The sequence below is a fragment of the Anopheles cruzii genome, chromosome 3 (genome assembly GCF_943734635.1).
Source record: "Anopheles cruzii chromosome 3, idAnoCruzAS_RS32_06, whole genome shotgun sequence".
Taxonomy (NCBI): Eukaryota; Metazoa; Arthropoda; class Insecta; order Diptera; family Culicidae; genus Anopheles; species Anopheles cruzii.
In genome coordinates this window covers 20,090,251-20,355,881 of record NC_069145.1, presented here as the reverse complement: position 1 = coordinate 20,355,881, position 265,631 = coordinate 20,090,251, and the positions used below count along the sequence as shown (strand labels likewise).

General features: G+C 49.2%; 39 protein-coding genes across 45 annotated transcripts; 16 read left to right on the top strand and 23 right to left on the bottom strand.

Annotated features, from left to right (window-relative positions):
• Nucleotides 1-18,147: 18,147 nt before the first annotated feature.
• On the top strand, nt 18,148-19,564 carry LOC128273297 (uncharacterized). The gene is made up of 2 exons (XM_053011235.1): nt 18,148-18,356; nt 18,477-19,564. The coding sequence occupies exons 1-2, from the start codon at nt 18,242-18,244 to the stop codon at nt 19,223-19,225; spliced, it is 864 nt and encodes a 287-aa protein (XP_052867195.1). The 5' UTR covers nt 18,148-18,241; the 3' UTR covers nt 19,226-19,564.
• Nucleotides 19,565-80,674: 61,110 nt separating this feature from the next.
• On the bottom strand, nt 80,675-82,957 carry LOC128272792 (pineapple eye protein). The gene is made up of 3 exons (XM_053010671.1): nt 82,856-82,957; nt 81,063-82,781; nt 80,675-80,988 (listed from the first exon to the last, which is right to left on the bottom strand). The coding sequence occupies exons 1-3, from the start codon at nt 82,955-82,957 to the stop codon at nt 80,944-80,946; spliced, it is 1,866 nt and encodes a 621-aa protein (XP_052866631.1). The 3' UTR covers nt 80,675-80,943.
• A 257-nt stretch (nt 82,958-83,214) lies between these two features.
• On the bottom strand, nt 83,215-84,558 carry LOC128269715 (sorbitol dehydrogenase-like). The gene is made up of 2 exons (XM_053007107.1): nt 83,527-84,558; nt 83,215-83,456 (listed from the first exon to the last, which is right to left on the bottom strand). The coding sequence occupies exons 1-2, from the start codon at nt 84,432-84,434 to the stop codon at nt 83,273-83,275; spliced, it is 1,092 nt and encodes a 363-aa protein (XP_052863067.1). The 5' UTR covers nt 84,435-84,558; the 3' UTR covers nt 83,215-83,272.
• A 2-nt stretch (nt 84,559-84,560) lies between these two features.
• On the bottom strand, nt 84,561-85,940 carry LOC128269714 (sorbitol dehydrogenase-like). Its single transcript, XM_053007106.1, has 2 exons — nt 85,017-85,940; nt 84,561-84,945 (listed from the first exon to the last, which is right to left on the bottom strand). Exons 1-2 carry the CDS (start codon nt 85,925-85,927, stop codon nt 84,762-84,764), a joined length of 1,095 nt encoding a protein of 364 aa, XP_052863066.1. The 5' UTR covers nt 85,928-85,940; the 3' UTR covers nt 84,561-84,761.
• An 837-nt stretch (nt 85,941-86,777) lies between these two features.
• Nucleotides 86,778-88,049, bottom strand: LOC128271538 (sorbitol dehydrogenase-like). The gene is made up of 2 exons (XM_053009112.1): nt 87,915-88,049; nt 86,778-87,847 (listed from the first exon to the last, which is right to left on the bottom strand). The coding sequence occupies exons 1-2, from the start codon at nt 87,975-87,977 to the stop codon at nt 86,819-86,821; spliced, it is 1,092 nt and encodes a 363-aa protein (XP_052865072.1). The 5' UTR covers nt 87,978-88,049; the 3' UTR covers nt 86,778-86,818.
• A 1,046-nt stretch (nt 88,050-89,095) lies between these two features.
• Nucleotides 89,096-90,444, top strand: LOC128272860 (sorbitol dehydrogenase-like). Its single transcript, XM_053010743.1, has 3 exons — nt 89,096-89,270; nt 89,335-90,145; nt 90,221-90,444. Exons 1-3 carry the CDS (start codon nt 89,177-89,179, stop codon nt 90,396-90,398), a joined length of 1,083 nt encoding a protein of 360 aa, XP_052866703.1. The 5' UTR covers nt 89,096-89,176; the 3' UTR covers nt 90,399-90,444.
• A 137-nt stretch (nt 90,445-90,581) lies between these two features.
• On the top strand, nt 90,582-91,701 carry LOC128272862 (uncharacterized). Its single transcript, XM_053010745.1, has 4 exons — nt 90,582-90,814; nt 90,875-91,272; nt 91,337-91,490; nt 91,563-91,701. Exons 1-4 carry the CDS (start codon nt 90,682-90,684, stop codon nt 91,670-91,672), a joined length of 795 nt encoding a protein of 264 aa, XP_052866705.1. The 5' UTR covers nt 90,582-90,681; the 3' UTR covers nt 91,673-91,701.
• On the bottom strand, nt 91,699-94,734 carry LOC128272861 (phosphate carrier protein, mitochondrial-like). Its single transcript, XM_053010744.1, has 4 exons — nt 94,600-94,734; nt 93,079-93,491; nt 92,571-92,911; nt 91,699-92,480 (listed from the first exon to the last, which is right to left on the bottom strand). The coding sequence occupies exons 2-4, from the start codon at nt 93,436-93,438 to the stop codon at nt 92,135-92,137; spliced, it is 1,047 nt and encodes a 348-aa protein (XP_052866704.1). The 5' UTR covers nt 93,439-93,491; nt 94,600-94,734; the 3' UTR covers nt 91,699-92,134.
• A 539-nt stretch (nt 94,735-95,273) lies between these two features.
• On the bottom strand, nt 95,274-98,794 carry LOC128274119 (phosphate carrier protein, mitochondrial-like). 2 transcript variants are annotated; one of them, XM_053012211.1, is made up of 4 exons: nt 98,696-98,794; nt 97,306-97,759; nt 96,213-96,553; nt 95,274-96,156 (listed from the first exon to the last, which is right to left on the bottom strand). In XM_053012211.1, the coding sequence occupies exons 2-4, from the start codon at nt 97,681-97,683 to the stop codon at nt 95,811-95,813; spliced, it is 1,065 nt and encodes a 354-aa protein (XP_052868171.1). In that variant the 5' UTR covers nt 97,684-97,759; nt 98,696-98,794; the 3' UTR covers nt 95,274-95,810. The 2 variants fall into 2 exon arrangements, with proteins under 2 accessions (XP_052868171.1, XP_052868172.1); XM_053012212.1 differs by having other exon boundaries at nt 98,691-98,709.
• A 272-nt stretch (nt 98,795-99,066) lies between these two features.
• LOC128271879 (sodium-independent sulfate anion transporter) lies at nt 99,067-103,925 on the bottom strand. 3 transcript variants are annotated; one of them, XM_053009553.1, is made up of 5 exons: nt 103,826-103,925; nt 101,285-101,510; nt 100,786-101,214; nt 99,774-100,710; nt 99,067-99,710 (listed from the first exon to the last, which is right to left on the bottom strand). In XM_053009553.1, exons 2-5 carry the CDS (start codon nt 101,444-101,446, stop codon nt 99,427-99,429), a joined length of 1,812 nt encoding a protein of 603 aa, XP_052865513.1. In that variant the 5' UTR covers nt 101,447-101,510; nt 103,826-103,925; the 3' UTR covers nt 99,067-99,426. The 3 variants fall into 3 exon arrangements, with proteins under 3 accessions (XP_052865513.1, XP_052865511.1, XP_052865510.1); XM_053009551.1 differs by lacking the exon at nt 103,826-103,925 and adding an exon at nt 102,907-102,996; XM_053009550.1 differs by lacking the exon at nt 103,826-103,925 and adding an exon at nt 102,664-102,801.
• A 186-nt stretch (nt 103,926-104,111) lies between these two features.
• On the top strand, nt 104,112-105,075 carry LOC128272075 (V-type proton ATPase subunit e 2-like). The gene is made up of 3 exons (XM_053009805.1): nt 104,112-104,331; nt 104,401-104,448; nt 104,519-105,075. Exons 1-3 carry the CDS (start codon nt 104,234-104,236, stop codon nt 104,658-104,660), a joined length of 288 nt encoding a protein of 95 aa, XP_052865765.1. The 5' UTR covers nt 104,112-104,233; the 3' UTR covers nt 104,661-105,075.
• A 230-nt stretch (nt 105,076-105,305) lies between these two features.
• On the top strand, nt 105,306-106,959 carry LOC128271956 (probable proline--tRNA ligase, mitochondrial). Its single transcript, XM_053009649.1, has 3 exons — nt 105,306-105,432; nt 105,500-105,763; nt 105,826-106,959. The coding sequence occupies exons 1-3, from the start codon at nt 105,340-105,342 to the stop codon at nt 106,837-106,839; spliced, it is 1,371 nt and encodes a 456-aa protein (XP_052865609.1). The 5' UTR covers nt 105,306-105,339; the 3' UTR covers nt 106,840-106,959.
• LOC128271957 (protein ARV1) lies at nt 106,851-107,804 on the bottom strand. The gene is made up of 3 exons (XM_053009650.1): nt 107,617-107,804; nt 107,443-107,562; nt 106,851-107,380 (listed from the first exon to the last, which is right to left on the bottom strand). Exons 1-3 carry the CDS (start codon nt 107,761-107,763, stop codon nt 106,862-106,864), a joined length of 786 nt encoding a protein of 261 aa, XP_052865610.1. The 5' UTR covers nt 107,764-107,804; the 3' UTR covers nt 106,851-106,861.
• A 162-nt stretch (nt 107,805-107,966) lies between these two features.
• LOC128273552 (leucine-rich repeat protein 1) lies at nt 107,967-109,317 on the top strand. Its single transcript, XM_053011546.1, has one exon. It carries the CDS (start codon nt 108,031-108,033, stop codon nt 109,315-109,317), a length of 1,287 nt encoding a protein of 428 aa, XP_052867506.1. The 5' UTR covers nt 107,967-108,030.
• Nucleotides 109,318-109,440: 123 nt separating this feature from the next.
• Nucleotides 109,441-111,241, bottom strand: LOC128274367 (60S acidic ribosomal protein P0). The gene is made up of 3 exons (XM_053012543.1): nt 111,198-111,241; nt 110,868-110,961; nt 109,441-110,577 (listed from the first exon to the last, which is right to left on the bottom strand). The coding sequence occupies exons 2-3, from the start codon at nt 110,919-110,921 to the stop codon at nt 109,681-109,683; spliced, it is 951 nt and encodes a 316-aa protein (XP_052868503.1). The 5' UTR covers nt 110,922-110,961; nt 111,198-111,241; the 3' UTR covers nt 109,441-109,680.
• A 268-nt stretch (nt 111,242-111,509) lies between these two features.
• On the bottom strand, nt 111,510-115,021 carry LOC128272048 (uncharacterized). Its single transcript, XM_053009769.1, has 3 exons — nt 114,890-115,021; nt 114,062-114,819; nt 111,510-113,986 (listed from the first exon to the last, which is right to left on the bottom strand). Exons 1-3 carry the CDS (start codon nt 114,903-114,905, stop codon nt 113,105-113,107), a joined length of 1,656 nt encoding a protein of 551 aa, XP_052865729.1. The 5' UTR covers nt 114,906-115,021; the 3' UTR covers nt 111,510-113,104.
• A 487-nt stretch (nt 115,022-115,508) lies between these two features.
• LOC128271632 (protein RRP5 homolog) lies at nt 115,509-120,756 on the top strand. The gene is made up of 4 exons (XM_053009234.1): nt 115,509-115,632; nt 115,707-117,979; nt 118,058-120,225; nt 120,303-120,756. The coding sequence occupies exons 1-4, from the start codon at nt 115,540-115,542 to the stop codon at nt 120,662-120,664; spliced, it is 4,896 nt and encodes a 1,631-aa protein (XP_052865194.1). The 5' UTR covers nt 115,509-115,539; the 3' UTR covers nt 120,665-120,756.
• An 820-nt stretch (nt 120,757-121,576) lies between these two features.
• Nucleotides 121,577-127,968, top strand: LOC128274216 (uncharacterized). Of its 2 annotated transcripts, none has more exons than XM_053012329.1 (5): nt 121,577-122,021; nt 124,693-124,927; nt 124,996-125,149; nt 125,228-126,320; nt 126,390-127,968. In XM_053012329.1, the coding sequence occupies exons 2-5, from the start codon at nt 124,806-124,808 to the stop codon at nt 126,959-126,961; spliced, it is 1,941 nt and encodes a 646-aa protein (XP_052868289.1). In that variant the 5' UTR covers nt 121,577-122,021; nt 124,693-124,805; the 3' UTR covers nt 126,962-127,968. The 2 variants fall into 2 exon arrangements, with proteins under 2 accessions (XP_052868289.1, XP_052868288.1); XM_053012328.1 differs by having other exon boundaries at nt 122,075-124,927.
• A 114-nt stretch (nt 127,969-128,082) lies between these two features.
• Nucleotides 128,083-133,674, bottom strand: LOC128275293 (eukaryotic translation initiation factor 2 subunit 3-like). The gene is made up of 4 exons (XM_053013750.1): nt 133,543-133,674; nt 132,981-133,155; nt 128,599-129,709; nt 128,083-128,528 (listed from the first exon to the last, which is right to left on the bottom strand). The coding sequence occupies exons 1-4, from the start codon at nt 133,618-133,620 to the stop codon at nt 128,468-128,470; spliced, it is 1,425 nt and encodes a 474-aa protein (XP_052869710.1). The 5' UTR covers nt 133,621-133,674; the 3' UTR covers nt 128,083-128,467.
• Nucleotides 133,675-134,064: 390 nt separating this feature from the next.
• On the top strand, nt 134,065-135,543 carry LOC128274676 (protein SET). Its single transcript, XM_053012944.1, has 2 exons — nt 134,065-134,722; nt 134,797-135,543. The coding sequence occupies exons 1-2, from the start codon at nt 134,305-134,307 to the stop codon at nt 135,135-135,137; spliced, it is 759 nt and encodes a 252-aa protein (XP_052868904.1). The 5' UTR covers nt 134,065-134,304; the 3' UTR covers nt 135,138-135,543.
• Nucleotides 135,544-135,680: 137 nt separating this feature from the next.
• LOC128274677 (ATP synthase subunit O, mitochondrial) lies at nt 135,681-136,851 on the bottom strand. Its single transcript, XM_053012945.1, has 3 exons — nt 136,731-136,851; nt 136,121-136,567; nt 135,681-136,039 (listed from the first exon to the last, which is right to left on the bottom strand). Exons 1-3 carry the CDS (start codon nt 136,758-136,760, stop codon nt 135,884-135,886), a joined length of 633 nt encoding a protein of 210 aa, XP_052868905.1. The 5' UTR covers nt 136,761-136,851; the 3' UTR covers nt 135,681-135,883.
• A 1,066-nt stretch (nt 136,852-137,917) lies between these two features.
• LOC128272894 (uncharacterized) lies at nt 137,918-139,128 on the bottom strand. Of its 2 annotated transcripts, XM_053010778.1 has the most exons (3): nt 138,971-139,053; nt 138,675-138,905; nt 137,918-138,607 (listed from the first exon to the last, which is right to left on the bottom strand). In XM_053010778.1, coding segments are annotated over exons 1-3 (840 nt in total). In that variant the 5' UTR covers nt 138,972-139,053; the 3' UTR covers nt 137,918-137,999. The 2 variants fall into 2 exon arrangements, with proteins under 2 accessions (XP_052866738.1, XP_052866737.1); XM_053010777.1 differs by having other exon boundaries at nt 138,675-139,128.
• Nucleotides 139,129-141,255: 2,127 nt separating this feature from the next.
• On the bottom strand, nt 141,256-141,867 carry LOC128270018 (general odorant-binding protein 99a-like). The gene has a single exon (XM_053007421.1). It carries the CDS (start codon nt 141,865-141,867, stop codon nt 141,256-141,258), a length of 612 nt encoding a protein of 203 aa, XP_052863381.1.
• A 1,351-nt stretch (nt 141,868-143,218) lies between these two features.
• On the top strand, nt 143,219-158,076 carry LOC128274952 (F-BAR domain only protein 2). The gene is made up of 16 exons (XM_053013306.1): nt 143,219-143,345; nt 146,437-146,781; nt 146,887-147,102; nt 147,186-147,284; nt 147,374-147,470; nt 148,492-149,277; nt 150,931-151,200; nt 153,041-153,149; nt 153,211-153,383; nt 153,454-153,626; nt 154,171-154,580; nt 154,650-154,825; nt 154,889-155,072; nt 155,148-155,657; nt 155,726-155,955; nt 156,048-158,076. Exons 1-16 carry the CDS (start codon nt 143,304-143,306, stop codon nt 156,182-156,184), a joined length of 3,957 nt encoding a protein of 1,318 aa, XP_052869266.1. The 5' UTR covers nt 143,219-143,303; the 3' UTR covers nt 156,185-158,076.
• Nucleotides 158,077-158,358: 282 nt separating this feature from the next.
• LOC128273492 (uncharacterized) lies at nt 158,359-161,355 on the bottom strand. Its single transcript, XM_053011463.1, has 3 exons — nt 161,252-161,355; nt 160,767-161,135; nt 158,359-160,702 (listed from the first exon to the last, which is right to left on the bottom strand). The coding sequence occupies exons 1-3, from the start codon at nt 161,353-161,355 to the stop codon at nt 158,359-158,361; spliced, it is 2,817 nt and encodes a 938-aa protein (XP_052867423.1).
• A 10,695-nt stretch (nt 161,356-172,050) lies between these two features.
• Nucleotides 172,051-177,063, bottom strand: LOC128271354 (uncharacterized). Its single transcript, XM_053008840.1, has 2 exons — nt 175,393-177,063; nt 172,051-175,030 (listed from the first exon to the last, which is right to left on the bottom strand). The coding sequence occupies exon 1, from the start codon at nt 176,441-176,443 to the stop codon at nt 175,970-175,972; it is 474 nt and encodes a 157-aa protein (XP_052864800.1). The 5' UTR covers nt 176,444-177,063; the 3' UTR covers nt 172,051-175,030; nt 175,393-175,969.
• A 744-nt stretch (nt 177,064-177,807) lies between these two features.
• LOC128275317 (protein maelstrom homolog) lies at nt 177,808-180,111 on the top strand. Of its 2 annotated transcripts, XM_053013782.1 has the most exons (4): nt 177,808-177,974; nt 178,090-178,282; nt 178,374-178,711; nt 178,796-180,111. In XM_053013782.1, exons 1-4 carry the CDS (start codon nt 177,849-177,851, stop codon nt 179,486-179,488), a joined length of 1,350 nt encoding a protein of 449 aa, XP_052869742.1. In that variant the 5' UTR covers nt 177,808-177,848; the 3' UTR covers nt 179,489-180,111. The 2 variants fall into 2 exon arrangements, with proteins under 2 accessions (XP_052869742.1, XP_052869740.1); XM_053013780.1 differs by having other exon boundaries at nt 178,374-180,111.
• LOC128275319 (1-acyl-sn-glycerol-3-phosphate acyltransferase alpha-like) lies at nt 179,592-187,478 on the bottom strand. The gene is made up of 3 exons (XM_053013783.1): nt 186,700-187,478; nt 181,533-181,666; nt 179,592-181,452 (listed from the first exon to the last, which is right to left on the bottom strand). Exons 1-3 carry the CDS (start codon nt 186,882-186,884, stop codon nt 180,710-180,712), a joined length of 1,062 nt encoding a protein of 353 aa, XP_052869743.1. The 5' UTR covers nt 186,885-187,478; the 3' UTR covers nt 179,592-180,709.
• A 463-nt stretch (nt 187,479-187,941) lies between these two features.
• Nucleotides 187,942-189,078, top strand: LOC128272130 (NADH dehydrogenase [ubiquinone] 1 beta subcomplex subunit 8, mitochondrial). Its single transcript, XM_053009878.1, has 3 exons — nt 187,942-188,097; nt 188,352-188,575; nt 188,644-189,078. Exons 1-3 carry the CDS (start codon nt 188,013-188,015, stop codon nt 188,857-188,859), a joined length of 525 nt encoding a protein of 174 aa, XP_052865838.1. The 5' UTR covers nt 187,942-188,012; the 3' UTR covers nt 188,860-189,078.
• A 546-nt stretch (nt 189,079-189,624) lies between these two features.
• LOC128271562 (WD repeat-containing protein 5) lies at nt 189,625-190,980 on the top strand. The gene is made up of 3 exons (XM_053009141.1): nt 189,625-189,778; nt 189,845-189,941; nt 190,010-190,980. The coding sequence occupies exons 1-3, from the start codon at nt 189,647-189,649 to the stop codon at nt 190,822-190,824; spliced, it is 1,044 nt and encodes a 347-aa protein (XP_052865101.1). The 5' UTR covers nt 189,625-189,646; the 3' UTR covers nt 190,825-190,980.
• Nucleotides 190,981-195,962: 4,982 nt separating this feature from the next.
• LOC128273795 (protein FAM32A) lies at nt 195,963-196,489 on the bottom strand. Its single transcript, XM_053011836.1, has one exon. The coding sequence runs from the start codon at nt 196,403-196,405 to the stop codon at nt 196,049-196,051; it is 357 nt and encodes a 118-aa protein (XP_052867796.1). The 5' UTR covers nt 196,406-196,489; the 3' UTR covers nt 195,963-196,048.
• A 21,699-nt stretch (nt 196,490-218,188) lies between these two features.
• Nucleotides 218,189-220,525, bottom strand: LOC128270017 (actin-histidine N-methyltransferase-like). Its single transcript, XM_053007420.1, has 3 exons — nt 220,479-220,525; nt 218,781-219,065; nt 218,189-218,684 (listed from the first exon to the last, which is right to left on the bottom strand). Exons 1-3 carry the CDS (start codon nt 220,523-220,525, stop codon nt 218,189-218,191), a joined length of 828 nt encoding a protein of 275 aa, XP_052863380.1.
• A 1,396-nt stretch (nt 220,526-221,921) lies between these two features.
• LOC128270016 (uncharacterized) lies at nt 221,922-227,899 on the top strand. The gene is made up of 3 exons (XM_053007419.1): nt 221,922-222,002; nt 223,458-226,750; nt 227,232-227,899. Exons 1-2 carry the CDS (start codon nt 221,922-221,924, stop codon nt 226,677-226,679), a joined length of 3,303 nt encoding a protein of 1,100 aa, XP_052863379.1. The 3' UTR covers nt 226,680-226,750; nt 227,232-227,899.
• An 837-nt stretch (nt 227,900-228,736) lies between these two features.
• On the bottom strand, nt 228,737-229,441 carry LOC128270015 (actin-histidine N-methyltransferase-like). The gene has a single exon (XM_053007418.1). The coding sequence runs from the start codon at nt 229,439-229,441 to the stop codon at nt 228,737-228,739; it is 705 nt and encodes a 234-aa protein (XP_052863378.1).
• Nucleotides 229,442-230,873: 1,432 nt separating this feature from the next.
• LOC128275102 (beta-1,3-galactosyltransferase 5) lies at nt 230,874-232,478 on the top strand. The gene is made up of 2 exons (XM_053013498.1): nt 230,874-231,144; nt 231,217-232,478. The coding sequence occupies exons 1-2, from the start codon at nt 230,874-230,876 to the stop codon at nt 232,107-232,109; spliced, it is 1,164 nt and encodes a 387-aa protein (XP_052869458.1). The 3' UTR covers nt 232,110-232,478.
• Nucleotides 232,353-234,274, bottom strand: LOC128275101 (acid phosphatase type 7). Its single transcript, XM_053013497.1, has 3 exons — nt 233,453-234,274; nt 232,962-233,382; nt 232,353-232,822 (listed from the first exon to the last, which is right to left on the bottom strand). Exons 1-3 carry the CDS (start codon nt 234,091-234,093, stop codon nt 232,523-232,525), a joined length of 1,362 nt encoding a protein of 453 aa, XP_052869457.1. The 5' UTR covers nt 234,094-234,274; the 3' UTR covers nt 232,353-232,522.
• A 157-nt stretch (nt 234,275-234,431) lies between these two features.
• On the bottom strand, nt 234,432-253,799 carry LOC128273923 (dynein heavy chain, cytoplasmic). Its single transcript, XM_053011996.1, has 10 exons — nt 253,532-253,799; nt 251,415-253,039; nt 250,831-251,340; nt 250,421-250,459; nt 245,264-249,508; nt 244,647-244,673; nt 241,247-244,267; nt 240,937-241,177; nt 239,336-239,534; nt 234,432-238,570 (listed from the first exon to the last, which is right to left on the bottom strand). Exons 1-10 carry the CDS (start codon nt 253,797-253,799, stop codon nt 234,670-234,672), a joined length of 14,076 nt encoding a protein of 4,691 aa, XP_052867956.1. The 3' UTR covers nt 234,432-234,669.
• A 198-nt stretch (nt 253,800-253,997) lies between these two features.
• Nucleotides 253,998-257,836, top strand: LOC128270014 (leucine--tRNA ligase, mitochondrial). The gene is made up of 4 exons (XM_053007417.1): nt 253,998-254,021; nt 255,103-256,909; nt 256,977-257,467; nt 257,537-257,836. Exons 1-4 carry the CDS (start codon nt 253,998-254,000, stop codon nt 257,834-257,836), a joined length of 2,622 nt encoding a protein of 873 aa, XP_052863377.1.
• A 499-nt stretch (nt 257,837-258,335) lies between these two features.
• Nucleotides 258,336-262,526, bottom strand: LOC128274027 (uncharacterized). Its single transcript, XM_053012110.1, has one exon. The coding sequence runs from the start codon at nt 262,524-262,526 to the stop codon at nt 258,336-258,338; it is 4,191 nt and encodes a 1,396-aa protein (XP_052868070.1).
• Nucleotides 262,527-265,631: the final 3,105 nt, after the last annotated feature.

The following is a 265,631-nucleotide window of genomic DNA, read 5'->3' as shown; positions in this document are numbered from 1 at the left end:
AAGATGGATGGCAGAACTCGGGGGGCTTCCCGTGGACGGGAAGGGAAATGATGGAACATTTACAGTGGCAATGTAACAATGCACCACTGCCCCGGTCCGCGGACTGGTCGGATTTGGCTTCCGGGCATTAGTCGCGGAAAGAGATTATTCGGTACGGCTTAATCACGGGGACGTGGCAGTGGGAAACGTCTAAATTATGGACAAAGTTATAGACTTCCGGCAGGACCCTTTGGTATGGGCACCAAACTGATACACACACACACTTTGCAGCGCATTGCTCTCTGGGGCTCATTAGAAAACCTGCGCCAAACCAGACCAGACCGTGGTTTGTGGTGACGTCCCGACGGTACGAGAGAGCCGTTGGGCACAGATAATTAGATTGACCTGGGACAGATTCTCATGTCGATGCGCTATTAACCGAACTGGCCCCTGCAACTGATTCTCGGTTGCTCCAGATTTCTCCGTTCGGCACTCCAGGTATTGATCCGTTCGACGTTTCGAACGGAAGCCAACAGTTCCCGATAAAGACACGGCACAGAGTTGTCGCCCGCAGGGAGCAGAATAGACGCGATGTGTTCGGTTAGCATCGGGGAATGGCATCACCAGCCACCGGTCGGTCGGTGATGGTCTAATCTAATTGTACTCCAAATTGACGGACATAATATGCGCTTTAATCTTGCTCTATCCCGGCCTGGGCTGGCAAAGTCCAGGCGATGTCGTGTGATTGGAGCAACAAAGAAGAAACGGAATCTAATTCACCTAGCACACGGTCGATGTCACCGTCACCGGCAAAGGTGCCGCATGTCCGCAACATTCAACGATTCAACCCGATCATATTGTCCCAACTCCGCCGTGTCTCAGTTGAAACAATACATTTACGTTGAGTTGCGTATTCCGGAAACGAGTATTTCGAAGAATACCAAGCACTCCCGTTATAAGTGCACTCAGTGCCCGGAAGAATCTGGCAATGAAAAGTTGACATCGGATTCCCACAGCGAAGCGCTGGGAGAACTAATTAATTGGATGTGGTAACCCCGGGAGCGGAGGTCTTGTGAAATTTAAAGTGATCCCTCGCTGTCGGATTCCCTGGGTTAACCTGTCTCCGAACACCGAAAAGGCGCGTTGTTTGAACACGGTTTCGGAGCCCCCTGTGGCGAGACATGTTAAGAAGAGGGAACACAGGAACACACTCCTCCTGCACACACTCCTGAGGTTACAAGCGATCTTTGGAATAATTAATGCATTTCGCTACTTCAAGCACCATATTCAAAGCAGCGCTGCTGTTGCGTGCCAGACTAGGTATCACCAGGCAAGTTTTTATTCGTACTTTAGACTCTCGACTCTCGAGTGTTGTAATTAAATCCCATCGTTTGTGGGTCCTAGCTCGTCGCTCCTTTACACAGCACGCACACACGGGTTGGTACACGCACTTGGGGGCATTGTTTTCCAACAGTGACGTGTCAGGGCGGTACAACAAAACACACAGACACACACAAGTATCCATTTCCACGCCAGTTCTGGGCCCCGTCGTCACGCAGCCAGCCCAGCCCAGCCCATAAAGGAGTGCAATCACACACCAAATCGTGTGTGTGTTTTGGTGTGTGTGTGTGTGTGTGTGTGTGTGTGTGTGGGCCCGTACCCTCAACAACGATTGAGGCGAAATGTTACTTTGGCAAATTAATTTCAAAGCCTGGGTGACGTTCCAAGTTCGGATGCCGGCGGATACGAAGGATACGCATGAATGGTGCCGTTTCATGAAACCATCCTCGGGGCGGCGTGAGGGAGGAAGTCCTGTTCGGCAACGCCCGACGGCGCTCTCGATGGCTACAACACGGTACCGGATGCTCAATAAGTCGGTGGCCCATCAAACGGGTCACGGTGTCAGCCATCCACCACCGTCAACTGCCAAAACAAAGCTCCTTCCTGCCCGGCGACGAGAGGAAATAAAAACCAAGAGAGCATAAAAAACGGAACAATACACTTGGCCAGCAGGGGGCCTCATAAACAGGACGACGTGTGATCCGCGCAGGGGATTGTGTCACGGCTTGGAACTTTGTGTCAGGTTGGCAGAATTCAAAAGGGCGCGACATGACCCGTGACCAGCCATTTAGAAACTTCCGGCAATGGGCAACGGCAATAATGGAAGCCCGTTCCCGCGCGTTGGAGTCCCCGCTCATTGATAGCCTTCATCCGCTTTTGAACCGCGTTTGAAAGATGGCGCGATGAACGCGATTCCAGTGAATTAGCACTTCCGACGGGTGCTCCAGCCAGGTGAAGGGATGCTCACCGGTTAAGTGAGCAAACTTTTTGTGCCCAATTTTCGCACGCGCCCTGCGAACTCTAATGAATAATGTAAACTGAATGAATAATGTAAACATTTGCTGGCGCTCCGTTACACAACCGGAAAACTGAACTCACCATGCCGGACACTTCAAAGCTGCCACGATCGCGGCCAGACTCCTCGTATGTGCCTTTACTGTGTCGTATCTCTAAGGCTCAGGCTTTGGAACAGCTTTTCCGATTGCAATTCTTCCGATTATTTGGGCGCAAGGCGTGAGTAAATCCGTGGCATATTCACCCATTCTTCACTTTCTCTCTCTCTCTCGCTCAATCCCAGAGAGAGAGAGAGCGGAAGGATGTGGCCAACGGATGTGGCAATTTATCTTCGTTTTATTGCCGCCCAGGACCCCAGAGGGCGCCGTGGTCCGTAATGTGGCCACGTCCGGAGTTTTCAATTTTTCTTTCGCCCCGCAAAACGATGCCCACGACGGCGGTGACGGAAAAGTTTTCCATACCCCCAAGCCGTGCCATGTGGCCAAGGAATGGTCAAAAGGCGTGAAGGAACGATGGTAGAGTTCAGAGCCCAGCAGCCAGCGCCACGCTGCTGACTCCCGCTGTGTTTGCCTCCAACCGTGTGGGCATACCAAAAAAGAAAGAAAAAAAACGAACTGTATGAAGGACCTCGACTGAGATTTTTACCTTTTCAATTTGTCGGTTGCTCGACGGCGGGTTGGTCGATTAAAACCGGGCACGAGACGAATGTGACCCCGGGCGGGAAGCAACCATTAGTCAGGCTGAATGGAAGCCTCGGCTCCTAATTGAATCGGCAATTATTCATTCCGACGGATTTGTAGTCATTTGCCACCATTACTGAGACCGTCCGATGGTAGAGATGGAAGCAATGGGCAAAGCATAAACCGCCAAATAATGATCGTCGCGTTGCATAACGGGCGTTCCGCATCGGAGCTCCAACCAGACACCAGATCGACAAGGATTTGGCGAATGCATTGCGGAACCAAAACCGATGCAGTTCGGAATGCGGAACCCTGTGCGGGAAATTCTTCCCCGGGGCAGTTTACTTGTTCTATTTCTTTTGCTGTTGGCTTCTCTGTCGTTAGCCGGTGCCTAGAACTGCCGTGCGGTCCTGGCTTGCCAAATTTACATCCGGACAAACTTTTTGAAAGATCCAAATAAACTCCGCAGACCGGCGTTTACCAGATTCCATCGAAAAACGACTTCCATTGTGCTCGCGGTTCGGGGACAAAAAAGATACATGCCCTTCAATTATGCTCCGCGTAGCCCCCAAAAACCGCTGTTCCTTCAAGGCTGCAAAGCTTAGACTTTAAACCACCGTCAACGTCAGAAGAAACTCACCTGAGTAACGAGAGGACCAGAAGGTTGTAGGCCCAGGCCAGACCGAGCCCCACGGGTTAGCCTACCGTTGGCAGCAGAAATTGAAATTCCTTCGGTGCCGAGGGCCGAGAAGCAAAAGCACTCGTGACAGCGACAACCAACCGTGGCCTCGGTCCGCATGGCCGACCGAACACGGTAAGCGATAGTCTTCTTCTGAGGGCCCCACCAGCGTAGGGCCCGCAGGGCATGGAAGAAATAAATCATAATTTAATTGAAATTTAATCCTTCGCAGTGGTGGCGTACGGCCCCTCCGGAAGGGCGAAAAGTGGAAAGGGCCTCCGAAGAACGTGCTGGGCACCCGTTTGGGAAGCAGAACGGTTCCGGTGGAAGTAAAAAAGTACAACACGGGCGATAAACACAAGGGCAACAGGAGGCGGCTCTGTTGCACCAAGTCGCTCAACAACGAGTAGATGAGACCGCCCCGGTTTGAGGGGTTTGGGGCAAAATTGTTTTTAGGACCACAGACAGCATACAAACGTGGGATGCGCTGTAAGCAACATTGTACGTCAAATGCTACATGCATGTACATTAATCATCAATCTCTATTCAACGTGTTCAATGCAATCATTAATCTCGAGAACGAACAACTCGAATATTGCCACAATTACGTGCCATTATTACACTACTAGGCCCAGCGTTTTTATCAATTAGTTTAATCAGTTACATTTTGTTTCCTTTATAATTTTTGTGGCGACAAATTTCTAAAGGCGACGGCACAACAAATTTCAATGTTCGAATAGCTGTCAACCGCGGTCGTAAACCGCGCTGTGGTGTATTATATTAACCAACACCAAAGCAGGCATTAATCGCAACAATTGTTACCATGAGAATATTGAGCTTGTTGAACAGTCAATCAAACACGGCGTGTTATAGATTATAGTATATTCAAACCCGCGAACCCGCAAACGAATAACGCTATAACAGCTTATAGCTTTTTAAGGATTGGATTGAACAAAAAAGTTGACATTTTCAACTGTGAAAAACTAGATTGAACCGAGCCTGCTTCGGCAAGAATCAACATGGCAAACGGTGCAACACGCGACCGATGGTGTGCCGGCGATGAATAATCTTCGTCACTCGACACAAAACTCTCGAAGGCGTTCGGAGGCGTCAGGTTGATCGATAAACCCACCACCGTGACGTGCAACGCAAACGTGTGACGTTCGCAGGCCGTTGCATCGAGTGTTGTTGCTTGAAGCACTTCTCAGGAATCAATTTCCTGGCAAACTTGGCGGCCTCGATAACTCTTTCGCTCTCGAGAACAGGCGTGATGGCAGCAGTTTCAGCAGACTTTCGGAAACTTTCACAACGACGCTTGGTCGGATGCACAACATTTGGATAGTTGTTGAAGGAAAGTTTTCCCGCATCTGGCACTCGTAGCGAACCGGCGTACGGTTGTCGGATTGAGAGGTGTTCCGGTTTCCCACCGCAGTCGAGTCAATTCGTGTGGGTCGATAATTTTCCTGTTGCGCCCTGAAGCAGGCTAGTCTAATTGAATGCTAGACATAACGTCCATAAGAGGAACTCTACGCCAGTTTGGTGAAACACTAAAGTAAGTAAAGTAAGAAAAGTAGTTATCGTATTATTCAAATTAAATAAACATGACGATGTTCAAAAAGAGGACAAGCAGCGTGTAGTAAGGTAGAGTTTGTTACAAGCTAGAGCCACCGGCTGATAAAGAAACTTCATCAATCGCCTCAGAGCCTTGTTGGCGCAATTCTCGGAGTATGGCTTTTTCGGCCTTGAGGTCGCACCATTGACGTCAGCAAGCGGAGGCAAACGAAACACCTAGCACGATGAAGCTAAATAAAGTGCCGAACGGTTAAACGAGACTAGGATCTTTTTCCCCACGAGAAAATGTTCGCCCAACAACACGTTCAAGTTTAACCACGCCGGTTGTTCTAACGTTCGGAGTAAGCGAACGGTTTGGCGTTTGCTTGTCTCAGCAAACGCCTCCAGAACTACAGTCATTGTTGATTATTTTAGTGGTGTTTTTGATATCTGGTTGGTAGTTTAAGTTCCACGTACCACTTTCTAGGCTCAGCATTCAGCCGTTGGGGCCTTTCAAGCAGGCAAACGAAGTCTGTTAAAGCGAATGAAAATGCTATACAGGCATCTCTAAGATCCAAATATCCAAAAGTGTACCAATTTACTGTCTGTTGCTGTTAAACTGTGTGTATTATTTTTTATTTAAAGATAATTTAAATGAAAAGTTCACATAAAATAGGAATGAATAACTATTCTACTTACCGTAAAGTGATCTTCGTTACAGTTCGTTAAATTTGCTCAACGCTCGCTATACTGATCTGCAAAAAAAACAAAACATCGTTAATAGGGTTAGCAAAATGCACGCAAGTAAAGGTGTTCCTGTTTTAAATTATCCAATATTATCTGATGTTCAAAACAGACCAACAGCACCATGCGTCTCCATGAGGAGTTCCTCCAGACATTAATGTAACGACCGTAAACCCCTAGTTATATTTTAAAATGGTATTGCACACATTCCTAAATACCTAACAAAAATTCGATTGCATGTTGAAGTAAAGAAAATAGGAACCATCGGTTTTCTCATTTTCGTAGGTACAGGAGCCTGCCCGAGCTAAATAAATGTCGCCGCTAAACGATGCTAAACAACAATGCTGGTAATTGCCGAAAATTATGTTTGAAGTGTGGAAAACCGTGCCGACCACCGGGCAAGAAAAAATAAATTGGGCAACATTAAATTATCCTTCACGCCGCGACCGCGATGTCCATCGATGAGAGAGAAGGAACCGAAAAAGAACACGACCGTTGGAACGCGGCCTAGCGATTCGCAGGAAAATGGAGGAGAAAATGGCTTGATTTGCGCTGTTCACTTCAGTGGGCAAACAAACAAGGGCCCTATAAAATGGGCTTCCGCCTCGAAGCTTCCTGTTTCTGATTCTGCGGTTCTTTTCGCATTTTTTCCCACTGATGAACGGAACGCAAGTGCAGAAAATGTGCGCAATTTGTTCGTGTTTTTTTATTGAAACAGTTTAAAACGAAATTACTTTAGAGAGAAACGCCGAGAAGGCTTAATTTGAGGGTAATTATTTCTTAATTTAAAACCATTAGCGAGGATGTTTTCGGAAATGCATACTTTTGGGAGAATTCGCCACATACCGATTACATCCGAATATATCCAATGCAGTAACTGGTTCCGCAAGCAGACGGATAGGAATCTTCGAAGCAAAGAACTCTTCCAAGCCAACAATTTGGGGTTTGAATCAATAAACAAGGAGAAAGGATTTTTTTTTGCCAAGTATCCCTCGCTAAGGTAAAAACGCGCACAATCCAAATAAGCGCAAACTCGATGTCGACAAACAACCAGAGATCGAGTGAAAATGAACGTAAATACATTTTCCTGATTCTTTAACATTTGCCGTAATTTTTTTTTAATTAGATACTGTGCCACTCCCAGCCATACAACACGAGCGGTTTTCGAACTTTGATGGAACATTTGAAAAATAACATTCGCCAAGTTATGCCCGAGGTAACGCCCAAAATGGGCAAAAAAGTCTATGAAAATTATCTTATTAGAACCGACCATAGATCTCGAGGCGGTCATCTGAACGACTTTGTGCCTTATTTTCCATGTATATTTTAAGTGAACTACGTTTTTGAAACTACAAAATCGATAACCTTGTACTAAGATAATTGCTAGAGGTTTCGCGATCACAAACCGCGCAAGGCTTCGCTCGTCGGCTGTGTTGGTGGAAGGATGACCGTCCACGATCACCTTTGGATACGGGAGTTCCACAAGTTCAAGTTTTCACAGTTGCGCGCGCGCGCTTCGATGTTTCTACAAACATTGGGAGAAATTTTTCGATCACATCACAGCAGGCGCAACGCAAGCCGCGGAAGAAACGGTCCCAGGCGAACCTGCCATTCGGATGCTGCACTTTCGCTGAAAGCAAAATGGTGTCGGAAACTTTCATCAATTTGCAACACGCCTGACCCGGCCGAATCCGGACTGAAGTGGAAGGTTCTCCCCCCTTGCGCTCTCGTGGCTGCCGAAAGTGTTTGGTTACCCCGGATACACTTGAGACTGCGAGCAGAAGATGGCAGCGCCCCGGAAGCTGATGAAGTTTTGACCGTCGGCAGCCCGTGCGCCAGGCCAGCGTACGCCGTCGGCCGAAGCACCGAAATAATTTGGACCGTGGCCTGAAGTCACAATTTGTTCGCTGGTCAGCAGTGCAAGCGGCTCGAGAAACTTCCTAAGTGTGCGCCAGTAAGCGCCAGAAATTCCAAACTTTTCGCGAACAGTCACGGGTCGCCCATTGGCCGCGTTGCCCTTGACGGGGCGAGAAAAGTTTTAATATAGGGCTTTGAAGCGTCCGTCGATGGCCATCTGGGCTCGCGGCTGTCTCGAAACAACGTTTCTTCAACGGACGGGAAGTTAAGAACGAACTCTCTGTGATAGGATATAAATTATTGGCGTTGCTCAAAGCGAAGCCCACGGTGCTAGTTGAGTTACGATTTTAATGATATTATATCCTTTCAGTGAAATGTATCCTCACACATGCGCGCACATTGCTTCGAACGCCGGCAAGGACGCCAAGGCAGCGCCGGCTAGGATCCTTTTTTGCTTGTAACTTGATTTTGCAAATTTGATTCGACGCTGATTTTCGTACAAGTAAGCCATGACTCTCGTGCTTCACCACCACAATGGCGGCGAGATTCGGCATGCAAACCAGTTGTTCCAACGGCACCGAAAAGCATGCTCACGTATCACCGTTGCGCCACTTTCCTTCCTTCCTTCCTTCCGGCCGGTGTCGAGTGGCACGGTGCCGTGCTGGAGTAACTTATCGTGAAAATCTTCTCCACGAAGCACGTAAAGGATGTTTTGCTGCCACATTACCCACATTGGCGCGACATTTTGTATCTTATTTTTTATGTTATCGACCCCTTTCCCTCTCTTTCTCTTTCTGTTGTCAGTACAATTTCCACGCGTCTCGAAAGGCGTCAAAGAGAGAGAGAGCGATAGAGGGAGAGAACAAACACTCAATTTTACGGCCAATTTGGCGGGCTTTCAGCTTCCAATACCTCTCTACTAACCACCCGCAGAAGGGAACTGTACTTTGATTTACGCGCTCGCTACGTAGCGAGTGTCTTTCACTCGAAGTGTGTATTCATACACTTCATCTTCACGAGCGAGCCAAGAAGACGTGGCCACCGTGGTTACTCATGTTGCTCCCCGCTAAGAAACCGCAGTATTTGTGACGAAAATAAACCTTTCATCAAACATGGCGGTAGCAATGTGCTCGTGAAGCTTACCCCTCGGGGCTGCTGCTTGCTTCGGCCAAAGAGCGACCCCCACGCAGCCAATTATGACATTTTTCTCTCGTTTTTCCCACCCAGAAGAACATCTATTATCCCCTAACGCTTTCGTTTTTCTGGTCCTGGACGAAAGCCACGGCGACGAACCTTACCTTAAGGGGTTGTAGATTTGCATGGCGCCGGTAAAGGTCACGCAGAAGCACCCAAGCACAGGCTCAGAGGCATCGTGCATATGGACAGCGATGAGGGCAACATCAAAGCACCATAATGTTGTAGAGACCGTCAGAAAAAAAAAACCGCCGTTCACCGGGTGTTCACGTGAGTTGTCCCTGCGGCAGGTTTTTCGAGTCTCTCTACTTCTGGGACCAGCTTCTACCGAACCGACGGTTGAAACTGTGAGCTTTGTTTGTCTTCCACAGGACCACCAGACAGATGCTTCGCTTTTTGGCCAGCCGGCCAGGTTTCATTTCCGACCACCGTAAGACACTCGAGTTCGAGGGCTGGGCTGAGGCCGAAAGCAACGCCTAAAGTGCCTTGTGGTGCCCGTTTTCCAACCAACTCTCAGTTTTTCTCGATAACCGGAGGGAGACAGAGTGTGATCGTTTCTAATGACCTTCACGGAGCCTTCAGCCACCCAAGAAACGGCACGGAACGATTTAATAAAGGCACGACGAAAATTGGCTTCACGTTGATTTTCAAAATTTGATTTTCACATTAATTTAGCTTTCAATTGGTCTCCCGAGTAGCGCGTCCTTGTGCGGGCAGAAAGAAGCCACGATATACTTTCGTGTGATAAGCATCATTGTCTTGGTCTTGTCCACCGTCGACTGAGGGAAAACGCGCCCAAGCTTTCCGGTCGTCAACTTCGGACACTTGGCAAACTTGGCGACGTGACTAACGCGCACGCACGGTTTGGTCTTGCTGCCCGCGTGGAACCTGTTGATGTGTGCTGTAGTAATACACCGAACCGTACAGGCCGAAGTAATGGAAGTACGGTACTTTCGGCACAAAACAATTTGCTTCCAATTTGGCACGTTTCAACACTTCGGGACTAATTATGAGAACCCGTCCCGGCTCGAAGGGCTCTCACATGTACGGGCTCCGCTAATGTCTTTTCGCTAATGGGCACACCAGCCAGCCAGCTAATTCCCTCGTGCCACAGAAGCACGGAGTTGAACAGGAGGCAGATGTACACGTACCGAAGGTCTGCCTTGTAGAGGATCAAAATCTCGAGAAAATGTATGCAAATACATTCTGAACCTAGAGATACAGTTTCGACCAGAGTATGGGTAGGATTTTTGCAAAAAAGGGAAATGGAACACAGATCGGAACCAAGAATCTCGTGGGTCGAGGCTTTCTACATGGAACTTGTGGAAAACCCCAAAACAAGCTTATGGTTTGAACCGTTGATAAGAGTCCAATAATGTGCTCAATTTTAGGCCTACGTCGTGCCTACGTCTGACGGACTTACCACGACCTCTACGAGCACATATTTTATCTATTAGTTTCTTGTCAATTGATTTCATGAGTCGTTTATCTTTTCTGCCCATTAAATTCCCAATTCTATTGATTCGAATCGATAGGAAAACTCATAAACGACAAAGAAAGATGGACGCATCGCAGTCCATTCTGGCACAATTTCAATTAAACGGAAAAGAAAAACGAAATACGTTTACGTCCACACCGTTACTGAATTCGGCCACACGGATCATGTCCCTTCACGGAGCAACCTACGGCGCCGTCGTCAGTGCCACCGAAGCCGGGCGGACAGAAAGGAACTCCCGGGGTAAAGTATAACCGGTTCAAGACTGACAACTTGATCCTCCCCACATAGTTGTGTTACTGCGCGCGTCCAAATGGCCTACCACAGGGAATTAAGCTGTAAAACTGTGTGACACCCAGGGGGGTAGGGCTCTCACAGCAAAGCTAAAAAGTACGAACATAAAGACGAACGTCAAACGAGGCACCATTACTTTCGGTGGGTCCATTTAGTGCCGCCTTTTTGTGACGCGCCGAACCGACGTTCCAAGAAAAATTGCCCTCTACCCGTCGATCAGATCCGTTTGAGAGTGCAAAACGTGTCGCATCACAGTTAACGCCGCAATGTGGCCAACTTTAGTGCAGGGTGTACCTTTTCAGTAGCTACCTCGCCTCGACTAGTGTTTTGTTCAAGACTTAACCCTGACGGGTATCCACACGGGACCGGAGTCACACCACAAGCCAGTTACAATTTGTATGGCGGTCGCGTTCGATAATCCTCGATGATGGTCCAATTTCACTCGAATTGAAACCATTCCGAGAAAGCGCCTTACCCGCCTTAGGCAGAAGATTAATGGGACTGCCTCGTCTGCAAAACCGGGACTGCCAAAGCCGGCAGGGCCAGAGCGGTGCGGTGGTCCTAAAACCACCAGAGAGCCGTTTGAGTGTGAACATACAGATCAACACTCCACCGGACGGGGGCGAGCAATTGGCCTGGGTAATACTCCCATCGGACACAGTCTACCGGAGGGCGCACGAGGCTGAGCGCCATCAGCTCGAATTGTTTGTCCAATTTTTACCATTTAATGTACTCGTAAACGAATGTAACATACAAGCCGGTTATTTTTGTTCTACCGATAGTCTTTTAATGGGTTTCAGAACATTAAAAAAAGGGGACACTAGTTCCAGCTTAAGGATAACGGATTGGGGAATAATTTCGATTACTTGAACTCCAAAATTCTTCAGTCGGCAGCATACATTTGTTACCTGCACCATTTTTCGATTTCTTAAAGCCTGTTTCAGGTCGTTAAGAAAAAAGGGTCTTTTTCCAGGTCTTTAAAATCTTAAACCTTCATACGCTACCCGCGTTCCAAACAGAAGAATCTATTGTGGCTCCCGGTCAATTTTTGGAACCTTTTAGCGTAATCTTAAGCTTACCAGTCCACCAGTAATCTTTACAAAGTGCCACGTATTTGGGTTCCCTCGGGGTGTATTTTAGGATTTCAGCTCCAAAGTCGTAATCCATTTGGTCTCCGAAATTGCCAGGAAACCGGTCAACCGGGGCTACTAATTGGGCGTTGAGTGAGTGATCTATAAAAAAAATAATGTCTAAGCCCCCTCATTCATGTGTGTCATTAAATCATTCCGGCACCAAATTCCCACCACAAGCAAACTAATCTTCCGGATGAGATTCGGATCGGAAGGAAATGTAGTGCATTCCTTTCGGAAGAGCACGCTGACGGATGGCTGCCAGCGAACGTGATTAGCGCTTCTCCAAAACGGCCACGGCACGACACAATCGACGCGCCTGGTGCCTAGCTCCCTCGGTACCACTTTCCCGGACGGGCGGAAGCAGCAAGGAATTGCACGTCACCACACGGCACACGTCCCGTTGCCGTGCCCGACACCAGATCGGCCCTTGAGGGCGATTAAGAGTGTTCCATTTTCCGTTTGCCAGCTGTCAGGGCGTGCGGTGGGCCGTCACACAATCAGGATGATGAAACGATGCTGCCTCACGGTGCTTCGCTGGAAGGGCGAGAGCGAAAGCTCCGAGAGAATGAAGCACAAAAATGGGACAAGCTGAGATGGATTGATGGCACACTTCACACGACCGCCGCCACACGTCATCAGGCGATTTCTTGACGTTTTGTCTTGACGCTTCGCGAGCGGCTAAAAATAGCCGACGGTGGGGCCTTCCCATCGGGTGGCGCGGTGGCCTGTCGCTCAAGGGAAAAGCTTTGCCGTCAAAGCCGGACAACAAAAAGAGACGGACATTCCGCTCGCTCACCCGTAACACCATAGCGAATGGAATCAGATTCCTCCGAATGTCCTTTTCAGCTTTTTGCCGAACCGCCAAGGGGACCGCCAAAAGTGAACATCTCGGCATTTGGAGCAGCGCATTTCTTGCAGCCAGCAATCCACCCAAAAACGTTATACTACTAACTGCTGTACATTTAAATAAGAATTGAGTTCATGGACTAAGGTTCAGAATCGTCTTGGACCGGTGCTGCCATTGACTTTGGAGTGGGCACACCATCGAAGGGATCTGAATCAGAACGCAACTAGATTATTGAATTACGGAGAAAAGCTTTTAAATAATTATCCAAGGTGCTAGTTGGAACGGAACCATGAGGATGGAGCAAAAACGGCACCGTTGAAGGTTAGTTGGTCGCTATTTCTGTCCATGCCTTCCGGGGTTAATCTTTCCCAGAGAAGGGCACGTCAATAAAAGATAGCCGCTATTGACAGTGATTTTTTCTTGCAAACTGCAAGACGATCAAGGATCGAACAGCTATACAACAAAGAGGCAGAAATAAAAAAAATTAATAAGCTACAGTTTGTGAATGTTGGATTAAACTGCTACAAACTAATTTCTTTTCCTATTTGCAATACTTCAAACTTACTATAGCCTAGTCACTGGGCCGCTGTTCTGCAACGGGTTACAGTCCTCGCAAACTTGAGAGCCACAATGCATTACAAATGGGCCCCGGAGGACCATTCGTGGTTCGCGAAAACGGTGCTATTTCCCCTTAATTTTTTCCCACGGCCATGGCACAATGGCGGCCCCACAATGTTCTCGGGCACGAAACATATTTTTCTTAATTAGCGCACTGCCGGAATTAAGGTGTGCAGCCCGCGAACTTTGTCGGTCCTAGTGCCGCATGCCGCGGCGGGCTTCGGTTCGGTTGCCTACGTCACGATGCTGCGTTACTCAATTTGAATACATAATGTTAACGGGCGCCCGGGACGCCAAGTGCACAACAAGGAGAGTCAACAACGACACGGACGTGCGCGGCCACAGTCCGCAGTACTGCAGGAATTTTCTTTTTTAATTATGTTTTTTTATGGAAAACTCTATCGTCCCAAATTAAATGGAATTAAATGGGGGGAAAACAAATAATTGAACTATTTTCCTGCCCTACAAACTGCTAATGAACGGGGTGCGCTGGCTGCTGCTCAGAAAATATGCAGCTCCGTACAACTCACACTTACAATTCCGTTCGCTAACACTCTGATTTTTTATTGTTGTAGTGTTTAGTAGTAATGTGAAATGGATAAACTGAAAAATACGCCCAACAGAAGGATGGAAACCAAATTAGTATCGACCCTGCAACGAAACAACCAGTCATATGTCCTCGTCAGGATGGACGAGTACTGTCGCTGCCGGAAGTAAGGAAATAAAGACAACTACATAACAACCGTCAACTATGGTCCCTATGAGTAATGGTCCCCTGACACACACTTCTGCTTCTGCTGGCAAATGTTGGCTGCCACATCAAAATAGCAGCATAACGTTGGATTTGATGTGTTTGGAAAAATTTAATTTTCATCTACTTCCTTGGTCGGTACTCCTGCAGCATTTATGCTCCAAACGGGGACACTGGTTTCCGACATTGAGCCACAAGAATTTGTCCGGCATCTCACCGAGTCTGTTAAACTATTTACTCCTGTGTCACCGTTTCCGACATCTAGGACGTGCATCCAGAACGAGAATGTGCGAGACCAAACGATTACGTCGATTATGGGTGATCTGCGAATCCTCTGCGGTGGTAAATGCCGGAGTTGCAAGTCAACTGAAAGTCATCACGAACAGTACGGTGTGTAGGATCCACCAACTTAAGAGCTCAGTGCTTTTTCCGGGCACTCTTGGAAACGCATCCGAATCTGAAATATCATCATCTCACAAGAGACCACGGAAAACAATCGAAACGAAAAGTACCGCGGGGTTGGCAGAGCAACGTTCCGTTCCAACTTGCGACTATTAGCTACAAAATTCTTACATTCGCTACCGAACGCACCCGAAAAGTATCTCGGCGAAAATTCTCTTCCGCACGACTCCATTCGAATTCGAGGGCCGGTGTGAATGTGCGGGTCTGCACTGTTGCCGGAGTGCAATTTGAAATTGAACGTAGTAATTTGAAAACTTTAAAGTGCTTCACACAACGATGATTTTTGTTGGCCTCGGAACTCACGTGTCGTTCAGGGGTAGGAATTGTTTCTCAGCTCCCCAGTGCGCCCCCACGTTGTGTGTACGTCAACGTCCCGGCATAATGAGCAATACGGTTGGCTCGAGGGCCCAGCAACAGCAAGATCAGCGGGCATATGAGATGGGTTCTGGCGCCAGAACCGGCGGCTTGAGTGGAGAAACGATAAAGTTTCACTTCAAGTCCTTCAGCGTGATTGGTTTTTCCTCGGGCACACGGCTCAACGTTGTTTTTGAGCTCGGCTCAGCGAGTCTAAAAGCTTCCTACCGTACAAAGCCACGGCGAGGCCCTCGGGTTCTAGTACACTCCCCGTTCGTTCTGCGTGCTCGAGCTCGAGCGAGCTGGCGTCGTTGCCAGCGAATCGATAACGAGAAACGCATACTGGCCAAGGCTATCGCCCTGGGCAAGGATTAACCGCGCGCCCGGGAAAAGGGATAATTATGCAGTTAAGGAGGCGCCCAGGGTTTGTTTTGATTTCCATGGAAACACAGGCTTAAGCGGGCATCTTCTCCGTCGAACGAGGTGAAGCCTCGCCGTTGTTTACGGCGGTGCTGCACGTGAAGCCACGCAGCAGAAGTGTGCGTCGATCGAACAGTATTAATTGGTTCCACGAAACGGATCCCTTACCTCGGAGCGAGACTGAACAGATAGGACTGGCTCATGATTGAAGCACAACATAAACTGGCATAAATTGACGGCTTCGGGGTAGCTGTTTCCCGGCAATGGATTACAACAATGGCTTTGCTGCTGTGCTGTGCAGGACGGTCTAAAGAGGATTACTGGGTGTGCCATTAGACTTCGTGCAGAAAGTTCCACCATCAGCCTGAGGGTCTTACGGCTCATCTTTTCTGCACTGCCCATCGATGGCGTACAATTTTACCACACTGTTCGGGAAAACCTAATCTGGCAGGAAAAGTCTCCCTCCCCATCTGTTTGGGTCTTTTGTTTGTTTAAAGTACATTTCTTTGTCTACGAGTGGACAGATAGGAAAAATCTTCGAATCTACAGATTCTCAACGTTGTCTTGCACTTCTTCAAGGATCGGCTCAAGACCAGATAATCAGGGTACTCTGGGACACCGTAAAAGCCTTTGTCTGTATTGCAACACGCCAGAGGAATGGTACAGAAGATGTTGCTGATAGGGTCACCGGACACCGCTTTCAAAGCGTGCGGCAAGTACGAATTAGGTTGCGGGTCTGATAAGCTAAACGTTCTTTCAATTAAGCGATCGAACGGTTTCCTACAACCATCCTAGACTATCGGTGACCCCGCACAAGCGCTTTAGTAATTGGTTTTTAATTACGGGCTCGTAAATCAACGTAAAGTATCCTTGCCGATGCCACAACGTTCCATCACCACGAATTCTGCGGCTCGAAAGTGAAACTTGCCTGACCAATATCAGATGCTATCCCAGCATTCCACCAATAACGTCCGGTTGACCGCTGATACGGAGCTCCGTGGTCCGGGAGTTCCGGCAAATTAATTGATGAGCTACAACCATCTATGATTGATTATGACTTTCCATTCAATTGACCAACTTCAAGTCGCGGAATGAAAATACTACAAACCTGACGCCGGCAGGCGGACCTAGGGCCCTGTAAAATTAGGGACTCCGTCGGGCTCCATACCGTGCCGTGCCGGTGGCTTTTGGTGTTTGGTGCTTTCCCCCCAAAATTTGATGGATACCATCGCCATTACAGGATCGCACGCCGTCCGGTGCCCTCATCCGGGACCAGGAGTCATCAATTATGATGAGCATGACCGTGGCGTGCGGTCGCCTACAAGATAGATTCCCATCGATAAGCGTTCAATTATTCATCAATCAAGCCCACGCGACAGGATTAATGGCATTTCAGGGAGGAGGGTGTCCTTTAGTTTTTGGCTTCGCACGCAACCTCAACCTCATCTGAGGGCGATTTCTGGTCGAAATAACGTCGATTGGCTTCTTAGCAGGGACACACTTTTTCCGGAAATCAAGTGAATCTGGAAATTTGGCTTATTTGAATGAAGAAATTTCTCACCACGTGCACGACGGCAGATCCTTACGCAGCCCCACGTTCGAAAGAAATCGAACTGGGAATGATGAAAATGTCACGGGCAGAATGCACATACTGTGAAACGATTGATTGAAATTGCTTGTGTGGAGCGATCACTCAAACCAACTGTTGCTAATGGGCCGAAAAATCTGGGAAACTATCGGATCGAGAATTGACCACCGCTGGCGCTGCTGGTCGGCAGGCATCGCACAGTGTCCCAACCGGATCCCAACAGCAACATCATGCTCCTCAACTTTGTAACAACGCCGTACTTTAATTACAAAATTCCAATCCCGTTCCCAGAAGCGTAGCAACCGTTGCTGAACCATTTCCACGTGCGTGTTCGTGCATTGGGCGTGTTGGCAACGCAATGTCCTTGACAACGATATACCCACAAATTCCTCACATTGCACAATGGTTTTTCATTTAATTTGTTCGATATTTTTAGCCCAATTTCTGCAGAATTTAATTACAACTAATATGCAGCCGGAACCGGAAGTCCGGGGGTAAAAATGCGTTCTGACAACGAAAGCCGTAAGCGAATCGAACCGATCGAACGAGAGTCCTTTCAATTGGTGTGCAATTTAATCGAACAATCATCGAACCATAGATAAGTAGAACGTAAATTCGAAGCGCTGCATTTCTGCCTTTTGTTGTGATAATTCAATTAGAAGCCGATGAAATGAACTACGGCCATGCAGTTTACCGAGTGCATCAATGTTAAAACGCCCACATTGTGGGACAATAACACTGGAAAAAACAGTTGACCGACCGGCATGACCGGCGAGTGACTAGAATAACGAACTAAATTCCTAATGCCCGTGTTTTACAAACTCTTGTGCGGCGAAACCAATTAATTGTGCGTTGAAGCCACCAAGCTGTCCCACGCGCCACACTCAGTTGCGAGCGCGAGCAAATAAGCTGCTGTGACAACATTCCAGAGTTAAATTAGAAAACAACAATATTTTAACACTTTGAGTGCACAAAGCGTAAGCATGGTTCGCCAAAGGCCAATGCCGGGCAGTGGGCAGCAATATAAAGCGACGGCTTTGCCGATAGTTTTCAGTTCACCGAATGGCTCGGTGCCGAATGCAATCTCATTTTACCACCCACTGAGACTTCTATCACCGGTGGGGGTTGTTCCACGAGAAAGAACGGTAAAACTTTTAATTAGAGGTAAAACGTCCCGTGTCCGACGCGAGAATCCCAAGTAGTGGGCGCCCGGAGCAGTTTTACGTTATTGGACTTCAATATGGATTCTATCCGGTCAAACATGGCTGGCGGCCCTCATAAAGGCAGCAAACCGTTTCAGGTATGCGGCGGCATACTGTTGGCACTGGTCTGCATCACGCTTCACGGCTGCATCGGTAAGGATTGCCGGCAAAATGCACAATAAACCCGGCCGACGAAGAATTTTCGGAACCCTCCCCCCACCCCTGGTGATGAACGGCACAATGGATTCGGCGTTCGATTCGATTTCGTTCCAGGTACCACCGCAACGGCCCAGCATCAGGGGCATCCTGTCGCTCCAACAATTTACAGCCGACCGGGGCCGCCACTCGAAATCGATTCGAAACCAAAATTGCTAGGCTTCAATCGGGCGCTCGGTGAGCGGCTGCTGGCAACCGAAGCCACCCTACGACCTCTGAAGGCCCGGGCTGCTCGGCTGGAGCACCGTTTCCACGTCTTCCAGCAGCGGGCAGCTCGGCAGGATTCTCCCAATCGGAAGGACACGACGACGACGGTGCGGCGAACCGAACGGAACGGTCTGCTCCGGGAAGCCCAACAACTCCGGGCGGACGTTGAGCACAAGTGGCAACGGTTCGGGGAGCTGGAGCGCAACTATCGGAGTATGCGGCGACTGCTTCCGGGTGGCCGCAAGGCAGGCGGCGGGGTGCCGCGCGCTTGGCTCGATCACGACGCCGAACGGCAGATGGCGCTCAACGAGCGGGTGTACAAAAACATCATCAACCTGCTGGTGCAGCTGATCGAGTGCCCTGTGAACATCATCCACGACATGGTTGGCGGTGGCGGCGCCGGAGAACCGACGCCACTTCCTCCGACCACGGCGGCGGCCTTCCCGGACGGAGACGGGGCCGATCCGGCGGTGGACGACGAGTACGGAGACGAACAACCGCCGAATCCCGACGCCGAGCTTCAGGAGGCACGAGAGAACGGGAGCCTCTCCGATCGGTTCCCTTCGAGCGATGGATGGGTGCATGAATTTCACTTCTAGTGCACACCACCGACCATCGAAGAAAAATGGCGCCCGGCTGCACATCGCCTGCGTTGAGAAAAGGAGGTCAACAGAGTCGCCCGCCAACACTCCGGAACGATGCTCTGCGTTGGGGATATTGTTTTCCACCGCCAAAAGGAGCCGTCGGTCTTGGCTCCCAGCGAAAGTAAGGACCATTTGTGTATTCGTATTTTTTTTCGCTTCGGTTGGGTGTTGATTTTGTTTACTGCATGGTGAAGGGATGCCTGAAGGGCGGAAGAGTGGTTGACAATCTCATTTTGAAGTAAAATTTATTGCTTGTTTCCACCAGCGAAGTCCAGGAAGTTTGCGTTAGGGAAGCAGGAGTTTTACAAAAATACTTTCAGAAATAAATTTCAAATTTAAATCATTCTTTATTGCTGATTTTCCTTCCCATTATCCGGAAATTATTTGACTAAGATCTGCAAAGGATCACTTGCATCCCATTAAACAGGGATTTGAATACCCTCCCAGCAAACGGACCCGGTTCCCTGAGCGTCAAACACCAGCGAGCTGCGATCGATTAAAAAGTCGCTGCTTCCCTAATAGTAGGACACCGAAAATTGGGCCAAATGTAAGCATAAATCACTTTTACGGCACACGTAAATCCTTCCCCGCTGGTTCGCTGGTTGATCTTGGTTCGTTGATTATTTTTATAAACCACCCTCAGCATCCGCCAAACCGGCCACGGGGCCACTCACAAAAGTTTCATCCTTCAGCCGGGAACGGCGCGAAATCTTTTACCGGCGGGCTAAGAAATAAGGTTCGCCCCAAACGAGCGATTTGCGACCCATAAGTTAATCATAAGCTTTGTCGCGGATGAGAGATTGCGCTTAAGACGGACTGAAACTTCACACACACACACACACACGTATGGAGAAAGGGAGAAAGAGAGACAGAAACACGAAACACGAAGAGTGGCGTAAAAAGAGCCACCTTTCCAGCGTAGCATAGGATACGCAGATTTATGGCATCCACCACGGCACCAGGCAGGCAGCAATCGACTGCCACTCGGTTCGGTTTTCAGGCCAAGGACCTTGCCGGTGGCGCTCGATTCAACACCGGCGCACCATCAATCATCGAGCCACGCGACGATGAATCCTAGTGCGCGTGATCAGGTCCGTCCGGGATGAGCGCGTAACCCGAATTCTATCGCTTTTTTACAATTGCTAACGCTTTTGTATGGGACTGTCTTAGTATGATGCGAGATCGAAGGATGCGCAGGATGCATTACATTGATTGATTCCCCGTTGGCAACGCGTCAATGCCTCTGTATACTCTGAGCACTCTCTCTCTCCCTCTCTCTCTCCCTTTCTCTATGTTCCCATCGCTTCTCTCAAATCCCTCTCTTTCTCTCTGAAGCTTTGAGTACAAGCACGGCAAATTGAGGTCAATCAACAATCATTCCCATGGAAAATAGACTGTCGCGTGCCGATCTAGTTTTCTCCGATTTTCCCACGAGCGTGCCCGTCGAGAAAATGCTGGGTCGGCAACGATGGCCGGGGCCATTTGGCATACTGTAGCAACTTCGATACGATTATTAATGGAAAGATCATGTTCAGCTCCGGCCCGGAGGTCAGCATAAAATAGATTCCGAAAATATTCGCCGTCATTCGAAGGACGCCGTGTGCTGTGACGGTTTGAAGTTCCTACCCACGGCATGGCGGCAACGAAGGGTTGTCGAAACCACAGTACGCTGCTTTTCATCATTTTCCGAACATCATTAAATTGGGAAGCAAGCGCAAAGTAGGGAGGATAAATAAAAATGGACTCTCATCGTATCGGGCTATGCTTCGTTACAACCTCAGCGAAGGGGCGTTTGCGTTTCGATCCCACCAATCTGCATTTGCCAGTTTTTTTTAACATGGACTCCGTTTCTAGTCACGATAAAAAATAAAGTGACAAATGGCGAAGCACCCACCCAAATAGAGGTAAAAGAAAATCGAACCCCAACAGCTGATTGGATGACCTCGTGCCTGTTTTTTCCACGTCCACCAGCTTTGCTTTCTATTGTACGAGGCCATTTTTAGCATTAAAAAAATAATCACGGGCTATCAGGTGACTCCATCGGCGAAACGCTTCGATAGGCAAGCCAAAAAAACTTATGACAGATGGTAAGATATTAATTTTGACATATCAACTGAACGGGATGAAATTGGGCCTCCGACGCAGGAAGGCAGGTGAACAGGTCAATCAACATCCGGAGGGCTGCGCTCCCGTTGAACGAGTAAAATGGGCCGAAAGTGAAACTCAATCAAACCGGTTCAGGGATCGATCTTAAAACCATTTCGATGTCGATCGTAAACCTTCCGCCTCCTAGTGAGGCTGGCAGCGCTCGGTAGGTAAACATCGTTTAGTAACGACTTCTGTCACCATCAAAACAATTTGTTGCCAGACCGAACCTCTGGGAGAAGTGAAATAAACCGAAACTCCAACACATACAAACCCGCAGCGTGCGCTTCGGTATCGGATCGATTTCTAGGACTTTTACTGTCAAAAGTGCAAAACAGAATCCCAACCCATCACTGTCAAATAATGTACAACCGAACAAGAATATATCAGTGGAAAATGCGCTCCCATGCGAATAACACCTGACAAATGACGAGTTTAACGAAAGGTTCAAAAACCTCTTAAGAACATGGTAAGTTTAAGTTAAAATCTTCAGACGGGTAAAAATGTCGCACCTAGACTCGACATTACGCGGGCTAATTTATGCAAAACCAACAGCGATGAATTCAACATTATACTTTAAAAAGCTAATTTAAAAAACTTCTAATTATCTTCCGCCATCTTGGGCGATCCAAAAAAAGAAACTGCGTCCGAGAACTAATAAAGCATAAAGGCGAGAAAAGCAGAACCATTTGTCGCGCTAACGAAACGAAGACGTGCCTGCCTTCAGAGTACTTGATTTCCATGATTTGCACAGCGAACACTGGACTGGTTCTATTTAAATATTTAAATACACCTCATTTAGTTTGCCAATTTTGTTACTTACCTTTCGCGCTGCTTCAGCTGTTCTACTTATTTTAAGTTACGCTCGTCAGACAACGGATGGCACAGCTTGGCGTTGGGATGTGCTGCAAAAAAATGGTAAAACATTTTGATGAAACAAAAACGAGTAACAAAATCGAGAAGAACAAGGCTATTAGTATTACCAATTGTTGTTCACAGAACCCAGATTTAAAGTCAGATAGATAGCAAACGTTCCATCACTTTAAACAGTAACATTCCATTTAAATACGATTGAAACGGCTCCCATTTCCCGTGTGTTGGCACATCAATTTCAGATACCAATAGTTACCTAATCTACGCGGTTTATTTAAATTTGTGAAATCCACAAATGTTCTATTTGGTGGTCAAATCAATGCAATGTTAGCGCATCGCTGGTTTCAGCAAACGCACTTCTCATAAATCCTGCTACATTTGACGATCGCTTAGAAGCCAACAAATCGCCTTCTATTTACTTCGCGGTTTCTTTGGTTGTCATCTCATTTTAACGGCCTTGTTGGCGAAATTGAACAAATTTTGTTTCCTTCGCTTTCTCTCTCTTTCCCTCTCTCTATCTCTCTCTTCGCGGTCACATCCATTGCGGCACAATCGATTCCGTAAGGACACAGCGCCGAGGATTTGCCTAGCTCGCGAGAAGTAGAATGAAAAATTTCCACGATAATCTTGCAAATGTGTTAGATAAACGAAGACATTTTCATTTCATGGAGCGTGAGTTTGATTATTCTTTCGAATTTCGCGCCATTTTGTCTCTGTCAGCAGGGTGGAAGTTACATTTGTCACTTTCCTTTTCGGAACACTTCTTTGAGATGATGATGTTCACTTTGCTCAGTTCGTCATTATTTTACTTTCTTTGTTCCTTTGCCTCTGTCAACATCGCTGTTGTTTGGAAGAAATAACGAAAATGACCGTCTAGTATTAGTAGTCTAGTCTAGTAATAAATTTCATTACATTAGTTTCCTAATGTTTAGCGACTTTAAGAACGCATCTGCACTGTGTAGACAAACAATCCATCAGTTAAACACACCTAACTACCCTCAGTCTCTTGGCTGAGGATCCCGAAAATGATGATATCATTAATTCGTTACCTAAACAGTCGGTTCAATGGTCCAATTTCAACCCATAAATGACACACCGCTCGTGCCCCATTCGGTAATTTGGCAACATTTCCGTTTACACATAATACGACACTGTTCTGCTGCTCCAGAAAAGAGGTCAAACCATACACACACACACAAACCGAGGGCATGCAACCGACAGAATGCGGGAAAGAGAAAAACGGATGGCCAAAGACAAGCGTAAGCGTATAACATTTTGTGGTCATAGTGTTTCAGAAACGGATGCTCAAGTTTCCGGTCAAGACTTACCGCTCGCCACAGCACGGGGCCATGTGTTTTCGAAAACTCTTCCGAAAGTTTCTGACCGCCCGACTAGCCGTTGACAGGAGCGAACTGCATTGCAGTAATTGCTCGGTGTACAATGTTCGCAAATTGTTGTCAGCAATACAATACACGGCGTGGAACCATTACAAATGCATTGTTTCGCAATTTTTCAACAACTTTTACAATACTCAACATCCAAGTTTAAGGCACTGTGTGGTGCCGAAGCAGTCGCCCGTGTATTTAATTAACTGCATCGTCCATTGTCGGTTTTCTACCCAATGGTGGGTGCCCGTTAACGGAGTCACACGTTGGCGTAAAGCGTACTGCTAGCTGCACAGCGTGACCCAGTTCCGTTCATAATCCCACCGATTCTAGACCAGCTCCTTCTGCGAGGGGGATTGAAACAGGTACGCGTATTGATTATTATGTCAGAACTTGTGCTTAACCTACATTTGCTCCCTTGAACAGCATCGCGAACTCGCTTCACTCGCATGCCCATATTGTCTGCTCAACTTGTTTGCGCAGCGATACGGAAGTTGAACAGCACAACTTCAACACGAAGCGTTAAAATAAATTTTACTTCCCCGGAAGTAGGGGGCATAAAAATGGAGAAGCGCACAAATGTTATGAGCGAAGCTGAAAAGCCATTCCCGTTTAATGCTTCGAAGCTAATTTCAGTTCAAACATCCTTTTTGGTTCGAACGAACCAAGTCATTCAACAAAACGATCATCGAGTGCCAATCATAAACGGTAAAAATGAAGCGAATATCATAATAAAGCCATAAAATATCAGAATGTGGTACCACATTTAGCGATGGTGTGCTCATGAAGCAAATTGTCAAGGACATTACACACAAGCTGGCAAACAAGAAAAAGGATCATTTAAAAAGGCGTAAAAAATTAAGTGCGAATGGTCACCGCCTTGTTTCGGTTCCTTCGAAAAGTGAGTATTTTGCCGTTTGAAGAAAGAAACCACATCCGGAGATCCTGCTTCCGACACACAATCCTGCTGTGACCCACATAAAACCGAACCGAATCGTTCCGATTGGCGGTCGTTACATAAATCGAGTCACATCGAGCCCACTTATTCGTTATCGGTTTCGAAAATACAATAACCATTTATCGGGCGCTGCTTAACGCATTATGCTGTTGCCAATCGCTTACCAAAAAAGCATAAATTAAATGGCGGACGAGAAAGGGCGCCACTTCTGCAGATCGTTCGAGGGAATGTGATTCGCGCGATCCGCGCAATCAGACCCCGGTGGCTTAGAGTGGTCTTAAAATCGGTCAGATTCCGTTTGGTGCGGAATTTAAGGTTTACGAAGGAACGCATTGCTCGAAATGGCCGATTATGTGAAGGAGACAAAAAGAAACGAAACGAAATGTTGGCTTTGTCCGACGGAACACGAGGACCCGTAATTAAAGGGACCACACTACCGCGATGGTCCCGGATTAACTCGGAACACTTTCACACGGGACACCGAAAACCGATCGGTTCCGATACGCGCGGCCGAAAAACCCGGAAGCCCAGCAGCCCCATTCGTGGCTCCCCTTGGGTGGGAAGTAATTTTGAAATAACTTTTCAAATTCCGAATTCCCGACCTTCTTTTCTAAGCTCCACGGATCTTAGCAATTCCTTCCACGAAAAGGGACATTCAAAAGCGGCCGTCCGGTGCGAACGGAACGAGAGCGAACAAAAATGCAAAATAGCTCACAGTGGTAATAAAAAGGAAAGAAAAAAAAACCGAGTACTGCAAATAAAACATCGCGACACGAGCCGGCGCCAAAAGGACGGATGGGCGGCCATCTCGAGAGGCTGCCTGGAGGTGGTTTAATTAGCATTTCAGTCGAAATGCCCAGGGACCACGTTGTGCACGCAATGTTTGATCTCATAATTTGGATGGATTTTATATATATCCGACGGCTAAGTAGCACCCAAAAAGATGCCATTCAGTTACGGTCGCTGTGGGCGAGCTTTTGAAGCATACATTTTCCCGATCACTGCCAAGTAATTCTGTTCGATTATGTTGCTATACAAAAGCCTCCCGTGACCTATGAGGAAATTTGAATGAGCTGCTTACAATTTGAACGAATTTGATAAATTTAATAAACAATACACAGAACGCACGAACTAAGTTTCTTCATAGAAAATCGAAAATTAACAGATCTATTCAACTCCCAGAATCTAGGATCTAGTAGACATTGGAAAAGACTTAACTAGACCAAACATCAGTACACAAAAACAGTTTGTGAGGAATGTTTCTCGTGTGATGAATAGTACTTATTAGGTAATTGACAAGGCGCATCAATTTTAATCCAGAACTCGATACACATCTCTAGGAAAATTCGGTTTCCCAAAGATCGTAAGCGCATTTTTGGAACTCGCATTTTCCCTTGCCACCACATCATTCCGACCAAGCCACACACACCGACCATTTTCAATTCGCTGAAACGTAATCGAGACGATCCGTTTGATGTTTTGATGTATTTCTAAAGCTTTGAAGCTTTGAACACAACCGTTAGAAGATTACCAGAGCAACCGAGAAAAAGATCCGAACGGCGGACAGGAGATGAAACGTACACACAGACGGAGCGCACAGATCGGGCTGGAACTTGTTGTTCGATTCCTGAGCGTTCGTGTTCTTATGTTAATTTGCCAACGCGTTCAGGGACGATTTTCTGCAAATTACGTAGATTATCGATTCGCCTCGACTCGCACAGGGTATCGCAGTCGTTGAACAAAGTAAACCATTCAGAAAACACGGGAATAATATCCTTTGAAAAAGCCTACACTAAACTGGCTCCTATGGCGATTAACATATGATAATTTACCCTGAGCAAAGGAAACAGTTTATTAATAGCGGTTAAAAAAACGTGTAAAGTGAGTTAGTAGACTTGGTGTAACTTGTACAGCAGTCGGTAGTATGAAACCACGAGAGCTGTGGTTTGAAGGTCATTAGTGAAAATGAAAGCCCTAAATCAGTCCCCTGGTGCCCTATTTTAAGTCCCCGTGACTCACTTCGAATGAATCATCTCGCTCGGTGATATTAAACGTGTCCTGTTCTACCCTCGGCAAAGCAACATTCTGATGACCCTGACTTCCTCATTTAGCAACCGCTAATGTTTTCATTCAGTGCACAGTGTACCCGACACTGAAGAAACACCGTCAAAAGCCGGGTAGCTTACAATCCCTTCGCAAAACGATGGCTCAAGAAGCGGTCAGGGCGGTGGTTTGAGAGATTTTATACAATTTAATTAAAAGCTTCCCTGAAAAAAGCACCCGATGAACTTCACCGGTGCGGTTGTTGATGGTGTAAGAGTTGACTTATTTTTCCTCTTCCAGCGAACACCACCCCTTAACCCGGTAAGGCTTCCCAGGCGAACTCTTGCAGAAGAAGTGCTTAGCACCTGTCTCACGGAGCACATTTCGGTTTCTAAGCCACGGTGAGCCGGAACCCCATTATTTCTTCAAAGGGCCCAGGCCGGTCAGGCTCGTACAATGAGACTTGGAGCACTGTAAGTGTACACCTTTTTTGCACGGACCACAGCACATGCTTTGAATACGTATAACAATGCACTTGCACGGTGCAGTTCCGGGTGTGCCACAGGATAAAAAAGGCTCTTCAATTTTGAGTACACCACAAACGAAGCAGAAGAAAGTGCGCCGGTGACCTGTGCGGGCTCGCCTCACCAGTCGCCGGAAGTATGAAAATTTTATGCTATCCAGACACTCAAATCTGGACACTAGCACAGTTACGCCAAGCGCCCGTTTGGGGCGGAACAATTGTTGGCCCTTTCCATTCTCCGTTGCCAAGCATTACGGTCGATGGAGGCGCCCGGTGCCCCGTTACCGGCGGTGTCTTTGTGTTGTTCCGGAATGAGTTGTGTGTGCGATAACGGAAGTAATCTTCAGCCCGGCAACACTCTTATAGCTCCTAAGCCCTGGCGGGGGTCCAAAGCTTCGTACACACACGGTTTCGATTAGCATATTGCAAAAATAGAACACAGAATTGCGCTTAAATAGTTCACAAGAATCACACCAGAGAAAAATGGTTTTTTATCTGATAATCGAGAGTCTTTTATACTTTAAAGTAGAAACAAAAACGCTACCAAAACATCTTCAATTACCGTCGGAAACAATTAAAACTTATTTTCAACTGAAATTGTTAGTTTAATTCTTCTTTCCTAATTAAATAAATAGTAATTTATGCGGCCTACCTACCGGACTAGACTTCAACATCATGGCCAAAAACCGGAAGTAAATTAACGATCAAATTGCTAAACGAATCGCTACGAAAAAAAACTTCAATTAAACTCGCGTAACTTACTGCCGAAAGTACTGTCGGCCGGGTTTTGAACAAATTAAAATTAGGACAGAACAGGAAATTGCGAAGACCCTAACCAAAAAACCCACAATTACACAAAAAACAGGAAGCCAGTAATCGTCCCTACCAGTCATGCGCCCGAAGCCACCACCGATCATCGGGTGGCTCCTAAATGGGGATCCCTGCATAATTAATCAAAAAAACCTATCGAGCGAACTCACCGCTTTTTCTGAACAGTCCTAACCGGAAGCCGTCCCTACAAAAACCTGCCGCCAGCACAGCGACGATTTATTTTACGCTACTCACTAATTGAGTAGCGACCCAGGAAGAAAATTTTATTTTCCGCCCGATGACCGAGTTGTACACCCCAACGGCGTTCTATGCAAATTCGTTCACTATTCGAGGCTACGCTAGTTTTCGGAACCACTAAAACTTTCATCGCCACCATCACCCGGACGGCGGTCGCCCTCAAAAGTTGCCCGACACTTTCCCCTCTATAGGGGACATCGTTTTTCGGTGGGATTCTTGGGAGTCCCAGAGTCCCACCAGGAGCAAACTATCCTTCGTTCAGCCCCACGGGAAGTGCACTTCCGCCCGTTCAATTACGGCAAGATCTTAGATTGGGAAGGGAACCCAATCGTGGAACCTCTTCCGCGGAAGCAGCCGACCAAAAGTTTTCTCATAAATCCTTTCGAGCGGCTAAAAACTTTCACAACAAACGACCCACATCTCTCGCCGGGGGAATATTTCGCGGACCGCTCAAGAGACGCGCCGGATGGCTTGATAAAGCCCTGTGACCTACGCACGCGGCAGGGACCCACTCGGCCAAGCGCTGTCCCTTTTTTCCCTGGCCGATCGGATAACCTGGCGCTGGTGATCTAAAATGGGTTTTGAAGATGAATAACTATACAAAACCAGCCAAACAAATACATCGTTCCAAGATATGCCGCTTTCTACTTTCTGCATCGTCCGTAAATAATGCAGCGAAAACAGACCGCAAGAAAATTGCGCCACAGAACGTCACGACACAGAGGAAGAAAAAAGGCCAGAATAAACAATAAAATAGAACAGATTCAATTCAATTCAATTCCACCCCTTTCTGGCATCCTGTGCAGCGGACGCACTTAATTCAATTTCTCGAATAAACTTCTTGATAAATGCTTTATCATCTGCCTGGCACAGCGAGGCGCACATAACTTCGCAAACGAATTCGCGGAAGTGTCAATCGTACGGAAGGTATGGTACTCCCGATCCGGGGTGGGCTTTGAGCGCTTCCCAAGAAATAATGAAAGTGAACGTCAAGTGTTGCTGTCCTGTTCCAGAATCAATTTGCATTTGTTGCGAAATGATCGTTTCCCATAAGCAGAGAAAAAAAACATTTGCGCCATCGACGCTCAATCGATGAGAGTCGAGAGTGAAAATTGAAATTTCAACTTACCTGTGAGCCATGCATAAAAGATACACCCAGGAATCGTGGATTGTGCGGGGCCTAAACGAACCGACACCAAATGCAAATAGCACTGACAAGCACCGCTCTCGAATTCAATTACTGGCGTCGGTGGCACAAAACGAGGTTGTCGTCCAGGGCACTCCAGGTTATTCTGCCGGCACCCAATTTCGTGAAACTTTTGCAACGACCCAACCAAATGTGAGGAGATTGTGGAACACAAGTGGAACCGCATCGCATCGCAATCGAACGTGTTCGTGCGAATGCGTGCTCAACAAAGGACAACAAGCAGGGCACGATTTTGGGCACTGCATAAAGGATGCTCAATATTAAAGTACAGCTATTTTGTACTTCCCTTATTTTGAGAAACTATTCAATTTTTCTTGTTTTCGGGAAAATACCGAACGAATACAGTTTCAACAGACATTTTCTAGACATGAGCACTGCTTACTAAGAATTCGAACCTGACATGTCACAAAAATGACAGGATGTCGGTTGACAATTGTTTGTATCGGGAATGTTTTTTCGTGATTTTAACCCAGTTTTGATTGATAAACTTTACTCATTGTTACTAAATGACTTGTGGATATATTGTGACAATAACTTTCATTCGTTCAAAATCAAGAATTACTCATTTATTAAATTCAGCTTTTAAACCATAGCCGAAAAATGAAAGACATGGATTTATACTTGTTTGTAGCGGCTATGCGCGGTCCAAGGATCCATTCATTTTAAACACAAAAACTGAACTTTCAACAGCATATTCTCAGCTCGAAAAACCCATGTATCCCTTCAAGTCTTCCTAGTTAAGTGTCATTTGAAGCTCGAATCAATGGCTCTCATAGAACTTGTGTTCGGTGTACTTCCCGACCAAGCCGACCTTAACAGAAGATTCAAGCAAACAGCTATAGTCCCGATGAGCCAAAATCCGGAATGCTTTCTGTTTGTAACAAAAACATTCAAACGAAAATGAACGTTCTCCACTGGCGCACCAGGTCAAAAGGGCTTCGCAACGGATCGCTCCGCGCTTTGCTACAGTAATTACGTTTAAAAAAGGTATCAAAACGAAACGCTTGCAATCCTCCACAACCTCGGCTATTAACATCCCATCGGCCGCCGCTCCTTTCGTCGTGAGTCCACACTAACTTGCGCATTCGAGCAGATGTCGGTCGTTGAATTGTTGCAACGTTCCGATCCGCATCGATTGCATCAGCATCCATCACAGATGCGCCGTGGGTCGATAGTTTACACAGACTGTTCAAGGTTTGCGCGCGATGGCTTAATCCTTTCGCGTGGCATTCCCTTAGCAGCAGCAGCAGCATCGTCATCATCAACCGTAGCAGCTGGCAGCTGCCCTAGTAAAACTGTCCCAATGTGCGCTGGGCTATCTACTATGTACCATCGACAGCCCATCGGACCAGCAGTGTGCTGGAAAGTACTGATCACATCGAAGTGTGCCTCTGAAGGGTGTTTGTCACACGGACACTCCACCGTCGGTGGGTAAGACGAACAAGCTGTGACTTATCTACCGCAAAAAAGCGGAAACCGGGGGTTTGCCAACCCTTGAGGGTTGGCACCGATCGATCGTTCAAGTATCACGATGTTGCCGCTACTTGTCTTTTTTGCTTTCCGCGCTTGTTCGCCTCGCAGTAAGACGATTTCATTCCGCATTTATTCAAACTTGATTCAAAGGGACTGCTGCTGGGCGAAGAAGAAAAAGTAAAAGGACGACACCGAGTCAGCTCCACGGCGCCAAAGTACAACTGCAAACGGTGCAATAGGACCTGTCGTTACAATTGCGCAACGGCACTTGACGGCCGGGCCATACACAGAGGGTCGCGCGTTATGCCGGGCAGATTGTTTGCTTGGTCAAGTTGTCAACAAATGTTTGCATTCCGAGCGGCGCGCACTGTAGCGGAACATGTTTCCCCATTGCACAATCTACTGAAGCAGATACTTCGTTACGGCTGAGATAGTAAACAGGGCAGACCACAAATAGTTTACAAACTGTTTGCAAACGGCACAGGGCGTCATTTACACAACGCTGGCAGAGACACGCACCGATATGAGCGAGGCGGAAGACATAACTGAAAGATATATAATGAAAAGTCAACAAGAAAGAGCGACTTAACCCAGAGGACACATTTCAAAAAGCGACGCTTTGCGAAAGAACTTCAATACGCTCCATCTTACGCCGGTTGATTGTCCCCCCTAACAGCTCATGGCCGTCCGGGGGGTAACCCGAACCTAGACTGATTGCATCTCGAAGAAGGAAGCGCAGGAAAGCGACCTGCATAATGCTACGTATTATGTTCCAGCACGAACGGAGAGCGGACTACGAAACGAGAGGCCCCACCCAGGTACGGGTCACTGATGGACGGTAATGTGTTATTATTGGCCACAACGTCCGGCGTCCACCATCCGTCGGTTAATCGGGTGGCTTTGAAATAAAATCTCTGCTCAAGTGAATCTTGACCGCCTTTCTGGCCCCAGTGGGTCAGCCAAAGTTTATGCAAAACAGCGAGTTTCCGTTTTTTTCCGGCCCACGTTTTCCGAACGTCACCCGTCAAGGGGTTCAAGCGCCACACGCAAGTAGTAAAGTAACGTAAAATAACCGCTACGCCGCGTGTCCGCTGTCGGGGGTGATTAAAACACACCCGCTGGTGTCCTCCAAGCATTTGGTCAACACGTGTACACGGGCCAGGCCGGGGCCATTTTCTGCCCAGGTGAGTTCCATCAGGTATCCACCGTCACCATCATCCACTCCACGACGATTCGGAGTGCCTTTCGAGTGCTTTATGGCGAGAGAGAGAGAGACAGAGCGGACGGAACCTATCGATGTGTTGGAGGACAGTCCTTGAGCTGTACTGGGAAGTAATTACATCGAGCGGGTTGTTTAACTGGTACCCCGCTGACGACGGCGCCGTGTTACCGTTTTACGGAGGGTCGAAGGCGGTACGAAGCGAATGTTGCGCAGGAACCACGAAAACATTTTCATTCTCAAAACTCCCAAGTAAATTTTGATCATAAATTCTGACGAGAAATGGGACAATAAGTGGCCCCGTTACAGCCTCCCCACTGGCAAGATCAGACAAAATACGACAACATAAAATACTGAAAGTGATCACAGTTGGCCGCGCAGTTCGGTTACTAAATTTGACTGGGCTTCGGGGGCAAGCACGACATTCGAACGATGCAACACTGAGCGTTTCGCTTTAGTTTGCCATTGGCATGGTTCGCGCGCACTAACGGATGTGAACCACCGGAGTTAAATCCCTGTCAAAACTTGCCATAACCAACCGAAAAGTGTATTGCTTTAAACAGCATATCGGCAGCACCACAACAAAAACGGGAGGAATCAGTACACCAGAACGACCGCAAAGTAAGTCCCGTCCCACGGACAATGGCTTCCGCACGGAGTGTCGCTGTAAAAACAATGTGATCCGATTTGTTAGTCATCGGCAGAGCTGAGAACCCGAGAGCCGAGCATCCTTCCTTTCTGTTGTGCCACATCCGCCACATAAATTAGCGCCATCAAGCGGAGCGAAAAATCAACAACCGAAATCAACAGAGACGTGTGGAACAAAGTTTGTCGCAAAAGATGTGCCCAGTCCACCGATCGCTGTCGGTCCTTTACTTCCCGTGTGTTGGCATCCCGTCGCCCATGAAACATTGAACATATCACAACCGGAGCGTGTATGAGCATTGCGTTCCGCCGGAAAACTCGTTCCCAAAGGTGGCGCCAACAGGAAGCCGCCTGGTTTATTATTAAACACAATTAAGTCAGCTTTGGCCAGCCGGATGGTGGGAGATTTTTGCATATTAATCCCCGCATGCGAGTTTGTTTTCAATAGCGCACCGTTGCAATTGTTCAACTTAAGAAAGTGTCCTAGTAATGTTGTAAGTGCCGGTAGTGATAAGCTAAACCCAAATGCTTGATTTGTACCTTCTGGTTTCAAATAATTAAACCCATAAAAATCAATCAAAATCCCTCTTAACCCAAAGATCAAACGGACAATGTAATGAATAGTTTACCGAGAAACTCGGTTTCCCGGGGCGAGCAACCACTCAACTCGATGAGAAACAGAAACGCCCGGAATGGATACCAAATTAAATATTTAGATGAATTGTTTCCCAACCGGCGAGCGCCAAAATCACGGCGCCCACGTGCCCATGCCTCCGAATCGATGTGTCAACAAATGACACGTTTTAGCCCGAGCGTGTGACAGATTATCATTTAACCTACATTTCCACCACACCGCACGTTTCAATCACGACTTCAACCCTTTGGCCAGCCCACGCCTGGGGTGCTATCGAGAGGCGGCTGAAACTATCCATCAATCAAGCGAACGATTCGATCGACGACGACCACGACGACGATGCCGATCGACCGATAGGCCGATCGACAAGAACCGATGCCGGCGCCAGCGTGACAGTGAAAGAGACGCCACCACACGTTTCGCTGGCTCCGTTAACTCCATCCGATCCCGTATCACTATCGGGTGCCATCGGAAAAACAAAAGGAATATGGTTATTTTCTCTTTACCATGATATCGCGCCCGGTGATAACCGCCGAACGTGCACGTGCAGGTTAATGATGGCGTGCCGGTGGTCAATAGTTTTACCGCCTCATTTTCAATCACCCTCCAAACAAATCGTGGCTCGGCTAATTGGCTGACGGCCCAGTAACCAGTAATCATCGCCTTGTGTGTATATTTAGAGTAACAACAAAGTTATATAGCAGACAAAAGGGCGGGGAAAGAAAATCATTACTTTTACGTCAGCGTCCAAATCTTATTTAAGATGCTTCGGCATGTCCGAGTTGAGTCAAAAATTCACCGTTTTGTTTGCCAATTTAAAGGGAGCTTCGTAAAGCCTCTCTCATAAAAGTCTTGGTCCTTAGTCTATTAATCGATTTTCACAATCTTCTCCAGACCCCAATCTCTGATGACTCAGGATGTCTTGCAAAATAAGCTGGTAATCCGTAGGCGCCAAGGTTCGGGCTATATGGAGGATGCATTAAAACTTCCCGACCAAGCTCTCGGAGTTTCTGGCGAGTCACCTTTAAGTCACCTTTGAACTTGGATTATTCTGTGATTTTATCGACTGCTTGTGATTTTTTCTGTAATTTTATCGAAGAAAACTATAAAATGTAACGAATTTTCACTTTGTTGATTTCCTTTGTGAGTTACAAAAAACTGTAAAAGATTTTTTTAGTAAGAAATGTAACCTTGACAACGAGCATAAACTTGAAACGTTTTGATGTACACTTTACGAGATTCCACCAACCTATTAGAATGACAACGCCGCTCTTGATCCGTTTTGACGTTTCGCCAACCGGTTCTCCGATTGACCAAGCTCAGAAAGCCCACGTGAAGTAATCAACAGAAAAGTACTAGCGGAAAGTTGTTAGGATGTCGTTTCGTGCCGTGCAATGTCGCAAGAAAAACAGGTACTCCTAAATATTTTGTCGAATTATTCACTCTGTGGCTAAGTGCAAGAACTAGTGAGGTCCCAATTTTTTCGGCCTTCAATTATTATTTTATTGGAATTCAATGATGGCGTTGGACGAGCGATGATATTCCGTTGGTTTAATGTTGTGACGTTTCGTGTAAGTTGACCCCGTGCGATCCCCTTAAGGGTTAGCAAGAACAACTTTGTCCCGAGGAGCGACAGCCAAATGATTGACAGCTCAGTGAAACAAATCCCGCCCCGAGCGTTCCGCGCACACCGCTTCTTGTTGTTCACCACCGCCGTTGTTCCAGAGAAAATTCCGAGACATCCCGGCGCTGGCGGCGTTGCCAACTTGCACGTACGCGAGGGAGCACGTAACTTTGGCGCTAAGAAAACGGAAAACTTTAAACAAAAAAGTAGCCCGTTTGCTTCCTCACTTTCGTGCGGGAAAACTTTGTCCCCACATCATCATTTGCACCGGAAAAAAGCCCGCCACAGTCCGGGACACACCCCTTCGGCCTCGTCTAGCGCCTTCCTGTTTTATGCCGGAAGGGGCCCCGAGACACAGTTTTGCTCCGACACGGAATCCGGAGCAAAGCCCCCCCGAGACGTAGACGAAACGCGCACAAACGGGAGTCAACCGGTGGCGAAGGATGTTGGCTAAAAAATGAGCAAAAGCAAATATCATTAAAGTTACACTTCGTCTGGCGCAACGAAATTGACGCTGCCGTTGACGAGACGACCGGCGATGACGGCGGCCCCACACCAAGGTCCCGCGAGTTGGCCCTGGGCGAGTATATAATTTTCGTTCCCAAAACACAAAATATATCAGCAAAAAGCTAGTGCTGTCACCGTTTCTAACGGGTCTGTCGAACGTCGCAGACGCAGTGCGAAGCGTTTCCTTCTTTGTTTCAATATTAAACCGCGCAACAACTGACGCCGGCACCTTAGGCCGACGCAGGCCACAGCCCAAAAATGTGTTGTTTGAAAAGCTTTCGCCAGAGAAGCTGTCGGGTTTAATAATGTGACTAATCCATTCGATTGCGTACGCTTCACGCGGCCAAATGAGTAATGGTTTGCGGCCCAGAGACCAGAGCTGTGGTTGGTTGGGTTGCTCTCCATTTCCGCCCGTCCCGAGCCCCGTCCGGACGTGGATGGATGTATGCTAATCAGCTACCAAACATCATCAAACGACACCTTCCGTCATCAAACGCTTCGCAAGTGGCAGTAATGGGTGCCCCATTTGTAATGTTTCCTTTGCACCGTGTTTTTATATGCCCTCCACCTGCTGACGGATGGGCGTCGGGGCGTTGGGTGGCCACCCGATGATGAGCCGTTTCTATGCTGAGCCACCACCGACGATGGAGTGGTGTGGTTCGCTGTGGTTTAATATAAATAATGCAGACGCAACACACAGCGATGATCGGCACAAATACCGCGGCTGATGCTGCCTCACACGCGCTGGTTGCGAATGAAAACGTTTAAACGTTTTTTGCGAGGTTGTTAAAGCAATTTCAAATCAACAGATTGCTCACTGTTCAAGGCTTTAAGCAGATAATTAAAGCATAGCATAAGTACGGAACGGAACTCCCCGTCACGCAACACCGACAAGTAAAGCCCAAATTTCTGCTTCAACCAATAATGAACCCCATTTTTCATTTTCGGCTTCGAACGAAACTGGAAACCAACAAAACCGCACCAATTATGGATCATTTCGAAACTTTGCCATCAAGCCGCCTGCCACCGGGCACCCGGTGGCATTAGTTTTCTGGCCGAAAATTCCCGGCCGGAACCGGAACTTTTGCCCACCCGTTTCGCTCCGACAATGGAGGCGGCGCACGAGGACAATTAAACACACGTCACTTGCAAAGCAAGGCTTCATGCTGCTCCGTGCACTCGAACGAACCTTTTACACGCTACGCCGGGTGGTGAGTTGAGGCATCAAAAATTGGCCACCACAAAATATTACACGCCAGCCACGGGCACGGGCATAAAACTTTGCTCTTAAAACTTCACTTTGAAAATGCCAGAAAAAAACACCAAGTGCACCGGGAAACACTTAATGGTTCAGTTTTTCCGCTCGGTTACACTTTACGAGAAGAGGTTGAACAGCTTTTTTCGGCTGCGGTACACGATACACCGTTCAATCTGGTGCAGCATAAATTATCTACCACCTTCCACCTTCCCTCGGTGGATTGCTCACCCAAACTGCTAGTGCTGGAATTATTTAAGCTTTTGAATATTAATGGCACAGTTTTGAACAGTATCTGCACTTTATCCACCACCATTGACTTATGGGGCAGACAATTTTACGGCACAGCAGTGCGATAGTAGTACTTTGTTGAATTGTAATACTTTATTAGACAATGATCCCGATAAAATGTCTGCGTTTTGTGGCTGTATTTCTTAGAGTATTCTATAAGACTCAGCATATCGATTGTATCGGGACGAACTAAAGTTAAGCTTCTCAACAATAATCCCGCAAAAACCACAATTCGTAAATCGAAATAATATAATCTAAGGCCGCGGTAATCCGCTTACCATCTTTACAAATATCCTTCCATCAATAATGGCATCTATGAAAGAAGAAATGATTCATCACCTCAGTTATAGAACTATGTCGTACGATTCCTTTGATGGAGCATCATCAAAAGTGCTCCTCAAATGTTTACCATTTATGAGTAAAACATGCCCCAAAAGCCTCCCCAAACAAAGCTTATAACGCTAACGGTAAATTCGTTACGCCGCCGGTTTGTTCAGCAACCTACCGCCGGCCGATCCGGCGCATATTCTTGGTCGACTGCTTGAAAGTTCTTAATGCCACCGGAAACGACGGGCAACAACTAACTAGTTCGCAAACACGTCCAGGCCACGTCCGCTTTGCGTCTACATAGCCACCGGCACCGGCACGGCCCCGCAGGATGGTAAAGAAATAAGCTCATAAATGTCAAATGATGCCAACAGCCTCCCGACCTGACCCGATACCAGACCAGACGCCGACCGGCAAGCAGCCAGAAATACACACACACACACATACAATCTCTCTCTCACACGCGACACGTTTTCCGGTGGGCTATGCTTTTATAATTTAATTATCCCACCACCAACCGAAAATCCCGGGTTGTGGGGACACGATCTGCGGAAGCGGACGTTGAGAATCGTGCATCAGTTATGCAAGGCGGACGGGTCTCCCCGGTTTACCGGCTGCTAACACGCCGACGAAAAGAGATTAGACTTCTCGTGCGCAAGCTTATTAAGGACGGCCCAGAACGAGGTGACGCCTAAACGATGCTCATCATTCTCCGGAGCGAAGTTTAACCACGGGTGGCTCACGCCTCGGCGAGTGAAGAGAAACTTTAAAGCGCTCGAATACTTCGAAAATCGAACAGGGACAACAAACTATCGGGGCCGGGTTTCGAGTGGGCGCGAAAACTAATTCAAACCAATGGTAAATGAAAGATATTTGGCAGCTTCGCGTCGTGGGCCATTACGAGTTACGGGTTGACGAATCATTTTAGCCATGCCGAACGACTGACTAGCTTCGTTGCCGCTTTCTATGTCCACATTCCGCGTCCAAAGTTTTCGCAGCTCCACAGTATGGTAGGCTTTTGTTGTGATTTTGGAGCTGTCACTAAGACAGGGTTTGTTTACTCTTACTGATAGTGGGGACGCCACAGCGATATCATGTTGATAAGACGGTTTTGCACTAACTGTCACTTTTATAGCATCACTTCGGGTCCGCCACGAAGAAATTTTGGCATAATATCCTATTCCGAATTGAAGGACGCTTTTATCACCACCTTACTGGCGAGACTGAAATGAGAAATGAGTCAAACAGTGAGAGAGTTTTTTCTCACTAGGCGAAGTTACATTTTTGGGAAGATTGAGATGAGCTGTTAGATTGCAACTGTTCGCTATTTTGCCCTAGCTTTTTGTGTTAGCTGGTCATCCTGGACGTCGTTTGGAAAGTGGGCCAGTTCATAAATAAACTCACATAAATATTTTTCATTTTCCACAAACCCTGTCCTGGTGGAGATTTTGATTCACTTAAAACTAATCAATCTCGTCCCACGTTCGATACAATCTTCCATCTCTGCCGATGTCATGACATCATAACTTTACAGCGATTTACGGCCTGTTTGGGTTGTTCAACTATTTCCCCAGCCCCTAGTGCCCAGTAAGCTTAGGCATGATTCGACAAAAAGTTACCTACCAACAGCAGCAACGGTCGACCTAAAGGGACCCCAGCGAACAAGGGTCGTCCTTCGCACAGCGCACGTCATCCCGCAAAAAAATCGATACTTTTACAACCAGGATCAGCCGGGCGCCGCGGGCCGACCGATATGGGGCGCCGGCGACAGGAACGGAGGGACACAATTTATCCTGCCCGCCCCGGTACACATCCCACAGGATTCGCCGTATTTCCTCCCGGTGCCTTTGGGCGGGTTTGGGCGCCATTGTCTGCCAGTTGGCGGCGAACTCGTTAGCTACGGTTCCACGGCATGTCCGGCGTATGTAATCCGCAGACACAACACGCAGGACGACACCGAGACCCAGGGAGAGAGCGAGAGAGAGAGAGAGAGAGAGAGAGAGAGAAGAGAGAGGAGAGAAAATCCGAAACACTAACAGCTGCGCAACCCGACGAAAAACCGGGGGCTGGGTTGACCACCCAGGGTATCCAAACAAAGTCCCATCTCGTCCCCGGCGGTCACACGGTCGTCAAACTACATCTGGATTTTTTCTCTCTTCCTCTTCCCCTCTCGCTCTCTCTCTTTCACTGTTAGTTTTCGTCCTTGTTGTATGTCCAAGAGTTCTAGGTGCCCAACAGGGCACCGCAAACAGATTACACAACCAGGCACTGGATGTCCGCTCGATCGGGCGGAATGACTGCGCGACAATGCTCGCTACGCCCAAAAGCAAACCAAAACGGGACACGGCCAGCCAGGCAGCATGGGCGATCGTGATGCTGATTGAAACAATTGCCGATACGGTGTCCGGATTCGCACAACATACGCACACGGTTTCATGTTGCGCGCGGAAGAACGGGGACCATTGCACTGTTTGTGGAACTCCATTACGTCCGCTCGGTTCGTGTCGTCCAATCAATTTGTGCCACCATAACACGAGCCACCGCACGGTGATGAGATTTTGCCCAAATTTTCCCACTAATGTCCGAACGTTTCACCGACACCGAGATTTACGGGCAAACAAGACTCAGAGGCTCAGAGCAGGAATCGTTGGTGCGCGGCAGATCGCCCCGTGAGCCCCACCGGTTCTCGAGAAGATAGGACACGCGATAGGAAGCCCTTTGAGCGCTGTGTTCTACTTGCTGGCGCCCGAAATTGATGGACGGCAAGCAACATGGGACGGCGCCAACAACGCTGAACTGATGCTGGCCTGAGCTGGGCTGTGCCCTCGATTCGGGTTCGGGGCACCGGGCCACAAATCGATATCAGACAAATTAAGCAAGCAAATAAAATACCAAGAAGGGCAAACGCTCCACTGCAAGCGGAAAGCAACACAGCAACTCTGGACCCGGCTCTGGTTGTGGTCGACCGAACAACCGGAGCAGTTTTCCATCCGAGCGGAATTGAAACAGAAATTGTTCGTTCGTCGAGTTACGACGAGTATCGACTTTGCTCCGATGATGCTGGCTGGCTGCCTGGCTGGCTGGCACGAAAACAAAAAACTGGAATATGTACATATTTTGTTATTATTTTTCTCCCATAAAGCATGCGCCGCGCGCCCGAGGAACCCTTTTTGGGCCGCTGGAAAGAACAACCCGGAACACCGTTCGGTTTGTTGTTTGCACTTTCTTCGAATCGCTAATCGTGCGAACCACAAGAAAGCGTACCACCACACGCTGTGGCCTCCATTTGCCAGGGAGATCTCCTCGACCATCGCTTCTTACCCCGCGAAGGACCCACTGACGGGGGGTGCGCGGATCGCAAACGATAGACTCCCACCATACTCGGCGGAACAATGGAGCGCGCAGCACCTCCACGAGAATAAGGTGCTTTGCTGTTCGTTTCCACGGATTTGGCCCTTTCTTGTTAATATTTATGTTCAACCTTCAAAGATTGGACCGCGCCACGCCACCTCAGGTTAGCTATTTTTCGGGTTTGGTAAAAGTATCCCAGTTTGGGGCCAAAGCAGAAGGATAACATAACAAGGATTTTTTTTGAGCGTGTTGTTTTGTTCGATTGATTTGCTTGTCTTACACCGAAGCTTTACGATGTTAAGTTTAAATAGACCCATTTCAAGGTACTGCATATCAAAGCAGAACCTTTGTTCGCATTGTCAGCAAATAATACGGAAACGAAACGTCAAGCACAATAAAACGCAGCAGATTGGAGTAAATATTTTATCAAATGCCACAAAAAGGGCCTTATTGCCGGAAGTTACATCAAACGATATAAGATTTTTGTTCGTACGTAGAAGCTGATTTTCAATATAAAAATGTAACAAATAAATTGCAACACCTTGATTTAGAAGGATGAACATGAAGGTCTACTGAACACATTGACACTTCTGCTGTGGCGAATGAAACTCCCAACAAAAGCGTCAGTGGTCCGGCAGGAGATTTGTCAATGATGTGATCCAATTTCATGCGATTTTCTTGCTTTTCTTCGAGAGTCCGCGCATCGAGGCTCATCCTTTGGCATCCCACATTTGTTACGCGCGGCCCATGGCACGGTCACGGTCAGGCTCCTTTGTAAACTGTAATGCTCCGTGAAATGACCAGATCACCAACGACCTCGACGACGACGACGACGTGCTGCGACCACATAACTCAAGCGGCAACGGTCGCGGAGAGCGCGGACAGCCAAATGGCCGGCAACAAAATGGTCGGCTGATGCTCCACGGCGCGAGTGATTAATGGTGGCGATGAAAATCGTGAAATCGGAGCACCAAATGAAGTCGGTTGGCGCATTTCCTGGCCGGCCAATCGATGCGGAAGGTTCTTGTTACCCACAACCACAATGGCACGGCGCGCCCGTGGGACGCTAAGAATGAGGCGGATGGAAAATAAAAGCGAATAAATAGACTTCCCGTCGGCGGTCCGAGTCCAGGCCACTGTCACCGCCGCGGACTGCGTTGCGGTCTTGGGAGTGATTCGGAAACTTTGACGGTCCGAAAATGCGCCGCCGTTCGCTGGTGGAGCACATCACTTCAATTACAAGTTCACTCATTTCCGGTGTTCCGACGCTTTTAGCCAAGCGTCGCAGCGAATTTTCCCATCAGCCGGGCCAGAAAAAGAAAAGCAAACACGGAAAATATCTCCACAGATACCGGTGTGCTTGACGAGATTAAAACGGTGCGCCCCGTAACACACCCGCACTCACCCGCACGCTCTGGCCAGGCCAGTGAAATATGACGCTTTCAAAACATCCGGCCACCGACGCGGCATCGGTCAGCATCGTCCCGGCAGGTGCGAACTCCTTCTAGGCTTACACGCCATGCGGGGCCAAGGCGCACTCCGGATCGTCTGCGGGCGACCTAAAACCTTGAGAATGATTTATGACCCTCGAACGTCAGAGCTCATGGATGGATGATGGTCAGCGGTGCAAAAACCCGAATGAAAATTGATTTTCAGCGCTGCTGACACTGCTGCTGCTGCTGCCCGGTCTGACCGCAGACGCAGCTTGCCAATCGCACGGAGCGTAACAATGTGGTGCTCCGTGGCATGCGGATCTAGATCGGAGTCGGTCGATTTTTATAGCAAAATTATAGGAAATTGCAAAAAACTATACAAATTTACACAAATCACCAACTTCTGGAAATAAACATTCGTGAGAACCAACAAGCGTACTTGGATTGACAATGTTGCCAGACTCTTTGGTGACTTTTCTATGACGTACGCTGAACATCGAACTGTGGAGACGGGAAATGTAAAATGCATTCGCATTACTTATCAATGTGTTAGTAACATTTTTTTTGCCTCGGATTTAAGTCGAAATTCTGTTCAAGCTTAGAGCGCCATCTGTCGATGGGTTCCACCACGACTGACCAAAACACCTGCAAGCTGTCAATGACTTACTTAACTATTCGAACTACCCTTCGGACTCCGATGGCTTTTTATATATAAGATTTAACAAGAACGTTTCCTATTACTGGGTAGCGAAATTTGCTTCGCTTTCAAAAGCGCCAAAAACGTTACCTTTCCATCGCGAGCAACACTCCGACAGACACAAGGCTTCGGGAAAATTCCCAATTCCCTACCCAGTAGCGCAGCGCAGTAAAGAAAGCAGCAGACCAGCAGAGCCTTTTCGATTTGTTTCGTTCTTTACGGAGTACACCGGATCCCGAAAGCCAGGGCGCGTCAGCACCGGGCGTACAAAGCACCGGGCGTCTCCATCTGCGCGAACGAGGTGTTCGATTCGCTGTCTTATTCGATCAATTTCTTCCATTTCCCGGGTGCCCGGTTGCCCCGTAACCGATTTGTTACACGTCCTGCTTCAACTTCACCGACGGAACGGAACTCTAGTGCGGCGTTCTTCGTTCCCGGCGCCATCGTTCAGTTCGACCATTACAAGGAGAGCTCCGGCACCGTTTGCTGCTTCGAAAAATGCTTCGTTCAGGTGAAAAAATGATTTGTTGGCCCACCGCACCCGTATATGGCCATTTTGCAATAAGCAACATGTTGGGAGGGCTTTGAGGGGGTGGCGGTGTCGCATTTGATGGACTTTAGCAGCGGAACCACATTTATTGCTGATCGGCTGCTGCTGCTGCGGTGCTGAATGGTGAGAGATTATTGCTTTCACCGCGTTCCCAAGCCACACATTGTGGCCGCGCACGTTATTTTCGTTGCGTTAGTTTCGCAAGAACAATTCAGTGAAGCGTTCGGTAATGGTTAGTATGAAGTGAAATAATTGGCGCACGTCTGCAGGGTAGCAAATGTTAAGCGCAACCTCCGGTTGCGAAGCCGAGAGCACCGAACGAAGAATTATGACCTTCAAGTGAACTAAACTCACGAGAAAGAGGAATGCTTCGTGCAACCGAATCGCGTCTAAATTTAATACGCTTTTAATGATGCATTTAGCCGGGACATGGTTCCCCACCGGATACGGCGGCCCATGGACCGCCGATCTTCCCCGTCGCCTGTGAGTGACTGCCGAAACGACTTGGGGAGAGCGCGTCAGTTATAAATGACTGCATCAATCCCGATGCATCCGAATTCACCACTTCCAATGGCACCGCGACGGCAGCGCCCGGGTACGACGTTTTGGACACTGATCGATCGACGTCGGCGTCGGAGGTATTAGGTTCTACACAGCGCATGCAGCTGCTGGCACCCGATCTGGGCCCGCCAATCTTATTTCACGCCGACCTGAGAGTCATACTTGCATGACCATCTAAACTCCCGTGGGTGCGATTCACATGCCAACCCTAAGCCGACGCTGGGGGCCTTTTACCTACGAAAATCCCGACCGTCAACGGAAGCGGCGCGAATTTTCTGGTGACGTACACGATCCTCGCGAAATCGATCGCCGCTTCGATGGCAGAAGTTTGGCCACACCATGTTTTCGACGCAAAGACCGACCGCCGTTTTCGTCACACGCAGAAGGCACCGCGAGCCGAAGAGAAAATAGCGGCGCCCGAAAAGAAAACAGAAAATCCGGAACGCGCTCCGCTACAGTTGCGCAATGTTTGTTTATTTTCCAGCGGCTTCGGTCGGTGGCCTCCATGCACGCACGCAAAGCGGGCCCGTCCGCCCGCCCGCCTATTCGTCCGCCGCCGTCTTGCCTGGAGGAAGCACCCGGGCCCGGGAAGTGTGTCACGTTGCGAAAAAGTTCGAGAACACATTTTCCGGCCGCGTTCGCGCTGTGTAGGTCGGTCGCGCGCTGTTTGGCGGAAGAACTTAAAGAAAACGTTCAAGAGGAAAATATTGAAATGTGTGAGCGAAAAGGAGCAGACGAGAAATGAGCGGTCCCTGCATTATTTACTTAACATTTCCAACTTTTAATGGTTCGTTAGCGTGGCGAAAGAAAACTCCCGGTGCGTGCGTGTGTGTGTGCAGGTGTTGTGTCTATGTCTCGGTTTTCGGTAGATGGAGAACTGCTCCATCGGCCAGGGTCGTACCGATGAAAGAGGCCAGTCAAAACCTTACCATGTTGTTTCGCTGGAAGTTAGAACCGAAACTAGTGGTGCTTCTAGGCGCAAATAAAATACACGTCTTTCAATCAACCAACAGAAACAATCGATAAATCAAAAAGGGGCAATAGGTTTCGGGTTTTACGCCGCTCTGAAATTTGACTCCCGCAGCTGGTTGAAGGTGATGACAAACACACGCACACACACGCATAAGAAAGGTCGTAAAATCCTTCCCATAAAAACAGTATCGCAAAACCTTGGCGATGTGGCGGCCGCGACATTACCGTGTCAGAAAGTCGCAAACCCCGCCAATCGGAAAGTAATGCGAGGTGGTGCTCAATGGACTTCTTGTACCCGCCGTCTTACCATTCCATACCGACCGACCTCAGGCTGGCCCCATAACGCAGCAACCCCGAAGGGCTCCGAGTGAGCTACGTCAGCTGGAATCGTTGACGCGCTGGCAAGGGAGATAAGTTGACAGTAAAACACGGCCGAAGCGTAGCACGAGACACCAGGCCAGGAGGCTAGAGAGCGAGCAACAGTTACACCCCGCTCGAGTACTCGTAGCACTTCACGCGGCGTCATAAACTGGCTGATAAGCTCTCTCTGCCAATTGGCTTCCCCGGGGTTTGAGGCCATCGACGGTGACTTCACGTGCCTAGCGCTCACCGCCTAACGCCTAGCCACACGATGCCCCGTACGACGGCGACTGATTGAATGTTGAGCCGATATGGAAATGGCAAAACCGGAAATGGCACCCTAAATCGAGGCCAAGGACTCCCGGCTCACGATTCGGCCAGAGTGTTTTATAGCTTTCGATAAGCTGCGGCTTTAAGTTTTAAGTAATTACCCATAGTTGGGCATCATTTTGTACGTCGAAAGTGATTGAAACCAAGCATCGCCCACCATCCGGGAGTTCCGTATAGCAAGCCCCGGGAACATTTACTGCGTTAGTGCTGCTCACCAGTTTACTGCGCCATCCGGGGCCTCGGATCCGGTTCAGTCCTGCGAGCGTTATCCTTCTGCAACGTTCGTTGGTGATCATCCGATCGTGAGTAGAATTTTTGTTCACCGTGGGTGTCACTAATGATGAATGCTGCAACACTTACACACACATATACACTCCTCACTTGAACCTGATCAAAACGTGCGCAAAACACTTCCACCGGGCACTTTCAGGCGCACACGCAGACACACTCATCCATTGACACACTCAACAGCAGGCATTGGTGTAACCGCAGCCTGTAGTAGCCTGGAACGTGAGAGCCTCAAGGGTTCATCATAAAATCGGACTGCACACGTGGAACAGCACTTCGCAGCCGATTATCTCTGACACGGGGTCCCGGGAGTCGACACACACGCAAGCCACGCACGCACACTTCACATCTGTGTCTAAAACTTGTTGGATGTCCGGTCGCTTTTATGGGTTTTTCACAACATTCCGCGAGTCTTTGAACTAGGGAAGAAAGTGAAAGAAATAAAACAGTTAACGACACTTGCTTATCCGTTGGTCTTACTAGTGGGTTTCTCAGAGCATGAAACGGGATTAAACTTTATTAATCAGAATTGTTTTCACGCTTTTACGCTTTTTTCATTCTCTTTACAGTACTGTGGGCTTTAAAACACTTCACTGCAGCTCGCACTGTCGAACGACATTTGAAAGATAGTCCCAAGAACAATATTCCTAAATAAATATGGAGAAAGTGGCACTAATGCCCAAGCCCAAGTAGCCCATGTTGGGCCCATGACCAAACTCTGCACAATTTAGAATAACATCAGCAAGAATAACCGAGGCTTTCGGTAAGACTTTCGAAGTAACAAACAGCTGACGCACGCATTCGCGGAAGATAAGCTCTCACGCTACCGATCGACCGTGTGAATTTGTTTTACGACCTCTCCCCAAGTAACCATACCAAGGAAAGCCCCAGCAGGAGACTAGATGTGTGTTGTTACACCAATCACATTAGCCTTCCCAAAGGCAAAATAGCATGCTTGGTTTCACAAGACAAGCCCATCGTAGGACACTGTGAAGATCTGACAGAAAATCAAATACCCAAAAGTTTCCAGTGCCCATTAGTTGCCAAGCAAGGAAAACAATTAGTCTCTTTTGAGTCGAACTGTTTCGTCGAGCTGCTTTCGTCGAAACACTAATTGATGCCGCCGGGGCTAGAGGTTTTTTTTGTTTAATTCTAGGTCAACACACGTTTGATTCACGACCAGCACCGAATTCAAGTCGAAGGTTCCATGATTCGGAGATCGGCACCCGCACACTGTTTCTACCCAAATTGGGACAAATTAAGCGTCTGACCGTTTCACTCGATACTCCCCGATGTCCACCGAATGAGCTGCCATCGCCGTCGCCAATATTTGAAGAATTGATTGGAAGGGTCTTCCTATATCACTTGGCTTGGCTCCCGGAGCCGGGTCCGGCTGGTGACGCTCGTCGTGGTGCGCTCTGCGTGTATGGTTTCTAGTGTCTTATGTCTTCGGTCGGGTTATCGGTCCAGTCGGGGTCCCCCTTTCCGATATAGCAGGAGCACCGGCAGCAGCAGCAGCAGCTGTTGGAGCAGAGAGCTCGCGCTCGCGACGGAGAGCACTATTTATTTGTTGTCCACTTAAGCCATAATCAGATCAATCATGGCTTCGCTTCCATTCCGGTTGAAACCACCGACCAGCACACCAGCGTCGCTGTGCGCACGGTAGTGCCACTTGGTGGGTTCTCTTCTATTGGCCACAGACTTTGGGCAGTAGCACTTGCAGATGCGAGACAGACAAAGACAAAGAGAGACAGCGGGGGTCCTCTGACCTCGATTTTCTCGACAATCCCAAACAGGCAGCAATCCCGGAATGCTGGGTTGACAAAAAACAATTCTTCCTCCAACTCCAAGCCATAACTTCTGCTTCCCGTTGGGTGGGAGAAGGTTGCTGTGCTGAAACTGACAACCATCCGAGCGAAAGGGAGTACGGGCAATGAGTTCAACGTCTTCGCCACAACTTCTGGGGTTGCCTGTGTTCCACACGGTCGGTCGGCCCAGTTGCAATCCTTTCGCACAGGACCAATTGTCCGGCAGATCAGGCCAGTTACACGCAGTTGCCAGTGGCCGTGTGGTTCCCACAGTGGGCCGAGTGTCTTGACAAAGGTAAATTCCCTTGTAGCCCCAAGCCTCGTGTACTACACGACCGACAAGGCGATACACCTTTCCGTTCTCTTGCGTTCAAAGGGAGAAGTTTCCGGTAGCACGCACTTCCGGAACTCCGTCGCTACAGCGCTCGGCACAACAACACGACAACGGCACGCGGTGCACGGCACGCAGGGCTAAACAGGGGTGGGCACGGGCAGTCAGGTGAAAATCAAGGTCGTCACTGGATTCATGGCACCTTCGGGCGAACGGGTTATGTTTTCGGCTAAAAGCCCCAACAACAAAGTCCCTGCACATCCTCAACCACCACACCGGAGGTGGTGGAGCCGTCACTAACCTCGCGCCCTCTACACTGCGAAGTGTGCTTACACACACACACGCACGCACACACACACACAAACACAGAGCACGGTGCTCTGTCGCTTCTCGCTCTGCCTTCGTAACGTAGCCAACGTTCGAACGCGACTGGAACGATGGGGCACGGACACGGCTACTCGAACTGCTTCCGAAAGACGTGTATCCCGAAGCGCCAAAGCCGAGCTCACGCGTCCGCTCAGGTCCGCGCTTCGGCCGTTGTCGGATCGAGCAGTGACGGCGGTGCCGACGATCGATCGAGCAGCACTTTACCGCGGTGCGCATGCCTCACCAGCAACGACGACGGCGACGACGGCTATGACGGTGCCGATGGTAGTCTTCCACAGTGACATCGGCGCTCACCCTATCGCAAACCCCAACGAACCCCCCAAACGAGCCCTCGGTAAGCGTCAGACGGGGCACAAGGAACTGACCTGTGCACGGTGGGACCTTCGCTGGCGGTGGATGCCCAAATCAAACCGTAAATGTTCAATTAAAACATAGATAAACATAACTAACACAGAGGTACTAACAGACGCTAAAGGTCCTTTATCTACACAAAAATGATAAACATTATTTAGACAGAAAAAATATAGCAACTCATCATTCAATTGCCAATTCCAGCACTGTATATAAGATTTCCTTTATCGGTCGCAAATCAAACAAGAATGTGTTATGCATGAAAGGCATTTAGTTTAAACGTGATTGACGTTTACGGCGAGCTCATATTTAGGCAAAATTTATAATTTAAAAAATGCGATTTGTTTGTTTTTTGTTTCAATGTCAACTTCGAACCCATAGTGCGCACCGTCGGTCGGTGACGTTGAAAGGCGATTCTCACCTCAAGCGCATCACGTCACACCGCGCACCACTAGTCGCTGCTATCTATTCCCACCGGCGGGGAGCATAAACCCTTTTGCAGCGCGGCCCCACCACATAACGTCTTTCTGCCATTCGATTCCATGCAACGGACCGCACGCGTTCCACCGCGGGCGCACCAGTGTGACTTGGCCGATCGTTTCCGGAACAACGAGCCTGTCATACCCCGAACGGTAAGCAAACAGACGGGCACCACAAACCCGTTCCCGGAAGACTTGCCCCCGCGACCAACACGCTAGACCGGCTAGGACCCAAAAGGACTTTCTCGCAGGGTGTTGCTGGGTGTCTTTTTTGTTTGTTTACGAGCCTTGTCCTCGTCCTCGGACCGGTGGATGCCTCTCCGTCTCTAAACGCTGCTCGAAAGCGGCGAAAGAAACATAAAAACCCCCCGGGGACGCACCGTTGCACGATAATGCACCGCACATTATGGGGCCCGAAATGTGGAACGCCTCGGCCAGGAAAGGCCAGGATTTAGCCAGGGCAAACTGTTGCGGTAGAAGTTTCGTTTCTTTTTCTAGGCTCAACTTTTGCCAAAGAGTCCGTCCTCCTTCGCCGTTCGCTTGGCTTCTGAAAGTTATTCAGCGCAAACTAAATTTGTCTGCCGAAACCACAAATCGGAACCGGAAAACAGTAAACCATCGCGCGCGCGCGCGCACGAATGCCCGCCAGTTGGTGTGTCCTTTCGCCAAGGAGCACTGTTGGTCCGCTTTTTTTGTCCGGGGCAGCCTAATGAAAGCGGCGACGTTTGACTCAGCTGAGCGAAGGGCAAAACACTTGTTGCTTGCCGTTGCCGATGATGCCGTAAGAAAGTCCAGCCCTGCAGATGCTGGCGCGATTGGAGCGACCTACTGTTGGTGAATTCCAATGAACTGTCTACTACCAAATGCAAGCAGCCAAATGGCGGCCTTTTTAAACGAGCAAAGCGACACTTTCCCGGCGAATTGAACCGCGCGGTAAAGGGAAAAGAAATGTTCATTGAATCACCACAGTGCCCGGGTATTGGCAGTGATTGGGGGAAAAAACGCGACTCACTAAAAATATCCTACTTCACAATGGGTCGTTTAATGAGCGGCAGCAATTTGGCAGCGCCGTGCTCAATAAGCGGACCGCTTCCTTCCGGCGGTTCACTCCTTTCGAGTGAGAAACGCCTTTCGATTGCTACAATGCAACGTTGGAAGGAGTCAAAATCTCATCGGCGGCGCACCCCAGTGCCACAGGTGATGGGTAATGTGACAGTAATGAAAAAAGGACTTGCCCACCCCGAGCCGAAAGCCGTCATCCTTCGAACCCCGCACAGACGATCGGCCCGACGAACGAACTCAATTCAACATGAATCGATCGATGAAGTTAAAAGATAACAAAATCTTGGCGTACACGGCCGCGTCGAGAGCTTTTTTGGCCGTTAACCAAGGGTCTAATGATGATATCTTTCGCTTGTTTGTGTCGCCGTTGCTGTTTATGATTTGCTTCGGGTCGGGCGCTGAAAATCGGCTCGAAAGCAGCAGCCAGCCGAGGAGACCGGCCGGGGACTTTGACTGGCCATCCCGGACGCTGCTCCATTTCGGTGCCACTCATTTTGCTCCGAAATCAACCGAACAAACGTACTTATTTTATTTGTTGAGATCATTCGATTATGGGATTTGCTCAAGCGACACTGATTACAGACGAAAGCAAACAGTCGTCGTCGTCATCGTCGTCGTCATCGTCGTCGTTCGCGTGGTCGTCGTCGTCGTCGTCGCGAAAGGAATGGAGTAGGGTTTAGTGCGGCCCTTGGAGAGCCTTCCTTCCTTCCTTCCGTCCTCGCGAGCTCCGCATCGTCGACGTCGGCACACAACGCGCGAGGCGGAATCCCAAACGCAACCAACGATTTCGGGTTCGCGGGGACTCTTTCACTATCCACATCTAGGGGCGGGACGCGCACGGGTCGCCCGACAAGGCTCTGTGTCCCTCTGCCCCTCGAAGGCAGTCTACGGCGATGGAGAAAGATTAGCGCAGAGGAAAGGATCAAGTAAACCAAACTTACTCCACCACTGTTCGCCGCCCGTTCCCCCTGACACACGCACCGAACAGTCAGAGCGGCACGCGGTTCGTTAACGTTGCTAGATCCTTCACCGTCGACCGACAGCACCCTTCAATCGATTTCTTTTGGGGGCAGAATAAGCTGTCCTCTCCGACTGGCAGGCTGTGTCGCCCTCGACATTCGACAGACGAGGGTGTGCGCGGCTCGGTTCATCCAAAACGTAGCCTCACCTTGGCCGTGGGGTGTTCGTTCTTCGGATCCTTCTGTCACAGAAAGTTCGAAGCGTCCGTCACTGTCGATGGCATTTTCTTTTCGTTTCGCTCGTGATTCGATTCGATTCGGTGATTCGAAGCAAGCGGCGAGGTGCTGCAACGAGCCGTACGGTTCTCGGGGTTGGGCTTTTACAACGCGGACGGTGAGCGCCGGGCCGGTGTTATTGTTGATTATTGTGTCGCAGGTTGAGCGCCTTTCGCTGAAGGTGCTGAAAATGAAGAGAAAAGACAAGACGACTATAAATTACGGATGAGCGAATGAGCGAAGGATTTGGAGTTTCCTTTGCGACGTACCAACCCGGTGACGCACCCGGGCCTGGACTCGAAAAGGATCGCTAATGACTATGTTTTTTGGCAGTTTGATGATGGAGATGCGAAGCTACAACCGGTAACGGCACACAATATGTCCTGATGCGCTATCTCCTTAGTTATGTCTCTTCATTTACTTAGACCCCGCCGAAAGATGATATAAAAAGTAGTTTGTAAATTGACCACATGTCATTAGTTTGGGAACATTTTACCAACATTTACAGCAGCGCATAAAAATAACGTAGAAATTAGCAAACGTCATTTAAATAAATATAAAACATCTCTTTTTCAATATGACAGAATAAACATTCTTTACAAAGGTAATTAATTCTCTCCGACCGCGCGTTGGCACACGAAAATGGGCGTTACAATTTCAAACCGTGTCCACTCAGCTCGCTCGAACTTGAAGCGAATCGAAGCGTTTCAATCTACTGCCACACAAGCATTGCGTTTCCCTAACTGTTGCGGCGGTTCCAACCAAAGCCGACGGGACCAACAGCTGCCAGCTGTCCATCAGTGCTGCGATCGACTGTCGGACAGGTCCTTGCCGTCACTCACTAAGTCACATATCGGCGTGAAAATCCAGCTCGAACCAGCGGACAGTGTGTTAGGTGTCAGCAGCAGGAATTGCCCAAAAAGAAAAAAACACATCCCAACATCCCGTTCGGCAAGCAAGTAACGGTGGCTCGAGAACCGAATCGGACCGAACCAGGACTTGCGGACCGAGCCGCTGCCTGACAAATCGTCGACCTGTCAGGTTCGCGATGGTTGTGCCAAGAACGAAGTGGTGCAGCGCGTCGATGCAGCGCGTGTGTGTTTGGTCCGGTGTACCGGTTGCAATCCGAAACCGTTCCGTTTGGATCTCACCCCGTTCGCGGCCAAACCAAACCAGGTAGCAATGGGACACTTTTGACCTTTCGGAACCCACCGACAGATTTTTGACGCTACCAACGATGGAGGTAGCATAACTAATGTCGCTGTCTTCACACGCCCAAATGGTTGACAGTGCCTATTGCTTCTGTGCGGTAGTACCATGGTTTTTGGTTGGCTAGCAAGACGAAGAGCGTCTCAGTTTTGCATCGGTACACATTTATAATAGTCGAGCACGAAATTCGGCAAACAAGAAACATTTTCTGTTCTGACGACCGAACGTCACGTACAACTGGTCGATCTTACGGTCACTGTGGCGGTCACGGAAACTGATGCACTTGCCCAAACGCGATGCAAGGCGAATACTCAGTTCCACTTCGAAGTTGTAACAGACTTCAGCACCCTCGTATGCAATTTGGGGTCCCTCCTTCGATCGTTCGGTCTGAAAGCAGATAGGCCGAAGCTTTTCCACACGTGCGAGAACTCAATTTCGGCGGATTATGCGAACATCTCGTCGCCGTCAATCACGACAGGCGGCTGGCTTCGTTCGAGATGAAGACGCTGCACATACTTAGCTCCGAAGCACCCGTCGAGCAAAAAATGAGTCCACTCTGATTTCTGGATCCGTTCCAAGTACAAAAAAAAATGGCGCGGCGCGGCCGTTCAACATTCTCGGGACTGCACTATTTGAAATTTGATTCGACTGATTATGAAAGTGATTAATAGAAGATACGGTCGCGGGGCCAATCCTAAATTCGTGCGTGATATGCATATCGATTCCAACAGAGCCCTGCGCGCCCGCACGTGTGCGGCATGAAACAGAAACCAACATATCGGCGCGGTGCAGCATAATTGGTGGAATCCCCCAATCGCTGAGGGTTGGCCGCCCCGTTGAGTGAATAATAATTAAAATCAACACACGGCCCCGCTCACAGCTGACCTTGGTGGCAATAATTTAGAAAACGTGAAACCTATAGCATTGTTACATATTGCGCCGGCCCTTATGCTGTCCTCTGTTGCCGAGCATACGGGGCGCGCCCTTCGTGTTGCCGAACGAACCGAACCGTTCGCCTTCGCTTACTTCGATCGAAGCGTACTGTTGACGCGTAAAACCAAATCCCAAAATATGAACGAGGGTGGTCTGAACACTTTCCAACCCAACAAAGACACTTTTTCGGTATTTTATATTCTATTTTTCAACATAGTATCCTTGTAAGCCTACACACTTTTCCCACTGCTTCCCACTGCTCCTATCTCTGTAACCCGTCCAAAAGGTATTCGGAAAGTTCAAAGACGGTCGTTGCAGTTTTTGTACGTCCCAAGTGTTCAGCGTTTCCCAAGCTCTTACGGCCACGTTTAAATTTAGCTCCATTGAATTTCACTGTGGTAAATGTTGATACAGAGTCCTCATACGCAGAATCCAACTCATCTTTTCGTATGCGTATCGTCTTTCACAGAGCAATATTTAGAGACAGCTCGACACTCCAATTTTGGTGAGTAACTGACAACCAAATTCACTAGCTTTCGTTTACCACTTTTACCATCTGCATGCTTAGGTCGGAAACCTATCAGAGCACCCTCGTAGGGTGCAGTTTTGTATGTGACCAACAACAAAGCAACCCAAGCATCGCGACCCCATTTATGAATATTTATAAGCACATCATTGTGCGATGGCTCCTCGCGTTGCGTTGCACACTAATCTTTGTGGCACCGGTTCGCCATGTGGTGAAAATAAATTATCGGCCAAATTATCATCCCGCTCGCCGGGATCGCCACGCGCAATATTTGGTCGTAGGTGGAATGCATCACAAACCGTCGGCACATTCCATCCGGTCATTTAATTAGCTTCCACGGTTACACGGTGCACTGAGTGCTGCTGACACTGCTCGGACAACGGACGTCGACGGACAATATTGGCGCATTAACTGGTAATACGCAGCATCGATTGCTTCTCGGATGCCGACTACTACCGATACGTGGTTCCGTGCGTGAAAATCCTTTCTGAGCATTGCTCCAGCGTTGCGGAACGGGAACGATATAATCCCGGGATTACCAGCATCGGCTACATTTTTTTTTATTTCCATTTATTTTTAAATCTACCAACGCTTTCGGTCATTTTTATTTCGCCAGATAACAACGCGTTCTTTCAGTGTCAAAAAATGCTGTACAAATTAATACTCCATCGATATTGATGAATACGGCACAGAGTAACATAAGCAGCATATTTTTTTTCCTGTTGATTTGTTTCCATTTGTCCCGAACGTCACGGCGGTGACGTTGTTCCGTTTATTTCGTGTTGGGTTGTTAAAAAAATGGCTCCAGCATTCGGAGACTATATCCGGCGGGTTTCGTTTCGGTCTAAAGTTTTCTTCATCAACCGGAAACACAGTTTCGCAAGCAATGGTAAAGAAAATGGAAGCGAATTGAAAAAAAAAACAAATTTAACGAGCGGGTGTCCGTGGTTTTTAGTTAACCGACAACAGCTTTAAATTATTCGTTTCCGTTCCTCGGTATGACAAACAAATTGGTAACCTCGGTTAACAAATGTTTAGCCAGGGATCTAGGGAATAGGCAAAAAAACGATTGTCAAAAGAAGGATTCGTTCCGAGCCGACTCGCAGCCGAGTACTTTGTCGTTGGTGTACATATTTATCAACCGCCCGTCTTATCGAAAATCACAACCAACTTCTTGGCTTACGGCTCAAGGAGTGTGTTTTGCTAACTACTGGAAATTTGAATCCTATGCAAAGAACCCAAACAACTGCCCAACCGACCCTCCCTCATCGCCGCCGGCCATCGCAATTAGCATCGCGCGACGATTCACAAGAAAAGCTATCATTACCCTCGGGCGGCTTCTAACGAACGGTCCAAACATGGTAAACATTTAAATTCCGAAACAACACGGCCGGCCCGCCGCCCGCGACACGACTTTGTTTTGCATAAACGGCTTCGACACCAACGGGGCTGGCCGCCCATCGGAAGCCCGGACGCACCACGTCTCATTAAAGGTGCCGCGTTTTTGCTGTGACGCTCACCTTTGACGAGGGCCGCTGGATGTCTGATAGGCCCCGGTTGGCTCTCCCGGAGGCCGTCATTACGGCACGCCGCTGACAGCTACCGATTAGCTTAAGGTCGCTCAATTTTCAACACCCGTCTGACGGCACGTGAACAATTTACAACGCCACCGCAAACCTAACTGCTGACGTGCTGCGTTCCAAAAAGTCGCCCGTTAGCTAGAGGAAAATTTAAACCACATCATTTATCTGTACGCCAGTGGCCCCCTAACGCAAAAATGCCGAGAGAATTTTGCACACCAACACCATGAAACGGACCGAGCCTCAGTACCGCATCGCGAGGGCTCGGACTTCACTGGGGAACGGCAGGCAACATTGACAACTTGTTTGGCCATCGCCGCGGTCCCTGCCATGATAAAGCCATTAAATGTTAACAACTTCTTTAAGATTCGCCTCTTTTCCGGTGGGGCACCCGGAAGTAGAGCAGAGCACTCATGGCGGTGTCCTGCACCGAAAACGTGCCCAAGAAGCACATTTTCGAAGGACACGATTATCACACGCCAGCGGCACGCCGTTGGCTTTGCAGATTTTATGTGCGATAGATCGTCAATATTTCCCAGTCCCGGATAGGCTTCTCGACTTTGGCTTCTCGTACCGTAAATTGGTGTGGTCATGGTATGAAACATAAATTGGCTAACAACTTTCGTGAATGAACGGCACAAAGTAGTGTCCGAAATACGTTCACTTTTTATCCGATAACTTTGTTGTCCTTCTGCAGTCCAGCTGCTGGCCCACTTGGTGGTGGCCATTTCAATTAAATTTTGTGGCAAAACCCCGTACTTCCTGCGACGGACGACACATCGCACACACGCACAAGCACAGGCACAAACACACTGTTACGCAAGGATCGAACCGGAAAAGTTTATCTTCAAACACCGCAACCACAAAGCCGTCCGTCGGCGACGGAAAACCGATGGCCGCCGACCGGTCTCTTGTCTTCTCTTTCGGTCGAGGTCGAAAGATTAAATTTAGAAATCGATTTCCTCGGCGGCTTCACCGGTGCGGGCCCCATCACCGAAACCGCACCACCGAATGCCCTCCAAATTGAAGGTGCCAAACCCCGGGAAGGACCAGAAACCAAAATGTGACCCAAGGTGGGGCCGACAGGACGACCCACCGTCCGGGGGCGGAAATTGTGCATAAATCCAGGCAATTATTGGAAAAGCGAAAGTGCACCCTGGCAATGGCAGTCCAAGGAGCCGTGGATGGGTTTTGAGGCGCGCCATCTTCTGCGGTGATGAAATATGGAAGTGGTCGTCGAGAAACACCTCGCAGCTCGGCACTGCGGAACAGGCAAACGACTGGAACGACTTCCTTCGGCCACCGTAGAGCTGCTTAGTGCATTGTCGAGCACTATTTATTAGCCCGGAAGTGGCGTACGATAAGTCCCGGTGAACGGGAAGTGTTTTGTGCCACACATTTCGGTCCAGAACGTTGCGTTGATTTATATGGAACCCATTTGTATATCCTATCTGCCGCCGCACATTTATCAATGCCGCTGACTGAAGCTGATTGCCAAATGGTTGCGATTCTTGTTTGACATATCAATATTTCACAATATTCAATAGAGATGTTGATTTATTTTTATCAATCCATTCCACGATATCGGTTACTAGTCTTGGGCAATGACAATGCTGTCGGACGCTTTGTTCTCTTTACGGACGGTCAATATCGAAGAAGATCTGCGCCGTTAATATGGTAAATTGGTATGGTAAATTATTCAAAAGGCAAATTAAGTAAATGAGCACATTATTCCCCACGTTCGAGGGTGTCCTAATGCATTCGCATTATTTGTCAGTGTGTTAGTAACTTGTTTTGCCTCGGGTTTCAGTGAAAATTGTTGGTGCGCCATCTGTTGATAACTCAACGAGTTTTTTAGATATTCAATGTCTACAATTTTACGTGCCGGGGAATCGAAAATGGGAGGTATCGAAAATTCATTCATGAAAATGAAATGAGAACGAAACGCACTTTCGCCGCTGAGAAAGATCATCTCACTAAGGAAAGCCATCATTGGCTCCAAATCATTCTTGACAAAACATCATTCTCCCGCAAGCAACCTTTTGTCTGTTTGTCTGTGGTTTAAGGGGTCTGTGGACGCTAGACGCCTTATTTCAATCCATACAAAAAGTCAAAGGTCAATCACAAGGATTTGGTGGTAAAAAATGTCACATAAAAAAACTTCAAGTTAGCCATCCACAAGAAGACCGACATACCAGCGACAAAGCGGAAACGATTTTCTGTCGTTCCCGGAAGCGAACGGCGGTCTAAGATTAACTAATCACCCCGGAAGAAGTGTCCCCTGCCCGACAGCAGATCCTGACCGAAGATACCACGGCCTCTGGGTGCGGAGGTTGCGAAACGATCTAATGTGTTGGTGACGGCATTCCCGCACAGCCCACGTCGGGCGCGCGCACGTCCAACGGCCACACCACTGTCGGTTCTTTGCAAACACAAACTTTGCGCCCTCCAGAACTGCCGACCACCGTATCCGTGACCGTTGCGGACCGCAAAGCTGTGCAGCTCGGCACCACGGTCTCTTCGGCAACGGTCGGCGAATTGCGGAGTACGGAACGAAAACTTCATCATCTCCTAGATCGACCGGAACCGGACTTTGTGCAACATTGAAAGTTGGCGCGTGAAGGAGGCCAGGAAAAATTTACTACCTTCACTAGCCGCTTCTTCTGAACCACTTTCTTTCGCTCTCTCTTTCTCTCCACGGATGCGATACGCGGTGAAACCTGGGGCAAATAATGGGTGGGAAAGAATGTAGTAACGGAGACACAACGATCAAAGTTTGACAATCATTTCTATACCCTCATTAAACACCGGTCGCGAACGGAGAAAAACTGCGCCAACAGATTAAAAGTTGGAACTAAAAATAGTTTCCAGCGCAGGTAGGTAAGGAAATGCACTCCTCGGCCCTCGGGTAAGTAAGCGAACCACTTAAAAAGTTTCAACAAGATGGTTTCGCTCACCGGATTCTGTCTGCATGGCCATCGTTCGTCAAGACTGTCGACGTTTCAAATAAAATATAAATACATCCCAAATTTGTTGCATAACTTGAACCGCATATCGATTAGCAAAACTCACATCAAATTTCTCGGTCAATCTATTCTATAGTAGAAGTTAGCTACGTGATTGCTTAGCCTTGGCCTTGCTTGAAAACAACGACCACCAACAAAAGCGCTACTTCCGCAGATTTTAATGGAACCGACAGCAATCCTAATCGCTATCGTTGAATGTGAACAGGAAAAACTGAATTGAAACACTGTATTCCGTGCAGACCGCACCGGTTAAGCCGTAAAGTGATTTCGCAAAACAAAGACAACTCCTATTATTGCTCCCAACTCCATAAACGCATGTCGAGGGCGCTTCGCTGGGCACTTTTGCTAATTTCGCACAAACTGCACTTTTAGTTTGGATTTGCGCTCGCCTGCGCTATCGCTGGGACAGAAGGTCGGGTTTTCTCCAAAAAACCACCGAACTTTATTCCCTGAGCGACAGAAAAAGAGGACCCCGGCGAAGATTACAACTCGTGCTTCTGTTTGACTGTTCGGTGTATGTGTGTTTGGTGATAGCAAACAAAACATGGGCGAACCGAGAAGGACGAACACCCAAGATGAACACTGAGTCTACCGTTGCATTCTGAGGGAACCGTTGTCGCCCGTTGCGCTTTTTTATGCCACAGCAAATGATTGTTCGAGGCAAAAACAACTTTCGGACTTTATAAAATCCTGCCCCACGGGCGCGAGCCAGGGACGAGAGAGCGAGCGAAAACTTTCGACACCGACACATTGCACACTTACCGTCGGGCATATTGCATCGTTTGTTTGTGTACGCTCCCCGACGGCTAATGAACGCGCTTTTGATTGTCGCGGACGCACACGCTGGTTGGGACGGTGGTCGTAGTTTCTGGAACTTTCGTCACAAAACCGTGGAAGGTGCATTACGGCATTAGTACGCCAGCATGTGCAACCGGGCTTCTTTTCAGAAATGTGGAGTTATTAATTTTGAATAGCCAAGCAGGACTCGGCCCCGGTGTTTTCCGTTGGGAGTAGGACGAAGTAGAACCCGACTTGAGCGGAGCTAATTATGGTCTTTTAAAGCTATGCAGGCGGTGCTCACAGATGCGGAACCAATAGAAAACGGGGCATCTGGAACGGTTCCGTCCAAACACCGCACAAGCGCCAAAGATGGTCGCATTGTCGATGAAAAATTATTGAAGAGATTGTCAAGTTTTCACAAGGTTTCAAATATTTGAAAAAAAATAATGTCAAGTTATTCAATGTTTAATCGTTCCATATTTAAAAAAATCGTATACTAGGTCTAAGAGTTGAGAACCGGACTGTTTTTAACACACAAAAAATGTTTATAAAATTGTAATGCGATTTTCCATTTTATTCAAAGTATGTGCCATCGCTAGCTATACATTTCTCCTATCTCTCTGTTAAATCGTGGATTCCCAGACGAAAGAATTCTTCGACTTTTTAAGTAAACTAATTAGTCATCCAATTTCGACTTCCTCGTAGAAAAACTAAGAGCTGCTCAGCCAATACGTGTCGCATCGATGAAAATGAATGATATTCGGAAAGAACCAAGTCTGGTGAATAACGCGGGGAGGGTCAGCAGCTCCCATCCAAGTGATTTGATAGTATCCTGAAACAGTTTTGTTTTTTGGGGCGCCTGGTGGCTGTTGCCACGGGCAACCAGGCGTCTCCATTGGAAAAAAACTGGAACGGCTTTTTGGTCGTTTTCGATCAATGCATGGTTCAAATTGATCATTTGTTGTCAGTAGCGATCTGAATTAACGTTTTCATCAGGTTTTAGGAGCTTGTGAAACACCACACCTTTCTGTCCCATCAGAAAGTCCGTTTTTTGGAGTCTTTGGACGCTTTTTTTTTGTAAAGTCAAAATCGTCATTTTGAATTTTTTCAAACCACTTAAAGCATTGCGATCTCCCAAACACAAGTCCCGACAAGCATTTGGTGTGATTCCGAAGCAGTTTTCTTTAAGAGAAACAGAAAAATAATAATTCCCGCAAAACGTCATTTTGAGGCACAAAAGTTGACATAGTTTAACCCTTTCAATGATGGGTTGCACACCGAAATAATTTATTTTTCGACCTGAAATCATTTATCTGATGTCGAAACAAGGTAATGATGAATGAACCGCTAAACTGGGAAGTCCTAATAGACAGGAACAACCATCTTTTTAACAGTCCGGTTCTCAACTCTTAGACCTAGTATGTTAGTTTTGTCATTTATTTCAACCCTATTCTTTGCACTCGAATACATACGGAATGTTTGGAGTCAACACAGTTTGGGCCCAGATTATTTCCAACATAAAAAAGAGGACTGAATTGAACTAATTCATGCGGATTTAATTCAACAATTGTGGCCTAACTACAGGAACAAAACATATGAATATTTTAATGAAAGTATTGTTATCGTTAGTCCCCCGCTGATAGAGCAGTCGGTAACGCTCTTCGCTGTCAGCGCAGCTGGCCGTGGTTCGAATCCCGGGATCGGTTGTAACTCAACCGGCCATGGTTTCGATTCCCGATACCGGCGTGACAGGGGGGTTGGCGCGGGGCTAACAATCCCGTCCGTAAAAAATTAAATGTTACAGAAGAGCATCAGAGATTAACAATTGTCTCTGGTGCCAGGCCAAGACTGCTCAGCGGTTGTAGCGCCAAAAGAAGAAGATTGTCCATCGTTAGCTTTCTCCCATCTTTAGGATACTTCCCAGATTCAGTGTCGATATAACTCCTCATCTTTAGAAGTGATCCAACCAGAGATCCATTTTTCAATAGTTTCATAAAAAGTAATAACATTTTCGAGATGGGTTTTGATCAGTTTTGCGATGTGTAGTCGAGCTTCGAGAACCCTTATTTTTCTTCACCATAAACATCTATTAAAGTACGATGACTTTCGGTAGCACTTTTCTTCATATTGAAGTAATGAAGACTTTAGTAGAAACAAAACTCGACATTTTCAGATGCTTGAAAATAGTGTTGCTTACACTTCGACCCAAAAACCTATACTGCGTTACATACGTAATGGTAGTAGCTGTGAAACACATGTGACAAACGAAAGAAAATTCATCGGAAAAACAAAGAAAATCGGTACCAAAACAGATTGAAATTATTAATCGGATTGGTCGAAATAGCGAGTAATAAAAGAAAGGGCAAATAAAACCCAGCAAACGCACTAGGGTTTCAATTAAGTCCCGGACCTTCGATACCCCGCTTGGTTGTCCGGTACCGCACCCAAAATAACGCCACACATCAGACCGTTGACAGACATTTAAGCTCTACAGCGGCTTCATAAACACATCTGGTCGAAAATTACTTTCGGACCAACCGTACCGTATGGGGTGCACTTCCCGGAGCCACGACACGGAATGGACACCACGCGCTGTCGGCAAACTTTTTGCCTCGCGATTTCGGGGACCACATGGGTCCGACAGTCCGTCGAACCCATCAGCCTTTTTGGGGGCTGGTGGTAGAATTTACGAAGCCCACGGAGCAGTCCAGCACCCAACTTTCGGACTAATAAACAAAATTAAGGCTAAACTAAAAGAAAGTATTACGCAGCATTACATGCCGAACGTCAACAGCAAACGTGCGTTTTCCCCCCGCCCGAGAAGGTCCTTGTGGAACGATACGGCTTAAATGGCTGGAGACGCACCGAACTAAAGCCAGAGAAAAAGGATAATAAAATCGCCAACCAACAAGATCAACATTCATCCAACTCCGGAAAAATGGCACAACAAGCTTCGAGCCGTGGCGTCCGTTGTTGTCATCCGTTTGCAAACTTTACGGCCTGGCCGGCCGGCGGATGCCAATGCCCTCTCGAATGCTTAGCCCCGCGCACATAACCGTTATCATAATTATGATGGCTTTATGCATATTATTATTTAGCGAAAGCGCAAGCAACCCAGCCCCGGCAACGCGAAATGTGAACATGTGGCCACCTCGCCAGATACAAACCCGACAGGAAAAACAAACGAAAAACAAAATGACAGAGAACGAAACAAAGCCAACAAACCGAATGGCGTTGTTGGCGCGACACAATTTGGCTCCCGGTGGCAGGGCGCCGCGGTATCTATTTCGGGATGGTTTATTTTATTTATTTGTGTTTCTTTTTGCTGCCTTGTCCGCTCCATCGCGCCCGTGAATCGTCCTGGTAACGCGCCTCCGTGCGCGCCTTCGCCGTCGGCGACGATAATCCGGCGGGAAAGTGACGGGAATTGACCTTTTTGTCGCCAGTAGCGTGCAGCAGACCGCGAGCGGGCCAGCGCTGCTGCAGGGGCCGCTGGTTGCTTTCTATGGTTTAATCATTACGTCAATGACCTAGCGATGGCCGCAGCGCTAGACAACCCCCCACCCCCGGGTCGGAGTGTTGCTATGCGCGGCGCATAACGATGCCTTTTAATTTCTTCACCAACAACACCCACCATCCAATGGGACACGCGCTCGACATGTCTCTCGCGGATGGGGATTTAATAAAATAGGGGATGAAAAAAACAACCCCCTACCCCGTCACCCCGCGAACACTTGGTTGGGTCCGGGGCCGGCAATTTATGGCAGCGCGACGGTTGGTGGAACAATCCATGGTCACCACGCGGCGATGGAGACGCCTGGTGGTTCGTAGGCGTTCGACGATTCCGACCACTGCTTGCGCTACTGCCCGGTCCCGGCTTGCCCGGATCTTCGTCCTGGGTCGGCATCGCAATCGGGGACGGAAGCTGGCCAGCCAGGAGTGGGATTGTGCGCGCTCGCTCGGCATTAGTATTTAATTGCACGTAATTAAATTGTTACCAGTTTGTTCCGCTCCGATAGGTCACGATTTACTTTTTTCTATAGCTATCGCGCTCTTTTTTCTCAGCTTTCTCTCTTTCTCTCCCTCTCGCTCGCCATTTTTATATTGTTTTCCGTTATCTCTTGCGTTAGGCTATGTGGCCGGGTCGTGGATGTATCCTAATTTTTTTTTTCAACATTTGTTTAACAGTAATAACGATAATGCATCAAACTCATCCCATCAAGAGCAATACATTGGTTTGAGAATATTGAAAAGAGTATTCAAGCGCATTTAAGCATGATTCCAAAATGACAAATTAAAGTGCAAAAATTTCATCTAAGATAAAGATTAAACTGAAAAGGATGCCATGAAATATATGCACTGCGCGAATCCGTTCCACGAGAGCACTCTTCCATATGGCATTCACCGACAGAAAAGGGACACACAGCCAGTCAACCGGAAGCGGTCAACCAGTACCTCCGACCACAGAGTCTCACAGCCGAGTGTAAAACTACAACTTTACACCCATCGATCGAGACACGACTGACGCCCCGCCAGGGGATTACAACCCATCGGCGCCGGGAGTGCTTCACTTCACGTCGCGACTGCGACAAGGAGAGAGTTGCAGTCATTTCCGGAGGGAAGAAAAAAGCCTTCCCTTCGCTCCGGGAACGCTTGCGAGCCTCGTGTGACGGCCGAGAACCGAGACGACGAGCGGCGGGACCGACAGCCGGTCGACCGATAATTAACTTGCGCTCGGAATAACGCGCCCGATGTGCCGGCATTTTTTCTCGTCTCGGTTCGCGTCTGTTTGCTTTGCCACCACTTCCGCCAAGGGACCCAACGGAACCCGACGGGAAGTTCACTTTCTGTCCGACAACACATTCGCTGGACGGACCCGGGCCCGGGAGTGAACTCGTGTTTCGCGCCATCCGGTGGATCGGAAGCTGATCTTTGAAAGGACATCTTAACGACGATCGCGGCCACACTTGCGCGCACACACACCCGCCTGGTGTATCAGATTGGATTTTGCCTGGATGCTGTAGTTACGCCATTCATTCGGTGAGTGTAGAACCCACATCCGCACCGAGTCGGGGTCGCTCTGGTCAACTCATTTCCCACGGGAGAACCCAGCTCCAACCGGATGTTCCAACAACACCAGCGGTCCCCGTCGAGGGACCGCGTAAAGTAAAAAGTAAATCTCGTTAAAAGCGATCCCGACCATCCCGGGAACGAGGACGACACTTGCTTCACTTGCCAATAGCCCATCCCTCCCCCAGGCGCCAGGCTCACTAGGATCAACTCCCGGGACTAGCATCTAACGCTGCAAGAAAGTGGCTGCCATTTACTGGCGAAACCTGGAAGCAACAAAAAAAACAGGGTGCCAAAGGAGTTTGCACAGATTAATGTGGTTTGCCTGCTGCCTCGGAATGCGGACGGTTACAGCCTCGACTGCGACGCTCGCAAGCAGGACGTGGTGCAATGTGCAGCGCGCGATTGGCCCCATAACTAAAGCGTAATAAAATACCGATTTCATCAGCGCGCTGCTGCCAGGAAAATTGCTCAACTGAACTCAGCGCGGAAAGTCGGGAGAATCCTGTCGGTGCTGCAGGAAGAAAACCGGGCAAAACATACGCCGATCGTTACTGGCTGGGACCGTTTTTTTATGACAGCAGCAGCACCAACCCGGCCCATTCATTGCCGGGTAACCTGGAGTTACACAATGCAGTTTTAATTTAGTGCCTTACTTTGGATGGATAAATAGTTTTAAAATTATGGCACCCGCGCGAGGTTACTGTGCAGCGCAAATTGCACCGAGCAGCAAAATTGCCGAGCATGTCTGCGGCTAGGCGCGTGATTTACTTCCTGTCCAGTGAGTTATTGATTGTAAAAAATGAGAAAATATATTGTAAACTAGCTGTACGGTACTGCTTTGCGCAAATGGATTAAAACTGTTTCGATCAGTACAGCCATCTACCGAGCAAATAATGGATTTCTTTTTAGCCAACCCAATAAGTAGAAAATATCTGACTGACCTAAGCATTGCCTCGAGGCTCAAGTCTAGCGTTTATTCTAAAAATCGCAGCTTACCATGCAGCGTTTTCGATTCCTTTTGACATTTTTTTTCTGGTTGTGAGTGAAATCCCCGAATGTTAACTTTCAGTTGATCAGAAAATTTGCCCGAAAACAAGTGGCCATGCTGTTGTTGGCATAAAGTACGGGCAATAGATAATACAAAAATAAAAAGTAATTAAGAAGGCTAGACGAAAATTCAGGGGACGAGATTTATTTTAGCAACAAACAACGCGCCTACCATTGTGAAATTTCAATTTACAACAGACAAGACGCCTACAGTAAATCGTTTGTTCGCGTGAAATTTCATCATCAAGCTCTGCAAACTGGGTGCGGTGCACTTTTTCAACACGCTTCGGCTTCACCTTAGGACAAATATTTAGCAACGTACGACCCGCCGTATAAAACAAAGATTGACAGCTTCAGTGCCCATTTTATGAAATGCTCCACCATATTGCTCTTCGAGTCGCATCGAGGCGTAGTGAGCACCCGCGCGCCCGCATGTGTGTGTGTACCAATTTATTATCCTATCAAAACGCTTTCCCCCGGAAACGGGGCCCAGAGGGGGCGTCCGCAGCGGGCACGCCAGCTCCCGGGAAAATGATTAAATAAAATATCATAAAGCAGAGCGAGCTTTCAACGTCCAGTGCCCGGACGCACTGGAGCACGAGCCACACATCCTTGGCACGGGCGACGTGCATGCATCCTTGGGAAGCTGCTGCGTGCGGAAGTTTCCCGCAGCCCGAACGCCCACGGTGGTGGTAGCAACGATTTTCATACTTTAAAGTTCCGGCCCCAGGACCGTGCGATTGGCGAGCGAAAGGTACTGCGCGGGGCACGGCGGTGACTTCACCCACTTACTGACGGGAAATGATGATTTCTATTTCTGGGATCCCCCTCCCCGGCGCCGGGAAGCGACTTGCCGGAAGTGGAATCTACGTAAATAAAACCCGTCCCTCCACAGCGTGGCCGGCGGCGTCTTTCGTTCCGCTGGCCCCCGATAGATCCGATTTTGCGCTGTCTTGGCCGTTCTTGGCGGGTACTTCACGCGCTGCATCCATCACTCGAGACTGCACAGAGAATGATTGGCTGGCTCGACGACGTTGCCGCCGCAATCTTCTGGATGGGCCCGATTCTCTGGACCTCTGAGCAGTGCCATGTCACTGTCGCGAGCCCCCGAGGCGCAAGGATTTTCACGACACAAAGACTTGGCTGCTTGACTCGCAATCGAAGCCAATCCCGCCAGATCCACAGCCGTGCTTGAAAAGTCAACATCCACGCTATACGGGATTCGCTTCCTGCTCGGGCTCATTTACAATTCGATTTTCCCCCTCCGTACAGGCGGGAGCGGTATGGCTGGCCCGGGTGTATCCCGGGAACACGCAGAAAGGTCGCACAACCCGCCCGCAGGTTGATTGAATTAAGAAATTTTCCCAATTAATTTAAACCAACACCGGAGGAATTGCAACGGAGCGGAGCGAGCACGCCCCGATAGGGCATTCGAGGACCCATTTACCACTCAACGGCACTGGCTACACGGTTAACAGCAGGAGGTTTCTCAACGACAACGACGTCTAGGCCCTCCTCGATAAGAGCCATGCCTGGAGGGCAGTGCATTCGTTGCTTTTCGGAGGCCTTATTTTCAAGAGAACGGCCAAGCAACATGGAATCGATCGATCATTCATGATGACGTTTGGCACGGTGCACAACAATGTCAGAACAACAGCCCCAAAAATGATGGCCCGATTTATGTATTCTTCGAAAGCAGCCAATGAAGGTGAATAATTTCATCAACACAACCCGAACGCCGGGCGCACCGAATCAACGTTACGGTTTCGTGCTTGTTAAATGCCGAACTCCGGTGCAGAAAAATCTGTTCCCGAAGCCCAGATAATTTTCCAACGATGCTCTGGTCTTGATTCGCAATTCCAGTACGGTCGCTCCTTCGAGCGTGACGACGGGTACGTGACCCGCCGGGCATCCTGGTCCGATGGCGGACCCGTCTCACGCAATGTTCCTTGCGCAAAGCACAAGGAGCCACGGTTTGCGCTGCCATCGATTATCGAGACGGTCGTCCGGGTGTCCTCCGGACACATTTTAGATGCATATTTGCACGTTATGCTAATATGTCGGCACGAACTGGCCGCTTGTCCGGTGGCCACCAACGGTATCTCCCTTCCAATACACGGTACACCGTCGGCGGCATCGGTGGGAGGGTCACAGATTGAGAAATGTCGCCGACAAAATGCCAACTCTCGGAGCGAATCGCGAGACAACAAATGGCTCGAAATATTTCTCGACTTCTACCGAGGTGGTTCGTTCAACAGATTGCATTTCACAGCGTCAAGATGCTCATATTTGTAATTTGAAAAACACTTCATCAATCATTTGCGACAGCTTGGCGCGATCACGTGGCAATATTCGTCGCCGCTAGCAATTCAAACATTTGTTTCCATTCCCACTTAGCGTGATCGATGTCCACGATAGAATTATTCATTTGAATTAATTTAAATATGTCAGCCTTTCCTCTGGTTGGTTTAATGCAGAGACACTGCTTCATCATTCAGCATTATGCCGCCGTTCATGTTTGGTAGCGCTCGGTACGGGGCAAATCAAATCATCCTTTGATGCTATGCCGTCCAGAGAGCGTAGAAACGCGTCGGTCATCGACCGAATTGGGGTCGCTCGTAAGTAGCGCCGCTCAAACCTGCCATTCAACGATCAACCGACCGTGCAACGGTGAAACTTATATTTGAAACCGACAAATTGAACCATCGCCGAACCCGACGCGATGTGCATCTCTCGTCCGGTGCCGAAGGTGCCAAAATTGGATCGCCAGTTTTTGAGTGTGGCCCAACACAAACAATCCCCTTGCCGTACCGGGTGGCCACTTGCCACTGACGTGGGCCTGCACTCTGGCCGTTCGTGACGTGAAAGTTTTCTCCGTCCACCGTGGACCGTGGACGGCCCCTGAAGGTGGTGTGTCCCAAGGATTCCCCGTTTTGCTACGCTACCTTTTGCTACTTTGGATCGCAAATTGGGGACCGCGCTCACGTCAGGGCCGTGCCAACATTCCAACTGGCCTGGGACAAACGAGACAGCTGTTGTTGGGTTGTTTGTTCTGTGCAACAATCTTGCACCGGTCGGACATAATAAGACCGGTGCATGGCACGGCCTTCGGGATGAAGCTGTCCAAACAGGTTGCGATTAGTTTGTGAACAACTTATTCCGGCAGTCGTAAACATCAGGTGCTAGTCTTCGATTGAGTTGATTTGAGACTTTTTTTCCAAAGTATTCAGAAAATTCGACGGTTATCGGAGCACAACGAAATAATTTTTACGATTAAGATTGCTACGTTCGTGCCAGGATCCTGCCCCAAAATCCTCTGACCCGCTTGACACTTTGCAACGCCCTCCGCCACTACATTGTTTCGCTCGATCATCACTAGGGCTGCCGGGTTGTCGAAACGGCCAGCGCCAGCAGTAGTGGCCATGGGAACGATTGTTTGCTTTCGTTTCGTAAGAACCGCTTGCGCGAGGTGTCGGCCAGAAACAACCAATAGATTCTGCAATCCGTAAACAAATGGGAAGTCCCAAGGCGCACACACACGGGGAGCTCCAGCAGGGCAGTGGGAATGGTGCCAAGACGGTGTTGTGTGCTGCGCCACCATTAATCACCGGTGAATTAATGCCTCCTAGTGTGACCACGTTGTGGCCCCGCCACATCTGTGGCTCATCATATTAGCACAAATAAATAGATTCACGTGCAGCGTGCGTCCGTGACTCCGTGAGGTCCGAGAGCCCGGGGGGAGGCAGCAGAGAAGTCGCACGTGTTGAGGAGATAAATTATTCTCAGGACGCTCAAGGGACTGACGCAATAGGGGCGTCAAAGCAAATACACCCGACACACGTCCTCCAGCGATTTCTGTTTACGGATCGTACGGCGGTCGGTTCTTCCTCGCAACGCGTTCAAATCCACGTGTCCTCCTTAGGGCCACCATCCTTCCTGCTTAGTCTAAACGCATCTAGACGGTGACACATTAGTGGTGATCGACAGTCGACACGCAAAATCAACCTTTCATTTCAATCTTCCTCGGAATGAAGAGCTTTTCGCTATTTACAAAAGCGCTTTTTCCTTTTTCAAATTTTAGTAAACGTACCAACTAATACTCGTACTAGTGCGCGTTGGCCATCGGGTGCTTCTCCACTAGGGTTCATCGTAATGGATAAGCGAATCTTACCAATCCTGGAGCAATCAATTATTGTTATAATGTTATTTATCAGTAGCGATAACAGTGGATTACAACTAAATCTACCACCAACTTAAGCTTTACACTACACACTACGACACACTTAAAAACTCTTTCCAACCAGCTCCGACCTAGATACACGCTTCGATGGTGGCCGATGGAGAATCGGAACCGTTCAAATCTTAAATTGTTTACGCACTGTGTTTCACGACGTTTGTTGCGCTTTGTTTGCACTTATTTCAAATTCAATCACCCTCGAAACACAAACGGCGCGCGACCAAAACACCAAACTCAAATCAAATCGCTGTCCGTGTTGACTCAAGTGTTGATCAAAGCGCCGGGGATCGATACCTCTGCCGGCGCTGGGCGGATCGGAAACCGGATAAGCTCATCCTCACAGCGGGCACATCGCTCATGGCTATGTTGGGCGTGATCCCAACATTTATGGTACGGAAAATTCCAGGAACCTCAGAAGCACCACGACGCTCGGACTGGCAAAAATTTTTCCGACGCAAACGCATGGTGCGGGCGATGGTACCGGCGTCAAACGTTCCGTAAGGAACGTCAAACGATTCCAAGGAAGGCGCTCGAAAAGGGCACTCTACCACCCATCCGGTATTTGCGTGGTTTCACCCTAATCAAAGCAACACGGTAATGTGCCTTAAATGTTTCAGTCCTCGGTCAAGACAATGTGTGTGTTACGTCGTCATGACCTCGGGTGGAAATGACAGTTTCCCCTAAAATCTAAGCTAATGAATCCACTATCTTTGCTTCCGACAGATGCTCGCTAAAGCCTTCAGGCTAAGACTCAAGCAGACTAAGAACAGGCGGGCGGAATTCTCGGGACGTTCATCCTGCAGAAAGAAAATCTCTGTCCCATGAAGTTACACCTTTCTCGTGCCAGGGCTACGAAGCGGCAGAGTCAGCGAAGGCAAGCAAACAATAGTACCACTGCTTTCTTACCTACGTACATCTGACACCAGGGGCACTTTGGTGTGGGGGTTTATCCTGCAAATACCACCCACGAGGGGTGTTCCAATGGAACACTAATGGAAAAACAGATACGGGAAAAGAATTGCTTCAAACGACAAGCATTTGTGCTCTGCACGCTGTACTACATCCTTTCACAACCACCCAGAGGGGGACCACGAAGTCAGCCAGCAACGAATCGCGGATCCTGGTTTTAAATACCTTTTACATTCCGCGTGAGGTTTTTTTTGTTCCGTGACGAGCGAACGTGGAATAGTAAATAAAGCGACTCAAGGAAAGCTTTCGGTGCTTAAAGCCAGCCGGAGCGAGTAAGTACAAGCTGGAAGATGGAACTCAGTTCGTGATCTGTTGAAAGCTGCATCGAGTTGCTCCTTACTTGATCACACAACACAACACTTTGGCTTGAACTTGAACTTGAGCACAACACTTTTACTTTGAAAATCAATCAAAGAAGGCAGTTCGTCAACTTAGTTTACCGAATCAACGCCACCCTAAAGTGTTCCAGGTTCCAGGTGATGATTTCAACCTCTGTAAACTTGGTTTATAAATTAACCTTGAAATTATGGTAGACAAAGGACCTATGCATAAAAGGGAACCTAGGAAACTGTTAAGAGTCAAGCAAGTAATAACAACGTGACCACGAGGTTTCGTAAAAATGGGAAATAAACTTTTAAGGCTTCAGTAGTTCCGAACTAGTATTGTCGGTTTAGTGAGTGAATGTTCACAAACCATTCGATATTTGAGAAGCCAAAACACTGTACTTTAAAGCCTTCACGTTAATGCCTTTGATGATGTTACGATGCAAGCTTTTCCATCACTTTTCGGAGCCCGAGACACCGTCGCAATTACGATGACCGGTGAAGGCGATAAGCTAATAGAGCGTTTGCGTGTCCATGGGCCCATTGAACATCTTCTTGGTGCCGCGATCATTACTATTTAAACCTGTAACACCGGCAATTGTAACCGGATGGAAAGTAACAGTTTTTACACAATTTGTAGCACTCTACGGCCATTGCACTAGTTCGTATCGGTGTTTGTTTACGAGTGCCTTTACAGCGACGGTAATTTAATCTAATGACGTGAAACAACGATGGCTGCTGCCGACCCCGATTATTCATTTTGCGGCGCCGCGTTGATCGCTTTCAGGTGCGCAATTGCTTTCTCTTTCCTTCCGGGCACGTTCTCTCGCTTCTGAGCCGTAGCACCGAAAGCTCCCCAGCCGTCATCGGGACCGGTTCTAGGCGACGTTATAAAAAAAACCGCAATCCCCGATCGGACGAGAAACCTCAAAGCAAACGACGAGAGAAATGATGAAAAAACACGGCAGAACACGACGGCGGCCTGGCCACTTCCTTCGAGATCGTGTGTTCATCGAGAGACGGGCGCCGTGCGTTGGGTGATGCCGTCTTAATTCATCTCGACGCCACCGACCGATGATGACGTCTTCCATTGAGCCGGCTCCAGTCCTTACGGCGGTGCGTGTCTTGTGCCTTCCCCCTTCCCGTGTGGGCCAATGTGAAGGCCATGTAAACGACCTTCAGTTTTCGCGTTTCGCGGAGCCACAGACGACGACGAAGACCAAGGCGCCGCCTTGGAAGTGGCATCAGTCTCGGGTGATCCTCCGCTATGCTCCGGCTGGATCCTGCTGCTCTGGGTTCGTGGACACCACCATTGGCGGAGGAGGGCAGTACCTTGAGCATCCAGCCAGCACCACGAAACAGGCTTAATGAAGAACGGGAAATGGAGTGGCGTACGATGAGAACTTGTTTTGGCATGCCGGGGGTTTGAGATTGTAAAAAATCGCACACGCACGAACACAACCATCGGCGACCCCGGAGACCATCACCGCCCCTAGAAGGAGAGCGTCTCGGAAACCGGATTGGCCGATCATGCCAACGCCTCGCCTCATCAGCCTGACGATCGCTGACCAGCAACAAACCCCGGGTGTGCCAAGCGGAATACTGTTTGTAGTAAAAGTTAATCTTTTAACTTTTGGTGCCCGCGCGTGTTGTGTTTCTTGCTTTCCTTGCTTCCCCTGCCCTATATGCCCCACAAGAATCCACTCGGCCGACCGGTCAAACACGTGCCGCTCGCCCAACTCGGGGTTTTGTATGTTGTGCGAACTGATGTTTTGTCAGCGACGGCATTCGGCTCGGCTCTACGAAAAATAAACAACTGTTTTTTTGCATAAGCATTCCCACTACGCAACACGTAGTGGGAAGTTTTCAATAAATTGTGTAAGAAAGGAATTCATAAACATAAGCCGTCTACAAACCCGTTTCCCGTGCCCCAAAAAGGGTCATTGATGCCGAAAGGAATTCGTACAGATTTTAATAGGCAGTCAGCGGACGGACAACTCAAGCAACTTGCGGGCCACGCACGACACCGATCGCCGGCGAGGAGAAACAGGAGGAGCGAGTCCCTTTTGCTGGGGCACATTCCAACGACAAGATGACGCGACTGAATGGCGACGACGGCGGCCATGGACGAAGAAAAATTCCGCGAACCCGACGGCGCAAACAGCAAACCCGTTTGTGGCCGGAACGGTTCGGACGCGTTCGTTCGATCGATGGCAGGATCGACATAACTGGAAAGTGTGGCCCCGGCACCATCCGGGGAATGGGTTCTTCTACAACCTCATTTCGCCGGTGCGGTGGTTGATGGTGCCTTTTCACCTGCCGCCACTCGGTGGTTGCTGGGCAACTCATATTTCTTCCGGCACGTGTCCATCAAAAAGGGTCCATCAAACCCAGGACGGGTGGAGTTCCGTTACTCAACCGCTCAGCGTACCACCACCATGTGGGTCGCCACCGGTGCCGGAGGTTTTCTTCTTTTCAAGACACTTCCTGAACATACGCCCCTGCAATAGCCCACCACGGATCCTTTCTTAGTGCTGATTTAGAATCGCTCTGCCTTGTTGTGTGACCTATTAACAAATCCAGTCGGAACTGGAAATGAACCAGACCCAGAACCGAACCAGAGCTTACTATCAAAACCGTCCCCCGGCCGTGCAGAAAAACTGCAATCTTGCAAAACTGATCTTTCGGTGGTGGAACGGCTCTATTTTGGTCGGCAGTGTAGGAATTGTTGTCTCGTGATAAACATTTAATACTCTCCACCGCGAAGATGGGAGACGTTCGTCACACGGCAAACGGTCCAGGCGACCTCTTTCTCTTAGCCACGGATCGGACAGCATGTTTGTGTTGCGTCGTCTCTGCTAAAAACAATCACTTACGCTAATAAAGCTATTAAAAGTTTCAATTCAGGTATTATATGTCCGTGTTTCTTTTGAAAAACGGATCAAGTCAACGGATTACTTACTCTGATTTGTGTAGGCATAACACAACACACTCTCTAGCATAGTTGGAATCGACGGAGCAGACTCTTCCGGGTTGTAAATGATAAATCGCCAAAAGTCACGTTTCGTTTCGCTATGGTGAACCTTTTCCGATTCTCAGTATCCCGTCCGGCCCTGTCCATCAGGATGACCGGCTAAAGACAACTCCAGCAGCATGCCTCAAACTGACCAGCCATTCAATCTGAATCTCTCCCGAGAGGTTTCCCGTCGAGCTGCGGCAACCGTGGGAGTTGACAGATTCGACAGCTGTGCCCGGCAAAGAAAAAACAGGCAGAAAGTCCCAAAACTATTCCGATTAGCGACAGCAGGCAGCTGCGCAGATGTTCTATTTTTAATCCTACGCTTAGAGTTTCGCTTATCAACTCACCACTCCTGCTGTCGGTCGGTTTTCGGCATAGCCAGCGACAATGGCTGGTTGTTCACGAAGTGTCCACGAAGGGCAGCCCCGGGAAGGCATCAATATTTGATTCGGATACCCATTTTTTGTTGCAAACATTGTTTTGCGTGTTCAACCCTTTTACTTCCGTCCGTCCGTCTGCATTGCAACGACCACCAATGCGCCGTGGTTCATGACATTGGGCCCGGCTTTAGCTCATTTCCCTATTCCCATCGCCAACAATTCAGGGAATCTGGCCATTATGCGAACCGAAACTCAAGGCGATTTGCGTGCGAACGCGCACACACACACACCCAGTGCCCCGAATGATGATGTTTTGTTTATTTATTTATATTTATTTTCATTTATTTATTTATTTACCCACGATTGACTGATTTACGTGATGGCGTCCGCCCGGTCTTATCTTCGGTCCGTCTTTTTCGAGCGCGGCCACCGGGAACCTATGGCCGCCTGTGCTGCCACAGGAACACGAAACCGGCCAACAAAACTTCACCCAATCTCTCTCTTTCTCGCTCTGTTTCGGGTTCTCCCCGCAAAACTATCTGCTACCTTCCTTTCGTCTTGGTTTGGCACCTCACAATCAATCAAGCATCACGTTGCTGCTATTTTGTAGCAGATGAAGGGGTGTAGATATTCAGAGAGAACCGACCCAAAAAAAACGGATTGTCCATTTTATGGAACACACGTTTCATCTATTTTGGGTTACAACAACAACACTAACAAACGGGCCAAATGACCAATAAAGACACTGCGCCGAGTGCGGCGAACGAATTTATTAGCCACCGGCCAGCCCACCAGCCAGTAGGCCAAGAGTAAACAAACCCCAATTGCAAACGTGGCCGCCAATACAATGGTGGCCACCGGACACAAAGAGTCGCATCAATCGGGCGGCAAAATCAGTCGAACGAACGTCATGAGGGCGCATTGTCGATGACGGTGGCGTTTATAGCAATTACTTAGCGGCCAGTTGGCTGCGGTCACGAGCGGACCATAAAAAAAAGTCGCTCCGTTGTACGTCAGTTCGCTCCGGGAGATTGAAAGGCGATTTCCATTTGCTTTTATGCAACGAGATAGATTAACATACCTGTAGAAGCTGCCCGTGGCGATAAGCAAATTTTCAATTCTACCAGGCGGCTCCATTATCACCCAGGCGGTTCCGAATTTGGTCACAAAATTGTGACAGCAATGCCGGAACAGCATCTCACTGTTGTTAGAGGCGCTCCGTTGGCCCCGAGATGGATCTATAAATATAATCTTTTTCAACCCAAAAACAAGAGGCCCCAAGCCTCTTGGGTCTCCATCAAACACGATCGGATGGTACGGATGGCTTCCCCCGGAGGCCAATACTATGCCGGAGACGCCCAGATAAATGTGATCCGCGACGTGCGCTAATGAAGGTGCTGCGGGTTTCTACGCTCAGAAGTCGGAAGAAAGGCACACCGAGGTGTGAATTCGTTTCGAGCACGATCACTGCGTCGGGCTTCGAATTTTACCAGCCAAATATAGAACAGCCCAACGAACAGCCTGTGCAGCCTTCAGTTCGGTAAACAACAATGTTTTCGAGTTCATCTACCGGGGGTGCGGGCTCCGGCTAGATTTAGCAACCTGCTAGAACCTACTACGTTCTGCGGGGCAAGCAACGAAGGGTGCTAACAGCTAGATTGGGCACTAAACTTCTTTATCACACACTAATTGGTATGAGATTCGCCAAAGAGAACCTGTCAAGCAACGGACAAGCCTACACTTTCAGACTGGTCTTGAGTTGGCCCCGTTTACGGGAACGTTTAAAAACATCGAAAGTAGTAGGGCAACAGCACTACTTTCGATATATTCAAGCCGTTGCTCATGTTCAAGTTTCGTCCCAAGGCGTACTTTCAAATTCCGACATTTCAATAGAGAACAAATCCATTTTCGTTTGAATCCCGCGTGTCAAAGGTTGATGCCCAAACTGCTGCTCACGACCATCGTAACCTTGTCTCTCGTCACCTCTAAAAAGCGGACACCAACGCAGTGAACGAAAGTCGAACAAGGTTTCAACGAACGCCCGCGAATCGGTTCCCATTTAGTCCCGAGCATACGACCGGTAGGTAGCTGAAGAAGGTCCCACGTGAGCGCTACTACTCAAGGGTACGCGCGCGAATGCTGATCGGGTCGTGCCCGTGGATCTTGGCGTACTGCCCTTTTTCTCTTCGCGTAGTCTCTCCAGTCGTAAATGTCCCCTTGGCCATGCGACGGCCTATCTAACGAGCCACTTCCGATGTCGCGCTCTGCCGAAAAGCCGCCGCCGGCTGGCCGACGAGACGCACTACCGTTCAGAAAGTTAATCGACTCCATTGTCGGTCGGGCGCGGCGGCAGTTTCACGATAAATGTCACCACGCTGCTTTGGTTGCGCGCGCGCGCGCGCTTGAGGCGATCGAGCGAAGAAATGAGGGCAACCGAGACAAGAAACGAATTTGTGCCGAGCGTCTTGCCGGTGCACGGTCACAATTCGCTCACCAACCAGGCGCAACCTTTGCGCAAATCGCGAGAAGAATTTCTGCTGTTTGATGAGTGCGCGAGTGGAACGGCGCCGGTGGGTGTGCAAAACCGTCGGGGCCGAGGGTGGGATGAAATGACCTCACACACCCACACCCTAGCGACTACAGTCTACACGCATACACGCGTTGTCACGCATGCAGCTCTCGTCGAATGATGGTCGAACGCCTTTGAAGAGGAAACTGTCGAGAAGACACTTTATTTGATGGCGCACGCGTTGTCACCAACTAATCGCAATCGCATTAAAAAACCTGCACCAGCTATTGGTTTCTTAGGGCTACAATAAAAGACAAAATTTTTAAAGAGTGAACAAAACTATAACCGCTGAACTCGTCACTTATAACCATCCGGAGATCCCCTTCAAGTGTTAGCGCCAATGAATAGACCGTCCCTTTTTCTTTCAGCGCTTTGTGTCTAGCATGTCCTATTTTGTATATTGCGAGTATTCAAAATTGTAAACTGATGCCGAGGACGACTAAATAATGACATTCAAATTCCGACGGACGGTCGCTATCACCCGTCACGATCAAGAAGTGTTCACTATACACAACGTGCACCCACAGCGATAGATGAGTAAGAAGATGAAAAAAGACACCAAGAGAGACAGAAAGAGATAGTGTATGTGTATGTGTGATGAAGATGACCGAGAGGAAACCGGTTCAATTGCGGTACATCAACTGTGCATCTTGTTGTATCGGTTCTCAACATCGCGATTCGCCGAATAGTAACCTTCGACTCCGATTACATTCTACCGTATGTTTATGTTTTTTTTCATATTAAATCGGTGTCTCGTTCTCGACTGTCAACGATTCGAGCCAGCGGATACGAGAAACCCAGAAGATGCTGATGCTAATGTGGACACGCTTGATCAGTCAAACAGATCGCCGATCGTAGAAACTTAATAAAACAACAAACACCGAGTGACGTTCAAGACGACCTTGCAGCTGCAATTTAACTGGAACCAATCTCCACCAGCCCGTTACTTACCTTCGCGGCGTTTACCTCTATCGGTCGAGTGATCGGGATGCTCGCGGAATCATTAGATCGCGCGAGTGAGACAGCGCACAGCCGTCTCAAGTCGAGATTGGCGGTTCTGTTATTCTAGCAACGACAGAACAATCGCAACGAAACCGGTAACAGCTTGCTTGCTGGTCGAAAACACGATAAGAGCTCACTGATAAGCTTCCGTTGGCGCTGTGTGTCCGCTCATTCGCTCTTTCCGCCCTTCTTTCTCTTTCTCTCCGTTCGCCTTCTTTCAGCGTTCACTTTTTGGCGGTTGAAATCGTTCTAACGGTCTGCTTAAACAACCTCACAGAGGTTGAAGCCCATTGCCCAGAAACACTGGAAAGCAATACCCACATAAAGAGACGAATGTGATAGCTCTCTATAATTCAATAAAAACAACAGAAGCAGTCTCCGGCACGGCACTCAATCAGCCGTCGTTAGGCCAGTGCGTTTATTTCGAACATTGGTAGCAAACCGAAAACGCTCCGCAGTTGGTTAAAAGTTGGGACCAATTTGAATGTTGTTGTCTTCAATCCCGCCGTACGCTTGTGTTTCCTGTGGAATTCATGCAGCGTCGGACGGGTGGATTCTAATCAAACCGTCAACAGCAACGACGATCACCGTCGATCACGAACACGCGCGCTAGACAATCGCGCGTCAGTAACAATAAAAACAACATCAGTAACACCTTCGCCACCATCCGCCACCATCACCGTAGCAGCAGTAAACGTTCCTCTTTATTTCTTTGCCCTTTTCTTACCCTTTTTCTTATCAACAGCCGGCTCGCCGTGGCTCAGACTGCATTCGCCGTCTCATTCATTCCAGTGTCCGGCCGGCCGTGAAGTGATCGAAAGAACACACTTGAAGATCGCACTGCTGTGAGACGATCAACGACGGCACACCACAGCTTGTATAGACGTAGAAAAAACAACCACAAACACACACAGCGGCGGCAAAGCGAGTCGCGCGACGCGTTTCCGTTCTTTTGACCGCGTTTTCCTGTTGATTGTCGCGGCACACGGGAACGGATGGGTCAAAACAAAAACACCGTGCCGAGCTCACGCACACCAAACAACAATACAGTGTCGCACGCACACGCCCTGCCAAACACACGCGCCAGTGCTCGTGCTGACGATAGAAAGGATTACTATATTATTACTTCTCTTACTTTTAGTATTACTGCAATTTTCAAGCCAGCCGTAGTGGGCGGTCGTGCCCTCGGTCGTAGATCACTGCGATCGCCCGGGCTTTCTCTCTTCGGCCCGTGGTCGGTCCTCGTGCGCAGCTTCTGTCAGCTGTCAGATGAGAAGAACGTTGATCTCTGCACGATCGCCGCACGCCGGATTGAATCGTAGGATTTCAACGAAACAATAAGCTAGAAGCCCACTTTAAACACACACACACACACACGTACATGCATAGCCGTATGCTAAGCTGTTGCACGTTCGAACCGGGTGCACCCAGTTTACAAAGGCAGCTTACAAACACAAGCCCACAGGTCGGGGTCGGGTCACGTCGATGCAATCTTCTACACCTCGAGTGCGGCGCGCTCTGCGCCTTCGTTAATCCCCGGCACACAACGGGCCCTGGGGAGCCATACACCCGTACCCGGACCCGGAAGTTGATACGGCCCTTATCACGAGCGCACCCTTGCCAAGCAAAGTCCCGCGTCGCACGATGGGAGCCTCTAGCGAAGGGGGACCCGAAATTACGAAACAACGGTTATCGCGCACCAATCCGCTCTGATCGGCTGCCCCCGAACCGACGGCGGCGACGAGAGAAGTTGAACTGATCGTGTTTGCGCCAGAGATCGAGCGTGCGAACCAACCAGTTTCCGATGTGCGCAACGCATCTCTTCGCATCGCGCACCAGCGACTGTCTCGCTCTGGCACACTCTGTGGCTCCTTGTCCGCTTGCCGGCACGCACTGGCGCCCGACGCGCTCGCCACTGCTCCAGTTATCGACCTATACCGCCAGACATTCGTCTTCGTCTTCGAATCGTTCTAGATGATGGTGGGCAAATGGATGAAATCTTTTCCGCCGTCGCTATATCAATCCGCACATCGCACACGATCAATCCGCGTTTCCAACGAAAGCTCAGTCTAGCGGGAAACTCGCGTAAAGCTCACCAAGGCGTACAGGCGAAAAGGAAAATGAATGAGAGAGCAACAGCCACATTCGGAGCAAGTGACCCAGCAACCAGAGCATTGAGCTTTTGCAGTAAGATCGCCGAAGATCGACCGCTTAGTGGTCGGACAGAACACGGATGCATATAGATGAAAATTTTTTACTATTTATTTACTATAGTTAGAAACACTGAAAGGTAAACATCGAAACATGCATGCAGCTTAACCACTTTGCTCCATAATATTTCAAATGCACAATTAGACGTTTAAAATCCGCGTTCGATAGAAACGATGTTCTCCGCGGTGATTGCTAAGGTTCACACGATGCTCTGCTTTCTGTTCAATCGAACCATTGAGTACTTCGTTCGCGCCATCGATGAGACAACAATCGTGACGAGTGATTAGCTCGCCAGATGGCTCGGGTGATACCGCGAAACCACGGCTCACGTATAGACAAATTTCAAAACGTTTCATAATGACCGGCCCTTCGGAGACGCGTTTGACGTTGACGTGCAACAACGCGGTAGTCAGCCTCTTAACAGCTCCTTAAGTAGTCAAGCAACTTTACCTGTCCATAGCACTAAAAAGAGAAAATATTGAAGTAGCATTATTGCATTCTCCGTGTCGCAGCAATCACAGACTCCCTCGGCTTACCTTCTTCTTGCGGCCTGCACGAACAGCCTTTGAGTCAGGCCGCCTTTTTCCCGATTTCTTCGTTTCTTTGGAAGGGCCGCCAGCAAGTTTATCCCCTGTACTTTTGTCTCCCGATGATGACCGATGGTATACATACTTTAGAATTGATTGCTGCTTCTCTTCAGACCGTCTTAGTACACCGTTCGCCGCAGAGCTAGTGCAAGGTTTCATCGGCGGAGTTGTTGTACTAGTCGACGGTGCTTTCGTTCCTTCACCAGATTCTCTCAGCTCAGGACGATGCGGGTTGATGTTTTCTTCATTCGAAACGTTTAACGGTTTCGTTTCCACGCTTTCATCCTCATCCGTTAGCACGCGCCTTCTTTTCGAAGCCCGAGCACCCATGTGAACGCTACTGTCGGAATCACTGGACGATAGGGGCGCGCTTTGTTTTCGCATCTTCTCGGAAGTCTTCTTGAGCAAGGCTAAGGGTTTGTCTTCGCTGTTGGAAGACATCTCCGGCGAAGGGCTGTCGGTGTCTGAATGCACGTCGAGGGTTAAAAGCCTTTTTCTACTGATCGTCTTCGATCGTCTCCTTCGAGTGTGGCCGGTGGACAGTGAAGAGGTACCGGAAGAATAGGAACTCTCATCTTCCGACTCTTCCCTTTTCGCGGTTTTAGACTCCCTGGTCACAGGTGAGCACAGGTCTTTCTCTTTGACGTTGTCAGGGTCATCAGAAACGATCCGCTTCTGGGCAGTACGTACTTTTCGTTGTCCGGTGTCAACGGAACTGACATCTGAGTGATTGCTATCCGATTCTTCCGATACTATACGCATCCGGAGATTTCTTCGGTCCCTTTGAACATACCGCACCACTGATTCCTCACTGCTGGAGCACTGAATGCCAGACTCGGACCCAGGAGACGGACCGATACCATTAACCGCCCCAAGGTTCTCCTCCTGTGAACATGATAGCGACGCCTCACTACTGTCGTCGTCCTCCAAGGGAACCCCTTCTCCGATGATGGGTTGGCACGATTGACAGACGTAGGACCTTGCTTCGGACGACGCCATGCACTGCCTGTGCCGTGATGTTGCTCCACACGAACCGCAAATCAGCAAACACCAGCCGCCCCGAGTATCTACGGTACGACCATCGGGACACTTGCAGCTTTCTGCGTCACATTCCGAGGGCCGAAACAGGTGCTCCTGAAATGCGTTTGGTTCGAGCTCCCATGCAGCATCTTGTGCCGGCACAAACACACCCCGCAGGCGCATCGCCCCCGTGAACGCATCCGCGTTGTTGCAGAGCGGGCACTTGAAAAAGTACCCGGCCGATTGGGCGAATTTTCTCATGCACCGCTGGTGGAACCATCCGTTTCGACAGCATGGGGCTTGTATCGAGGAGATTCTGTTGAAGCTGCCCATCTCATCGAAACAAATCGAACACGGTTCTGTCGTCGTATGCCGCGACTGTTCAGGGTTTAGCGGTACATGTTCCGCACACCAAGACTGAAAGGTGTCCGTGAAGTGCGACAGGCAGTCGTTCTTGATGCCGCAGGCGGTGTGAAACATTCGGAGGCATTTCTTAAAACAGCAGGTTACATTCGCACACAGCTGCCTGCAGATGTAGCACCGGAAGCGTCTCGTCCGCTTGTGCTCTTGCCGTATGTCTTTCTCCAGAAACCCAAAGATACCGACCGCATCACTTTCACCGTTCTGTATCAGGTTCGACGACAAAAGCTAAGAGCGATGGTGAGCGGTTAAAAAACGTTGATTAATAACAAAGCATCTTCCAGGCCACTTCGTGTGCTTACCAAACAGTAATAATGAACCGAAAGGTCCCATTTCGTGCAGAATTTCCCGTACAGCAGTTCGTCATTTTCGGAGCTTTTGCACAGAAAACACCTTGAGTTCATTTTGTTCCTATGGAAACATTAGCGCCATCTCTTTAAACAATAATCAATATCCATTTTTCCAAGCGAGTTACCAACACACGCACTGCGCGTTTGCACGTTGGCTTTCCACCGTAGCTGGCGGTTAAAAACGTTTGACAGAAGACGCACCGAAGGCGGCGCTCGTTCGCAGAGTACGGTTGTCAGCGTCTGTCACAGGATTGGTGACCGTTACATGAGAAGCAAATTAAAAAATAACAGACAACGGCCGGATGTTGAAAGTGTCCATTCTATTTTGAAATGCTTTTATTTCGGGACAATAATATAAAATTGTCATTTCTAGTTGGAAAATTTGACGATGTTATTCGTGTCTCGAGGCGTGAGATGAATCATTATCTTGATGCCCTCACCTTGCGAGGCGACACGGAATGCTTCGTGGACATCTTTCAGGTCAAAATGATGGGAAACCAATGGTTTTACGTCGACATAGCCGCTGGCCACGATTTCCAGTGCCGCAGGGTAACTGTAAAACCAAATTAAACCATTAACAGCATTCCGAAAAAGTTATTACCCGAAAAGCTCGCAGCACTCACTCGTGGTTGTAGCGCATTGCGGTAGTGATTTCGATTTCCCGGGATATCGCATCCACCATCGGTAGCTGAAAGTCCTTGTTCCCGAGCCCGACCAGACAGATGCGACCAGCATTTCGTGTAGCCTTGATTGCGATTCGCATGCCCGGCTGCGATCCGCTGCACTCCAGCACTCTATCCGCTGGGCCACCGAGCACTTTGTAAATCTTCTGCACCAATTGTTCCTCAGTATCTTCCTTGCGGATGCCGATGACACCGGTAACCCCTAGTTTCTTCGCCATCTCCAACCGGTGCTTGGCGTGCTCAAGATCGAGTATCACCGTGCGGGTAGCGCCCATAGCTTTGGCCGCAATCAAACAAACCAACCCGATCGGGCCGGCCCCGAATATGACCACCTTGTTGCCAAGGCCAATCTGCGCCCGGCGGCCAGCATACACGGCGACGGCTAGCGGTTCCAGCAGGGCACCCTCTTCCATTGTCATGTGATCTGGCATCTTGAAGCAACAGTCCGCATACTGCGCGTAATAGTTCGAACAGTTTCCGTCGTGCTTCTGGGTCGTACAGTGCTTTCCATCCAGGCAGATGTTGTACTTGCCCACCTTGCAAAGGTCACACACTCGACAGCCGGCCGCCGGTTCGATCGCTACCCGATCGCCCACCTTCAGATGGGTCACTGAACTTCCCACCTTGCGGACTACTCCAGCCGACTCGTGACCAAGGACGATTGGTTTGATCAAACGTTGCGCTCCGAATCCACCGTCCTTGAGAAAATGAATGTCCGTACCACAGATTCCGCAACTGTCCACCTCAACGACGACCTCATTGAAAGCCGGCTCCGGAACGGGACGCTCCTCTAGACGCAGATCATTCGGACCATGGACGGTGGCTGCCAGATTTTTATTGGGGGCCATACTGCTAGTAGCGTGCGCCAAACACTCTTGCTTCGTTAAACTATGCAATCTAACTGCGTTGGCCGCCAGCGTGAGGCATCTTATATAGACAATTTTCCAGCATCGGCCGATTGTTTAAATGTTCCCGTGTTCCATTGCGCTTGCGTTTACACATAATCACACCGTGGCCGGTAAGATAATATATCACGCTGCTATTATTGAGAGAGCCAGGTGCCATCAGATAAGCATTTTATTTATCAGCTACCGTTGAAGCGGCTGTCTACCACAGGCCCTCGCTTGAAATCGAATATCGTTATCGTTTTTTCAAAGCAAAAGCAGAAGTCACACTTAATTAATAAACTTCTTGGTGTTGTTGCTGTCCCTTGGCGTAAGGTGAACCATAACTTTGTAACCTTCCCCGGATGCAGCAACGCGGAACGCCTCGTTTACGTCTTTCAGATCAAAATGGTGTGATACCAGTGGCTTCACATTAACGTACCCGCTGGACACAATTTCCATCGCAGCAGGATAGCTGAAGGAGACAAAAAGGATATATCGTATAAAACTCGACGGTCAAGGCCAAACATATGAAACTCGACTTACTCGTGGTTGTACCGCATGACGGTAATGATTTGGATTTCACGGGAAATGGCATCCACCATTGGTAGCTGCACTTCTTCGTTACCCAAACCGACCAGACACACGACGCCCGCATTTCTGGTTGCCTTAATGGCCACGCGCATACCCGATTGGGAGCCACTGCACTCTAGCACACGGTCCGCTGGCCCACCGAGTGCCTCATGGATCCGTTTCACGAGATCATCTTCCTTGTCGGTGGCGGCGATCGGAACCGTGGCCGTGGCACCAAGCTTCTTCGCCATGTCCAACCGTTTGGCTGCCTTTGCCAAATCTAGAACGACGGTTCTGGTGGCCCCCATTGCCTTGGCCACAATGAGACAAATCAAGCCGATTGGCCCTGCTCCAAATATGACGACGCTGCTACCGAGCCGGATGTTCGCTTGCCGACCTGCGTACACACCGACGGCCAGTGGTTCCAACAGGGCACCCTCTTCCATTGTCATGTGATCTGGCATCTTGAAGCAACAGTCCGCGTAGTGGGCAAAGTAATTCGAGCAGTTTCCGTCGTGGTTTTTCGTCGGACAGTGCTTGCCATTCAGGCAGATGTTGTACTTGCCCGCCTTGCAAAGGTCACACACTCGACAGCCAGCCGCCGGTTCGATCGCTACCCGATCGCCCACCTTCAGATGGGTCACTGAACTGCCCACCTTGCGCACTACTCCAGCCGACTCGTGGCCAAGCACCAGTGGACGAATCAGCTTCTGATCACCGAATCCACCTTCCTTAAGGAAATGAACATCTGTTCCACAAATGCCACAGGTGTCTACCTCCAGTACAACCTCGTTGAAGGCTGGCTCAGGAATCGGAATAGCCACCAGGCGTAAGTCGTCCCGGCCGTAGCAGACAGCGGCCATATTCTGCTGTGGTGGAGCCATTATAATTGGACTAAGACTGCGCTAATGGACAAGGCGAAGCAGGAACAGGAAACCGAAGACTGTGCCAATGGCATCCTGTTTACCATTCTTTTATACCATGTCGATGATCACGTTCGCTTGGCATGCTCCGAAGATCGCTGGGCCATGTCAAAGATCGTGGATTCTTTCCACCTTCCACGGTGGCGACGCGCTGTCCATATAGCACGCATAATGACCACCGATAAGCCACCGATCCGATTGAGGTGCACTTTATTGCGAATCAACGACGTTATTTAATCAAAGGAACGAGTAGCGAAATAAATTTATGACCGACAGCAAAATGATGTAGTAATGAGGTGATGGGATTCGGGGATTAGAATGCTGTACAAACAGCGCGAACCATACCCGATGGTGTGTGTAGTCTTAACCTATGACTTAACCCACGTGCACCAGCGAGAGCTATCTGGAAGCCAAAGGTTATCTAATCAAACAGTATTGACAGCACCCCCCGGAGGTGACCAGCACTTGAAGAGCGTATCGTCGCCGGGAGAACTGGTCGCGGGCACAGTCGGTTCCTCTGTTGGTGCCGTGTGCCGACGATTGTCCGTATGACGCGAATGAAACCCGCGCCTTCTCCTAATCCCTAATTCTACAAATAACCCCCAAAGGACCATTGGCGGACAGAGAAACTACACACAACAAATATTATAATACTTTTGCGTTGCTGCACTTATCACCGGCATCGCGGCAATAGTGATCCTGTGCAAGCAGGGGGAAGCGACTAGGGCATACATAAACAGCTGATACGGCGGGAACGGCTTGTAGCTTCACCACGTGACTCATATATCACAAACACTGCGCAAACTACAATAAATTCCATTTATTTACAGCCACCACCACCATATGGTGCACCTAAAACTTCCGCTGGGGATTGTTTTTGTTCCGCGGCTGACAGTGGATCATAACCTTAATGGCGCCATCCAGGCCGTACCGGGATGTTTCGAACGCTGCCACAGACTCGCGCAAATCGTAGTGATGAGTGATTAGCTTCCGGGCATCGATGGTCCCATTAGCGACCAAGGCCAGTGCTGCCGGATAACAGTTTGCGTACCGAAACGCGGTCCGAATGTCGATCTCGTGCACTAGGGCCGTCGTAATGGGAATCCGTTGATCGATCGTTCCGATACCGACCAGCATAAGGACTCCACCGGCTACCGTTGACAGTATACCGAGTCGAACGCACGCTTCCGCACCTGTACACTCTATACTAATATCTGGAGCTCCCCCGAGCAGGAGGTGGATTCTTTTCACAATGTCCTCTTCACTCTCGTGGCCACTGACAGCTAAAGTGGCGTCGGCACCAAGGGTTTTGGCCACCTCCAGCTTACTCTCCATCAGATCAATCACACATGTCCTGGCTGCACCCATTGCCTTCGCCACCATCAGCGTGACCAGTCCGATCGGCCCCGCTCCAAGAACTAGCACCGTGTTACCGAGCCGTACTCCAGCGCGGCGACAGCAGTGCACCGCAACGGCCAGCGGTTCCAGCAAAGCACCCTCCTCCATCGTTACGTTCGGTGGAAGTTTGAAGCAGCAGTCGGCCGCATGGGTGTAGTAGTTGCACAGATTCCCCTGGGCCGTTGTTGCACAGTAGATCCCATCCGGGCAAAGGTTGTACCGACCGGCCTTACACTGCCGGCATCGACCACAGCCGATTGCCGGTTCGATGGCTACACGGTCCCCCACCTTCAAATTGGTCACAGCACTGCCAACCCCCACAACCACACCGGAACCTTCGTGGCCTAAAACCAGCGGCTCTTTCAGTTTGTAGTCTCCGAATCCACCGTGCGATACGTAGTGCACATCCGACCCGCAGATCCCTACGCAGTCCATCTGAAGAAGGACCTCATGGTCGAGCGGCTTCGGCATCGGTATTTGTTCCTAGTTGAAGTTGAATGCATGCGATCAGTTCAGCCGGTTTCAACGATTGGTCAAAATGCAGACTCACCACTCGAAAATCATCGACACCGTGCACTACCGCGGCCAGATTGGGTAGCTTGTTCTGCGCCATCACTGCACGCTGATGCACAGATCGCTTCAAATCCGAGAATGCCGTTGGAGCATCCAGTAGCCAACGTTTATGTATCGCTCAAACGACCCCATGAAACTGTGAAGCAGTGCTGCATTAAGCGCGATCGCCCGTTAAGATCAATCATCAATAATCAGCTAATGTGTGTGCAACAAACGAAGCAGCAATGTGCCCGGAGAGGACATCAAGTCACGTGATTTGCTAATCAGTTGATTCTTGCCCTCCCATAGCAAAACCTCCAGCAATCCAGGGCTGTACAAGGGCGAGAGCATTCCTCTAACGATCGTAAGGTTTTAATCATTTAGATCACTACCTCCGGGAGCCATTATTCAGAGGTGAATTGTGTCACTCCCAGTAGAAATGTTGCTTGCAGTTAACAGAACTATTTTTAATAATCAACATTTATATACTTAAGCCTCATCATTCCACACATCAGGAGAGACTTTAGTGCTCTGGTAAAGTAGTTTTAATTTGAAATCGAAGATCCGGGAGACAGGATTCGTTGTTAAGATAAACACAATCATCAGGCACGCATCCTTCTGCAGTCGGCATGTCAAAGTTAGCTATAATCAACGCAATCATAACAAAACCTGGAAAACAAATTCGCTGGAACCAAAACATTTGTGTCGTTTTAGCAGAAGGCTGCGAATGTTTTAAAGTAAACGCCGCTTCACAACCAATAACGACGCATTATCAAGGAGGTGTTTGATTGCAATGTAAGTTAATTGTGTTTATCTTCCGAGAGTGTGCCGCATGACGTTCTAATTGCTTGCTTTCATCCGTTTATACTTTAAACCTCATACTAACAGGCTTCCAAGTATGCAAAATTAAACATTCTACTGCAATACGTGAAGCTTGGCATCAATTCTTTCGTTTCGCTACTATAGTGTCCTTAACGTCCTACATAAGAAACGCTTGGCAAATTGAACCATCAATTCATTACACTGCCACTCCGACACAACGCCAATACGAACACTGGCGATATGTTTATTGCCCGGTTATCAGGCCGTTGTACGCACACATGAACCATCGCAGCAGAATGCAATAAAATAATAATTAATAACATTGGCTGATACAGATAAAGGAAGGCACTGTACCACGCCCGATCGCCAGTTTGCGTTCAGAGCTGAACTACTACGGCAGGCATCCCAGCAGCAGGCTTCTCCTGGTGATTACGAACGATGGCTAGCAAGAAGGATAACCTCACCGCTGTCCTGTATGGCATCGAAGATCTGCGCCTTGAACAACGACCTATTCCTGTACCGAAAGACGATGGTATGTAAACGAGCCCATCCCTTTCTTTGGTGTCCGAATAGCAGATTCCTATTCCTTTTCCCAGAGGTGCTGCTGGAAATGGATTGCGTCGGTATCTGTGGTTCCGACGTGCACTACCTGGTGGCGGGCCGTATTGGAGACTTTATCGTGAAGAAACCGATGATTTGTGGTCACGAGGCAGCAGGAATCGTAGCGAAACTGGGTGCCAACGTTAAGTCGCTGAAAGTGGGCGATCGTGTAGCGATCGAGCCTGGCTATGGGTGTCGCGTGTGCGAGTACTGCAAGGCCGGTGACTACAACCTGTGTCCGGATATGATCTTCTGTGCCACACCGCCGTGCGACGGCAATCTCACTCGGTACTATACACATCCGGCAGATTTTTGCTATAAGCTGCCTGACCACGTCACCATGGAGGAAGGAGCACTGCTGGAACCGCTGTCGGTCGGTGTGCACGCGTGTCGCAGGGCCGGAGTTGGACTTGGCTCGCACGTGCTGGTGCTCGGTGCTGGACCAATCGGACTGGTTACCTTGATCGTGGCCAAACAGATGGGAGCAGACAAAGTGCTCATTACCGATTTACTTCAGAATCGGCTCGATGTGGCTAAAGAGCTAGGTGCCGATGAAACGTTTCTCATTCCGAAGGACATTTCCGAGCCGGAGCTGGTTAAACTCATCCACGATCGAATGGGTTGTGCCCCAGACAAAACCATCGACTGCAGTGGTGTGGCAGCTACGGTTAGGCTTTCGTTTTTGGCTACCAAACCGGGAGGATGCAGTGTCATCGTGGGAATGGGAGCAGCAGAGGTCAAAGTGCCGCTGGTTACTGCCCTAGTCCGAGAGGTGGATGTTCGCGGGGTATTCCGTTACTGTAACGAGTAAGTATTGCTAAGGTATTTCGCCTTGTAACATGGTGATGTTTTGACTAACCATCGCGACATGCTTGATTTCAGTTATCCTGCTGCTTTGAGTCTGGTAGCAAGCGGTAAGATTAATGTGAAACGTCTCATTACACACCACTTCAACATCGAGGAAACTGCCGAAGCTTTTAACACTGCGCGACATGGACTTGGCGGAGCAATTAAAGTGATGATTCACGTGCAGCCAAAGGACAAGAACAATCCAAAATAAAAAACAGAATGTGAAAATGGGTTTATATGACCAACCCATAGTTAAACCCATAGTCCTTTTTTTAATAAACTGTTGAAGCACTGCGATACGAAATTGGGTAAGAAAATGCAGTTCAAACAATTGACACAATCATTAGGCACGTCGATCGAGCTGTCATGTATATTGTCAAAACGGTCAAATACAATGTTTGGGATCATTCGAAGATTAGTTTGTGAGGGTTGTTGTTGTTGTCTTATTATAGAGAAGTTTGCGAGAGTTTAAGCGAAGGCTGTAAATCTGAAACATGAACGTGGTACAGTCCAACATCTCGACCACTATTCGGAGCTTTAACATTTCGGACGACATTCGAATAGAGGTGAAAAAGTTCCGCACCAACGCTAGCATCGAATCGCTAGATATTGAAGAGGACGATATTTGTAAGTTTGCCTCAAGCCTGCCTGGTTTGCCTGGTTCCTCAAAAATCAATTCCCCTTCAGCCGTGATACAGAAAATCGCCAGAACATTTGCCGATCCGCACAGCACCACGTTCGATCCGGCCACCCTGAAATCGATCATTGTCCGTTTGGGTGAAATCGAAAAGAAACTGGAACATATCGTTCAGCTTAATCAGCAAGCAGAGGCTCTCGAACAAACGAATAAGCAAACGAATGGAGCGACCGTCGCTAACCTGCCGTCGTCCAGTGGCGTTCCCATCGGGAGCTCGTTGGAGGAAGGGCTGGAGCTAAAGATTGAACTCGAATCCGACACCGAGCTGGTCGGTGAATATGTCGAGCAAGAGGAGCTGAAACTGGTAGAGTTTCCTATCAATCGTATCGAGGATCTCAAAGAGTTGGAGGAGTCCATCACATCCGATCAGGACTCGTTCATATCGTTTGTAAGTGTCCCTTACGAGATTCCACATGTGGTCCCATTCTTATCGCTTGCGTAAACATTGACAGGTTAACTTCATCAGCTCCACCGTCTTGAAACACAACCGCAACCTAGAACTGGTGCTGAAAGATTTTCTCACCGATTCGCTTATCGTCGAGCTCGGCTACAGTTTGGTGAAGGAGTCAATGCTGTCGTTTTACATATTCAACCAGCTGCTGTACGGTGAGGACAACGTTCACACCAAACCGTTTCACGGCTTCATGAGCTAAACGCTGTTCCGTATTTCTTTTTCAGATATCTGGAAAAATGACTACTCCACCATCAACGATTACAACAATAAGCTGAGGAACATCGTCACCAAAACGCAAAACAGGATGAAACCAAATAAAACTAAAAAGTACTAACAGAACATTGACAGACGAACCACACGTCTCTGTACTCGTTTAACGCCTAGTGTTCGATTTATTTTACGCCTTTTTGTGGTCTGAATTGCCCGTTTGTGCACACTCACTGCCTCTTTCCGTTGTAGTGCGATCGATGGCACCGACTGGACCGACAAATACTGGAAATGACGCCGTCACCCTCCAAGCGGAGATAGAATGTTCCTCACGATGTGCTGCGGTACACTACGGATACAGTTCTCGCGCGCGTCTTTGTTCACTTCGTAGTCTCTCTTAACATTAATCGCATTAGATGCACTTCTAAGGTGTGTGTGTTTGTGTTGTGGGGGGATTTCAATTTGGTGCGGTTCACCCGTCCTCGGCACAACGGAAGAGGATAGAGTTACAAATGAAGCTGCGATGGGACAAGAATTGTTGGGAGTGGACAAGAAGCGAAGAAAAAGGAGTAAAGGAGGTCACATGAGTTTATTGAACTCCCAGCTTCTTTTTCAGCGATTCCGGCATCTCTGGCGGGGGTGGACGCGGGATGTTCAGAGCAACCTTCACACCGTCGTAGATGAACCACTGCAGAGCGGTCAAGGTACCGATCATGATGATACGCGGCATCAGACCATTCCACATGCCCATGAAGCCAAGCTGCTTGGCAACATCGATCGCAGAAGATCCCTTGGCCTGGTTCAGCTTCGACACAACCACATCGGCCGGATGCGACACAATAGCGCAGAACACACCGGCAATGTAACCGGCGGCGAACGTGACCAACAACTGCTCGCCCTTTGAGCACTGGTCGCGCGGTTTCGGAACCACATAGCTGTGTACGGAGAGAGGATTTTGAAAAGAAACAACGAGAGAAATCAATGCCCGTTAGCTTCGGGACCGCGAGATGGTTTCCGATGCTTACGCATAGAGCAACTCCACCGTCTTCTCGAAGCAGGCGAACTTCATCATGGTGTACGGAATCTGGCGACACCAGAGCGGCACCAGACCCTTGTAGAAGGCCATAATGCCCTCCTCGCCCATCATTTTCGGCATAGCTTCACGCAGCGTGTTCGCGTAGCCAGGAGTAGTTTGAATCTTCACCTTGGCCGCCTCGAACGGCGACAGCGCCATATCGGCGAAGAACTCTGCCGAGGCTGACGCACCCAGGTACAGCCAGGTGCGGTACAGATACGCGTTCTCCTCGCCCAGCATGTTGGCGTACTGTACCTTGAACACCTCATACAGACCGAACTTGAAGGCACCCTGCAAACGAGATGTGTGAACGACGAGCGCTTTAAATCCCACAACAATTGTGCTGATAAGAGGATGCAGTGCAGAATGTCATCGCAACAAGGTGCATGCAATCTTGTCGTGACATTCAGGCGCCGGTACAAGACGGATTAAATCCGGTGGGCTGAGCCCCCTCTTACCTGTGCCGAGTAACCGAAGAAGGTTGGCGCCCATCCCTTCACCAGACCACGGGAACCATCCTCGGCGAGTGTGACCTTGAAGCCGTGGAACACGTTCTTGTACTTGGCCTGATCGACCTGCAGCCGACACTTGACCAGATCGAGCGGCACGACGAAGGTGTGTGTCGAACCGCACGAAATGATACCGCCGACACCGCATAGCAGGAAGAATTTTTTCGAACCGAACTCCACCTCTTCCGAGGCGGCCGCCGCAATCGACCGGCCACGCACTGGACCACCGACAGCCCCATCGCACTGTGCCTTGGTGAACGGGCTCTTGAACGGTGAGTTGCGGGCAGCATCCAGCAGTGAGGAGAACATTTTCGTGCCGGGACTATCGGACTGTGGTTGCAACAGAAGTGATTCCTGTGGTCCTGTTCCAAGAGAAAACATTAGATCACCGCCAACGAAATTATATAAGCCCACAAACAAAACCCTTCGCTAAACGTCATCGGTGATGAAAAAGATTCCGCAGGAAGTCCGAGGTCGTCGGAAACGGGGTTGAGATGCAACAAAACCACTTCCTTTCCAATTTCGCCCGTGCTCGTGGTGCCCCCGAAAGTTCAATGTTGCATAATGACCTGCTTTTCGCTTGGCTGTGGATTGGTTCTTTTTGCTATCGGTGGTTCGTAAAAATAGTTGAAACCGTAACCGATTGTCGTAACCGACATGGCACTAATGCCAACAAGAGTCACCACCAGCAACAGCACACGGGTGAATGACTACGGTAGTATCGACATACGCTTCAATTTGGACCGAGTTCGGGACAGACCGTAACACTTTCGCTCTCGCTGCTACCCGTCGTTTTCGTGGGTTAAGCAGACAAAAAATCGCAGCGTTTCTGGCTTTCGCCAGCAGCATCCTACGATCCGTACTCGATTGTTTCTAATCAAGTTCAAGTACAAAAGAGCACACTTTTAGACATGCGGCAGCTAAATTTATCTCCATCGCCACGATCGAATGTGCAAGGACACACGATAGCGACAGGCATGTGGTGTGAGACGCCAGCCAGTGTTCTGATTTTTATATCCCGCTTTCGCTCCATTCGTCAACGGGCCCTAATTTCCAATCCAGGTTTTAAACAGAGAGCTCATTCTCACGTTTTCTCAAGAACGATTTTCACAAAAACGTCGGTGCTGTCGTTGTTTTTCCTTCGCTCATCGGGCGGCCCATTCACTTGTTACATAACGCGGCAAAAGCCAAACTTTTGCTTTCGACCTTACGTTCTGGTTGGTTCTTCTCTGCTCCAAGTATCATTGATGGCACTTCGTCCTGCGAGCTGGATAATGGGGCTCGCGGGACACGGATAAAAATTGCACTATTTGCACAAATATTCTGTTTGACACCTATTATCAGCAACGGGTAGAATTTTCCATTTGCAAAACTAACGCCAAACGCCCTTTTGTCACATTTTCACACTTCCAATGGCAACTTTGATCGCTTTTCAGTACGGCGGTGTACAGCTGTTGCCTAACACTTTACCTTCCTTTTGTCGTCGTCGTCGCCTGCTTGCGATGCGAGATCTGTCCGTGCTGAGGTCGCTCTGATCCGCGGTTTAGTAGGTTACAGAGCTACTACGCCCGGTTCGTCCCTTTTCACACCCCGCTGTTACTGCTGCACCCGCTGTGCATCCGTTGCCCGAGCACCATTCGTTATTGGAGAGAGAAAGAGAGAATGCACACTTGTGTGTGCGTGTGGTGCTGTGAGAATTTCCGTACCAGAACACGAGCGGATCATTTGCCATACATTTTCCGATGCGAAGAAAAATCTTTTCAGAAGTACGAGAGCGCACTTATAGAGAGAATCCGAGAGCTGTTTCAGTGCCGGGAAACGGACTCGGCTAGAATCAATCCTTTCGAAGTTTGGCCCTATCACGGCACAGACCTACTCGAGATGAATGATACTACGGTTGATAGGTCACCACATTATCTCTCTTTTTCTCTCTAGTTCGCTAGGTTCTGGCGCCTGTATTATTCCCTCATTGCGGTTCGAGCGCGAAAATTGACATTTCAAACGGCATGACGTCATAACTTGATGATGAGACGAACAGATTACCAGATGTTTCGCCACCGGGGTCATTGGAAATCTTTGAAGAACCATTGGGACTTTCTCAACCTCGCAGCTACTAACACAACGAAAAATGAACGCATGCGAGATGATGTTTACTTGGCGTCAGAAATTCGCACGTTTTCGATTTTATTCGCGAATCGGAACCACACAGAGACCAAGCGGAGCGGCCCACAACAGGCCGAATGCCAACGACAAAAGCGACCGCGATATGCGCACGCGTCCTGACGCGTACTTTTCCTTGCGCGCGATACTGTTTACTAGGAACGCGCTGGGTGGTTAAGACAATTGACTTTCGTTTGCCTCTGCTTTTCTTCTTTTCTATTCAACGATCGATCATCGGAACCTTTGCCGTTCAGGTGTAAAAACTTATTCGCTACTAATAACACCACCCTTTCGCACCTGCGTTGATCTTTTCACTGCGCGGTTCGTCCTTTGCATTAATCATCAGTATCAGTCCCTCATCATTCTATCCGGTCAGTCACCACAAACGATCGCAGTACACTCTTGCACTTTCATCACTCAAATCTACACCACATCCATCGGCAACCACTTCTCCCACATGTCTGTTAGCGCACTAAAAACACAAGAATACACCACTGGACAACGGCTGGTGTGATGAACATTTACTCCACGTTCAGCTTCTTTTTCAGCGATTCCGGCATCTCTGGTGGCGGAGGTCGGGGAATGGATAGGGCAACCTTGACACCGTCGTAAATGAACCACTGCAGAGCGGTCAAGGTACCGATCATGATGATACGCGGCATCAGACCATTCCACATGCCCATGAAGCCGAGTTTCTTGGCCACATCGATCGCAGAAGATCCCTTGGCCTGGTTCAGCTTCGACACAACCACATCGGCCGGATGCGACACAATAGCGCAGAACACACCGGCAATGTAACCGGCAGCAAAGGTGACCACCAGCTGCTCGCCCTTTGAGCACTGGTCACGCGGCTTCGGAACAACATGCCTGGAAAAACGGACATTAGGAGAAGGAGCGACGGACATTTTCGCGCAGGTACGTACTTGTACAGCAGCTCAACAGTTCGCTCGAAGCAGGCGAACTTCATCATCGTGTACGGGATCTGGCGACACCAGAGCGGCACCAGACCTTTGTAGAAGGCCATAACGCCCTCCTCACCCATCATTTTCGGCATCGCCTGACGCATCGTGGTGGCATAACCGGGCATCGTTTGGATCTTCACCTTGGCCGCCTCCAGCGGGGCCAGTGCAATGTCAGCAAAGAACTCGGCGGAAGCGGAAGCACCCAGGTACACATACGTGCGGTACAGATACGCATTCTCCTCGCCAATCATGTTTGCGTACTGGATTTTGAATACTTCGTAAAGCCCGAACTTGAAGGCACCCTGCAACAAGACGCAATGGACGTTAGTAAGCGGCATCAAATCAAATCACCATGAAAGGATCGACCATCAAATACTAAACATATTAAATACTGGCAGTTGGAGGCGGTTGATAAATGTTTTAGAATAATGATAGAAAATCCCTCAGTAAAGAATTAAAATAAATCAAGTAAAAAACATATTTCAAAGTAAAACATACATAAAATTTTACATAAAAATATATTCATCCTTCCACGTAAAAGCGTGTTTTAAATTGTTGATACGAATAATCTCTCAAAGATGGACAAAACAAAAGTGAAAAACTAATACCTCCACATTTCATAACCATGTCAATCATATGATCACTTCGCATACATGTCTGCGACTAGGTACTGATCGTTTCCATTCAACATGCTTACACTCCACATTACGGGGTTTACGCAGCCCGTAGCGTTCGCCAACCTATCTCGTGCATGTGGCATCGGCTCAAGGCCACTTCAATTACGCCAACAAATCGTGCGAAACGATTCGCCACCCAAGAACGTTAGCTTCGTTCTCCGTCGTGAGACGTCTCTTAATGCCATCGACTCACGGCGAAAGAACTCGCTTCCTTGGCATAGAAGTAGATGGCACAACATCACATGACTTTGATCATGGAAAATAGTGAGCATGTGTAAACCTTCAAACAGCAGGCAGATTCCAAGGCCAACACCCATCTAGCGTCGGCCACGTGAAAATGATAAGTAGATAAGAAACGATAAGGCGCTGCAACTTACCTGTGCCGAGTAGCCGAAGAACGTTGGGGCCCATCCCTTGGCCAATCCGCGAGCACCTTCCTCCGCGACGGTGAGCTTGAATCCGTGGAACAGATTCTTGTACTTGGCCTGATCGACCTGCAGCCGGCACTTGACCAGATCTAGCGGTACGACGGCAGTGTGGGTCAGACCGCATGACAGGATACCGCCGACTGCGCACAGTCCAAAGAATTCGTTCGAACCGAACTCCACCTCGTGGCTAGCGGCAGCCTGGATGGAGCGGGCGGGAACTACGGCCTTGTCCGTGGCCAATGGTGCGCTGCCATCGTCGCACTGCACGCGAGTAAACGGGGAGCGGAAGGGTGAGTTCCGGGCGGCATCCAGAAGACCGGTGAACATTTTTATAATCAGGATTTTCTGGCGATCTCGTGTTGAAAGGGAGGAACAGACGATCCTTGTTCCGCTCTAGCGTGTCCTTGAGGGTGAATGAACAAACGGAAACAAGGGTTAAGACTTTTTGGCCAAAAACAGCACGATTACATACTGTTTAATCAATAAAGTTCAGGGGGGAGACACTACACTGTTGGCCAGAGGTATTTGGAGCAGTGTGTTTCATCACCGGGCGCTTGGCACTAAGCCACGTCCCGTTGGTGATAAGATAGAATGACGAAAGCGTTCGGTGTCTGGGAGTGCGGCACACTGCGCCTTTCCGGTTATGTAAAAGAGGATGAACGAACATCCTTTCTGCATAAAAGGTCTATAATGAAACCAACGGTTTTGTTCTTCTGCTTCATTGAAGCTTTTACTCTTAATTGAATTAGAAGAAAATATAGTTTTTTTCTTTCTAATCCGCTATCGATACACTAACCTAAGAAAGGATAACCAAGGATCTTCCACCGAGGTAAGGGTGGCCAAGGGTCACATCAATAAGCTTACATAATGGGGTAGGGCAAAAGCTCTTAAGTACTCCAGTCATGACTGTAAACTCCACAGGCTTTGCGAAAAAAACGAAAGGGGTAGTGACTCTTTGCAGGAGCCCCATTTACTGACATTCGGGACGATAGATTTCACACAGCAAAATTAACCATAATTTGCACATTCAACCGCGCTAATAGACTGCCGAAAGAAGGACACATCGATCCGTCGTGGTTCCATTTGCAGCACTTTGACCAGATCGGCTTTAAGCTGCTGCGGTGTCACGTGGAAACGCGTGCGTAGACGGCGCTGCGGCCGAACTTTCCAGACATCTGCACTACACAAACTACCCGAAATTTGGGTAATGGATTGTTGCAATTTTGATACAAAACACGAGAGACACCAAAAAGAATTCCACGGTGGTCAATTTATAGCTTAGTTTCACACAACCGCGTTCAGCACTTTAGCTCGACAACAAGCGGCGAACTCACTTTACCTCTGCACTTTCTGCTTTCTGCTGCGGATTCGAACGAACTGGAATGGCGAAATTCGTTCGCTGGTTTGGATGCCGGCCGGACAAACGCACACAGCCTCACTTCGAACGCCGAGGAGAGAATGTGTGCGTGCGCACTTCGGAATGCGGCTTTTGCTTTTTCGGAGGGTTGAAATCGAAACTCACCTCGCGCTGGAGAAAAGCACAAAACGAACCCACCATAGCTGCGCTAGGGATGCTCAACATTTCCGACTCGGATTCAATGAAATAGTTCAATCAATCCAAATAATCCAATCAAATCCAATAAATCAATCCAAATAATCCAATTCAGCACCAAACCGGTAAAAAAAACAGCATTACTTAAATTTGCGTTCTTTATTGCACAAGAAAACAGCTCGTAAGCAGTTGTTTCAATATTAGTACTGGTAATGATAATGAATGGTATAGTTCAACGATAAATTCAATAATCAGTAGCCAATAGAGATCTGTATATTCGAGGCACAATTTTCTACTGCGCGTATCGCACTCCTCTCGATCAGACACCTGGAATGATCGACATGAGGAAAGATGTACAGAAAGGATCGGAACACACTCTACCCGTAGAAATCAATTCTTATGTGCTTATCATGCTAAATGGTGTTTTGCTTATGGTGGAAGGGTAAAGATGGGTTAATACTTAAGGGCAGTACAAACACTAGTTAATGATAACTGAAGACACACATTACACAAACGGTTCATGATTCATCGACCGTGGCTAAAGGTGCAGATTGGCGTTCGACCGGAAGGAGCGGAATCCCAACTTCACGCAACTCATGCTTACCTCCCTCGGTGGACAGATCGTGCAATAGTCTCTGCAGTTCTTCATCATTCGTCACCTCCAACAGACTGCTCTTCAGCGTTTCCTGCAAAAGTTTGTGCACCTCACTCGATGAACCGTACATGATGATGAGCGGTATCTGTTTCTTTTCCAACTCTTTCCGTAGCATTTGCAACCCTGTGGCGGCAGTATAATCGAAGTCTGTGGAAAAACGGAACAAAGTAAGTGAATATAACAGCAATCAAACTCCTACAAACGACTCACCATTCACCAAGCGGCAATCGAACACGACGGGAATGTTTCCGTGTTGTTTGATCGCTTTGGACGTAACATTTCGCACCCATTCGACGGCGGGGAAGTAGATGAAACTTTGAGTGGGACGGATTGAAATATACTGTGTGCCGGAAGCCGTATTCTCAACATTAACGGACACTACCGGACGAGCTGTTCGATACACGACAAACGCCAAATCCGCCAGCACCCCGACTAAAAGTCCTATCTCGACGCCAAGAGCCAGGCTCAGCAGAAATGTGATCGCTCCCGGTATCAACTCGCGCTTACTGCAACGCCACAGCGGCTGTACCACTTCGTATTCAACCATAAATATGACCGCCGATATGATGACCGCACTCAGGGCGGCTTTCGGTATGTACTGAAAGTACGATGTGAGTACACCGAGTGCCAGAAGCACGAGTGCCCCGGTGTAAATACCACCAATGGGGGTCTTTACGCCGCTTGCATGATTAACGGCGCTGCGCGAGAACGAGCCCGTCACTGGCATCGAACCAAAGAACGATCCGAAAATGTTACTCAACGACAGGGACACCAGTTCGCGCGTTGGACTAATGCCGCTTCCACCAAAGGCCTTTGAAATAGCTACGTTTCCGAGCACGGCAATGATTGGCACAAGTACGATCGAAGATCCCAGTTCCGCGAGCACGTTGGTGTACCCTAGCTGCAACGGGCCTCCGGACGTAGGAAACTCTATACGGAATGATGGTAATCGGAAGGCTGGTAATCCGGACTTAACAGTGCCGGTGAGAATGAATGGTTTTTCACCACCCTGCTCGTAGTAATACGCTAACAAGCTTGTTGCTACCACGATGAGAGCATTACGAGAAGTAGCAATAAGCCAGCACATAAGGCCAAACATTTTTCGTCCTCTCGTCGCATCGGGTGGTGTTTTGATATCCTTTAATTTCTGAAAGAAAAGATTCCCATGAAAGTATAATGCACTTTTAATTTCCCTCAACGGCGAAATATTCTACCATCTTACCCTTAAAGCCAACAGAACCACAATCGAACCGATGCCCAGAATGGTGTCGGCCAAACGTACTTCGCTAATTTTGTCGATCACGTACCGCAAGGTACTTACAAAATCTGATCTGGATTTACCACCAATGCCGAGTAACGCTTTCAATTGCGATGCAACGATAATCAGTGCTGTTGCTGAGGTAAAGCCGACCGTAACGGGAAGCGAAATCAGATCTACCAACACTCCCAGCCGCAGGACAGCCATTAGTAGCTCCACAACACCAGATAGGAAACATAGAAGGATCGCAAACTCCGGTACGGGACCAGTTCCGAGACTCGTGTGTCGACTAGTCATCAGCGAAAGAAGAGCGGTCGGGCCAATCGTGACCTCGCGGCAACTTCCTATCATCGCGTATACGAAGCCTCCAATGAACGCCGAGTACAGCCCATACTATAAGGAAAAGCAAATAATTGAGTGGTTAGTTTGGCTGAGTTTGCTCCCAGAAGTTGATCCAACGAACCTGAGGAGGTAGACCAGCTAACGTAGCGTAGGCTAATCCTTGCGGAAGAACCGTCAACCCGACTGTAATGCCGGCGATTAGATCGGCCACTGCAAACTGCACCGTATAGCCACGAAGCCATCGGGTGCCCGGTATGATACGTTCCATGCTCGATAGACCCATACCGTTGTCCGATGTGTGTGTTAACTTCCGGTGGCAATTGTTTACTAGTTGGGAGTTTCGATCCCTGAAACGGAAACGAGAAACTACTGTGAGAACAATCCGGTTACAATCGGTTTGCTTTCAGTAAGTGAAATGGTACGCCAAGCCTTCGTGTGAGCTGGTTTCTTATGATATTTTTTTATTTCGTATTACAACAGCTGCAATGATATACCATCTGCAACCGTCTGTCGAAACAGTGAGGTTCAGTGTTTTCTTAGATCGTAAGCCGAAAGAAGTATTAACGATCACTCGCCTGTCTCGACACTGCCTTGAGCTGATAATTTACAATACATGCCAACGGAACGTATAGCAACTTTGTACTTGAGTCTATTAATTTCAGAAGAGCAATGCTATTCTTAACTCCTTGCATGTTGCGTAGCAATGGAAGCAGAAGTACAAAGATCCTGTGAGATAACCAAGAAAAAATGCATCCTTATCATCACTATGATTGTTTACTTAAAAACAGTAGCACTCGCGATCTAACGGAGTGTGATAGCGATCACATGTGTTTGGAATTGTATTATTGTTTCTAATCTTACTTGCAAGACCAGCCTCGTGCCAAGCAACTTAATACACTGGATAAAAAGTAACACGTGCAGCAAACAAATCTTCACTGTTATTTTACATCAAGAGAGGTTTTATTGGATAAGTATGGGGCGTTATTCGAAGCGAATCACTACAGCAGACTCCATACTCGTCGTCTTGTAACGCTAATAAATAAAGAAATGTGGCACATTCGGTACAGACCATGCCCCAATGATCGGTCAGTTTTTGTGGCTATGTTGTTGTTTTCATAAAAAGTGAAAACCGGCTCAACCGGCTAATCATCCCATCCATGTGGCATGAGCACAGGGACAATCAACATATCTGAACACTTATGACGCTTACTACAGGGGTGCCGGGTAATGAAGACGGGTAATGGTGCCTAGTAGTAGCGCCGGTTGACATGTACGGTCACTTCAAACGGATTTTATATCACCTCCAGCTCGGTAAAATGTTATTTCAAATTTGAATGATGCGAAGCAAGGATCAGAAAAACTGGCTAACCGTGAACTTTTGCCAAGAGCACGACATATCCGTTATTGAATTTGTCCGGTGTACAAACTGCACTAATTTTCGTTTTCACATTTGCCGCTAGGTTCGACAAACGAAAGCTGTGGAAAGCTTGCACCACTCACCGAACCAGGAGCCGTTGAAAACTGGTGTTACAACAAAGCACTTCTACTCTATTCTCCCCCAGCGCGCCTTTACGCCTCTGGGTTGTGTTGTTGAAATTGTTCTACAGTTGTTAAGCCTCTGAACGACGGAAGTGAATTCTCAGATCCCAGGAATGGCACAAAAGGGATAATTGGACTACCATAGAGATTACGGTGCCCTATCATGAACCACAGCTGCTTACAGGAAGCAGCTTACACACTCACCAAACACGCAAGATGCGTGCCACGGTTTGAACCGTTCGCTATCGCCGCCGGAAAGATACTGAACTCGCGAGGATTCGTGGCAAACAACTGATCACCGCCTGCAGCGCGATCGAAGAAGTGGCGCGAAAGGAACCAGCTGTGTTTGCATTCAACCCTTTTAATCCGACGTAGCGGAGTTGATGAGAAGCTACAGGAAAAAACCTGTCTTATTATAGTATCCACCTTGTGAATGGATCAGTCACAGCTAGGGTTAATGTGCGGTTTCGTTGGCGCCGGATACTATCCGGAGAAGCAATGGTTTTACGCCACGCCATTGCGTAACTCGCATGAAAATGCATTCGCTGGGCCCTAGGACTTAGGCTTTATCAGTTCTGAATGCCTTCGACGCCGATGTTGGTTGTGTAAATGGAATGCGCTTCATACGATGAACGTTTTCTAGCCACCACGAAAATGCAATTAGCACAAATTGGCAAACACTTCCGTTTGGCATTACTTCGGGTCACCAGGTGAATCTAGAATATTTCTCTCTGCGTACTGTTATCAGTCGTGAATTAAGTATTTCAATCATATTGTTGCTGCCAACAAAAGAATCAAGCTTTTGTTGGAGTTAATAAGGCCTAATAAGTTCAATTCTGGCACACCAAGCTATTTGACCTATTTTTATTGACGATCCACAACGCACCAGGAAAGCGTCCGAACACAATAACGTTGGAAGATTTGTTGAGTCAATAGACGGTTTTTAAAATGGTATTTGAATGATCGGAACGCGCACCATCGCTGGCTACAGATAAGTAAAGTTCACGGCTGGCGCGAACGCAAACTTTTTCGCATCACGTAAACAATAATTGATTTTCAATCAACAAATCAGATCGATTGATCACTATTGATCGCTTGAGAAAAACTTTCTTCAGAGTCTCACCTCGAAGTTAAGCCTACGAACGATCCATGTTGTTTCACCTTCAATAACTACAGTAAAAATGCATCGTTTAATTTACGTTTATTTTTCACGGGTTTTTGGGCGGAAACTAGAAACCAATAGTATTTTATGTAAACAAGAATGTAAACAATGCCCAGGTGGCAAAACTTGGAACCCCCCATTCGATCGAACTCCGACATCGTCCGACTCCGACTGTCAACACTTATCAGTGACGTCATTGTTTTCTTTTTGTTCTCGCTTACAAACGTCATGTTTGTCATGTGATATTTTCCTCAAAACGCTCACTTGATTCCCGTTCCTGAGGCACAAAAATCGATCGAACCGATTTTGGGTGGCTCAAAGTGCGTTTCAAGTGCAAAATTCTCCCCTAATTGCAGTCCCGCTACAACGATGGGTGCTTCTGCGCTGCCAATCATTATTTTCTCTGCCATATTCGGTGTGGTCGGAATTGTACTGCCAATTGTCGCACCGAAAGGCCCTAACCGCGGGTATGTAGCCTTGGTGTATTACTGATCCACTGCTGTTTCTCAAATAATCGTGTCCATATGGTCCTGCAGGATTGTCCAGTGCGTTCTGATACTGACGGCAGCAACTTGCTGGTTGTTGTGAGTAAAATGTTACCCACTGCTTTAGTATTTTACGCTGACGGATCTTTCTTCATCTACCTGCTTACAGCTGGTTGTGTTGCTACATGGCGCAGATGAACCCACTGATTGGCCCGAAACTGCACCAAAATACGATTCTGATCATGGCTCGTGAATGGGGCAACCCACTTCCCGACATGGATGGGTACAAACCCGAACACGTCGAAACCTAAGCTGATCAGGTGGTGATGTGCAAGTTCAGACACGCACGCACACACGATGGCCACATTCCCAACTATAGACTACGGCCAGCATCGTCCATTGTTTTCATCTTTTATCACATCGCGCAGTTTCCCCCAAGTACCACCGCTTCCACGAACGAAAATTTGTGCAAATCCTTCCGAAATGATGGATTAAATGTGCTCAAAATATGAAGGTCGCCTGTGCACTCCAAGGTGGCATGAAGATAAGATCCACCGTTTCTTTTTCCCTTCTCCAATTTCTACGCCGAAACCGTCATAAAACTGCGCTGATCGACTTACCGGAAGTGTATTGTTTAATTGTCTGTTGTTATGGTTGGTCCTAAATGATGTATTATACAAAATAAAGTAGCCTGCGTGCCCCAACATAATGGAGTTTATGGAGGGAATCGAGGATTGGTGAGGTCCATTTTGCCGGAGGGTGAAAGAAATATAAATAGTGTTCGTTATTTCGTTATTGTTACTTGAATACCTAGTGAAAACCATCATTAACTTCCTTTTCTGCTGGCCATCATCAATTTTTTTCCCCAACATTACCTTTTTGACATGTGATTCAACGTCTCGTGAGCGATGACGAGTTTTGTTTACATCCATCCACCACCGGTTGGTGAGTGCAGCGAAACGCGGTGCCGGGGTTGGCGATCTCCAGAAAATGAACAGAATTTCGAAATTGTTCCAACCGTCGTTGGTTGTGCCGAAAAATGCCACTATCAAACACCAGGAAGCTACTTCAAAAAGCCAGAGGGTAAATAGATGGCAAGAATTCGTTAGTAACGACCTTGACGAATACTGATTTTCCTTCCACAACACAGCTGATGCTTGAGCATGGACTAATGCGGCAAGCCGGAAACGGAACCTTTCATCTGCTGCCCCTGCTACAGCGATCGGTACAGAAAGCGATTGACCTAATTGACCGGCACATGCGAACGGTTGATGCACAAAGGTTAACACTGCCGATGCTAACGTCCGCGGAACTATGGCGAAAAAGTGGTCGGCTAGGGAAGAATGGCGAAGCGCCACCGACGGAACTGTTACAGACTAGAGACCGACATGGGAAGCTGCAAATTTTAGGACCAGTAAGAACGAAGCTTTGCTTTTGTGTAATTTTCTTAATGGCGCACTGCTTTTTTCTCATCAGACTCACGAGGAATCGATAACGGCACTCATGGCAGCGATCGCCCCGGTTTCCTATCGTCAGTTTCCGCTACGGCTGTACCAAATATCGACCAAATTCCGTGACGAAATGAAACCCCGTTTTGGGTTGATGCGCTCGAAAGAGTTTCTCATGAAAGATCTGTACACCTTCGACGTGGATCAAACCAAGTGCCGGCAAACGTACGAATCGGTGAATGAAGCGTACGTTCGGTTGTTGGCGGAAGTTGGCGTACCGTTCGTGAAAGTGGCCGGAGATTGTGGAACGATGGGTGGTTCGCTGTCCCACGAATACCACTTTCCCAGTGAGGTCGGAGAAGATGAACTGCTTCAGTGCCAGCAATGTGGAGCGCTCACAAACGCAGAACTTTCCCCAAGCGAGTGTGAGTCCTGCGCGGGACGGGATCCTTTCGAGCGTCAGCGAGGGATAGAGGTGGCACACGCCTTCGTTCTGGATGATCGTTACACGAAGCCATTACTGGCAACATGTCTCCAGCCGAACGGGAAACCGTCCACACTGCAGATGGGTTGCTACGGTATCGGTGTGACTCGCCTGGTAGCGGCTTCGATCGAGGTGCTTTCGAATGAGCGCGAAATACGGTGGCCTCTGGGACTGGCACCGTACCGTGTTTGCATAGTTACTCCGAAGGCGGGCAGTAAAGAGGAAGCGCTAGTCAACCCGTGGGTCGATCGGTTGTACGGTGATCTGGAAACGGTCACAGGTTGCCGGGGCGAGATTATCGTCGATGACCGCAATCAACTGACGATAGGCAAACGTCTTTTGGATGCACGAAAAATGGGCTACCCAGTGATAGTGGTAGTCGGAGCGAAAGCTTCCCCGGAGGGCCGCGAGTTATTTGAGTTACACAATCTTCTCGATGGAACGCAGCTTGACCTCTCCATTGGTGACATCTTAACTGCAGTTGGTTCAATTTTCTCGAAAACCCCGGAAACTAGCTCGCCACTAAATCATGTCGTAAAGGTTCAGGTGCAAAATTAGAAAAGTCCATTGAACAGGTTTATTACACTAGTTCCTGCAGGAGCGCACTGACCCGCGTAAGAAAATACGCTTTTACAATAAACGCTAGCAGGACGATCACACAGGAGCGTGATCGCGAACAGTCACTAATTACTGAGTGTATCTGGACGAGCGAAATAACAAAGTACAGTAACACCAGCACGATGTGAAGAGCCATACAGGTGTCGTTGGAGTTCTCCCTCCAGATGATGATTGGAATGAATAGAAACTTTCCTATGCTCGCCAGGATAACACCGTGCAGTAACATTCGGGGATAGCTTTTACCGTCACCGGCCACCGGAGGAACGGTGCGGTGGAGCAGTCCGTTGAACAGGTAAATGAATGCATAGAGCAACAAGAAGCCGGTAAGAAAATGTACCGTCGAAAGATAGAAACCCTTCTCGGACAGAAAAGGATCGTTCACGTGCGATCGGTAGCTGATGCTGGTGATGCCTCGGAACGCGTCGGTCCAGAAACAATACGCCTCGAGCAGAATCAGGATACATCCAACTTTCCACAGGTTCTGCGGGAAGATCAATCATTACTGATTCCACTAAGTAGTTACTTTCGAACGCCTATACTGACCTTACAATCGGAATTGTACAGTATATGCCTGTAGGCCGGTTTGGAGAGCAGAATTAAGTCGATCAGAATAATTAGTACCTCGAACTCGATGTACTTGTCAGCGGGATGGTTGCATTTTTCCTACAATTAAGATAGGTCAGGGGCCACTCTACACAGACGTACGAGAAAACGTACACATTCGATGATTTTCAACACCGTTGAGCTGATTCTCCGGTACAGTCCCGAAACAGGACGACCGCAATTGATGCACACATACTTTTGCTCTCCGGACTGATGTCGCAGCAGCTCAAAGTATCCTTGCAGAGGACGTGGCAGTTTCATGGTTTTCGGGCACCTTTTCAACGCTTCAAAACTATCTTTACTACCAAGTCCACACCATTTCCAGAGCACTCCGATGCATTGTTTACAATCTGTTGTTTATTTTCGAATAGCACAAAGTGGAGAACCAAAAAAGCGAACGTCAAATGGTTTGGCGCGCGTTTCTCTCTTTAGAAAACATCCGTTCAAAGGAGGACCAGTTTCTGTTTCTGTCTCGACCGTGTTACGGGTTTCGTGGGAGCATTCTTAAATGAATGCACAAAAATCGGCATGAAATTGGTTTGCGAAACATGTACCATTAACCGTGCGGTGAGCGGGGGGAAGCGAGTGTTCCTCAAAACAATACTGGCCATCGGCAAAGGCTCGGAGCGGAAAGCGGACGAACCGAAGATCATGCTCATTACGACCAGCAACAAGACGGGCACAAAGTATGGCGTTCTTCAGAATATCAGCAAAATATTCACCCGCTTTCTGGACGAAGGGAAGGCAACGATTTCGTTCCTGGTGCCTGAACACGACGTGCAAATCAAGAGCGATAAGATTCAGCTGACCGCCTTCCTGAAGGTGCTGAAACTGGTGTTCACCGGCGGTCGACCGTCGGAAACCCTCGGTTCGGCTCATTCGGCTTCACAACCTCCGGCCGTACGGTTATCCTGTTTGACGGTGAATAACAAAAAAGCGTCCATGTTAGGATCGACCAACGTTCTGGCAACTCGATGTGTTATCACACATCGTAAAGACTACCCCACGAAGGGTTTCTCCCGGCTGCTCGTGTCACTGCAAATCTCCGACATTAAATTGTGTCGTCTCGATACGCAAATAATGCTACTGCCTCAGCTGCGGTCACTTAACCTATCCAACAACTGCATCCAGCAGCTGCCACGCAAGTTTGGTCAGCTGCGACTGACGGATCTGGATCTGTCCAACAACAAGCTTCAGGATACGGCCGACTGCTGGGAGTGGCTTATGGAGCCAAACCTTCAATCGACGCTCCAAACGCTCAATATCTCCGGCAACGGATTGTCCTTTCTTCCGATCAACGTGATCTACGCACGCACACTTGTGACGCTGGTGGCCAACAATAATCTCATTAGGAAGGTTCCCTTCGCACTGTGGAAAATGAGTCGGCTCCGTGAGATTTCACTGGTCAGCAATCGCATTACGGCCATCCCCGAAACGCTTCGCCGGATGAGACTTCAAAAGCTGGATCTTTCATCCAACCAGTTGTTCGAGAACGAAGCTACGGTGCAGGACCTGAGGATGGACGAACTAACGCCAACGGCTCACTGTCACCCCTCAAGTCTATTCGAACTGGCGGCACGGGTCGCCATTAACCGGAAAATCCCGTACTGGTTGCCAGGAAAGGTTCCATTTACCGTGCTGGAAACTCTGCACCGCACGCCGCTCTGTGGCTGTGGCAAACCGTGCTTCGAATCGAAAGTTTACGAACGGGCGAAAGTGGTCTCCCTGAACTGTGTGCACATCATCCTGAACGCCAACCAACAGTTGTTTGCCGATTGTGTTTTCTGTAGTCAAAAATGTTCGCGAAAAGTCTAGTGACTAGTGGCTAGTGTTCGATTTAAATTATTTGAAATAAATTATTTTTATAAATCTTTTCACCCGAAAATTCCATGGTTCCCGTATTTCTCCATTCAACCATAAAACAGCAAACCATTTTTTGGTCCAAGCTTCATCTTGCGATTCAGCATGGCTTTAACAGACTTTTATTTTGCGTTTCTCAATCCCTGGTTTCACAATAAAATACGTATTTTGGTACGTACGAAGCTGTAAAGCCGCATGTCGCCATCGGGCCGTCCCCAGCCTTGGCGAGTAGATGCGACCGTGGGTATGTCCGTGCCAAAGTAGATATTAGCTAAGAAACCGTAGGAGAACAACCTAGCGCCAGACGGCCGACCGAGCTTAATCGAACAGTCCGAAGCCCATATCCTCATCCTCCGACTCGGTATCTTCCTTCTTCTCCTCTGCCTTGGCAGCCGGAGCGGCAGACGCGGCAGCAGCCGGAGCCGATGAGGCACTGACAGCAGCGAACTTGCTCGGGTCCTTGATGAACTCCTTGACCGTTTCGGCTTCCTTGAACTCAACCTCGGTGACGGCAGCAAGAGCCAACAGGTTGCGGAAACCGTTGGCCAAGCTGTGTGGCACGGAAGCCAGCGTCGGATAGCCGATCGACAGCGAAACGGCAGCCAGATTGGCGACCCCAGCCTGGAACTTGGCGCGCAAATCCTCCGGCTTGATATCGAGAATCTCCGGCGAGAAGATCGAACCCGAGTCGAACACCTGCTGGATCTGCAGTCCGTACGAGAACGGCGAGATGTTCAGCATGTTCAGAAGCGTGGCTTCCGAAGCGCCCACTTTATCGCCCGGCTTCAGGATGGGCACGTCGTTGATGATTTCAATCGTACCCTTCGAAATCTTGGTCGGGATCGACAGAGCCTGGAAGAAAGAGGTCTTCTCCGGACCGAGACCGGTGTTCTGGGCCGGAATGACGACCTCCAGCGGAGCGATGGCACCGGCACGGGCGGGAGCTCGCACCTTGCTCTCGGTCAGCTTATCGCGGACATCGGCCAAATCGCCCTTGGTGAACACGAAGCCAACGTTGCCCTTGATGTGGCCCAGTAGCTTCTCCAGGCTCTGGTTGTTCTCCAGGTGCCCACGGATGGCCTTACGCATCATGGTGTTCTTACCCATCAGCACAATGGCCGTACCGCGGAGCGACATGCGAATGGTTTGCATCTGCCGGGAGCCGACATTGTCAGCGCCGACGATGAAACACTTCGGGTATTCGTCGAGCAGTTGCTGCGAGAAAGTGGAAAGAGAATACAGCGCAATTAGTACACCATCCGGATAGAACCAACAAGTGAGGTTATGTGGTGCGCTGTGGCTACGCGAGCCGCTTCAGACGTGTGTAGAGGAAGCACTTTTCGCACGGCGTTTCCTGGGTTCAGCTTTATTCAAGCAAGGAAACTGACCGTGCGCATCTTACGAATACAAAAATCATCATAAAAACCGAAACCTAAGCCTGTGAAGTGACGCACTAAACGACCGTCCGTCGCCCTCACTCTAGGGGCACGACTTCTGGCACTTACCACGACTTTGAGGAAATAGTTGGATTTCCAGGATGCTTTGTCCTCCCTACCCATCGTAATGTGATAATAGGGACTTCGTAAAGAAATTTAAGAACTAAAATGGGAAAGAAAAGAGAAGCAGTCCGTGAGTAATGGGCTCCGAGAACACCATTTTGTTTCGAACACGTGGAAACAGCACACTTTTGAGGGCCTTTTTTTCACGTTAATTTCATTGCAGCTCGTAAACGTTGGCCGCTTAAAAGTTTGAGAAGCTGCGAGTAAAAACCGCATACTACCGCCCAGAAAAATTACGGGTAGTTTTTAATAAGTTTAGCACAATAAATAACTTACCAAAGCGTTAGCTATGTGGACTCGTTTGCGTTTGCGGACGTAATGAACGAGTTGACAGCTTTCTCACCTCGATCTGGCCGGTCACTTGTTCCCGGTAAAAAAGTTATCACTTACCAAATTGCAAAACAGCTAGTTTTCACCTTCGTGCAATTTTTCACCACTGTTTAAATGTTTCTGTAAACAAACTTATCAAAGAGCAAAAGTTCGTTTGAATTGCAAGCGAATTTATTTCAAAAATTTATCCTCCGCTAGATTACTCTTCTATAAAATAGCTAAGGAATTGTTTCACAAGTTGAAGCAGAAGCATTTCGTATATTTACATTTAGATTTGCATTTTAACGATTGCGAATATTTGCTATTTTGGCCGAACCGTCCATTAAGCGGCCGAACAATTAGATATCTGTAACTAGGGGTTTCTACAACGGTGAAAAGATTTTATATATCGTTGTTTGGAACGGCCTTTCAACAATTGCGCCGTTCTAGTACGTATAAAAATATTATTTCTGACATTGTGTCTTGTTTCTTTCAGCACATTTGTTTTCGCAAAATTGGAAACAATATCACCTTAAGTGCTTGTGCTTTACGCGTCGTTGGCGTGTTTTGTCACTAACTGATTAAGCTTGGTAGTAGACGCTTACTTTTGGATGTAAAGAATATGCAACGAGTAACAACTTCGCAAAAAGCGATCAAGAACAATCCGCTAATCCGCTAATCCTAACTATTTCCTTAACTGTCGGTTCAAGTCTGCTGATGACGACTCAGCAGCTAGTTGTATAATGTTTGGAGAAATTCAAATAATCGAAATGCTAATTTATTGTTCATTGTCAACAGAATCAGTACGAACATATCTAGAATGTCTTTCAACTTGCAATGTCTGTTCACTAAAGCAATACTTGTTTGTGCAAATAAGTTAAAGCATTACTCTTTACTGAATCATCTAAACCATTCTTGTCCGACCCCGGTTCGATGTGCTTTGTTCGGTTTTCCCAAAAAAAGTTCTTCACAATATTCCAAAATTAGACTTATTACTGACTTCCAGTTGCCACTAGCTGTAGTTCTGAAAAATAGTATCGATAATTCCGCATATTATCTTCAAGCGATACCTGTTTGCCTTGGTTATGTATATTGTTCAATGTCCATTAAGTATATTTGCATTCGCGTTCACAGAGAATGATTTCTGTTCTTTTTCCACTATAAATTGTGAAAATTAAAGCTTTCAATTGCCGACGACCTTTTCTGAATACCCGCGGCATTTCGTGCGATTCCATTTCTCTCGTGCGTATCTTTTTTCACCGACTGGCGAGTTTTCATGTTCTTTTAAAGTACTTTCGGTAGAGAAAAAAGTTTTATGGTCGTTATTCCTGTGGGTTTCCTTTGTATGGTCGGCGGCCATCAAATGGCCGGTTGATCTAAGCTAGTAAGTAGATTGTCGTTGGATTAATCGGGGTTGGGGTTGGTTGTTTAGCGCCAGTTGTTTGGATTGCCATTACTTTGCTTTCACCGCAACGGAGTGAGCTGTGCGTGAATGAGCGTTTCGAGAGAGTAAGTGTTTCCGCTGTATCCGGATCGCTTCGTAAAGAGAAACAGAAAATAGTTGCCTCACTATTTAACTGTAGTTTTCCGTTGTTTTACTTCACAACCATCGTGTCTTGGCCATTAAGGATGAAATCTGTATTTTCTACTCTCTATTGCTTGCATTCCCTGCTCCCAAAAATTGATTTAGAAGCTCGCGGGGTCACTTTGTTTTTCTCCTTGCTGGGGAACCGTCGAAGTTGATATACGTGCGAACGAGCAGTTGATAATTGATGTATATTTTCGAAAAGTTAAAGCTTTCATGTATCGTCGATTATCCGCACAGTACGGCAGGGGTCACTACTTTAACTAATCAAGATCAGTATTCCTATCTGCTAGTTGAGTGTATATTTGAGAACCATGTTCAAAAACTCAATATTGATAAACAACGAACGCACATCCTTCGGATCGCGGCGGCAGACAAACTTGCCGCCGATTGATTGTCCCTCTTTCACCGGCACCGGTTCCTCAAGATAGAAAATGGTCTGCTTCCAGTGTGTGGGTCTCGTGTAGGGTGAGGTGGAAAACTCTACGTGTTCCGGTAGCTCGAAAAACGTGTCGAAATAACCGATCAACGCCGTCAGCTGCGCATCCCGTTTGACGGTCAGCTCGAAATCGTAGCTAAAATTCGGACAGTCTACGTCCACCTCCATTAGATCGAAGTTTGCGATAATGTTCGCATTGGTAATGATGTGTTCGGGTTTGCACACTTCAACCATCGCCTCGCGAAGCACTTCTTTCTTCATGCACGACATATCGAACCCGTACACATTCTTCCAAAAGCCGATAAACTCGTTGTGCCGTTCTATGTCACCGTACCCGGCGATGCTGATGTTGCAGCGATTGGGCAGAATCAAACCGCCTTCACGCAGACACTGTTTGCGAGCGTAAATCACACTGTCCATCATACCTTCGAACAGCAAAAAGTAGCCCATCCACTCCGAAACGATGATGTCGACCTTCTCGACCGGGAGCTCGGTGTCTTCCAGCCGCCCCTTCACGAATCGAATGTTGTCGATGTTGTTCTTGCGCACGATATCCATCGCCTGGTAGATGATGTCGGACTGATCGACCGAGATCACTTCTTTCGCACCTGCCTTCGAGGCAAACATTGAAAGAATGGCCGTTCCACAACCCAAATCCAGCACGGTTTTGTCTTTTATAATATCTGCATTCCGCAGGATCGCATCTCGGTAGCTCGAAGTTCGCACCTCATCCTGCGGAAAGTTGGTACAAAAAGAAAGGTCAGGAAAAGACGATAGCAATGTCTTAATATTGAGTTTTATGCTTACGCTCAGCATATCATGATGAATGCCGAAGTGTGAGTACGTGTTGAAGTAGCTCTGATCGTCGTCCACCGAAACACTGCTCACACAGTGCTGGAGTTTGTTTTTTATTTGCTGCAACTTTTTATCAGCTCCGGCCGAGCATGCGTCCGCTTGGGTAGCCGGTTGCTGCTGTTCGGCCATCAAATTTCGGAAGCTTTCCTTCATCTTCTCAATACTGCTGGCGGCGTGCTGCAACAGATTTTCCTTCTCACGCAGCTGTGCCGTCAGATCGTTAATGATTCCGTGCAGCTTTCGATACTGGTCCGTCGTGAGTGTCATGGTTTCACCGATATCGTTCCCATTCTCCTTCTCGCCCGTCGATGACACATTACCAGCGCCATTGCTCAGCATTATTTCATCCAGTTCATCCAGATCGAACATCAACCAAGTTTCGTTGGCCACCGGTTTCAAGTATTTATCATCCGCCCATGGGACAGTGCTCCCTGCGGTCGATTTAAACTGCTCCGGACTGGGCTGCTCACGCCGAATATAATTGATCATCTTAATGTATGAATACTCATCGAGGTGAAACTTTCTCCTAATGCCGGCCAGATCGAAATCATGCTGCTGTTTCACATGCCGTATGGCTACCGTCATCGTTGGCGAGATGGTTTCGCAGAACAAACATTTCACCGGTTCGTTCTGCTCCTCGGCTACTTCCCACTCGTCGTCTTCACCGTTCGAATCGACACCGTCCATTGCATCGCAGAGTGGTGGACAATCTTTCAGAGGGTGACCAAACCAAAGGTAAATTATTCGCTGCACCAGCAACGTTCTGGCGGGTAGGCTTACCATCTTCGTCGCCCATGGTCGCTTTGCTGCCTTGTTGCGTCCTTAAAACTATGCCACAAAGAAAACACGACTGCACGTTCCGCGATCGTTTCGAATGAAAGGATAGGAAATGTAGAAGGAAATCTTTAACGATTTCGGTCAGATTAGATAACTGTTTAGGCAGTGGAAAGATTGAAAAGATGAATGTTAAAGAAAGCAACACGGACACACAGGACACGGTGCGGAGACAAAGCGTAGCATAGATTACGGATCAAACGAGGAGGCCAAGAGTGGAAAGACCGCACTGCGCACATGCTTTTGTTGTTGCTGCAACATGTTTTTTGACAGTTGATTAATGCCGAACCCGCACGCTATTAACCGGCGGATCACTTACTCACGGAAACCGTGTATAAAATGAGCGATAAAATCGGCCACTACACGGTCCTTAAACTGGATGATTTTTGGATATGTAGCTCTGCGGTTTGGTGATGGTAAATTGCTAAAACGAAGCGATCATCCAAAGAGTTCGAAAATTTCGAACCGTACTTTCGCAAACCACCTGCTGGCAACACTGCTCTTGACGTTGAGCACATTGGAATTTGTCATCACAGATCCATGCGGTCGGGCCCAGTTTTTTGTTGCGGATAAACTTTTAACAATACGCCGCGAAAATGGTGTACGTAGAGCCGGCATTTCCACGTGGGAAAAATACCGAAATCGTAGACGATGGAGTCGCACCGAGAAAAAAGTTCAAGCGCAACGTTGTAAGTATTACGGGTATTCGTGGACCCGTTCAAGGATCCGTTGTAATAGCGCTTGTTTCTTTTAATGCCATCAGAACTACGGTGCTTCAACCGAAGAGGAAATAAAAGTTCACAAACCTCGACCGAAGGAACGCCGCAAGGCACTGTTGGAAGCGAAAGAGCAAGAACGGGAGACACAGGAGCTAGCCTGTACTGCCTCGAATCTTAGCATCGCCACGGTGCAACCGGGCATGCTGGTACTCGGTAGTGTGCGGCGTATTTTCAAAACGCACCTGGAACTCTCCCTTCCGGGACGACTACTGGGAACGGTACCGATTTCGGCGATATCCGATGCGTATACGAAACGGCTCGAAGCGATGATAGAACAGCAATCTACGGTCAATTGTCCAACGCTCGACGATCTGTACAGCGAGAACGATCTGGTATACGTGAAGGTGATCGAGAAGGAGTGCAACCCAGCACGCCTGAAACTGTCGTTAAATCCTAGCGATCTGCACAACACCTTTACGGCGAACCAGCTCGTGCCCGGATTGGTATTGATCGCAACGATTGCTGTAGAAGAAGATCATGGATACACGATGGAAACTGGAATACGCAACGTGCGCGCCTTTCTGCCGAAGGATGGTCTGCGCAAAAATCCACCCGACATTGGTCGGAATCTGTTTTGCACCATCGAAAAAGTAACGCAGCAAGCCGGGATAGCGGCTACGATCATCCTTAAAGCATTCCGCAAGAAGGACAATCGTGTACTGAACGTTGCCATGGCCAACCTGGACGCGATCGTGCCGGGCTGTGTGGTACCGTTCACTGTTGGGTCGGTAGTGCAGCATGGCTTACGTGGGACACTTTTCGACGAAACGGTGGCCGCGTTTGCGAACGAAAATATGCTGACCCACACCAACAGTAAAGCGGACAGTTACACTTTATTCCAGGAATTGCCAGCAACCGTGCTGTACGTGATGCCGGTTACACGGCACGTGTTCGTTTCGTTGGCCAAGTATGCGAACAATCGAACTGAAGCGGAACATGCCGTGTTGGCGCCGGGCGCCACAATTCAAAATGCCCACGTAGTAAAAGTCACCAAAAGCGGCGTTTGGTTGCAGTTCGATCGCGACTATAAGGCGCTCCTGCCGAAAAATGTGATCATGAAAGGAATTGACGGTAACTACGATGAGACCATTGTGATGGCTAAATACCATGTCGGATCGGTGCACACTCTGCGTGTCGTACGTTACGATGCGTTCGATCGAACGTACGTCACGTGCGATACGCTCGATCAAGCTGGTGACGAACTCAGTCTGGTGGACGTTCAGATTGGCAAAGTGTACCGTGTGCGAGTCAAGCAGGTGCAGCAATCGGAAGGATTCCTCGTCGAGATGGGATCGGTTCGTGGATCGGTGATGCGCGATTGGTTCGATCGTACGCAGCACTTTAAGGAGCGAGGGCTAGTAACTGTTCGAGCCGTCGAATTCGAAAGCGATCGACCGTACGTGCGATTCACGAACCGACCGGAGTTGGTGAAGAAAACTGCGCAAATTCTGTCCTCCTGGGAGCAAACAGCTGTGGGTCAACAGTTTCACGGTGTGGTGGTAAAAGAAGCTAAAACCTACTTTTTGGTCAAATTTTTCAACAACATCATGGGAATGTTACCGAAAAAAATGCGAGAAGTAGAACAGGACACCGCGAAGCTATACACACTGCGACCGGGAAGTGTGGAACTGTTCACCGTTCACGAGACCAATGCCTCGGCAAAGTCCCTGGTTCTTTCCCTGCCGGCTGAGAGTATTACTCGCGCATCACCATTAGCAAACGCGACCGTGATCGGTGTCTTTCCGTCCGGAGTGGATGTAAAGCTCGATTCGGAAGAAGTGACCGGAACCGTTCCGTTGTACTGCTTTTCCGACTTTGCCTCCCACAATCCACTGTACGTGAGCTTGCTCAAGGAAGGGCAACAATTGTCAGTGGTCAAACTTCGCCAGAACACCTACAGTGTGCGTGACGTCGAGTACTATCACCACAATCCGATGCGGATGGCACGCGTGCCACAGGGGGCCGTACTGCGCGCCAGCTACTTTTCGCGAAATGGTGAACCGTGCGCGAACCTTCTGTTGAACGATTACAGTGAACCGATCCGTCTGTTGGTGCGTGAACCGGAAAAAAAGCCAGAGGATATTCCAGAAGGGGAGATTATTTATGCGAAAGTTACCTTCAACCCCAAAGGCAAGGATGCCGCTACGTACAAGTTGCGCGCTAATACACACCGCAATGCGGTGTGTCCACGTGGTATCGAACATGTATATGAGTACACTTCTGCCTACATGAAGGATGTAGCATGTTTAATTGACCGGTAAGAGCATCAACAGGCTTTATTTTGTCTATCACGCATTAGCAAAACATTGAGTTAATTTATTGTTAATTATTTTAGGTACAAGCAAGCTGGACAATCGTTTGCAAACTACACCGTGGGTCAAAAGGTGATGTGCACCGTAGACAGCGAGATCGACAATATGCTTATGGTGAAGGTACATTCGTGCGATAAAAAATTGTCAACCAAAAACGGCGCGAAAGGTATTGCCGTGAAACCGTTCGCATCACAGAACTGCACGTACAGTAAGGGCGAAACACTCGATGGCCTCGTTATATGGGTGGATGTGGAGCGGCAACTGGTTCATGTGTGTGTAGATTCCTCCCTACTTCAGTTGATTGATACATCGAACACGGGACTACCGAAATGTATTGCCGGCAGCAGAACTCCCTGCGTCAAACTATTCGAAAATGAATACGTCAGCATTTGTTGTCGTTCAAACGACAGTGGCCCGTTGATGATTGTGCCGGTGAGGTATCATTACAATGATCATCTGTGGTACACTATAGACAGACCGTTGATAGTCGTGTTTCAGCTACAAACGCTGGGTCATATGATATTCGCGGTACTGAGGCGTAGTTGTGTACTGTACAAAAGCCTAAACGCAATCGATCGATCAGCAGAGAACACGGAATCGCACCGGAGTGGTGATTATAAGGATAGAATCAATCTTCGTTCGAAGGGTACCGTCCGGCAATGGCAAGAACTGCCGGAAACGTTCGATGAACCACTGCTGGATGACGATCTTGCGGATAAATCGGATTCATCAGATCTTGATGACACTGATGGTGACGAATCAGACGATTTGTATCGAGATAGTGTAGACGATGACGATGATGAAGATTACGTCTATGAGGAAGACAAACATGATAATGATGATGATGATGATGATGATGAGTCGGAACCAAGCGGTCAAGCGGGAGAGATGAAAACCAAGAAACTCACTCACCTGCACGATGCAAACGTTGGCATTAACAATCAGCCGCAGAAAAACGGAAAAATAGAAACGGGTTTTCACGAAAACGATAAGAAACGTAAGAATGGTGGAAACGTACGAAGCAAACAAATGGAAAATCGTGAAAAAGAAACAGAAACAGGCCAAACCTTGATTGGCGGCGATACCATGTGCGTCGGAAATGGTTCAAAACTAGCGACGAAGTTAAGCAAGAAAAAGAAAATGTTTCAGTTGAACGAGCAACAAGCAATCGAGCTAAACGACCATCAGAAGGGCAAAAAACTCAACAGGTCAGAAAGCCTATTAAAAAAACAACCCGGGAAAGTGGAAAAGAAGAAAAAGGAAGCGGCTGCAGGTGGCGCTAAGCTAAAACCTACCATCGCCGATGCAACCGACGGCAAAATATTGAAAAAGAAAAAGAAAATCTCTAGTGCTACCGCCAATTTACTAATCCCTCAGCTAGATGGAACCGATGATTTGCTCTTCAGTCAGCTAGATGGGCCTAAGGGTTTGACAGAATCAAAGGTATTCAAAAAAGCTATCAAACGAAAACACAGCAACGATGGCACCAAGGAGAGCGGAACCCTACCGGGAGCGACAAACTTTTGGGACTCGACCCCTATCTACAAGCGGGCTGTGGCAGACTCGAGCTCCGATGAGGGTAGCGACGAGGAGGACGAAGCGCAAAAAGCGAAAGCTAGTAAGCGTCTTTCGGCCAAGGAACGGTTCGAGGCAATGAAACAGGAGGAAGAACGCTTGAGAAAAATCGAAGAAGAGCTGGCCGATCCGTCCCTCGATCCGCACACACCGGATCAGTTCGATCGGTTGGTGTTAGCTCAACCGAACAACAGCATGATCTGGATTCGGTACATGGTGCATCACATGGAGTCGGCCGAGCTGGACAAGGCACGGGCCGTCGCCCGGAAAGCATTGAAGGCGATCAACTTTCGCGAGGAAGCTGAACTGCTGAACGTGTGGATCGCTCTGCTCAATCTCGAGATACGCTACGAGACGGTGGAAAGCTTCAAGGAGGTGCTTCAGGAAGCGATCCAGTACAACGACGCGTTCAAGGTGTACTCGAGGGTGCTGGACATTTTGATCGATTGCCAGAAGGTGAGCGAGGTACGCGAACTACTAGAGTTGCTGTTGAAAAAGTTTCGCAAACATACCGAAATGTGGTCCCTGGTCGCTGATGCATGGTATCGGATTGATCAGGGCAACAAAGTCAAACCGTTGCTAAGCCAGGCCACGAAGTCACTTCCCTGCAGGGATCGTGAGTAATCATAGTTCGCTCGAGCGCGTCTTCGAAAGCGACTTTAAGATTCAATTCCATTTTTTCAACACTCCTAGATATTCCACTGATCGTCAAGTTCGCTTTTCTGCACAATCGTTACGGAAACCGCGATGAGGCTCATCTGTTGTTCGAGCAGATACTCACCTCGTACCCGAAGCGAACAGACATTTGGTCCCAGTACGTCGACATGCTGGTCAAGGATGGGCTAGTCGATAATGCTCGTCAGATTTTGGAGCGCGCGATCGTTCAGCGATTGCCAATGAAGAACATGAAAACGCTATACACCAAGTACGTAAACTTTGAGCAGAAACACGGCAACCGGGACAGTGTGCGGCGCGTGAAGCAGATAGCGGCGGACTACGTGCAGGCGCAACTCAACAATGCGGGCGTCACGACGAGTGACAAGAGCAAGAAATAGTTATTCAACACCACATTGGGTTTTGTGTTTGCCTTTTTTCATATTTTTATTAACAACAGCTTTGGTCTAATAAATAGAACAATACTTACGTCGATCGAATCCCGTGCACTTTTTAAGCAGTTAGTTTTATTACGCTGAAAAATTGATCCGTCAATGTTTGTATTGAAACACGTGGGGGGGATACCACGTGTTCCGCGCCTTAGGGTTGCCTGCAGCTAATAGATCAGCGTAGTATACAGAACGGGTAAAACCAATTTGTGTTTCGACGGATAGAGATAAAGAAGAACCCACCCTGCGGCCGCACCAACCGGAGCTAATGAAATGTGCTACTAAGATTGCTACGCGCGTTACTCGCCAATTTACATACCGTCCGGCCAACCGGCATATATATAGAACCGGGCACGATGGGCGTGCGTGGCTGTTTGATGGGGAAGGAAAAATACACACAAAATACGCACATTCATATTCTCACCGCAGTTTCGCCTGCAACGGTACCAGAAGAGCGCGTGCCAAGCTTTGAGAACGCGTTGGAGCGCGCGCGTTGAGAACATTCGCGGGTCGGCAAAGTGATAGTGAGAGGGAGAGAGAGAGGAAAAGGAACGTTTCTAAACATTCGATCTCTTTCCCTACTTATCGCGTACTCTTTTCGGCGTCCTAGAAACGGCCAGTACTTCCAGTGTGTAGCGAGTACATTTTGCATGAAATATCCCCGCGCAGCAGTTGTAAAACACAACAGCACTAGTAAAGGTCGTTGATTGGGCCGGCGCGTGTACGGAGTGGGACGGTGCGGTGCGGGACTGTTGTAGCTCCGATTCGGGAACTACACTTGTGAACCGATTACACCATGGCATCCCTTGGAAGCAGCTACTACATATTTATCAACGAGATGATAATACAACGCAGTGCAGTGATTCGTTTCACGCGAGACCGTTCCGCTTGAAAATAAACAGTTTACATTAAAGCACGGCCGAGCGAATCGTTTTTGCGGCTCTGGCCAGGTTTCCGATCCATGAAAAAGTTCATCCAAACGTTTCCAAAAACCGAAAGGACAGCGAACGGTTTTTTGGACCGATTACAACCCGACTGTGTGGAGGGAGCAAAGTAACCAACGGCAAAGAAAAAACATTTCTATTCAGTTATGGCCGAGCGAACGAGTGGTGCAGTCGGTAATGGGTGAAAGTCTCGTGAAAATAGTCAGAAGGAGAATTTGTTGAATTGTGAGTTTAGTGAAGGAGTACCACACAGAGGAAATAGTACATATCCGTTGCACGACGCCAGCTATTTCGCCAAACCCCGTCAACACTAGTCACTTATGTAATAACCATTCCAAAGGTTACAGCACAAAAAAAACAAGGATGTAAGTTGCCTTCCATTGGCAGGATTATCGATTTTTACAGTCCTTTTTCACAGTTCGGGTCTCTAGCAACGTTATTGTGTGACGTTGGTGTAAAAATCTGCGGAGACATAAACTATCGAAGAAGGTCCCGTTTCTACAATCGTTTGTGTAAACGCTGGGGACAACAAAGCAACCAAAGAAACAGCTAGTTTTCCTTTGTCAAGGACATACATCCGGTTGCGTACGTATTGCGAAAACCCTTGGAGACACATAAGCCGTGCCCAATTCAATAGCATCCCGGTTTCAGTGGTGTTGGTGAGCAACACATCGCGCGCACTGCCGTTGTTCGTTGACAGTGTGCCAAGAAAGGCGTGCAAAAAGGACACGGTGTCGGTCAGCTGAGTAGACCGTCGGCAGGAGAAGCAACAAATGAGAAAATAGCATACGAGAGATTCACCGTCGAACTGATCAACCGAAGGCAGAGCCACTGTTTGTTTGGATAATTTTCATGGCCAGCTTTTCCTCTCGTTTCGTACAGCGGTTCGGCTGGCTTCTTAGCGAAATTCAAACTGATGCATAGTAAAGTTTTGTGATTAAAATGTTAATTTATATACTAATTAGTACAACTGAGCAGGGAAAGCTTGAGCAGGGAAATTCCCGGCGTTTTCCATTCCCCTACATTTCTAAGAAGTTCCCAAACATATAAATTTACTTCACCAGGCTCTATGTGAACTATGGTTTACGTACTTCCAATGTCAATATAATTAAAATACAGTGTTATTCATGAACGAACAAGCTAACAAACGAAAACTGATAAGGTTGACACAAGTGCAAGAAATAATAGTGAACTCGAGGGTGTTAAAAAAACAGACCTACAGTTCCATGGGTGAACCGGGGTTGGAGGGGCGCTGGGACAACGTAGTTATCATTAATTTGTAAAACCAACAAATCGATATAATCAAATTGACCGAATCTGATTGCCCGTTAACGTTCGTGTTGTGATAGTGGTCAGGTGGGGAAATCAAATTGTTCGATACAGATCTATCTCGCCATATTTGCGCGATCGAGTACACTTTTCCGTCAGTCAAGGTTTGATTGAACATCACGAGAACGGAACAGGCGAGAGCCGACATCGTGCAAAGTACGCATGCAACATGCGCGCGCATTGATGTGCGCAAACACCACGTGATCGGTAATAGTAGATGAGAGGAGCTAAGAATGCAGAATCCGCTGCTCGATCGGGCACCCACTCACACGCAGCAGCGGTACTGTGTGTTTGCATGGTGAATTTATATACTCACGCTATCTGTGGCCTAGCGTAGCTTTATGATCGTGTGGCAACAAAGTTATTTACGTTGAACTCCGTGTTCGTGTCCAGAAACTGGCGCATACCCGTTATCTCACATAAACACAGTACCAACATGGAACACTGCAATATGGAAAATGCTGCTCATATTCTGTTTATTGTCTTCTATAACTGTTATATATAAAAATGGTTGTTTGTCTGTCTGTACCGCATTTTCTCCAAAACTACTCTCCGCTTGAAATTTTGCACAGCGTAGTTTTGTGACCCCGGATTGTGAATAGGAAAGTTTGACCCTCCCACTCCTCCCGGAAGGGGGGGTGGGGGGGGGGGGGGGCTACCATACAAACGTAACGTACCGTAACGGCCCATACGTAACGTCCCATACATAACACCCATACATAACGTCCAACCGTTTTAGAGCAAATCGATCCAAATTCGGCAGATGGGAGTTTTGGGGAAGGGGAAATGTTCTTGTGAACGTTTGAAACCCCTCCACTCTTTACAAAGAGGGGCTCCCATACAAAATCTGGGTTAATGTCAGCAAAGCTCGTATAATTTTCAAGCAATTTGAGCCAAACTCAGGTGGTGCGTGTTTTGACATGTATCCAACGGGAAGCGGGAAAGGAAGCCGATACGTCACCGTCACCGGGAAACGGAGAAGTAACGTAAGGTGAGGAGGGAAACTGAACGAATACGTCATCAAGAAGCCCGATCGTTTGAAAAGTAGGAGTAACGGGAAGCGAAAAGGGAAGCTGATCGTATACAGTTACGGACGGTGTCGCTCCACAACGATAAATCCCGATCAACGATCGTCGAAGCAACCTAAACGCAGCGATTTCGCGACAACTAGAAGCCACGCGAAACCACCAGCAGATGTCAGCGGTCAAGCAGAGGACGAGTTCCCACGCATGCAGCCCAGAAGCAGGTGCCAGCGTCCAGCTATTTCCGAGGAAAGCAGTCTAGACGCAACGCAGCATTTTCACGACGATGGCGACGCGAAACCGACAGCGGGCGCGATCGAGCATTCCGTTCCCAGGCGAAACGCGATCGAGCTAAGTCATCAAGTTAGGGCCAGAATAGAACGACGGCTTAAGTCAGTCAGGTTCAGCTTAGCGCGGTCCAACAGTTCAGTTCAGTTTAGCAGCTCAAAGCAGTCAGTCAGTCTTCATTTCGCGACGATTCGCATCTTTTAAATAAAATAAAGTTTTTTTTATTGACCCCAACGGGTGAAGAACCATAAGTATACATCGCCAAGAAGTCCTCTGAAACGCCTCCCAATCAAGAAATAAGAATGAAATGAGGCGCAGCGACGCACGCCGGGAACTGCTAGTATTGTATAAAATAGTCATTCTTTGTTGTTTCTCTCGTTTATACGAATGACTGTAGTTACTACTGCATTAGTCGGAAGTTGCAATATTGAGAAATGTTCGTTCGAGTAGAATCATAATTCCGATAACCAACCGCTCGCGTACTCGCGGTGACAAGCAAACACTAGCACCATGCACCAATGCCGCAAGCTAACGCGCCGGAACTTGTTCATTCTGCTAACGGTCGGCGTGGTCTACTTGCTGCTGGATCATTTTTTCAACGGAGATGACTACGGAGACAACAGGGAAAAGTTGTACGTATGCGAGACCACCGTCTACGACAGCAGACTCAAATCAAACGGCTTTGGTTTCCGCTTTACAGAGTTTTGATTGAAGAATCAATTAAATCGTTGGCCAATCAGGGCGCCTGCAAAATGCCTAGCCTGCCGGTGGATTCACCGGAAATGCTGAGCTTCCTCAAGGATGAACCGCCGATCGAATGCGGCAGCGAACTGCAGGACTGGGTGGCCTGTGAGGTAGTAGTTTTCCTGATACACCATGCTATGCGTTGAACTGTAACTAACTCATTGGTCCATTCGTTTCCATGCTTGCAGAAGGGCGTATGCAACATTAAACCGGAAGTGATCAAAGAGAAGGGCAAGATAACGTGTGACTATGCTGACGTTTTGCGGCAGAGTGATTTTAAGCTGTCGTTCGGGGAAACGACACGCACCAGCGACAGCTACACGTTGCAAGGAAGCGATTTTGTCCGTGCAAAGTGTTGGACCGAAAGTCGCACGGAACGGTGGCAGGGACTGCTCATCGGGATACGACAGGACGCAACCCTCCGCACACGTTCCAGCTGGAACAAAGAGTTCGCCTTGAACGTCTTGATGCTCGGGTTTGATTCGCTCAGCCGAAACGCATTCCAGCGCAAGCTGCCCAAGGCATACAAGTACCTCACGAAATACCTCGGGGCCGATGTACTGCAGGGCTACAATATCGTTGGTGATGGAACGCCGCAAGCGTTGATACCGCTCCTGACGGGCTTCACCGAGTTGGAACTGCCCGATACACGGCGCCGCATGAAAAATACCGAGTACGTGAATGTGTATCCGTTGATCTGGAAGGACTACGAAAAGTATGGCTACGTGACGGCCTTCAATGAGGACGTCCCAAACATTGGAACGTTCTCCTATCGCCTCAATGGATTCGACGAGCAGCCGACGGATCACTACATGCGCACCTACTACCTGGCGATTGAGGCGTACCTGAGCTACTACAAACGATTGTGCATCGGGGCAAAACCGCGCCACAAGGTGATGCTGGACTACACGCGCGAGTTCATGACGAGTTACCGGCCCGGGACGCCTCGGTTCGTGTTCAGCTTCCACGGTGAGCTGTCGCACGATTCAATTAACCTGATCGGTGTGGCCGACACCGATCTCACCAACTGGCTGGTGGAGCTAAAGCAATCGGGTATTCTAAACAGCACCGTCCTGGTGCTCATGTCCGACCACGGGAACCGATTCGCTGAGGTACGCAACACGCTGCAGGGAAAACAGGAAGAGCGCTTGCCATTCTTTAGCTTCACTTTTCCCGAGTGGTTCAAGTCGCACTACCGGGAGCAGTACGAGAACTTTCGGCAAAATCTGCACCACCTCGTAACGCCATTCGATGTCCACGAGACACTGCAGGACATACTGAGTGAGTAGCCGTAACAATCTCGTTGGGCATGACGAGTGTACACGTTTATTTTGATCCTCCATTCCATAGCACTCCAAACACTGAAAACGAAACAGAGACCGGCGGTGTCACGTGCCACGTCGCTGTTTGATGTTATTCCGCAGAACCGCTCGTGTGCCGATGCGTACATTGAGCCGCACTGGTGTGCCTGTTTGAACTGGCAAACGATCAACGATACGGCGTCCTCGGAGGAGGTGTTTCGCTCCGCCAAAACCATCGTGGACACGATCAACAGGCACACGGAGCGGCACCGTGGTATCTGTGCGCTGCTGACGCTCGACGAGATCCGTTGGGCTGCGCGACTAGAGCCGCATCGGGACCTGGTGCGCTTTAAGCAGAACCGGGACCGGGATGGGTTTCTCGGAGACTTTTCCTCGGATGCGATCAGGGTTGCGCACGATATGTACCAGGTCAAGCTGGTCACTAACCCAAGCAAAGCGATCTACGAAGCAAGCGTGCTGTACGATCGTCTCAACAATCGCTTTCGCGTGAAACTGGGCGACATCTCGCGCATCAACAAGTACGGTGAGCAGGCCAACTGCATCTACGAGCGTGATCCGGAAATGCGCAAGTTCTGCTACTGCACGACGGACGATCACTGAAATGGGAACGATCGTGAGCCCCCAAACCCTTACTAGTAGATACTTAGTATTTGCTGTGCAATAGTAGAAGCAAGAAAGTGCGGAACTCAACCCGCCACTCAACTGTGGCCCTATCGACTGACTGAGTAGAGAGTGTACTATATGTTAGGGCACAGTTGGGGTGGCGTACGCCCTTCCTGTGTATAATCGTCTAGTGATAGTAATCGTCTAAGTGGTTGTGCACAACACAACACAACAGTACCACGAGTGTTTTTGAAATATTTAAAATTTATTGACGACCGTAGTGTGAACGCATACAACCGGCGCAGGCGACCGTCGATTTGCGATCAAACAAATCTTATGCACACTACACAACCGCACGGCCAACCCTTACGTACCTTACCGACGGCCACCGATCTCGAGGAGAGATTCCCCCACAAGCAATCTTAGTGCCATGCGAACTTCCGTTCGGCCAGACTCCACCAACCAAAGGGTGTCCTGTTGGGGTTATTAAATGCGGTAGGAATCTCACTTAAATTCCGTATGTTTGTGCATGCGTGTGTGTGTGTGTGTGTGGTAGAAAGAATCTCAAACATTAGAAATAGATAGGTATGATAAAACAAAATAGTGCACGGATGGCACAACCAACTCTACTGTGCTGGGTGTTGGGCGGAAGGCTGAATAGCTGGCCTGGGGCGAATACTTAAACCCGGCATTTTCTAGGTTACACCTAACGGGGAGAAATGAATTTACGCAAAACGGCACAAACGGAAAGCAATCGCACAAGTGATCGATGGTTTGGTGGTAGAAAACACGTTTCGTAGCTACGCGGCCATTATCACGACATTCAATCAAATTGAATTACCAGGACGGGAAGGTTGGCGTTACTGATTTGGTTCGAAAACGGTTTCGGTTCCTTTTCGTTTAGCCGATGGATGGGCAAATATGTATGATCTGTTAATTATCCTCAGTTAGTAGTACCTAAGGCTTAAGTTATCCGTTTTTTGCGCATAAGAAAGCAGGACTTTGCCAACACTAAAGCATTTAATGAAATAAATGAAAAGGTGTTCTTCTAAAATTGGTCGCTCTTTTCGGCAACTTTCTTTCGATGTATGTCCCGACACGCGTTGGTTTTGTCCCGTTTTTCTGAGGTTATGTATTTGAAACTGCATTTCTCGTTTACTGCCATTACAGACGGTAGGTTTCCTAGCACATTCCGGGTGAAACATAGTCCCGCTGCGTTCAATTTTAAGCTGTGGCCACGGAATATCGCTATCCACCCGTGACTTTGCAGAACGGACGAAGCTCGTTCGATCTGCAACGTCGCACGATACGTTAAATGGATCCTGCATGCTGCTCTGGTTGCTGGCGATCATTTTCCTCCCGAAACCCAACAAAAACAAAACCCAAAAAGTCAGGGCAAAGAAACTGTGCACGCACGCTGCTGATGTTATTGACTGAATTGGTTTAGCCGATACGAGAGACATGGTCAGAACGTTACGCCAAAAATGATGTGTCGCGTCTCTTTTAATTTTCCTTCAACGGTTCAATAACGGTTCCGCCACGAATCTGACCCCAGCCAATCAAACTGCAACGAAGAAAGAAAAACAGAATAAAATGCATTTTTCGTTCTGCGGTACCAATCTCCGGATCCTTACCGCCAATGGTTCTCGACACGCCGACTGAGGGCGATCTTTTCGTTCTTCTCCGTACACACGGGGTTGGTGAGGGCAATTTTGGCCAAATCGGCACGCGTGGCCACCACCCGGCCGCCGGTACTCAGTGAACCGATGTTCACCAGCAGCATCTCGTGGCGCACCAGCTTCTGCACCTTGGCGCCCTTCTTGTCACCTTCCATGCGCACGCCGAGCAGACGCTTCAGCAGGTAGTACGACACTTCCAGTTCGATGAAGATGTTCGGCAGCGCACCGACGGCTCCCAGCACCTGGCCGACCAACCGATCGGCACGGCAGAGCGTTGGTTCGATCTTCGTGCCGACCCCGATCAGACCACCGGGCACGGCAAACTGCAGCTCGTTTTGCTCGGTGTACAGCGAAACGATGCGCGAGAAGATGGGCTTGCAGGTCAGCTTGCCCTCGGCATCTTTGCTCACCAGGCCGGGCCGAACCTCGATCTCCTGGCCGACCTTGAGGACACCGCGCAGAATCGAACCACCGGCCACGCCACCCTTCAGATCGTTCACCTCACAGCCCGGCTTGTTGACGTCGAACGAGCGGATCACGATGAGCCGCGGTGGATCGATAAAGTTTCGTGGCGGGATCGGAATCTTCTTCGTAATGTACTCGCACAGTACCTCGATGTTGTACTTGAGCTGGGCCGATATCGGAATGATCGGGGCCCCTTCGGCCACCGTGCCCTGCACAAACTTTACGATCTGATCGTACTGTTCCTTCGCCTGCGTGTCCTTCACCAGGTCGATCTTGTTCTGCAGGATGATGATGTGCTTTAACTTCATGATCTCGATCGCGGCCAGATGCTCGGACGTTTGGGGCTGCGGGCATGACTCGTTGCCGGCAATCAGCAGCAGGGCGGCATCCATAACGGCGGCACCGTTCAACATCGTTGCCATGAGAATGTCGTGGCCGGGGCAGTCGACGAAGCTGACGTGGCGCACCAACTGGAAGCGACCGGTACAGGCCGGACGGTAGCATGGGAAGCTGTCGTCCTTGCTCGAACCGCCGGATGTGAAGCACGTCGGCCGTAGGCATTTCGGATTGTCACATTTGTAAATCTTCGCATTGGCGTAACCTGCGCAGGTGAAAAGAGGAGACAGAAAAGCGGGAAAATTAACGTTCCGTTTCTGGTTGCTGCGTAGAGACACACACACACTTTGTCCATAGAGTAATACGCTTACAAGAAATAGAAGAAATCGACCAGTGGCGAGTGGCCAGCTGTATACTAACCTGCCGTATCCATCGCTTAAAACGATCGTTACTCACGGATCCATAACTTGTATAATAAATTCCAACAAATAATAAATTACAAATTAGTATTCTCTTTTATTCTTTTTTACCACACATAACGCTTAATAGAGAAAAGTCACTGTGTGTTTCACGCCCAAACATTGTGTGCGAATTGCTTCAATTCCGATAATGGCTTGGGTAAGTTCTGGGGCTGTTATCCACATAATCCTTCATGGAATCCTATTTATTCTCAGACGTGTCGCAAAAGTTGAATCCTTGGGGTTAAGATGAACACAAGTCATCAGAAAATATACTTCCGACATTTTGAACTGCCGCAGAGACACTCCGAAAATTGTGCTATGTTTCTGGAGCCGGTGGAAGCGTCGCCATTTACCGCTTCGCCCTCCTCCGACGCACTGTCGCCGGTCGCACCCATTTGGGAGTTATAGTTGAACGTCAGTTCCTCGCCCGGTTCGATCCGCCGTAAAGCGAACAGTGCCAATCGCGGTAGATTCGGATCGAGACAGTCAACCCATACGGACCAGATGCCGCAGTTTGGATCGCACGAGTGGTTGTAGAATCGTGAAATATTGCCAAACTGCGTGGCATCCATTGTGAACGGCGTATCTGCACCGTTAAAATCCAAATCGAACAGATACGTGCGCCCGATGGAATCATGCATGCGGCCACGTTTTTCAGCCTCTTCGTGGGTAATCACCTCGCCGCAGTACTCGCTAATGTACTGGCGTTCGTATATGCTAACGTTCGTCTTGAGTCCCCATCCGCGCCCGTTGGACGTTTTAAACAGCGTCAGGTTACAGCGGCTCCCGTTCTGCACCACTCGATTGGGGCAGTCCGGTCCACAGCTGCACCGTTTATTGCACTCGTAGATTGGTGCACCAGGAAGTAACCGTAACCTACGCTTGGCAGTGTACGCAAACTGGCCGCCAGCCATCGGACCACAACAGGCCCCGGCCCGCCCATTACACGGACTACACTCACAACCGTAGGGAGGATCGTTTGGTATGGTGATGTGGTCGCCTCCAAAGTTCGAACGCACATACGTAAAGCTGCTGGGCGGTGGATCCAGATCATGATCGTTCGCCACGACCACACGGAGCGTCGGCTCATGCCGGTTGATCTGAGTTTCAAAGGCCAGCAACTGTTCCAGTTGCGCTTTGCGCTTCAAAAACGACAACTCCCAGCACATGGCCTGTACGATTCGGTCCCAGATTTGCTTACTGCGTGAACGATTGATCCACAATTTGGCCATCAAGAGTAAATCGGAGCGCAGTTGGTCAAAATCGTACTGTTCATACTCCGATAGTATTTTCTTTGCGGTTTTAAGCCCTCCCTCATGCAGGGTTAGTGCCTCACGGTACTGATCGCTCGTTCGGACTGCCTGTTGAATGTCACTGATCGTGAACCGCACACTGTCACCCGTTAGTGCTTGGGACAGAAAGTCATCCAATAGTGAGCAACTTCGCACGTTCTTTAACGATTCCCAAGTGTTATCGTTGGAACTGTAATTTTTCCATTTAATGAGGAAATACGGAGCATCAGCAATGATCTGAACATCGAGAATTTTTTCTACTTTGTACTCTGAATCGACCACCATCGCTTGAGTGTTTGCTTTCTTCGACTTACTGTCACCCACTTTCAGCTTGATTGGTAAAGAGTGCCTCCGGTTGGACACCGCTTGAGATGAACTTTCTTCTCCCTTCGCTATCGAAAGAGGGTAATGCTGTAGACTCGTGTTACATTCATCGCTGTTAGATCCGTCGCTGATCGGTGGTGTAATGCAGAGCCCATTTTCCGCCTTGACGGGCACAGGTTTCCGATCACGCAAAGGCGGTCGGGTCACAATCGCTTGTTTGACCTTTCTCGAACGAGCGTTTCTAGTCTCGATTTTTTCTACTTCTTGCTTCATCACATGAGGTGTTGTAACGACTTTCGCCTTCACCAGCACAGGTTTCCGATCAGGCAAAGGCGGTCGGGTCACAATCGCTTGATGGACCTTTTTCGTACGACCCTTTCTAGGCTCGATTTTTTCTACTTCTTGCTTCATCACATGAGCTCTTGTAACGACTTTAGTCATCGACGTGTGAGTCATCCCGTCACAGCCGTTCGGAATCTTCGCTTCCCGAGCTAATTTGCTGGACGATGGCGGGGAGAGTTTAAAAAAATGCTCGATCCTCGCTTGTTTCTTGTGATTGGCGTTGGAGTCGGTAGCCGTTGTTCCCGGGCTAAGAAGCACTCCGTGGGACCGTTTACGCTTTTTGTTGTTGCTTTTTTTGCTACCGGCCACCTCTTCTTTCACCGGTGAACTGGAACAGCTCGGAACCTTATATCGTTCACGAGTCTTTTGTATATAGTTCTGCAACGCTTGACTATCGGTGGTCAACGCATGGATGGTCTTCGGAGATAAAGGTTCTGGAAGGCAACCCGGCCGGCGCAACGTACGGTGGGCGGATAGCGGGAAGAGAGATAATGAGAGGGAAAGGGAAATACGTTTGCATCATTATTGCTCCTTAACTGTTGTCCTTAACTAACAATGCTACCAAATGGAACTTGTCAAAACGTTTGTCGTTTACTTTCTAGTACTTAGTCGTAACTAAGTCTTTCATCAGTTGCGATCATGCGACTGATCGGGCGCTGTCGACGCGTCCGTATTTTCTCTCGCTTTCTCCCATCTCTCGCAGCACCCGCATATCTCGCCATTGTGCAAAATCGCTAGAACAATTATTCTTGTGAAGGAGGCACGTGTTCGGCATGTTCCAGTGTATCTTTCATGACCCTCACGCTGATGTGGGCATTTGTGATTAGCGTCATTTGGTTTGGCACTTTGATAATTTTCACTCACTAAAGAAGGACACTTGATTGTCACGGCATACTTAACGATAGCAGCGATTTCACTTAAACTGTTCGCCGTTGCCAGGATGAGAAAGCGGTGAGGGACCAAGACGCGAAAAGCGAACGACCAGGTGGTCGAACCGCAAGAATCGTTATGTATAGGACAGAGTATTATTATGCGACAAAGGAGGTTGTCGTCGTTGCATGTAATTGGCACTTTAAACAAATGTCCCTGTCGGCAGACAGTGTCAGGTTGCACTTACCAAGTTTAATTGTAATGTTGCGCTCCAGCTCGTTCTTGAAGCGTACGGTCTGTACGCCAGAAATGGCTTTAACAACTGTCGATTTTCCGTGCGCTACATGACCAATGGTTCCGATATTGATCGTAGCCTGTCGAGAAATTACTTCCGGCGAAAGTGGGGTCAGCTTGGTAATGTCCTAAAAACGGAGAGCAATAATTAGAGAATGTTTAGAAATGTTCACAGCGTGAACAGCATGGACCGTAGCTTTTCCTGTCACTTTTTCAGTTGATTTTAATTCGCTGTTCACGGTGCTTGAGGAATCCTAACCTACAAAACCCACCCCACAGTGGGGCCATCGTTGCATCAGCTATGGTCAAACAACACCTTACCGGAGAGACCGTTGTCGCGGTAATCCTCCGTGTGGCACTATTTAAAACACTAGTGTACCACAGTAAAACGGTTCAATGTACCGGAATGCATCGAAACCTAGCTTGAAATTGTCTTGTTGGCATCGTATCGCAGGAACGCGTCCCACGGGAAACGAGCTGCTTTCAATGAAAAGGGCGACAACCAAAGTGCTTACCAGCTTAGACAGATCCTGCTGCTGTAGATGCGGTTGACCAGTGGTGGCCGTCGAGGTTTGCTGGTCAGCGGACGACATTGTTTGAGAAAATTGTTCACGCGTCTGCAAGTAAGCGAAACCGGACAGGTCGACACCGAATCTTCCGAATGGCCGCTGATGGCTTTGATTAGAGCGTGTAACTACCTGTGTGTGCGTGTCCATGCGCAAATGACAGTTACAACTTTCATTCGTCTGAATCGTGGTACACAGTAAACGAACCCCAGGATAGTGGGAAAATATTATCAAAGATCGGAATTTCCTGGAAAAACAGGTGAAAACAGAAACAATTAAATTGAGGCATTCTGAAACGTTTCACCAGGGCGTGAAACATAAAGAATAATTGGTTTCAATTGACGACCGCGTAGATTTACTGTAGCCAAAACGGCGAATGGCAGCACTGGCGGCCGGCTTTTTTTGCAAAGCAATCATCAAACGTCAGACAGTGAAAAAAGAGGAGGAGACGATTGTTAGCAAGCGGCAAGAACGCGCTACTGTGAGATCGTGTGTTGTGTGCGGTAAGGAAGAAGAAACATAAAACAGCTTATAACGCGCAAATACTAAGTGGAAAAAATATTCCGGAACATTCGCTACTAATCGGTACCGCAAAGTCCGTGCCAGCCGTTTGCCACCATCCGCTAAGCGACTGTTGTCTCGGGTGTGCGCCTGTAGTCGAGTGTTTCTAGATTTCCCGCTTGGCGCTCCGCTTGCATTCTCCGTCGCACGATGGCGTCAACAGCGAAAAAGGCGAAGAAGTCCGTGGACGCTCTGGAGGACGAGTCGGTGGCACTGGAGGCGGTCGACAGTTGCCAGAACGATATCGACGCTCTGAATGAGAAGGCCAGCGAGGAAATACTGAAGGTGGAGCAGAAGTACAACGCTCTGCGCAAACCGTACTACACGAAGCGCAACGACATGATCAAACGCATTCCAAACTTCTGGGTGACGGCCATTGTCAACCATCCACAAATTTCCGGCATCCTCGAGGAGGAGGAAGAGGAGTGCTTACAGTTTATGGAAAAGCTCGAGGTGGAAGAGTTTGATGACATCAAGAGCGGGTACCGGATTCACTTCCATTTCGAGGAGAATCCGTACTTTGAAAACAAGGTCATCACGAAGGAGTTCAACTTGGGCTCGAGTGGCGGTAAGTTGCCTTTTATCCTCCGTTTCGTAGGCGTATCAGATAAAGGACCGTTTTCCACGTGTTTCCATCCACAGAAAGTCCCGTTTCGTCCAGCACGGCGATCAAATGGAAACCGGATCATGATCTGACGAAGTCGCTGCCGAAGAAGCTGACCGATGTTCGGCGGAAACGCCGCCTGGAGTATCGGACGTTTTTCGATTGGTTCACCGATAACAACGATCCAATCAACGATGACATCGCTGAGCTGATTAAGGACGATCTGTGGCCAAATCCGCTCCAGTACTACCTGGTTCCGGACGTTGAGGTGGAACAGGAGGACGATGACGAGGACGGCGAAGGCTGCGAAGAGTTTGGCGAAGAGGCGGACGGCTCAGAAGACGACGAGGTAGAGGATGAGGAAGAAAAGACATCCTAGAAAAAATCCGGTGGTGTCGACCACATCTAATATAGTCGGACGCCTGCTGCGATTCCTTGCGGGCATAACTGGTCTTATTTTGCTGCATGAAGCCACTTTTCCGCAATTTTCACTATCGCATTTTTTTCTGCAGCTTCTGTAGCTCACATTTTTTTGCTTCGATACTCAAGCCACTATTATCAAGACAGGAGAAAGGGATTGACGAAGCAGAAACAGAGACAGTCCATCCCCATGTCCAATGGTGTATCGTTCCTTTGCTTCCCTATTTGAATTCAAAAACTATTCTTCCTTTGATTGCTGAATCAGAGCCGGCAGGAGAATGTTTCGGCATCGTTATCACTCATAACGGAAATCTGTTCAATCCCTCAAAATGTGCGAAATATACCGTCTTTGATGAATCGCAGTATGCAGATATGAACTTGGTGTTGCTGTATACTCCAATCCGGAAACAGTGCAAAAAAAACTGGTGGCGATACTGCACTCTAAGTGGCCAATATGTGGCCTTTCGTTTCATTTTCTTTTCTCTCAGCCGAATGATCCGAATCGCTACGTTTTGTAGTCCTCAAAGGGCTGGTATTTTATTTTATCGGCTAGCGGCAATATTACACTTCTAAGTGGCCAGGAACGTACCGCGCAGAGCACCTGTTTATGAACAACACGGTCGTCCCAACCATCTGCTAACTTGCAGCAAACCCCATACGCTCAGCACAGCCCTAAGGCAGCGCTATCGGAAACCGCGACCGGCTTTAGACGGGCGACGTGATGATGTCGGTGTACTTCTTGATTTTGCTGGCCACACTCATGTCGACGTACTTGTCACCGATTGACACAACCATGCCACCGATCAGCGAAGTATCTACCTTTGCGGTCAATTGGATCGTTTGGTTTGGTTTCAGGAATGCCTACGAAAGCAGAAAATAATATTTCCATAAACTTTAACGGGAAGGATCTGCAGAGTGAGGTTCGCTCTTTAGTTGCCGTACCTTGAGGGCATTTTCCAGCTGCTTACGCTGACCATCATCCAGTGGTTTGGCGGTTTTCACCTCGCACACCACTTCACCGCGTTCGGCGGCCATGATCAAGCTGAAAGCGTTGATAATACCGTCCAGACGGCCGAGACGACCGTTTTCGGCGAGCACGGTCAGCAGGTTACCGGTAGCAGCATTATACTTTACCTTTGCGGCCACATCCTTAAGTGCTGCCGCCTTTACGTTTCGCTTGGTCGTCGGATCTCGCAGCAGATCGCGCACCTTGGCATCCGTTCGCATCTGATTCTGCAGCCCTTTCAGATCTTTCTCCACCGCGTCGAGAGCCTTCGTCTTAGAAGCGGCCGAGTAAAGGGCACATGCATAGCGGCCCTCCAGACCAAATACCTGCACCGGGGGCTTTACCAGCTGAGCGGTGGCTGAGCTGGTGCTCAGTTGACGAGCCTGTAAAAATGTTCGCAAATTACATAACCGTAAAATAGAAGCCTTCCTTCTTGACATAACCCATTCCGGAACGGTCGATTAGTCAGGCAAAACAAATCAAATCAGCCGACAGACACGGGGTTGTCTAGTTTAGTTCCTTATTTTGTGTTCCATTGATACTCACAAGCAGGGTCAATTTTCCTGATGCAGCCATCTTTCTCCAACGAAAACTGAGGGGTTAAAAAATCTCTTCGCAGGCGACTGTTTTTCCTGCGACCGTGATACTTGACAGCGCGATGTCACTGTTTGACATTTTGGTTCGATGGAAAAGTACAGGGTGGACATTGATTGCTAGTCCCTAAATACATTCTTCGCTTTTAGCATAAACGAATTTACGACCGCTGTGCTGTGCAATTAAAAATTTAAGCGTATTCTTCGATAATGGTGAAGCTTACAAACAAAACATTCGCTTTTCAAGAAACGGGCGTCTTCTTTCGAATGTGATCCAAAACGTTTGGGCTTTTATACTGTACACAAATCGATGCTGTAAACAATCGAAATATACGCTAAACAAGCGGCAAGAATAGAACTCATCCCTCATCCGTTTCATACATTGTTATGCATAATATTTTGTGTGGAATATTTCAGCCTGTATTCAGCATGTGAACAAAATGACGCGTTCTTGTATAGTTTGCAAGGCATCTGACCGAACAATTCTCTGTCATCGTTTTCCTATGCACCCAGAAATGTTGGAAAGGTGGCAATCGGCGTTACGGCTGCAACATATAAGTCTATCGGTTCTGGCAAAGAACTATGTCGTGTGTACACAACATTTCCAGCAACCGGACTACCGCAACCGCCAGTCTCGAAAGCTGAATTCTACCGCGGTGCCCCAGTTAAAACACTTCAGGAAGTCGGCCATGTACCATCTGCCCAGCATGTTTGCAAAAAACAAACAAGATTTATCGATAAAGCTATGCCCTGCGGTGGAAGCACCCACGTTTGTCGATGATTCTATTAGTGCGGACGAGGAATCAGAAGACGCGGATCAACTACAACCGTACACGAGAGACGAACATGAGTTGCTAGATGAGGAACATGGCGTGGAACTGGTCGAAGTAATACATAACGAACTTGTAGGAATAGAAAAATTATACCCTCCAAGTGGGACCAGAGAACAACGGAACGTTTACACACAAACAGAACCCATAGTTGTTCTGACCGAAGAAGCAGCTCTACAAAAAGAGATTATAGCTGAGTTCTATCCCGAGTACGCGGGACGGAGCAAATTAACGTTAATCAAAGAACTGAAAGACCTTAAGAAACGTTTCAATAACGAACACAAAACATGTGAATCATCATGAATACATGAAGCCAGGGCAATAAAACCTTTAATGAGAATTTCAGTTACAATAAAATAAAACATTTACAGTGTTTTACATATAAAATTTTCTTAATTATCGGCAGAATTCGCGTGGTCCATAGCTTCGCGCATTACTTGCAATACGTGCTCGTAGCGTGCCACTTTTCGCCGCAACTCCTCTAGCTGCTTTCTGTAGAATGATTTCGGCATCTGCACATACTCTTCACCTTTGAAGATGAACTCGTTGATCTGAACTTTCTCCGACTCATCGTCGCTGCCATTGTTAGATAAACTTTCTTCCGTTTGTTCAATAATTTCTACAGCATTCGTAGACGATGTACATGACGATTCGGCGGTGTACTTCGTAGCTGACTCGGCGGTGGATTCCTGTGGTGCTACAGTCGCTGTCGCCGGACGATATCCCGTTTGCTTGTGGTTAAGTGATTTCAATTGATTTGAGGTAACATTTACTTTTCGAATGAGCGTTCCGTCGTTCAGCTGTAGGGTAAACTCATTGGCTTTGCCTGTTGTGGTTGTTCCCTTTTTTCTGTTTATGGAATGCAGCTTTGCCTTCATTTTGGCTATCTGCGTTACGGGATCCTTTCGTTTGCGAGCGAATATCGTTGAATTTTCAGAAGTGGTTTCGATAATTTCGTTGTCCATGGGTTCAGCGGAATAGCTTTCTCGATCGACCATATCTACAATCAGATCCAGAACATTGCGAATGTGTTTATTAATTTACTTTTGGCTACCGGTATTTCTTACCTTCATGGATCATGGCGGTTTCTTCGACGTTGTCCATTTCGGAGAACACCATTGTTTCAAGCTCAACGATGTGCTCCTCCTTGTAAGCTACCGATTCAGGCAATTCTAACGATTCCATGCTTTCCGATTCATGATTCAACTTTGGCATCTCATCGAACGGATAGGGTACTGCGGTCTGCAGCAGTAATTTTCGCCGTTGACTCTGGCACATATAAATATTCTTAAAATGCACTTCGCAAAGATAAAGGGTTTTGTCTTCAGCATCTTTCTCGCTTAATCCGGCATTTTTAACCCACTTTATGCGCCGTTCAAGATCTTTTGGGAATATAAAAAACGTTAGATCTGGATTCGATGTTGATGAATTCATGCACTTGTGATAGCTGCAAACTTTCTTCAACGCCCCATTTCGAGACTTATTCATTTTGAGAGCACTTATTTTCACCGAATTGCAGTTTTTGCGACCTTTTCAAGCTTTGTGTTTACTTTGTGTCGTAGCGTCATCAAACAAAGCCAATGACAGCCCATCTGACAGTAGAATTACAGACGAAATCCAAAATCGAGTTAGTGAATTGATGACAAAGCCAAATTGTTAACTAAAAAATATTAAAACGATTGTGATGAAAACAAACCTTTAAATTCGGTTCGTTTCGGTTTCCATGTGCGTCGAAAATAGTGAAAATATCTACTGTTCAAATATCAGCCGCCGCGGCTGTCACTGATGTCGACGAAGACGACGGCGATCATTCGCGTCATCGTAGTTCGAGCCGCCCGAACTGTTCGTCACCGCCTGACAGTAAATTCCTTCATTCCGTTCTGGTCCGTTCTTTGGTTTCGTTTGTTTCTGTTCGCTGTTGTTGTCGACCGCAAAAAAGGCAAGATAATGTGTAAAATAGGTGCTGAGTTTGTATTAATCGCGTGCAACAGTGGCAACAGCAATCGCGATTGACACGTCTGGGTCTGGCTCTCTGGGGTTTGCCGTGTATGGAGTGCCGGGAATAGCAACTGGAGCAGAAGAACCGTACTTTTTCGCTCGTCAATTGTTGTTGGCCGAACGATGAGCTTCTGGTTTCTGCGTAACAACGATGCGGCACGTGAAGAAAACGATGATGAAACACGCCCCATTTCCAGCGGAGAGTGAAATTCTAAACGGGATGCATCTCTCGCCCCTTCTGGGTGATAGCGAAGCGGGTGATTACGGTGACAGTGCCAGTAGGTAGCCAGCGAGACCGTGCATCCGTGACGACGGCAGCTACCGCAAAGTGCCCTTTTTGTCCGAGTCGTCCATTCTCGTGGATCGCGTAAGTGAAAACCGTGTTGCTGGCGCTTGGAAACGTGAAACCTTTCCGTTGGCGCAGTTCGGGGAAAGCGCTGGAGGTGGTTGTGGCCGTATGCAGTGTAGTTGCAGAGGAAAAAAGTGATTGTCTGGAAACGAAGATAAAGAAGCTTCCCCCGGAGTTCCGGCTCGGTGTCACTGCGGAATTTTGCACAATGGATTTCAGAGCCGCAGCAACAATGTTCTACATCTGCGTAGGCTGTGGAGAATCGCTTGTGCTGCTCTTGCTTCGAATGCCAACTGCAGCAACGGTTTAAAGTTCAACGAACGGCCACAAAATTGCTACGCTTATTGATTCGATGTCGTTCCACACTGCGAGGCCACGGGACCGGCCCACCCTCTAGGCCTCGAAAGAGGGGCATAACACTCTCCCTTACCGCGGCAGGTGCATGTCACGAATGCAGTATGGCTTACGGCGTTGTGTAACCCTCTACGTGTGTGTGCACCGTAGTGGTTGTGAAAAATGAATATTTAATTATTGAAAATTCTCCAATTGTCTTGTGTGCTGCGCGGTGTGGGGCGCGGTTTAAAGCGAGAGCCAAAGCGAAAAGCGAAACCGCGTAAAAACAACAAGCTCGTTCACGCCAATATACCACGAAAAGCAAGAAATGCCTTTTGTTTGAAGCAGCTTCTTAACGATAGCGCGATCACAATGAGAGGCTAATGTGGGGACTGCTTTTCTTTATCTGTCACTGACCAGTGGACCATACGTCCGGCTTTTATCTGACGGTTTTTTTTTTAGTAACACGGAGAATAAGAAAGTTACTTTCATGCGATAGGACAAGCCGGCAATGTTGAGGAAACCATCTTGTTTGAGGCCGCGCACTGTGTTTTGTGTTGATCGATGGCAGAATCGTGACGATTCGTGCAGCATGAATACTGGTTGACGATCGTAGAACTCCGCAAAAGTGCCTCCGCAATGTTGGGCCGGTTTCGTGTCAACCGAGGAGACAGAAATGACGTAGGTCGGTTGATAGTTTTATGTGCTATATTGATTGTTTTTATTATCGCTGTGTGTGTGCTGCGCGGGGGTACTTGATTTGGTTGGCGAGGGGTGCGGTTGTGATGTTTCTTTTACTGCCTGCTTTGATCGATTTTCTTACATCAACGCGAGAGAAACGTGTGGGCCAAAAGTCGGCCGCCGTACTTTGATGTGCACAAGTTTAAAACCGATTCAAAGCAGGACGACCCAACAAGCCGATTCCTCTGGGTGGCCCCGCCATCAGTTCTCCGGTCTATCGATGGTGCTTAAGGATGCAGCATGGGCATGTTGTGGCTACACTTGACCTTGTGCATCTGAGCGACGAAGTCGTTGAAGTGGAAGTCCATGTACTTGGCCATCGGCTCCTGGAAGCAGAGTTCCTGCTTGTAGGCGGCCGTGCAGCGGTCCGGGCACGGGACCGAGTTTTGCTGCAGGCAGAGGGCGTGACGCTGGGCAAAGGCATCGCAGCACTCGCCCAATCCGAACTGCAGGCAGTGGCGCTCAAGATCGGCACCAGTCTCGTCGCTGTAGACTCCCAGCTTGATGGCCACGCAACGGAGCAGGCACTTGGTTTCCGCATCCTCCGGGAACAGACCGGCCAGGTACGCGGGGAACCGCTGCAGCGGGATGCGCAGGGTGTTGAAGCAGTCTAGCAGGACCTCAAGGAACTCGGAGTACGATGCCGGCCGGTAGGTCGGGTTGGCATCCCCAACCGAAACCGGGTGCAGCTTGTTGGAGCACTTCGAATGGGTCTCGACTTGATTTTCGTGGTGTCCCTGGAACAGAGTTTGAGGTCCACGTTCATAGAAATGTTGGGGATGGGCAGAGGCCAGCATCAAGAGGCTGGCGCCGACGATCACTACGGTGACGGATCCCATGTTGACCATTTCGACGAGATTGGCTTGCAAATGCTAATTCACTTGAAACTCTCCAGACAGTTGGATTGGGCGGACGCCTATGCTGGTGTTCTACCGATGGGGATGGCGCGGTGACTGTACCTACTAGGTCCCTTGGTGGGATAGTTTTATACTTTGGGGGTCCGGCAAAACCGTCACTTGCCCAAAACACGCTAGCCGGTGATACGGCACGCACCCCTATCGCACTAACAGGTAGCAGTCCTGGCATGAGCTTTTGCCAGACGATGCTCGGTTACCAAAGGTTGGTCGTGCCGCGACCGGACCACGTTCGCCATATGCGCGATAGGCACGCCGTGGACCTTAAGCAGGAAGCTGATTTGAGAGGTGTTTAAAAAAGACGTTTGACCCTTTTTGCTACCACCACGCGGTTTCACTTGCGGGACACGTCCCAACGCGATAGGTGGCGCTTTGTTTCTTTGCTACTGTAAACAGAGGCCGAAAAACGGAGACAATGTACGTCCGTTAATGTCACGGTTTGGCGTTTTGTAGGTTCTACACAGTGGCATGGTCTTCCATAACACGAATGTGGCGCAAACTTAGCTGATTTCTTATGAACTTCTTTCTAATGAACAGCTTAGCATTTGTGGCATATAGTTTCCAAAAATTTGTTCCCAATAATCTGTTCTGTAGTAAACAAAGATTACTTCTACAACATTTACATTTACATGTTTAAAAACATTTTTATGCATCCTCTGCACTTTAGAACAAACAATCAAGCTGTACCGCAATTGAAAATCAAGAAAAGCACAACGAACCGGGGAAACCATCCCTTGGCTGAAGGTGAAATGTCCAGTGCTTCGAATCTGTACTAATGACTAGCAAGAACCAGCTGAAATTGGAATGTGAGCAAATAGTGAGAATGCTTCCACAGCAAACAAGTGTTTCCAGAAAGTAAAGTGTAACTTGCAAAAGAAGAAAAGAGGTGTGCGGAGAAGAAGTCGAAAAAGGAGTCCTCTGGCCTCGATCGAACCAATTATATTGACACATCGAAAATTCACCACATGTGCTACTGCAACTCGTGTTGCATTTCCGCGATCGTCTCCGGATGTCTACACACAGTTTAGTGTTGTAGAGGTGGCCACGTGTGTGTTCCAGTTGTGTGGTTCTTGCATTTCTGGCATCTTTGGCACCAGTGCAGCGTCGCCAGCAACAGCAGCAGCAGCAGCAGCATAATGTCGTGCTCTCCAGACGTACGCCGAAGACCCCGGGATAGGTGATAAGAAAGAGTCGCTGCCAATTCTGGTGTGTGTGTGTCGCTGGACGGTGTCTAGACACTCGTCCGACACTAGTGAAAAAGTGTTCAAATTGGAAGGCAGCCGAAGGGGGGACAAAGAAGGAGCAGACTGCACAGCTTTGAAACCGATCCAAGGATTTTCGATACCGTCGTTCGTGGATTTATGTCAAGCAAGATGACTGTCGATTTCAACGATTATTTTTGGGTGAGTATGTAACTTGGTTTTTTTTAAATAACAGCATGTATTTTCTATGAGAGTTTTATCATTTCTGTTTCTGCAATCAAGTGTGAATTAGCATGTAAATGGGTACACATTCCTGGGGCGCGTTTAATTGAAGCCATCACTGATAAGTCTCTTGGTGGGTCATATTAAGACTCTATCTACGGCGTAATAATAAACACATTAGTGGCTACTTTGAAAAGTGGAAACATTTATTCCTTTTTTCGCTCTCTTCGTTCCGAACTACATGTTGATAACAAACGGCAGTGCTGCTTTTGCATATCTTTAACTGGCCGTCTTGGCTATGCGGCTGCGGACTTCTGAATAATGACATCAGTCATAGAGAGAACACATGCCACAAAATGTTTTACTAGATAAGGATTTTTTTCACCCCAAACATCCGCTATCCGTTAACCAGAACGGTCACTTTAGGATTGTTGAGTAAAAATTTGCTGTTAACAACGGTTCCGATATGTTTGTTGATATGGAACGAACTTGTTAAAATTTCAGGGAACACAAACATGTGCTTAGCACAAAATGTAATTCACATATTTTTTTACTACTGTTGCCTTAAACACCCCGTTGGTAGACACGTTCGATTGCTGGACGTTTTGATGATGTTTGATGCATTTCGATAATGAGAATTCGTATCGATGCTGTTTCAAAGGTTTGCCGAGTTCAACAGCAAATCGACGGAACGGTGGAAACGGTAATGGAGCATGACGCTATAAAGTTTTCGGGGGCTTCCTGTATGCTCATGCATGCGGATTTGGTCGAAAAGCTGTACTGCTTTTCAACCGTAAAATAACACTCGTCCACACCGTTTGCGCCCGTTAAACCAGATGATACAAACCTTGTCCACAGCCCCCCATTAGCCGGGGTTAGGCTGCGTGCATTTCACGGGCATCAGCCATCCGGTTCCGGATGAGTTTTTGGCGCGGTACCGGTCTGTGTTTGCTTGGCGGTTAATTGTGCTTGTGTGAGAGGAGGGAAAATGGAAACGAAAAGAAATGTTCCGATGTATTTGGATTTGATCAAAGTCTTTACCGTTTGAAGTTTAGGTTGAATGGATTGAAAGTCTCGGTTTCACGCGTCATAAAATTATGGTAAATTTGGCACGCTCCAAACGTTGGGCGAATAATGCGTTGTAGTTTGACGTTGTGGGGCGTGGTTCGACATTTATCGTTGATTGTCAATGGTGGTGTCGGAAGTGGTTGAAGTTAAATATAATGGGTCGTGACCTGTGATGAACAGTGTTCTGCATGTTAGCAGGCTTCTATGCACTGGAAATTTGTCGCAAGTGTCGTCACGTTCAAGGTTAATAAGTATCGCCTAAGAATTTGGAGGTCTCCTTTCGATGAAATCCCATACATTACTCGGTTTTGTTCTGTAAACATGCCCTGGCATGAATAATCAATGAATGAATGAATAGCAGATGAAGATGTACCGGCAGAGCACGGGCTACAGTATTAACTTTCTTCGATGATTGTTCGATCGTTCATAATGCCAAAAATAACATACGGCAGCCAATGATGATCGACGGAGCAAACTCGAGGATAGCATGGCCAAATGTCCATGTTTTGTTGCCATGGCCGTTGAAAGACCGGACCGTACTTGCTGTTTTCGCCGGTTCCCGTGCTACAAATTTCACGTTTCACATAGTTCATTGAGAATCCATAGAAGAGCGTATGGGGCAAGCGCACCAGCACTGCGCCAGACTCACTCTTCCACAAAACAACACATAAACGAAACGGGACAAATAAACCACACTGTGGGAACATTTTCGAGTTCCCTCTCATCGGCGGCTCGGATACTAAGAAAACAAACATAACGTGCCTCCGCTGGGCGCCGGATCAATGGAACGCGTGGCACACTCTACCCGAGAACCGGTTCGGGCACAGCGGTGCACATGATGAGAGCCGAAAGCTGGCAGCAACACTATATAGTGTCGGTGACTTTCAACCGATGTGCAACGGAGAAGAATCGCGGAACTGTTTGCGTTGCGAAAACAAACCGGTATGCAAGTGATCAAGCATTCAAGGGTCGGGATGGGGACAGTTTTTTTACCCTTCTTCTTATCCCGTGCAGCTCACGGGATTGGTTAGAGCGAAGGCTGCAAGTGCGATCAATCCCCATCCGCCACGTTCGCAGTACTTTACTCGTAGGATAATTTGATTTAGTTCAATTTAAATCCAACGGCGAGCTACTTTGACCAGCCCGTCAGGCAACGCTTTGCTCAAAGATGATGAAGGCCAGAATTAAGAGGGCATTAAAAATTAATGGAGGAACTTTCCACTATACTTTCCAAAGCCACACTGTTCGTTTTTGAATTACTGTACATAGTACTTTCATCAGAACCCGTTTCAAATGTGTTTACTTTTGTCTTAAACGATGATTGATGTGTCGTGGCGGTCGAAGAAGTCATTGAGCAAACCGATCAAAGAGTTCCAAACATTCCATTGCTTGACAGTGACATGCTGCCAGTTTGATTATCATGTTCAACAATGCGCTTATGGTGTTTTCCAATCAAACTTTCCCCAAAGCGGTGTCATTCGACGATCCTGTATTTGGCGAAAACTAATTATACCCGTGTGGATTGCGTCAGATAGAAAGGGGTCTGGTTGGGGTTAAAATTCTCGTGCCAGATACAGTTGGTCGTGAAAAAGAGCAAAAAACCTGGTTACGTTTCCTTTGAAGGACGCAGGGCCGTTGGCTTTCGTTTGTGTTTGTTCGAGAAGCCATAATTTCTAAATTGAATGGGTGTCGGATTTTCGAGGGTTGGCTCGAGATTTTCATGAGTGATTTACTCTAGTGGAACGGGTTGTTTGTCTAGTGCGGGTCCGATGGTTCTGTGGATCATTCCAATGGCCACCATATCGATGTAACGATGGATGAATAGTTTTTGAACGTACAGAGTGGAGTCAACACTAGAACACGTGACCATCGGACAAGTTGGTTCCGGTTGGTTGCACTACAAAATTTCCCAATGAATCATCGAAACGTTTCAAAGGTTGCAATATTAGTACGCCATTCCAAATTAATCTTAAACGAGCACTTAATAACTTGCTTTCCACAGGGAGACAAAAACAGTGGCTATGAGGTGTTGTACCAAAACATGAAGTATGGCCTGTCGGCCACTAAGGAACTGGCGGATTACTTTCGCGAGCGCTCGAACCTGGAGGAGTACAATTCGAAGCTGTTGACGAAGCTTGCTAACAAGGCGGGCTCGAGTGGTGGCGGTACATTTTCGCCACTCTGGATCATCCTCAAATCCACCACCGAACGCCTGTCGGAGTTGCACGCCCAGAAGGTGCAGAAGCTCACGGAGCTGGTCAAAAACGTCACCAAATACGCCGAAGATCTACACAAAAAGCATAAAACGGTGAAGGATGAAGAGTCGGGTACACAAGACGCCGTACAGGTGAGCTTCAACGAGTTTAATTATTGCACTTGGACATGTGGATCATGAATCATTGCACCATTGATCATGTTGTTTTGCCTTCCCTTGTCACACACACACTCACAGGCGATGAAGGAATCGACCAATGCTGTCGCCAAGGCAAAGGACATCCACAACACACGGCTGCAGGAGGTGGAAAAGGCACGCAAGGAGAGTTCTACCAAAGAGATAGAGAAGTCGGAGGCCAAGCTGCGCAAGCATCAGGATGACTACAAGGCGTTGGTGGAGAAGCATAACACGATCAAGCAAGAGTTTGAGAAAAAAATGACAATAACCTGCCGGGTAAGTGATGCGTTTTCTTCGTTGGCGTTTGAAACTGGAAATAATCGTTGTGCCGGTGATTCTCTCCGATAACTCTCTTGTAGCGTTTTCAAGAAATGGAAGAAGCTCATCTAAAGCAAATGAAAGAGTTCCTGTGCTCGTATATGGATATCGCGCAGAATAATTTCGACTTAGTTGGACAGGTTAGTGGATTGGTGGGTGTTGAATAAATTCCAACCTTAACGGACGTGTTTCTTCGTTTCGCCTCTTTGTGCCATTTGTTGCACCGCAGGTTCATTCGGATTTGAAACGTCAATTCCTGGAGCTAACGGTAGATAAGCTTTTGGAGCAGTTTGTTCTCAATAAGTACACTGGTTTGGAAAAACCGGGTAAGTAGCCTTTGGGTTCATGCAAATTAAAATGCAACAGCATAAAAAATATTGCCTACTTACTTTCCCCTGTCGTGTGATTTTATTAAAGCGTCACATTGAACCAGGGAATTCAATTGCAAGACGTTATCGTACGGTGCTTCTTCGTCTCTCTTGTGTTACTCGTCGCTACTTGTATTAGTTCTCGTATTTAGCTCAATGAACATGTTCTGGGTTCTTTTTGGCATTCTAAGTTTTAATTCCTTCGTTTTTATCCACAATTTCACGTAGCAGTTTACCTCAATTGATTATTCGTTTATTATGTTCGTTTGTTAGAGTGATATTTTTTTCTACGTGAGAATTTTTTTTGTTTGTTTTTGTTTTTTGGCTGATGAGTGTTTTTGGCTTGCCTTGTTTTGATGATTGTTTACGCTGCGCATTTATTCCGTTTATCAGTTGGCTCGTTTGTATTTCTGATCTTTGTTTGTTAATGCTTGTTTTACAAGAATGTATGCTTACTGCAGCAGCTACAAACCTACAATGTTTAGATATTTCGCAATACCAAGTAATCGCCCTTCCTTTCCCCAGTTTCGGTGTCGATCGAAAACTTTATGTCGCGCGCGCTGAAGATCACTGAGTGTAACAATAGGATGGAAAGTAGCTAAGAACATCATATATTTTGTGATGTGTGTTTTGTAGGAAATGCACAGAAAACGGGTCGAATCCCGTGACACGAGGAACTATAATGTGCATGCTATCCGTAGTGTTTCACATCGCGATGTGCGTTGTGTTGAAGTTCGTGTTTTCCTTCGTATCTTTGGTATTCCTTCGACGGGTTCAAAATTTCATGTCGATCGTAAGGTTGCCACGTATTCGAACCTACCCTGTTTTGAATCATACTTTTGCGTCCGTTCGCTGCAATCTGTGTTTGTTTGTATTGTTTATGCGATTTCTCCTATTCTCTCTCTTTCTCTCTCTCTCATTTGCATCACCCTCGGTACTTCTAATATCCTATGCGTGTGCTAACACATTTTTTCCTTAGAGTTGATTGAGCTTGATTTTGAAAGCGGTACCGGTGGAGCCAGTGCTACCGGCAACAGCCATCAGTTGCTAGTAAACACCTCGACCGGGCCGAGTAGTAGCTCTCCCGCGCCGTCGTCCTCCGTTGGCGGTGGACTGCTCGAATCTCCAACGCTGTCGGCCAACAGTGCCACACAGCCGATCGCTATCTCAGGTCCACCGATGAAAAAGGAAAGCCACATTCGGTCGTGGTTCAGCTCGAGTTCGACGGCAGCTGTGCCGACTAACTCACCGGTTAATCTGTCCACCTCACCCACGGCAATTTCGGTAGGTGGTGGCCTCCGTTACGACGGACTCGGTGGTAGCGACGGGCAACAGCATCAGCAACAACCGCAGCTGCAAATGTCTTTACACCATCCGCAACGGGCCATGTCTCCGATACCGACTGGAAGCGGCGGGGCGCAATTAAACGACAGTACAACGACCACGGCGAATGTATCCGGATCCGCACAAAGTACGAGCAAGCAAACAAGTAAATCGTTCTACGGCGATCTGTTTTCCTTCAAACATAGCAATACCTCCGCTAACCACCATCAGCCAAACTCGCCCAATCTGCCATCTAACGGACATAACAGCAACAGCGGCAATAAGCAACAATCGCCACAAATGAAACAACCGGAACAAGAATCTTTACAGCAACAGCAGCAACATCAGCAGCAACAGCAACAACAGCAACAACAGCAACAACAACAAAAATCTTCCCGTCGCACTACTTCCCTTCTAAACCTCTTCATGTCTAACTCTCAGGGTAAATTTATCTTCTTGATCACATTTGCATAATTCTGCGATTTGCGAAATACCACACATACACACATTTTACACATCTCTATAAGCGCCTGTGTTCTGTGTAACATATTTCTGCTCCTAGTTTGACCTTCTACACTTCCCTCTGTCTATTCCAAATATTGTTTATGATTAAGTTTTACTTTGGTTACATTTCTTTTGTTCACTAGAGGATAGAGTTTAGTCAAAAAACACAATCGCTCTAATTGTCGATCTATTTGTACTTTATTCATCAAAGTCGTAGGACAGACACATTCTTATTTTGATCACATATTTGTTCTCTTTATTCGCTCTTTGTGATACGTCGATCTCTTTACTCTATACTAGTTTCAACAATCTGTTTTTCGTTTTCCACACACATTGCCTGTCCCGTTTATTTCTTTGTTACGGCTACACTTTTCCTGTTTCTAATATTCGCTACTTTAAGCTTATCTGTTTGTATCTGTTCATGGAAATAATTAGCTCGCGTCTCTGGTAGGGCGGACAAGAAGATACTAAGGGTGAGGGAAAGTGTTCGCTTGCATAAGCTGTGGAAATGCTTCAGAACTAGAGAAGTAACAATAAGAATTGGTAAATGAGATCATTCATTGTATTAACATATGCATCCCCAGGAAGCAGCTTTAATCACGTATCTTTTGCAGCATAATACCAGTTTAACAAGGTGCAAGGATTTCACTGCATCACAAAGAGAGCAAACCCTCATGCCCATAACATTGTTAATTTGCTGTTGCACAAATCAAGCTATTATCCGTGGGAAATTAACGAATTAAAAGTTAACAGCCATATGTTGACGGTTGAGCGGTTTTGTGTTTAGTTTACACACCTTCATGTTGAAACGGGATGGATCGCGTTTTAATGACGTGAGCGCCGTGTTAACATGAACTAACGTGCCAAGCAGGTGACACTTGTCCTAATTGTTAGCTCACGAAAACCATGATTCTTTTGATTCATCTTTGCTTTCCCTTTTGGGAGAGCTCCAACGTATTGCTTCCCTAGTAGACCTTGTTATTGGGCTGCTTCCGAGCTTTCATCAGAGCTTATGCAAAAATGACGAATGCTGAAAAAGTTTTCTTGTCAATAATTAATTTTCGAGACAATGATCTTCAGGGCAACATGGATACATATGGTACAACCCGTCCCTTAGTATAGAAAAGTAAAACGATCTTCACGATCTTCACTTAACTGCCCATAGTACTAGTATAATATGTTGTTAATTTTTGCGGGTCGTTTACACTTTTCTCTTCGTTTTTTTTTCTATCTCCTCTGCCTACACTATCACCCGGTTATGGATATCGATATTGTTTCTTTTCAAGAACACTCACCACGGACCTTCGCGTTCGGCAAATATGAACAAAAAATGACCACCAATGTAATGGTTTTGTATTTTTCTCTTTTTTTTGCTCCTGATTCCTTTCTTTTTCTCCTGGAATGTTTTGCTAAAAACTAAAATTGAATTGGCAAAAATGTTTAAAAATTCGACCCCTCATTCACTCCGTTTCACGTCGATCGAATACTGTCCCGTATGAATGGTTGCTTTGATTAATTTACGGGCCAATGTGTGCTGATGTGTGGCTATCGAAACAACTGCTCCTTGGTATGTACGAATTCCTGAGCACAGGAAGTCGCGATAGCCGCGATAGTCGCGACTCGACCGCGAGTGGTGCTGGTGGCGGTGGTATCACGGGTGCCGGAGGTACTGGCGGTGGAGCCAGGAATTCCATGTCTTCCACCGGAGGCACTGTTTCCGCCCCGACCAGCCCGAACGATCTGGAGACCGGCAGCAGCGGAGGAGCTATCGACCACCACCATCAACAGCAGCAGCAGCTAGCGTCGTCGACCACGGCCAGTTCGTTTATGGGCCGGAATGCTTTGCTGCGAGGCTCGAAATGTAAATCATCAAACAAATCTCAAAATTGTACATGCGTGGTGTTGTGAACTTTCCTTTTATCGGTTTTACTCGGGTTTCTACTTTGGCTGATGTATTCTGTGCGGTTGATTTCGTATTTCCTCCCTTTTTATGGTTTATCGATTACACCGTTAGCTGTTTCTGATTTACTCTACTTTCTTCACTCTTCTCGTTGCTCGTTTTCTCTTTACTCTCCGTGGGGCTGGAATCGTGCTTCGAAGGTTTTGACAGTTTTGTAGAACTTCCCTTAATATTGGTTTTGCTTTTCTCTTGGATTGCTTGGTTTTTTTTGATTTTTTTAGTATGAATAGAGCATTTTTCTTCATCAATTAATCAATATTTATAATTTTGATTGTAAATAATAAGGTCCTGACTGAAAGTGTGGTTCGAAAGTGGTATTTGGTTTCTTTGTTAGCAAAATGAAAAAAGGAGGAATAATTCACGCATCACAACAGTTTGGCCAAGATTGTAGTGTATATTTTATGTGTCATTCTTTTCCATTCCTACATTTACTCAATCATGCATGTTATGACTAACAACGAATCTTTTCCTCGGATGCAAACAATCCTAACCATGGGATCTAAGCCTGTACGATAGATGCGCTTTTTTCATTAGGGGCTCCCTTTTATCCTGTTCGCTTTGCTAAATGTTTAATCTTCTGTCTGTTTTTTCGTGCTTCTACTCTACAATCTAACATTTCACATAACCTTCTATGTGGACGGGAAGAGTTGTTCTTGTTGTGTTTTAGCGCCGACTGCATTACGTGACATTTCTTCAAAGTAAGCTCAGACTGGAGACAATGAACAAAAATAAGGTAGAATATGATACGCAAAAGCAGTAGGTAAAAGAAATATAGCTAGGGAACGTTTGTAATTTATAAATTAAAACAATGACCACTGTGCAAACCACAAATTTTCCGAAAACACGTTTTGAGAGAGCATTTTCTTCTAGTTTGTGTACGTTAGGATCGTTGAATTTGATCAGGTTTAGGATCAGGATTCTTTCTTTCCCTATGCAGGTCAGCAGGTATGACCACTACACGGACGAACGGAACGACCGGACAGCAGTCGGAACAGCTAAAACATTGTACGGATCACGATCAAGCCGGCAGCAGACAGGCAGTGCACTTAACTTGTTAGTTGCGATGCAGCTTCCTAGCGTTCCATACAATAGTGTTATGCTCTAGTACGCTGTAGCAATTGATAGTTAACAAATTGATAACTATTGCTTCTCTGCTATGCGCTGTTGTTGGCTGTTTCATTTAATGGCAAGATTTGTTGTTTCTGTTGTTTCCTTTTTTAATTTTTTCTGTTTTCTGTTATTTAAATTTAACATTTTTTTAGTTCCAACATCTCCCTTCTTTCCCCAGTTCCTCTCCCCGTACTCAAATGGCGTTCTGAGTTCTGAACTGACCAAACACTTTATTACTTTATTACTGACAACTACCTGTGGTTGGTGCTACATTATGCGTCACGTGTTTGGTAGACTCCTCACTCACTTGGCTGAGGGATGGTTTTTGTTGTTAACAAATTTCAATGTTCCTATTTTTGGATCCCATCACGGCAAATGGTCCCAATTCCAGTCTCTTCTGTGTGTGTTTGCACGGACAGATGATAGTTTGGTCCCCCTAGATTCGAACGAAGATTTTTAAACTCGTTTGCCTCGATTGATAGGATTTACAATTGCCATCACTTTACTTTTCACCATTTTCATCCTTTTTCCCGTAGATGTATTTTGGCCGGGTTTGTCTGTTTTTTTCTTCTGATAAACCACCACTAACGCATCTATTTTCTTTCGCAATGGCTTCTGCACGATTGCACAGTTTCTGGATTCCTGCGTAGCCGGCGAGAGAAGGCCAAATCAAAGAAAGCCAAAAAGAAGAAGGATTCAACGGAAAATTCCGGTGCCAAAGAGGACAATATTTTGGACGGGTAAGGGGATCTTTTCGATTACATTGTGCATGAGTTTTAACTTATGTCCTGTTCCTTTCAGTGACAGTAAAGCTGAAACGGGAACTACGGACAGTGCAACGAATTTGCAGACGACTTCCGCGGTCAGTGCATCGAACGTAGCTCCAACGGCCACCCCCGAGGTCGATGAGGACGGTTACAGTATACAACCGCGAGAAACGACGTGGGACAGTGCCACTATCACCGAGAAAAGTAGTACGATCCGCCAGATGTCAGCAGATCTTTAACACTTTGTGATGTATCGTTGTGTATTGTTTTGTTTCAGATAACTTCTATTCCAGTTCGGACAGTGACAGCGAAGACGAGCGAGAGGAACGCAAAATACACGTCGAAATTAAGCCACTTAATAACGGGGCGGCACCAATCTCGGCCAGTGTCGACGAGTTACGAGCAACGGTTGAAAACCTTTCGCTCTCGCCCATCGGTATTCTGACATCGGTAGGCTTCCCGTCATTGTTGTACCCTGTGTGGCGTGTGTAAAAATGTTTCCCTTTTGTTGCCTATTGCGTGTCTGGATCTTTTTCTGTTTTACAGTCGTTCTATAACGGCAGTAGTTTGTCTTTCTTCTATGCAGATTCCTACATTCTTCGTTTCAAACTACTTAACTAGTACTACGCGCAAAACTGTAGTGTGCTTTTGGAGTGTTGCTTTTGATACCTATGAGTCCTGTGACTTGCAACTTTAAAGGATAATGAATTTAGGTTCATTTCCACAGTAGAATAGCGCATTTCTAACAAATTCTTTCATTTTCTCTCTCATTCATACGTTCACACATCCTACTTACACACTACACACTGTCTCTGTTGTGCTGTGCGATTTTGGTGTTGGTGTGGTTGGTGCGCCTGAATCTGTGTCCATTCCCACTGTCGCACGCCCCGTTCATCATCTTTCTACACATCACTAACCGAAAAACACATTCGCCACATCAAATGTGGCGCGGAATGTGTGCGGAATTGGCCCTAATTTGGTGCTGGCTCGGTAGGCGCGACGTGGCTCAAGTTTCGATCCCCAGTACCCGGACCGACTGCTGCGTATGAAACGCTCCAAGTCCGTTTCACAGCAGATCGGTGACAACAGCAAACCTAGCCACGATCTGCTGTCGTTAAACCATTCTATCTTTCAACAGCAACAGCAACAGCAGCACCACCAACAACACCAGTTACATCAACAGCAGCAGCAACAACAGCAGCAGCAGCAGCAGCAGCAGCAGCAGCAGCAGCAACAGCAGCAACACGCGCTGCACCACCAACCGTCGATCGGAAATGCTTCGCTGCTGAACAACAATGCGGCGCATCTAACTAGTCCGAATGCATCGAATGCCTCAACGCCAACCACTGTGCATCCGTACGCACCGCTCCAAAGTCCAACGTTGTCGATGTCTACTAGTTCCAAGTAAGAGTGTTTCAATAAGTACAACAGAAAGTTCGCGTTTCAGGCAAATGTTGTTTCCTCTATTTTTAGCAATCGATATGCCGATCTGGGAGACATTTTCTCCGAGGTCGGCGATATCAGTGTTTCGGCGCCCGCTTCAGCAAATCTAACCAAGCTGTCGCAGCGCCAGATTCCGACGCCGACCTCAACGGGTGGTAGTAGTATCGCCATTCCGAGGCCACCGTCCAGAAGATCTGAAGCAGCGGGTAAGTGATGCACACCAGTAGCGTTCGGAAAATATTTAAATCCGAATATTTGCCATCAAACAGTTGCTCGCGACCGGGTTAGTCCTGCCTCACAAATCGCCCGTGCCGACAGTGTCGGTAGCTTGGAGTTCCGTAGCCCAAGCGTCGGTATCGGTTCGTCCCGCGGTCCGTCTCCATTGACGATCGGAATGTCCGATACGATTCCACTAGCAGTTGCATTCCACGAAATCATCCATGCGTATTTCAAGTAAGTTCAACCGGTCGCCTGTTTGTGGTTGGATTAAAATAGAGTCCCCAAAAACTGTCGATCCTTGCCTCACAGGGGTGCTGACGAGTCCCGCTGTCAGGTGAAAATGTCAGGCGACATGATGATATCCTTTCCGGCCGGTATCGTCAACGTGCTGACCAACAACCCGAACCCGGCCAAGCTGGGCTTCCGTATCAAAAACCTACAGAATCTCGACAACGTGCTGCCGAACAAGCAGCTCATCTCGATCGACCGGCTGCAGTCGACCAGCTTTAGCACTACGCTCGAGTTCAACATGCCAGTATTGACGGCGATCTTGCGGCGCCAGTCGGAGCAGAACCCAACCGCACCACACATCAACGTCGACATCCTTAAGTATCAGATAAAGGCGAAACCGGGCGCCGCTTCCTGTCCGTTCCAGCTCGTTTCGTATTGGAAGTGCGAACAGCGGCACACGGACATTAAAATCGACTACAAGTACAACTGCCACGCAATGGCGCAAGCGTCGCCACTGCTGAACGTGTCCATATCGGTGCCGGTTGATGGTGGTGTCAAAAATGTGCAATCGAAACCACACTCCGCCTGGTAAGTCTCGGCTGTATGCATTGTAGAATATACGTGATTTGTTGACATTTGACTTCTCGCGGCCACAGGCAAGGTGAATCGAGTCGATTGGTGTGGAACTTTACGGACGTCTCGCAACACTCCGAGAGTGGTGGTGTAGATACGCTGCGGGCCCGGCTCGAGGTAGGTTCGGGGCCGTCAACACCTGCCATCATTTCGTCACAGTTCAACTGCGAGGGTACAACACTGTCCGGAATTGAGTTCGAGCTTGCTGGTACCGGCTACCGACTGTCGCTGGTCAAGCGTCGGTTTGTATCAGGTAACGAGATCGATGAAAAAAAGCCAAAATGCAATTCAAGCAACTATAATAAACTCCTGCGTTCCTTGCGCAATCCCGATTTCGTTCCACAGGAAAGTATATCTGCGAAGGCGACGGCATTCGGACGGCGAAAACTCCTACCCCACCGAACGTGCCCGGCGTCATGTCTCCAATACCATTCGGTACGAGTAAATCGGCCAACGCTCCGTCTGGCGGTACCACTGGATAGTATCGGTTTTTGTATTACTAAACCAAACGCAAGATCGTCCAATCGGCGTCATTTATCGGTGAGCAGCATTGTTGGCCCGGGGGAAGGATGATTCTTTTCCTTGTCCGGTGGCCCGCATGTTGCACAGAACGAAAGTTACCATCCTTTTTCAATGTCCGGCATCATTGGGTGTGAATTGCACCGGAACACAGGGGGACGAATAGGTGGTTTAGTTATTTAGTACTCAATACTAGGCTAGACTAACAAGTGAACTAATGACGGAATAGTCCAAGGAAGGACACAGAATCTATGTGCGGAGGGAAATGAAACAGAAGAGCGAACAGGATTCAAAAATCAGATTTTGTGATGATTGTTAACATCCGTTTGAAGTACATATGGCCGGTTCTCTGTCAAGGCAGTAGTTTATAACCATTATTATGCTTTATTGTATAAGGTGCCTTCCGTTGCGGCTTATCGTCGCTAGTCCGCGTAGTACTTTCTGGAAGCCCTGTAACTTGTTTACAGCAATTAAGTGAAACGAACATCGCCTGACTTTCAGTTGCAAGTTGTGGTTATTATCTCTTTTCCAATACTTCATACGTGTCGTGTATGCTTTAAATAATATTAAATTGTATTAATCGTAGGCAGTTGTGTGTAACAAACGCATCACAAATTGCGCCTTTTGTTTGTTTTTTTATGCATTAAATGTATAGTAGTTTAACGGAAAGAAATCAAATACAAAGTAGGGCTACAATTGGTAAAGCGATAGGATGAAACGGAGAACTCATAGAAGGCTTACCAGAATGCTCATGCACCCGTTTTTCCGTTACAGTACTATATAGCACGCTAGTTCAAATACTCAGATTTTGTCCTTTGCCAGGGAACAAAGTTTCCTTCCCAATCAGCTGACAGGGTTTTTGTTTTTGTTATACTTGATGCAGTTGTGTATTTGCCTTTAAGGGGGCGCAGTTGGTGTGCTCGGTGTGTAACCGACCTGTGTAGAAACCTTAGGCATAATCCTCTGTAACCGCTTGTGGCCTCGGGATGTGTGGACTGTGGTGACGTACCTCTCCATTTCTGCAATCCCGAAAATGTCTGCGTTGAGGAACGGAGAAAAAGAGATCGAGAATCTTGGACGTATGGACTAGCAGTAAAATTAGATAAACGTGCAGAGTAACGCTTCAGTGTGGGCGCGCGCAATAGCTGCAGCAGCATCAGAGCAGGCGTGAAGAAAGACTCCGTCAATCCCTTGTGTAATATGTGTAGGTTAGGGAAGACGTTTTCTTTTCCGTATTATACCTATACTTCAAAGCGAAACACATTTCCAGATAGAAACAGGAAACGTAACATTCATTCACAAGTATCAAACTATTAATGATGCGCACGTGCAGTGGAGACGAAAATGGAATAAAAAAAAACTAGACTAATAGTGAAGGTAAATAAATTATGAAATGAAACAAAAGTTCGAAGAGGATTAGAAAAGGGGAAAGAAATATTTAGCCTAGAATTGAAGAAGAAGCATCACAGATTAAGTCCATTCCGTTGCCGACATCAGAATGCGAATGTTGCAAAGATTCCACAAAATTAGCATAATTCTCTCTTGCTGTTCCTTTAAAATGCGAAACCTGCCGGAAAAGGCGGTACAAAGTTGGTGTGTTTGATTGACCAACACAGGTTTGTGTTGACTTTCGGATCAAGTTATCCTTGCTTCTGTGTTCCGCCCATTGCAATGGCCTCCACTTTCGCCTTTTTTCCGCGTAAACAATACAGTCGTAAGATAGGAAACGCGCAGGGCTTTGTCAATGCTTTAGTTGTTAATGGTGATCTTTTCTACCACTTTCTTCACAGCACGAAATACATCACAAAAGCACTAGAAACGCAATATATCGAGAGGAACGAGAAGAGTAAAGTGAAAGTGGTCGAATAAAATTCGAGTGTACGTTTCGAATTCAAATCCGAAAAAGGTGAATCGTGAACGAAGAAGGATACGGAAAGAGTGTCTTCGGTGAGTATTATATATATTTATATGCAAAAAGCAATACCAAAACAACATAAGAACCTGTTTTATCAAATCATCACACTTTACACGAGGAAGGGCGAGAGCGAGAGGTAAGGAGACCCTCTGGATGGCTTGGTTCTCCTTCCGCCGGCCACATCCCATTCTTTTTGGCCTAACTAAAACGACCGTAGCGCCGTTAGACGGCGGGCGAAAGGTCGCCTCCGCCGCCGCCGTTTGTTTTGTTGGTTAATTTACTAAGATTCAGCAGACTCGCTCTGCCGCTGGCAGTGATGGACCTCGAAGAGGTATAGAAACTGGTTCCACCTAGGGAGGACGATGGGCCCGTCGATGTTACGCCCTTTCCGCCAAATACTCCGGCAGTGACGGCGTTGAACGGCGACAATCTTGGCGGTTGGGTCGCTCGCAATGCCGCTAGAGGAGGTAGTGTTGGTGCCGTGTAGTCGTAATTGGAACCCAGCGTCGTGCTGGCGGCCACCGGATATTGATGGTGATAGTGATAGGATGGTGTTTGCGATTGTTGCGGTGGAAAAATGTGTCTCATATTGACATGGGAAGCTGAGGAAGCAGCCGAACTAGTAGTCGAACCAGGACCTCCGGCGCTGGTAAGGTTTAGGCGCGGGAAAAACAGTCCATTCGGTGCTCCGGACTGCTGTGGCTGTTGGAAGGCATTTTTGAATAGACTCTGCTCGCTGAACAGTGACCGGTGGTTGTGGTGGTGCTGTGGCGGCGAGGTCGCTGGTAAGCTTACTCGGGCCCCGTACCAGGGACTAGCTGCTTGGTGGTAGTTCCGCTGTAGAACGGAAGCCGAGGAAGGGACTGGAGATGGTGGTGGAACTGTCGCAGGTTCGTGGACCACATCAGGGCCTGTACCGACCGCCAGTGATTCCACCTCGGTTGGCGTGTTTCGCCGGGTGGCACTCTGCGATTCGAACCCGGAACTCTGTGATGAGGTACGGGACATGTGAGTCTGTCCGCCGATGACACTGCTGGCATTTCCGGTCGGCGTACGCTTCGGCCATATCGATTCTTCGCTGACCGTTGGGAACGGCTCCGACGGTTGCGCATTGCGCCTCCGACGGACGCCAGACAGAGGGCCGCTGTCCACGTCAAACTGTGCGAACGGATTGTTACTGGTTCGGGAGGTGTTAAGCGAGGCACGTCCACTAATCGACAACCGATCGATATCGTCTTCGATCAGTGGATCATCACACGGCTCCTTCCGACGGATGGTGCTCATCGAGCGATGAAACGGATTCAGTCCGCCGCGGAACCCGAGTTCCGGCTCACGATGGTTGCCACTGAGCTGTGCAGTGCGGGAAAAATCGTCCACCGAAAAGGACGGCGTTTTCAGTAGGGAACCAGCAGCGGCGACGGTGGACCGATTGAACACGGAACTTGCTTCAGCCGATTCGTGACGCACCCCGTCGGGAATATTGAACAGTGAGCCACTAACTTTATCGCTCGGTTCCGCCCGAACGGACGGAGTGTGGCTTCCGCTGTTCCGATAGTCGGGGAAAAAGAACGCATTCGTTGGCGACAGTGAATATGCGGACGGACTCATCGATTTCGTTGTGTCCAGGGACTTTTGACTGAGATCGGCAACCTCGCGTCGCGTGACGGTACGCTGGACGTTCGGAGAGACTTTGCTACCCTGGCCACAGTTCCTCATCGAGTGGTTCTCACTGAATGTGGTATCGACGTCGGAGTAGTCGCTTTCGCTGCACTGCTGCGAGTAAATTTTATGGAAGCTCGAGTTTAGATCACCTCCGGCCACATCGCCACGAATGGACTGTTGACCGAGGCAGCTAACCGACAACCCTAGCGCCGCGATGCTAAAGTATAAGCCCGTGTCCATCCGTTGATAGTTGTACTTCAGAACGCAGTCTACCACTCCCAGCGCAATGATCGTAGCCTGTCTGATGGCCATCCTTTGGCTACCGAGCGAGACTAGCAGCGCAGCTAGGGCCATTATGGCCACATTGAGCAGAAGGTGGGTGCGCTGCTCGTTCGATACGTGCTCTCCGAGTGTGTCGAAGCACTTGTTAGAAGTGGACATTAGCTCGGGTGCGTACTTTTGCATCAGTTCCCGGCCCAACGCATCCATACGCTCGGTCGTCTGCTGGATGGCCGGTTCGGTTAGTAGGTTTGTCAACTGTTGTTGTACCACTTGCCGTATGGTCAGCATGTAGGACAGCGCCACAGTCAACCCAGTGAGCAGGGGAGCGGGACAGAGCTGTATCAGGTCGACCAAGTGCCAGCCGGCATCAGCGAATTCTTGCGGCAGCTTCAACACCAGGAGCAGCGTAACGGCGTACACACAAAACCGAGCCCACCGTTGTCGCTTCATGCGCGCGATCTGCTTCGTAGAGGCGCGCATATGCATATCTAGCACCGACAGACCTTTGCTTCCGAGTTGGGCCAGCTTCGAACCGAGAATATTCCGCTTCACGTCGTTCAGGGTGCGCTTGAGAACGCGTTCGCAGCGTCCACACAGTTTGTAGGCCTGTTCCAGTTGTTTGCTGTAGCGATCGTAAGGAGCAAAACAATGACGTTCTGTCGATTTCCTAGTCCCATTCCGCTTACCTGTATTCCTCCACCTCGCAGTCGTAGTTAGATTCATCCTCTGGCACGAACGAGGCCAGTTGATGCATCTTCAACTCCTGATTGCGGTTGCACCCGAAGCACAGGCCGTTATAGTGAGTGGCCGATGCGACGAACCCTTTGGCGTTGCCCCACTTGTCGTCGTCCGTTATGTTGCCCAGTGGGCTGACGCAGTAATCCCTGTTCAACTTTGCCTGGTACTGCTCCGGTATTTCGCGATTGTAGTCCCCGTCGGCAGTGAACCCATTGTACTGTGTGCAGGCCGGACATACGAATGAATTGGACTGATCGTACGGCACGCATGTGTCGCTGTTGCAAAACCAGCAATTGACCTTTGCCGGAAAGCGCCGTCTGCAGTGGACAAAAACACAACGAGACACCCAAGGAGCGATGTTAATGGATCATTTTTGGCATCTTTCGTTAGCATTATTTTCAGCAGCGCAAACTTGAGTCACCGGATACTGTACCTGATATTCAGATATATATTGGCGAACGCGATCACCAGCACGAAACAGATCGCCACCGACGGTATCACCATTGTGATGAGTATCGCAAGCATATTCGCACTCATTTTGCTGTGCAGCGGCAAGAAATCGATTGAACCACGCGACCTGACGACGGGTTGCTGAGATCGGAGGCCTGAGATCTTTCGGTGTGGGCTTTAACCAGCCGATCTTACTCCATGATGATAATCCGTGATGTGTTCGGAAGATCGTTTTGCTGGCTTACGAGGGAATCCCAATAAACTGTTGGAATCTTTGTAAAAATTGAAGCACTATTATGAGCCGACAGCAGCTTTCGCGGTTTACCGCACGGCATTTTCACTGACAGTCGGCGTAAAGCGAAACATCCGTATAAGCCCAAGGTGACTAGAGGTCACGGTACGCACGGTCGGCGTTTGAACCCAACGCCCAAGGTTGCTACGAGCGCCAAGATAGATAGTTTACGGTTGCCAACGGAAACGAGTTTGAATTCAAATTCAAATTACACGTTAGCAAAAATATTTGTTTTACTTGAAGTTGGCCTTATTTGGCCATGCGAGCAAGAGTGGCACACAAAGTGACGCACAAATGCTGGTGCTCCGGAAAACAACGGTCCGTATGGTCAAAATTAACTTGTATTTCAATGTGTTTGGTGTTTGTGCTGGACCTTAAAGATGCGCATTCCGGCAAAGGACAAGGGCTGAGTCACTCCTTCAAACCCACCCGGTACTGGGGCGTTCTACACGGATGCACGTTTAGTTTGGCATGCCAAACCGCACGTTCTCCACGGCGCTCGGTGTTTGTGGTCTATTTTATAAATATAACGTAAAGAGCGAGTCACACTACAATTAATCCATGGCAGGGATTGGAACAACGGCGGACAAAGTAAACCTTCGATCAACGATCCATCCACCGGCAAACTACAACAAACTGGCCCCATCCGGTTACCGGTTACGATCGGTCCCGCGGGTGAGGCCGATCGGCCGTGCCGAGAAAAGGACCTAGACGGCGAGCGAACGGGACGTCGTCGCACAGAGCGCACATTGGCCGATTTGCACGAACCAACATCGGCGTGATCGTGCGTGAAAATGCCACCGGACGGTGTTTGCGTTATTTTTAGCTGCGAAATACCGAAACGCCACGGCTGTGGCATTCGGTTGTAAACAACGCCATTTGGTGTTGGCGTTCCGTTTTTTTTTCTAAATCTGCCCGAAAAGTAGCGGCAGGAAAAAATGGTTAAAAATGGCAGAAGGAGAGTGCAACGGGGCGTAGCAGGAGCGGACAGGGGCGCGGGCCATGGCGCTAGGGCGATTTAGCCGTGTTATATCACTCGAAAACAAGTGCGGTGTGTCTCTTCCGGCCACACCGACCCGTTCAACCGTGGTTCGCCCGGTTTTCGGTGTGCAAGAAAATCTCGTGCTTTGTTGCCCGCAACTGACATTCGTCGGAAGCTGTCGGATGTCCGTTATTTATGCGTTCGCTAGCAAGTGTCCAAGGATGTCTACGTGCCATTGGGTGTGCGTGAGCGTTCGCACTTGTGTGCGGCCAGAAGGCCACACAGATAAATCTGACCGCGTACGGCCGAGGAGCCGCCCAGCCCTGACATTGGAACTGTAAATACGGAAACGTGGTTGGTCCCCCGGCTACTGTCCGACGCGCGCTCTCCGGTTGGCATTTTCGTTGACCCAAATGGCGGGTGCAGCTATAAAAGGGCTGTCGCTTCTCGCGATGGAATGCACCAACGGAGACCCGTTGCGTATTGTTGCAGCTACTATCGGGACACGATGGGACGAGCAGCATGCAACTAAATTAATCGTTCAAAGAATGGGCCAATCGCGCCTGGTTTTCCCCTTGGTCCGATTGCAAAAGTACTTCCAGCTCTCTAATGGCAACTGGCGTTGATCAGACTTGAAAAGCCTGGTCCTTGGACGCGACTGCTCGTTACTCATCAAGAGACAACAAAGAATTTCTCTTCCATAACGGACGGATAACGACTCTTGCGAGGCGCCAAAGAAAGTGTCATTTTTATGCCACCTATCAGGCGCAGATCGTCGCGTCAATCTTCGACCTACGAGAGCGACGAACCCATTGCCGTGTGCGTATGCCATTTTTGCACGCCTATCTGGCAAGTAGCTCTGCCCAAGTCCTGCACCGCGGAACCTGTCGGCGGAACGAATGATGCCATCTATTTTTACAACCCCACCCTTGTTCGTTTGGCTCCTTCGGAAGTTGAAGTCATCCGTCGCAGGTCCGTCCGTCGCGGACCGTGTCCGCAAGTCCGATCGCGCGATTGACGTTTTCGCCCGACAGACCGACAGTAGAGGGCTTATTTTTAGACGTGTTTAACAACAACATATGGGGATTGTGTCCTTTTTTTTAGTTAAGAAGGGTAACGGAAAAACAACCAAAATGGCGATCGAAAGTTGCCCACTTCGGGCTCATCGGTGTGGTCGTATGGCCAGCTTCAGGCCACACCCATAGACAGCGGGCAGGGGCAGCAATTTGCCGGCTTTAACTCGTTCGCCGGCGTCATGCGTAAATGTTCCTCATTGGGGCAACTTTGCCGGGCGGAAGGCGTCAGTTTCGCGTACTTGCGTCACAACCGCAGCTTGCAGGCCACAAGCTCATAGCGTTCAATTAAATGATGGTTATTAAATGCTGACCATTAAGTGATCATGTTTCGCAGTTATATTTAGATATCTCACTACATGTATGTGGGCTCACTACTTCAGTACCACCGACATCCGAGAAACGGGTTTCTGTTTTCGTGGCGATCCGGCGGCGCCACTCACTGTAACCGACAATGGACTTTAACACCCGGTTGCGCTCCCGATGCACTCAATCCCTGCTGCGAGATTGAAAGTCGGAGGCCCGTGCCGGCTTACTGGCGACCATCGGCTACCGCAGTTCCCACGAGTCAAGGACGCCCACCGGCGACACATCGGGTGTCCTTGCGTCTCGGGCGATGAGTCGATGGTGTCGCCGACACCGCCTGTTGGCATGTTGATCCCCGCCAACCGCAGTGTGCAATTAAAATGTTTCCCTAATGGGCGTCCAATGGGCGGATGGTAAATATTTATGAGAAGGCGGAAGTTTTCACTTCACGAGCGCGCACGAGACAACCGGCCGGCTCGCCGGTGGAACTCGTGCGCCCGATGTTGCTTAATTAAGACTGTCAGGCGGTTTTGTAACGAGACGGGGCTCCTCTTCGTTGCACATGTTTGCCAGGATAGATTCACTCGGCTTTTAGTCCAAACAGGAACAACCTGTGCAAACAAATCGCTCTTCACACACACACACGTTTGAACTGCGTAGCTTACGGAATGCCGGAACGTCAGCTGCTCCGATTCTCGTCGGTAAATTTATGTTCCACGTTTTCAAGTGGACACCGAACCGGGAACAGATCGTTGGCACGTGGTCGGAGCATGCTGAAAAGTAATCGGCCCGTATCTCGCCCCGTTGGTCAGTGTAAAATCCGTTCTAACACGTTGCATTATGCATCGCCTTTTTTTTTTTGTCGCCATTACTGTATAGCAACAACGATCCGAGGCCCTCCACAGACCAACTCCTCGAGGACACGAGAATGGGCTGACGGTGTTGCTTTTTCGTAGCGCGCAGCACTGTGTTGCGTAATGGTCGCGCACCGTCACCAATTCGGAGTGTAAGCACCGGGCACTGTTGACAGTGCACTTAAGTGGGGTGCACCATGTGCAGCCGTTGCAGTTGTTCAAATCAGACGATCGCTCACCGTGATTGCACAATTGCTTGCAACAACCGGCGCGCCGGAGCGGAATTGTCCACCGGGAAATGATCCGCCAACCAGCGTCTGTTGGCTTCCGGTTATGGACTGGCTCTGGCCTGACCGGGGTCAGTCATCGTCCGATTGTTTTTGGGTTGAATATTGAGTAACGCTCGTTGGGAGAATTAATTAAATCCTTTTTAAGCCATGTCTATGGGGATCACAGCAGATGTTCGAACATAACCGGTTCGCATTCCGCAGTGCCTGCATTTGTGGATGGCAACGGGGTCCACTGAACCAGGAATTCCATTCGTAAATAATCTCTATCCCCGGCATATTGGAACGGCAGTAAAAGCGATTGCGAGCGAGCCGGTGCGATTAGCATAAAGTTTGCCAGACCCACTAACCAGCTCGCGCCAGTTTTGCTGTTCGCATTGCATTCCGCATAGTCATCGATCTGGCACAAACGGGGGAAGCCAGTCACTGGCCGGCTCGTCGTCGGACCGGCACGTCGTCGGTTTCCGAGAAACGGAATGCAATCGAAGAAATATTCCCGGCGCTGCAGGCTTTTTGTTCCGTGCTGTTTGATTGTTGGCGCTAGGTGGGATTTCCTTTCCCAAGTCCTGCGGCGCTGCTCTGGGATCCTGTTAATCTGTAAAGACGAGGTTGGGGTTGTTCCAGTAATGGTCAATGGAAAATTTCTTAAATCGTCATCCCAGAATCAACGGCGATCGGGCGCCAATACTAGCACCGTGCAATTTAGCCGCCGGCATCGGATAAGTGCTTAGTAAACACGTTGCCAGACCCTACGCTAACCGGTTTTAAATGTTACACTTGTACCAGTAACCTGGAGCAGATCGGTGATCCTGCAGTTCGTTGCCAACGTGTTCCGTTCAATTCTAGTACGGGCAACCGGGAAGCATTTCGTAATACGTCACTGGGTCGATTAACGCCAGTTAATGGGTTAACGCCGGTCCACAATTGAGTCCGGATATGAACTGGTTTCGAAAACACTCGTGTCGATTGCGACTACGTGCGGATTGAGAGCCGTCGGAGTACGTGAATTGCACAGTCTCGCTTTCTTTCTATTACTGTCATTTCGAACCTGATAACTGGGCGATTTTCTTACGCAATAAAGCGCCTCTTCAGTGCAATCATTGTTGCACTAGAACCGAAGCCTTTCCTAAGCACGCGGCCACTCTTATCTGTAACCGGCTTGAGGCAGAATCCCGCGAATGAATCACACCGCGGATGACACGTTTCGTTAGATGGTTTCAAATGACCTACGAGGCTACGATTACCGTCTATTTGTGTATTTATCATGTCACGGGTGACAGCCTCCGCGGGGGGACGGCCGACGGCGGCCAGTAAAACCATTCCATAATTGCGCTGAGGTAATTAAAAAGATAACCCACCGATAACGTGACCGGGGACGACTATTCAAGGGACAAATGACGTCGTAGGGAGTTTCTAATGGCCCGACATGTGGCGATGAGTCGGATGGAGAAAGTGACACTGCGTAGACACGGTACGATTTGACGCCACCAACGGTTCAAGGACACCGACGTCGTCGTCCGGAAACCCGCGGAATTGCATCCAATTGCGCAACGTCCAAAGATCAATCGATCCTGTCAATCTCCCGCGGCCGGATGCGCGTCAGTGTGGCGCAGCTATTATTGGCGACGAGCTTCGCCGGTCGAGATCGGACCATCCTCCCGATAGGTCCTGCAAACCAGTTCCAATCGGTTGGTCGCGCGAAGAGCAGCCCGATCGATGACTGGCGATCGAGTCGCACTTTCTGTGGCTCGCGCCAATTGCGCCAATGGCGACGCACGTCAGCGGAAGGCGCAGTTTGCAGGAGAAACAATTGAAACGAATTAAGCACATTTCTTCCAGCCCATCGGCCGTCGGTCGGGACGGAAAATATACGCGGGACGTGGCGTCATAAGTGGATTATGCCACATCTCGCTCTCGTCGCTGTCCGCCCCGGTGACAAACTTCCATCCTGCTCACTGTGTTGTTGAGCATAAACGATATCAATTGTGATCAATTGGGCCGGCCAGCGATTGGCGCCGGTGCCGCAGAATGATACGCAAAATGTCTGTGCAACCCAAACGACGCATGATTGCTAGTGTCGGGCCTCCGGAAATCGTGCCACCGGCATCACTGGAATGGCGACTCATCTCTCTGGCGTTGAAAAACTACTACGAGACCCTTTGTAGGGCTTCCGACACGGCACTAGTCCCAAAACCTAGCATAAACAAGATAACGCACCCCAAAGGAAACTTCCATTCCATAAAAATGGACCCAGCTAAACGTAAACAGATCACGCCCTCAAGGTCTGTGGCGTAACGCGAAGAACGCGAAGGTACCGTCCGGCTCCCTTCGGCGGGACACGTCGCTTGGTGTGTATCCGGCGGTTATCAGGCCAACCATATGGGGCCTGACCTTGATGGGGCTGAACTAGGTGAGCGGAGCACGTACCGGCCACGCTTCGTTTGTCAGGCGCCAATTGAAAGTGCCATCAACGCGTGGCTTCAATTCGGGCCTCCGAATAGCGGTAGTAACATCAGGTTGCTAATTGTTTTCTATTGGCTCTGGCCATTCGGAGTTTCCCATTGCACTCCTGGTGGTGCACGGGAACCACGGAGCACGTGACAGAGCGCTTCAATCGGTGCTGAGAAGATACCCTAGATACCATCTGGAATGGACGGGCACGGCCGAGCGTGGCCTTGGTGGAATCACGGGATCACAGTTAATGGTCATTCATGGCTTCAACGGCCAGCTTGTGTGTGGCGCAACATAATGATAGTCTAGTTCCCATTACGGTCGTTCCTTCGTTAGGTCCACTCGATCACCAGCAATTGGCGTCCCCATGGTCATGGTTTCTGGCCCGCAGCTTCTAACGCTACGTCTCGGATACGTTTAGAAACCTTTGTCAGCGCTTTTGGGGGCCCCGGAATTGACACATATAATCCGCTTCGAGGGCGTCAAAAAGGGCGTCCGGTGCGCCGTTCGCGCGTTCGCCGAGGCCACGTATGGCGCGGAGATGTAAGATTTGTTCAGGTTTCACTTCACCGGACCGAGGGCTAAATATAGCCGCAAAGTGCAGTTACGCGTTGCGGTAAAGTGTGCGGCCCCCGGATCTGGCGCCATCGGAAATGGGGGGCGAGCGGGAATCATTAGGAATCATAGGAACCCCCGGGCTGCAGTATGTTTGCCTCCCCGTGATGGCCCACTTGGGTGGTGATGGGGGCCAAATGCAGCACGTCACGCCGAGTGTCATCCGAGTGTGACCGACTCTCGCACTGCGTAGTCTGCGTCCGTGGCCAGTGCGTTAAGGGATGGAGTCACCGCCGGCCTTGATGGTTGTACGTCACGTTTCACAATTAAACATGAACCATTTGGGTGGTGCCAAGAACCGTCCACTGCGAAAGGGACGGGTATCATTTTACATCCTCTAAACGTGTGATGTTACAAAATGGGCATTCCCTTCAGCAATATGTTGCAACACAAAATATTAGCATAATATTATTAAAAATTGTACAAAACCTGCCGGAGCGGTTGCGGCGGGAAACGTCCAGAAGCCTTCCAGACCGCCAACAGACTTCGAGCTCGCCCGGCCGTTGGAATTTTCTGTATCGCTAGCAGCAGCGGAATTTTCCACTGTTTGTTGTAACGTGTGCGCGCGGTTTTTTGCCCGTGCCTTTACCCCCGCTTAACTCCTTACCTCCTTACCGGTTGTCGGGTTGACCGCGGTGCGGAACGTTCGTTCGTAGCCACGTTTGCCACAGCGCATTCGTCGCACTTTTGCATGCTCTGTCTGTGCGATGTGTGCGATTTTTAATGTTCGCTTCTTAAATTCAGTATTTGAGCATGCGAAGCGATCCGATGCCGAATTGCGGGTGGGCCTGCCACCGGCAAACTGCCCAAATTTCTTGGCCCAAAACCGTCACGTGCTCCTACGTGGCAGAGCGAGTGAGCATTCCAAAAAGATAACCCGAATGACGGAACGCCCTTTGAGTGCTAGGTCCACCTAAAAAAATGGCCCATCGTGGCGACGTGTGATGAGTAAGTGACCTTGGGGCCTTGCAGTTGTAGGCACGGGACGGCACGCCGTCCGCCGTCTGAGAGTTTACACCTATAATTAGCACGAAAATAGATATCCTGTGTGTGAAAGAGAGAGAGAAACGAGCCAAAGGGAGTCTACACATCGTTTACGCCGTCCGGTCCGTTACGTAACACGATTTAGTGATGCACCCCGAACGAACGCACGAACGTGGAGATCATCGTTCCGACTGGGTTCTGAATGATCGACACGGCAAGCCTGTACGACACGACATCTCGTGCTAGGGTAGTGTGGCAGCAACGGGTAGGCACGATCACGTGTCGCGGTTTACTTAAAAAGCACCTTCTCGAACGGCGGCTATCGGTTGGCTGCGCATGACGTTGGCGCTCCAAGTGAGGACTTACTCACAGGCGATGCAGTCATGCGTGGCTGCATTTATTCGTGGTGCCGGCATCGCGGCGTCATCTTGTGGTCGTCTTGACGACCGCGCGTGTGTGTGTGCGACGGTTGAATTCTCCATCTTCGATTTGCAAAGGGATCGACTCCAACTGTCACACATTGGTTTGTAATCTTTTTTGCAGTAGGCCATTGTCAGTCGTTGACCGATGCTAGTCAGCTTTTCTATCAACAGTTTCGGTGAAAAGCCAATTTTCACCAATTTTATCGTTCCGACCCCCCGATCCTTGGCGATCCTCCCGGGCAGCACGTGAGGGGGGTAACACAATCGCGCCACGTGGACACACTGGAAGCCGTACGACAACCGCAATCGCTGCACGTTAATCATCAACCCGACGAGTCTTGGAGCAACTTGGTTGTCACGATGTTTGTGCAAACAGATAAACTATCTTTTCAATCATCGGGATTGTTCGAGTGTTCGCGGTCATGCAGTAAACGATGCCATCCCCTGCAATCGATACGCGATTTTCCAATTCGATACACTGTGGCTTGGCGACGGCACGATACTGCGGCGCCCACTGCTGCCCCCCGGCCGAACTAGGGCAATTGAGTGGATGTTTTGGATGTTGCTAGAAGGGTTCCTATGCATATTCCTTCGATTTGATATCGTTCGTTATGCAAAAAACAAAGTAACCTGGTTGTTCAAAACAGCAATTTTATATCGTTTAAAAGAAATAGAAACGATCGAAATGGTTCTGAAGACACGGTTAAGTCATATTACAGCATGACGCCGCACCGGCGCGTACCGCTAAAGTAATAAAAACCTTAAATTGTAAAACGCTATCGCCCCCGCTGTATTCTCCAGACCTGGTCCCATAAGATTATTGCGTTTTTACTTCAATAGGGCATGCACTAGCAGAGCACCACTTCACTGTATTTGAAGATGTCGATAAATGGGTATGACGAATGGTTTTCGACGAAACCAAAACGTTTTATTGCAACGGACTGAGGAACGGTGCATTAAACGGTGATTATTCCAAATAAACATATTTTGAGATTCTCCTGAAGAGTATTGAAGAAAACAGTAACAAAACCCTGTAATCTGACATGTGAGTGACTTTCATCCTCCTATCGAAGTAGGCGCCGAAACATAACGTGCGAAGCAATAGTTGAGTTCTTAAATATTGAAAGTCGAATTACGCCTTTTTTCTAATGCAAAATGCAGCAACAGTTTTTCTTGCAGCGGCCAACAACCGAAGCGGCAATCCCGACGGTCAGAATTCATCTCAGGCCCCCACGCCGTTCATCCGGTGGCCATTCAACCCTCGAAACGGGTAAGGAAACCGGTTTAGAAAACCACCATCGCTGTCGCGGTCCTTAAAGTTGAACGAGCGCTGAACAGGAATCTCGTTCCGAGGTAAAGTAGGCTCTACAACTTCGTTGCAGTCAGTATTTCCAACCGGTGGTGGGGCATTCAGATCTGGAAGTCTTACTGATTCCTTTCGGGGGCACAAGAATGTCAGCTGCCAGTTTTGGCCACCATCAAACTTTGTTTAGGTGCCGCCAAATACAGGTCCCGAGAGGTTGAAATGTTGATAGCAAAGAATGCCGGATGAATTGAGGTCCTTTTAAAAAAAAACAGTGTAAACAGGCTTTTATGAAAATAAAAAATTGACTGATGATTACCCAGCTCTGCGGACCATCAAAGTTTATTTTTTTTCTCGGAAAGGCACGTTCAATCTTTGTTTGCCGATTCGTAGAACGCCACTGCAGAATGTAGATTGCGACTTGAGTGATTGCGTGGCATTAATAGATTACTTAACTTTATGTTTTCTAGCAAATCATCTCTACTTTAAAGGAAAGTGAAATTTGAATCATCAGTTCAAACGGTTAGCGTTCGCGATTTCTAAAGTACAAACACCAAGTTGTGACTGAGACAGTTTTTTTTAATTACACAAAATTTTGTAATTTAATGGCTCCGTTTTTACGTTTGAGTGACCGCCACCCGGTTCTGGGCTGGGTCACGATCGTCACGAAACCCGGGGTCTAAAAATACACCAAAATTAAGACGCTCGGCCAGTAGCCTAGGAAAAGAAAACCGAGAGGGAACCAATAGCCGCACTCGGACCGCGGCTTCTCGCAACCGAGAGCTACCGGAATGCGGGAAATCATGGCTCGGCTCGGGACCACCGGTGATTTACGAGCTGCACATGCTGCACATTTGCGCCTGCTGCAATGGGCGGCCACGCCAAACCGACAGACGCCGGTCTGTCGGTCACAACAACATCGGCCACAAAGCAAAACAAAAGCGCAAAAAATTCGCGCCCCACCATGGGGAGGACAGTCACGAAAACAATTGCGGATATTTTTGGCATCCCCCTAAAATTAACCGATTGACGCAAGTGCCAAGGAATGTTGAAACGATTGACGAATCCCATCCTTCCCAGGCGGAGCGTGCACATTGGCCGACCCCCCCTTTTGCAACTCCAACTTTGGGCCGCACTGCAAACCTCGGCACGTTCTTCTGATTTGGACCGATTTCGGAGCACAAATAAATGACCACTCGGGAAAGGCGTTTGTTTTATTCTGTCCATTTACAAAGTTTGCGGAACAACAGTTCCACTATTTTATTGGTTTCAATAATGTTCATACAATACATAGAGTGTACCTTACTTTTGATTATGTAGTGTTCGTGATTTGTGTGGTCCACTGCGGCATATTTCGCATGATGGCTCTGATAGGAGTAGAGTATCAGTAGAGAGAGAATAGTAGGTAGTTAAGGTTGTACAAACTAACTAGTCACTTAAAGCAATTCCTGTTCTCAAACAGTTTTAAAGTCCCTTTATGGTGTATTAGAACTAAAGTTAATCTACAAACAATTATGCTAGCAAATGTTTACGTTATGACGAGGCACACGAGAGCGAGAGAGGACGAACGGTGTTATTAGAAGCCCTCTTTATTGTTTCCTTCTTAAACGAAAAATCAACTAAAGTTGGCTTTTCTCGCCCACCAGCGCCCACACGAGATGAGCGTCTCACTGTATGGGTTTGGAGAAAATTTGGCAAAACGGGTGGAATGTGGTTTAAAGCTAGTAAAATTAGGTTGTTGATTCATCGGACGAACAGATGGGCCGTGTTTTATATTCACCCACTTCTGGTGGGCGTGCTGTGATCGATTTCTGCAAATGTTTTCTCCGTCAAAATCCAAATACCGCCACCGGCCAAGCCAGCAGCAGCAGGGTCTTTGAATGGCCGCGAATTCTAAACATAGCACAAGCGGAACGCGTCGTAATGATGAAATAAAAAGGATGGACACTATTGCGCGCCTGATTCCTAATGCAACGCCTGTAAGGTACCGCGCCTCTCTCGCCGCGAATGTAATGCCAAGACGCTTATCGGCCGCGCACGTGCGCCACACCGCGTGCGTGCGTGTGTGTAAGAGCTTATTGGTCGCTATCTTAACCCTACGCAACAGTGTCTTCTTATTAGATTTTGCTAGCACAACGTTCAAACAGCACTAACCTAGCTCAACTATAAATGTAAAATGAGGGACCAATGGTTCGCGTTTATCTTCCTTCCCTAAGTCAGCAGCAGTCTTTTACGGTACGGTGAAAGGATGTATTGAAACCCACGGGTTTGGTGTAGAGCACTATGTCGCTAAGCCTGGCACCCTGTTTCGTTGTGGCCAGTGGTTTAACCAGCGGTGCGCTGGTCTGTGGATATGCTTCAAGAGGGTTGGTGTGGTTGAGATGAAAAATCTCATTCGACCAATTAGTCAGGAGGGGGTGGACAGGAACCTCTCTCATCGCCCAGCGGGATAATCGCACGGCACGTCCCTCGGCGTACACAGCTGGTGGTCAATGATCCTTCCTGATGGGGCAAGCGTAATCGGCGCCATATCAGTGCCGCCATACTGCGTGTGCGCCGCGGAATCACATCATAACCCGCAATCACCCACCCGTAACCGGTTCGGGCCGACCAGAACCGAAATACGCCTCCCCTACGGCACTACGCAATTGCATTTCGTGTTTCGCGTTGACAGAAAATACCAAGCGAAACCGATTTTCTCTGGTGAACCCGGGCCGGAAAACTAATAAAAACAAATGACCGCACGAAGCGCAAATTGTCTGTCACGCAACCCACCCGTGAAAAGCGACCAATCGAAACTTCGGCGCCCCAATCGGTCGGTCTCGGTTTCGTTTGTGGTTTGTGGACCAACGGTAGCGGCGGTTCCATATTGTTTTATACTTTTCACGGCCTTCCTTCCACGGGTGCGCATGTAGAAATAGTATAATCTGATACGTTTGTGTATATATATGTATATCTCGGTAGATAAATTTATATATTTGCTTCGTGGTATTCAGTTAAGCGTAACCGGTCTCCAGCCCAAAACAACGGCCCATCTGCATCTGCTCAGCTTATGTGCGAATCCGCGAACCCTGGCGCTACACTACGTTAATGCACGTTTGGGCCGGGGGCCTGGTGTGTTTGTTTATTTGCTACCCTCGCGAACCTCGAACGGCGTCGGGAGAATGGCCGGGAAACTTAAAAATCGAATCCACACCACACGCGGGCGGGTTGCAGCATAATTCGAATATCGATTCGCAACGGAACCCACCCGGACCGTGGAGCCTTGTTTACATAACAATTCGCGGTGGGGACTGCCTGCTGTTGACTCGAACCGCGTTTTCGGGCGTCACTGCCCCTCGCTGTCTCTCGACTAATCGATTCGTTTGCCACTATTTATGATCCGCGCGGGCTACTACACGTTGTTTTGTTTTGAATTTAACAGTTTATTGGATGCCTCAGCCCTTCCGCTTGAACCTCTGCACTGTTCCTGTTAGACGATAAATGTTCTATTTGGGTAATGTACGTAAAAGCATTCACAATATCATGTTACAATCGATAAATCACAGTTATGTAAATGTGTGTCTTCTTAACGCAACTCATGGATTGCGGTTCATGGTTTTGCTTCTGCTAAACAGAGAATGTAAAAATCCAAAAAGGCCCCTCCTGGCCGCTCATAGGAACGCAAATAGAAGGTACAGTGGAGTTGCACCGCCCTCATGGGATTGAAAGAAAGTGGTCAAGAAAGAGCGAAGACAAATGTTTGTTTAATTTTTACGAACCGATTAGGGTTGGTTTGTCAAAATCCATGTTGCCAATTGAAGCAGCACAAGTCCCCACAGAACCGCGGGTCTCGGCTACTCTACACTTCGTTCGTGTCCATCAAATACAAAATTCTGAACAATTCCGCAGAAGTATCACAGGTTTGAATTTGATTTATCACTACCCGGTCGGGCGTCGTCCTCAAGTCCAAGGTCTTGTTGTTTTGTGAGCTCACTTTTTCTCAACAAAAAGGGTCAATTTAAAACTATTTAATTTCTGCTTAGCTTTGAGCAGCCTAAATGATGATGATGTTGAGAAATGATGCATTATCGTTCCCTATTATCATTATTCTTTGCCTACCTACACAGCCGATAGTCGGCCATTAACGGTTCGCCTTCCTGTGTGTGTTCGCGGCGCGGTCTACAGATGGGTAAAAGTGCTGCGCAATTCGTCTGTAGTGCGTGAGTGAAAGAGAAACCCAACGTAAGAAAAAGGATACACCGGTGTAAAAAGATAGTCGTCGAAAGAGGCCCGAAAACCAACCCCAGCTTTCGTGTGTCACCGTGCAAAGTTAGAGGAACATAAGGCAGGTCGCGGCCGTAACAGAGGGGCGGGGTGGCGCACCCGGCAAGGACATTGATAAATAGTGCATAACCACATGCACGAGGGATAGATCATTTTTAGCCTGACTTTCTTAAGCCTAGAGAAAAGCCTTAATTAATCCACTAAAGCTGCTGCTGCACAGGTAGATTGTGTGTGTGTTTGTGTGTGTCGATGCTAAGCATCACTTATGTTGCTTATAGTTACTACGTACTATAGGTTAGATCGAAGGAGGCCGTCGAGCGTTAAAAGTAGTTTCATTGCACCACAGCATAACATCCTACGACGCGCACCTCCCGCTGATTCCAATGTGCTGATACCCGGCAACCTCCCGAGAGTCCTGTGGCCTTTGCGCGATGACTGCGCTCCAAACGATCATAATAGAACTGAACTCTCGGGGTATGCGTGTAGTATGTGCTATGTCTGGTGTACACCCGTTTTCCGTGTAGTTAGTGTGTCTCTTCGTTGCACTCGCAAACAGTAGGCGATGAAGGTGTGGTTTTTGGCGTTCACCAAAGTTACCGTGGGGCACTGAACGTACCCCGCCTGGGACGGAGTACCGGAGTGTTGCTTCGTTGCCGCGGCAATGGCGGTTTCCCATGCTGATGGACGTGGAGCACACTGTCCGAACACACGCCAACCACTTGCCCGCCACGGGCTGGGTCCGTTTCGTCCTCTCCTTCGTCTCTTCGTTTCCGGCCGCGACGGCGAGCTCCTCGCTGGCCAGCACCATCTACATCGGCTTCGCCGGCGTCCGGATCGGGATCTTCTTCGGCACCACCGTTCGCTTCTCATGACCGGCTGTCGGTCGATTTGCTCTTGCGGAGCGACTTCCGCAGCTTGTCGACCAACCGGACGTGGAACTTGTTGAGGCTACTCTGGCTACCGGCGGCAGCGGATGGCACAGCATTCCCGCCACTGGTGGCACCACCCTTCGGCGGACTGCATCCGTTGCTCGCCTTCGACGGGCTCGAAGCGATCAGCGAGCTCTGCGAGGTGCGGGACGAGTTGCGCGAAAACTGTGACCGGGACGCGAGGTGCGACATGTACATCGGATGGCTGCGGTGGGCGGGCGAGCCGGCCGACATGAAACCACCGCCGCCCTCGTTGCCGGGCGACGTCGAGAGGCTGGGACCGTCCGAGCGTGAACTTTCCGACACCTTTCGCGAGCGGCAGTTGGTCTGGTTCGAGCACTCCGATATCCGCCGCTGGCGGCCCTTGTAGATATCGAACTCGTTCTTCATCACGGGCATCATGAAAGCCATGGTTGCTGGGATATCTTTGCCGTCCGCTTGAAGTGATTACACTCTCCGGAGCACCCAAACTATCGGGCGCGGGCAGCGCGTCGACCTGTGCACTGTGAACGATTGTTTTGTCAATCGGCGTCGCCGTGGCCGATGTCACGTATGCAAACTTTTTTCTTGTCTACGCGCGTCGCTCCGAATTTCTTTCGGCTCGGAAAATCGATATTCGCGTACTACGCGTTACACGCCAGCGCACGGACCGGTTACGAGGGCACTCTCCGCGACACACCGCACGTCGCTGTTTTCCCACGCACGATGCAACGGCGGACCCAGTAGGCGAGGTAGAAAACTTTCACTTCACGGCCAACGGCAGTGTGTGTGTGTGTGTGTCGTTGCAGCGAGGGCAAAACCGGACAATTCCGCGACCTGCTGTATCGGTGGCACTGTTTCTTCAACGTAAACTTTTTGCGGTTCCAGCGAAAAGAGGGCCAAGTGCGCGTGTTTCGTTTTTGACGAACTTTTCTCGGCACAAACCACGAAGTGTGTTGTTATTACGGTTTTCCTTTACTTTCACTGTGTTTATAAACGCGAAGTGTGTACAATTGTTTTTACTTTTGGTCAAAATTTGCTTCCGGTACGTTCTGGCGTCCAAAATTGACGTGCTTGAAATTCAACTTTGAGTCTAAAATTGTCTGAGTCTACTTCTTATATGCCGTTGTCTGATTGGCTCTGAATTTCTGAGTCCTGACTTTCGAACCTGACCGTGAATTTTCGAACCTGACTCTGACTGGGGCGCCACACGGAGCGAAACAAAAATATAACTGGGCAGCCACACGATGCATAACATATAACATAACATAACAAAATTTGACACTTAATCGGTAAGCATGTGTCAAAAGCTTTGTGACTCAGCGGACCCTGTAAAACATAACACATAACACTTAACAACGAGCGTTTGTTTACAAACGTAAGGATAATGTGAATTCTTATTTGTGTTAGTTAGTTAGTGTCAAATTTTGTTACGTGATGTTTTCGTTTCGCTCCGTGTGGCTCCCCGGTGAGGCCATCTATTTCTCGCCGTAGCCACTGTCAATATCGGGATTCAAGGGTTTAACATTTGTTATTTAACAAAGTTATGTCCTTTGTAGACCTCCTGTAGCGCGGCACACTGATTACGTGTTTACAGTGTTTATTTTTTTATTATCTGTTATCAAAAGCCTACAATTTTCATTTTGTGACCACTCAAATTATGCTGATTGTTTCTCGAATGTTCAATGCGTGCACTGTCCTACCCTCGCCGAACGGAAGCTGTCACTTTTTGACAGGTCAGTGAACTGGGTGGTCTTCAGTTCCCTTTTTGCAAACGCTAGACATTTCAGGAATTCAGGAATTCAGGTCAGGAGTAGTGTTAAAGTCGTTGTTCAAAATGCCGAAAAAACCACCGAAAAATGGGTTTTTCTACTTCATGATAGAATATAAGAAAAATGAAGATAGTCGTGGAAGAGGAATCAGCCTCACGCAAGCGTCCGAAAAGGCTGGAGTGAAGTGGCAGGTACGTATAAGTGGGACGCCGTTAGTTTTTTTTTCATTAAGTGCTTAGTTGGCGCCATTAGTGCCGTTAGTTGGTTGGCTTGCTTGGATCTTCATGCTTTTTTACCGCCTTCCAGAAAATGAATGCCGAGCAGCGTGCTCCGTACGAGGAAAAAGCAAAGAAAAATCGCGACAACCACGGGGAAAAGCTCACCGCACAAGGGATACCGTACTCCCAGGTTGAGGCACAGAAGCGTGAGCGAGAGACTAAAGTCCTTGGCCATCACCAGCGACTCAGGACAACACTGCAGCAGGCAACAAAAAGAAACGGTATGGCGGCGCCCGGCTGCGTCTTCTTTGTCTCACGGCATGGTGTACCATTAGCTATTGTTAATTAATAATCAAATTTGCTCGATTCTAGCTCTGGACAAGCAAATTTTCTATTTCATAGCGTTCGCATACTTTTGTGAGGACACAGAGGGAAACTTCATACCGGCCGAGATGGCCGTTGTCCGCTTTAACCTGGAACGAGGTGTCCATGACAAGCTGCACGTTAGGATTGATCCACAAAGGTTGCCGATCGGCATGGCGTACCTAGCGATGAAGCACGCCGAAGAGGACCATCAGCTACCCGTGCCACCGAATGCGAAGGGGGAGACGGATTTGAATATGATCACAAGTCTGCTCCTATCGTTCCTCGGCCAGGACGGTAGCGGCGAGCTGCCCATGCTGTTCACCGACCGCGACGATGTGGCCAAGGTGGAAAGTATGTTGGAGTGGCTTTTCCAAGGCACGGACGAGTGCAACTTGGCCGTATGCTCACTGGCGGAAATGTTCTTTCAGCTGAAGTGCAGCACCGAAAGCTTCGGGTTGGATGTGAAACTGTTTGGCTCGGTGCACCGTGCCCAGCAGCTCATTACGCGGGACATCTACGACTACACGGCAGGCATTGCCTGCGATGACCACGAGGCAATGGACAACGTGAAGAACTGTCCTCTGTCGCGGTGTGTTCGCTGGGCCTATGTGATCGCGGACAACTGCTGCCTCGATCTGGGCATCGATCTGCAGCCCGGCCGGCACGTGCCATCGAACGCAAACACTTCGTCGCAGTTCGCGAGCGGAACAAGTACGGGCGGGTATACGACGGGCTCGGCCGACGACGAAGATACGACTTCGTACGTGTCCGGTTCGTACGTTTCGCGTATGACGTACCCTTCGCTGGTGCAATCCGGTAGTCTCGCGTCTCGTGCCAGTTCGTCCAGGAACGCGTGGGAAGGTAGCAACGATAGCAAAGTTGGCTTGAAGGAAACTTTTAAGCAAGAACCGAATTGGCCTGAGTTACCAACGAGTCGGTTGACTCGGAAGAACGATCCGGAGCATGGAAACACTCACGAACCGGTTGCCGGTCGATCGCAGCCCGAAGACGATACTTGGTCGGTTGTTTCGAAAGGATCGTCGCGCGGTCGCGGCCGTGGCATTATGTTGCCAGATTTTCTCTCCCTGGGAGGCGCCGGACGTGGAAAAATTCCTAAATAATTTCAGTTTTCGATAAATAAATGCCAAGAAGCATACATTTTGATCTCCTTTATTGCACTGGAAACAGGGCGAGTGCTAGAACGCGAGTCGGAAAGAGGAGCAAACTTGCAAGTTTAACTATAGTTTATTAATTTCATTATTCTCATCTCATAATCCCAGGCTGTTTTATAGTTCATAGTTACACAATGTACATAATGTTGGAGAAAGGGAGTAAAACATTGGGATGCCGTGCGAAAAGAGTAACGTAGTAACACGAGTATATAAGAACAACATAACCTCGTTTTTACATTCAAATTTCTACGACTACGATGTCGGCGGCCAGGCCGGGTTTTAGGGGGTTGAAACAGCATATATGTACACATACGCAATCCCTGTGTTGACCAGATGCACCGCGTCCAGCTCAAACGTTTTTGTGGGAAAAGAACGATAGTACTGTGAACTACTGTTACACGTTGTTTACAAAACAGTGTCCAACCTGGCTTACACTGGTTTTGGCATCCACTGTACCACGCTTGAAATCAAATTCCACCGGTGTGTATTGAGATCAGTGCGGGTTTTAGTTCTCTTCAATGCCTTCACGTTTGTAGTCTCGTACGCTATGGACTCTAACTATAACCGCAGTTCGCTAGTTAAAAGAATACGATAAATAAACCAGTTACAAAAATAACTTTTGACTTGACCATTGGAACGTTGTTCTTTAATGCGCTGCATTTACAAAACGAAAAAAAAACATTTGGTCATTCTTTTGTTGAATCTTTGGGTTCGGTGCTTCCAACGGCTGCCTTTAATTTCAAACCAAACTTAGCTCCTAAAAGTTGGCTTCTGTTTAGATGACATTTGTTGCTTCTTCGCGCATTAAAATTTCGGGAATCGAGTACTTTTGGCTTCTTGATGCTACTACTTATCTACGCTGCCGTGCATTTTCACGGCTCTATTTAAATCTCTCTTGGAGAGCTAACCGAACTTCACTAAAAATAAGACTCTCGTGAGGGGCGAAGCTCCGGCAGGGGCCGTGTACCACTATCGCACAATCGACCGTGGTTCTACCATTGCAAATTCGGAACGCATAAATAAAAGAATGTTGGTAGGCAAATAGATAAAAATCGTTCTTCGCTGCAATACGCTGCTGGGGAACGTGCTTCGATGCCATCACACATGCTACACGCTAACCGCCCAACATCCGCCAACGGACAACGGAGCGGACGGGCAAGCGGTTGGCCACTAATCCCGCTGCACATCCTTCCGCCGGTAGGCCGTCGGTTCCTTGATGGGCGACGCATCGTTCGCACCACCAATCAGCGAACCAATCTTCCGCGCACCACCATCCAACAGATTGCAACCGCCACTCGATTGCAGTGGCATGTCCGCGGGTACGGCAACCGTCCGCTGCTTGGTGTGCCTTGCCGGCAGGGATCGTGTTGCCGCACTGCGGACCGGCGGGCTGCTCTTTGTCATGCCGTGGCCACTTAGGTTGAACCGATTTTCCACCTCCTTGGTGGACGCTTTGAATGTGTCGATCATTGCGTTGCGTGTCCGCTCGATGAGCGCCGGAATGTCCTCGGTCGTGAGACCCTTCGTTTCGATCGGCGGCAGTGCGGTCACGATCACGTGACCCGGGTTCATCACCTTGTTCCGGTCGTCCAGGAACGTGTGGTACGAGCTGTACACGACCGGCAGGATCGGCAGCTGCGACCGGACCGCCACGTGGAAGGCACCCTTCTTGAATGGATGAATTTCGTTCGTGGTGCGCCGGGTACCCTCCGGGAACACCCACAGTTTGGTGCGCGTTTCGATCAACATTTTGGTCGAATCGTTCATCGTCGACTGGGCCCGTTCCGTGTGCCGTCGGTCGATGAAGATCAACCCGGACAGCCAGGCCGCCAGCCCGAATGGCCAGGCGTAGAAGAGCTCGCGCTTGGCGATCACCGTACATTTGTCCATCACATGCCAGAAATCGAACATTCCTACGAAAACGAAAAAGTTTAAACCCGTGTTGATCGCTACATAAATAGCTAGGCTAGTTAGTGTCCGTCGAACGGCTTACCCAAAATATCGAGCGAACTTTGATGGTTAGCCACCATCACCATGGCCCGGTCCGCGCTTAAATGCTCGGCTCCGCGTACCTCCCATTTAATGCTGATGATCGACGATGCTACGCGGCAGCACCTACTGGCCAGCCTGAAACGAAACGGAGAGTTTTTAAGTGAAGGTGTGCCAAGAAAGTGTCTCGGTTAAAAGTCGAGAAATGAATGCCACTTTAGGCACTGTTTAGCCAAGCTGCGAGATCAAGCCCAAGGACTGCAAGATCGGTGGAAATTGGGGTCATTCTAATCTCTGAACTACTTGCTCTTCAAGCACGTTCTAGCGTGGCGGATGGCCGAGACGTCTGACCATGGTGGGGGTGACCATCGGCGGAGGGCAACAACATTTGCTTAGCCGGTCGCAGGGACCTCACGCCGAGCTCTTTTGACGAAGCCGAGTTTACAATCCAAACATTCAAGTCTACGCATGACTCTGTGAACATTCTCAGAATTATAAGGCAGAGGCCCCTTGTAGATGTCTTCAGCATTGCAGCAAGAACGCAGTGTGCTGTGCATCACATAAGGGTGGTGAGACACCGCATAATATCTCTCAAATTTTTAGCATTAGTAAATGTGCTTTAAAGAACTGGAGACACGTGATGGTCATCAATATCTCAACAAACTCGGTCATCGTAAAAACCGGCTTCTGGCCGCGGGCTACCCTTGACCTAGGTCCGGGGTGCGATCGTAAATGCGCACCGTGAGTTGGTGCAACACACGGACACACGTGCTGAAAGTGCATGGCAAGCCCCCAGGTGGTTCTCTATCGACGAGACGCACGGATAATCATTATCGGCTGTGATAGTTACTCAACTGAATTCTGATCAGCGCTTCAATTAACAATCGAATTTCACAAATTTCCGTATTTTTCGTCAACGCCTGTGAAACTCATCTCACAGTGTATCATTATGTTCTAACAAATGTTCTCCACAACTCAATGGGTATAAATGCTAATTGCAGTTATTATCATGGACAGTTTAACACTATATATACCAGCTGTATCAATTTATTTCTACCAAAACCAGTCAAATTAACTGGTGTATAAGAAAAAATGCTTATTGTGACATTCAGTTCGTACACTTTCGTCCCATTCGATCAGTGACATCGATGCCAAATTTATTTCTATTATCAAACGATACCACCATGTTCACATGGAGTTTCTTCTGTCCACAGCAGTGTTCAGTAAGATTATCTAACTATCAGCCTTCTGTTTACTCGAAATGCCATGTACACGCCGGCGACAGCAACACGAGACATGGTTCCGTTGCGTACCCCGTTGTGTTCTTCTCCACGAACACTGTTGATAACCAATTAATTGAGTTTCGGTAACTTATCGGTAATCGGGGTTCCTGTAATCGCCGTAACCGCTTATCAACCTTATCGATCGCGGTTAAAAAAAAAACGATGACAAATACGAATTGTGTTCAATTTTTGTTTCATTTTCGGTATACATTTGAACGCCGCAAAGGTGTAACGGGCAAAGTATTAAGCCGTTAAGAGTGGCGCGATTTTTACCGCGTTTGTGATTTGCTGGAGCAACAAACGAATAAAAAAACAAAAAGCTCAAATAATTACGAGAATGAAATTGTATCGCGAAACAACGTGGCACAAGCTAGAAGAAGACACGTCGCCGGGGGCCGAACTGTGGTCAGTGTCCGTCTTCGTTTGCCTCCTTATCAGCAATCGCCGATTCCTTCCATTCCGCATCGTTGGCCCTGCCCTGCGATGTTTCCGTAGCATCATCGTTACGCGTTTTCGTCACATTATCATACGGTTCAACATGATATAAATAAAATGTTGGTTCTCCTCTTTGTCATTGAGGGTAGAGATAAAAGTTAATAACTTCCCCCAAAGCCGTACTTTGATTACTAAATAGGCACGTTTTCGTGTGTTTTGATCTTTGTCCGTCGTCTGCAGCGTTTCCCACCAACAAAACGCATATCATCGGCGTCGCCATAAAAACCGTGGTCCAAATTCCTGGGGGGTTCAAACTTCAGTCGCATGCCTAATAATAAACCGTGGTCAGTCAGTTTGTCGGACGTTCCATCGATAATCGAACGAGCAGAGATCGCGTCGGTGTTGTTATCGGCGATCCGGTACGCGGTTTCTATGGGACATTCTATTTCCTGCCGAAACGACCCGCTGGTTTGCGTTTCGCCTGCGCCTCGTAACCTCCTTCGGGCCAGTCGATCCGATACCCGATAAGGGATTAAGGCTCACAAAAAGAGCATTAACGGATCAGTGGATCAAACTGCGGATGGTGGTGCATTGTTGCGAGGTGGGCCCCTGGCAAGTGCGTTAATGCATCACGTTAAGCCTCTGCACGTCGTGCCACGTTGTGATTGCGCCAAAGATTACACCGGTCCTTAAGATTACAAGAGTTTCCTGCGCGATTCAAGGTTAGCCATTTTGGCTTCCGTTTCCGACCGAGTTATGTCATAAGCCTCCACATGTCACGTGCTAATTGCCACTAACAAACGAAACAAATACCTCAGTTCCGTCAATTCGGGCACGAAGTGGCTTCCAAGAACATGTACGGATTTTTTGTTTTCTTTTAAATCACGTTTAATGATATCTCGTGCAGTCATTTCTCACTCTGGCGGTTCTACACGACAATCGGCAGCAGGAAGGCGGCCTACCTCTAATGGTATCAAAAAAAAACATCAGAACAAGGTCAGTTCGTTCTGTGTCGCGGTCAGCAGAGCACCCTTCGGCGGCAAAGGCACGTGACCGCAGGTTGAATGTGCTTCGGTTTTCGTCAAAGACGACGCGTCGTACTCGCGTGAGTTAAATGTGAAACCTTTTTTTTGCTTTTCCTGTAATGTGTTGACATTATCGTTAGCAGATAATCGCGACCACTTGCTTCACCTTGCACACTGCTGGCCCCGTGTTAACAGTGATTTTTCTTTTCGTCCAATTATGTACAAACAAGGTTGATACCCTACTATTTGCCTTGCATAAATTGTGGTTCTACCGCCACGTGGTTCCGGCGAGTTGTTGGCTGGCGCTCTTTATTCAAATTTCAAAGCAATTTCTCACTGCATTGTTTCTTGACCGAGAGCACTACTAATCTACTTATGTTTCCGTTTTTATTCTCTAACTTGAGCAGACCGACCGAGGCATGCGTTTATCAGTGTGATCGCGGGACGCAGCACTTGAGGCTAATTGAATCGAATTGAGTAAACACACCCACAGACCGTCGCGACCAACACAAACAGACGGGTAAGCCACACTACCAGCCCGTGAACCTACGGCGGATTGTGTCTTCGTTCCGTTTTTGTCGTCATCGTTACAGTTTACGGACCGTAGCTTTGGTGGGGATTTAAGACGAGGGACGGTCCGATGATCGTGCCTCCTTGAGCATGCCGACAGTTGCGTTGGTGGTTCTAATGAACAATAACAAGAAAGCAGAAGAAGGAAGAGAACCGAACCGCGAGATCGGGCTCGGTTGGTGGCGGCGGTGCATGGCGTGCCCAGCAATGATTCAATCGCTGATGCCATGCCGCTTGCAACGTGCCAGACAGATGGATAACGAGAGCTCGGGATGTTTTCAGAGATTTTCTGATGCACTTTGCAAAATTATGAGGCTTGGAATGAAATCAAACCACGCGTTCTTAACGGAAAGCCACGGACATAATTTTGTATATTCATTCATTATTTAAAGCTGATTCAGCTGTTCTCAATGTGTAGCCAAAGAGTGCAGCAGTGTGTGGACGCAGCAAAAGTTACGAAACAATAGTGCACCAATGTTCCACTTCAGTATGGCCGTTTCACTGTAAGCCTCCGGTACACTGTGAGCTGATAACAAACTAACGCTGCCAAAGTCTCACGTAGAGTGGACCATATCTTACACTTCGGGCGGCGGTATATAATACTCCACAATAACCTTTCCCGCCGCTTGGCCTGACGAGGGGGGCTCTTCTTCGTGCGTAATTTATCAATAAGCTGATTCATGCCCGTAACCCAAACGAGAGAGAGACAGAGAGTGGACACTATCAGAGGATGATAAGATGTGGGATGGCGACCAAACAAAAAAAAGGCCGGAGAAAAATCCCATTCGTCGATAGCATGCGGCAACGTGACAGCATGGGAACGTGCTATCGTGAACATGCTGAACTCAGAGAATCGCACCTAGCGGAGGCCCTTTAGTGCCACCGTGTAATGGCATTAGCGCGGAGCAGTTTTGTCCGAACGGACGGGAATTTATTTTTACAAACCGACGCCAACTCTGGCGGCAGTACGGCGAAGAACAAGCTGGATGAAGCATCATGTTTAGTTTCAATCAATCCCAGAATAACTCTACTGACCGGTGGAGAAGCATAGCTGGACGGTGTGCGCTTCACCAGACGTGCGTTACTAAGTTACTTGATATGGCGTAAAGAAAGCGTATGCATGTTGGCAGCAATTGTGTAAACAGAAGCAAACGCGCAATTGCTTACGTTGAAAATAAAGGGTTAAGGCGACTGGGTAATGGTCTTAAAATTATGGAACGCTTGTGCGAAATTCTAATGCACCGCTCCAGAAGTACCCAACACAACACACTATACATTATCAGAAAAGGATAAATTTTTCATTTCAGAAAATGTTTAAATCAAAAAAGCAACGAAAAGTGGTAAAAAAATTGAGAAGTTCCGCCAGTGTGCTGGAAATATCGATCGACAATTAAAGTAGGCCCTGTCAAGTAGGAATTATTTAACAGAGCTAGTGACACGAAGAGCAATTAAAATTCTATTGGTAGCTGCCACATGTTTGTAAGCTTAGCGACACTTCGAAACGTCTTGGAGGAGGAAAAGGACATTGGATGTGCGCGCGAAGAAGGAACAAAATCGATTATCACACCAAACAAGGCCGGATATAACTATTGGCTATGGAATTCAAGCGTCGCCAGTGCTTCACAGGCGGCTGGCTATCTCTCCAACGGGGCCGTCAATCGTGGCGACACAGCAGCGAGCTCAAATTATCGATTGACCGTGGTAACTGGTGGTGACTGGTCCATTTTCGGCGATACAAATGCACCCTCTTCGATTATCAAGACGTGCGTGTTCGGCCGACTATGCCAGGAAGGAAGTACCGTGAAGACGGTGCTTCGGTTGGAACCGGGAACCGAGCGTCCACTGCGGTGCTACTTACACAAGGTTCCGCACGTTGCACGGTCGAAACAAGAAGATAGGCGTAAGCACAACGGAGTTCAGTAGGACGACCGCGTAGTAGACGAAGAACTTGAAAAAGTAGCGAAATTTGGTCGATGTTTCGTAGAAGATTGGCAGCAGTATGACTGCACAGATGAGGAACAGCTCCAGATAGTTCGATATCATGTTGGCGGTGTGGCGGTCTCCTCAAAGTGGATGTTTCCAGCCGCTTCCGGGGGTAAATACGTCACGCACGCACGCTTCACTACACAACACGGTAATTGGTTTCACTCGGTTCAGGATGCAGGATATGCGGACCGGGGGTTCTACATGCCGTCGAGTTGCACTTTATTTTTCTTCACGTTCCTATCGATCGGTCGTTGCGCGCGGTAGGCGTTGCTTTCTTGTGACGGTTGCGTTATCCTTATTTTTCTCAAAACAGACCTTTGGTCACGAAAAATGGACGCTCATTGGTGAACCAGAGAACGCTCGGAGAGGGTGATGACGCATCCGGAAGTGCACCGAAAACACAAGCTAGAGACTGACTAGATTTCGCAATTTCTGGCACACGGATCACTTTTTTATTCACAACGTTTCCAGAGCAGAGCCGGACTGATGCAAATATACGCACCGCAACGCCCGCAAGCGACGATACGCTCTCACTGAGCCGCTGCACTATGGGGAAAAGACGGGCATAAATCAACTTACAAAACTGAGATTTACATATATATATTTTCCTAAAATAGATAACGTAGCCGATGACCAATCCGAGTTTTTAGCCTTCTGTATTGCGTAGATTCAGAGAATTCATCTGCCCAAGTCGAAAGAGTGATATCGAACAACGCGAGGACGAATCTTGAGTGCAAACCGTTTCTGTTTTTCTGTGTTCAACACGAAATCTGCACGAAATCGCTCGGCGAAGCGATAAAGCGGCCACTTTCAACCAGAACACAATTCAATTAAAATCTGAGCAGATAATAGATAATTTACCGCTCCTTCCTCCGACGAAAGCCAAAAATATTTTAACGAAAAACGTAAACTTTACCCTTTACCGTGAGTGAAAAGGATCAAATTGAATTCTGAGTTTACTGACCAACTGACTAACTAACTGACTTTCGAACCTGACTCTCTCTGTATTTCTCTCTCTGAGCGTATTTTCTCTCTGTATTTCTCTGTGCGACCACCCTGTGCTGCCATAGTTTTGCTGCATGGGCGCAGCAGGCTCGGTGAAGTTGCAACTGTCAAACCCTGCTGCGCGGCAGTGAAGTTTTTCCTTTGCTCGCGTAAAGATCCGAACGACAAGTGTTCTAAAAGATGGCAGCGCTCATCAAGGGCATCAAATTTGCAGCCCAAATATCGAATCGAAACCCGGCACTGCTGTACATGACCGTAAGAAATCGTAAGTATCCGTAAAGGTGCACCGCTGGGTGGTTCTATTCAGTGCGAGTCGCTAGCCGATCGTAGCCGACGAGCTGTTTCCGGACCCCTCCTCGGATTTTACGTAACTCTGTCCCGCATCGAACCGTGAGTTAGCTGTCAGCTGAGTCGCAAAAAGTTACATACTCGGATTTGTTTACGTTCGGATTGAGGGTGTTGTGCTGATAGTGCTTCCAAAGTGCACATGAAACAATTTCCTGTCCGTTCGTTTTACAGATGGCTGGAACAAAGATTTCAAACCTGGCAAGTTTCCTGAAACAGAAAAAGATCGCGAAGCTGCGGCGAAGAAATACGGACTAGCACCGGCGGAGTACCAACCGTACCCGGATGATGGACTTGGCTACGGCGACTACCCGAAGCTACCGGACGTGCCAGCGGAATCACGTGATCCCTACTACCCGTACGATTTTCCGGAGCTGAAGAGAAACCTTCACGAACCAGTGAGTTTGTTGAACAGCGTAATTTTGGGCCGCGGCGCACTAAGCCTAGGAATGTGCATCATTTTTAGCTCCACGCAGAAACCGATTTCTGGGCCGAGGATCGATATGGCTCGGCTGAACCGCTTCGCTACTCGATGAAAACGTACTGGCTCTCGTTCCTTGGTGTGATGACCGGATGTTTTGCGATATATTATTGGCTCGAGGATTATAAAATGTTCCGACCGGTTCTCGCGAAACAGTACCCGTACGAAGGAAAGCAGCACTACACATTTGAATCCAAGTAAAAGCTCGATTCGCTGAGAGGAATGAATAATAGATGCAACAGCTACGTTCGTGAAATCAACGTTTGAAACAAAATGCGGGATATCTAACATGTGCAATGTGAAAGAAATTAGATTAGCTGTTGTGCGTTGTTGTGTTCTCCTTCTGGTTGGCAAAAAATCGTAGATTGGAAGAATTGCTATGAGCGCTATGTAAATAAAACATAAATTACAAAGCTCAAAGGATTGGCATTGCTCTATCGATTAGGGGACAAGAATGCATTGATAATAATGCGTCATCCAACAAGAACGTAAACACTTCAGTTGCGTTGCCTTTGTTTGCTAATCGTGAAAATGCGTATTTTGTGCATATTTTTAGCTAATGATTTTGTTTAGCAAAAAACAAAATAAAACAAAATGAGGCCATCTCTAGCCGCAGCTCCTGTCATACATTATACATATTTTAGTACAGATTGTGACGGTTCGGTAAATGTACTAAAACAAATAAACCACGCTCGTTTGTGAGACACAAAAAGACGCGGATTGACACACAAAAAGACGCGGATTAGCAAAGCAGAGTTTTCGCGTAACAACATTAGTATACTATCGCTATCGAGTTTATGCAAAAGAAAGTGGAAAAATTTAGTTTATGATGCTTTCTGGTCGTTGAACAAAAGTATTGTGCCGCGCCTACAGTGTTTTTGTTCCCCTCTCGGATACTGATGTGCAAAGCGTAAACAATCCGGCGGGTTGAACAAGCACCCTTATCCCAGTACCGTGCCAGAAAATAGCGTTTACCCCAACGACGACGATGGTACCGCTCGGGGGCCCAGTTGGCCATGGTGGCCATCCGATTCACATGCCCACTCCGATACAGACCGGTCCGCCACCTTCGCAGAGCCAGCACGCCCCATCGAGCCAGAACCGGCAGTCATTGTCCGTGGTAAGATGCAGGTGAAGCGACATCTCCATTGAAGCGGTTTGTAACAGAATTCTTTTATTGTTTCAGAAACCAAATTATACCCTTAAATTTACACTCGCCGGCCACACGAAGGCAGTCTCGGCGGTAAAGTTTAGCCCCAACGGTGAATGGCTAGCAAGTTCATGTAAGTGGGGGGCCGAACTTACGGCTCGGATTGTGTTGCGTGATGGTTTAATTTCTTATTTTTTACAGCCGCCGATAAGTTGATCAAAATCTGGGGCGCATACGATGGGAAGTTTGAGAAAACCATTTCCGGGCACAAACTGGGGATCAGCGATGTGGCATGGTCGAGCGATAGCCGCCTATTGGTGACGGCTAGTGACGACAAAACGCTCAAGATCTGGGAGCTCAGCTCTGGCAAGTGTTTAAAGACGCTAAAAGGCCACACGAACTACGTGTTCTGCTGCAACTTTAACCCCCAGAGCAACCTGATCGTCTCGGGAAGCTTCGACGAATCGGTGCGAATCTGGGACGTTCGGACGGGCAAGTGCCTCAAAACGTTGCCGGCCCATTCCGATCCGGTGTCGGCGGTGCATTTTAATCGCGACGGGTCTCTAATCGTTTCGTCGAGCTACGATGGGCTGTGCCGCATCTGGGACACCGCCAGCGGCCAGTGTCTGAAGACTCTCATCGATGACGACAATCCTCCGGTGTCGTTCGTAAAGTTCTCACCGAACGGCAAATACATTCTGGCGGCAACGCTGGACAATACGCTCAAGCTGTGGGACTACTCGAAGGGCAAGTGTCTGAAGACGTACACCGGCCACCGGAACGAGAAGTACTGCATTTTCGCCAACTTTTCCGTTACCGGCGGCAAGTGGATCGTGTCGGGCAGCGAGGACAACATGGTGTACATCTGGAACCTGCAGAGCAAAGAGATTGTCCAGACACTGCAGGGCCACACCGACACCGTACTCTGTACTGCGTGCCATCCGACGGAGAATATTATTGCATCGGCAGCGCTGGAGAACGATAAAACGATAAAGCTTTGGAAGAGCGATACATAAACCCGAGCCGGAGATCGCCGGCTCGTGCAGCGAACGGGCAAAGTTGAGCTAGTATCGTTTGAGTACTATGCCAGAAGCTATCACAATTCAGATCCTACGACGGGCTCAACGCAGAATTCATCATCGTGTGTGAACGGAATTTAATAAACTTACTACTATGAACTTGGAGAGTTATCTAATTGTAATTAAATTAAGTGCGATTTGCCCACGGTCGACGAAAGGTTTATTATGGTTTGTATAGGGCATCTAAAACATGGAATTTAATTTGGTTATAAAAAGAAACGTGCTAAGTTTTTTTTCGATGATTGAACATTTATTTATGAAAAACAGTTTCGGTCGACGCGATTGACCGCAATTCGACGTTTCAAATGTCAAGCAATCGGTAGTTTAAAATCCAATCACTAAATGCCGCATCTTCATTAGTTCTAAAGTTTCATTTTGATTTGTTATTTGGTCCTCATTTTAATACTATACTCTATTGGCAATTGTTCGTTAGGTTGCACATAACAACGAAAAGTACTTCCAAATATCTAATTGTTCGGTATGATTTTCCAAATTACGTTGAACAAAAGGTTTACAAAATCAGCAGCTTCACAGCAGAGTTGCTGTAAGATCAATGGCGCATGGCGAGGCTTAGCGCTTTGGCTTTGCATAATGCATAGCAGATAACTCAATAATTAGCAGATAAGGTGCCAGTTAATGTTTCTTTTTTCCCTTCCAATTGGCTATCAGCAATAATGGTTTGAGAATCCAAATTACTCTTTTTTCCACCAGTAGGAAATCACCGTTATCTGCGCGAATAAATTATGCTACTATTCCGTGGCACCCGGTGTCGATGGTGGTTTTCCCGCTTTTGGGTGCAAAACAAATAGACTCCCAACAAAAATATGCGTGAAAGTCACGCCGTAACCTATTGTTTGCGACTTTGCCGCGACTTTCGACGAGAATCGCTCCCATTCGTGGTCTTTGACTCCACCAAGGGCGGAAGCTTCGAGCAGTTTGATTCGAATGCGATCATCTGCTTGTGCCAGTTATGTCGTTGATGTTACCGATCATCAATAAAGTCGCTTAACAATAAACACAATACGTTCAATACCTCCACGTTTTATGTCTTTCATTTTTGGCAAGCGTGCAGAAGACCCGGACCGGTCTTTATAGTACCGAAAAATACCTGGGACTCCATCGACAAATGGAGTTTCACTTTCATTCGCGTCGAACTCACGTGGAATTGGTGTTGTCCGCTCGGGTTTGTGTTTGGATGTGAGAGCTGCGCGAATGGACTTTTAAACCTATATTGACGACGATGGCGTGGATCTCAATTCGTGGCCAGGGTGTTCCCTTGTGGTCAAAGACAGATGGGCAATTACAGCTTCGATTTCGACTCGTAGCCCTGCGATCATTTATGGTACCAAAAATACATCGTAACCGTGATTTATCGGGCAGGCAAGAGTAGCCGAAAATCGTCATAAATGAATTGTACACCCGGTGGCACTTATGACCAGGCAAAAGGCCATCTCTTACGGGCCACCGATTGCTGGTTCCCCGGAACCAACCATTTTGGCGGTTCACTAATGGAGTTATTTATGACACTGGATTGTTGTTACTACGTTATATCCGAAATTCGGGCAGTCTCCTGTGGCCAGTGAGAGGAAGTTGTGTAATTTTTATTTTTCGTAGGATGACTTAAGTCCATGCGTTTATGGCAAGGAACGCCGGGCATTAATTATGTAAGATCGCGAAGGAAAGTGTTCGTACTGGTGACAAGTGATATGTGGCAGTAGAAGAACCCAACACAGGCCGATTTAAGAATCGGTTACAAGTAGCAGATTTTTTTAAATCAACAACAATTCATAGTTACTACAAATGAACTAATGGCTGATGAGGGCGCTTCGTGTTTCTTGCAAAATTATTGCATATTATGTAACCACTCTTAGTGCTGATTAAGTAATTTATTAGCGGGTGAGCCACTGCAACAAAAATGGTCAGTACTCTGGCAGGGAACTTAAGTAAAAAACAAGAACGTAACAAGCTTAATTACGACGGCGATGTCGCAGGTCTTTCTTATTCGTGGTCACAAAAAATAGGACATCCGTTTAATCGAGCACGTGCACTTTGGCTACGTTTTGTTCATCAACGCTTTTAATTGAATTTTTTGTGTCTAAAATAATGAAGTGTTTAAGCAACAGAGAATTAAGGTTATGATTATTTAAGGGAGGCGCTATTGGAGCTTAGGACATTGTGCAAGAAATTTTTCAACACGAAACCCGTTATGGGTAAACTGAATTAGAAAAGATTTTCTCCTCGTTCCGGTTCGATCGCCTTTCCTGTGGAGCTACCATGTCGCATGCCAACCATAAGTAAGATAACCGTGAATCAAGAGAAATTATTGTATGATTCAATTAACCACTTTTCTCTGCAACTCTAAGCCGTTGCTAAATACTCGTTTCTTTGCTGTCGTTTCAAAGAGTACAGGAAACATTCAATAATTAGGCAAAAAACAGGAAAAATCCATCGGTGCTAACCGTGGCCAACAACCTCACACGATGCGGTGGCCAGCAAACGGTCGGATGCCGTGCTAACGATCCGATGAAGGTCGATGGCCGTTCAGAAGACGATACTAATCTTGAACTCCACCCAGCAGCCTTATTTGATGCCAAATGGAACGGGTTTCCAGAGCTAGTGGCGATCATGGCCAGTGTCACGTGAAGAAAGGTCCCCACAGTGGCGTAGTTACCATCCACCCGTGGGGCCTACGATGCCCGGAAGCTGTGATCCAGCAATCGCCAGCCAATGGGAAAGTGTCGCCGGCGGCCGGTGCCACAGCTCACGATTCATTTGTTGCAAAATGAATGAAAGTAAAACCAGGCGGCTAGTCGCGCCCGAAGGGCATCGGTTGCCGGGAAGGGGATGACGGATGAAGTGGCTCTAATTTTAACTACTCATTTCCACCCGCCCCGGGTTTGTTTAAATGGCGCTGCCGGAAAGGTGGGGTCTGTGGGTCTCCATTGATGGTACTGCTGTGAAGAGCGAGAGAAAGAGAACAAGTTGGACATCCGACCGTCGCAGTGAGTTTTCTCTCTTGTGTTAATACGCTGTTTTATTTTTTAAATTATAGCCGTTAGATAATAGGGCACACGCCAAGGCAGCCGGATTCAATGGCAATACTTCCCTGCTGCTACTTGCGTATTTCCACAGTTCCACTGGAAAAACTGTCCCACTCGTCGGGCTTTTGGGACCTCCCTGGGGGATGTCACTTTCACTGTTGCTCCTCTTTGGACCTGCGACTCTCCGCAGCTGGTTCGCGATCATCATAACGATCTTGGGCTTTTACATTTGAAGAAACAAACAAATTATTAGCCGAAACCAAAATGTGCTTACTTTAAAAGAGGAAGTGACAATTAAACCGGCCAACGATCCGGGGAACATTTTGATTTGTTTTCAATGATTTATCGTCGACGGCCGCCAGTCATTTGGTGGTGAAAGAAACGGCGCTACGTAACCGTCGAACCATCATTCGATCGACGAACTACCGAACCGCGGATCATTAATGGAACTTCCGTGGGTTCGATTACGCCGTCGACCATATTTTGGGGCTGCCCTTTGTCTTCTTCTTTTCAATCATTTTCAATTATGTTGCCACTAGGGGTCTGTGTGGCCGGTTTTGCGGTAGGTAGCCGACTCCGGTTCCAAAAATGAACACATCTTCTCTCGGCCCACCATAATTGGTGTTGATTTTTCATCGTTTGTTCCGCCTTTGTGCCGCCATGGCGTTCCACGGTGTTTGGTCGGTCTTTCTTCTCGCGATTTCTCGCGGGAAAAGTAATGTGTGAAAGAGTAATAATTTAAGCGGCGAGATAACAGGCGATTCACTTATCGATGATTTTACGCCCAATATCCATCATGGTCAGCCATCGGGGCCAATTACTATTTCGGGCCACGTGCCACCTATTCTCCTTCCTCTTGTCTTAATTTAAATAAAATTATCTACATAATCTGGAGGAAAATGAATCCTTTTACGCCAATCGTGTGAAATATTCACTAACGACACCAACTTATATGACCCGTGTGAGACAACATTTTACCGGGTTTTCGTAAAGTTTCTCGCATCTAGCATGCAAACTTGTTAGTTACGGCCTAACCCGTGACCTAATAATCGTTATCACTGTGCTGAACTCCGTAAAACCGTTCGATCGATACTTCAATCGGTCCCGAGACCGAAGGCTTCGTTTTAATATTCAAACTAAATCTAAATTCATATGCTCCGCGCTCATCCGGATGGCGCTGATGCTTTTTTCGCCAGGCAAAAGGTAAGCAAAACTGGTACGGAGATGGCCTCATTCCTGTTATTGTGGCTTATCAAAGTTGCAGTGCCGAAAGAGAGACACGCTGGGAAAGGAGTAACAGCTTGACGTCACGAAAGTCCCGGGGAAGCGTGCGGAACCACTTTTACATGCTGTCTGCCCACCGGTAAACGAAGCCGAAAGTTAGCAAATTAAGAATGGCTGAGAAACTCGCAGAGATAAATCAATTATTCAAATTATAAACGTCCATCGGTACTAGTGGCTGCGCAAACCAGGCGGCTAGAGGAAAAGTGTCGGCAAGGCTCGTTTGGAAGCTGCACTTCTTTTTATCACCTGAACAGAAGAGTATTTTATTTATTGAGACATTTTGGTGTTAATAAAAACAGATGGAGATGTGTTTGGGGAAGATAGTATAATTAAATATAATATACAATCATAACATTATAGGAAAAGAGACAAAATTGTTCCAGGCACATTTCAACCAATTCCGTAACTACAACTTTTTGCAGATGGAACGAAGGACACCGAACAGTTCGCGAGGTTGTGGGATGAAATGTATTGATTATTTCACTGCTAGTAGCGAAAGTTTATTATTTTTTCGTTGGTATTACCTACCCTATCTGTCCATTCCTTTGAGCGACCGATTGTTTGGTATGCGCGGCTCTTGAAGGAAGAACAACGAAGGTCCACTTTCCAACGGAGCGCTAATTGGAACCATATCTACATATGGAACGAGGAACGTAGCGTTGTTTTGTGTCAAGTGATATTTTGAAATAAACCATGGTTGTGATATTCGCACATGGCTGAAACAGCTAAGCATAAAGTGGTACAACGGTCTCAGTGGGTCAATATTTATTTATTAGTATATAATAAGATTTTACAATTAATGAGCGGATGGAAAATAAACCGCCTTTGGCGACAATTTATTTGGTCCACGACACTTTCGGTATATCGAAATGCTCCGTGAGGCTGTCCAGGTGCTGGTTGAATTGCTCTACCCGCTGCTTGTGGGTCATTTGCGCCTTCTCCACAATCCGCTTGTGTTCTTTTTTCTCTTGCATTTTCTTGAAAGATTCCTCCGCCTTCGTTAGCACCCTTGCGTACGGTTGGTTCGATGTCTGGCGAGGCACTTCTTCCGATTTGCGGGCCTCCTGCACAACCTGCATGTTGATTTTGTCCTTGCTTTTCTTTTTACTTTTTTTACTGTGCTTCTTCTTAATGTCGGACTCGACGCGCAGTTTCAGTTTGCTCTTGTTCACGTGCTGATACTCGTCGGACATCGTGTGTTTTCTAAACTTGAAAAAACTTAGCGAAAAACTTAGCCACTGCTTTGTGTACAAAACAATCCGTGTTTGGTTCGCAGAACAATTCTCTGCAGCATCTGACAGCGACGCCACTGACAGCTGTCAGTGTGGTTAACCCTTGGGTGCCCATGCACTGCAAGGGTTCTATTTAAATTTATCGCTTCGACTACGTTTTCAACCATTGTTTTTCTGCTTTATGTAAAATTATTCCTCTATTAATTCTTGGTATACGTTTATAAAAAAATTGATATTAAAGAAAGTACGATCCGAGAAAATTTGAACTAGAGAAAGTTAAACTATTCAGTTGAAATAAAATGCTTGGACACATGTTTTGGTGTAATTTTGTACTTGAAGGTAAAACCGAGCCATAAAAAGAAGACTGCCAAAAATGATCAGTTGACCAGGAACACATGTTGAACTGGCTCTGCATCATCTGCATGAGCTCACTGGGTGGTTGCTTTAAGTAATCTCTGATGATGAGAGACGGTGCTCCGTTATGATCCGATGCCGGAATCTCGCTTATGCAACGCACAGCGTGGGTAACACCACACAGAAATATGCATAAAACAATTATTTCCGGGACACCACGGACCACGGGAACCTTCACGAGCGGTCGTTTGCAATGCCCGAAGCTTGTCGCTACTCTCACCGTATGCGAGCAAAAGTGAAACTAAAGGGAAAACGAGGCTAAGATAATGTTTCGCCTTGCGTTGTGCTCCACAAGGCCGGGAGTTGAATTATCAGCAGAACGTTTTGTGATGGCAAGCCATATCGATAGGCCGTCCATGAGTATGCTGAGTGCATAAAATCACATCAGCATTGGGAAAGTAATATTTCGATGGCTTCGAAGAACCAAAGATAAGCTAAATGAAATCCTAACATTCTCTACTGTTTGACTTAGTAAAAGATTTAACTCTACTACACATACAGAAAGATTTAACACATATACAATTGGCTCTCCTAATTGGCAAGGTAGCAGTTTATGCGTAGTCCAGTGGCCGAAGAGAGTTTGAAATAAATGTGTTTGACTGCAGCCGGCAGTGCTGTTGAAGTGCAAATATGAACATGATGATGATGCAGTGAACTCCCGTCCGTTGGGCGCTAGATTTTTTGCTGGACACGAATGATTCCAGCGAATCAGTGCGACTAAAGGCGACCTGGGTGCGCTGGAACTGCTTTAATTGCACGAAGAGCCACCGGGGACCATTTTCTCTCCACAGCACGGTAAGTGGCTACTCACTGGTCACTGGTCGCTTGAATGCCAACCGAACGCGTTGGCCAGTTTTCTAAGCAGGCACCCAGTCAGACCTGGGTCACTGCCATTACACCCGACCGCTGGTCGGACGCAACACGGCGGAAAAAACCTAGCGGTGAGCCATAGAGGCAAACATTCCACGTGCCCAAGGACATGCTGCCGAGCACGGATCCCCTTTCGGCTTCTTTTCGCCCGGCCAGCCAGCCTGGTCGCACGTTCTGGCCATTTTTCCACGTATGCGATTAAAATAGCCAGAGCCGACCGTACGCCCGCATTACGGCCCAGCGCCGCTGAAGAAGAACTCCGTGGGGCCGCCGACGTGCTGGACCGGAATTTACGTGTATAATGAAATTTTAACGACTGCAGTCAGCGCTCAGGAATCAGGGCCTGTGTTTGTGGTCGACTGATAAGGGCGGGTTCACCCTTCTAAATAGCTCGACAAAAAAAAAACGGCGAAACCACCAACGACCACCAACTTCATCCCAGTGGAGGATTACACACGTGGCTGTGGTGGTGCGGTCCTGTGGACCTAGCCGAGACGTCGAGCGACACATGATGATCCAGTGGTGAGGCCTGTGCAAACTGTAAAGGCTGTTTGTGGAACCGTTTCAGGCACCGCAATTGCTACCTGAAACTATTGTGAGACGGTTTGGGCGCTGTCTGACGGCACCGTAAGCCCTCCCGGCAAACGGAAGGATTCAGGATGTGAAAGATAGAGTATAATGATGATGGACTTACCCTAGAACTGACATTTCCGCTTACCGGCCCAACCGGAAGCTGATGGGCCGGTAAGCGGAATGGGTTGAAGTGGCGCCACCACTTGGCAACGAAGACACGAACACGGCTTTTCTTTTCCGAGAAGAGGAAAATGAGCAAAAAAAAAACCACCAGGATAAGAGCAGGGAAGCAAATCGCACACTCGTTCGCGGGCCTTTAACATCTCCCGTATAACTAGCCGACCGTTTCGTATCTCCGTCCGGTTCCGTTCGGCGGTTACGGTGCCGGTGGTGGCCTAAAAGCTCCTCTACAAATATCATCTTCTGAAGATGATAAATTTCAGGTATCATAACCATCGCGTGGCCATCGCAGGAAGTAGCTACACAGCCCGTCCGTCCGTCGTCCGGTTGGTTGTGTGGGGAAAATAAATTTCCATGAATGGATGAGAGCAGTAGACGCAAACATAAAACTAGGGACTGCAACAATGTTGTCTTCAAATCGGTTCTGACACCGTTCCCTTTCGCAATGGTGGATGTTTGCTTTCCTGATGCTTGTTTGCAAAACGGCGTGAAGTTACGCCGAAGAAGTTTGTACGGCCTTTTTGCTTTACAGTGTTTTGGGGTGTTTGCATTGTGGAAGTGACATTTAAAACACCGGTTGCTGTGAGGTTTCGGTCTCGCTGAGGATCTGCTCGGATGGGAGGAATCAATAAACACACATACAGCTCCAAGCAAACGGGTGCACCCCGAGTATTTACTGTTTCCCACAATCAAATTAAACACCAAACTCATCCATTGTCTTCCAAGAAAATGCGGGACGACGTACAACGCTTTCATTGGGCAACAACTTTACCGAATTGGCCTGGTTCAAGTGCCAGAAGATAATGAAGCCAACTGGCTTTCCAACCAACCATTCCTTCCCGATTCTGTCGCTGCTGAGCTTTCCGGGACACAGGCATTTCAACAATGCACCCAACATGCAGATATGCATTCTATGAGAGTTTACCCAAAAATGTAGCCCCGCCGTAAGCACGCACGTATTTGCGTGATTTTTATACTTATTTTCTTTTCGGAAACGCTCTCTCTCTCTCTCCCTCTCACACTCTTTTAGCGTTAACCAATGCTTCGCTATCCGGTTCCGGTGGGCGTGGGCATCCCGCCGGTCGCTGGCGCAGTCGGGTTTTTGAGCATTTCCGCTTCCGTGTGTCGCTGGGAAACAATGCTCATCATCATCATCACGATTGCGGCATACTCTGGCACCATTGCGCCGCACTCTGCGGGTGGGAAGCCCGAGTCCCGAGTGGCATCTTCTTTCCGGCGCACACGGAAATGGGGCACCGTGAAGCTCCTCCCTGCTGCGTGCACTGCCAATGCACACGCGGATGCATTCTGCATTTCGCGCTGCGTTTGGTGCAAATTTTATACCGAACCTAATGGCTTGGCCGATGGTGGTACTCGGCCGGTGCTCAAGTGTTTAACGGACCGAATGCCGATGGTTCGCGAGGTACAAGTGCGCGGACCCGTCCATGTGGCAATGCATAAACACAGCATGCTTTTATGTTTTATGCTTAGCCGCAGGTGTTTTGTTTCCAATCATCAAAAATGTCTCTCTGATGGCGATTCGAATGAAACCTGCAACCGAAGCTGTGGCTCGGCGAATCAATTGCAGCATCGCACGGCTTACGCAACCCATGGGGGCAGAAAAAGCAAACGTGCGGCACACGTACTTGTCCAAGCATAAGGCGGCACGGCCGGGGCCACGGTAAACAATCACGATTATACACCGGCGACTCACGGCGAGATTGCCGGCCACATCTTCGCCAACTTCCTGGCTCGGGCTGGCTAATCTTCCAGCGTCGCGCCAGGCTTAGGATGATCCGACGTGCCGCTGTGATGCTAACCAATTTTCCGCATGTTCGCTACGGCTGCCACGAAACGGACCATCCATAATGCGCCACTCCAAGTGCGCCCTCGGCCAAGTGGGAAGAAAGTTGGAGGAGCTGGACCCTCGAACCGTGCGCGCACGATCGGAAAACACTTACCAGATGCGTAATGCGATCGTTTATGGGGAGTTTTTACGGTGCTCGAGACGACTCGTCTTCGGCGACGAATGGGCGCCCATTTAGGCTTGTAATATGAACCTATGGACCGCAAATCAGAGGAGGCCACCTAACCACAACGCAGCGCGAGCCGGAAACCCATTTGGACATCACCGTCCCATTCGAACGTTGCGCAATGGCACCGCACCGATGGCACCGCAATGGCCCCCAAATGGATGTTAGTTGTTCACACCCGGCGCTGGTCGGCAAATTTGCTTATTTACTCGATACGGTTCGAGCGCTGTCCTGCCTGGTCCGGGGCTAATTGTCCAGACAGGAGAACCTAAACGTGTAAATATTGGTATAAATTTTGCATCATCCCACCATCGATTGGCTTTGGTCGTTGGGAAACAATGGCGTTGCGGTGTTATTTTGTGGTCAAACCGAACGGTGTTCCCTATTGTTTGGCAACATGTTGTGGTTAGGCCTTAAACTAACCCCGTTCAAGTGGACCGAGGACGGGGCCCCGGATAAACGGGTCAACAGCTTCATTGCGCGTTAGTGACATGCCGCATCTCGGTGCGTATGCTGTCCGTCGGGGCCGCTCCGGGTCCGAGCTCCGGCCCTGGGCTGCGGTGCATGATCGTGTCCGATCGCTTCACTTTCGATTCGCATCCGGAACAGGTTTCGGTGGGCGAACTGGAGAGAAAAGTGCACGCCCGATCAGTACTGCAGCTCGGTGCATCATCTCGACAAACAGGAAAAACCTGGAAAAGCAGAGAAAGTGGTCCTGCGGGTTGGGCCACGGTCCCGGACGATCGGTAACCGGTCCGGAGCGTGATCGATTGGGCGGTGGGTGGGATGTGGCCCGTTCGGGGAGATAGCTGGCGATCACGAATGCGAATCATCGAAACGATAGCGAAAGTTGGACGCCGAGTCCGCCGAGATGCCATTTGAATGCTAAGGTATTTCGCCACTTTCCAACCACTTGGTGGGAAATGTATCGAGAATCCAGGAGCGGAAACAGCTTCGAATGTTAACTAACGTAGCTCCGTCAGTCTTGTCGATGTGGAGATTGCCAGGATTTTTCATTGCAACCGGTTTTGCAAGAACATCCACCAACAGATGGAACGGCTGGAAGCAACGGAAGCAAAAAAGCCGCTAATTTGTTGAACAACCTGCAAACTGGCCGGTCTGGATGGATAATGAAACATTATGAAAATTGTACCGAGCGGCCCCGAGTAAACGAGCCGCGCGCTCCGTCGGCCAAGCTACGACCGTCAGGCCAAGTCTTTCCTGTGGCTTGCAAGACGTGGAGCGCGTTTGCCATTACCGAGATATTCTTCTCTACTTTTTAGTGCGCGCGCCAGGGCGGCTACTGTCCAGATTTGGTGCCAAATTCCACAGCCGCTCGACGGGGGAAAAACGGAAATTAAATATTAAAATATTATCCTCGCCGTGTGGGCGCGCACCTCTCATCAACGGTGCCCTTTGGCCCTTCTTATCCCAACCCCCGGCCGGTGTAAGATATTAAAATAAATGTAATAATAACCAGCGGCCCGTTCCACCATCGGGCCCCACTGTGCTTGATGCACTGGACATTAGGAGAGGCAACGCAGGCAAAAAGGCAAAGAACGACGCGGTCTCTTATCTAATTATCACGACTTTTCCTTTTTGGCCGGACCGCGGAACGAGTCGGTCCGGATCTGTTGCAAAACGTCGCGTTTTCGCCGATGTTGTGCAAATTAAATGGCCAGCACGTTCGTTCGAGCTATCTGCTACAGGAAACGATCCACAACTGGGCCGAATGTGGTCCAAGCTTTCGTGGTGATGAGATACTAAGTAGATGTTAATTGTCTTTTTTCATTTTACATTTACTCAGACACCCGAAACACTGAGAAGAAACGGTGTTAAAGGTTAAACTTAATAAGAAACAAACGTTTTTATACATAGCGGAAGTTAGTCTGACCTGAATTGTGTTTGGGTAAGGTAACACACAACCAGGAAGCCACTTGTCACAACTTTCGCTAAGCACCTGCTTCGCAAACCATTAAACCAATTTTCTAGTGGAATAAAACTTTTCAAAAGCGACACCCAAAAGCGACATTTCGCGAAAGTTTCGCGTAGCTTCCGACTCGAACGAACCGAAACTGTCCGGCTCCCGGTTGCTCGATGCTATCCGCTTAGGGCGGACGGACTCGGCACCCGGTACGGGGGCTGGTTGTAAATATTAAAGGCAGCCGGGGCTTGGGACCCCGGCTCTTAAGGGCCTGGGTCCGTGCGATACGATTGTGTTCCATTGTTTGAAACATTCCCAAAAACGTGAGGGCTAGAGCGGAGCGGTGTGGCATGATGTACTACTGCACCGTCCCTTCCTTCTACGAAGGTGACACAAAAATTTGTTAACTAAAGTGTGCCGGAGCCGGAGCGAAAGAAAGTTTTCTCAAGAAAACCTCACCTTTCTGCTGAGTTCCCCGGTGGCTTAGAGAAAAGGTCTTTACCGGTGCGACACAACCAACGACGGTGAGCATAAATCCTTTTACCGGGATTCTCGTCCTGTCACACTGCGGAGCTTCCGGTGTTTGTTGTGGAGTTTTTCCGGCCCCCTGGGGGGAAAGGAAAATAAATTGAGCAAACGGATCCGACAGTCAGACTCCGGGGATTCGGGGCGACTTAAGTGCGACTAATTTACGGGAATGCACTTTTATTGTTTTCGCCGGAGCCTCTGTCTTAGTGGCTCTCCGGTCGGGACCCGATCCCACGTGATCTATTGTCGGTCCCGCCTGGCGGCAAAAGCGCTCCCAGAGTCTCCCGAATCTTAATCGATAACCAATCACGTTGACCAGGTTGACAGGAAATGCTTTTCCAGGTCACCGAACGTAGACGGTCAGCGACCCCCGCGGTCCCGAGGGGGTGGGTGGGTTGGGTGGCATCGCGGGGTGCGAAAAGCAGGACGAGAATGCATAACGCCGGCCGGTTTCATTAGGGCTCTGCCCACCGAACGTTACGACCCTCCCCCGGTCGTCCAGCATCCGACCAGACAATCAATTCCGACATATCACAACATGTTGGGCAGCATCAGTGTTTGCCAGTCGCACGCCCATTTCGGCATACTCGACGACACGATTAAGGTCTATCCGCTCGGCTGCAAACATTCGATTATTTGAATAATAATAATTATATTTTGACCGACAGGTGATTAGTTGAAAAGGACAACTTCTTTGCCACAACGAACCCTAAACGGAATAATGTTTGATTTTATTTTACTAAATTTAAATACGTTACCGGAAAGCATAATCGCGGAGCTGAGTGTGCCAATCGATTCGCCATCATTATTCGACACACCGTTCCGATGAAAGGTTGTCCACCGGTCCGGTGGCTTTCATCGCTCAAAACTAACCGTCCTGCCGCATCCGGATGTCCTCGGTGCTCCCAACGCTGTCACCAGACCGAACCGACGATAACGGCCACAAAATGTTGAATGAATTCTGGCTGGCCGAGCACGGGCGCCAACGTAATGATGTGGTTTTGTCGGGGATTCAATTCAGAATCGGTGCTTTCCATTCGCCGGCGGCAGGAATATTTTGTGCATGTATATTTATTTTTGAAACACACGCCAACCAAAAATCGGTGCGAATCGGTTCCGCGATCCATTGGATATGTTTCGGGCGTAGAGCAACTGTTAAACGTGACGTGTTGGGAGGACGGCACCAATGGTGATTGTCGGCGGCATTAAAATATAATCCGCGAATAAAATGATGCCCATTAAAAACGCGCCAATCCGTCGGCCAGCGACTTTCGCCGGCGACGTGCAAAAAAGAAGGCAAGTAACCACCGAATGTGGCCCAATTAAAATATATAATTACGTAAGTTTGTGGTGTTTCCATTTCTGTGCGATTAAGTTTAAATTGAATAACTGCCCGCGAGCCGGTGGTAAGATTGTGTCAGCCTTTTCTGACGGCGATTTATTCTCCGGCCAATCGGCCAATATTACGGGTCGCCTAAGACTCACCTTTGGTACTATTTTGTGATTTTATCAATTTGTTAAGAGTTGAGCAGGAAAACCGATTTCAAAAGCAATCGCCGTTTTGGGTGCAACTTTTCGTAAACATTTCTGCGCTTCGCTTTCTTGACTCGTTTTTATTTTTTTAGCTTTCGTCCTCGGTACTTTCAATCATCATCCTGCCGGTGAGCATGGAGCCAAGTTTAAATAATATCACGGGTGGAGAAGTTGAACGCTTCATCAATTTCCGGCGACCTGGCGACGATGGCGACGGCATAAAGCGGGATTATGATTTTCATTCACATTCCCGTGTTTGCCCAGAACTTAATCGTTTATTTTATTTTATTTCATCGTACATTCTGGCCGCAGGGTGCCGAGTGGCTTCCAACTTTCCCCCGGAGGACTGCGGCCCGGTTTTGCTGCGAATACTTCCATTTCCCGGACGCTTCCGGAACATTCGTCCCGTTTTGCTCTTCGCGCATACTGCGGGATTGGGAAAATTAGATGGAAAAATGGGGGTATATAAATTTCATTTGTAAGCTACTTTGCTACAAGAATTTTGAAGCCTACGGCAAATTACAAACTAATTGCTTCATTGCTTCTGCGTACAAACGATTATGGCCGGTCTCGCGTCGGCACTGGGTACTATCACTGCCTGTGTTGGGGAATTAAAATCGGGTCCCATGAGCTCCCATTGAAAAAGGACTTCTTGGCCCAATAAAATCAACACAATTCGATTCCCTTTAAAACCCCGACTGACAACCGGCCGTCTTCAACCCCCGGAAAAGGTCGGGGTTTGGCCACTTCTGGCCCTAATCGATCGGAACATTTCGGCGACAGAAAAAGAAGCCCTGCCGACGTGTTGGACCCTTCGGGGGTGGATTGGCGATGCCATTTAAAGGATAAACTTTTTTCCGGCTGCCCACCCCAAAGCGGCACAATGTCCCCGACGAGCGGGGGGTGTGGTGGAAAGGTGTTTGCTAAGCTCTTTTTGAGTGGCAAATCAGCTGACGACGTGCCGTGCTAATGACAGTTGGTGGAACACGCGCTGCGCCACATTTATATAGCCACCGGCGCTCATTTATCCCGCGTTTTGTTTCGCCTTTTGCTACTCGGCGAACAGACTAACCGACGGGCCTTTGGGTGCTTCGCGCGTGTACGCATCCTTTGACCGGGACGGACCAACGTCGGTCGGTCGCTGATTAAATGTGGAAGAAGACCTGGCAAACCTGGAACGACGACGATCTGCGAATGATAAAATTCGAAAACAAACCGGTTCGCGTGCGGCCCAAAGGCCTGCCATGTGCCACCGGAACAACCGACAACGGCGGCGAACCCGATTTCTACTCGTTCATTCGTGGCCACCGGGTGGGTTCATCCGCTTCGGTGCCGGCGTTCATCCGCCAGCTTTCGTTCGCCGCCATGGCAACACGCCAGCCATGCCGATACGATCAAAGGCGTGCCGGTACGACGAGAGGTTCGTGCTCACTGGGCGGTTCTGTCACGAAAGTGTGCTTCCCACCCCCCAGAGCCGGCCGCCGGAAGATTGTTTTGAACGGGTCCGTTAGGCTCGGCAGCCGAGCGTCTGGGGGGCGGCCGAACGTCGTGCCGGCGAATGAACTCGGCGGCCGGTTATGCTGCATGCTCGCGTTCGTAAACACTTTCATCTCGCAGTCCCGGAGTCCATCATCCGGACCAAGAGCCATCAGCGCGGTTCACCGTCCAGGCGGTCCGCGGTTGCCCAGTCAGTAGCTCCGGAGCGGGCAAATGGAACGGTTCAGCTTGAACATGTGACCGGCGACGTGCGACAGGGCGGCAGAGTGTACAAACTTCGCGCGTAAAGTCAATCGGTGCCAATACTCAGCAGAGGTAACGTGCTCGCCAAGAAGTGTTCTGTTTGTTTGCACCGGAAACAAACTTACCACCATTGTGAGGTTAGGTGTTGGGGTGAAGTACAACAGACTTGGTGGGTGCGCTAGAATTGTTTCGCCCACTTCACGACCGCACTGAAGGACTACTAGACACCACGGCGGCAGTTCAACGGGTGTAAACTCTAGGGGACATCAAACGGACAAGTGGCTGTGGCTGCGTTGCCAAGTTGAGAAGTGTGTTCGCACCCTTTCGCACCCTAAATGTGGCAAACCACCGACGGATTATACACCGCCAGTCGGTTCCTGGGTAAAACAGGGAGCGAAAAAACGTTCAACTTGCTAAGCTTGCCGTGAAGGACCGTTTCCTATTCACGGAGTTTGTGAACCTTTGTGTTCGGCCTAGGCCTTCATTGTTTAAAACTTAACGTAACTTTTTGACAGGGTTGGCGTGAGTTTTTGTGGAATCCTGCGCTGATCCTTTTTTTCCGTGACGATATTCGGATGGCTTTTTTAAGCGCAACAGTTCGTCGGTTGGTCCGATTGTAATTTGGATAAACTTTTGGGTCCTTGAGCACGCGAGAATCGCTTCCGATTCACCGCGCGATGTGTTGGGATATTGTTGTTTTCGAAAATGTTTCCTTCCCACGAATCGTGTTGTCGTTCCGGTGGCGTGCTGCAATTAGTGCAACAATTGGAGTGCAACAACGCACAGCCGCCGCGGTGAAGCGACCGTTAGCCAGGTGGAACGAAACTCGCTCGCGTCATCTGCGATCGATCGGATGCCCAAACATCGGCCTCCGGCGCGGGCAGCATAATTGTTTGGCGCCCGAAAGAACACCTCGAGGCGACGGAATCGCCTTCGATATCGACGGCGTAGGAACGTGCGAAAGAAAAATGGGCGCCAGGCGAAGTGAAATGCACCGGCAGAAGTCAACAAGTGAAAATTCACCATTATCCGATTGAGACGCACGTGGGGGTGAAAGTGAGCAGTAAAAACGTTTGGTAACGAAGCAGCTGAGGGCATTTAAAAATTAACGTCGTTTTGTCGACCGCAGCGGAGTGCGAGTGAAGTTGAACTAATGAAGCCATCGCGGTTTGATTGCTTTTGCAGGTAGAACTTTTTTTTCGCTTGTTTTCAAAATGTGAAACGTGCGCAGAAAAGGCGCCAAAAAGACCGACATTGCTCGCCGACGATGGCCGCGGAGCACATGGTGTAGGAACGGAGCCAAAAACTAAGAAGTTGAATTGCGAACCCCGAAGTGTGGTACGGGAAAAGAACAGAGAACAGCAAAACAGTGTAATCAGTATCAGTGGCAAGCAAGAAAATGAAAACCACTGCGACAGCAGAACGGACTGGGCGTTGTTATCGGTTCAACAGCCATCGACAGATTGGCGGCCCCGTTGGGGGTGGCGTTGGTCGGTGGCGGCCACGGCCGGTATCACCGGGCGGGGCGAAAATGGTCACGTTTGGCGCCCTGCTGGTCACGACGTTGCTCTCGCTGATGCTGGGTCCTGGCAGCGTTACCACGGCAACGGTGTCAACGTTGGAGCCTAAGCCGACAGTCGACATCGACGACCGCAATATGTCGACCATCGATAGCATACCGCCGGAACCGGTGGCACCACAGCAGACCGAAGAGGCAGCGATCATCCTGCCGGCACCGGAGGTAAGCACCAATGGTCTGTCGAAGTCACGCGATACATTTTCCGGACAAGGACAAACGCAAAACGGCATCCACTTGATGGACAACAGCGTGTGACTGCGGATGAGTGTGCGAGATAAGCTGATGGATTGAAACTTATGGCACTCCGACGGAAGTCACCTTCCACAACGCTACTCCACGGATCGGCTCAATTCGGCGGCGGAAGTTATATTTAATGCACGCTTTACGGATCGATGATGTATGAAATATGTATGGCGTCGAAAATTGGTAGCATTTTGTAGCGTCTTCCGGGAGTAATTGGCGGCAATATGTTTGTGGGGGAGCACGTCCCAACCGGGCCACGGGAATTACGTTCCTGCGGCGGCGGCGGCGACGGACCGGGCCGTAACGGGGTTAACGAGGACCTGTAAGGGTTGCGAGGCCCCAAAAGAGATGCGATTTTCACGGGATTTCGAATCCGGGGTCGATCTGGGAATCGTTTTCGTCCGAGTCACGTCCTGGTGTGTGCGCGGTTCGATTGGTTTTTCTGTGCCAATTATAGGTGTGCCCCCCCGTCCCATTATCAGTCAGGAATGGAAATTGCACAAAAAACGGCTTTTCCGTTCAGCTTGGTGAAAAAGTTGCAAAACGACGATTTCGTTCAGTTTGGTGAACTTTTGCCGGTAAGGTCCACGCTTAATTTTGGACTTGCTGTGGTTATTCTCGGACGCAATACGGGGAACACGGGCTCTCTAGATTATCTGTTCCAGGGGTTATTGCGTTTAGATTCCAGCGAACTGACACGAGGGCGCTCTGGCAAACGTTGCCCGAAATTGGGAAACGAAAATAGTACACCCAGCAGCCCCGGCGCCGGATGCTCGGTTTCCGTAAACTTAAACATTCATCAGCTTGAAAGCCACCTGTTCATAACCGGACAGGGGTTACAGAGAGCGCTGGGACCGACTTTAGGTTCCGTGGCTCTGCCATCCCTCGGCCCTACGCAATCGCCGGCAAACTCCGTGGAGACAAAGTATTTTCAACCGCCGCCCACGTTCCGGCTGCTGAAGCGAACGCTCCCGTGTACATTCCGTATTCCTCGCCCCAGAGGTGGTCCATAAAATATCTATTAAATTGTTCACAAATAAAAAGGAAATCTCGTCCTTCGATGCCGGGAAGATGTTTGGCGTTTTCGGTAGATAACAAAGCTTTCAGATGACACGGTCCGCACTCAAGACCGAAGAGCCTCGGAGGTCCCGGGAGGTGGCGAACATTTCGCATAAGCGGTGGCACGGTGGCAGCAGCGCACCGGGGCGTGTTCCTTCCGTTCCTTCGGGTGTGTGTGTATCAAACCGGTGCTCGGCGGGCACACTTACGCTCGAGAGACACGCGAGCATAAGCTAAAGCGATATTGATATGAATATTTTAATATGCTCCATACCGGGATTCGCGCAGCACCCCGGAGGCGTTTCGCTTCCCAACCGTCGTTCCCGGGGAGTTGCTCGCTCCAAGAGGCACTCGCCGTGTAGTGGCAGGCTCGCCTAACATCCGGTAGTTGTGCGGGAAGTGTTGCTTCGTCCTGTTGATCCGTCTCGTCCCGGAGACAGGATGATTTTGACGGCCGGGCTCCTGCCGGGGCGCTACATATCCCGGTGCTCCACTGCGCCGCACCCGAGTGATGATGATGATCAAATGAGTTTCAGTGATTTGGATTATGTATCGCAAAGCTGCCGGGTTCCACCTATGGTAAGCGCTTTTTATTGCCAGCCCTGTTTTTTGCCGGGAAGAGAAAGATGAAAGCCACGATGTATGTAGGCAGGATGTATTTCTAGCGCGCTGGAGTGGATGGGTTGTTGCTTTTGCCTGTCCGTCGGGAACCGAGTTTTCGGGACGTTTGGCACTTTGGACACCGAAGGTGACGGGGCAGGTTGCGATCGGGTCGTCGATGTTTTGCGCCATACTCCGTTTCTCGACGATGGCATCGGAATTATTGATTGTATAGATTAAGGTGTGCTGAAGAAAGGGCTTGCGTCGAAGTTGCAGATTGGTAACGAAGGGTTAGGAATATTGCATGCTTCTTAAAGCCCAATTTGGACTCGAAAAAAATAACTGAGAATGCATAAAAACTGCTCAAAGATTGTAGTAATTATCGATTGAAACATTAAATACCGGGGTCGGATGGAACAATCTTTCGAGCATTCGAAAACCGAAGCTTTTTTAAAAAAGGATTCAACACAGCTCCCGTTGTTCACGAGACCCCCCGATACGGGGCTGCAACACAAAAGTCGACTGAAGTCAGAAGAGGAACTATATATTTGACATCAACGCCACAACAACATGGTGGTCCCCGGGCGGATATATAAATCATTGAGGTGGAAAAAGAAAATATTGCAAACAAACACAGTGCCGGGACCCCCATCTTGAAGACTTATGTTGAAGCATAAATGCACTCCGCCAACAAGCTCCGATCGTGTCGTGTGAAGCCAGTCACGCCTCATCGTTGGCCGCGTTGAAACAAACATCCGTTCGGAGCGGGGGCCAAGATTTTTCAACCTTCCCCGGGCGCGCCACCCAGCGCTCCCCTTTTTTTGTATGGGGCACACATCACCAGCGACGGGGCACACATCACCAGCGACGGGACACACACAAAAAAACGCGGTGGAAACGAGCGATAGTTGATGCTGTTCGATCGATCAGCTTCAGATTTTCACCCGTCGAAGGGCCGTTTTCTACCGCACACGGGGCGGCATTGGTTCGCTTTTCGCAGTCCGTCATGCATGCAGTCGCATGCGGTGCATTCAGCGTGGCATGCAACATGCCGCATGCATCATGCATCATGTGGCGCCGGCCGCCCTTCCCGCGCGCGCCGCTCCCTCGAGGCGCAGTCGGTTTTCCGCTGCAGTCGATTTTCACCGAGCGCGCTTTTCATCCGGTGGCCGGTGCTGCACCACCTGGCTCTCGAGCACGGTTCGCTCGTTTCTTATTTGCTCCCCACCACTCTCGTAGCATTATTATATATCTCGCCGATCGCCGACCGGGACAGAACGAGCGCGGAGTGAAAACTAGTCCCGGGCGACATGAAAGCGAAAGAAAAAGATTTCTCTTTCGGCCGAGGCACGTTTGCGATCCGATCTCCCACGCTTCAATGAACCGGTTCGTGGACGGGGCCGCCATCCCCGGCGCGGCCGTTCACAGGCACAGGATCCGGGCGATTAAAAAGATGGAACCGAATCGAACCCATTTCGAAAGCCCCCCAGGGCACGGGGCGCATCGGATGCGAAAGACTTTTCCTTTTCAATTACCGCTCCTTACTGGGAAGGGTTTTCGAATACGTTACGAATCCCCTGATGGGGATTCGCCGTTTGTTTAAGCGTTCGGCTGAGTCCTGGCACCACGTTGCGCTGGCCGGTTCCCAGTTGGCGTTCGGCTGCGTTGTTGTGCATTGTTGAGATAATATTTACCACAAAGTTCATCGCACAGAACTGTGGGATGCACTTCAGAACCTTCGAGCGTCCTTTCGTTTTTGGTTTAATTTTTTATCACTGCAAAGAAAATACTTGAAGGTTTTTGTTGTGAGACACCATCGTGTGTTGCTTTAGTGTGGTTTAAACAACATACGCTATTATGCTAGCCTGCCGGAAGTGCGGATCGGGCGAATCTGCCGGACTTCAATTAACATGTCTGCGGTGGTGAATATAATCAGCCTCGGGACCCTGTTGACGCACGACAAACCACAATCAGCGTTTCACAATCAATCAATCAAACCACTAGACGCACTAGTTATCGAATGCTCTTCTGGTCACTTCTGGGGGCCAACAGACACCACGGAGAAGACCGATGGCCACCGTTCGCAGCCTGTTCCGCAAAGTGTGAACATTATTCAGTCATAAAGCCCGTACATTCGTGTATGATTATGTGCAGTTTTATGGGGCAATAATACACAACAGCAACAAAAAAAGGGAAACATCAAATTGGACAGACGGAAAAAGTGGGGAAACAAGACGCCTGTTTAAATTGGACACAAAACCACGAGCACAATAAAAATGGGAAATGAACAAAACCCAATTTAACACGGAAAATGAGACAGGAACAGCGTACACACGCCCGGACACGGAACAACTATATCAAAAGTCTCGCTAGTGGGGCGCAAAAAGTGACACAGAGCCATAACAAATGGAAGCCCTACGCCACTAGCCAGTTAAAAACGGACTGCCAAAACAATAGATAGCAACCACCGGATGCTGGAGGCCGCGGATGCGACCGGAATCCCCATTGGCAGACGGAGAATGTACATCAACTGCGTCACACGGTTGGCTCTTCACAGTGCAGTGCACACTTTCGGTAGATGTTGGCCCAACGCTGAAACAAGAACTGAAACACCAATAGAGTAGACAATAGAGTGCAAAAGATTGCTGGAAATAATGAAATAAAACTATGAGAAATTATTGTAAGATTTATAGGCCATCAACAAAGCCAAACATGAATAAAGCTGCTTATGAAAAGTTGCAAAAACAATTATTAACCAATAATCTATATATATAAAAGAGTACCGCGTTATTGTTATTCCTTTCAGAACTCAAGAACGGCTGAACCGATTTGGCTGAAAATTGGTGTGGAGGTAGCTTAGATCAAAGGGGGTAACATAGGATACTTTTTATAATCCGATCGCGTCACAATGAAGCCACAATACGCACAATGTGTTTTTTTTCATATGCAACGGGACAGACAGAGCACGCAACAGCAAACAATTGTTGGCTTCTCTTTCTCGCTGATGCAAGGTCCCCCCGCCCCCTTTCCCCATCCAAATAAGGTCGCCGCGATCTCTTCCACTGAGGCGGCATCGACAAACGATAGACAGAGAGCGAAACAGCAAGCAATTGTCTCTCTCTTGCGTATGCTTACATTCTCTCTCACGAACGCCGAATAGTTTGGCAAATTGTCAGCGAGTAAGAGAGCTCTGCGAGAGCGCCCCGCTCTCGCAGTTCGACAATTCGACGGCTCTCATATCTCCTTTCATCCTTCGCGTCGTAAAAAAATTAACGTGCGTGGAAATAATATTGAATACATTATTTTTAAGCACTTTCTTATTTCGATGAGTAATTTTAATCGTAGGGAAACATTTATCAGTAAGTATTTACTTAAAAATAGTGAAATTGTACCGTACAATGGTACACTACAATGATCCATTGTCCGTACCGTGTTTCATTTGAGATGGGTTCGAATGTTTGGATTTTTGTTTGTTTGGGAAAAGTAATGAAGGGTTAAATTCGTGTCAATTCCAGAAATCCTGATCTTGAGATAAATGAGGAGATACCAGCTAACAATTAGGAATGCCAGCGCCAAATCGTGAACTGAATGACGTACATAATCGAGATGTTTGGCGCATGTTGCGAGATGTTTTGGACGGGCAATGATTTTACTGTCCTGAAATTTCCGCCAAACACTGCCAGTAATTCCAAGATCAGCTGACGAAATGAAGTGCTTCTCTTCTTATTGGACAACGACCGTTGAACGGTTTTAGCCTGCACCAACCAGCGACAATGTTAATCTCTGATACTCTTTCTAAACGTTCGTTTTTACGGGCCGGGTTGTTAGTCCCGCGCCAACCCCCCTGGAACGCCGGAATCGGGAATCGAACCCATGGCCAGCTGCGATACAGGGACGAGCGTTACCGACTGCTCCTATCACCGGGGGCCCATTGCCTCTGGGGCGAAACAGAGTTCGCCGGGCCTGCTAGTAATTAACAAATAAACAAAACAGTAAGCAAAAGTTAATGAAAGTACCAGAACACCGAAGAAATGTTGCTAGAAAGATGCTAAGGACTGATTGGCACAGTTGACGCATAAAGTGTTTGAATTTTCCAAACAATTTGCTTGCACAGTTTAATTGCCATTGCCGGGGTCCATTGTTTGTGGCCGGGTGTGGCAGTGGATGTTCTCAGGTGCGCACTGGGAAAGAGCATCCAACCCGCGCCCGAACGAGGGTTCGATTCACAGGAGGCATCAGGCCCCCAATGTTGTGTGCGCTGTTTGGGCCACAGACTCTCGTCCTCGTCCTGGTGTGGTCCAAACATGGACAACATGGCCGCCGCAGAGCGAGTGAGTGCATCGTGTTGTTTGCACAGCTGGCGGAGACAGTAATAACTGTTAATCAAATTGGTGGTTCTAACGAGCGAAAAACGCAATTTACACCCGACCACCAACCGACGCGGTGCCGCCCAACCTCCGGGCTCCGGGTTATGTAGTGGCCTTTTTTTTTCCTCTCCACTTTATGAGACTGGGCCAACAGCCACAACAAAACAGGGGCCCCAACTAGTTGGTGATTACGATGCTGAAAATATGAACCGTGGACGCTAGTGCGCTTCCGGTTTTTGGATGGGTTCAAACAACAAAAAAGCGGCGTCCCTTTTGTGGGACGTTCGACTTCGGGCGGCCGTTCTGGGTTGGCTGGCCTGGCGTTCATATCAAAAACCATCTTCCTAACTGCCGGGGTTTGGGTTCTAAATGTTCACTCCACTCCACAGCGACGAGGTGCTTGAAGTTTGATGAACGAACGATCCGAACTGTCCGTTCGCTTGCGGCTGTTGTTTTTCTGGAAAATCTGAGAAAAAAAGAACGGTGCCCGCCGCGATAACGAAGGAGAGCACTAAACTGTTGCGATGCGAAGGTATGATAAACCTGCCGGAGGATTTTTCCGGAGTTATGCCCGTTTTCGCCGGTCGGTGAAAAATTACATTTCCACAGTAAATCCAATCACCCATCGCCGGGGGTCGTCCGGTGCCCTGCGAGTGGATGCTGTTTCGCCGGATTCGCCCCCGTCGGTGTCCGTCATAGGCAATCGTTTGGCGCTTTTAATCCAATTTCGACATCCCTTGGGTTCGGACTGAAACAACGCGCCGGGCCGCCGGTTGTGAGGTGTTTTTGGGGCTGGATTTTTATGCATCTCACGAAACGGTAGAGCACGGATTAATCGGAACGCAAATTAAATGCACCTTTCGATCCGGGACGTAGGTGAGCTCGTAGTACGTTGCTCGGAAGTTAAAACATCCCTCCCGAGGGCGATGCGTTAGTAGGCGTTGCGGCGGGCCTCGGAACGAGCGAGTGTTTGGCACATTTTGTTCGTAGCTCGATGTGACCGACCGAAAACGGTACGGTGGTGGCTAAGAAAATCTAATTTGCACCAATTTTCAACCGCTCTACCGGTAACGGATTTTCCTGGCCATCATACGCGCCGCCAGAGGGTCACACTGCCACCACTAACGGAGCACAGCGCCCAACGACGGTGACCTTTCAGCTAGCTGAAACCGATATCGCTTGCTGTGATCGTTGCCTGCGAACGCATAAAACACCGCCGCAATGTGTCGATTTTGAACATTTTATTTATCTAAACACTATCATGATATCGACGTGGCACCGTTCGAGGGTTGGGTGCCCGGTTTGTCCGGTGGCTCGAAATCGATGCTATCGAACGTGTCACGGTGACCGGACCAACGTACGCAACAGTTGTTTAATTAGCGCTTCGTGTAGGGGTTTCTGGCTTCCTTCCTGAGTAAACTTATCAAACGGTAAAACACAATAATTGCGCGATTGTATTGCATTTGTGGTCAAAATAAAACGGTGGTGGTGATTGACACTCCACCAGTATCCTGGTACGCTAACTAAGCAATTATTGGGTGATTTATATTTCAAAACATGTTGTGTTATGCTGGCGTAAACAGTGGCATCAAACATGTTAGTTCAGACCCAATAGAAGTACCAATTCCAAAAAGCTTCTAGACCCAAGTGGTCAACAAATGGAAGAGACAATGAATAATTTAGTACAAACATATTGACTACACAACACTGCTGTGTAATGAATTGTAATTTCGACTTCAATTCAAAAATATATTGTCCAAACCAAACAAAAATTTAAATTGCTAGAAAAATTCATTTAAAGCAATCCGTGCTGATAGTTAAAAGATCATCAAAAATATGAAAATGGTAAAGAAAAGTGGAAAAATGGAACCCTACACCTTAAGCACCAGCACCGCAAGCTAATACGTAAAGCGTCATAATAACGGTGCCTCCATTAAGCATACAGCATAAATTTTTAATTGCAAAAAAAACGTCCGAAAACACTTCACTGCGTTCCGATCGGTTAGCCGCATTTCAGTTACCGACCACTACTGGTTGGCGGTTGATGGTTTAACTAAAGTCCTCTTTAGCAACAACCCCATTCACCTGCCGTGTGACCGTGCCGTGGTACGCGAGATAAAGGGCGAGATCCAGTGCGGGGGCCGGCCAATCCACCTACCACCGAGGAGCGACCGCACTCGGGTGAAACGCGCGTTTCAAAATGGGTGACCCGTCCGTTACAAATTCTCGCTATCGGCGAACCCGGTGTGCTGCGACTGTCAACCCGTTCTCGTTGGCGCCCAGTTTGGCGGAAAAACATGCATAAATCAGCCTGTGCACAAATCGATTTAGGACTCGCCTCGCGCAACCATGTTGCCAACCAACCGACCGACCGACCGAGCGTTCTCGCCATTTTTTTGTGTGGACAATGCGTTGGCTTACCGCACCGAGCATTGTATGTTTTCACTTCACGAGTCCAGCACTGAAACCGTGTCGGGTCGGTTGGGTCGGGCGTTTGGGAGAATTGCCGGCCGGAGCGGTTACACCCCGCGGATTAGAATGGCGAATCGTCACCGATTGTGGTTGTGCGCTTCGTTTTAACGGTTCGCCCCGTTACCTGTCGCACCGGGACGCCGTTATGCTTTCAAGTTTCCTGTCGATAAGCTGCTTCTTGTAGTGGTTTTTACGAGCTGCTGCCGCGTGTTGTGTGATCCGTGTTCCGGTTGTTGCAAGTGCATTTCAATTTGCGACCACCCGCCGCGCTTGCATACAGTTTGCGGAACAATTTCTATATCGATCTTGGCTTAAAGGTGGAACCAAGGTTTTCTGTTACTACTTCCCGTGTCACCCAGGTAGGTGTTAGGTTTGAATTATAGCGTCGCGAAAGACAAGTTCGTTATACACAGTTTTGAATTTGTTGTGTCATGATCTACAGTCACAACACTGGATGCTGCCTCGGTGCTCCCGCCAACCCGGGGACCGCTAACTTACTAATGGCAAAGTTCAAATGTCACCTATTCGGTGTCAGCGCATCGATTGTGAAAATAAAAGCCCCACCAATCAGTGTCCGGGGCTGGATTGTCGCTTCCATTTTAGGTCCACACAGGTCCCTCGTTTCCTTTTCCGTGGCCACGTGGCGGTTGTCAGCCCGGCACTTTCCACTGTCTGCAACGTGACGATAGCGCTAAAGGAACGGAAAGGCGTAAATAAATGCATTGTTGCTGTAACATGTTAACATCAATCTCTCTCGCGCTGGCCGCAGTTGTTGCCCGCCCGCATTCATCGGACATCATTCATGCGGACAGGCGGACAAAAAAAAAGATGGAACCAGACAGACCGACCGGCCACCGGGAATCAACGGAACGGCAGATAAAACATGCGGTGCGTGCACTTTTCGCACCGCGTCAATTCAATTTAATTAACGCCCATTGGGGGCGATACTAAAATTAATTTAAATTGATTTTAAAACGTCCCACGGCCGTCCGTTTCCATCGGCGGCGTCGGAATTCGGTGTTGGATAAATTAAATTGTGATACAATTGTGTGTCGACGCGGGGCTGCGTTGTTGGTGCCATGGCGGATGTAACCCACAGGGTCGAATTGAGTTTAATTAATCGAGTTCATAAATAGTTTTTATTGAAAGAAACGCGGGTTTTTCGATTTCTTATTTGGTTTCGTGATACAACTCGTGTGACGGACTGGCGCGGGTTGACGCGGTCAGTCCGGATTTAGTAGATTAGTAGAAAGGGGAACGCTAAAGCAGTTTAGTGTGCTTAAGTATAGTATCGTGGCGTGTGGAAAGTGCTAATGATGCGGTTCTAGTGGATAAAGTCACGACCGAAGAGATCAACTGTAGCACCTCTCTAATCCTGTCTGACTTGTGCAAATGGAAAAAAATGATGCCGTCTCGAGGCAGCAAAGTCTTTAAAGTTCGTCAACCAAGCCCAGTAGCAGCAGCAGCAAAAACAAATGTTTAGAATCTGGGATTTCACTTCACAAAGCGTCTCATTCAAAGCGTCACCTCATCTCTGTGCGACTGTCGAGTGCCGTGTCCGAGTGCGTTTGGAGCGCGCTACTATTTGGTGTTATCGGTGGTAGCTATCACTGTTGGGGCGCCACCGTTTCAGCCGTCGATGAAGGCATTAAGCAGTCGCTTCTCGTGGAGCCGAAATTCAATCAGCAACCGGCGCAGATGATGTATCCGGTGGTGACTGTTTTCCTGCAGTAGCGCCTCGTCCTGCGCGATCGTTGTCGGGTAGCGGCGTAGAATGGTTTCCATTGCACTCGCCAACCACTGGCCCTGTCGCCGGCGCAGCTCTTCGGCGGTGGACTCGATAGGACATCCGGCCGGTGGCTCGAAGCGCGGACAGCACAATTCTTCTCGCGTGGCCGGTTCGACTGAGTCAATGTAATAGTCGAGCTCGTCCTCACCCAAGACGCTCACCCGGGACAGTGCGTACAGCTGGGGCGATAGTTGCTGGGCACCGAACTCCATCTTGCCCACCGTCGGCACCCCGAGCAGCTCCAACAGTTGGGCACGCTTGCGGTACAGCGTGTCGGCCCGGTTGAGCGCAAACAGTTTGACGATCCGGGTGTTGGGATTTTTTGCAAACGAAAACCTACCCAAAAAGGAGCGAGAAAGAACGTGAAAGACGAGCTGTGTTTCGGACGGTGGCCGGTGGTCTTTGAAATGCACTCCCGACCGAAGGACTTACCCATTGTGGACGAGAAACTCCGCATCGGTCCGCTTGCCGTAGTTGATGAAAATCGGCTCACCGGACTTGGGGCAGTCCGCCTGCAGGATGCTTTCCAGCTTCTCCAGCTTGGAGCAGTACGCCGTGTCGGTTACCAGGGCGGCACGTTTGTCGGCAGCGTCCGGCGTAACGTGGTTTGCCATGTCCCACAGCGGAATCAGGGCGAGCGTAAAGTCCAGCTCGTCGAACGTCGACAGGTTGACGGGCACCTTGTTCTGGCGGGTCATGACGGTCGAAACGGCCCAGCTGCGGGAGAGAAAATAGTTTGGTAAATGCTTCACAGAAACTACATTTCGCTAAACGGAATAATCAGTGGGGCCTTTCAGACTGTCCAACGGAGGATTGAGAACTGCAGGATCCACTTGCCTGATGTGTCAAGAAAAATGGGATATGGTTTTGACTGTTTTTAGGGGCTTCCTTTTCCCTCGATCGAAACGCCCACAGATTTTCAGCCATCAGAATCGCGGAAGGACCGCAACGTAAAGATTACCAACGAGATCTTATGCAATGTTTTTGAAATAAATCTACATTGTTTGTGGCTCCGAATTGAAATGAATAAGTTCACCCGCTCTTTGGCCGTCAAGTATTTATTAAGCAAATAAAGTAAACGTTTTCTGTACAATAAAATTGGGGCCACTTCAATAACCGCTCCGTACCAGGGTGTTCAAAAGACGCGCCAAATTGGTGAAATCAATTTTTCGGACCGTGAAAACCGTAAAAAGGATGGAAAAGTTTTTCGTGGAAAATTGCACCAGCAAATGGTTTCGCTTCCGAACTACCACCACCGGTGCAAACTTTCCTTCGCTGGACTCCGGCGGCGGTGGTGGCCAGTCGGACTGTCGCCTTTGAAGATTCTTGTTTTATCCCTTTCTCCGGAAATAGAAGTGAGAGATAAGACCACTGAACTTTAAAACTGCAGCTTAACGGAACTCGAAGGAACTGAAAGACCTGGAGGCGGTCCGATTTTTTTTTTCACGAAAAATCCCCTCTTTGCGTTACGATCGATGCATCGCACGTGCCGCTATAGCCAGTAGCCACCCGGCACGGCACGAACGACCATCTTGCCCCTTTAGGGCAATAATGCTAGCTATAAATACCTTTCATGTTGTACTGCCCACTGCCCGGGCCGGGCGATGGGGAGTCATAATGCAGTCAACGTTTCGAGATGACACTGGACACAACACGACAGCCTGGCACATTTGCACTCGGCAAATGCATTAACCTGACCAGGGCCTGGTGGTAGGCAGACTACCAATTCGTGGCGCTCGTGGAAGGCCACGCCAAGCCAGAGAAGACCGGAATGGTGTCGTAGCTCTGTCCGATGAGTGACCGGCGAGTGTGCAAACGTATAAAACTGTTTGCAAACATGTACACACAACACTCACATCCGAAACACTGCTGGCATAGCGCCACGTAGTGCCACACGTGCCACGTAGTCCGGAGCAGTAACTCATGTCCTTATTAGTAATCTTTAGAATTCCGACAAACTGCCCCAACTGAGGGCCAACTCTGTTGCTCTCTGTTTGCCAGACAATTTATAACCGATCGGCTTTACGGAGCGGCTGATGGTGCCGGGGCATTGTCTACGATAACACCCGACTGGGTACCACATCGTTGTGGAAATGAATGACTTGAGAACGACACGTTTGCCGGACTCACTGCTTTGGGATGCAGATGAGCTGTGCCAGGGCTGAATTTTGCTGCATCCTCTGCATCTGATTCCGACAGCATTCGAAGGCATATTTGTGGTGGCTCCCCAAAAAAGGGATCACACAATATGAAGTGAACCTGCCAGTTGCAGAACAGCAAAGCGTGGTGCATTCATCTGGGAACGTATCTCTGCAGCTGCCCGTAAACCACTGACCGCCGGAGCTTTAATTGTAAGACAGAAACTGCCAGTAGCTTCACAGCTGCTAGCTGCTTTCAACAATCAGACGACGACGGCCACTGCAGTCCCGTAATGTAAGCAGATTAAATTGGAACGATTATCGCCGTAAGCTTTCGAATGAGGTCTCGGTATTAACCAACTGTCTTTGATGTTTGTTGCAACCTCGTCGGTAACAAACACGGACAGAGAGATTTGAAGAGATTACCACAAAAGTATACCGAATTCGGATCGTTCCCTTGCTTCCGTTGCCGTCTCCAAACTTCTGTAAGGCCGTTCTGAAAATGGGAAGCTTTTGTAACAAACCAGGCGTCTCCATCGGATTCTTTTCGGGAATTTTCCATATATCACGCAGAGGCTAGGCGAAAATTCCACTTCACTTCAACGCGGCGCACAGTAAAAAGGACGTGTCGGGAAAATGCCATACATAAACAAACGATCGCTGCCCGCTGCCTGCTGTCGGTCCGTAAAAAAGGGGGGAACGATAAATAATTCTAAACATAAATATTTTGTTAAATTTCACGTTTCCCAAATACGCTTTCGCATACTTCGCAACGCGTCACATGAGTGGCTTTTTCTTGTTTTGTTGTTCTCGTACCCTCGGGTTGACCGTTTGCTGCCCTGGCCAAATTGATGGAAAATTCTAACCATCCTTCGTCGGACCATCAGCATCGTCGTCGGAAAAAGGGGGACGCTGATGATACAACAAACACTGGGAACAAATAAAAAGCTTTCCAGGCAGCGCTTCTTGTCGTCGTCGTCGGCGGCGGCGTAGGGCGGACGCTGAAAAAGGGATCACTCATCATAATCCTGGCCCCAGCACACACGACCGCACACACATACAAACCGAGCCGTGCCCTTGCAGCACCCTTTTTCCTAAACTCTTCTCCACGCTTGACCGATGTTCCGTAGCGCCGTCACCTCGGGGACACACACACACATCCGTTTGCGAGGTTGGCCCTTGGGACGATGATTAAATCAAGAGGCGAGACCTGCAGAAGGCAGGAAACCATGAAAATGAGGCAGGGATTAACAGTGTCTTGGTGCCCCTCGAAAGGGGTTCGTTTCGGTAAATTGCTTATCTTTCGACTTCTTTCGACACACGACGCCGTCAGCCCCCCGAAGGAAGAAGGTTGATGAAGCACTGGTTGGCGGCAATCAATATTTGCCCGCCTCCGGATCCGGTCATGATTTAGCAAAACGCATGGCTGCACTTTATGAGGGTGATCTACGTCTACGATCCGTATGGATTTGGGGGGGGCTGCTACCCCAAGCGAGTTTTACGACCCGGCGACCTGGTAACGCAACAGCTGCTGCCAGGCCTAATTTCACGGGGTACCGGGCCAGGCTCCGTTTTACAAACAAAATTCGCTCGCATCTTGACAAATTTTCGCTTTAAACGCGTCCAGGAGTGCGGACACAGAAAGGGCCCTTTTTGCAACAAAAGCGTGCTCTAATCATGGCGCACGTGTGGGGCTGTGAGTTGAGAGTTCTTCAATCCGCACCAAAAACAAACCTTGCCCCAGAAATCATCATAATTTATTGGGCCACTCGAGCGGGGTATTGGCCCCGGCCAGTCAGCAAAATGGTGGGGTGGCCTTTACTCTCGCTACCTGGACCTGGATTTGACCTAAAATGGTTGGAAAAGTTTTGCTGATTGACAAGCTGGAGCTGCTGCTACTACCACTACCGGAAGGATGAAAAGCCAGCCGGCCAGCCAAGCCAGCTTGTGTTTGTGTGTGGGAACCGCTGCAAACGGCACTTCCCGGACCATGTACCGCGAAACATGGGTTCAAACGGTTTTCGGTGGCGTGTGCGTTGGAACGGGCCCCGTTGTGTAGGTTTTTCCAGTACGATGTCTTAATTGCTTTTTCGTGTTTTTTTCCTTCTTCGCTTCGGTTTGTGGTGGCTCAAAATAGAAGAAAAAAAAGGGGATCAAATGAGCAATAAGTGAATTTGGACCACAACCAACTAAAGTTACATCTGGTCGTGGAATGGTTTTTGTTTGTTTTGGGTTTCGATTCCTTTTTGGCCATTTTTCAAACCACATTCAATTTATTTATTTTTAAAAATAATTCATCCCATCCAAACACACTCCCGTTCGGTCAATCGAATCGATTATTGTCGCGGCCTCTCCTCTTGACTCAAATGGTCCGATGGCCTGTGAAGCTTATTATATGTGCAGGGCTAATGGCGTACCGTAACACTTTGTCAATTACAAATCGATTTTGCTCTTGCCCGACCGGCGGAGGAAGTCTTTACCTTCCGTTCAGGTCAGCGAGGTCGGAATATTAAAGTAAACCCATCGCCGTGGACTTCGGTTGAGAATGCGTTGCAATGTCGTATGTCGGCAGCTCCGGTTGGGTGGAACCGGGTAACCTGTTTAACATTCGTTGCAGCTTAACCGACGACCGGACCGGGGATCGATATCGGATCGATTTTTGCAATATTCCATCCATTCCCTCTGACTGGTGCATTAGCGTGTCAAACCTTCCGGTGGCCATTAGAGAGGTGGCCGCCCGTGACAGGCAACCCCAATCGGAAGTGGCATGATTGGACTCTTTAAATGGATTAAAATACGCAAAACGGGAAATGCAATTCCTCTGCTCTCGAAATTGGTTCGAATGCTGAGAGAGAGACAATTCCGAGAAACGTCAAATTAATGAAGTTTTCTATGCCCGACCAGCTGACTTTCTCCCCACTCCCTGAGGTTTGTCTAATTTGCTACCGATGCTTCCGTACCACCCCGACAGGCATTGTCGTTGACGACACAGCTGGCCGACGATCCAACCGCCAGCGCGTTGCAGCCACTGGCCGGCGGCGGCAGCCGGAACGATCCGACCTCGGTACCGTCGGCGGCAGCGCTGCCCCCCTCCATGGAGGGGGCTGTGGCCGATGGCCGTCGGCGGCGTCGCCTAGGCCGGAAGCGCAAGCGACGTCCACTGCAGGAGGACTACTGGTCGTTGGGTGATGGTAAAGCGATGGATGAATTTGAACCGATCGCGGGTCCCAGCGATCCGTCGCCACCGAGTGGCGGAAGGATGTCCGACCGCAAGCGTCTTCCGTACGCCGGGGCAGCCGCTTCACGTTGGGAAGGCATCGGGCCGCAGAGGAAACCTTCCGAAGGTAAGCTGGGAGGCCGACCGTCGGACAGCCAGCCGCCGGGCCACCATCATCGGTTGCTGGGGCGACCAAACGACTGGATGGACAACCCGTACACGGATGCCGGAGGGGGAACGGCGGCCATGTATCAGCGCCGGGTCGTTCCACCGACGGCGACGAGTGGGAATTTTGCCCCTATTGATTCGAATAGGGCACGAAAAGTTCCCGCCATGCGCCAACCGGAACAACAGCCGTCGGCGCCGTCGCCAGGTGCCACCGGAGGAGGTCATAAGGCCTACCGAAAGCCGTACTCCCGGCGCAACGAGGAAACGTCGGGCGAAAGCTCGAACGAAGCGACAGGGCCACGATTGTCACCGGCACCGACCACCGATCTGAAGGCACTGCTCAAGCAATCGGACGGCAGCCTGAGTCTGAGCGAGATACTGCAACAGCGCAACATTTCCCTGCAGGATCTCATCAAGGGCAAGCAGATGGCACTGGCCGCCCTCACCCAGAGCCCGCTCGACGTGACGACCACGACGGGGCGCCTGTCGGACGATGATACGACCACAGTGTCGCCGACCCTAGCGAGCGTGCGATTCCGGGTGAGCGAAGAGTTTGTCACTAACCGTTCACCAGTGGCCGCAGCCGTCACTGTCGCAGAGCAGGACGAGAACCATCTACCATCCGGGTCCGGAACATCCGAAACGCCGCCGCCGACGAAAGGGAAACATCCACAGCTTGTAGCTCAGCCGGAGGACGATACAAACAACTCCGTGGACGATGTTGTCCCAAGCCGGGCGGCATCGGACGATGACACGGGAGTGGCCATTTTTCCGACGGTAGAAATAAAGCAGCTTGCCCTCAACCCGGTTCTGCCGGTGGTGAAAGAGACACCGGAACAGCGGATGCGTCCGATTAAGGGTGTCGCCTCGCGGATACGGCCCGATCTGAGCAACACGCACATTCGCACCGACCCGGTGGCACCTTTGGGACGCTTCCCGGAGACCGTTACAACGCCGTCGTCCCCCACTGCCGCCACAAACGGGAGCCCAACGATCTCATCGTTTCTGTTGGCCACATCGACGGCACGTGAACGATGGACACCATCGGCCAGTCTCGTCGAACGCCACCGGGAGCAACTGCAGCATAAACAACAGTCCCTGGTGACGGGCTCCACCGAACAGGCACCGATGGCCGACGAGCTCGTGTCAAGACCACGCTCGGCCGAGTCGAGCTCGTCGCTTCCGGAGGCGGAAGCGATGGTCGGCCCCGAGCGTCACCATCTGTTGCGAGTGCCAAAGCTGAAGGCAAGAATCGCCATCAAACCACGGCTTCCGAATGCTGTGGCCGCAACGGCAGCAGGAGTGGAGCAGTCATCGACGGCCTCACCGGTGCCGAAGGTTACGGAGGAAGAGCCCGATCGTTTCAATCTGTCTGACGTTGAGTTAACCGATGACAGCGGCGCCCAGGAGCTAACTCCCGGTGGTGGTAGTGATGGCGTCAGGCCAAGTAGCAGCAGCAGCAGCAAAAATAGCTCTACCTCTACCAGTCAATCACGGCGTCAGCAGCGCTTAAACGACGACGAACCGGAATTGAACATTATCGAAAAGTTTACCTCGTTCGCGGACCCCCCGTCGGCACCGTCTTCGGTCTCCTCGCCCGTCGGTCAGGATGAGGATGAGGATGCGGAACAGGCAGTCGCGGAATTGATCGGCCGCATTAGCGAGCACACGCAACGCTCGTTCACGGATAGTTTGGAGGACTTTTATCGCGACGTCACCGAGAGCAATCCGTCGCTGTTTAACGACCTGTCGCCGGTCGCCAGCTCGGACGATCGGCGGGAGCTGCTCGAGTTGATGGAAGACCGCAGGATCGGGTCCCGGCTAGCGAAGGTCCTATCGCAGCGTAACATGACCTTGGAGCAGCTGCTGGAGCACCGACGCCGGGGCTCGAGCCAACTGCACCTGGCCGAGATCGCAAATGGGAAGGTGAAACCGATCGACGACAAGATCGACATTGTGACGGCGTTCGAGCACTTTCCGCGCTTCAACATCGGCAACCTGCGCAGCATCCGGCCGGACGACATCAAGCTCGATTCGCAGGGTTTCAGCTACTTCACGTCCATCATCAACATCCGGCCGTCGGCCGACGATGGGTACAAGGAAGCGCGCGCACTACACGCGGGTCGCCAGTGGGGCAGTAGACGGCATCCGGCGGCGGTCGCCGAGGGGCCCTCGGTGTATCCGGCCAACCACCGCAGCAGCAGCGATGGTCATTTTTTAGCCAGAGGCGGATCGAAGGATAGGCTGCTCGTGCCTTCGAGAATATCCGCCGCCACGGGTCCGTACGAGCGGCCGGGGGAACAAAGCGAGGAACAGATGGGCGCGGCGGACAGTGATCTGCTGGACCTGGAGCTGTCGGGGCACGGCTTTCAGCACCAGCACCACCGCGCTGGTGGTGGGTCGGTAATGATCGAGAGCACCTCGATGCCGGCCGGTGTGCGATCGGCCATCGTGGCCAGTTCCGCCATCGTCGGTGTGTCGTTGGCCATCTTCATCAGCATCTACGTCGTCTGCAGGTTGCGCCAGCGGCGACGCAGCAAACTGAACTACACGGAGAATTTCAACATGGCCAAGGGTCGGCTGCCCATCATCCACAGTTCGACGACGACGACGGACGGTCGCAAGAGTTCCGCGTCCGGCCGGTCAAACGTCAGCAGCCTCGGCACGGAACAGCAGGTCGTCTACACGACGCACCGCGCCCTGATGACGGGCGGACAGCCCGATAGTGGAAGACCGACCGATACGATGGATTCGAACAACTCGCTAGACGTGCAGGACTACCTTTGGGACCGCAAACCGTTCCAGTAGAGATCAACCGAGCGTCCAGGATCCGAACGGCGATCTTATCCGGTTATGGTGACGATCCTTTCTTATCCAAGGTAAGTGAACTTGGAACTTAGAAATAATGCAGCAATTTCTTATTGGTGGTGGTTTAGTTTTATCAGAGGAACTATTGTTTTTTCGTACATAGCGTTGAACTTAACATTGGCAGAGAAAACTAGCAAATTTGGGTCGATATCGCACCGATGCCGTCTTTTCGACGATGGTTTTGGCCATCTCCGTTGAAGTGTGGTATGTGGGCAAATTTACCAAAACTCCAAACTCCAAACATTGCGAAACTTTTGCACCATTTTCCACCACTTCTCAGCCTTCAGCGCCGGGTATGGGTGCTAATTTCGGGAGCCAGTTTTGGCAAAAGATGCAATTTAATTACCCCAATCTTTCGGGAAGAGGATTTCGAAAGTTAATATTAAACTCGTATCGACAGTAGCGCCTCGAGTGTGTGTGTGTGTTTCTGGGCTCCGTTCCATTTTCCTACCCCCTAACTTACACTCCATTCTTATGGTTTCGTCTATGCAGATTGGCCTTATCTAACCCGAAGGATACCGAGCGTCGGAACTCCTGGAACCTCATCTCTGATCTCGAACACCGAAGGAAGTCGGCACAAGTGTGTATGTGTGTGTGTGTGTGTGTGTGCTTGTGTGTCCGGGGCCAAGGAAAAGGGTAAGATGATGTGCTAATGAAGGGGTATGTATGATAACGAAGGTGCAAACAACATGCCAGCCAACGGGGGATCGTCTCCTAAGGAAAGCCCAGCGAATGCGCATACAAAAGTTTTATGTTTCGGAATGGTGGTGTTACATGCGTTTTGTTGGACGACGACGACGGTACAGGCGATTGCCAAGGCGAAGATGCTGCAGCTGAAACGAAGAAACCGAAGGCGAGTCCGGAACCACTGTTCCGGAACAATCCGGAGCTGAAAGCCACAGAGTAGCAGCAGCAGCAGGCGAAAGAAAGGCTTTCCCTCCAGCTTTACGCAGAGGTTCTCGAGAGCGTTTGTCGAGAGTGCAACGAGGCGGAACCCTCTCATGCAGTCACGCCTGGACCGGCAAAACTTTTACAGCAGCCTTTACCACTAACGGCCCCCGGGCATCCGCCGCCGGGGCTACCTCCGCGTCTCCGGCCGGCAATGCTGGCGAATTGGTGGTTTAATTATTGACTGCATCGTACACAGTCCGAAGAGAAACGTCAGGATGGCCCTTTCGACGCCGTACGAGTGCAAAATTGACCGCAAATTGATTACAACCGGAACGAGGGATTTAGAGAGCGGAGTGGGATGATCCTTTTCAAATCAATCCAGCGGGGGCAGGCAGGGTTACAGGCCGCCGGTTGGCAGGGTGCTGACGTTTGATGGATGAGAAAGTTTGCCTTCCTGACCGGGCATGGCCACACGAGAATTACAAGCGCCAAAAGTTCTGCACCGACACATTCCGGTGGTGCAGTAAAAGAGAGAGCGAGAGGGAGAGAGATAACAAAAGAGTAGCAGTTAGAAGAGCTAACGTCACGTTAATCTTGTAAGATATACAAACCAATGTGCAATATTACAATGTTCGATGCGAGAATAATTAATAACTGTAACAACACTTTTCAAGCGCCACCTGGCTAGGAATCTATCACGACCGGCGTGTACTAATTAGGAAAGTAGTTTAATTTATAAACATAAAAAAACGGTAATCATAGCGCGTCAACGCCGCCAATAGTGATCCATACAAAATACGTATCGTAAGCCCCAAAGTAGGCGCGGTGACATAGGTGCAAACGTGCACTAGGATTCTCGATAAGATAAGGTAAGCGACCGGTAAGATGGTGAGAGTAGCAAACTCAGAAACACAATAAAGTATGATTTAGCCATTTGTGGATGGGCTGCTATGTTTTTTTTTCATCGAAACGGTAAACGGTCACGGTAAGTTTCAACCTGTACGCCTCACTCACTTCTTTCGACTTGGTTTTTGGATAATCTAGTTCTCCTTTGTACGGTCGAATGTCGCGATTTTCAAAGCCTTAGCATTCTTGATTTTCTCAACTCACCGAAAGATATCGTACGTAAAGGTGAGCTTCAGGGCGTCCACCTTATCCTGTACAAACTTTTTGATGAACCCGTACTGTCGGGCAATGTTTTTGCACAGCTTCAGCGCCGACTCCAAGGCTGCCGTTTCGCGCAGTTCAATCATATCCTCCGGCGTGTAGTAGAGCGGCGTAGTGTACCGTTCCGGTAGCACGTCCAGGTACGGCTTCCAGAAGCTGTCCTTCCGAAACCGTTCCATGATGAGCGCGAGAGCCAGTATAATGTTGCCCTGTTCCTTCATCATCGCACCGGGCATCAGCTCGAGTACCTGCCGGTAGGGTTGCTCGTTGTTGACGTAGAAAAAGAGCGCCCGCGGAACTTCGATCACACTTTCTCCGGCACCGATTGGCCCCGTCGATTCCAGCCCGAGGCCACCGTAGATCGGATGGTCCATGATGCGTACCTTGCCACAGAAGCACCCGTTAGCGGTGGCCCACTGGACGAATCGATCGACATTATCCGCCCGGGGTCGTCCGTTGGTCGTGCGCAGCTTCAGTTCCGACTCGAGCCGTCGGATGCGTTCCAGCACGGCGTACATTTCTCGGTGCTGCGCCAGCTGCTCCGTGAGTGTGTTTGCATCTTTGAATCCGAGTGGCACGAGCTGGTCGACGAGATCGTTCAGTTCCAACTGTTTGCCCATCGGCAGCGCTTTTCTACTGCTCATAGTAACGAAGAGTTCTATTTTCCGCCGGTCTCGTGCCGTGCCGTATAAACCCTGTAATCGCCGGTTTCGTTCCCAGCACGCCGCCTCACGCCGTTATATAGCTTGTCACACTGATTTATGTATTTTTGAAAGTTTCCTCTCCCCGAGGATATTTATCACTTACGCACGACGCCGCACGAACCGATTTTTTTTTGGGTGCGCGTGAGAATGTGGGACGATAGCGAAAAAAACCTGCCACTCCCAGAACCGAACAGGCCAGTGCTAGAGTGTGCGATGGATGGACAAAAATAGATTCAAAACATGAATCGTGTGCCTCGGTTACTGCGACTGCGATTGCTGCTGCTCCGTGAGGCGGAAAGCGGTTCCGCCTTGGTTCCCGTTCTCCGTTTACCGTTCTTCCTGGCTAGACGGGAAGAGTTAGGAAACACGACACCGACGTTGCACAAATTCCGATACGTGGGACAATTGCTAGCGTACGCCTCGCAGCACTGTGCTCACCCCACGAGGTGATATCGTAATTTTGAACCAATCAACCGCGGTTAGCTTGCAGCACAGAGGAGCATTTGGGGTATTCGGAAAGTTGACGGGTATTTACGTAAACAACGCGTAAATTACCGGCACTGCCACGGAATACCTCACAAATCACGGCTCGTGGCCGGCGCGGTGCAATTGAACTGACCGCGAAACCGGTTCGTGAACGTGTCTAGGACTAGGCGCTACCACGAGAACCACTTTTTCGAAAGTATTTCAACCACCGAAATGCCGGAACTGAATCGAGTACGCGTAGCAAATCCGGCGTTTTTGTTGTGGGCCGGAGCAACTCTGACAGACTAAATGCTGGAACCGGTACCGGTGTAGTGATGGGCATGCGCCGGTAGTGAAGAGCGTAATTCAATAAGGTATTTTTGTATTTAAAAAACAGTGCTTTTGCTACTTTAGTACCAAACCCAACCCTTAAGAGACATTCGATGTTAAATAATAATTTTCATAAATGAAGTTCAAGACAAAGTGTACACGCGGTGTGTTTTATTGATGGTTAATGAAGAAACATACATGGCTATCGTTAATAAACGAATGCTAACTCTTCTGTTTAGTTATTGTGGCTAATATCGCAGAATATTAACTACTTTTTCTGTTTCTGTTTTGCAACAAAAGCAACAGGTAAAAACGGAATACCATCCGTGATTCAAAGAACCGGTTCGAATCGGTTATGGCGTTCCCAGTCTGTCATTGTGTGTGGTTTGTTTACTAACAATGGATCATAAGCAAATGTTTTGGACACAGTTACGTGCCATCGGATAGATTTATTAGTTTTATTTCCGTATTTTTGCTTACAACTTTTTGTACCAGCCACCGAAATTTGCCAGTGCTTTCCCGACTGACCACAAAGATCGTTACAGATGTGCCCTGCGGTAGACATTTCACGGTCGTGATGAGAAAATTCCACCGTTTCCTTATCACCGTCGTTGCATTTGGTATCCTGTACGGGGTTTATCGCCACTCGTTCGGTACCAAGGGCAGCTTTCTGAATCTGCTACCACAGGAGAACGATCAATTTCTTTCGCAAACGCACCGACAGCTGAATGCGGTAGATCCACGAGAGCGCCCGATTGATTTGTCCCGCCTGTCGAATTTCACCGGATTTGAGTATCGAATTGCGAACGACATTTGCAAGGAAAACAATAGCTTTTCGGACCTGTTGGGTATGGAAGTAAGAAAGTAAGTGCCATGGTTGATGATTAATGTCATTTCTTGTATCTGTTCCTACTGTGCAGGTGTAATACTAGTCACTTCGTACGTCGGTCACGATGACCTTCGTTCGGCACACAGACAGGCGATTTCGCAGCAAAAGCTGCTCTCCATGGGATTGCTGCGAATATTCTCACTGGCCATCATTCCACTATCGGAACGCTTCATCCGACAGCCAGCCATCGAAGCCGAGCAGCGTCTCCACGGTGATCTGATTCAGGGCAACTTTGACGAAGCATATCGCAATCTCACCTACAAACACCTTATGAGCTTACAATGGGCCACACACAGATGCCGCGGGGCAAAGTACATTATCAAAATGGACGACGATATTGTGTTCGATCCGTTTTACATCCAGAACCATCTGTCGGATCTGAGTCAGCGGGACGAGCGCCACTTACTGGCGGGCTACACGTTTCGCAACAAGAAAGTGATCCGGTTACGGGCCAACAAGTGGTACGTTTCGCGGAACGAATACTCCCGCGATGTTTACCCGCCGTACCTGTCCGGGTGGCTTTACATCACCAACCAATGGACGGCGCGGGCCTTACTAGCGGAATCTCAGGAGGCACCATTTTTCTGGATCGACGACACGTTCATCACGGGTGTGCTCGCCGAACGCTTGAAACTACCTCTCACCGTGCTTAATCGCTGGTTTAGTGCCAATTCCGAGTTTTTGGACTGCTGCATTCGCGATATGAAGCGGTACGCGTATCAGTGCGATTACTACGTCGGTCCAAACGGAGGAAACGGGAAGCTTATAATGGAGTTCGTGCAAGAGCTGGAGCGTTGCTATGACAATGCGTGTTACCAGCGGCCCGCCGGAAAATCACTCACCGCCACCTGCGTAGCAGAGTACAGGAATCTACCGGCAAGTTCCGACCACGGAACGGCCATGATTAGCCAGATGAAACTGTAAAATTGTTTTGATGTACGTCTTAGAGAAACCCGTCGATGGATACTTGCCATTACCGAAAGAATCTTTCTCCAAAATGTGCCACAAAAACAAGCCAATCCTCACATAGTTCACTCACGTCCGTCCTTATCGTGTTGCACACTTAGTATAACAGAGTAATGCCATTATTTTAACCACACGTCAGGAGGGAGAAATTTTATGAAAAGGGTAAAATGTAATTACAAACGGTTGAAGACAGTATTATTCAAGTATCATCATTCCCCAGAACGCACTGATAAATCAACCTGTGATACACACCGATACAGCCAACGTTTGGATACGCCTGTTACCGATATTTATCACACTGCGTTTTGTGTTTACTTTATTTGGTTCAATAAAATTTTGTCTAAAACAGTCGACTATTACAGTCACACGGCCTACTGCCCACGGCGATCACGTTCCAGCAGCTGTTTGTACGGCAAATGCTCATCCTTGATGATGGTGAATGAATCGATGACGGCGCCTTCTTTGTCTACCGAAATCTGCTCAAAGTACAGATGGGTGCCATTGATCGCCTTCATGCGCGTGTAACCATAATCCCGACTATGGATGGCACTCCATTCGGGAATCTTGCGAATGAACGGTTCCCTTCCCTCCTTGCAACCGGCCGAGCCTGTTACGAGGTGCACCGGAGCGCGCGGATTACGGTACGGTTCTTCGTACGATCCATTATAGACCTGAAACGAAGCAATATGAATAGCCCTAGACTGTCAGTACTTTAGCAAAGCGATAGATAAAGCCACAACAGTGCACATACAGTGGAACGGAGGGCAAAACGAAAATAAATCGTTACTGCCCTTCTGTCGGTCACTTTACCTTGTAATCGTAGATCGGAAACAGCCGTTCGTACGAGTGCTCGTGAGCCCAGATCTCCACGTCCACACCGTGCTCGTAAAACAGATCCTCGAGCCCGAACCAGTGCAGAAACGGGAGACCAACGCGCACGAGCGTTTCACTGTGAGTGCAATCGTTATCGTTATCGTTGCTACAGTACATCGGTCGGTGGCCAAACGTGATAATCCACGGACGCGCTCGGCGGTTCTCTGGCTTATTTGCTTCTTCAAGATCACGCCGCAGCCACTCGTACTGGTTGACCAGCGGTTTGATGCCGTAGTTCAAAAAATAGTACACTTCAGTCGAAAAGCCGATAAAATGTACCGGTCCTAGGTTGAAGCTGTACATCATGCTCTCCGTACCACCCGGCATACTGAACCGTGCCCGATAGTTGGAGAAGTTACTGGCAGAACGAAAGAAAACATAGTAATCCAAATGGCAACCCGGCAGGGCAGGGCTTTCGTGTTACTCACTATTTCTCCTCGTGATTGCCGGCACAGACCATGTATGGGGTGTAAGCAGCGATCGACTGGATTTGGTTCATAAACTGATCGCCGACGAGTGCATTTTGCGAGTTCATGTCGTACGCAAAGTCTCCTACGTGGACGATCGCATCGTACAGGTGGCGTTGTGTGTCCTCCTGCAGGCGCGCCATCGATTGGGCGTTTTCATTGCCCATATCGCCGAAAATGGCAAACGACGGAGACCAATCGGAACCGGCCGGAGTCGTGTGGAAGTAAAATTCGGCCGACCAACCCCACCGACTGCCGGCGTGGTACTCGTAGCGGGACGATGGTTGCAAGTCGCGCAACACGACCCGATGGATGTACTGCGTGTGACGCCCAGCTCCGCCGTCGACAAACTTTTCCTCCGTTCCGGTGGCGCTCAGGATGAGCCCACCGATGCCGTACTCGACGATCGATTCGTTCGTTGCCGTCATAGTGCTCCAGGTGACGACGATTTCGAGCGGCGATTCACCGAACGAAAGGTGAACCTGTTCCGGTTGGTAGTAAAACACTTGTCCTTGAGCGCCATTTCGGTTGAGGATGGCGAACAATGCCAGGAGCACCACTAACGCTGCGGATCTGCGCATTTGGTGCGTCTTTATGGGCATTGTGCAAATATGGAATGCCGAAGATTATCACCAGCCCCTTCGGGTTTCGCAGACAACTGAATACTGATGCGTTTGGAGCGTGTTCTGTTCTCGCTGAATGCAAAACACTTTCGACCACCCCCCGTCGCCAATAATCGGTGACGGTGATAAGGAAGAAAGATAACACTATTTTTACTTCAATGTCAGCGATTGCCTTTGTTTTGTTTTGCGCCGCGTAATCGTCAATTGACCCACTCTCGAACGAGGAAACGTCAAATGTTACACTTCTGCACGCAATAGTCGCAGCTAAAAGAAAGCACCGAAGCTCCGTATGAAAAATATTGCAAAAACTCTGGATATGTGTTTGCTGATGATATATATGTTTATTGAATATTTGAATATTTAAAGCGAACAGTAAAAGAGAATCGTTCCTTCGGAACGAGCAGTTACTTTTTTTTAGCTAGAAAAAGCGCGTGTTACAAGAGCCTTTTTAATGGGTTAATATGTTTAGTTGCCAGCGACGTGTAGTCGTTCAATGTGTGTAAATAAATAGCATGAGTCCCATAACATCTAGTGATAATGACCGTGGTGCGCTCTTTAGTTTAGAGCCGTCGAAGCCAGCACCGCGACACCGCGCTCGTAGAAAGAGTGTGGATCTTGACCAGGGGCCACCGTCATATCGACCGTGAACAGAAGTTCCGCGCGGGTTGAATTTAAGTAAACCGGCAGCGTAAGTTTGGCGGCCCGTGCAGCCGCATCCGAGTCGATGCGTGTCCACTTGAGTAGCGTCAGCGGTAGTTCGGTCATGATGGCCGACGTGAGCAGCAGTTGATTGTTTTTGCACTGTGCTCCTTGCAGTTTCAGGCCCGTGATGCCGAAGCTACTGTCCTTCAGGTTGTCGAAACCATCGGAACCACTCTCGGTGATGGTGACGGTCAGGGCGAGCTCCTCCAGCGACCAACTGTTAGCCTGCGCCACACACTGTCGCGTGGCGGTAATGTACGCTTCCGGATTGAACAGTCCACCGAGCCAGACGGGGAAACTTTGCAGCTCCTTGGCACCGGCTTGCGAGACAAGCGAAGAAACCCGCTGCAACTGCTGAACCCGCTGGCTAAAGTCCGTGATCCACTGGATGACGGTGCAGCCGGTCGGAACGGTGTACCGACGCCAACCGGCCGGCAGTATGCCGCGCACCAGCTCACTCAGCATCGTCCGGTGGTAGTTCGTTTGCTTCTTTTCGCCCTGACAGATCAACACCACGTCTTGCAGATCGCTGACCACGGTTTGCAACAGTTTGGCACCGGACGAAACTTCGCGCTCAAAGTACCGATACAGTGGGTCTTTGATGTTCTCCACCGTTCGCTTCAGGGTGGCCAAACTCTTCGGCAACAGCTCGAGCCACGTTAGGGCACTGTTGTGCAACGTTTTCATCCACGACGGGCGGCCATCCTCTTGGCGGGTTTGCATCGTATCGAGACTTTCGTCGTTACTGTACGCCAGCTCGTCGTCGTCCTCGAGTTGCTGCATTTTCAGCAGCTTGCTGATCAAATCCGTTCCCCTTGTGGTCAGCAGCACCTTTTCGGCATTGTTGGGTAACCCAAGCCACGAGGGCGTTTGGCGGTCTGCCAATGCTTCGATCCACTTGAGGAAGTGATCACGACGCGTACCGTCCGGCATCGTAATGTGCCGCTGGCCGTTCGGTCCTCCGGCCACCCCATCCACGTTGGCCACGAGCGCAAACTCGGCCTCGAAGCTGTGCGCCGTGAAGAGCTTAGAGAGGAAGGACGACAGCAACCGCTGATCGAAATCGTTATCGATCTTACCGCCGTAGATGCTCTGCGAGAGAAGCGTTACCAGCGCATCCCATGGCACCTTCTCGGGTGGCAGGTTTGTGCGTCCCATCGCGGTCGCATCGATCCACGTGTCGAGTGTATCGCAGGCGACCCGCAAATCCGACTCGTTGAACTCGTACTTCTTGGCCCATCCGAGCGGCACGTAGCGCAAACGTTCCTGGACGATCGCGTGGAACCAGGACAGCAGGAAGTAGAGCCGGGCACGTTCGCTCGGTTGCTTCATCATGCGTGCGGCCGGGACCGTCGAGAAGGTGCGCAACAGATTGGCCCGAATGCCGGGCGGTGGTTCGTAGACAAAGATCCGTCCAGCACGCAGCAAGTTAACCGGCACCTTCGGATTGATCTCCATCGTGAGGAAGAGCCGGAACCCGGAGTGTGGTTGCAGCGAGTGCAGTTTCTTCTCCAGCTGCACCAACCATTGCGGCGCCAGGTGAACGTTCTTCAGCAGCACCCAGCGGCCCGATTTGCAGGCCATGTTGATGACTCTCTCGGCCTGGTTGAAGCCCTCGGCCGAACCAATCGCGATGCTGGAGATCTGTTTGTTCAGCTCGGCGGCCAAATCGTCCACACGGGAAGACGCATCGTACCCGGTGACGGAGCAGAGCAGGGCCGGCGTGTTACTGGCCAGTTCCTTGTCGACGCACGTAGCAAAGTCCATTTCCTTCTCGGCTTGCGGCATAAAGTCCTCTCCGAGCACGGTCGACACGAAGAGGTGTGCCGCGGCGATCACTCGATCGGGTCGGAATGCCTGAATCAGCAGCAGCTGGTGCATGGCAGCCGAAACGGCCGAAAGAGCCTTCGATTCGTCCCACAGGATCGGAACGTTCTGCTCGGGTGACCCTTGCTGCAGCCAAGCAGTCAGTTCCGGCATTGCCTTAATCTTGTCGAGCAACTTTCGGTAGATCGGTAGCCGGGTCGCTAGGCGTGTCACCGATTCAAGCTGCTCAGCACTGACGCCGTCGACGTGCACCGCCGATGCCACCAGGCCCTCCTTGTTGCGCAGGAAGAAGTTAAACTCCTGGTCGAGGTTTGCTTCCGATGTACCCTTCAGGTGTATGCGGCAGAGCAGAATGGCAAACGTGAGCCGATCGGCGTGAAGCATGCCACGCGCGACCCGATCGTAGCACACGCGATAGAGATCGGACGTGATGATCAACAGGCGGCCCGTGTAGTCGGTTTTGCCCTCGAGCTTCGGGTTGTTGTGCAGTACGGTGCTGAATATGTCGAGGAACATCTTCAGCGAGTATTGATACAGGAAGTGCACCTGGTTGAGGCTGTCCATCGTGAAGTAGATGTTGGAGCAGGCTTGCGACAGCGACAGGTACTGCTGCGACACGGTTTCGATCTCAGCGATCACCTTGTCCGTCTCTTCCACCTTCTGGCCAATATCGGCCGCTTCCTTTTTGAGTGTCTCGAGCGTCGTGATGACGGAATCGTCGTCCAGGATTTTACCCTTTGCGTCGTTCAGCGCTTGCAGTAAGCTCTTCTCGAGTTGCCGCAGCCGCAGGTGGAACTCACCCTGTAGCTTCAGTAGATCCGAACGCTTCTCGTCGATATCGGGCCGTTCGGCCTTTAGCACCTGGTTCAGGCACTGCGATTGCAGCGAGCTGCGGGTGACGGTAAAGTTCACGAACGTCACCCGAGAGCAGATATCGGGCGGGAACTCGACCGTTGGGTCACGCGTCGATAGGAAGATCACGAATGAGGGTGAAAGATCAATGTCTTGATCGCCAAGCGTAATCAGCACACGACCACCCGTACGACGAAGCTCGCGATTCAGCACCGGATTGAGAATCGGATCGTAGTTCTCAACATCCTGCACCAGGAGCGGGTTGCCGAAGCGGAGCGCCGACTCGAGATTCTTGCGGAACGAGTCGTCCAAGAAGCTGGTCTTGGTGATTTTCTTGTCCTTGAACTCGTTCAAGATGAACTCCGTCGCCTGACCGGACGGGTCGATGATGAGCGGGTAGCGATTGAAGCGCTTCAACATGATCGCATTCTCGGTGCACAGATCATCGGTCGGTAGGGCGTTCGCTTGCCAGCGCAACCGTTCGTCCGGATTGGACAGATACTCAGTGCGCGCAATATCCGGCCGGAACTGTATGCTCGCCGACTGCAAGTGTTGACACCAGGTCGAGAAAAGGTTGCTGCGATAGTGCTGATCGAAGTAGCCACCATACGCAATGAAGGCGGCCGAAAGCAGCACATCGCCGACGATGGTGGACATCTGCGAGCGGAATGTTTCACTCGTGGCCTCCCAACGTTCGCGTTCGATCACCAAACTCTTCAGCAGCGCAATCGAACGGTCCACCTTCGCTTGTACGTTCTCCAGATCCGTCTTAATGGCTTGCGCTTGCGAGATCAGCTGCGCGTACTCTTCCTTGTACGCGGCAATACTTTGCTCCAGCTGGGCGATCAGTTCCTTCACCTCCTGGCCGTGCTTGATGTTCGTGTCGGCCTGGTGCTCCAGCGAACCCAGCTCATCCCGCAGCGGTTCCACGCGCTTCAGCATGTCCGCGTACTCGACCTGTGCGATGGCCCATTTCACCATCGGACCACAGGCCATCGAGGCGCGGTTCACCTTTTCGAAGTTGTAATCCGGGTTGCTGAGATACTTCGATTTCATCTTTTCACGCACCTCATCGCTGCATTGAAGAGGGAGAAAGAATGTATCAGAAAGTGCCATGCGAATGGACGGATTCGGTACGCCATGCTGTTGTGAATAAGCGGCAGTTTCATGCAGGTGCAAGCTACTCTCGAGCGGTGTTAGGGACATGCGAAGCCGAAATTCTTGTTTTCAATATTTCTTTTTAACCTGAGTATCGTTTTTAAAAACAAAGGCAAATAATAGATAGAAGCCATTCGAAGATTAATTTTGCTATTAAACGTGCAGTATAAAGCTATAATACAGTAAAGCAGAACATCAACTCACAGGATGTCGTTGGCGAACAGTTAAAAACCAAACATAGAGCAAATAAAATTGAACAAATCTACAAACTACTCATCGAAACTGAATCTTGATGTAGGAAACTAGGAAAGATGAAAGGAATTTCACCAAAGAATGATGAGGGCACAAAAAATAGAAAGAATAAAGGAACAAACTACATTTTCTACATTTGCAAATAAAAAAGAAGGAGTTGGAAAATTACAGAAAAACTAGCTGCTAAAGGAATAGGCGGTTGACCTGTCACAAGGGCTGACCTGTTGCAGGGACTACATGTGAAAAGTTCAAACATGATTTAAACAAACCACTACAAATACTTTCACACTGCCTAAGGCAGGAAGGAAAACCCCGGGGAGGGAATAGAAAAGAAAACGAAACGGGAGCAAAATAAAGAAAATTCAACCACGCGTTGGAGAACAGAGAAAAGTGGGGAAAAAGGTGAATGAGAGGTTCATGTCATGCTTACGTTATGTCTTCGGTACTGAAACTAGACACAATCAAGTTGATAAAGTTTTCCCGCATAATAACGGCCCGAATGGATTTCCAGTCCGATGCGTTCTCGCCCAACAGCAGGCAGATCGACTCCAGTGCCAGCTTAACCACGGCCGGTGGATTCGCCATGGAGCGTACCTCGACGAGATGCTGCTTCTTGATCGATTTGACCGCTGCCGTTCGCGGTTTTCGTTTTCGTTATTTGTTCGTTGGTTGGTTTCGATTAGTGGTTTAGGATATTACGATACGTGTTTGGGGACAGTGTGTGTGCGTGTGTGTTAAAGTATATTGTTTCACAATATACAATCGATGGGTGAGTAGATATGGGATCAGAAACGGCATGACACAAATGAAAGCATCGAAGAAAGAGAAAAAGAGGGAGAGAAAGAACAGTAAATATCGATGAGTCAATAATCGAGACACTTGCTCATGAAAAAGAAGATTGTATAAGAAGTTTGTTTTATCGAAATATTGGCCATTGTCTTGGGTGAATTTTACATGGCTCTGATGATTAAGCACGAAGACACTTGAAAAGATAAAGATATAAAGTACGATAAATATTTCTGTTATGCACAAGGCCCGTTCTCCTATAGGCTGCCATCATGGAGCTGCATCCAACCGCCAAGCACCGCCAACAAACATGACCCACAACCGCCGTTCACGTAGTTCCGGTTTAAATAGTTTCTTAAGCAACACATACGGCTTGAGTCGAGCAGAGAGCTGTGCAAGTAAATTCGACAGTACAAAACAGGCTATTTTCCGACCTAACAGGCCCAACATGAATCTGGCCCAAAAGGGTAAATTTTGAACAATGAATTTTCAAGAGAAACCGAAGATTCATATTGGATTCACTGATGAACAGGAAAAGCAATTCGACAGGCTGTTAAACGATGAGACACAACACGAATATAGGGATGATGAAACGGGAAGGAAGAACTCGCAATGGATAGTGTTTTGGATCTAAAAACTCTTGATATTGCGAGTTCGACCTTAGTTTCATGAATTTAGTCACGAAAGTAAGCCCTGACTAGCGCTTAGTGTTGATGTTTAGGCAGAGATTAAGGCATATGGAGCGCGTTGCACGGTGGCCAGTGTGTGGCCACCTTTCACTTCCATTCGTGACAATCGTTCGTGATAATTACGTAATGTGTGATGTGTCCAGCTTGACGATCGATGCAATGAAGCTATCTTTGACCATGATCGCACGGATTGCTTTCCAATCGCCACCACGATCGTCTTCACCGAGCAGTAAACAGACGGACTCGAGGGCCATCTTGACTGGCAGCGGAGGATTCGCCATGGTGCGTACCTCCGCCAGCTGCTTCTTCTTGATGTTGCCAACGGCTGCGCATCGTCACCCGGCACAATGTACCCACCACGGAAGTGGGGAAGTGAAGCAAACAATTAATAATTAATACCTTACTTGGCCATTACCTTTTCAAATAATCGTAACTGAACTGAAATATAATCTCAAAGGAACGTCACAGCTTATATAGATGAGTAAAGTGGCGAGCCCTTGTTGATCGCACTGAGATAGTAGGAAAAATCGCCTTGCCTTCACCACCCGAAACTTACCGGCTTGCGCATCGATAACGGCTGGTTCCACTTGGGCCAGATCGGCCATAACGTCCTTCCGTTTCTCTTCGATCTTGACCGTCTGTTCGGCCAGCTGGTGTTGAATTTCTTGCGATTGCACCTTCTTGATTTCCGCCTCCTGCTGATCCTTGAACATCTGTTTCAGCTTAGCGTTGGCGGCTTCGTTCTTCGCTTGCAGCTCCTGCGACTTTACGGCCAACGATTTCTGCATCTCTTCGACCTTCACGGATATTGAAACAAAATTTAGTTTTGCATTGATATTCGAATGCGATTCAGATGCTCCATTTACCTGTTCGACCGTTTCGGCGATCTTGTTGAGGCCCACGTTCAGGTGCAGTTGCTGCTCTTCGAGATCGCTCCGTTTCTCCGAGTACAGCTTCACGAAGTGGTGAATAAAGTCCAGATAGTGGCGCGGAGTAATGGCCATGGTGCGGCTGCCACGCTTCGCAAGGCGAGCGTTCGCTTTGTGCAGTGTCTGATGGACGTACACGCAGCTATTAATGACCGCATCACGGTGTGATGGGGTGTTCGATACCAACGGGCACACGGCCGGGAAGAAGTCGGGTGCGCTCCAGGTGGGTTTCTCGAGATCGACACGAATGGTAAACTCTTTGCCAACTTGGAACAATGCCGAGTCGGACCAGTCGCCGAACCAGTTCAGCACGCAGCGGTTAAACAGGGCCGGTGACGTCGCGGCACGATCCTTCAACCCATCGGTCGAGGGGTTCATCGTGAAGACGACATGCAGATTGCGCATCACTTGCTGCGTAAACCACTTGTACAGCTCGTCGCTCGAGTCAAGCATAAGACCCTCGCGTTGCGCTCCTTCCTTGCACTGCGTCATGAGGGTCGTGTACTCGTCACCCTCGAACAGACCGGGCACTTCACCGTTTGCCAGCAGTGTGTTCATGCGCTCGAGGAAGCCAGAATCCAGCACGTTCGATTCGTCCAGTATGAAGGCGATCTTCTCGTCCTTGCAGCCCGACCGGCGCAGCACACAGCGCAGATCTTCGTCAAAGTCTTCGCTCGTGTACTTGTTGTGCACCTTGATCTGGAAGATCGACAAACCGTTCATCCACGCGACGAATCGCGAGAGCGTTGTCTTGCCAGCACCCGACACACCGATCAGCAGCAGGTGGCCCTGTGGTTGGCGGAAGATACGATCGATACGCAGCACGTGCTCGAGCACCTCATCGAACAGCACGAGCGGAACGTCCAGCTCTTCCTCGTAGAACACCTTCAATCGAGCCTTGACGTAGTCACGCAGCTCGTCCCGATTAACCGGCATGTAGTCCTTCGATAGCCAGTTGCTGTAAAGGATCGGTCGCGCGAGTGCCCTGTCACGATCGACGCTTGGGAAGTGCTTCATCGCCACCAGATCAATGTTCTCGTTCGTCCACCGCCGTTCCGATTCCTCCACCAAACGGTCCTGGAACAACCGAAGTGCTTCGTGCGCCCACAGTCGCACGAGTCCCTCCACGGGCAGGTTGTCCAGTGGGCGGATCGCTTCGCAAATACCACGCACCCAGCGCGTCATCTCTCGCGGTGAGTACACGTAGTGCGGTTGCATGTCCTGCGTGAAACGATCCTGCGAAGCAAGATAGAACTCAACCATCGCGTTCGTCAGTGGCTCGGCGTAGCCCCGCAGGTTCGGCATCAATCGCAGCATCGCACGGCTGAACGTGCCGTAGATCTGCTTGAGCGAAGTTTCTCCCGGATAGTCGACGTAGATGATGGGAACGTGGCGCAAGAACCGATGGCTAAGCGGCTTACGTCCTGGATCGGTCGGTGGGTTACAGGCGCCCACAAACTGTATGCGTTCGAGCGTAACCCACGATTGATCGGCCGCACGGTAGAAGCCCTTATGCTCGACCAGCTGGCGGAGGAAAGAAATCACCCGCTGCGTGCCGTACGAGTCCATGTCGGGCAGATTGATCTCATCACAGAACAGCACAAGCCACTTGCCAAGCTGTACCGGTGCCAGCACCACACCGTTCGGTGTTTTGCGGTACTCGCAGTAATGATCGAACGTTTTGAGCAACAGTTCCGGTGTCGTTGCGGACGAGAAGTTCAACCCAACGACCTCCATATCGGGAAGGGCTCGGAGGGCCGAGAAGAGTGTCATCGTTTTACCGGAACCGGGAGGACCGCAAAGAACGAGCGGCTTATGTTCGGCAAGCCACGTGTACAGAAGCGATTCGTGGCGCACGGTATCGAGTGTTGGCACGACGACGTCCGGTGCGGCCACTTTGTGGGTTTCGATCTCAATGACGGGGACCTTGTTCGACCATGGCACCCAATCGCCTCCGATGTTGACCTCGAAGTCAATGATCGGATTTGCGCCCTGCACGGGCAGCGTAACGGTCGTAATGCTGCGCAAGAAATCGCCCAAATCGGAGCGCACCTTCAGCTTGGAGTCACCGGCAAACGACCACAGCATCGAGTAGATCAACAGTTTCGGGATGTACTGTTCCAGCTGCTCCGGTGGAACCGGGAAGTCCGGGTGTTGCTGGTTGAAGGTCAACACATTGCGTGCACCCTGATTGAGCATCGAAAACAGCGAACTGAGTGCACGGAGACGCGTAAAGTCCATGATGTGTTCCTGGCCCATGGCATACTCGAGACAGCGAACCACCAGCCCGTCGGACGAGAAGTACGGCTGCATCAGGGCCGCAATCTCACGCTGCGTCTGCAGCGCCGGCGTTACTTCGTCCTCCTTGTCGGCACTCTTTGGCTGGCCGCTGAAACTTTCCTCTTCCCCATCCTCCAGGGGGATGTGGCGCAACCGTAACATGTAGTTCTCGAAGATCATCTCCGTCGAGAGGACGTCTTCCGAGAACCAAACCATACCGCACCGAGAAACGGTCGCCAGGGTGGCGTACTTAAGGTCCTGCACCTCGAACATGATGCGCACGTTCGGTGGCAGCGACAATCGTTCACCATTCGGCAGCGTTAGCAGCTTGTTGTCATCTAGCACCGAGTTAAGGTTCTCGACCCACTCCGGATCGACGTCTCCGTCGAAGATGATCCACTGGCGTTTGTTGATTTCGCCGCGCACGTTGTCGATGATTTTGCGCAGAATGTGCGTAAACAGACCGTCGGTCCATTCGCGCGTATTCGGATCGAGCACACCGTAGAGCGCTTCCTTCGAGATGGCCTTCGGGTCGATGACGTGAGCGACACCCTCGGTTCCCTCGAAGCGTTCGAGAGCCTTGAGCAGCACCTTCCAGGCGGTCGATTTTCCTGAGCCCGACGGGCCAACCATCATGAGACCATGGTTCAAGTTGGAGATTTGATACAATTGCAGTACCTGTGCAAAAAAAAGGTGGACAGTTAAAATGGGAAATTTTAGATAACGATATTTGATACGATCACAGCTATTCACACAGTTCACAAGCGAGAAGGCGTATAAACATACACGAATTTGGCATTTTTACACAATTATTGACCAATACAACAACAACAAAAACCTATGATGTGTGAATATGGAAAGCAAGTGAAGCAGGCATTTCGACATGTGATGATCATCTCCGATCGTCAAACCGAAGGCGCACTTAGTGCAGTGTGTACAGAGATGCTAGCAATGAAATGCAGGAAACATAAGGAAAATGAATAAAGAGATCAACACACATACAGCACACACGTACATACACACACACTTACTTAAAGTTTAGTAAAAATGCACTCACTTTGTCAACCCATGTTTCGCCAAATCCCTTTGTTTTGAATGATTTTGGTATGATGGCGATTGTAAGTTTGGCGCAAAATAAAATCGATTTAAGTTGGGAAAAATGATGGGTTTTGTTAGTATTGTTATATTCAAGATAAACGATACGCTACGGATGGTTAATATCGTTAACGAAATTAGTACATTGGGTGTTTGGTTTCTTTTTACTAGAACTGCCAAGACTTTAATTTAAACGTAATTTTCAAAAAGTTTAATGTTGAACACCAAACTTGTTCATCCGAGCCTGCTTAACCGATATAGTGTTTCGCCCGCCGACAGGCGTCTGCTTACTGGAAGGATCAAAGAGCTCTTCGAAATACTTCGCCCTAACGAATAAGGGCTTCTATTTTTGGGACGCAGAAAATAGTTACGCTGCGTGATGCTCTCTGTTTTTTTTCTAATTTCAAAAAGATTGTTTTCTCTCCCGCACGAACGAGTTTATCTACGTTTCAATCACCATCGGAGAATTATTAAAATACATCATTAGCACATGATTAGCTCCCTCAATGTTTTCATCCTTGAACCTCGACTCTTTCGTGTATGAAAATCAAAAACAAGAAGAAGAAAATCGATTCCTACCTTCTCCATCCAGGCGCCGCCCTGTTCGTCGCCTTCACCGCAAACCAGATACTCTTCGGCGCACACCTTACGGATTTCGTCCTTCAGACCCTTCATCTCGGCACGGGTGTACCCAACGTTCGGGAACACGTCACTCAACAGCGAAAACAGGAGCGGAATGTCCTCCGCCACCAGTTTTGGGACCATCGTTTCGCACACGGACTGAATGAGAATCTCCTGCTCGGGAAGGCTCTCTGCGATCGATGCTTCGTCGATTTTTTCGTCCCCCCGCTGTCTCATCATGTCCTTGATACGCATGATGCGATCGCGCTTCACGTTGCCAGCGGAAACCAGCACCGATTTGAGTGCACGCAGCCCAAAGTCGTAGTGTGATTGGTTGGAGAGCTGCTCGTCGCACAGTTTAAAGAAGGGCACGATCTTGCAGGCCAGTTTCTCGGCCGTGCGGAAACCCTGGCTGAACAGCATCACCTCCGCGATCAGCTGCCGATCGGGTGTGGTCATCGCGAGCGAGCGGAACAGTTTCTTCAGATTGTCCGGCAGATTCGAGCGGCCCGCGTAGCCGGGGTTCATCGTGATAAAGATGGCCATATCGGTCGATACGCGCACCTGCTTGCCGACCAGTTCGACTGTGATGCCCGCCTGTGCGTCGCGGTTGGTGGAGTCTTGCTGCGATTTGAGCGCTTCCTGGATTGTTTGAATTTGTTGCGACACGGCCGACAGCATGCGCTCCTCCAGCCGATTGAACTCGTCGAAGCAGCCCCAAGCACCGACCTGACACAGACCGACAAAGATGCGGCCCATCGCCTGGAAGTCGAACGTTTCGTCACAGTTGAACACGAGCACGAAGCGGCCCAGCTGATTACCGAGCGCCTTGACCGATTCCGTCTTGCCGGTACCGGCCGGCCCGAACGGTGATCCGCCGAGCCGTGCCTCGAGCGCTTGCGTCATCGTGAGGTAGCAGCGATCGGTTAGTGGCGTTTGCACCAACCGGTCCTGCACTCCGAGATACTCGAATCCGTAGTAGAACCGTGCGTTCGCCATGTGGATCGTGAGCTGCTGTAGGACCTCCGTTTGGCGTGGGTCAAAGTAGAACCGCATCTCGCACAGCCAGTGGAACGACTTCGGATTGTTAACACCGTGTGCGATCAGGCGGCGCGTAACGGTTCGCTTGTGGACGAACTCGTTGATCAGATGTTCAAGCTTTTTGCGTCGCAGTGCCGGCTGCTCCTGGAGTACCGAGTCCGCTAGCACGTTCAGCGTCTTCTCGACCGTGCACAGCACTCGCTGCAGTGGGGTGCTCTTCGCATCCTTTCCACTAGCAGCTGTCCCTTCGGACGTTTGTTGCAGAGCATTCTCAACATCTTCCGACCAAAGGATCTGAGCGGCGAGTACCACGATCTGGGCCTGATACTTGTCGCACCATTCCATGTACTTTTGCGTATCGATCACGTCCTTGAACTGCTTAATATCCTGCACCGCTTGCGCAAGGTACGAAGCGAGCGTAAAGCGCATCTCCTTCTCGACCAGCGACAACCACTCGTTGATCTTCGGATGGTCGACCGTCGAGACGGGTTTGATAAAACGTACCTCTTCGCCTTCGCGCGAAGCAATGCCCAGGATGACGGTGTTGTCCTCGTTCAGCAGAATCGAGGCCACGCCAGCAAACATCTTTTTGAAGTGTTTCTGCAGGCGGGCCACGTTCTTGCTGTTACCGATGATCTCGAGCAAATCCTCGTCTCCGACAAAGTAGAACCGCGGGAACGAGGTCCGCTCGCGCTCGAGATACTCACCGAGCGCTTTCTGGATTTTCCCCAACAAATCGGCCAACCGTTCGAGCGATCGCTGCACGGCGGGAATGTTCAGTACGTCCATCACCTTGGGCGATTTGGCCACCTTCTTCATGAGCCCCAGAAACTCCGAGCTGATGCTCTGGAAGCGAGATGTTTCGACTGGCAGCAGCGTCTTGATGTCGGCACTGCCGGAGAAGATACCCTCCAGGTACACCCAACGGCGCTGGACATCGATCCAAACGTCGAACAGCGAGTTGATCCGGTTCAGTTTCTCCTCCCAGGTGAGGGCTTCCTCCTCGAACACCTTATAGTACGGTGACAGTTTCATGGCGGCCACCGAGTTAATGTGCTCCTTCACCTTGTTGAACAGATCGTCCCAGCCGCGGATGATGCGGCACTTGTTCTGATAGTTGATCAGATCCAGTTCGTAGTTTTGCCAACTTTCGCGCACCTGCTTCAGGAACTCCTCGAGTGCCATCTCACCCTGCGCCACAAGGATGATGTCCTTCACGATCGATTCGTTTTTCAGCAGATTTACATCCCAAACCTGGCCGAGTGTCAGATCGGAAAGCACCCAGCTGACGCGCAACTGCTTTGTCAACTGCTTCCAGTGGCGCTCCTTCAGTGCGTCCGACTTTAGCTCCACGATCATCATGTTCACCTTGATGTAGCTCTGGAGCAGCTTCTTAACGTACTCGTAACTCTCGTACATACGCAACCGGGCCGGAAGCTCCTTCAGTTGGTTCATCATTGCCTCGAGAGATTGACGCAGCTTGCGCGGTTGAACCGACAGCCACGGTTTTTCGCGCGTCTCGTCGATTTGGGCCCAAACCTTCGACAGTTCGCTCCAGACACCGCGCAAATCTTGCAGCTCTTCCAGCACCACGCTCATCCGCTCGGTGCTGTTGTTCGGGATTGCCGATTCCTGCAGTTCGAGCGCTTCCTTTGCTTTCGCAACGTTATCGCGCTCTTCCTTCAAGCGCGAGAACTTGGTCTCGAAAATGTGCAGCTGCTGAAGGGCATCATCGGGACGCGTTCTTCCGCCCGTCGGTTTGTTCTTTTCCCAATCGTTCAAGAAATCGACCGTGCGCGTCTCGACCGCCTTGTCTTCGGCAACGATCTTCGCCTGCAAGCTGGCGACCTGCGTCTGGATGGCGGAATCCTTGCGCTTCATGATCTCATTGAACGCGGACCACTCACCTTCGATGTTGTCCACGTGCAGCCAGTTGTTGGGGAACTGGAAGCGCTGGCGCTCCAGGATGCGCTGGGCTTCGCGGTACACTTCAACCTGCTTGTCCCAAACGAGCATTTCCTTTTTGAGCGACTGCACGTACGTGATGAAACACACCGCATCCGACGTGCTGGCCGCTTCGATGCTCTGCTGCTCGAGATCGCTGCGGCTCTTGGACACTTTCGTGTGGAACGTGCTCATCTCGTTGCCGAGCAGTGAGCCAAACTTGCTGAGCGCCTCCTTGTGCCACGAGTCGTACTTGAGCGTGACCTTCGCCTGTACCTTGGCGTAATCGATCACGATCGGACCGTAAGCGCGCCGGGTGTCTGATGTGTCGAATGTGGTGCGCGATTTCTTAATATCGTTCAAACACTTGATCCACAGATTGATGTCTTCACCGAGCCGACCGTACAGGATGTCGGCCTGCAGATCCCACAGGCTCTGGTAGCGCAGCCACTCGTCGACGTAGTTGCGCACCTCCGTTATCTGGTTCTCGATCGCCCCGTACGCGCCCTCGAGTGGATCCGAACCGGTCGGAAGTTTCGTGAGCAAATTACGGTACGTTTGCGAAACCGGCTTATCGAGCCCGACCTGATAGCGCGAACTTTGCAAACGCGTCTGCGATGTTACGATCGCTTCCCAGGCAAACAGTTGCTGCATGATCTGGAAGCGGGCTTCCTCGATCGATGGATACAGATACATCTGCTGGTTGGTGATGCGAATCTCGTGAATTGCCCGCTGAATCTGCGGATCACCACCGGGCCGAATGGTAGGCTGAGTCGGCGCGTCGGTGTCCATCGACAGGTCGAGTTCCTTCTTGTTGCCGGTCAGTGCATCGGTCCACGCTTGCACTCCGGCTTGCAGTCGTGCGGCCAGCTTCTTTTCGACCTCCTCATCCAACCGCGAAACCCAAACGTGTAGGTTCGAGTACTGTTTCAGCGACAGATCGTCGACGGCGTGCTGGATCTTCGACAGGATGTCAGCGAACGTGGCCGCACTGTACGGGCACGTTTCGAGCGAACGCACGTCCACATCGAGCTGCTCCTCGACCACCAGCAGATCTTCGACCTTCTCCTGGAAAGAAACCACATTCTCCGACAGGCGCTGCACGTACGGGTCCAGCTTGTAGCTTTCCCAGACCAGCGCAATACCCTCGGAGATTAGCTGCAGCACTTCCTTGCGCAGTCCAGCCACCAGCGGTATGATACTGGCTCGGTCCTCAATCTGCCCCGGTTGGCGGTCGGTTGGAATATAAAGAAAACACACAGAACGACATTAGCACGGCTGGAAGGACGAATGACGATGCCACACGCAGTGGCAAGCAGGAAATTTCCCCGTCATTGGCGTTAGTAGCCGCGATCAATGAAAAGAACGTTTACGATGAATAAGAACTTTCGTGCACAGTTGACGTAACAAAATATGGAAGCATTAAATTAAGGCGCTCAATAGACAGAAATGGGCATAGCGATAAGAGAGATAAGCAGCAAATAAGAGAAACTACATAAAATGGAAAAGAGAGAACACATCTTACGAAATGTACATTCAGTAGAGAGCACAAACGTTCCTGTTTGCGAACTTATAGAAAAGAACATTTTTGAGTTCCACGTTAAAAGACAAATTTAACGACAACAATGACGAAAATTCACCACTACTATGGGAGTTGTAGTTGGGAACGATCAAATTTTGATTCGATTTTGTTTCCGTTTCGAATATATTGCAACATTTGTTAAGTTTACTGTTCAATAAACCAACAAATGGGTCCATTTTTGTTCGACAAATTATGGGACGGTATCCGATGTTCCACTGGAGTACAGTAGGAGAGACTATTCGAAAAGTAAAATAAGGAATAAAATTCAAACCAAAAAAGCCAACTGCATCAGCGAGGCCTACGAGAACTTCGGAACAAAACTGTTCAATATGATATAGAAAAAGCATTAAAGAGTTACATAGAGACAACCATTCAACAACCGATTGGAGACAAATGGCAACAGAAAGGCAACGGTTAGCGCAGCAAGAGTAGCGGAGCGAGCAAAAGTCAATTTAAGACAAAACAAAACAATAGAAAACGAAAGAAAGAGAGCCAACAGCAACTACCGGCTAGATAGAGCTAGAGATAATTGTTTAGCGGTTCGCTACCTTAAATACTGAATTTTGTGCTAATGTCCTATTGTTTAGCTGCATGGAAGAACAAATTAAGGATACACTTTCTTACTGTGTTGTTCAAAAGGGGCTTGATAATGATACATGAATGACAGTGTAGGAAATGGGGAACAAATTTCGATCACTTTTGAAAAGATCCTTGGAAACCCTTGAGGAAATACCTTGCGGTCACAATGGGTTTACCGGTTTTATCCTCAATCCGTAAACGTGAGTAGAATGATAGCAAATGGGGGGTTGCATCTGTGTTGTGTGGCCTGGCCAACGGATGGATGAATGGATGGATGGGTGAGTTTGGAGGTGTTTTCGAGTGACCAAAAACATGTCGTGAACGGAGGGGTTGATCAAACGGAAAAAGTTGGTTGTTGGTTGTCCGAATTACTACTCACCTTTTCCAGCGTTCGCTCGTACGTGCGAATGCTTTCGATCAACGAAATCGCAAACGGATAAAGCTGGTTCGCTTGGTGGGCCTTGTTGACGATCGCGAGCGGCACCCGGAAACCGAGACTCTTTAGATTGCGCACCTCCTTGTAGAGGGTGATTATTTCCGGCAGGAAGTTCACCCGCAAACGGAGCGTATTGCCACGGCCGGTGCGCGATCGAGTAGCTTCGATCGAGAAGATACGCCCGGTAATACCGGTATTACGTTCCTGCACCTTGCGCGCCCAGTCTTGAAACACTTCGGCCGTGGACAGCTTCGCCCGGAAGCTGTCACCGTCCGCTTTCAGTTTTTGCCCATCAATGTGCGATTCCCAGCCGCGACCCAGAACGTCCTCAACGCGCTTGAGGTACATGGTCAACTGGTTATCGATCTGCCGTGCCCATATGATCGATCCAGCGACGGGAGGAAGATCACGTACGACTGACAATCGGCAGCTCTTGCTTTGAGGATATTGCACCTGGGAGCGAAAAACAACAACAAGAACATTAATGGACAACTCCAAACAAAACACGGAAATAAGGTGCGCCGTACCTTAAACTTTTCGTGCAACGATTCAATGTCGTCCTTTACGCGCTGGATGAGCTGCGTTTGGTACTCGCGGATCGCCCCACGGATGTGGGGTCGCACGAAGAGCGCATTGAAGCGCGAAAAGATACGAAACATTTCGTTTGCATTCTTCGCCGTTCCGAGCTGATCGCGCAAATGGGCCGTGATGCGCGCCTCAACCCGATCGATGCGCTCCTCGTAGCGCTTGATCGCGGCGTCCCACGCCTCGGAGCCCTCCTTCGAGATGTCCAAGCACTCGATCTCCTTCACGTTCTCGTACGCGAGGTTGACCTCCTCTATCGCGTTGGCATCGGCCGTATCCAGACTGTACGGTTGCTTTCCATCGGCACCACCATCACCGACGGGCACGGTCGGCAACACGGATGGTTGCCGGGCCGGGCGCAGCACGCGTACGATCACCGTGCGCAGCTGTTCGTGCTGACGGCGGAACTTACGCATGTGCTCCATGCGCTGCTGTAGGATCTTGTGCGCCGGTGAAATACGCCACACCATTTTAATGTGTTCGTCACGCTTCCGCTTGACGATTTCGCGCAGCGTGCCCAGCAGCTTATCGTACTCGTCGTCCCAGCAGCTAAACACCTCGAAACACTGATTCATGACGCGCTCGAACTCATCGAACGGAATATGCATCAGGCGTCGCGTTCCTAGCACCTTCAGCAGCTGTTGGCTAAGATCGCGCGAGATCGCTTCGATCAGTCTCAAGCAGCGCTGGATCGGGTACTTGGTGTTTCGGATCTTGCGCAGATGGTTGAAGATCGAATGGACCGCCTGGCGGATCTTATCTAGCTCCGTCGCCGACAGCAGATCGTTGATCGGAAAGTCCTTCATCAGCGGGTTGTAATCGGCCACCATCGCTAGCGTCTGTTTGAGACCGGTGTCCGTGTCGAACGAAACGGTCGCGTGGAAGCGCTTACCATGCTTGAGGATGTTCAGCGTGAGGGCAACCTCGGGCGATTCGCGCTTCTCCTGAATGCGATGCAGCGCCCGCTCGAGGTTCAACCAGAACGATATCTCCTGCAGTGCCGTTCCCGACGAGGGGTCACGGTCGAGTTTGGTTACTTTCTGAATTTCCTTAATCCACCGATTGACCCCATTCTGCAGCGTGTTCAGGAAGGTGGAATCCTGCACCTTGTCACCGAAGTCGGTTATCTTCGCCTTACGCTGCTCGTCGGCACACTTCTTCACCATCTGAGCCACGGTGCCGTTGATGTTGAGCGTGACCTCCGGGATGTCGATGTTTTGCTGCAGATGCAACAGTCCCATCTCCAGCTCGGCCAACTTCTTTTCAACCGACGGGGCCATCTTGTCACCGTCGCGATCGGCACGACCCGATTCCTTCACGTAACTCTTGAAGTACGGCGCAAGGGTTTTGCTGATGAACGAGTGTAGGGTTTCGTAGGGTGATCCCTCGGAAAAGTTGATCAGTCGGACCTGCGAGTGGATCGATTTGTCCGCCTCGATCAACGAGCCCCGCTTGACGCACACCAGCGACGCCATCCGTTGGTTGGTGAAATGGACATCGTTCCCAAAGTAGTACGTGATGGAATCCTTTTCCTCTTCGCCCTCGGTTGGTGGTTCATTTTCATCGTCTATAGTGAAAAAAGAAAAGACAATTGAAATCGTTTGCTTTGTTAGTGCCGTAATTTGGAAGAAATAAAATGATGCACAAAACAGCATAAGTCAAGTAGAGCGGGGCACCGGTCAAAGCTAGCTAATAGAGTACTCCGATCTAGTCGTCTGTGCAAACGGAGGTTGCAAAAGTACCTAGTATCATTATTGGCTTAGTTTTAAACGCAGCGTTATTCGTATTGTATCATTTTGTCATGACCATAAAGTGAAAGGTAATATTCGGTGCTAGACGAAGGTAAAATGAAACATGCTTCATCATTTTATTGACTACATCATGTGCAAGAAAGTAGCAATATATGGATTTTAACAGTTTCGTAAACTTTCGTTCCTTTTCATTGCATTTCTCTTTTAGATTCAACGATTCGTATTGAACTTTCTCGTCACAGTATTCGCTCCTGGCACCAACACGGCGCATGACACACCCGCACGGTGATGACGTGACGATGGCTTACCTTTGAAGCAGTTCCGCTGAATGTATAGAGCCTGCGTTTGCGGGTCGGAGATGAACTTCCGAATGCAGTCCTGATTCATGCTGTCCTCGAGGGCACCATTCAAGGGACCGAACGACTTCATATCATCCTCTGGCAGCAGGACCGTAATCGCCTTCCGAAGATAGTTGGAAAAATTATCGAAATCGATAATGGCGACCGTCTCCGCCTCCACGGATGGTGGCGGCTCGCTCCCCATGCTCGGGATGGTCGCCTCCAGTGAGTCACCCATTCTGCTTGCTACGCCCTACAGCGGCAGCGCGTTAGCAATTTCTTCGGGTGAATCACAGAAACGTTGCCCTCTTGCCAAACACACAAACACCGGAACTAAGGACACTGATTTTACGGTACTTTGAATGCTTTTTCTCGGTGCTACGTCTGACGACACGTCTGCACCTCGCCAAAGCCAAATTCCAAAGTGAAAAGAAAGATGGCTGCGCAAAAATGGGTTGCGGTAGGTTTGACGTCGGTACCGACGGGAGTTGTGTTTATGTTCGGAGAATGCTCAAGCCAAGTGGACTTGAGATGACGAAGTACACAATCTCCACACTAGAATATATGTGCTCTAACGTTTGCAGTATTTATGACTTCTATTCATGGCTACAGAGAAACTATATCTACATTGAATACTTTCATCGCTTTCTCCGTATTTGTAAATGCTTCAGCAAAATAAAGACAATTTCTTCCAACCCGATCCAATGTGAGCATCTCAAACATGCCGTATAGTTTCGTCGAATGACACTCGTGTGGAGACTTTTAGATGACGCAATTGGAGAGAATTGTTATACGGTTAAATATTGTTAGATAAACAATAGTTGTACAAATGTGCTTATCAAAATTTTCCAATGAAGAAAAGATTCATATTTTGTTATGAACTTGCAACTGGTGTAAGACTTGGAAAATATTTTTTTGTGCAAAGAAATCGAATTTTCTTATTGAATATTGAGTATTTGTATTGAATTGAACTCTTTTCAGAATAGAGATACATTGCTTTATTAAAAAACAACACTTTTAGAATGCATTTTAGTGAAATATAACAAAAAATAAACTTTATAAAAAATTGCTCAAAACACCGGTCTCCAATGAAAATGTTCATAATTTAGCTTGTACCGTTAATCGATTGTTGTGTTTTCTCTCTCATCGGGTGAGAGAGAAAGGTAATGTTGTTTACAAAACAATCGAGCAAACGATCAGCTGATCAGGGTTGTTTACATTTTTCCGACCGTTTCGATCGATGAAGAGAGAATTAGTTTTTGGGAGCGGTAAGGAATGTCACGAAAGTCTCCACAAAGTTTTCGCCAGCCCGGTGCCGGTGTTATTGTTATTGTAAAGTTAGGAAATAGTTTCGCTTAGCAATAATTCGTGCAGTTCTGCACTTAAATAGTCAACAGAAAATGCGATTACTCCAGTGGTCGCTCGTGCGACGGATCGCTCCCAATAGCCGACGGTGTTTCTGTTCTGCCTTCGGAGATGTTACGGTAACGCAAATCAGCTTTGATTCTTTCGTTTCGCTAATGTACACGTTCGTTTTGCAGTCTCCCCGCGAGCTTACATCGGAAATGAAGCTACAAATGGAAGAGCGGTGGCGCGGTAAACTCGGCGACGCACGATTTCAACCGTCTGCCACGGAAAACCCTAAACGTTACGTGCTAGCTATGTTCCCATATCCTTCCGGTAACCTGCACATGGGTCACGTTCGCGTGTACACCATCAGCGATGCAATGGCTCGCTTCTATCGGCTAAACGGTGCCAACGTACTTCATCCGATGGGTTGGGATGCATTTGGATTGCCGGCTGAAAATGCTGCGCTCCAGCGCCGCATTCCGGCGAACACGTGGACCCAGCGCAATATCGCCGAAATGCGCAAACAGCTCGATCTGCTTGCGTTTAGCTTCGATTGGGATCGTGAGTTGGCGACATGCGATGCCTCGTATTACCGCTGGACACAGCAGCTGTTTCTGATGCTGTTCAAGGATGGCTTGGCGTATCAACGAGAGGCACACGTCAATTGGGATCCCGTCGATCAAACGGTGCTCGCCGATGAGCAGGTTGACGACAATGGGTGCTCCTGGCGATCGGGAGCCAAGGTGGAAAAGAGGGTACTCCGCCAGTGGTTCATCCAGACGACACGGTTCGCTAAACCGCTTCTGGATGGACTGAACGATACAGAATTGGAGGACTGGAAGGATATCATAAAGCTACAGCGTCATTGGATTGGCGAGTGTGATGGGTACGCTTTCGAACTTCCGGTGGCTCAGGACCGGAATGAGAGTGTTTCGATCTGGACCCGGGAACCGAGCGATTTGAAAAATGCTCTCTTCATCGTTTTACATCCCGCCAATCTTTTAAACATTAGCAAACGAACGGATTGTACTCTCGAGCTCCGATGCGAAAATCCCTTCACAGGTCGCACACTCCCCGTAATTGTGTGCGAGGATGTTCCGTTTGCAGAAGGTTGTGATACGTACCTGGCCGTCGATAGCGAGGAGAATCGCCAACTCGCCCAAAAGGTTGGTTTGGTAATTTCGGGGGACGATCGTAGTAGTAAGAACGATGCGACATCAAATGAAGAAATTCTGCTGCAAGCCTTGTCGCGACGGATTGGTGGCCATGCCGTGAGTTCGAAGCTTCGTGATTGGCTTATCTCTCGGCAACGGTTTTGGGGTACACCCATTCCGATCGTTCACTGCCCCGGCTGTGGTCCGGTTCCGGTGCCAGAATCAGAGCTTCCGGTGCGGCTTCCTACCGATTCCGTTGGTGTTCCGTTGGCCCAGAACAGTGAGTGGTTACGGACGGAGTGCCCTACTTGTAGGCGAACCGATTGCGTTCGTGAATCCGACACGATGGACACGTTCGTCGACAGTTCGTGGTACTTCTTACGTTTCATTGATCCACACAATCGGGAGGCGATGTTCGATCGGTCCGCAGCCCATCACCTGATGCCGGTGGATCTCTACGTCGGCGGAAAGGAGCACGCGGTACTACATCTTTATTATGCACGTTTCGTGGCACATTATCTGCACAGCAAGGGGCTACTGCCATCGCCGGAACCGTTTAAACGATTGCTCGTGCAAGGAATGGTTATGGGGCGTTCGTTCCGTGTGGTTAGCAATGGAAAGTACCTTCCGGCGACGGAGGCGGAGATTGTAGACGAAAAGGACAACCGTGCCGTTGAACGGGCCACAGGGGAACCGGTGACGATGTTGTGGGAGAAAATGTCCAAATCGAAGCTGAACGGGGTCGATCCGTTGGAAGTTCTGCGGCAGCACGGATGCGATACGCTACGACTCATTCTGCTGGCTGATGTTGCACCCACCTCCCACCGGAATTGGTCCGAGGCCAGTGAGTAAACGGCTACGGCTGAAAAAATAAGACCCTTCCGTAACCACGATGTTTGCCCCTGTTGCAGCATTTCCGGGGATCTTGAACTGGCAAAAGCGAATCTGGATAACGATGCACGATTTTCGGGAGATTCGTTCTAAAGTCGGAACACCCGAAGGGATGGTGCTCCCGGGCCCGACGGAAGAGTACACCCAGCACGAGCACCAGCTTTGGGACGCCCGTAACTACTTTACCGCCGGCGTCACGTTCAACTATCGCCATTCACATCAGTTGAGTGTTGGGATTTCGAAGATGCAAGGTCTCACGAACGCCATTCGTAGGGCACCGTCGTCGGTGGTTGCTTTCAGTGCACAGTACGAACGGGCACTGGCCGCGCAGATCGTGATGCTGGCACCGATGGCACCACACTTTGCCACGGAACTGTGGTCCCAGTTTGTGGCCGTCCCTAATCGTGCAGCGAACGTAGAGGAGTATGATGGAATACGGTGGAACGGCGGAGTGTTTGACCAACGGTGGCCACAGATTGATGAAAACTTTCCGCTTGATTTAACATTCAAGGTAGAGACTTTTCGGACCGTCTGTTGGCGTTTCGTTCAGGCGTGATAATTCCTTTCCCTTTTCCCGTAGATTAATGGCGCAGAATGTTGCATTTTGAAGATTCCGGCCAAACGCTTCAACCAACTCACCCACCAAGAGGCGCTCGATTTGGCCCTACGGCAGGAACCGATCGTGAAGCTGATCGGCAAGCGACCGTTGCGGACGAGTGATTTTACGCTGTACCCGGACTGCGAAGCGTTTCTCGCTGTGGAACTTGACCGAGCAGTCGATGCCGGTGAGGCCGGAGAGCCGGATAAGGCAAAAAAGAAGGAGAAGAAGGAAAAGAAACACAAGAAAAAGAAGAACCTACAAGTAGTGCATATTGGTTAAGGTGGATGGCTAGTAAAGTATGGCCTTGTGGCGCCCTGTCGATTGTGTAAAGTAAAGAGGTTACGGTCGCGTTGCGTTGAGTGCTTTATTTTAGTTACATTTTTCAATGCGATTCCGACGGTCTGTAAAGATACACGTTGCCTCTCCCCTGCAACACTAGGAAGGTGTATAAACAGAAGGGTCCAAGAACAAGGGGACATTTTCTACGCAGTAAATTGCCACTGCAACTAGCTTCGGCAAACACTATCTAGGTCTAGAGCTCTAGGGAGCGGTAAACGGGTCCAGCGGTAGCGACGAGCGGAGAAAGAACACTTAAATCACTATCACAATGTAAAACACGAACGGACAGTTTCCAGGGACGGGCCGGATCCTTCGCAGGATAGCGCGCCGAAACCAAGAAATTGAAACGAAATCCAATGGCTGCGTTAGTCCTGCGATCGCGTGGACTAACAGTGAACACACGCTGGGCTGAAACCAAACTCCGGTCCGGTCGGTCCGGCTACTTGAGCAGCTCCATGAGCATCGCCTTGACGTAGACATCGATCTGCGAGTAGTCGATCAGCGTGTTGCGGATCATCTCGAGCAGCAGCGAGGGCCACATCGTCTCGAGCCGCTGCAGCTTCTCGACCGCGTTGCACGTGTTCTCGAGCATCTTGCCGAAGTACGCCTTGCCCTTGGCACGCATCACCGTATCGTCCTGGGTGGTGCTGTGTTTCTTCCACTGCAGTGCCTCCTTGCCGACGATGTTCTTCAGCGAGGGGTCGGCCTGCATCAGCCACTCCTTGGCGGTCATCTTTGACGCGTGGGCCGTCTCTTCCAGCCGCAAACGCTGCAGCAGTGGCTGAAGCAGTCCCTCCGGGAGGGACCACAGCACCAGATCGGACAGGCCGGCGTACGTGTTCTCGGCGGTCTGCACTTCTTCGGCCGTCACCTCCGTGCCGTTGACCTGCTTGAGGCCCCAGTGCGACAGCCGGTAGATGGCGTAGTTGCGCCACGCTTTCGCCGCCAGCGGGTTACCCTCCGGGTCGATCGTTAGCGACGCGATGCCCTGGCTTTCGGCCAGCGCATTGATCTGCCCCAGGCAAGTGATGTTCGTTTCGCGGAAGATAAAGTTCTCGGCATTCACGAACCGCACCTTGATCCGGCACAGGATCGCCGTGATGCTGTTGAAGTTGATGTAGCTAAATTTGACCGTGTGGACATCGCACGCTTTCTGCATGTTCCACTGTTTATCGATGAACCTGAGCGCTCCGAGCCCGTACACGTTCAGGTAACGGCCGCAGATCTCGATCAGATAGTCACCGCCCTGTTCGCGCTCCCGTTCGCCCGATTTACCCGACTTGGCCGTCACCGGTGGCCCGTAGTTGCTGCTCGGTATCCCCGAGTACGTTCCGGCTCCGTTCATCGTACCGGTTCCGCTCGAACTGGCACTCGACGAGGCATTACCGGCGGCGTTGTTGTTCGCGGCCAAATTAGACGAATTGGCCAGACTGCTAACGGTGGACGTGATCGTGGCCTGGCGGGTGGTTTGCATCCGCGACAGTGTCCCGGTGGCGTACCGTTTAATCGGTGTGTTGGCGAGCTTCGATTTCTGGCCGCGACTAGTTCCGACACCGGAAACCCCGGGAACGCTGGCAGCTGGCGGTGCAGCACCAACGCTTCCCGTCGAGTCCGTCGTCGATCCGGTCGAGTCGGAATTCGAGGACACGTTGGTGATGACCGATTCGGCAGCACTTTTTGCTGAGCCGGTCGAAAGAGTGGACAGTTTGTCGAGCTGCGCCACATCCGCGACCGTTTCCGGTTGACGCTCATCGAGCGGTATCGGTGGTGCTGGTAGCGTTGGTTCTGGTAACTTTACCGGGGCCTCCTCACTCTCGATGGGTGCTTCCTCTGCCGTCGTCGTCGGGAATGTCGCCATGCCACAAGTCTGGTCCGGTTCGAGGGGAACCGGTGGTGCGTCCGAGTCTTTCTCGGGTGTCGAGTTGGCACTGCACGCTACGAGGGTCGGTTCCCGTTCCAGCTCCCGGTCGATGTCCTTCGGGTGGAGCTGTTCCTCGTTGTCGGAGCTGAACCCACTGGAAACACTTGAATCGGCGTGCGCCCCAACACTCGACGTCACGGTCGACTCGGGGTCCCCTTTGGCAGTCTGGCTCTGCTCGAGGAAGGGGGCCAGAATCGGTGGCAGACGAAAGTAGTCCTCGCCACCCTGCTCGGAGAGCTGCGAACCGGAGTTGTCGTGTGACGAGGACCGCACCAGCTTGCGGTTGTGCGTCGCTTTTTTGCCATTCGGCAGCTTTTGGGGTTTCCCACCGGTCAGTGTTGGTCCGGTGGGCGCACCGTTTGACTTCTTGATCGGTCTAGCTGGTCCTGGTCCGTTCTCCGCGGCCAACACAGTGCTCGCCAGCTCGAGGTCCCCGTCCTTGCATGCCCCGTGGCCGTTGGCAGTGAGTCGCTGAGCGCCCGAGCGGGCAACAACCGTCGACTGCTGTGAGCGCAGCAGTTCCCAGTTGGTCCGTGCGTTCGAGATAATTTCCTCCCTTCGTATGCTCTGGCAGACGTCCGACGTTAGGTTGGAGTATTTGGTGTCGGATAGTTCCTTGTTTTTGCGCCACGCTGAAGCTGCGCGCCGTACCTGCTCTGTGATCTGCATCTGGCTGAGGGACACCAGCCCCGGCAGGTAGCTGACCAGAAACGACACACAGTCACCGGCCAGCGAGACGGGATTGTTTTCGATCGTCACTTCCTTCAGGTTGATCGCTTTCGCGATCGCCGACATGTCCTCGACGCACTGCAAATCGTTGTGGCAGAGCCAGAGCCGCTCGAGGTTGTGCAGATCGTCAAACCCGCACATCTTCTTGATCCGGTTCCGCTTTAGGTTCAACTCCTTCAGGCTGAACAGGCCCGCAAAGTCCGGCGCCGCAATCTGGCGCAAGGCGTTCCCGGCCAGGTTGAGGGATTTCAGTTCCTGCAGCTGGCTGATCTTGCCCGTGATGCTGCTGATCTTGTTGCCGTGCAGATCGAGCACCCGGAGCGTGGCTTTCAGCGAAATCAGCCCACCGATGTCGGTGATCCGATTCTTGCCCAGCAGCAGGACCGTTAAACTCCTCAACCCGTCCAGGCACGAGATCCTCTCGATCTGATTGTCGTACAGGTCGAGAAACACCAGATTGCCAAGATTGTAGCGCGGCGCCACGGTTTCCACCGCGAGCGGTATCGACATGGCCTGCAGCGGCCCACAGTTGGTGGGGGTCGTTTTCCCACTGTTCACCGCACTTCCGCCACCACTACCGCCGCCGGCGTTCATCGCGATCGCCGGGTGCCCGTTGGCAAATTCGTGCTCCAGCAGAGCGGAACCCGCGTGCGGCACCTCACTGATGTGCGTCAGGTTGTCGATGCTGAAGGACGGGACGAGCAGGAGCTTGCCGGCACGCATTTTCAGCAACCCGTTAGTCGTCTGACTGCCCCCCGGAGGCCCCGGGCCGCCGGCGCCCGTTTGACCGGCGCTCAAGAACATGCTCGGACCACCGATGAAGCTGTTGGACTTTTTGAGCAAACTTTTCTGCTGTGCCGTTATAGCGATTGGCCCCGAACCCGATGCCGATGACTTCTGAAGATGTGGAGATACATTCAGCGGCCCGGTGGCGGCGGAAGTTGCTTGTGGTCCGGTCACACCACCCTGTTTGGCACCGATCGTCATCTTGCTCTGGATGAAACCGGCCGACGTTCCCGTAGGGGTGGCCCCGGAACCACCGGTGGCACCACTGGCCAGATTCGGGCCCATTCCAAACAGTTGCGCCCGGGAGGTGGACTTCTGCCGCAGGAACTGCTTGACGGACTTGGCGGCCCCACCGTAGAGGGTTGTCGCGGGTCCACCCGAATAGCTGACCGCTGGCCCATTGGTCGGTGTACCGGTGGGTGAGGGTTTGGTCGGTGTCGAGTGCGGGCTGCCGCCGTACACCGGCAGTGGGGCTGGTGGTGGTGTTGAGCCGGCCACCGGTGTGTGGTTGTTGTTGGGATCGGCATCCGGTGGGATGTGGAACGAGTTGATCAGGTTGTGCTGGAGTGACAGAAGCCGCAGGTTTGGTTCGTCCTCGATGATCGGTACCGAGCTGAGCCCTTTCCGGTCAAGGTTGACCCGATCGGGGTGCTTTTCGCGGTCCTTCTGCGACCGGCGTATGCTCGAGACCCCGTTCTGGACGATGAGCGTGCTGTCGAGGGGTGGCGGAGTTTGATCGTCGAATGGGCGGCTCGCCGAAGCACCCGGTGCCTGCAGCAGCGACGCATCGATCGCCGTCGACGTGCTTCCGGCCTCGTGATGATGGTGGTGTACGCCATGACTGCTTCGCTCTGTGATCACTTCCGGGCGTGGCGCAAAGATCCGCTGCGAACGATGGTGCTGGTGCGGGTGTTGAAGATCACCACCGTTGGTCGCGTTGGTGCCGGTGGTGGAGAGCTTCTTCAGGTACGACGAGCTGAGCGTGCTGTGCGATCGGTGGAAGGTTCGCAACCGGCTCGAGTGGCTGCCCCCGGGCAGGATGCTCCCGTTCGCTGCCGCGTTCCGGCTGGTGAGCTTTGGCACGACGGACTCGATCTTCAGCAGGGCATGCTGCGAGGCAGCCGCACCGGGCGTGCCGATGATACTGTCGTTGATGTGGAGTGCAGACTTTCCGCGAATTTTCGGTGTACTCATTGGAGCTACGGGGTTCCACTAGTGGCGCCCAGCCCTGCCCGCTTCCGAATGCACGCCCACGGGCTGTTGTCCTTCTTCGCAGCTGTTACCACCGCACGGGCGCCGTGGCCGGTGATGGCGTGGCTCGCACGAGTCGCCTTTGGCGTCTCGTACACACACTTACACACCGATCCCTAGTCATGGTCCTCGGGCGGTCTCGGTATCAGACACCGAGACCGCGGCTCTGTCTGCCTCATGCCTGTAAGATCTGATAAATCACAGAATTATCACGTGGTCGGAGTCCCTCCGGAACAACGGGGCCGTCCGAACCGTACGCAGGTCCTGCCCGCCTTCCCGCTTGATGCCGTGGATGTAGTGGTGGCCCACGCTTCTTGTTGTCGCCGACCGTTCGTAAAATTGTTTATGATGACTTGCTACAGGCACTGGCTCCTTTCACTCACTTTGTCCCTTCCTGTCTCGCTCTCTTTGACACACTCTCTGTCTCGCGTCTATCCACACGAAATGAAGGGGGTCCCGCGAAAGGGGCCACGGTGCGCAGTCGGCGAAAATCAATTGAAAGCCGAAAAGGCCGATGTTTCGTGACCGATTTTCTCTACAGCGACACAAACGCGTCTTGCCAGTCCTTGCCGGGCTCGTTCACTCGTTTCACGGCGTCAGTCCAAGCGACGCGAATAATCAAACGGAGTTCTTCCCGGAAGTAACAGTTTCACAAGGCGATGATGCACCGTGTGGTGGGTCCCAGGAGTTACTACCCGCGAAACCGCCAACGACCGGATTCGAACGCAAGGCCCCAGTGTCCTGACGGCCGCCCGGACTAGCACACTTCTGCACTCGGCAACGCGATCCCGCCGACTGGCGCGCTTCGATTCGTTCGGGCGCTTCGTGTTCCGCGGGTTCCGCGGCCACATCAAATCATGCTCAAATTTCACTGTCGCCCGTCGCCGTCTGAGTGGCCCTACCGCCCTGTTTGTGTGTGTGTGTGTATTTAAGGGACCCGGAACTAGGGGTGGTGCTGGGGCTCCTTATGCCGAGGAGAGCCACCATGTCTGCATTTTGATTACCTCTCGCGCGCGCGACCGTCGTAGGGTGGTTATGTTGTTTATGATTGAAAATCGCGGCCCACGGGGTCGGTTCGGAGCACTTGTTTGCGTACGCCCCAGACCCCCGCGGCGCGGGCTGCGGAAATCACCCCGGTACACCTGCGCGCCCAAGTGCGCCGTGTTGCTGTCGCGGTGTGGCCGTACGCCTCTCTATCTATGCGCTATGCGCCCTATGCTCGTATTGAGGTTAGATATAAACAAAAACCTGGTGATTGCGCTGAATGTTGTTAAGGCGAATAGCGCGACTATGTTTTCGGCCGAGCGGTTGTTTGCGTGGTTGCCGTGTAGCATAAAGCATTGGGCTCAGTACGGTTGGCACTGACGCCTGGCGTTAAACGGCTGGAGGAAAAGCGTTGAACTCCGGTGCCATCTTTCGGAATTAGTGACCAAGGTATGCGACAGGCTTTCAATAAATAAGGCTCACATGTGTCTGGCAGATGGTGGAAAGGGCGGCTGATAGCTCAAACTAATCGAATCCTTTAACAAATCCGGAATCCGGTTTAGATTTTTGTGGTATTCATTATGTACTATTAGTTAGTTTGTCTCGACCTTGGGATTTTGAAACCACGTACTCCCGAAATGACGCAGGGTTTGTGTATATTTTCTCTAAAAAATGTTTTACAGGAGTTTTGCATTTGCACATTCGAAAGGTGGATTCAAAAAACACGTTGATCGCTGGATTCGTTTCACGTGTTGATGGATCCCTTCGGATGTCTTCGGAGCGAGCGAATACAAACAAACGGAAGACGACTCCAATCGGCGGGTAATGGTGGAGACGCTCGGTGGCCCTCGGTGGGTGAACTCGTCAGAACGGGGTAGGCTTTGTGATTCATTCACTACCACCAACCTGGCGAGTACTACCTACCAACTGTGCAAGAGGCAAGGAAACTTTTCCACCCCCTCACACAAACACACACACACACGCTGGTGTATGTAATAATTTAGCTGTTCTCCGCCTAACTGGGGCTGCAGGTTCCGCCGTGAGGGTGATTAGAGCGGCACAAATTCCGAGCTCGCCGTTCTATGACGTGTTTCCGGTTGTTCAGCTGCACTCCATAAACCAGGGACGTGCGCTGAGTGGGGAGCACACGTCGTCCCAGAAGCCTTGTCCCAGACGCCGCCGTCGTCGTCGTGACTGAAGCATGCGTTCTATTCCCGTCCAGACCGCTGGCAGCATATGGCAGCGCTTCCGGAAGTCTGCATAGTTTCTGGCATTCCACCGTCCGGACAAAGTTTGCGCGAGCCCTGTCTGACGGCCTCTACCCTTTACCCGGACTCTCTCTCTCTCTCTATCTCTCTCTTTCCTGCTCAGTGCAGGGCACACAGGGTGAAAATGTCTTTCAGGGAATTTCCGGAACGGTCGGTAAAAGTGTTACTTCGAAGTGCCTTAAGTTCGCCGGCGCGAATTGCATGAATGGTGGGAAAAGTGAAAATTGTGGAAAATCCGCAAAGTTTCTCAGGTCTCAGCAAACCAGCGAAGCCACCCACCCGGCGGGGTTCGGGGTCCAGGTTCAGGGGGGGGGGCGATGTAGCGAGTGGGTGCCGGGTTCGGCCTACATTTTTGCCATTTGCACCTCACTCGCCCAGCACCTCACCGTAGACTGCACCACGCCACAGCGCAGGGAAAAGCACCGAAAGGTCAGGTGAAACAGGAGCACCAGCCCCGTCGCGATTGGAGCTCGATTTAAAAATGGCAAAAGGAGTTCCAATTCTATTGCGGTACAGTTGGGTGCAAATTTTATTACTACTAGTACTACTTTCTTTGACTTTAAGTTTGGTTTTATCAGTTCTAATAATAATAATACAAATAATGGGGTGAAATAAAAAATTGGAAATACTCTGCTTAATACATTTTTTTAAAGTTTAGTCAAATAATGTACTGACAAAAGGTTTCACTGAGGGCTAATTAGGAGGACAAAAGGAAGCTACATTCGGCAAGAAATGTCAAAGGGTTTGGAACAAACCCTGTGCCGGTGGCGCAACTGTGTTTTTTTAATGTATGTAG

Bases quoted from the DNA above. Each gene is read 5' to 3' on its own strand.
- LOC128270016 (XM_053007419.1), top strand. From the start codon at position 221,922: ATGAGGGTGATCTACGTCTACGATCCGTATGGATTTGGGGGGGGCTGC. The intron at 222,003-223,457 runs GTAACGCAACAG...CCACCCCGACAG, and splicing joins TTTTACGACCCGGCGACCTG to GCATTGTCGTTGACGACACA.
- LOC128270018 (XM_053007421.1), bottom strand. From the start codon at position 141,867: ATGGGATCCGTCACCGTAGTGATCGTCGGCGCCAGCCTCTTGATGCTG.
- LOC128274216 (XM_053012329.1), top strand. From the start codon at position 124,806: ATGCACCAATGCCGCAAGCTAACGCGCCGGAACTTGTTCATTCTGCTA. The intron at 124,928-124,995 runs GTACGTATGCGA...TCCGCTTTACAG, and splicing joins GGAGACAACAGGGAAAAGTT to AGTTTTGATTGAAGAATCAA. The intron at 125,150-125,227 runs GTAGTAGTTTTC...CCATGCTTGCAG, and splicing joins AGGACTGGGTGGCCTGTGAG to AAGGGCGTATGCAACATTAA.
- LOC128274677 (XM_053012945.1), bottom strand. From the start codon at position 136,760: ATGGCTGCATCAGGAAAATTGACCCTGCTT. The intron at 136,568-136,730 runs GTGAGTATCAAT...ACATTTTTACAG, and splicing joins CAGGAAAATTGACCCTGCTT to GCTCGTCAACTGAGCACCAG. The intron at 136,040-136,120 runs GTACGGCAACTA...CTGCTTTCGTAG, and splicing joins AGCTGGAAAATGCCCTCAAG to GCATTCCTGAAACCAAACCA.
- LOC128272075 (XM_053009805.1), top strand. From the start codon at position 104,234: ATGGGTGCTTCTGCGCTGCCAATCATTATTTTCTCTGCCATATTCGGT. The intron at 104,332-104,400 runs GTATGTAGCCTT...ATGGTCCTGCAG, and splicing joins CCGAAAGGCCCTAACCGCGG to GATTGTCCAGTGCGTTCTGA. The intron at 104,449-104,518 runs GTGAGTAAAATG...ACCTGCTTACAG, and splicing joins GCAGCAACTTGCTGGTTGTT to CTGGTTGTGTTGCTACATGG.
- LOC128271354 (XM_053008840.1), bottom strand. From the start codon at position 176,443: ATGGCTTTCATGATGCCCGTGATGAAGAACGAGTTCGATATCTACAAG.
- LOC128271956 (XM_053009649.1), top strand. From the start codon at position 105,340: ATGAACAGAATTTCGAAATTGTTCCAACCGTCGTTGGTTGTGCCGAAA. The intron at 105,433-105,499 runs GTAAATAGATGG...TCCACAACACAG, and splicing joins CTACTTCAAAAAGCCAGAGG to CTGATGCTTGAGCATGGACT. The intron at 105,764-105,825 runs GTAAGAACGAAG...TTTTCTCATCAG, and splicing joins AGCTGCAAATTTTAGGACCA to ACTCACGAGGAATCGATAAC.
- LOC128270015 (XM_053007418.1), bottom strand. From the start codon at position 229,441: ATGAGCAGTAGAAAAGCGCTGCCGATGGGCAAACAGTTGGAACTGAAC.
- LOC128272862 (XM_053010745.1), top strand. From the start codon at position 90,682: ATGAACGTGGTACAGTCCAACATCTCGACCACTATTCGGAGCTTTAAC. The intron at 90,815-90,874 runs GTAAGTTTGCCT...ATTCCCCTTCAG, and splicing joins TATTGAAGAGGACGATATTT to CCGTGATACAGAAAATCGCC. The intron at 91,491-91,562 runs GTGAGGACAACG...TTTCTTTTTCAG, and splicing joins ATTCAACCAGCTGCTGTACG to ATATCTGGAAAAATGACTAC.
- LOC128272861 (XM_053010744.1), bottom strand. From the start codon at position 93,438: ATGTTCTCCTCACTGCTGGATGCTGCCCGCAACTCACCGTTCAAGAGC. The intron at 92,912-93,078 runs GTAAGAGGGGGC...TCTCGTTTGCAG, and splicing joins TCTTCGGTTACTCGGCACAG to GGTGCCTTCAAGTTCGGTCT. The intron at 92,481-92,570 runs GTAAGCATCGGA...CTCCGTACACAG, and splicing joins ACGGTGGAGTTGCTCTATGC to CTATGTGGTTCCGAAACCGC.
- LOC128275317 (XM_053013780.1), top strand. From the start codon at position 177,849: ATGCCGAAAAAACCACCGAAAAATGGGTTTTTCTACTTCATGATAGAA. The intron at 177,975-178,089 runs GTACGTATAAGT...ACCGCCTTCCAG, and splicing joins AGGCTGGAGTGAAGTGGCAG to AAAATGAATGCCGAGCAGCG. The intron at 178,283-178,373 runs GTATGGCGGCGC...GCTCGATTCTAG, and splicing joins GCAGGCAACAAAAAGAAACG to CTCTGGACAAGCAAATTTTC.
- LOC128273923 (XM_053011996.1), bottom strand. From the start codon at position 253,799: ATGGGTGACTCACTGGAGGCGACCATCCCGAGCATGGGGAGCGAGCCG. The intron at 249,509-250,420 runs GTAGCGAACCGC...CAACCGGGGCAG, and splicing joins CACAAAATTCAGTATTTAAG to ATTGAGGACCGAGCCAGTAT. The intron at 244,674-245,263 runs GTAGGAATCGAT...TTCAAAACAAAG, and splicing joins GCGGCGCCTGGATGGAGAAG to GGATTTGGCGAAACATGGGT.
- LOC128271562 (XM_053009141.1), top strand. From the start codon at position 189,647: ATGGTACCGCTCGGGGGCCCAGTTGGCCATGGTGGCCATCCGATTCAC. The intron at 189,779-189,844 runs GTAAGATGCAGG...TTATTGTTTCAG, and splicing joins ACCGGCAGTCATTGTCCGTG to AAACCAAATTATACCCTTAA. The intron at 189,942-190,009 runs GTAAGTGGGGGG...TATTTTTTACAG, and splicing joins TGAATGGCTAGCAAGTTCAT to CCGCCGATAAGTTGATCAAA.
- LOC128273297 (XM_053011235.1), top strand. From the start codon at position 18,242: ATGGATTCTATCCGGTCAAACATGGCTGGCGGCCCTCATAAAGGCAGC. The intron at 18,357-18,476 runs GTAAGGATTGCC...ATTTCGTTCCAG, and splicing joins CACGCTTCACGGCTGCATCG to GTACCACCGCAACGGCCCAG.
- LOC128272792 (XM_053010671.1), bottom strand. From the start codon at position 82,957: ATGAACTCAAGGTGTTTTCTGTGCAAAAGCTCCGAAAATGACGAACTG. The intron at 82,782-82,855 runs GTAAGCACACGA...CATCGCTCTTAG, and splicing joins CGGTTCATTATTACTGTTTG to CTTTTGTCGTCGAACCTGAT. The intron at 80,989-81,062 runs GTAAGCCGAGGG...TTCTCTTTTTAG, and splicing joins GTGCAGGCCGCAAGAAGAAG to TGCTATGGACAGGTAAAGTT.
- LOC128275102 (XM_053013498.1), top strand. From the start codon at position 230,874: ATGAGAAAATTCCACCGTTTCCTTATCACCGTCGTTGCATTTGGTATC. The intron at 231,145-231,216 runs GTATGGAAGTAA...CCTACTGTGCAG, and splicing joins TAGCTTTTCGGACCTGTTGG to GTGTAATACTAGTCACTTCG.
- LOC128270014 (XM_053007417.1), top strand. From the start codon at position 253,998: ATGGCTGCGCAAAAATGGGTTGCG. The intron at 254,022-255,102 runs GTAGGTTTGACG...TTCGTTTTGCAG, and splicing joins CTGCGCAAAAATGGGTTGCG to TCTCCCCGCGAGCTTACATC. The intron at 257,468-257,536 runs GTAGAGACTTTT...CTTTTCCCGTAG, and splicing joins CGCTTGATTTAACATTCAAG to ATTAATGGCGCAGAATGTTG.
- LOC128271632 (XM_053009234.1), top strand. From the start codon at position 115,540: ATGGTGTACGTAGAGCCGGCATTTCCACGTGGGAAAAATACCGAAATC. The intron at 115,633-115,706 runs GTAAGTATTACG...TAATGCCATCAG, and splicing joins AAAAGTTCAAGCGCAACGTT to AACTACGGTGCTTCAACCGA. The intron at 117,980-118,057 runs GTAAGAGCATCA...TAATTATTTTAG, and splicing joins GTAGCATGTTTAATTGACCG to GTACAAGCAAGCTGGACAAT.
- LOC128271879 (XM_053009553.1), bottom strand. From the start codon at position 101,446: ATGGGTCTATCGAGCATGGAACGTATCATACCGGGCACCCGATGGCTT. The intron at 100,711-100,785 runs GTAAGATGGTAG...CTTTTCTTTCAG, and splicing joins TGGTTCTGTTGGCTTTAAGG to AAATTAAAGGATATCAAAAC. The intron at 99,711-99,773 runs GTGAGTCGTTTG...GTTTTTCCACAG, and splicing joins CGATTGCCGCTTGGTGAATG to ACTTCGATTATACTGCCGCC.
- LOC128272130 (XM_053009878.1), top strand. From the start codon at position 188,013: ATGGCAGCGCTCATCAAGGGCATCAAATTTGCAGCCCAAATATCGAAT. The intron at 188,098-188,351 runs GTAAGTATCCGT...TTCGTTTTACAG, and splicing joins GTACATGACCGTAAGAAATC to ATGGCTGGAACAAAGATTTC. The intron at 188,576-188,643 runs GTGAGTTTGTTG...CATCATTTTTAG, and splicing joins AGAGAAACCTTCACGAACCA to CTCCACGCAGAAACCGATTT.
- LOC128270017 (XM_053007420.1), bottom strand. From the start codon at position 220,525: ATGCAGCAAAATTCAGCCCTGGCACAGCTCATCTGCATCCCAAAGCA. The intron at 219,066-220,478 runs GTGAGTCCGGCA...TCTCTCCCGCAG, and splicing joins CTCATCTGCATCCCAAAGCA to CTGGGCCGTTTCGACCGTCA. The intron at 218,685-218,780 runs GTAAGTCCTTCG...CTTTTTGGGTAG, and splicing joins GAGTTTCTCGTCCACAATGG to GTTTTCGTTTGCAAAAAATC.
- LOC128269714 (XM_053007106.1), bottom strand. From the start codon at position 85,927: ATGGCTCCACCACAGCAGAATATGGCCGCTGTCTGCTACGGCCGGGAC. The intron at 84,946-85,016 runs GTAAGTCGAGTT...TGTCTCCTTCAG, and splicing joins GTCATGCGGTACAACCACGA to CTATCCTGCTGCGATGGAAA.
- LOC128274367 (XM_053012543.1), bottom strand. From the start codon at position 110,921: ATGGGTAGGGAGGACAAAGCATCCTGGAAATCCAACTATTTCCTCAAA. The intron at 110,578-110,867 runs GTAAGTGCCAGA...ACTTTCTCGCAG, and splicing joins ACTATTTCCTCAAAGTCGTG to CAACTGCTCGACGAATACCC.
- LOC128272860 (XM_053010743.1), top strand. From the start codon at position 89,177: ATGGCTAGCAAGAAGGATAACCTCACCGCTGTCCTGTATGGCATCGAA. The intron at 89,271-89,334 runs GTATGTAAACGA...TCCTTTTCCCAG, and splicing joins TCCTGTACCGAAAGACGATG to AGGTGCTGCTGGAAATGGAT. The intron at 90,146-90,220 runs GTAAGTATTGCT...GCTTGATTTCAG, and splicing joins GTATTCCGTTACTGTAACGA to TTATCCTGCTGCTTTGAGTC.
- LOC128272048 (XM_053009769.1), bottom strand. The intron at 113,987-114,061 runs GTAAGCATAAAA...AACTTTCCGCAG, and splicing joins TTCATCATGATATGCTGAGC to GATGAGGTGCGAACTTCGAG.
- LOC128275101 (XM_053013497.1), bottom strand. From the start codon at position 234,093: ATGCCCATAAAGACGCACCAAATGCGCAGATCCGCAGCGTTAGTGGTG. The intron at 233,383-233,452 runs GTGAGTAACACG...TCGTTCTGCCAG, and splicing joins GGCAATCACGAGGAGAAATA to TAACTTCTCCAACTATCGGG. The intron at 232,823-232,961 runs GTAAAGTGACCG...GCTTCGTTTCAG, and splicing joins TTCCGATCTACGATTACAAG to GTCTATAATGGATCGTACGA.
- LOC128274027 (XM_053012110.1), bottom strand. From the start codon at position 262,526: ATGAGTACACCGAAAATTCGCGGAAAGTCTGCACTCCACATCAACGAC.
- LOC128274676 (XM_053012944.1), top strand. From the start codon at position 134,305: ATGGCGTCAACAGCGAAAAAGGCGAAGAAGTCCGTGGACGCTCTGGAG. The intron at 134,723-134,796 runs GTAAGTTGCCTT...TTCCATCCACAG, and splicing joins CAACTTGGGCTCGAGTGGCG to AAAGTCCCGTTTCGTCCAGC.
- LOC128274119 (XM_053012211.1), bottom strand. From the start codon at position 97,683: ATGTTCACCGGTCTTCTGGATGCCGCCCGGAACTCACCCTTCCGCTCC. The intron at 96,554-97,305 runs GTAAGTTGCAGC...GTCTTGTTGCAG, and splicing joins TCTTCGGCTACTCGGCACAG to GGTGCCTTCAAGTTCGGGCT. The intron at 96,157-96,212 runs GTACGTACCTGC...CCGTTTTTCCAG, and splicing joins ACTGTTGAGCTGCTGTACAA to GCATGTTGTTCCGAAGCCGC.
- LOC128273492 (XM_053011463.1), bottom strand. From the start codon at position 161,355: ATGAGTGCGAATATGCTTGCGATACTCATCACAATGGTGATACCGTCG. The intron at 161,136-161,251 runs GTACAGTATCCG...TGTCCACTGCAG, and splicing joins AATATATATCTGAATATCAG to ACGGCGCTTTCCGGCAAAGG. The intron at 160,703-160,766 runs GTAAGCGGAATG...CGATCGCTACAG, and splicing joins TGCGAGGTGGAGGAATACAG to CAAACAACTGGAACAGGCCT.
- LOC128269715 (XM_053007107.1), bottom strand. From the start codon at position 84,434: ATGGCCCCCAATAAAAATCTGGCAGCCACCGTCCATGGTCCGAATGAT. The intron at 83,457-83,526 runs GTGAGTGCTGCG...TTGGTTTTACAG, and splicing joins GCAATGCGCTACAACCACGA to TTACCCTGCGGCACTGGAAA.
- LOC128275319 (XM_053013783.1), bottom strand. From the start codon at position 186,884: ATGATATCGAACTATCTGGAGCTGTTCCTCATCTGTGCAGTCATACTG. The intron at 181,667-186,699 runs GTAAGTAGCACC...GTTTCGTTTCAG, and splicing joins TGCAACGTGCGGAACCTTGT to GCTGGCCAGTAGGTGCTGCC. The intron at 181,453-181,532 runs GTAAGCCGTTCG...TCGTTTTCGTAG, and splicing joins AAGTTCGCTCGATATTTTGG to GAATGTTCGATTTCTGGCAT.
- LOC128273552 (XM_053011546.1), top strand. From the start codon at position 108,031: ATGAAATTGGTTTGCGAAACATGTACCATTAACCGTGCGGTGAGCGGG.
- LOC128272894 (XM_053010777.1), bottom strand. From the start codon at position 139,095: ATGAATAAGTCTCGAAATGGGGCGTTGAAGAAAGTTTGCAGCTATCAC. The intron at 138,608-138,674 runs GTAAGAAATACC...ATCTGATTGTAG, and splicing joins AACCGCCATGATCCATGAAG to ATATGGTCGATCGAGAAAGC.
- LOC128274952 (XM_053013306.1), top strand. From the start codon at position 143,304: ATGTCAAGCAAGATGACTGTCGATTTCAACGATTATTTTTGG. The intron at 143,346-146,436 runs GTGAGTATGTAA...TGCTTTCCACAG, and splicing joins ATTTCAACGATTATTTTTGG to GGAGACAAAAACAGTGGCTA. The intron at 147,103-147,185 runs GTAAGTGATGCG...ACTCTCTTGTAG, and splicing joins AAATGACAATAACCTGCCGG to CGTTTTCAAGAAATGGAAGA.
- LOC128271538 (XM_053009112.1), bottom strand. From the start codon at position 87,977: ATGGCGCAGAACAAGCTACCCAATCTGGCCGCGGTAGTGCACGGTGTC. The intron at 87,848-87,914 runs GTGAGTCTGCAT...AACTTCAACTAG, and splicing joins GTGTCGATGATTTTCGAGTG to GAACAAATACCGATGCCGAA.
- LOC128275293 (XM_053013750.1), bottom strand. From the start codon at position 133,620: ATGTCGTCCGCTGACCAGCAAACCTCGACGGCCACCACTGGTCAACCG. The intron at 129,710-132,980 runs GTAAGTGCAACC...TCACCTGCGCAG, and splicing joins CAACATTACAATTAAACTTG to GTTACGCCAATGCGAAGATT. The intron at 128,529-128,598 runs GTAAGGATCCGG...TCTTCGTTGCAG, and splicing joins CGTGTCGAGAACCATTGGCG to TTTGATTGGCTGGGGTCAGA.
- LOC128271957 (XM_053009650.1), bottom strand. From the start codon at position 107,763: ATGAAACTGCCACGTCCTCTGCAAGGATACTTTGAGCTGCTGCGACAT. The intron at 107,563-107,616 runs GTACGTTTTCTC...TCTTAATTGTAG, and splicing joins TGTTGAAAATCATCGAATGT to GAAAAATGCAACCATCCCGC. The intron at 107,381-107,442 runs GTCAGTATAGGC...ATCTTCCCGCAG, and splicing joins TGTACAATTCCGATTGTAAG to AACCTGTGGAAAGTTGGATG.
- LOC128273795 (XM_053011836.1), bottom strand. From the start codon at position 196,405: ATGTCCGACGAGTATCAGCACGTGAACAAGAGCAAACTGAAACTGCGC.